Source organism: Rhea americana, unplaced genomic scaffold (assembly GCF_003343005.1).
Source record: "Rhea americana isolate MKP2758 unplaced genomic scaffold, rheAme1 scaffold_52, whole genome shotgun sequence".
NCBI classification, from domain to species: domain Eukaryota; kingdom Metazoa; phylum Chordata; class Aves; order Rheiformes; family Rheidae; genus Rhea; species Rhea americana.
The window spans coordinates 458,989-720,453 of NW_028186668.1; the positions used below are offsets into that span (position 1 = coordinate 458,989).

General features: G+C 35.6%; 1 protein-coding gene across 1 annotated transcript; it reads right to left on the reverse strand.

Annotated features, from left to right (window-relative positions):
- Nucleotides 1-18,707: 18,707 nt before the first annotated feature.
- LOC146588353 (cadherin-18-like) lies at nucleotides 18,708-189,629 on the reverse strand. The gene is given in 13 exon segments (XM_085318113.1): nucleotides 18,708-19,261; nucleotides 20,794-21,045; nucleotides 35,966-36,083; nucleotides 40,852-40,973; nucleotides 45,695-45,757; nucleotides 45,760-45,783; nucleotides 52,509-52,645; nucleotides 70,111-70,364; nucleotides 77,615-77,802; nucleotides 90,187-90,354; nucleotides 146,222-146,341; nucleotides 153,527-153,821; nucleotides 189,402-189,629. Coding segments are annotated over 13 exon segments (2,472 nt in total). The 3' UTR covers nucleotides 18,708-18,758.
- Nucleotides 189,630-261,465: the final 71,836 nt, after the last annotated feature.

A 261,465-nucleotide genomic window follows, 5' to 3' on the forward strand; every position in this document is an offset into this window, starting at 1 on the left:
AGAGAGAGAGACAGACAGACAGACTCATAAATATAAATGCTTCTGGCAGAAATCATCTAGCTCCAGTGCCACCCTAACTGACTGAAAATGAATATCCCAGTCCGTCAGTTGAGTTCCCAGAGGTCTTATTCCATTCTTCTAATCTCTCAATAATTTTTCTGCCTTAATAATTTCTGTATACCATACAATATATCATCAAGCAGAAAGCTATATTTTCTTTTCAATGCAGTGCAACAAAAATCTGTTGTTCTAACAAATAAACACAATGGTAAAGATGATCCACTGAAGCATTTTGACACAAGTCTATGGCATTTTTGCTCTGCTGTGACTTTCTATTTCTCACTTTAAAGTACTATTTCTCAATAGTTTCACCTCTTTACTCAAACTAAGTTGTTAATTCTACCACATATTTTTTTAAAAAAGGAAAGTAWATTGGGAGGCAGAGGTGGCTCTCTACTAGAAGCAGTCTTTCTACTGATTTTACTACGAATACAGCTGGGTCTGTAAGAAGAACTTTCTTGTATAAGGCTTTCTTTTTCCTGATGTTCCTAGAATATTTTAAATAAAACCATCAGAGTTACTCTTTTCTTTTATATGAGCAAGACTTTCTCCTGCTTTTTGTGCAGAAGCAGGTTAAATATTCACATTTACCTGGATTATAGGACTATATTGGCTAGTAATCAGGTGTGTGTTCAAGATAATTAAGTTGTTAATCATGAGTTATAGTTGTTACAATTGCAAATGACATTTGCAGAACGAATAAAACACTAGAAGTTAGATATGAGCCTGTGTACCTTGATGAATTTTAAATATAAAAAGCAAATATTCCATTTATCAAGTAGGAAGGAATATATACATTCGAAAAAGACTTTGATCATCCAAGCCTTGTATGTATATTTTATTATAATCAGTATGGGTTATACAATGTTCTATTAAATTAAGCAGTGGTGGTAAGCACCACTTGGAGTTTCTTTATCAAAAGCAACCTATTTTTATGTAGACAATACAAAACATTACCTATTTTTATGTAGACAATATGAAACATTATTAGGTAGCATATTTAGAAGTAGTTCCTTTAAAAAGTTTAGGTACTGGAAACAAGAATACAGGAGTAATATTAATAAAATTCTTCTCTAATTCACAGGTAAGAAGTAAATGTGTTTTGGCGATGTATGCCTTTCCTTATGCACAATATGAATAATGTATTTGCTTATTACTTGAGTAATGTAAAATTTATATGCTCATATGCTTAAAATATTAATTTCTTTTCTTTCAAACTGTCATATTGGCAAAAGACATGACAGTTCAGCATATTGTTCTCAGTTACCACTTCCAACACTAACTGGAATTAAACCGTCAATTGGGTTTGCTTTACAGTTCTTTACATTATAACATAAATAGTTAGCATCGTTAATGTCAAAGTTTTCTTTGAGCTACCCAGATATTGAATAAAACACATAACTAAGTTTCTTACACAGTGTTTTGTCAGCTACAGTCTCAAACATAATGTGATGGAGCCCCGTGAATGTCAGAGATTACATGATTAATGGTTGAGAAATATCTTTAGATTTTTAGATTTAATCTTTAGATTTTTATTTTTCTTTAGAAATGATTCTCTGAATCTTTTATGTGGTTGCTCTATAATTCTCTGCTCTCAGTAATTTAGTTAAGTAATGATTCACTTCAGAGTATTTTGAATGGAATAACATAATGTATGGCTCTGGACAGTAGAGGCTGAGCAGAGGCCAGCATTTCGTTCATGTCTTTTCCATAATTCATCAGGCTTTAAACGGACTTGCGGATTCATTTTCCTGACTGGCATTACCTACAGATGAACCAAGTCAGCTGAGGCAAGTTCCTGACTTACACATGTAAATGTCAAACTTGAGGGACACAGGTAGGGACAGAGGCTACAGGCTGTTAAACAGCTGGAAATGGTCTGACGGTTCCTACTTGTTCCAAACCATTAGGCATGAAACACTGGATAAAGTTTTAGCCCTACTGGCATAAGATCTCATTTTGGTATCTCTTCTCTTTGCCAGAAGTCATGTTTTTCCATCATCGCTTAGCAAAACTTCTTTGGATTGAAGCAAGTATTTAATGGGTTTTGAAGCATGTATTTCATGGGTTTTCCTTAAAAATCACAGTAAGTACATAATTAATAACTTTTAAAATAATACTGCTACTAGAGGAAATATGATGCCAGTTTTCACAAAGAGCTTGAGAAGGAGAGTGTAGTCTGATGAGTCTGATGTCCATACCCAGTAAATTGGTAGGAATTATCACAAAAAATAAAATCAAGTATATACCTGGTTACTTAGAATATATGAGGTTAAAAAATAAGTTTAGCCTGTGTAGAAGGCTAATCTAATCAGATTTCTTGAAGGCGTCAACAAACTTTTAGATAAAAATAACCTAATTTATATAGTATGTCTGGGTTTCCAGAGAGCTTTCTGAAAGGTCCTTACTGAACTTGCTATGGAATAACATGATATTTTGAAAAGCTAAAAACTGATTAAAAGAACAGGAAACCAAGTACAAGAACAACTTGCCATTTTTCTCAGCATAAGGAGGACAGTTGGGAGCTATGCTAGGTCTAGGATTGTTCTTTGGCATCACAGAGAATCTACAGAAGAAGGTGAATGGCAAGGTTACAAAATTTTCTGATTACTTCATGAACTAACACAACTGTGAAGAGCTGCAAAGCAATTGCAGCATACTGACTCGTGCTAAAAAAGTAGACGAAAGTAAAGAAATGTTAAGGTAATGAACACAGGGGAAAACAACTCAAAAGGTACCTGCACTATGAGGTCAGAAAAAATTGTTCTTACTCAGTAACGATATTTTGAGTGTTTCTTTGTACATCAATCAGCCCAGTGCTCAGCAATGATCAAAAACGACAATAAAATATACCTGGTATTAGGAATTATTAGATAAAAATAGAAACCCAAACAGAAAATATCATTGTGCTGCTTTGGAAATGCAGGCTGTGTCCACGTTTCCACTACTGGCTGCAAGTCTGGGCCCACAGGAAAATTAGAGGATGTATGCAGAGGTCAAGAAGAACATTCAGACATATGGAATAGCAACTCTCTCAGGAGATTTTAAAAGCTAAACTCTTCAATAGCAAAAGAAATGACTGAAGACAATGTTTAATAGTCTATAAGATTAGAAATTATAAAATCAGACATGTCATGCAAGAAATAAACAGGAAAAGATTACTACTGTTTTTCACAATAAAAAAACTAGGAGCCATCAAGTGAGAATTTAGGTAGGTGTTGTAGGGGCAGAGGCACCTGTCTGCCAACCTGGCCTCTTTTCTAGAGAGGCTTCTTGACTGTCAAGGCTTGTCCACACATTGGACTATTACCTTCTGCTGCTCTTCCATGTGGGCACTAATGATACCAAGGGTAAACTGGAAACTATAAAACAGGATTTCAGAGCTCTGGGGATGGTGGTCAGGGGTCTGGGAGCCCTGGTGGACTTCTCCTCAATCCTGCCAATGAGGAGGATGGATGGGAGAAGGAGTAGGTGGATTTTTCAAGTTAACAACTGGCTGTGCTGCTGGTGTCGGCAACAAGATTATGGTTTCTRTGACTRTGGGAGCCTGTCTGAAAATCGACAACTGRTGGGGAGAGATGGGATCCACCTCCCTAAGCAGGGCTCACCTGTCTTTGCAACAGATAGGCCAGCTTGGTAAGGAGGGCTTTAAACTAGGGAGGATGGAGGAAAGRGAGAGATATAAAGACAGGATAGTCAACAAAATACCGCTGAAAGTGAGATGCCTCYGGTGGGTKCATACAGGTGGAGGCGTGCATATGAGACATGGCTACGGAGACCCTGTTACTCCCCTCCTGGGAAACCTGCATGTGCAGCTGCCTCTCTGAAATGTCTGTACACCAATGCATGCAGCATGGGGAATAAACAGGAGGAATTAGATATCTATATGCAATCACAGGGCTCTGATCTCATTGCGTTCACAGATATGGTAGATACATATGGAGACATGATGGGACAGCTCACATGACTGGATGCCGTCATGGATGGCTATGTGCTTTTTAGGAAAGACAGGCCAGGAAGGCGAGGTGGTGGAGTTGCTCTTTATGTGAGAGAGCAGCTGGAATGCAATGAGCTCTGCCTAGGGGGGGAAGGAGGAGGAGGYAGCTGAGAGCTTTTCGGTAAAGATCAAAGGGTAGGCTAACATGCGGGACACTCTTGTGGGTCTCTACTGCAGGCCACCTGACCAGGAAGAGAAAGTTGATGAGACCTTCTACAGACAGCTGGAAGCAGCCTCACTATCACAGGCCCTGGTTCTCATGAGGGGACTTCAACCACCATGATATCTGATAGAAGGCCAACACAGCTAGGCACAGACAGTCCAGGAGGCTCCTTCAATGAATCCATGATAACTTCTTGACACAGGCAGTGGAGAAACCAACAAGGAGGGGTGTGCTGCTTGACCTTATACTAAGAAAAATGTGAAGGTTGGGGGCAGCCTTGGAAGAAGCAAGGCAGTAAGTAGGATTGCAACCCTGTACTTCAGAGGAGCAGACTTTGGCCTCTTCAGGGACTTGCTTGGAGAAATCCCATGTGTTAGGGCCTTAGAAGGAAAGTGAGATCCAAGAGAGCTGGTTAACGGTCAAGCATCACTTTCTCAAAGCTCAAGAGTGGTGCATCCCAATGAGTAAGAAGTCAAGCAAAGGCAGCAGGAGCCCTGCATGGATGAACAAGGAGCTCCTGGCTAAAGTCAGATAGAAGAAGAAAGTACACAGACAATGGAAACAGGGAGTGGCCATTATAGGAACATCATCCAAGTATGCAGGGATGCGACAGGACCCAGGCAACTATAGGCAGGTCAGCCTCACCTCCATCCCTGGAAAGCTGATGGAACAGCTCATTCTGGATGACATCTTCAGAGATATATGGAGGAAAAGAAGGTGATCAGGAGTAGCCAGCATGGATGCAGCAAGGGGAAATCCTGCTTAACCAATCTGAGAGCCTTCTATGACAGAATGACTGGCTGGGTAGATGAGGGGAGAGCAGTGGACATTGTGTACCTTGACTTCAGGAAGGCTTTAGACACTGCCTCCCATGGCATTCTCCTAGACAAGCTCTGGAAGTGTGGGTTAGAGGAGTGGCCAGTGAGGTGGATTGAGAACTGGCTGAAAGGCAGAGCTCAGAGGGTCGTCATCAGTGGCGTGGAGCCTAGTTGGAGGCCTGTGGCTAGTGGTGTTCCCCAGGGCTCAGTACTGGCTCCCATCCTGTTCAACTTACTCATCAACAATCTGGAGGAGGMGACAGAGTGCCTCCTCAGCAARTTTGCTGMTGATACCAAGTGGCTGATACACCAGAGGGCTGTGCTGCCATTCAGAGAGACCTGGACAGGCTGGAGAGTTGGGTGGATGGAAACCTCCAGAAGTTTGACAAGGGCAAGTGCAGAGTCCTGCACCTAGGGAGGAATAACCCTAGGCACCAGGACAAGCTGGGGGCTGACCTGCTGGAGAGCAGCTCTGCAGAGAAGGACCTGGGAGTGCTGGTGGATGACAGATTGACCACGAGCCAGCAATGTGCCCTTGTGGCCAGGAAGGCCAATGGTCTCCTGGGGTGCCTTAGGCAGAGTGTTGCCAGCAGGTAGAGGGAGGTGATCCTGCCCCTCTACTCAGCCCTGGGGAGGCCTCATCTCAAGTACTGTGTCCAGTTCTGGGCTCCCCCGTATAAGAGAAACATGGAGCTACTGGAGAGAGTCCAGCGTAGGGCTACAAAGATGATCAGAGGGCTGGAGCACCTGCCCTGTGAAGAACGGCTGCGAGAGCTGGGCCTCTTCARCCTGGGGAAGAGMAGCCTGAGGGGGGATCTTACCAATGTGTACAAATACCTGAAGGGAGGGTGTCAAGGGGATGGGGACAAACTCTTTCCAGTTGTCCCATGTGGCAGGACAAGAGGCAGTGGGCAGAAATTGAAGCACAGGAAGTTCCGCCTGCACGTGAGGGGGAATTTCTTCCCTGTGAGAGTGACAGAGCACTGGATCAGGTTGCCCAGAGAGGTTGTGGAGTCTCCTTCTCTGGAGATCTTCAAGGTCTGCCTGGACTCAACCCTGTCTACCATGCTCTAGGTGACCTTGCTGAGCAGGGAGGTTGACTAGATGATCTCCAGAGGTCCCTTTCAACCTCAACCATTCTGTGATTCTGTGACAGGTTTGAAATAATCAAAAGGAAATTCTTTTTCACATGATATGTAATTGCATTGCATAACTAACGCTGTGGGTACAAAGCTGATGACAGAATTTATTCCCTTTCCCAATATGGCACAGCTCCAACTTACTGGGAGTCCTGAGGCTATAACACGTGGGAGCATCAAAGCAATCTTAACCGAAGCTCTTCTCTGAGCTTCCACTGCTCAGCGTGAGATACATCATGCTGGGCTCCATGAATCTCTTCTCTAAACCTTTTTAATTTTTCCTATGTCCACATTAGCTTTTTTTCCACTTATCCACAAGCTTATCAAGCTTTATTTTTGTCACTGTATAAAATTACATGATTATGTTCTCCTTTAATTCCTTGTGTAATACCAATAAATCATTTTGGTTATACTGACACCTGCATGGAAATTAAAATGAGATTTTACAAAACTGTGAGTAACTGGGAAAACTTTATCCAGAAAGTAGTCTTGTGCTCAAGGCCTCTGGGGACTGCACATATGCTTGGAAACCGAAACCAGAATACCAAAACTGGGCATCAACTGGAAATATTTGACAATAGCTTGAAAGTTATGGCCATTCACCTTCTGTAAAATTGTTCTTTTCAGTATCTGAAATTCATTATGTAATCTCTACCACTGAAACTCAGTAGTCTGCATTGAAGATTTAGGCCAATACTAGGTTTACAGCTCTGTAATAATATTAAAATAATTTTAAAAAAAAATCACTGAATGGCTAACAACCACTGCTCCAGAGCTCCTATGTTGCTGTTAAGTGTTCTATTTACTCAAAGCCTAAAAATGAACTTTTTACTTAAATTAAATCCCAAAATGAAATTTTAAAATTAAACTTCATGTTATCTTAATGAATCTCGTTATGTGCAAGTTCTGTAAAATAACTCTATTTTATAATAAAATAATTTGTTATTTTATTGTATTTTCTTAATTACAGTATACACAATTAATTTATATGTCTGTAATTATAATTGTACAAAGTCTTCAAAACTGACACTCTTTCTTTGTTGAGCTGATGTTTGGTTTTAAATGCAATGTTTCGTTACTAACTATGGAAGCTTTGGACTTTTAAATGCTCACATGTATTAAAAAACCACAAAAATATAGAGATCAAAAACCAAAATGAAATATTTGACAGTCAACACAATAAACTTTTTTCTTTTTGTTACTTTATCTGAAGCTGACTTTTCCCCAGGATGGGCATTTCATGAACACTTCACTGGTCTCAGCTTCAAATCTGGATGTGAGAAAAGAAAAATATCAAATCTTTGAACGCTTATGTGATGGTGAAAAAAAATCTTCCCTCTAAGTAACACTATGGAATCACACATTTTTATCTGACCTACCAAGGCCTCCTGTCCCTACTGGATTTCTTAGCTTTTACAGTTTCAGGACAGCTTTTTCTTACTTTAAGAATAGAGCAGGCACTTTTTTGAATCTACAAAGATTTATTTCAGTTATTTCAGGCAAGCTTATCTGAACACTTTGGTCTAATTAGTTACACACTTGAAGAAATATAAGGAACTTACTTGTTAACTGGCACGTATTTGAGTATTTGCTCAAGGACAGACTGAATCAATGACAGGGACAAGAAAGGATGATTTGTTTACCACTGAATCAATTTTTTTTTCATTGCACACAATTTCACTTTTATTATATTAAGCTCAAGTTCTCTTCTACTGTAACTCTTTTCAGTAGTAAAATATTTGACCCTGATATTACCTCATTGTGAATACAAAACACTCTTTTATTATTAAGTGAACTTCAGTTTCATCTCTGTTATTACTGGATCCCTTACAGACAGTCTTCTTCCCTGTTTGGATTTGGAACTTATCATGTTTCAGAAACTGCATCAGGGATTTTTGCTCACCTGTATATTTTCCATTATAAATATGTGGAAAGATTAAATCATCTAGAAGCATCAAGGTACTTGCTTCAGTCATTTGTCCCCTTTCCCTCAGAAATGATTCAACTTTATCTTGCTCTTGATTAGGCTTCTCTAGGACTTTGATTGTAAAATACCCTCCATAATCCTTATTTCCACTCATATCGTGTCTGTCACATCAGCAGGGTGATGGCTTCACTCAGCCTCATGTCGGCACTAACTCTCTGGGGCAGTAAATCTTAGGTGTTTATTCAGCACCAACAGACTGGGATCCTGAACTTCCAGATTCTTTAGGGGATATTGCTGTACAAATTATTTTTACCTATTTCCTAGTTAACAAAGCCACTCCCATTTTTGCCCTTCTCTACAGTACCTAAAAGTCATGTTCACTGAGCATCCTGTAGCATAATTTGTTATTTTTTTTCCCCTAAAATAGATCTATAGTCACTTTGTGTTACCAATAATATAGAGAACACTTAATGGTGCTTTGCTTAAAAACCATTTCCACCACTTGCCCTTTTCTCTTATATGGCTAATATTCTTGCCATCATAATTTTTTATATAATTTAGCCCCTTTCCTTGATTATTAATTGTGAAATATCTTCACTCATATTCCATTTCAGAAAAGTGGAAACAACATTGCTAAACTTTATTTGCATGATGACAGTAGGTGAGACTTTTGGATGTATTTTACAGAAAATAAAATAACAGACAAAAAAAATAGAGTTATATTCTATATCCGGACACAGCAAGTCTACTTTGGCAAATTCTGTAGAAAGATTTACTCAGATTTTTAACTGCTGCTCTAGCATGCTGGTCACCCATCCCAGCCTGGAAATGCCACCAATGATGCAGCAAGGATGGAAGCTGGAGAAGGCATGTGGTGCTGAATACAGACAGGCACAGTCTGTATTGTTGGAAATCAGATTTATCTATTTACAGGGATACTTATCAAATTCTCAAGGTTAAACAAAAAACTCAAAAATATAGTTGGGGCAGGTATGAATATTGTGATCAGACTAAGTCATTATCTCTTCAACACTGTCATTTTTCAGATTTTTCTGTGCTAACATTGAAGTGAAATTACAATTTCACATTTAAAAGTACTCATTTGATGCTAATCATGTTTGCACTGCTCATTTCCATTTCAGATGTGCGCTTTCACCTTGAAGTGAAAGCCCAATATTTCATATTATTTTTTTTTTAGGCAAGTAATTTACCATCATACTTTTATTAAAGAGTCTAGCAAGAATGGGGTGCTCTTCAGCAAACATCTCCCCTAGGACCATACAGGGTAGACTGCACCATCAACAACAAACCATATAAGATGCAAAGAGACAACCTGACCAGCACAACCTCTCACATTCAGGATGAAACCTTTCAAGTTTTGCTAAAATCTGGCATAAAACACCTTGCAAACAAGAAAAAGCTTTTCACTTTCAGAGGGCAAAAGTTTTCCTTTCCGTCGTAAGGAATCATTACAGCATCTTCGTTGCTTTCAGAAGCATGTAAAACTCTGCAAGACAGCAAGTATCTCTTCCACACAGTTAAATTGGGATGTTTCTATCTTACCTCTATTTCTCACACAGTGTTCTTTCTTTCTTTCTAAAAAAATAACTTGGCAAGATGCAGCCTGAATTCAACTGTAAACTGCTGTTGAGAGTCACCTACACTGTAATTAAAAATTTGCACTGTTGTATGTATGTACCACATTAATATTATTATTTCGTTGACATGGCTGTTGAGGAATGCAATGTAGAAGATGCAGGTCCAAGCTAGCCTAACAGCTTTCCCCTTTCACTTTTTTTTTTCACATAGGGATATAGCTTATGATAATAAGCTGAATGTAGAATAAGGTGCACAAATTGTGCATGTGTTTCGTATGCATTATATATTTTTGACTTTTTTCCAGAAGCTAACCAAAGTATGAGCAATGAAATCATATGAAACTCACCTAATATGAAATTTTGTTATAAGTAAAGGACTTAGAAAAGAATCAGCAAAGGATTTGGTTATATACAACATCTAACGGAAGCTTTCTCCACTGTCTTGCAAGTTCAGCCTATATTTTGTGTTGACACAAATCAAGTGAAAAGTACCAGATTTCCATGAGTAGACATATGAACATTTTCACCTGTGGTCCTCTATGTAGATATTCTCCTATTTCCTGCAATGTGTAAATTTACCTGCAGTCCTTATTAGAAGGCCTAAAATTCTGCAACACAGATGAGTAAAATATAGCTGTTTTTCATTACAAAGTACAATCCAAAACTCTCAGGGGAATGAACTAAGAATTTTCAGAATCCATATGTATGAACAACAAGCTAAAAATCTAAACATACAAATGGGAATCTGCATGTATCTCTGAGACCCAGCAATGTGGAGTATTTACAAATTTCAGAAATTAGCATTAGATGAACTGTGCAAATACGTAGACAAATGAATACTTTAAAAATATGCTCCTTTTTCACTATAAATTTTATGACTTTCATTTTCCATCCCCACTATATATCTCATATATTTTATGTTTTTATTATCTTTAATAGGAATGATCATAAAATAATGTAGTATTCAATCATAGAGTAGTACAGTAATAATCACCATCTATTAATGAAAATGTGTCCTGTATTACAATGTATTTTATGGGTTGTAGGGCTTGCCTCTGACCATTTCACCAATAACTGCATCTGCCTATGGCATTTGCTATCATCTTCTCTACTTCACTTTTGTAGTACTTCATCCTTCTTGTAACCTCCTTCTGTCCCTTATAAGCCTTCGCTTTGTAATATTGCATCCATAAATCTTGTCTTTTAAGCTAGAAACTCTTTAGCCTCATAATGTAATTTTCCATGTGATATTGTACCAAGCGTAGGACAACAGGGTCCTGACCAATGTAAGTGATAAATAACAACAAGATTTTCAAGCTATCATGAAGCCAATTTGAATTTCATATTAGCATGCATGGTAAAAAGGTGAAGAATTGAGTTATGATAAATTCCCATTAACAACGTTATCCGCAGAGTAAAACACAAAGATTAGGATACTTGGCAGCAGATAACACTGATAAGTATTTCTATTTTCAGAGGGACAAAATATTAGCTCTAGAGTCCCCTGATATTTTTAAGACAGATTATCTTAATTCTATGCTTCAACCATCTAACACAAAAAGGGGGCTAGTAGGGATAGAAAAGAAACAAAGCAACATAAAAGGGGGGATGCAAAGTGAGCAATACCTAAATCATGTTTTCAGAATCACTCTGCTTACCAGAAAACAATTCCATTTTACCAAAAATAATAATTGAATAAAAAAAACAAAGCAGCTTTGCTGAAATTTGTAACATACACATGCGTTTATGAAAGGAAAAGATAGTTTGGACAATCCCCATCTAACCTGCTGCTCTGAAGCCAGTCTCCCACATCCACGGTAAAGTGCTTTGACCTCTGAGTTCTTGATTAACCCTTACAAATTCTGATTAGAATTTGATTCTAGACTCAGTTAAAAAAAGTCTTTCCTGATAGACTTTTTATCAAAAATCAAGAGAACTCATTTCTTAAATGTTTTGAGGAAAGTAGAAGAGCAAACCTGTCAAATTTGTCAAAAACTTCTTAGGCAGTGCTACTGAAACAGGACAATATTATTTAAAGACATATATAAAAGATGCATGAAATAATCATTTGGACAATAAAAGCAAAAAATAAAGTGAGAGTTATAGGATAGATATACGAGGCAGTGGTTTATGATATATTTAGAGAGTCTGAGCTTGTGTATAAGATCTGAGGAACTGTGCTTACTTTGCCTCAGGTTTCTTTCCCCTCTTTCAGAAAAGTGGGCCTTATACATCCAGACGTTGTAGGTCTGAATTAGTTAAGATGTGAAGCATACTTGTCCTCTCAGCTTAAAAAGAATTCTATGTATAAAATTGTTTCAAAAATATTGCTGCCTCAGAACAGACAAAATAGGACTGACGAGACAACGATTTACAATTTATGATTTAATTCTTTATGATAAGAAAAAAAGTTTTAAAAATATTATTTTTGTTATCATCAACATTATAGCAATTTGCTTGTCAGAGCTGATAATCCAATTCATTTCACGAAGAAAGGCTTTTTTTCAGTCTTTTTTCTTTTTTAACAATTATAGCAGCTAGAGACAAAAAAGATTTTCATCTCTGAATCATTCTTCTCCAGGTTTCCATTTCCCAATTGAAAATGTATCTAGCACAAACCACTGAAACTAAATGGAAATCACAAGTCTTGTCAGAAAGCGTAAGTTCAAAAAAGTTGCAAAGAGCACAAATCCTGAGCTGCTTTTTACTTCTCTTTGAGAAATCCAAATATAGTCTTCATGCCACAATCAAGGTGTGGCTATTTTCATACAGCTTCGCATTTCAAGCATTGTTTTAAATCAACAGGCCTAAACAAAGAAAAAATAGGTTGCTTTGCAAATTTTACTTTTCAGACACAAGCAGTATTTACTCTTTGCCTCACCTGAATCCTACTGTGAAAATAGGCTGTTAGATATGTTGGTATGTTATGCTATATAATATACCTATGTCATGCCTTAGACTGCAAAGGGGGGGGGGGTGAGCGTGAAATATACCCCATTTAACTTTTGTCTCAACCCATTCCAGATGAGGTGGGAAAGAATTACTTTAGTATATGAACATGGAAATTAATTCAGATAATAAACAACGTACAGCCTTCATAATAAAGTCAAGCATAATCTAATTTACTTTAAAATCAGTATTTTGTCAGGTAAAGGGCTGGCTAGGTACCTAACCGTCTTCAAGTGCTGTGTGCTCTACGATCCTCCTAAGGAGCCCTAATCCCAACGTGCCTGTTTCCTTTTGAAGGTTGCTTTGTGGGTTGATGTTTCTGCCATTACTGACTGCCCAGACTATAATATGCTCTAGTGCACGTACTTCCAAAGCTAAAAATGCAAATTTAGAGGCAGCTAGTGTAGAAAGACTGTTTGCAGGCTCTTCAGGGCTTTCTGTCAGTTCATTAAAGGTTGAGATTTGCAAAGAGTTACACTGTGTGCTACAGAGAGTCATGAAGGCCACAGAAAAAGTGTAGAAAAACTCACAAAGTTTTCTAGCTTTTGAAGACTCTCCATACCTAAATATAAATAATACATTTATTTATATTCCATGCCAGCTACGGAAAGTGGAGTAGAATGAATTTCAGCAACCTAAACTTTAATTTAATAACAATATAAGAGGATAATAGCTACATATATAAGAGGACAATAAAAAGCGTTTAACTTTGCTAAGAATAAAAAGTCCAGTGGACCTAGGACATGAAAGATGATCTAACAGTTTCATGAACATTCTTTAGAAAGTTAAAACTCCTCAGATTAAGACCAAAACAAAAAACACCGATTTCTCCCCTGAACCTGCATTCAGGTTCATGCTAACAGTATTTGTCTTGCAGCTGAGTGATGTCTTGTCCTGTGAAGCTTTCCTTGGTTATGCAGAGGCACATGTGAGAGTTGCATAGAACAGCAGTACCCAATCTAAATTGGTCTGTAGGCAATAAAGCAGAGCAAGTAGGGTACTGTAACAAAATTGCATTTTCTTTTCCTGTCAGCTTTAGCTTTATTTTTGAATTCTATCAGTCTAGGGGAAAAAGGGTCTTACTGGCAACAAGCTGCTTGTGAGCCACGGTACCAGGATTTTCTAAGATGTTGGTAAAGCCTGTTAACTGACTGGAGAAAGGAGTGGTTCCTGTACACAGGTACTGGGTGTGCCCCAGGGGGACCATTAGGAACGTCCTTCCCTGGCTTACCTCTTCTATTCTATATCAGGTTTGGGCAATAACCCTGACTGTTATCACCAATCTGGATTCACAGATGTGCAGTTCCCTAACTCACTCATGTGGGTAATGTATTCACCCTAAAATGATGTATTTCAGATTCAATAGTTGCCACAAGTAAAAGCAATGAACCATTTAGCAGTTACGCTGCAGTCTGTTGCAAAACATCTCTTGGTGTCTCTCTCTCCTCCTACCCATCTGTAGTTATAAACATGTAAGACAGTCTTTGAAACAGTGGCACAACTGAGTGAATATGCCAGGCATTAAAATCTATTTAAAGTCACCACACTGTTTCTAACATTGACCTCATTAAAGCTGCTGTATCACATTTCATTCTTACAGTGCCTTTGGATGGTTATATTTCTTTGGTGAGTATAAAATACAGTCATGAGGAGAAAATAACCCATTGTTCTAGTTGTGATGAGGAATACAATAACCCATCACCTTAGCAAAGAGCATATTTTATTTGAAAAATACGAATAGAAGATTTTGTCCCTTTTGTTTTATTAAAAGGAAATGTAACAATTTCTAACAGTAACACTTGCATAAGGAGGTATTTGTAACCTAATTTCATAGAATATTACATACATTACTCTTTTGTTAAAAAATATATATATTTTTGGAGACTTTGGAAAAATAAGGATGGCCCAATACTTGCAACACTGCTCCTAATATTCCTTAGAACGCACTGTGCTATTTAGATGTACTGCAAGTACAAGGTCTTAGCACTTTATAATCCATAAAGTTACCCTAGGCATTACAATTTCATATGCTCCTCCGTATTTAGAGTATATGCTTTATTATTCTTTGTGTAACACTAGGAGTTTGATTAACTCCAGACTGGTCCAATATTTAGACTTTTAGAAAAAAAGATAATTGTACACAGCCTAAGATCACAGAAATGTTGTAATTCCTTTCAAATGCCGGTGAGAGTATTTTTACATAGACATTTTCTTGTAGTATCTGCAACTTAAAACAACTTCATAAATTAGAATTTGAAAACAAGAATGTTTACAGTTATTTTCATTTTCCAAGAAGAAATGAAAAAAATAAAGTGCATAACAGTGAAATCACGTTCAACACTTCCACAATTTTTTATATGTATGTAATATATGGCAATACTGATAAACAAATTAATTTGTTTTCAATGCATGGATCTTTAATGGATCAGAATGACTGGAAGTCAAGCTCTTCATTGTTTTTTAGGGGTATCACATTTCTTGATTTTTTTTAGGCTGACAATGTACTTTTACTTTTCATTCTTACACAGACCATTTTCTCAGATGATTTGTCAAGATTATAACATACTGAGCGCCCTCACTATTGCAAGAAGAGGGCTTGTTTGAGGTAATGTGACTAATTAATTGGATGTACAAATATTATTAGTTAAATAGTTGTTGCAGAAATAATAATATAAATTAGAAAGCCCTTAAGCACCCTCTTCTATGTGGCATTTAACTTTATTCAGCATCTTCTGTTTTAAGTGAAACAGGCAGTTTTCAGCATTTAGTTGGTAAGTGGCTACAGGATTACCATATAGGCTAAGAGAAAAATATTTGAGAATGTGAGTATAAAAAAGATCCATGAAACCTTTAAGCAAAGTCCATACAGTCAGACTTAACCATAAACTGGAAAAGATTTTCCCACAATACTGTCACTGAATGTACACTTTGTTTAAATCAACAGTGCAACAAAATGATCGTGGCCTCCATGACACACAGTGTTACTTTTTTCCAGTTTAATCAATGTTGACATAGAAATTCTCAAAGTTTAGATGTGTTCCTAGGACAAGAAGGAACAAAGGAAAATTTTGTGCAATCGGGGAAAGAAATCTGTAAACCTGTTGTTCTGCAATGCGAGGCCTTTTTCTGTGGCCCTGGAGATTTAATATTCTGATATTTGTCATGCAAACAACGCGGTACTGTGATGTGTATTTGAGTAAGAGACAGTAAGCATAGCAAGCATGCAGATATCTATCATGATAGAAAAGCACATCTGGCGATCACTGTGGGTAGGACACATCAAACAGGACACACCACAGCATTAGTGAAGCAGAGTCGCAGTAACACTGCGGAATTGCAAAGACGCAGGGCTCCCGGGGCTGTGCMTACAATACTTGTGTCGGGCAGCAGCAAAGAGGGAGAGAATGCAACAAATGATGAAAAGGGGATTCTTGTTTCTATGAAATATGACCTCCTCTCCCCTCATTAACTTAATCAGAAAATAAGCTTAAGAAGTAGTTATTTGCTTTGTCATTGCACTTAGCTTCTCCTGGTTTTAAACCTGAATGCTCTATGATGCAAATAAAAATCAAGTAATGTCTGAAATACTGCTTAAAGCACAAAATACAGCTGAATTTGCTTATTTGGGTGTGTAAGTGGGGGAAAAAACATAAATATAACTAGTATCTGTGTCTCAAAACTAAAATATGAATGCAGTTTCATCATATATGGTACAAAGTATCAGGGCCCATGGTACTACAAATGTTGAAACTGTCAGTATTTTCATCTCATCACTCTGCTAATACAGCATAAAAATTGAGATGTTGGCATAAAGCAACTATGATCTAAAGCAGAGGGAAATTTCTCCTCACAAAATTCTGCACTACTAGTTGCTTTGTTTGGGACAGAACACATTAACTCTACCCCAAAAAACATTCACATACATTCACCATTTTCAGCTTCTGCGAAACTCTCACTGCTTTAACAGACGCTCCTTTGTTAAACTTTTCTCTATAATGAGAATATCTCCTTAAATGTATTTCTAGGAAGATTTCTCTTTTTGTTAAAAAAAAAAAAAAAAAAAAAAAAAAAGACAGCAATACAGATTATCACACTACCTTCACAGCAGCAGAAGAACATTTTAGGATTTGGGGTTCTCCTCCTCTAAATTGCCTTGAGGGTTTGGATGTTGACAGAAAGGGAAACATCAACATTATCAAATGGTAAGGTTCCCAAAGCTCATAATTGTTTTTTCTTTTCTTTTCTTTTTTTTTTAAGTTGTAGGTTATTATATTACATAAATATTTTACACAAATTCATTTGCTTCATTTTGGGAAAAAGAAACACTGAAAAAACAATGTCATAAAAAACAATTCTGGAAGTACAGTGTAACAAATACTTTTAGAGTTTGAAAAGTTTCTTTCAAAGACACCTGCTTACTTTTTAGCAAGCTGTGTAAACCAAAAGGAATCAACAAAATTACAAAATAAAAAATCCTTACAAAATAAAAATCCTCAAAGTAAGATTGATTTCAAATGGTTTGATCAAATATTCCTGTCATGCCTGGCACCTGCCTCTGGTCCCTCTCCCCATACAGTAAAGAAGGAAAGGCTAAATAAAATTCTGGTTCACTTGGGTGGCCCACCATAGATCAGATCCTGCCTTGAGAAAGAGGCACTCCCTTCTCCTCTAAGATGAAGGAAACTAAGACCTTAAATGCATAGGGAGGAATCTAATGGAGTGTACAGGTCTGTTACTCCTCCACATCAGTCCACAGAGCAAAAAAAAAAAAAAATGTAAATAAATGTTAAGAAGCCAAAGGAACAAGTTCTGTAATGCTAAGAAATTACTAACAGTAGGGATCAATGGAAACCCCAATAATGCCACTTCTACATTTAATTTTTCCACTCTCAACTGACTTAAAATATGTTCCTGTTCCCATAATGCTTGAAACAGAGAGAAGCAAAGCTTGCTTAGAGAGAAAATATATTGAGAGAAATTAATTGAACTAACAACTCGTACTCAAAATAAAAGAGCAACATCATCTTAAATTCCTTGTTGTTTCACTCATCTCTATTCCAGTATTTTGCCAGCAACTCAATTTTGCTTTTAGTCACACATGGAAATAGAGAGGCATTATGATTATGAACTCTGGGTTACCAATTAACTGTTGTAGCTTCTGGACTCAAAGCAGCAAAAGACTTCAAAAGCATCATCTATTGACCTAAGTGAAGCACAGTGAAGCAAGCAACTTCATAGTTTAATGGTGCTGCCATTGCTGCTCTTATTGAAAGAGCCTCTGCTTCATCTGCTTCACTACATAAAGAACACTTCAGACCCATACCATTTAGATAAATGATATTCCTGTGAAAAGACAAAAAGAAAAAGCACACACACACTGGACACAACAGTTCCTCTAGCTCTCAGGAACAGAGCAGGTCTGGAGTATGGGCTGGAGCCATATTTGGTCAGTCAGCTAAATATGCCCTCACTCTGGTAGCTGGCTATGGAGGAAAAAATACAAAGAATATAATGAAATGACATATTCTTAATGCAATCTGCTAATTTAGTAAGATCAAACTGATGCAAACAGGGGCCTATATCAACAGACTGTTTATCTGAGAGGACACTCCTCTCTTTCTGCAAARGAACAGACTGCTAGGACTTCTCTCACTGGTAGTAAAGCCCACTGCCTACGGCATATTGGGATCAAACAAGGTGTAGAGAACAGCTACAAACGCAATGTCACATCCATCTGCAACAGATTTGCTCCTCCTTCCTAAACAGGCACGACCATASACTTACTGAGTAGCTCTGAGATGTTAAGCATATTACAATAAAGACATCATTGCTTGGCTTACTTTAGGTACTGTTATGGATATGGTACCACGGACTTTATTCAGCAACTAAAAAATATACACAAGGGACAATAGCTTATTTTTTCTGTATTTTTCAAAATTTGACCTTCTTCCAGTTGAAGAACCCAGTTTCAAATATGAAAAGGGCACTTGTTTCTACAGTAACTGTGTACAACTTGCTCAGTTCCAAGTACTGTATTTGTTTATTGTTACTGGTGCTGTTCTTATATCTCCAGTTGTTGAGGAACTTCTCTGTTCTTGGAATTACAACTAAGTTGTTCTTTCTGATTCTATTTCCCCATAAAGTTCAGCTAGCTTCTTAAACTCAGGCCCCCAGTCTCCAAGGTAATTATAATCCTGGTCAGAATGTGTTGTAGCTGAATCCAAAGAGCTGATAGAGCCAGCTTCTGATCTATGACCCTCATAGGCGTATGTCTGTARGGAGTCATATGGAGGCACACTGGGGTCCAGATCAGCCTCTGCCAGTCTTTGTTTAATGAATTCCTGAACATCTATACTGTCAAGGCTTGAAGACGGCTGATGCCTGGGCAAGGGTTTCACTTCAGGACGAATATCCCTCCGATATTTTAGCTCCTCAGCGGCTGATGGATTTCGCAATGCTGTGATATCAAATGCTTCAGTGTCTTCTTCTCCACCACCCTCATCATCATATGTGACAACATTTTCCCGGACGTCTTCCTCTGAAATGATCAAGGGCTCCTTCTTGCTACGTCTTAGGGTGATGAAAAGGACCACAATTGCTAAAGAGAAAACTGCAGATATTAGATTAGGTTTAAAATTTACATTTGAAGTAAGCAGATCAATGTTACAGAAATAATAGATACCAAATCATGAATACAGAGGTATAATGCTTTTATGCTAATATTGGTATTCTGAYATTATTAAGCTGGCCTTGAACTGTAGTTCCAAAAGTATCATTAGGTTAGGTGCATGTTTGTAATAACGGGTCCCCAAAGTTTCCAAATTTTGAAAGAGCTTAGTTATAGCTCTAAGGGAGCAATGCCTTTGTTGTGTAATTTTTTATATGAAGACAGATTACTGTATGCCTGGAAAGCACCCCTGAAATCTATATTGGCAAATTTTCAGGCAGTATCTTGCTGAAGTGCAAAAGGTACAGGACAYACAACCAAGGGAAAAATTAAGATTGATATAGTGAATCTACAAACTTCCAGTACAGTCTGGTCTTCCCAAGGGTCAATAAAAAGCACTTTTATTGTGTATGCTTGCTTTGTAGGAATTGTTGAGGTTTCTTGAACCAATAATGAAATCCACAGAAGAACCTCATAAAGGACATAAAAAGGGATAATATACTTTCAGTTAAATGAGAAGTGAGATTTTTCAGAAATATTGTTAAGGGCTTTCAATGGTTCATTAAAATCAATATTCACTGTATATTTGTGAAGTTCATTTTTTCCCTTATAAATATGTACTACTGTATGATAAAAGATAAATTATAAACTAAATGCATTACTGTACATTTTAAAATGCCCTGTAAGAAACACTAATTCTGAAGTAATCTGTCATGAAAGTAGTCTTTAGAAAACATAAAGACTTCAAAAGAAAACCCTCAAAACCCCCTACTGTGTGAGTTGGAGTGTAAATCTATTATTTCTTGCCACCTCTATTAGAATGCAGAAAGGCACATGAATAGTACAGGGATATGTTGCATCAAGTTGTGACTCTGCCAAAAAGAATATTAATTAATGGGTAACATTCAAACTAGCCTGGGCAAAAGAAAAAGAAAAATCAAGGGAAAATGTAATTCCAAGGACATTTATCTGATGGAGTCATCTTATTGTCTCACATGTCCTTTGCCCCTGGGGATTCTGTTGTGCATTGCTATCAGCTCATCCCATAAAGGTAATTAAGAAATGGCTTTTGTACAGTGCTAATGGTGCTTCTTACAGTGTAATKTATTTCAAAAAGCTTTCCTCATCTCATTTCAATAATTTTTCAAACTGTTCTAGACATAGAATTTGAGTCAGTGTTTTTTTTGAAATCTTTCCAAATTAGAGAAAAAAAAATCTCCACTGCTAATTATTTGTTAATCTCTGAAAAAAATATTTCTGTTAGATCCTAGATATTCATGGATCTACTTTAAAGGGTTTTTTTCCTATTAATTTTAGCTCAACCTTTTYCCTCCTAATCACATCTATGTGTTTCTAATTACCTCCTACTACCAGGCAGCCTTTGGTTTAAAAACATATCATATTAAAACTTCTGTCCTGTCACATCCACAGAGCTAGAGGAAGGATAGCAGGTCTTAACACTGAAAATGGCTTACCAAGAAGAATGACGACACAGAGTAAGATTGCAATTAGAGCTCCCGTGCTCAAGCCAGCAGAGGAGAGGAAAGCTTCAGCATGGCAAGTCCTCACRCGTCCATCTCTTTCACATGCGCAAACCCTAATGGTGAGAGTGCTGCTGCTACTGAGAGGAGGCGTTCCACCATCAGAAATCAAAACTGGGAGGTGATAGATATCTTGAGTGGTTCGACTGTATCTCCTTCGTCTTGTTAGGATACTGGCTGTGTTATCTACAACATTAAAACCAGAACATCATTGTCATAAACGAAAAGTGTTACTGACGGTTTGTTTCCCATGTAATAGAAGCATCAGGTATCTTCAAACTGGACAGTCCTAATCTGTGAAAATGTATAATTTAGTATTAAAAGTTGGCAGAAAGCATACTTGTGGCCAATGGAGGAAAACAGGGAAGCAGGAGAGAGCAGCTAGCATTAAATAAGATAAATAATTTAAGCTCATATACATGTCTTAAGAGTCCAAATGAACTTTGGTATATACTCTGGGCCCACTTTGCAAACATTTTAATCCCATGTTGGCAGTATATGGACATCTGTAAATGGGAATATGTGGAATTATTCCACAACATAAACTCTTTTCCATTCTCAGAACAATGTTAAAATGTCTTTAGTAAAAGTCAGAGTAAGACTTTCATATTTCATTGCTTGTGATAGGTTTCATAACTCAAGTGATCTTTCAGAAAATATCTGAAAGGACAGTGGCCAAAACCTCATGCTGTGGGAAGGTCAGGATGAAGAAGGAGTTGAAGGGAAAGAGATTAAATATTAGAGGCTCTAAACCTGGTAAAGGTTAYAGAAAAGCAGGGGAAGGAGAGAGAAAGTGATATAAAATTTTGTCACCTTTATGTCACCTACAGGTCCATCTGGCATATATTACAGTCAATAAGAATACTAATGTTTAATTCATGCACAGTGCCAGAGTATCTGGGGGCACTAATTTAAGACCAAGGCTCCACAAGTATAAAAAAATAAGCTTCCATTCATGCTGCTTCAACTCCAGGAAGCTAAGGGGCATAAAGAGAGTGYAGGGGAAGAAATGCTACAGTAATATATGGATATATTGTAGTGTTGTATGCCTAACACTTCATTTCAGTTTGTTTCTACCACTATAAGACTACTGGCACTTGTACAAGAGCCCTCAGATAACCCAAACAAAACTAAAGATAGTGAGMAATTAGAGACAGGAAGAGTTGCTCAGAGAAGGCAATAGGGACTGGGAAATGAGAGGAGAGTTATTGGAAGAAAAGAGCTTTCCTCTCCTACTACTTGCACATGCATAACAATCATATAGATTTCAAACTGCAGAGTTCTCAGTTTCAAAATTTTTAACAAACAACATGGGGTGATAGATGCAAAAATACAGTATGTCTGCTGGGTTCTTCCTCCCTTTTTACTTGCAACTATAGTTACACCATTAAATGCATTCCTCATAATAATAAGGAAAAAAATGAAGTCCATGGAGCTACACGAAAATCTTGTGCAACATTACAGCTACCGTGGCATCTTTTAGGCCATAGGACTGATTATTGCCCATGTGTATACATGAACTGGTAGGGGAAGAGGGGCTAGCTTCTGTTCAGCTGGATGCAAACTGTTTACCAGATGGCAATTCCTTACGCCGTATCTTCTGTCAAGCCCTGTGGCAGATCTTAAAGCATTTCTTTTAAATTATTTCACTCTACATATTGCTTTTGCCTATCACTTGATAGTGGTACTGGGGAAAGCTGGGATCATAGCCCCATCAGAATCATACTGTAACACAATACATTTGGTAACAGGTTTCACACGAGAGATTCAGATGAGGTAGGAAGTATTACCCTTGCTCAAGATCTCAAAGAAACCATGTGACTGAGCCAAGAACTGAGCATCCGGTTCCACTGCATTCATGTTTTGTTAGACTTTCTTCTGTACCCTACCTATCTTCTTGGAAAGCTCCAGTATGCTSAGTTAGTTAGGAACTCTGTAAGTTTTGTTCTTTTCATTTCCAGTGGAAGTAAAAAGTGATTTTATTCTGCAATTGCCCCTGAAGTCCTCTTCTAGCTTATGTCAAGGTACATTTTTGAGGACTCAAACCTGAACTTCATGATAGCTTCCTCTTCAGAGGCATGACAGCAGCCACTTAAAATGACATTTGTATTCATTCCATTTACAGCACCTTACTAAAACCAAAATGAGAGGAATAGACAATTCTTCTATCTAAAACAATCAGACAAAGAACAACACCGTCACACTGCGGAAATCATATTTGAATATAAGTTATAAAATACTTTTCGTAGAACACACTCTGTTGCTTGCTAAGTTGCCAGACACTGTGTGCACCCTCGCAACCCCMTCAAAATACAAGTATGTTTTCAATAATCCACAAAAGAAGTCCAAAACAGGTGTGATGATAAGATACACAGTAAATCTGCGTTTGCATTTGACACAGGGTTGTGGAAGTGATTCTACAATCTAAGGTGTATTAAATGCAGGAAATACTACTTTCATTCTTGTAACAGTTCTGTTAAGCCTTAGCTCTTCTACATACTGCTAAATCTGGGCCTGTGAAACCTTATAAAAATATATTGTGGTGTGCTCAATAATGCTGAGATTTTTCATTATTTATTGTTAAGAAATAAATGATTTCTATATTATTCTGCAATTAGTTTATGTAGCAAATTGTTTTGTGTTATAATTGTGTTACCTGGCTGAGACAAAGCTAGATATCACTGAAATTCAGACTACTTTTCCAGTATGAAGAAAATTCACCCCTATAGCCGCATAAGCAGTGGCCTTAAGTCCATAATTATAGACTGCACACACCCATGGAACTTTCTAGGCTCTGCTAGTTTAATTCTAAAACACATGGAAGATTCACAAGTCTGATTTACCAAGATTTGGACCAGCTTATTCTTTGAGACATTCATGGCCTTCTACTTTTAATTAAATGCAATATATGAACACTCTCAGTAGTTTTTTTTTTTTTAATTACTTGTAAGACAAGGAGATAATCTTAAGGAACCTTAAGGAATCTTAAAATTACAGATAGGCTACCTGTATGATTTTTTAATTTTTTAACATATGTTTTCATTTAATCAGAAGTTAAAATAAGCAGCTGTTTTATCTTTCTGCTACTTATGTTGCAAAAAATACTTTGCTCTTTCTTTTCCCCCCAAGCCCTGCCCATTTGCCACTCTCTCTATTTTTTATGCCAGACTATCAGGTCCTAACTTCCCTAATGTTGCTGGAGGACACAGATAACACCTTCAGTGGTTCACAAAGGGAAAATTAGTAGAGAATATAAAATGAGTGTCAGTTTGTCTGTCTATCAGCTGCCAAAGTACTGGCAGACTGACCTTTAGATATAGCCAAAGAGCAGAAATAAACCAACATCTCTGTGATTAGCAAGCGATTTCAAACTTATAAAAATAAGTTAAGGTTCTCAGTACATATACAAGGTGATGACTGCTGCTCCTGCCTTTCTATTTTCAGTAAAAATATTCATCATCACCTCCACCATATGCCTGAACAACTCTGATGATTTTCTAGTTGTTCAACATCCAATTTATAATTGGTTCCCTTCTTTGAAGTGCAACTTATTATAGCATATTAAGAGAGCTCATCTCTACCATTTTCTTTTTATCTCTTGCACTTGCTGGCTGTTAAACAAGGCAAGACTGGACAATAAGTTTGAACTCTGGACAACAGCTAAATGTCAGCACCCTCCCTGGTGTGCCTTTGAGCCAGCTGAAACTCTCTCAAATATCCAACCGCAGTTTGAGTAAGAGTATACACCAGGAATTCCTTCCAACCCGCAGTATGGGCAGGAGTGCATCAGGTTTGTCTCCCTCCCCTTTAAATAGTGCTCCAACACTATTCTAACAGCCTGCCGACCTTAAGCATCCCYAAATGCCCTTGCGCCATAGTTCCTGCAGCACAGACCCTCCGTTTCATGCTGTGCTAACGCTGCTCTGCTGGGCCGTGCTACTGCTTGCACATTATTTCATAAACTTGGAGCAGAAAAAGAACTGATAATAATGATATCTCAGCACCACATGGGGCCCAAAGGACATAAAAGGCCAAGTGCTATGTAGTAACTATGGAGTTACTAGGCCTCAGTGCTGAGAACAGTCCCAGTCCCGTTTTTCTTTGTAGCTTGTCGTTCTTTTTTTTTTTTTTTTTTCCCCTCAGCACTTATGTTGAGACAAAAAAAAACAAAGTCTAACTACTACTAGTCACCCAGAAATCCCACTGAGGTCATTAGAGAAGTGTAACACTCCCATATGCACTTTTTAGGCTGTGCACTTATCAAAATGAAGAGAAAGCAATTTCAAAGATACAGAGTCCTAAGGAGAATTATATTTCATGGTACAACTAAATGAGAAGATGATAATCACAAAACAAAGTTATCTAGAAATAATACACTAAAAAACTAAGGATATGTTCAAGGACTCAGTTTGAAATGTAATTTCCTGTTGGTAACAAGTGATACCATATCCATGAGCTAAGCATTAATATTAACATCTACCATGTCTCTCATCCCCAAAGAAAGAAATCCTCCTATCTTATACACCCAATTCCTGAAGGTGATAGCAAGTGCTATTACTGATAACAAGAATAATGCTTTATTTCTGCTTAATGTTTTATTTCTGTTGTTACATTTTCTATAAACTTGAAACATTTCAATTCAGCTATCTTGTCTGTATAAGTAAGAAAATCCCATAAAATTCGGTTCACATGAATCTTCCTGGGCCAATAYTCATGGAAGACCCAGTATTCAAATCTTAGCAGAAAAGCATAACCTCCTCCATTCCTCCCCTGACATAAATCTAAAATAGAACAAGTGATCCGGTATCACTATACACCTATAGAAGCAGGGATGAAAATGTAGCCTGAAAAGAAAAACATCATATACCTAATATAATGAAGAAAAACTGAGCAGGAAACGTTTAAGTCACAGATGACTTTTGTAGCAACCTAGCCGTAATGAAAGAATTTAAGCACAAAAGATTATTGGCAAAGCTGCAGAGGAAAGAACACGAGATGTGCACATTGATATGTTATTAGCATAACTGTGGACAGACGGGAAAAATATTGTGAGAACAAAAATCAAAACTATAAGAAAAAAATCAACTTGACAAACTGGACAGTTCTAAGGAAACAGAGAAGAAATCTTGAAAGAGCTGTATTTAAAACATGCATACTATGTGTATAGGACAATTTGGCCCATGAAACTTACATTTTTATGTTGCATGTTACAAATAAAAACTGGAAAAAATAAGATTTTTTTTTCTTGTAAGGTTTTGACATTGTAGAAGTAAATAATAACATAAGACAATCTTAAGTAAAGATGTAGCTGGAATCAAATTTTCTACATATACAGATGGGGTGAAAATTAATTGGTTCATAGTTAATCTGTGGTATTTGTATTCTCCAAGTAATAACTAGAGTTCTGTAGAAACAGACTTTTCATTACATGCACAGAGGAGATTTTGTAACATACACAACTATAAACATTCTCAAAGAAACTGTGTAAAACTTCTTCAATACAATTCCACAAATTTGTAAACAAGTAAAAAGCATGGTCATAAGCTTTTGGGTACTAGCATGGAATGTGCCTGTTCCATTATGATCAAAATTTCTAATTCTCGTTATTATAATAATAAGAGTTACATATAGTATGTATGTCTGTGTGTAAATAATGGAAAAGAATCCTAGCTCTCATGTGGTGTTCTTCCAAATTAAATCCTTTAAAATATTTTACAAATGAGATCACGACTATTTTTACAGAGAGGGACACAGGCTAAGACCTTTTGAAAGTCACTGACAACCAAGCATAGTGGCCAATGACCAAAGCTAATGACATTGGCATAAAATAGAAATCATGTCTCTCATGTCCTAATCAGAGTTCTATTCTTGAGGACAATAGAAGGGTATGCCAGCAAAATGAATAGGTAATAAAAGTTTAGCCACATTGAAGTTCCAACTTCATCCTAACAGTTATTTTGATGTGTTTTAACTTTGTATGCTTTAATTAAATTGTTTGCTTTCCTCATTAAAAACTGTTGGAGAACCCATTGAGAGGGGAAGCAAAAGGAGAACAATTTTTAAGACAAGAAACAGCATTAAATAAAAAAATTCAACAAACTGTCAAAGCTAAAGACAGCTGAATACAAAGGCAGATTCTGATGACCTAGGAAAGGGTTTACTGAGGGAAATTAAAAAAGGAAAAAAAAAACACTATGCTATATCAACAAAGCTAGTTTGAGAGAGAGGAGGATAATGGATGGCCAAGTTTCTTTGACATCTGCAAACACAGCAGATAGGTAGGGAAGACAGGTGTATAGAATAGCAACAATAGCATTAGATAAGAGCTAGAGGTGTGATTCTTCCAGGCCCAGAAGGAAAGCTCTTTTTATCTCTCAATAGATTTAAACCGAAAATTTCATCTCTGAGAAGTATGATAAGAAGTAGGACTTGCTGGAGATTAAAATATTGGCTGCTATGGGAAAATTAACAGCTCCAACGTAGGTCAAAAAATTATCACATTCCCTGGGCTGTATGTTGCCCCAGTTCATGATTGTTAAACTTTCTCACATTTGGGCTTTCCTCTGCAAACATGACAAGTTAGAATTCAAGATTTAGCTCAGCTGGGTTTGAGATTACATATAGGAAATTCTGCATGGCTTTAATGCACCAGCTCTTCACTCTCTGAAGATGAGCTAATCTACAAAGCCAGACTGCAAACTGTACAAAAGCTGTTATCACATTTCTCTTTTCCATCATCTCTGCTATTTTATATTGCACTCCTGAACTAAGAAAAGAAATGAAGGAAAATAAAAGTAGCAGAGATGCAATGACAACACCATGGAAGGTGACTACTGGAGGACTTTGGAGGACAATAATTTATTTATTATTCACAAATTGAGAATTCTTTTGACACATTATACATTACAGGCAGGCAAAAGAGAAATGGATGCAAAAAAACCCGTTTATAGCTTTAGGCATGTTTTAATTTGCTTCTTAGCTCTGCTTAAATCAGTGATTCAACTTTTATACATTTTCTGAAAAGTCGTAATTAACTAAAATCAAAACAAAATGTATTGGAGTGATTTACATGTCATATTTCTAAAGTGAGAATATTTTTTTTTCCTGGGGGACAACATTGAAAAACACTTCTGTTTCATTTTTTTAATGATAACTCTAGGAAGTATTTTTTCTTTTGTGCTAGTTTCAAAGCTATTGCCAATGGGCTTTCTTTCTAGCTCAGCAGGTAGCAAAAATGCAAAGCGATATAGCAGACTTCGGGGGCCTGAAACATAGTTATTTGCTTATGGGTTGGTTTGTGAAACACCAACAGGTAGCACCACTAGAAATGAACATAAGATCCTATACAGCATGCACTAACTTGTCCTTCTGATCAACCCTGTATTCAATTTTTTTAATCAAAAAAGGATCAAAGATGTTCACAATCTTGAGAAAGATAAATGTTTCCTTCTACAGTAGCCATCTTATGCTTCCTTATTTCTAGAAAGCCAAGTTTTCTAGTAGTTACTACACAGGGCTTTTAAGCTGGTTTCTGTCTTTTGTATTTACCAAACCCCCTCTCTTTTATTTCCACCTTTTGATTCTGCAATATCTAATCAAATTGGTGTACAACTTGCTTACATTCACCATGTATAATGTTAACTCTGCATTTCTCAAATATCAGTCAATTTTCTATTTTCTGCGAAATTCTCCTACAGTTGTAACTTATGTTCTTTACAGGATAATACTTCATTGACAGAGCACTAATAACTTGCAATACCATGTAAGATGAGAAAGCATGCCACTTTTTGATGTAAACAAAGGCAGGAACTATGTAGTTTTTTCCTATTTACATTTGACTGAAAGGCGGAATTCAAGCACTGACCTCTTTTAATGCCATTTCAGATGCCCTAGAGCAGCTAAGACTCTGAATGAAGATCTTCTATCTTGCATACTTATTTGCAACTTTAAAGGCCTCAAGTTCACTTCTCTGCCAGACTTCTAGTGCATTATGGTGGGAGATGAGTATCAGAGATATGTATAAGAGAAAAAACAGAAACATCCTTAAGGAAATTCATGCTGGGATGGGGTGAACTGCTCTCTGAAGGTTGTTCTCTCCCTAAATAATAGCAAACACAAGGTAAAACTGATTATTTTATGACTCAATTTCCATCTGTAAAATGGAAAAAAATGTTAATTTGGTTTTAAAGAGATGCTACTGAATCCAAATAGATTTGCTCTAGATTTTATATAAAAGCAGATCTCTATTTCTGTAGATAAAATATCCTATGGCATAATATTAACCAAAAAGAATGTGGAAAGGGATAGTATTAGAAAATTAGTCTACTTTTGTTCTAGTTTCAGAATATTTTCCCTCACTGGGCAATTTTCAGAAAGCCAAGCCTTTGATAAAAGAGAAATAAAACCTTTCTCCTGAAGAAATTGAGAGGAAAGCAAATGCTAAGCATTCTAAAGGGAACTGCTCTTCCTTGAAAGTAAGGTAAGGTAAGCTTTACCTGTTTATTTTCAGAAGTCTGCAGTCTCAAGTTATGACTGTAAGGGTATGTATAAATCACTGGCACAGCTGTGTGAACTTGTAGAACCTCTGCACCAAAACTTATAGTCCAGGAAATCTGCAAGAGTCATTGGAGCATCCAATACAAACTATATGTCTTATGGAGGAAAAAAAAAAAAAAAAAAAAGCCGATCAAACAAACAAACAATCTCCCAGCAAAATCCTGTTTTACAGGCTTTAAAGATCTCTAGCAGGTAACAAAATAGGCAGAAAGAGGGAATGAATTTCTTAAACTCAGAAACAGAGAAAGAAAGAAAGAGGGAGAGGGAGAGAAAGAGAGATCATACATCTGTGTATCTCTATATATTGCTTCAGTCTTCACTGCTAAGGGCAGCCCTCAGGCATCCCAGAGCCTGGACGTGAGGGAGAAAGTCCAGAGAAGGGAAGACTTTCCTTTGATTCAGGAGGAAAGGATTAGAGACCTTCTGGGCAGGCTACACATCCAATAATCCATGGGCCCAGATGGGAGGCACCCACGGGTACTGAGGGAGCTGGCAGATGTTGTTGCCAGGCCACTCTCCATCATCTTTGAAAGGTCATGGAGAACTGGAGAGGTGCCTGAGGACTGGAAGAAAYGCAATGTCACTCCAGTCTTCAACAAGGGCAAGAAGGAGGACCCAGGCAACTACAGGCAGGTCAGCCTCACTTCCATCCCTGGAAAGGTGATGCAACAGCTCATTCTGGATGTCATCTCCAGAGATATGGAGAAAAAAGAAGGTGATCAGGAGTAGCCAGCATGGATGCAGCAAGGGGAAATCCTGCTTAACCAATCTGAGACCTTCTATGACGGAATGACTGGCTGGGTAGATGAGGGGAGAGCAGTGGACATTGTGTACCTTGACTTCAGSAAGGCTTTGGACACTGCCTCCCATGGCATTCTCCTAGACAAGCTCTGGAAGTGTGGGTTAGAGGAGTGGACAGTGAGGTGGATTGAGAACTGGCTGAAAGGCAGAGCTCAGAGGGTTGGCATCAGTGGCGTGGAGYCYAGTTGGAGGCCTGTGGCTAGTGGTGTCCCCCAAGGCTCAGTACTGGCTCCCATCCTGTTCAACTTACTCATCAGTGACCTGGAGGAGGAGACAGAGTGCCTCCTCAGCAAGTTTGCWGATGATACCARGCTGGGAGRAGTGGCTGACACACCAGAGGGCTGTGCTGCCATTCAGAGAGACCTGGACAGGCTGGAGAGTTGGGTGGATGGAAACTTCCAGAAGTTTGACAAGGGCAAGTGCAGAGTCCTGCACCTAGAGAAAAATAACCCTAGGCACCAGTGCAAGCTGGGGGCTGACCTGCTGGAGAGCAGCTCTGCAGAGAAGGACCTGGGAGTGCTGGTGGATGACAGATTGACCACAAGCCAGCAATGTGCCCTTGTGGCCAGGAAGGCCAATGGTCTCCTAGGCTGCATTAGGAAGAGTGTTGCCAGCAGGTRGAGGGAGGTGATCCTGCCCCTCTACTCAGCCCTGGGGAGGCCTCATCTCATGTACTGCATCCAGTTCTGGGCTCCCCCGTATAAGAGAGACATGGAGCTACTGGAGAGAGTCCAGCGAAGGGCTACGAGGATGATCAGAGGGCTGGAGCACCTGCCCTATGAGGAACAGCTGTGAGAGCTGGGCCTCTTCAGCCTGGGGAAGAGAAGACTGAGGGGGGATCTTACCAATGTGTACAAGTACCTGAAGGGAGGGTGTCAAGGGGATGGGGACAAACTCTTTCCAGTTGTCCCGTGTGACAGGACAAGAGGCAGTGGGCAGAAACTGAAGCACAGGAAGTTCCGCCTGACCGTGAGGGGGAATTTCTTCCCTGTGAGAGTGACGGAGCACTGGACCAGGTTGCCCAGAGAAGTTGTGGAGTCTCCTTCTCTGGAGATCTTCAAGGACCGCCTGGACTCAACCCTGTCTACCGTGCTCTAGGTGACCTTGCTGAGCGGGGAGGTTGGACTAGATGATCTCCAGAGGTCCCTTCCAACCTTACTGATTCTATGATTCCAACATTTGGGGATATCTTTTCCATCAAACTAACAAATTTTGAGAAATATATCAACCATTCCTTAAACATCTGGAAAAAAAACATGATTCTTCTAGGATAAAAAAAGTTATGATTTTAAAATTCAGCACTCTCAAACAGCTCTTTTATGAATAGGTTCTTTCATCTTTCGTCTGATTCCAGATGGAAGGTTCTTTTAGTCTATACTGCCCCGGCAGGTTTTAAATGGGACATCCAATAGCACATATGTTTGATTAAACTAAAGCTGTTATATTTAAGACATCACACACACACACATGCGTGCATATGTAGAAACACAAACATACACATAGCTCCTCCCTACACTTATATATATATATATACACGCACACACATATACACTGAAAAGGTTTCAAAATTATCTATAGTAACAGCTCTAAAAACAGAGTGAGAAGAACACAGCCAACAATGAACTGAAATATGTAGCTTTTGAACTGTAGTATAAAAGCACCTCCAAATTAAATGTATTTGGCTGCTTAGGTGTTAATTGAAATTGCAATATTTTGCTGAACAGAATAAATTGCCAATAGCCTTATTTTTCATTAAAAAGTCATTGTAAGTACAATTCCCAAGCAAACAAAAAGGGTCTTACCTGGGTCTGCTTTCTAGAACAGTGTAATTCAGGTTCTTAATAACTTAATAATGCATTAATAACTTAATACATTTTCTTTATATGATAAAGAAATTTTATTACTGCTCTTGTTCTATCCTGGTTACATGTGTATGGATACCACAAATTTTCTTTCATACTCTTAAGCCTTTGCTTTCTTTAAAGATTGTTTTGTCAGTATATAAAATCCTCAAACCTCAACCAGAATCAAAGAACTTACTACGAGATAAGAACGAGCCATCAGGGGAAAAAGTATCTTAATCTGTCTTTTACAATTTTATTTAAATTCTTAAAATACAAGAGAATCCCAAAGGTGATCCAAGTAATTCTTTGGTTTGCCCAGACTGCATATTTGATACAGCCCTGTGGTTGTTTCCCACCCTACATTACCGTGGGGGTTGTGCATTATGATGGTGTATATCCAAAGACTGGAGCTTTAATATTGTGGATTATTACCAAGTAAAGGCACAAGCTCAGGCTCAAGAGCTATAGGCTTAACTAGTCATAGGAACAGTTATCTGGACTGATCCTTTAACATTGCTTTCCTCTGCTAAAGTCACAGAATATTATTGACGAGAGCCATTAGAATCATAGAATGGTTGAGAGGTCACCCAGACCAGGCTGCACAAGTCTGTACCCAGTTTGGTTTTGAATATCTCCAGGGATGGAGAATCCACAACCTCTCTGGGCAATTTGTTTCACTGCTCAATCACCCTCAAAGTTAGGAAGTTTTTCCTTACGCTCAGATGAAATTTCCTGTATTTCAGTTCATGCTTCTTGCCTCTTGAACTAAAAAGAGTCTTCTTTACACCCTCCCATCAGGTACTTATACACATTGATAAGATCTCCTCTTAATCTTCTCTTCTCCAGGCGGAACAGTCCCAGCTCTCTCAGCCTTTCCTCATAACAGAGATGTTCTAGTTCCTCAGTCATCTTAGTAGCCCTTTGCTGGACGTGCTCCAGCAGCTCCATGTCTCTCTTGTAGTGCAGAGACCAGCACTGGACACAATACTCCAGGTGTGCCCTCACTAAAGCTGAGTAGAGGGGAAGGATCACCTCCCTCGACCTGGTGGCAATGCTCTGCCTAATGCACCCCAGGATGCCCTTAGTTGCCTTTGCCACAAGGGCATATTGCTGGCTCATAGTCAACTTGTTGTCTACCAAGAAACCCAGGTCCTTCTCTGCAGAGATATTCTCCTGCTAGTTGGCATCCAATATGTACCAGTGCATGGAGCTAATCCTCCCCAGGTACAGGACTAGCATTTCCCTTTGTTGTTCTTCTTTGCCCATCTCTCCAGTCTGTTGAAGTCCCTCCAAATGGTAGCACAGTCCTCTACTGTATCAGTCATGCCTCCTAGTTTTGTATTGTCTGCAACCTTGTTGAGGGTGCATTTTGTCCCATCACTCAAGTCATTAATGAATAAGGTGAAAACGACCAGACTAAGAACTGACCGAGCACATTGCTAGTTACAGTTCTCCAACTGGACTTTCAGCCACTGATCACAACCCTCAAAGCTTGGTCATTCAGCCAGTTTTCTGTCCACCTCACTGCCTGCTTATTCGTACAAGCTTATGAGGATGTTACTGGAGACAGCGTTCAAAGTCTTACTGATGAACTATGTAAATCATACATAGACCAGGTTTATACAAACTACTACAGTCTATACAGTTTGATAGGGACAAACTACAGTCTCGCACTTGTGCAGCTTCTCTGGGTTTCAGTCGGAGTGCACTGATAAAAGTTTTAAAATTTAGAGATCCAACTCATTACTGCAGAGACTTTTGATCTTGTAGCTCCACTGATGATAATGGATAAGCGCAACGTTAATTCAGTGGTGTCTTGGGGCTCAAAGTCGGAGCAGAATTCTGTTGCTCAGAGTTATGAAAACAAGGGAAGAAAATGTCTATTAAAATATTTTTAAGCTCCAAAGTTGACTGCAGTTTCCCTTTCAGGGAAATATAGCTTCACAGTGACAGATATAGGAATCACAGAGTACCACTTCCAACCTGACATCCAGTTTTTTTTTTTTTTTTTTTTTTTTTTCTTTTTTTTTTTTTTTTTTGCAAAACATTATTGTAAATTGTTTTAGGTAATTGTAGTTTTTTTTCATTTAAAAAACATAGTAAATAAAACAAAACACTCTAAGAATCTTAGCTCTTACAGAATTATTCCATCCAGAAGGAAAACTTGCAGCTATTACATATTAAGATCGTTCTCGTCTTTTTTTCTTTTTAACAGCTGATCTTCAAACCTACATTTTCTCAGAAGTGGAAACTTGCAACAGACATAAGAAATGACTCTCTTCCTCATCATCTCTTATCTACTTCCAAGACTAGAAAGTAACTGAAATTCTATTTCTGAATAGGAATACATGACAAATACAAAAGTCATAAATGCCAGAAAACTGGAATTGGAAATGCACTTTACAAGCGTTTCACTCATATTTTACATATAGATTGTATCACAAAGAAAATATCTTAATAAAAGACAATGTTTAAACAACACAATCCAAGGGTCATGTGTTGAGTAAAATAGTGCCAATTCTTTAAACTTTAAGGAGTTTTCCAGTTGTTTGCTAAGTTAAACTTTTTGCTTTTTCAGTTAAATTGTCTTTATGTTAATTATAGGAGAAAATTGGAAATTACATTTCTAGAGTCTTGGTAAATATAGTAGTTTTACAGAAGATCCTACAGAAAGTGCATACTTTTCTATCTCTTTAGGTGGAACATAGTTCCTCGTAGGCCTTAATGTTAAAGGATACCTATCATAGTCTGGAACCCTCCTCTACTTTTCCCCACCAAAATCAAATCAGGATACTCTGCACACTGGCTTCTGTTGTTAGTGGTAAACCCAGCACTCACTGCTCTTGGAGAAGTAAAAAGAAGCAGCAAACAATGTATTTGAACAAATAACATGACTAGAATTTCTTCTTTCTAACTACAAGTATAGCTAAACATTGGAACAAGTTCTTTAGGAAAATTATGCAATGTCCTGAAAGGCTCCCTGAAAGGTTTTAAAAAACAGAGAAGATATCTGTGAAGAATAGTTTAAACATAGCTATGTGTCATAGATACAATGATGAAGTTAATACTTTTTAGTCATTGCAAGATGTCAGATGGTATTTCATGGACCTACTGCAAAAATGTAACTGTAAAATAAACTCCAAATTTTTCTATACATCTACAAACACCTTCTCCCCCCTTCCCCCTCCATGCATACATACATAAAAACCAAGATGAAAGCAATAGATGAGCATTTAAAGGCTCAGGCTGCAAAACGAAAACCATAGGGCAATACCCAACAAGATGTCAAGGTTTGTTTTGGTATTTTGGAAAGGTTATAGATGGTTCTTTTATTTAAGAAATGTTCAAAAAGACTTGGCTAGGTGACTCTGAAGGCACTCTTCCCTCTGGGCCTCTTTGCTATGATTTTCTTACTGAGCCTTTTTAGGTATACTTTGTTAGGGAGGACATGATACATTATCACCCAGGAAGCATTGGTGGATATATTCTTGATATTAAACTAGTAAGAGTAAGTAAGAATTAAACCTCTTATGATCCTTAAATTCTTAGTTTTTCCTTTAAGGAGGGCAATAAACTTTACTGAATCTACTCAGTGTTATTCACCTAAAAATGGACCAAAATGCCAGCATATTTTCATTAACTATTTTTTAAAGACATTGCTCAATGTATGAAAAAAAATGATGTATAAATGCTAAAGTAAGATGTATATAAAAAGGGAAGGGAATATGTGATTATTCACAGTTTGCAAAATTTTGTATATATACCGCGTCCCTTATATCAGTCAGTTCAGTGATGAGAGATTATAGTTTTACTCTTCTGTCAAGAAATATGTGGAAATTGATCTGTTCAACGAAACATCCCCAAAAAACACACTCATTTCTTACAGATTAATAGCTTTGATTTACCTTCATTGTCCCTTAGAGTAAAGTTAGGATTCAAAGAAAGCCCTTCATCAAGAGAAAAATGGAATCTTGCCCCATTTGCAGAGWTATCTTTGTCAGTTGCACTGATAGTCTGAATTACCTGAAATAAAAATCAAGAGTGAATGTGTTGAAATTTGAACTTGACCCAAATATTACCTGACCTCAGCAGGATTTTCAGACTTAGCTTACTGTAATTTTCTACTTGACTTCTGCCACATTCAACCTATGAAATGACTGGCCCATTAGCCTGATTTCTCTAGCATGAAATATTTTAGGAATCCTATTGCAGAGCTAGATAAAAGCATCTAAAACATCTATAGTTTCTGACATTCTAATATGGTCAAGGCCTTGGTACAGAGATTTTCATCATCTGCATTGCTTCCTGGTGACTTTCAGAATTACAATTGTGCCTAAACATGTACTTTTATAGGACCAAGATTGAGCCTGAACAGGGTAGGTCTATGCAGAGCATCATTTGCTAGCCACCCCAATAATTAGATGCACTTTAATATTGGTAAAGAGAAAATAATAACCAAAATGACCAACACATAATACCAGCTCACCATTTAAGATTTCTGCTAGGAATCAACTTTAAATTGTCAGAGAAGAGAACACGAGGAACAGAAGCCACTACTGGTTTGCCTCAAAAGAATAGAATTAGATGTAGCAACCATGTACTGGAGAGGCACTTTGAAAGGTAAGACCTCTACCTTTCAAAGCCCTAATGATTTTTGAATTTTGATTTCAACCACAAATGAGCTGAGCTTTTCAAATGTATGACCAAGCAACGTTTCTGCCTCTGCTTTTATATTCACTCTGGGCATGGAAGTTGGAGTGCCAAAGTAGAATTTATAAAGGATGTTTTTGTGATATATCCAGTGAAGATAAAGTAGAGCATTGCACAGCGCTGACAGGGAAAAGCAGAAGGGGAAGGGAGAAGTGCTCTTCTCATGAGAATTCTTCTGTTCAGGGTTCAATTGCATTCTGTCTGGACCGAACCTGAAATCTAAACAGTGAGGGCTCATGCGGTCCTGACTGTTTTAAAACTAGCAAAAAACACACAGTTCTCAAYCTCAATTCACATACGAGAAGCAAAACAAAGAAAGTACATTTTGAAGCTAGTAAACTGCAGTGATTAGTCTACAGACTATATATGTCTGAAACTGTTAAGCAAGTTAACAAAATTGCTGATAATTATATTGCCGATAATTGCTGAGAATATTTTTGAAATTTGTCRTGATACTTTTTTGTCAAGCCATAGCAGAATAAGATGATTTGAAACATGTATAATCTTAAAGTGTGAAAGGCATGGTAACCTTGGTAAAAACTTTTGGTAAAAGGTAAACATTCTGTATCAAATTTTGAAAAGGTCATATATCTRTAACTGAAACAACTAACATGTAAAACAAAAACATAAGATTATCTAACATATACCTATTTAGCTGATAACTTTGAGATGATAACAGATAGTTATCCAAAATGGATAGTTGAAAGAAGAATATTTTCAAGTGTATCAGTTTCTGTTATTGCTCAACTATGAAAAATACTGATAAATACTTTCAGTAGTTGTTTAAAATTCAGATCAGGGATCTTGGAAAAAAGACATGCATTTTATTAAATATTGTTTATAAATCTTCAGTATTGTTTATCAGTGAAAAATATGTCATTTTGCTATGCACTTTCAGCTTTTCTTTGACAATCTAGTAGATAAACTTTTGTCCTGTTTCCCTCTCTTACATAAAGTGTTCAGTGACATTTTACAGCATTTTGCTCCAGAAGCATGCCATTTTGCAAAAAAAATACCATTGATCAAGGCGTCAGTGCAGTCTATTAACTTTAAAATGTACTTGAAACTTTTCATGAAGGTTCATGTTTTCTAGGAAGAAGATTTTAAAGAAATTTATTCAGACATCTGAAACAAAAGTGTGCATCCTCTCAATATCAAAATGTACTGTTAACCCCTTCATAATAGGACAGCTACTTATTAGACTTTTAATAGGCTAACCTTACCAAATCTGATTAAAATAAGAATGTAGACACAGACCCTCCACTTTGGTAAAGCTCATTAACAGCTATGAAGTGATGAAGACTTATGCTACATTTTTAAAGGTAAGCGATAACCAGAAAAGAAATAATCTCAAGAAAGGAGGACGGACGAATTGAATAGGAAGAAGAAGAGGTGTTAAATTCTACTCAGATCCGCTTCAGACTTGAATCAATAATTAAGTAAATTTACATGAAGAGGTTATAGCAGAGGCATAGGTGTACCTTGTCATAGATGGCATAGGCTTACCTAGATGCATAGGTCTAATCTTTGGCTATTGGTAATAACAGCACCCCAGACAGAGGTAGTTCATACTGGCAGCACAATATTTACGCACTGGGTTTCTGAAAAAGTCGTGTAGTTGTGTGTGTGTGTGTGTGTGTGTGTGTGTGTGTGTACACGTGTGTGTGTACACAACATGTATTAACTTATATTGATGGTTACTGTCAGGGAAATTACATTTCACAACTATCACTTTTTTTATTATTATTCCTCTGAAAAACACCTGAAAAATATTATCAGTGGTGTGCTATAATGAAATATGACTAGTAAAGTTAATCATATATTTTAATAGTCTTATATACTCTGACAGGACAAACACTGAAGTTGGAAATATTCAGAAAACTAGCAAGAGTACACGCCTTCATTTTTCCAGATCACAGTATTTTAACTTTTTTATATCACCACTTGCTCTCCTTTTCTTAAAAATAATAAAACAAGTCACAACTGAAGCAGCAAAATAAAATTTAAGTTAGAATTTTACCTTGTGAGAGACTGCAAAAATTGATTTTCCTCTACTGGCTAATGATTGATTTCATAATCATTCACAAAATATTCTGGATATTTATTAACAAAATTAGAATATTTCTACAACTCAGAGTTCTCCAACTCTGGATGCCACCTGAGATCAAACCACAGATGTTTAATCCACTTTAATATATAATATCGACTAGGCTTCATCTGGATACAGCATTTATTTTCTCAACAAGGTGACTGCTAAGAGAAAAAACTATAACTTACTTAAATGTTGAATCTGACACAGATTTTCCTTTCGGAAATTTYCTTAGGGGCTTCATTTAAGTACATTTCCTTAAGTTTTATTGGCTTTTTTTTTTTAAGTAAATAAATTGGAGGGAAAAGGATGAAGGAAAGAGAGGTTGTGAAATTAAATGATACTGTGATTTCTCTCCATAGATATTCCTCACAAAAATAAACAAGCAATAAAACACAAAAAGCTTTTCAAAAGCAACCAGTTTATTCTACACACAATAAATTCAAAGCAAGAGTTAAGTGCTAAGTTCTAAGTTAAGGGCTGACGGAAGGCAGCTAGTCTCCCTAGATTTCCTGAGAAGACAAATAAGAACTCTTAGAGGTCAGTTCAGGGCAGGAGCCCAGCCTGGATGCCTAATAACTTAATAACAAGCACTAGTCAAGCAGAAATGCCCTAAGGACCTACAGTATCTGATGGAATCTGTTCTTTAGTGGTGTATCTTCCGAATCATTCTCACACAATGATGGATAATTCAGAGTAAATAATGTCTTTTCAGTGATTAAGAATCATCCAGTTGGGCATACTTTTTAGCATATGGAACAGTTGTCTTATTCTGTAATTCTTGTTTTTCTGTCCCTCCTTAATGCTTATTGAACACTGTCATTTCCTTTCTTAAGCTAGACAGTAAGATTTTCTGAGCAAGAGCCATATACTTTTGTGATATTTTTTCTTTTNTTTTTTTTTTTTTTTGTACTGCACTGGTATCACACTCTTCTCTGAAGTTTTGTTGTGCTATACAAATAAAAATTAGTATATGATGACATGTACATAATGCAGTCCTGCTAGTTTAGAAAATACACCAAGATGCTAATCCAGCTTCCTATCAACCTCCTGCTTATAGAGTCTTTCATGCTTTCATTAATCTTGGGTGTTAAACTGCAGTGCTGCAGAGGTCACAGAATCATTCATGCTAGGAACAGTAGCTCCGAAGAGAAACACAATGCTAACACAAATCAGCAGCAAATACTATTACAATAAAACATGGTTGATCCTTTAAAYATCTCTCTCGTAATGTTCCACAAACAAAAAACTACTTTTGGACGGTTAAAACTTTGCTAGTAAGAGGCATTAGAGACTCAAAAAATCTCAAGGCAAACAGARCGTTTCCCAGCTGGCTTTGCTGTGTGCTTATTGAAGATATGCTTTAAGTTACMTATTTTTTAAAAAATTATAATATGTTGATGACAATTGCAATTACTATTTAAAGAGAATTTCACATTTTTTAATAATTAGTCTTTTATAAGTCTTCATTCTCTTATATTTGGCTTTATTTGAGGTATTCACAAAAGTTATTATTTTTGCTTTAATAAGCATATTAATGTGAGATATTCAGTTGATAAGACCAACTTAGATTTCAAAGGYTTTTGACAGGGCCTCTGAGTAAGAGCTCCTAAGAAAAGAGTTCCTAAGAGCAGGAAATAAGGTCTTTTCTGTAAATGATCTGTTCCMACACTGAAAGGCATTTCATAGAGATTTATGCTGGGCCACTTGCTGATCAGCATATTGTCTTGTAAAAGATTATGAATAAATTAGGTGACYAAGTCTACTTGTGATACAGAGTTATTCGAGGTAGAAAAAAAGAAAGGCTGATAGTAAAGACCTAATACTCAGGAGCCAGGCCATACAAAGAGAGGTGAAATTCAGTATACGTAAATGGGAAGTCTTATTGTCACCAGTGATACTGTCATATTGCCTTCTTATAGATGTGGCATAAACAGAAACAAAATAATCAATCATCTCACTCATTGGGAGAAAAATAACTGTSAGAGTTACCTGACCAGGTTTTGCATTCTCACAGACAACTATCTCATACTCTCTGGCGAGCTCTGGAGGATTGTCATTGACATCCAGGATTCTAATGCCAACTGGAACATGGCTCACTAGCCCAGGGTTGTCTGTAAAATACACAAGGGTGTATTAAGCCTTTTGAAATATTCAATCATCAGTGACATCCTCAATCTAAACACATTTTCTTAACACAATTAATTCARTGAGAACTAAATACACCTGCAGAACTTTAGGTAGCAAGAACTTCATAATGATATTGTTTGCTGAGCTTCATTACCTGTTTTGGAAAAAAAAGAGTAAAAAAGCATAATATGCATCTTAAGTCACTGTTTTATCAACAAAATACAAGTTACTCTGGAACTTAAGCGGAAGMAAGTTGTTGGAGTTTTTCCACATACTGTCATGCCCTATGTCAAAATACAATCAAATGCTTTGTAATTAATGTAGAAGTATCATCACAGTGTTGAATAAAATCTAACAGTAAGCATCTTGTTTTCCTCAGTCCTTCAAATATTTTAGGAAATATAATAACAAGAAAATATAAATCCACAGCCATATATAAACCATCTTCCCAAGCCTGACTCCAGATTTCTTGCAAGTTATCAGGCTATTACACAGAGCAGATAATGGGAGACTTGTTTTGGCTGCAAAAATTCAGGATCAGCGACAGAACATGAAGGTTTAACTAATGGTGTCTTAGGTTATAATCTGTACTTGTGCGACCATCAAAAAAGAGCTCCCCCTCAAAAAAGCAGAATAAACATAATCTTTTCAATAAGAGTACACTTTACAGTCTAAAATGGGGGGAAAAAATCAGGTTTTCTTAATCTCCAGTCCTCTTGCTCTCACTACTATACATAAATTTTCATTTTGTTGAAAAATTACATATCAAGAACTTTTTATAATTAGCTTTTAAAAACATCTTCTAGAGTCCATATAAATATCAATCCATTTTCTACATGACAATTCTACTTTCGCCAATTAAGTGAAATGATGAATACAAGACAGCAAAGTCAATTCTAACACAATGAGGTGGAAGAACTGAGTCTTACAGATTGATGTTTTTAATGTGTGTATGTCTGTGTATGTTCATGAGGAGAATAATAATAAAAAAGAAACACTAACAGTCCCTTGTTTTCCTGTTATTTTTGTCTTAATTAATCCACATCGTGTACCTGTCAAAGAAGGGTCATTTGTGAAATGCCTCTTTAGATTTGTTATGCCTTTGATGACTTCTGCTCAGAATTCTCAGAAACATTGATTAGATTAGGCAAGTATTTGACTTCAAAGCTACCAACTAAAGAGCCTCCCACTGAAAGAATATATGACAATACATAAGTTTATTTTTAAAAAGTGACAGATTTAACTTCTTTTTATCTGGGATACTAGTCAGAGATCCTGAGGCCTAGTTCTTCTCAGATATTTCACATTCTCCCTCTTGACTATTATCACGTTTGGCTGATGACTTTTACTCAGTTTTGGAACTTAGTCAGTTATCCCCTTAAGTAAAAAATGAGAATGGAATAGATATCAAAATAGCAGATAGAAAAAGAAGACTAGATTAGATAGGAACCTCTGTTCCCAATTAACATTATTGTTAATTCAAAGTCAAATTCAAATTACATGAACACATTCAGAAGACAGTTATAGATTTGCAAATTTCATTTTTGTGCTTAAATCTTCCTTAAATGCTTGTATTTTCAGCTTGACCCAAGACTATGAATACCATTACAACATATCAACCAAGAAACTAAAGTAGGCTTTTCCCACTGTGCTCATGCAAGGCTAATGCCTATCATCTCCAGAAAATACCTTTAGCAGGAATCTTTGAGGAATGGAAGAATAACAGGAATATATGAAGTGGAGGTGATAAATAATGACACCTGGTTGTTCACTAAGCAATTGGAAGAAAAGAGACACTGACCTCTCTTTACTTTCATTACTGAATGGAGAAAATGAAGTTTTTCTCCAGAAGATCCAGTTTTACATATAGAAAGTTGGGAGTACTAACAGGAAAAGGTGTTTGGCCCTACCCTGGAAGTAGTTTATGAGGCTGTGCAGAACAGCACAAGCCATAAGAGAGAAAATTTTTCTTACTGCTCACTGGAATATAGCTAACAATCTCATTTAGCTAACTTCCTCTGCCAGTGCAATCAGASAACACAATTACAATAATCCTCTAATAATAATTACAGGACCTGATCTCAAAAATAGCTGATAGTTGATCTAGAGATGATCTGTAGCACAAAGGAGCCTTATTCTGGACTTCTTCAGGAGCCTTTTGCACACAGCCCGTGAAATACGCAAACTAGAAAGTGCTATAAATTAAAGTAAGAAGGCAAAGCAGACAAAGGGGAAGCACAAGAAAGGACCGTACGAAGATGGAAGRTGGAGATCACAGTAATGATTAAGGAGGAATAAATCCATTTGGGAGTGGATTCATCAACTTCAGTGAGGAAAACGAAGATTTTGGCACTAGAAAAAGTCCGAAGAAGCTGTTGGCATAAAAAGTTGTGATTATCAGATAGTTGTAAGATCACTGAAAAATTTTGTTTGGAATGGACCTCTGGAAGTAACGAGCTAGTCCTTGACTCAAAGCAGGGTCAGCTTCAAAGCTAGAAGGGGGTGTAATATATCTAAGAGGAAAAGAGTAAAAAAGCAGGAAGAGCACAGGGTAGAGGATACCAGAGAGAATTAACTGTTCCATAAGTCCGGCATATTTGGAATAGTTACTGGTGGAAAAAAATTCAAACATTTTACTCCAACAGATGACAAGAACAGGTAACTTTCTTTCTTTCAGTACAGTATGTCAGACTCCTTTGCCCCACCTTGAACATCGACCTCTTGTAGGCCTGCCACTACTACACAGAGGCACCTGTTTAATCCATGCTGAACTTGCATTTTTTTCACCTGCTGATTCAGAGAATTTACCTTTGTTTCTTCTGTAGCTGTTTTGCAGTACAAAGAACTCATATTTACCTTACCCTACCTTGCTAGTTCAAAACTATTCTTAATGCACAGGGTATTTCTAGCATATTTTTGGAAGCAGTTACCTCATGGGATTTTTGACCTTTGCAGGTAGATTTTCACACTGACAGCCTACTCAYGACAAAATGCTAACAGGGAAAATACTAACATCATTTACCATACCAGTCTTGAAGCTTGTCAAATTGTGTACTCTAGATCAGTATGTACGCAAAGTGACAGCACAGTTTATAAAGGGGGAAGAGAATGAGATTGAATTACTAAAGTCCTCTTACAAGCATATTTGTTTTCAGGTTTTGTTTGGTTTTATAAAATAAATCTAAACACCAACCTTCAGGAGGTGCACAACTCACCTGCATCTTACAAACCTCTCTAATAACTAGTCCAATTAGTAGTACATTTTTGTTAATTAGACAAACTTCTTGCAATAGTTTGGCAGATTCTCAGTTTTGAGATAATCAGCGCTGACACACATTTCAGGCCTGTGCATTATAAAACAGCCAGATTCATTCTGTATCCTATTAGCAYTATGCCTCAAGAGTAGATGTTTTGAAGTGAATGCTCACTGTTTTAAGGGACAACTGAAGCAGAAATTGTTCTGATTCACCTACGTTAGTGGCTTGCTTTCTTACGCTTGAAGAATTTTCTCAGAATAAATAGTTCTTCAGCTAGAATACCAAATATTTGTAAAACGAATCAATTTCATTGGGAATCAGTCTCTCAAGCAGCAAGTTGTTTGTGAACTTACATAAATCCTTATCAACAGCCAATTTGGAATTTTGAATCCTCTCTTCATTTAATTTGTGTGGGCAAACTTCAAAACCTCTATTTAAGACAAACGCTTCCTTTTAATACAACTTCTGCAATCAGAGATTTCCTTTGCATGCTAACAAAATTCTCATGCACTTCAATAAAMATAAGACCTAACTGGAGTGACATCCAGAATAACTGCCCTGACACCAAGATATTTTTTTTTAAAGTGAAACTAGTATAGTTAAAATGAGTGAAAAATTTAATCCACAGTAAGTCTGAACAAGCAGACTCTTTCAAGCAGGGTRAAGGATTTTACAAAGGAATGATTTTAGATGTGTATCTAGGACCCATCTAAAACAAAATTTTTCRCACAGTTTAGGATGCAGAACTGATGTCCATGATTTTCATCATTACAATTAATTAATAGTCTTAATCACTGCAATAGCTACAATCTCTTTGGTTGTGACACCTTTTGAAGATCCTACAAGGCAAGCCAATGTTTAGGATGTGCAAGTATCTATTCTGGTATTTTTTACAGAGAAGTATTCATCTTACTTACCTAATAAGCTTATGTGATTAGTTCTGATACATTAGAAGACTAAATACAGATATAGCAAGGATAAAATATACTATAGACACATAACAAAAATAATAGAAGAATGTTTTGTATTTAAGTGATAATGCCAATATTCAGAAATTACTGGAATTCATTCAGAATGGTTTATATGTGATAACTAAGTTTGCTAGTAATGCAAAAGATTACACAGAACCTAATAATAACTTAACATTCTACTCTGCTTTTTTAAGGTAGTGGTTCTTCTAAAATGTTGTTATCTGAAGCTGGCTAGAAAACATTTTTATTTTCTCCTRCAGTAAAAATTTGACTTTTCATTGATGAACACAAGCCTGGAGACACTGACACCTCTCTTCAATCATGCTAGCAGTGGAAGTAGGAATAGCAGCAACAGGAGCAATAGTAGCAATAACAGCATTGCAGTAGAGTTAGAACATTTAGCACTTTCAAGCTAGCAACTCTCTCTGCCTTAATGCAAGCAAGATTCTACAGCTCACAGACAATGCTGGTGCTCACCTCCTGAGTAGATCAGGGCACCACCAACTGCACTGGTTCTGTGGCCAACAATGTGTCCATTTCAGATTCTGGTACTGATTCACAAAGCCCTGAGTGGGAAAATGTCACGAGATCCCAAAGACTGTCTCTTCTTCAGGAACCCATCTTGGTAGCTACCATCACTGGGAACATTGCATTTATCAGAGCCCAGAGGCGCAGGCGAATGAACTTTGTTAAATGCAGGCCCAACTGGAACACCAAGAGAGGTCAGGAAGAGCCATACCCTATACCATCTTCAGATGACAATGTAGTAATATCTTTTCACACCTTTCCCCAAAGAAACAGAGGAGAAGAAAATCCATCATGCCTRGAAGCCAATGACTAAACCAAGATAAACAGGGAAATAAGCATTAAACTTGGAATTAGAAGCTCAGCATTACTTCTTGAGCAGGATGGAGAATGAGCTGCCTTTAGAAAACTGGTTTTTTTTTAATTATTTTGTGCAGACTTTTGATATTTAATTGATACGTGCATTTAAAAGAATGTCAATTTTTGCTATGAATCAGCTTATTGTGACTTTATGTTCCATTGTCAAAGCTGAAAATTAACTCTGTATCATTGGAAGGCTTAGACAGGATACATGGACTGTTTCTAGCTCTTGCCACTAAAAAAACATCAGATATCCAATCTGACACAACACTATGAGTGAAATAGTCTTCAAACTTGGACCTCCYAGTTTTAAAATCTACTTTAATCTGGTCCACATTAGGGAGAAAGTAGGAAATATTTTTGTGGCAGATTATTTCTCAGAAATTAAGGAACTTTACCAGCTCAGGAAATTTACCAATACCAAAAGTCTTTCCGAAACTGAGCTAGCAGGCACAGTGCAGGTGAGGTCAAAGATGAATAATGAACGTGATCTTGGCAGGGGCAGGGGAAGATAACAATTTAGTTTCTGTTTCTATAATGTATCTCTCCATAGAGATAACTACAAATGTAGCAGAAAAATATAAAAGACCACATTTCCTTGTACTGATGTTAAATCAGTAGAGTGAATTCTGAAAGTGCAGTGAATTTCCTTATTTCARTGCTCTTTGGTTTGTAAAAAAATTGCTTTTGAGAAAAAAATTACAAACCAAATAGCACTATAAGGAAATGTTATATTCACCGTACAGAAAAATTCACTAAGACACAAAGCTAGCAAAAACTCACTAATATTAAACAGACAATCATCCTGCTGTCCACTGATAYAGAGAGTTAGGATATTAAAACATTGTCACAACACTTTGTTCTGATTTATAYTACTTTCTTTTAGATCTCTGAAATGCTTGAATTTAAATTTATTTTTAATTAAATATTTGACACAAGCCATTAAAGTTATTCTTGATTATGGGGAAAAGTTTGAAATGAGAAAATAAATGTTATCAATTCCTGCTATTTCCTCATGCTTTCTATGCTACATGCCAAGAAGATATTACTTCACAGACTTATTTCCTTCAGGTAATACACGTATTGTTTTATCTGTTTCAAAATAAACACACATGAATTGCATATTTTCCCTTTGGTTTTCACACTTATGTGAAAGTACACTTCCTGCAAAATAAAACATTGTGCATCTGAAAAGTATTAGAAAGTTTATTCTATTTTCTTTACACTGTCACTTTGTCTCTACTCCTCCACATGACTGTCTCATCTAGCACTATCATAAGAAAAAAGTATTTTAATCTCCTAACAAAATCATGTGAATAAAAGAATAACACCYCTTTTTTGCTGCAATCCAACTGAAAAACATGAAAATGAGCTGACCAAATTTTTTGCATAATTTGGTGTTCAATGATTTCATGTGACAGTATTTCTGTGCACCTGAAGAAAACATTTAACCCCACCTCAGCCTGATGATATACCTTATATATTTATTTACTTTACCTAATTATAGGACTTCCAACATCCATTCAAAATCTCAGATTTTTTTGTATAGTTTTGCTAGGAATTATTATTTCTCTCTGTGCGCTCTGTTTTTCTCTGAATTATATATCTTTCTGTATGATTATTTCTGTTTCTAGCAATACTCAAAAATGATAAAAAATATGCTATAAATATATATATGTATCACATACGTAAGTTGTATATAATGCAATAATACAAYAGAATACAATAGAATATATTACTTATAAGTAGAGCATCCACTTTAATGCTTTTAACCAAATTGTTATCAGCTGTTACAAACTCTGATTCTTGTGAGCTATCCTGCTTTTTCACATTTTTAAATTCTGATAAGGCTTTACTGGCTCACTGCAAAACTACATCAAAAAGTTACGTCCTCATGTAGGTTTTGTAATGACTGTATTTCCCTGGGATCCTTTCAATACCACCTCACCGGGCACTGCATGTTTTGTCAGTGAACTGTTGCTCYGCATCAGCACTCTGCTATCTTTTCCTGTGAAACTGGTTTGAGGAATGCATGTGGAGAAGGAAAGATGGAAGATTTTCCATAGTGGTAATTACCAGCTGTATAAGAGAAAGATATGGAAAACTCCCCTCCAAAGGTGTCTTCTAGATCCCCGAAATGTAAATGGTTAGATCCGCTATGAGATATAAACACTTACATCTCTTTGAAAAATTAGGTTTTGTGTTACAGCCAGGGATATTATTATCCTTACAAATGTCCAGTACTTTATGACCCGCAGTAATCTTGTGCCTTAACATCATTCAGATGAAATATATAGAAGTTTGTGCTYGATCTCAGAAAGAGTTAGTTCAATTGTTAGAATTATATCCCAAAATGAGTTTCCTGAAAAGGTCTTTCTTGCTTTGCTTCTAAGTAGTAATTTCTGGTGAAAGATATTCTCAGTCTAATTCTCAAAACAGGCTATTCTCTGAATTCCTTCATTCATTAGAGTTTATGTTCTGCCACAGCTTTTATATCCCTCCTATTGAGCACAAAAGTTTTGCACCACTGCTTTGAAAACTTCAAAGTACAAATTTTTTTTTAAAAAAAACTGGAATTGGCTTTGGAATTGGCAGAAGTTTGTTCATTTATATTTTAGCAATACCTGTCTCTTGCACTGCTATGGCTTTGGGTTTTCCTGTTATTGTTCTTGCTGTTGTTTTTATCAGCATTACTATATATTAGAGAGAAACATTAATTGAACRTCTCACAGTTACTTATAAAATCACCTATTTTCATTTGGAAAACATCAGCACTTGTGAGATATGAYCCCCCTTTTCCCTTACCAGTGTATTTCAACAGGTTCCAATATAACAGAAGCACAGAAGAGTTGCAGTTGGAAGGAATCTCTGGAAATTGTGTGGTCCACCTCCCTTGCTCAAAGCAGGGTTAATTAAAGTAGGGTGCTCTAGGCTGTGTCCTGACAGGTGTTGAGTATCTCCAAGAATGGAGACTAAACAATCTCTCTGGACAACATCTTCAGCGACTGACCATCCCCACAGTAAAAAAACCTTTTTCTTATGTCTAAACAGAATTTCTTCTATCTCAGTTTGTGTTCATTGACTCCTGTCCTTTCACTGGACACCACTGAGAAGAATCTGTCCCTGTTTTCCTTAATCCCTCTCATCAGATATTTATACATCTGGATATACAGTCCCCTAGTCTTCTCTTCTGCAGGCTGAACAGGGTCAGCTCTTGCAGCCCCTTCTCATATGAGAGATGCTCCAGTCCCTTAACCATCTTTGTAGCCCTTCATTGGACTCGCTCCAGTAGCTCTGTGTCTCCTGTACTGGGGAGCACAGACCTTCCCAGAGGACAGAGTACTCCAGGTGTGGCCTCACCAGGGCTCAGTAGTGGGGAAAGATCACCTCCCTTGACCTGCTGGTGATGCTCTGTCTAATGCAGCCCAGGATGCCAGTGATCACCTTTGCCACAAGCGCACATTGCTGGCTCATGATCAGTTTGTCCACCAAGACCTTCAACTCTGCAGCACTGCTTGCCAGCAGGTCAGTCTCCAGCCTGTATTAGTGTATGAGGTTATTCCTCCCTAGGTGCAGGACTTTGCACTTCATTTTATTGAACTTAATGAGGTTTCTGTTGGCTCATTTTCCAGCCTGTGGAGGTGCATCTGGATGGCAGAGTGGCAGAGCAACCATTTGGTACTATCAGGCACTCCTTTCAGTTTTGCATCATCAGCAAACTTGCTGAGGTTGCACTCTGCCCGATCACCCAGGTCATTAACGAAGATGTTAAACAGTATTGGCCCAAGTACTGATCCCATACCATTAGTGACTGGCCCCCTGCTGGATTTGGGACAGTGGTAACAACCCTCTGAGTCTGGCTGTTCAGCCAGTTTTCAGAGGAATAGAACTAACTGTTCTCTCAGTTCATTTATGTAGCCTGTACTTAAATATGCCTTGGTTTCACTTACATGCATATGCATGAGTTTCACTCAGTTTTCATTACGTGCAGCAGCTAAGCTGGTTATTTGGGAATCTGACTGCCCATTTCATGCATGCTATCATTATAAAGAATTCTAATTGAAACTCATCCTATATCAATCCTTAAAACAACTCAACCTGAACTTTTTCCACTCCCAAAGAAACAACTATTCACAAAGGCTCTATTTCTTTTCTCTGAATYAGTCTTTCATCTTTTATGAAACTCGCTCCTCTTGCTCTTTATTTTCTTATTTTCCTCACTCTTATCAAAGATTTGATCAAAAGACTTTTGTACAGCCAAGCAAATTGTATCATCTCCTTCCTCTTTCAATTACTACTTGATAAACTTTATCAAAGAATTCAAATAAGTTAATGAAATATGAATAAATCTAAGTTAAACCATATTTTTAAATCCCGTTTTCAGCAACTTTAGTCCAACCCTCCACCCCAAATACAGTCTATAGATCCTCTAATGAAAAACATAGTACTATGTTACCAACTTTCTCATTCCTTAGTACTATAAGCAGTTTGCAGTAAGGGCTAGTATCATAGCTCCAATTACTGATTTCACAATGGATTTGGTACAATATAGCATTGTTGTTGTAATTTTTAAATTGTTCTATATAAGAAAACAACCCAAGAAAAAGCGGACACAAGGGAAGGCTATCATTTATGCTGTCTGTCAGTCTGTCATACATCTCTCTCTTCTTCATTGCTGTCTCTTCCTTTTTTTATATGAGAATTTTTACTTATCTTTCCATTCTCAACTTTACTAGTAAGGAGCAATGCATGGGGAAGAGCAACATCCATGCTTTCCCATAACAAATGGGACCTAGAATGGAAAATTCTAAGAAGGATGTCTTTAAAAAAAGGGTATTTCATCCTCATTATTCGTTCCATTTTATTTTAGTCATAAGCATAATCTTTTTTAGCATGGTATGTGTAGTACCACTTACTTGACTATGTAAAATAAATAATGTATAGAAAGCAACACTGAAGTTTAATGCTATTTATTTCTGCAAAATAAGTACATTTGGATGTTTTCCCCAAAAGTCTAGTGACTACTCCTTTCCCTTTCTAGTGTGTTCCAATGTAGCTCTTAATTAAAATTCACTTGCCGAGGGTACATCGTGCAGGTTACTCATTCACATTCACTCTTACCTGTTTAAGATTAGGCCTAAATTATTTTAGTGTGTGGTACACTGAAATTAGATATTATGCAAAGACATTGTAAAGCACTCTAAGGTCTCTGCTGTTACATTTTTTAAGGACTAACTATAAAACTCTAGATTCCACTATTTACAATAGAAATTTACTTAGTTCAAAATGTTAACTCAATAGCAAAAGCAGGCACATTAATCAAAAATAATCTGTTGCCCTTATAAAATATGCATGTGTTACTAATGCTAGTAGTATAGTGGTAGACCAGATTCCATTTTAATCAGGAAATGAAGTAGATGAAAGCAGAGGGAAACCACTAACATCARTGGCACTTTTTACAGGTAAAACCTGTATTGCATCATCTAGTAAAGATGGAATACACCAAAAGGAAAAAAAAAATAGTAAAAGAATAAGAGAAAGAATACACATAAAGTAGTTCATGTTCTGGATCAAAATCACTGCTGCCTTTGAAAGACTGTATCACTAACAGCACTTAACATAACTGGATATACTGATCCAGCTTGAGGTTTCTTTTGTTTGCTTGGTTGAGTTTCTTAATTCTGTGCCGAAAATAAGATCCTGTAATAAAAATTATAACTGAAATGTGTATTTATTTAAATTGTTTTCTGAATTGTGCCTGCCTCATGTAAAAATATTTATCTGGGACTACTTAGTCAAAACATTTCTTGACTGTAGCATGTCTGAGGCCATGGAATTTCATCAGATTTGACTGAGGACTTTTGAATGTACCAGAAATATTTATCATACCTTTATTTGGAAATTTGCCTATTAAAAGGCCAGATGTACACCCTGATAATCAACAGCTAATAGGTAGCAGTCAGATGTAAGTTAAATTTGGCATACTTAATGTGTAACTCACAAATACAAGGTTAATAGCACATACAAGAGGCAAGAAAGAATTTCTCAGATAAAACTATACTAGTGTTATCTTCTGAGATACACGAAACATGATATAGAAATGGGACAGACTAGACACATAACGGCTGAAAATGTTTCTAGGTAACTTGACAGCCTTCTACCACATACAGAAAAATGTGGTAAATTTATATAGATAAAATCACATAAACATGTACGGTTTTGTTTTTGTTTCATGGAATTAGAGAAGTTACATACACACACAAAATTTGCCTTTATTCAAAACTGGTTAAAAAGAGGCTGGTATTGAAAAGAACCTAATGTCCCAAGACAGTGTTTCTTGTATTAAATATTAATCCTTTCCTTTCTAAGCTTTTCCTTAAAATTATGCACCAAACGTGTTATTTACCTATCTCAGAAGCAGACACCGTGATGTTGTACTGAGATGTTTCCTCTCTGTCAAAGATCTTGGCAGTCTTAATGGTCCCAGTGCTAGCATCAATGGTGAAATACCTATCTTCTTCTGTGTTATGATCAATGAAATATCTGTAAAGAAATAAAACAGTACATATATTTGTTGAGCTATATATCATCCAAAATAACAGAAATCTACATAAGAATATTATTTGTAAGCTTTTAAAAACCTTAGAAATTAAAAAAGCACCTTAAAAAAAATTCCACATTATCAAGGCACCTAAAACAACTCTTTCATTTCCTTCACGATGTTACTTGATTTTTTTGACAGAAAACAAGGCTTCCTCCGTAAGTCAGAAAGACAAAAAACTGCCAGCAGATATTTTACACAATAGCATACACTTATGTTAAAATTAAGATAGTACTTAATTTTTTTTGACAAAAAATATAAAATGGAAAGGTAAAAGAAAACAGAAAGAGGTAACTCTTCCATTAATTATTCGCTTGTCATTGCAAATCAGCATGCTCAATGCTGGTACCTGCAGTGAAGTACGTCTTCCTAACATGATCTTTGAAACATGACGAAATGAACCATTATGAAGATGAACGTTATGGGGATTGGTCGCAGAAACAGCAGATTGACAGAGCTGTAATTGACATAAGACCAGAAGCAGAACTAAGCCTGCTTAACCCCCTTGGCTTCTTGGCACCTTGCCTGGCAGAGAAAGTAAAAACCTTGAAGTGGGTAATGGAAGCCAACTGAGGGAATACAAAAGAAGAGATTGACAAGACTTTTTTTTTTTTTCCCCTCAAAGCCTAAATCATTTACGATAGCTTTTAACAAACAAAGCAATTATAGACTTTTATCAAGCCTTCTTTGCTAACTTCAGACTTGATAGAAAAATAAGGAAAAAGATGCCAAGTCTTTTATATACCATAATTGTTTTTCATGATAATTTGTCAGCCATGCTTTCATTCGCTGAAGTTTTTAATATATGGAAGCTATATATAGGCCGAAATGATTTATTTGTGTCAATTCCTATTTATACATCACCAAAAATGTAATTGCCAACTAATGAATAGAGTGGTGCTCAAAAAGGCTGTCAAGCTCAAAACAATTAAAATAACTTCGGTTTTATTTCTCTCACAATGCACTTATTTAGACTATTTGTGGAAAGGAAAAACAAACAAACAAGTGAACATTTCATTGATGCATTAAAGTAAAATGTGACTTGTGAAAAAGCAAAGGAAATGGAGCACTAAAGGAGGAGGCAGCAATTTGAGTGAGTCACCCTAACTGTTCAGAGGATAAGACACAGTGGATAAGACAGCTAGGATGTGATGATTTCGTTTATATTGTCTTTACTTAAGAGGATCTGAACCCCCCTCTCCCACACGCAAGAACCATTGTACATTTGCCTTATAATATGCTGGTTTGGGTTGTGGCACTCAAGACCTTTTGACACTCTCAGTATCCTCAAGAAYCAGAGAGCTATAGTTCAGGAACTAGAATTAAAAGCTGTTAAAACTAGGCTAGAAAATCTTTTCTTCCTGCTTTCTTTCTTTCCTTCTTTCCTCTTAATATCCTTAAGAGTGAAACTGCTCCCATGGGAGAAACTGAGGAAAAGACTTCATATTCTGAGACTGAGAGATGGCAGACCACAGTGCCTATCCATTCTAAGTTTCTTTGGATTTAGCTCACTGTCTTCTATCTAAGCTACAGTCAGAACCTGTGTGTGGCTCATTGACTACCAACATGTGAGAACACTTTATTCCTCACTGTCACAGAAATGTTTAGAAAGATTGTGCTAGTACTCATGGAAAAGTTGCATCTCGTATACACACAGCTAGCACTACCTTTTACTAGATTTAATGCAACCTTGGAGCCAGCGGGAGCTCAACCTCTAAAAGTGCGTAAAGCTGTAGTGCTTTTCAAAGAATTGTTTTGAAATTTGAACTATGTTCAGAAAATACACCCCTCAGTGGAGAAGTCCTTTCATGCCTTATGCCTTATGTCTAGAAGTGTAGGAAAGCTGAGTTATGACAAATTTTTGGAGCATGTTGACTGTATAACTATTAAAGGGAGAAATAGTGAACATCTGACAGTGTTGGGTGAGATGGAGAGTGCACATATACACAAACATCTTTATATGATGAACTGGAATACTGACAGAGAAATCTGAGGAAGCATAATGGTCCCTCAAATAATTTTCCTGGAGACCTTAAAAGAAACCTTTACTGATATAGCTTACACCCAGATTTGCAACGATAAAAAATAATTCCTTCTCTCTTACTATGGCCCTGTTATTCTTGACTCTAGAGCTGTCCTGATAATGACAAGAATTATTTGCTAAAAAATATGCTTCACTGACCTGTCCTTATGGAATACATAGACCCAATCCACAGCAATTTATAAGACAAGAGTATTGCCCCGCAAACATTTATTGCTGTAGACACTGATTACTTACTAGCAAAAGCAGGCACAGTGACTACTTTGTGAGTCAGTCTTGTGCTAATCACAGAACCATAAGAAAATAGGGCTGTTTAGCATTTGCCTATAGAAGTTTAAAATTAGACAGAATTTCAAAGTGCACTTAAACAAGAAAAAAATTTAAAATCTTAAGATCACTCTCCCTCTGATTCACAATTATGACATATTATTACCTCTTCCTCCCTGAGTAAACCGCAGAAACAAAAAAGACAAATATCTGCCCCTATATATGAAACTTATGTTCATATATTCTGTTTGATTCTGTTATGAATTGTGGCTACCCAACACTTCATTTTCATATAATAAAGGATTGTCTTTGTTATTGGAATATGAACAGCTTTTTCTATATCAGTTATTTAAATGCATTCTATAGAAGCTTAAAGCTCTCAATTTAAAGGACTCAGTCTTGGATGAATAATTTTAATTGTACTTTTAATGTCATTCATGAAAATAAAGTGGTCCTGAGGTAATGAATTTTACTAACACTTTTGTTTCTAGTGATACTAGAAAAATGAAAAATGTTTCTAATTTATCCATAGTAGCACTCTTGTACTCTCTTTTTGTACTGACTTTTGCATATAGTTACAGACATATTAAAACATACAGAGTCCTTGGTCATGAAAAAAAATAAAAGTGTAGCCATTTCTTATGCTTTCACATTATTATCATGTTAAGTTTTCCTCCATTACTCCAGATTCTTCCATAGAACTACTTTTTCTATTAACATCTAAAGCAGCCATTTGCACTGCTAAGGTTCTCAACTTTTGTGTGCATCTGAATAAATAGCTATGGAAGATATTCCTCCATAGTAAAAGAACTGTAAATAGAAATACTAGTCTGAAGTATTGCTTCCAAGTGCCCTGAAAATATTTTTTACAACTCTGTACCACTTGTATTAAGAAGGTCTATTAGTATAGCTACTCATTTTTGTCACACGTAACAGTAAGAACAAATTTCATTGTATTTACAAAGCAAAAAACATTTTAATCTTAATAAATATTGGTTATTGATTTATATACAGGATGAGAATAGAAAGCTGGTATATTCCTGAATATACTATGTTTCAGAGCCAATTGCGCTTGACTTAGGCTTCTGAATGTATCCAGTCTAGACAACAAACTGTTTACTTCTGGAGGATAACAGCAGCAACAAAGATAGCCATACCTTTCTCCCCTTCCTTACCCCAACCTCTCCTGAACTGCTTTTCAGTGTTTATGCAAAAGGCTACAGTATGGATTTTTAATTCCAAAAGTGAATCTCCACCTTAATTCAATTTACTACTTCTTCTCACTCATGTAGATTAAATTCATTTAAAAATGAGTTTACAATATTCACTGTAGATATTATTTACAGACATTTACTCATGACAATGCTATGTGAATTAGTATACCTTTAGCTATTAAATAAGCACATCTGAGTTGCATGGAACATGTTAATAAGGAGACTTAATAAGGAGACATGCTTAGGTAAACAGTTCTCTGTAAACTGCTTACCTCCAAATCAGTAAGAGAAACCGATCTTNAAAAAAAAAAAAAAAAAAAAAAAAAAAAAAAAAAAAAAAAAAAAAAAAAAAGCATCATGAATGTAGAAAACACTATCTAAAGAGAGTCTGAAGGAAATTAAATACCAAAATTCAACGTTGCTAGCACTAGGAAATGCAACAGATTATGCAACCGTTTTATTAGGTGGAATCTGTCAGAAGGGCATTACCAGTTTCCAAGCATGTCTATCTGTCTACTGTTGACCCTCCTTCCATTTCTGTGGCTTCCCTCCTCACTTGCTGTCTTTCAGCAAAGCGGTAGTTTGGTAGGACAGATATTACCACAATTCATATGGAGAACTAAAAATATTTGTGTGAATTAGGAAAGGAAGAAAAATCTATGTGCAGGACAGGCTGTAGAATTCTCAGAAAGAAGCTCTAGATGTATACGGTAGTGTACATTAGTAAACTAGTCAGGCTCTAAACATATAATAGAGAATGTTGGACATAAAGGTTTTAGAACATGCTAAAGGAGTTTAGGAACATTAATGATTTCCAGATCTTTCAGGTGGGCTTCTGAAGCTAAAATCCAAAAGCATTTTCAGAATCTCTGTTCCTATCTTACTGCAAGTCTTGAGATAATACTAGCATCAGTTTCTCTCTCTATCAAGTGATACAGCTTGCTCATTACAGTTCCAGCACGTCTCTCACCAGTCATTTTGTTTTAATGGTAAGCCTTGATTTTGAATTTTAACTAGTATTTGGACTTTTTGTCTTTTTTAGTCTATTTTTGAACAAATCTTTATCTTATTCTTTTACTATCCTATTGTTATTTTATTTGAAATCTACAAGTAAGAACTCCTTTGCAAATTTCCACCTTTCATACAAAATCACCAGTCTTAGTGAACTTCCAAAACCACACCCCAGCCAGATCTGGATTTGCAGGTCACAGTACTTCTTTGAGCTGTTGTATCAACATACATGTAAATAGTTAGCCCTCTAACAACAAAAGAAAATGATTACGAAGAACTACATAAAAAAGATCATATGTCTACCAAGGGAAGAGGATACTCTGCCAGACTGATCAGTTATACCATCTAAAGACCACCTATTAGAAATCAAATACCATTTTAAGGAAGTCTGTCTAGTTAAAAAATTTAATGAAGGATCTTTTCTCAGAAACAGATACTCAGATTCAAAGGATGGAGACTTTTTTTCAAAAGTGCCCCAGAAAAAATGTGTAAGCAACAACGGCACGTGGTGAGGAAGGTATAGCAGGGAGAAAAGTGAGAGAACTCATCAGCTGCAGATCTCTGTGTTTGGCCAGCTGCAGTGCAACAACTAATGGCCCATGGTGGGCTATAACTCCAGTTCACACCTTTCATCTACTCTTTCTCTTTTAACAGCAGCACTCCTCATGGGCCTGTGAACTAGCCACAATCCAATGAAGCCAAATAAGACAGTGGGGAAACATTTTGTTGCCCTGATGGCTTGCACCACGCTATCTCCATTCCAGGGCCAGTCTGTTTCCCTGCAGCTCAAACGAACGTCTCCAGGAGAGAAAAGCAATTGAGAAGTGTGAGCCAGAAGCTGGCTGCTGAAATAGCAGGTACCTGATCTTTTTCCTGCAGCATTTGGTAGATTAACGAGACTTTAAATGTTCCAGAGCTCCTCAACTGAAAACTACTACTGCTAACTGCAGCCTTCAGCTGCCTTTTCCAAAAATGAAAATGAAGAAAAATATTTGGAGAGAGCTTGGAGAAGGTAGTATCTCTCAGGTTACCATTCCATCTTTCCTTTCTTTCTTCTTCTTCTTTTTTTTTTTTTTTTTTTCCTAGATAAGTGTAACTTGACTTTGAAGAGACTATCGTTTTTCTCAGGGTGCTTGCAGGAATTCAGTTAGCTATGCTGTTTCCACTGAACTAGCTTTGAGGCTGTCTGCCTGCTGGCATCCACCAGCTGATCAGCAGCACCGCACCATCTGCCCTACAGGACCTGGGTCACCTCTCCTGCTGAAATGTAAGCTCAGCAGAAGTGGCAGGGCCTCCCCTCTCCTCGTCACAACAAACAGAGAGGTGGCTGATCTCAGGAGGCAAGGGACAGCTGAAGCACCTCTGCCTCCCAGAAATGCCTCCAAGCAGCCACTGCTACTGCTTTGCAGCTCACGTAGAAGCTGGCATCACGTTCCTGTTCTCATTCCTATGCCAGATCATTGCTGGCACACTGCACACTTTTGACACTGGGAAATGGAATGCACTTCATTTGAAGGAAATGAGCCATTTCTGTACATCCATCTTTTCAAGCTGATGATTTCTGTCAACATGCGTTAAAGTCATGTTCATCTTTCTTAGCTAATTCTGCCAGTAACATAGGCTAAGAACATCCGAGACCCTTAGAGGCACAAATCAGAAGTCAAAGGAACATAAAGATTTTCTTTTTTTCCTGACTTTATGAATCTCTTCAGAGGATTACAGTTGTCTAACTGCATTTTAAATAGATGTGTTGATGGCAGAACTGTTATACCAAGGTTGCTTTTTATTCAGATAAATTAACATTCTGATTCCAGTGCTGTGAAGAAATAAAGTGCAGTCATCGTTATATGAGAACCCTTTTATTCCCAAAAGGTTTACCAGCTAAATAATGGTATTTTGCTTACATATTATTCATGCTTTTTGACATATTCACAAAAGGAAAGACTAAACTAAATAAAAATAAGGTTCATAGACTTATATCTATTTATTGGTGTTGAATGGTCTTCTCAAAAGACTATCTTACAGAGATTTCTTCAGATATAAAGGCAGATTCTTAATACCGTAAAAGAATTTTAATTACCGGAGGAACACTTAAGTCATTGGAAATTATAGAAACATAAAGATGATGCCTTTGAATGAAAAATCAGGCTCTTAAGTCACTATGGAATGATGATCTGTCAATTTTTTTCTCGGAGTGCTAAAAGAGGGATGGAGGTGGTTCTGGTTGTGAGATCTTCACCATCCTCAACTGGATGCTTACTAGCTAGAACAGCTGTCAGAACAGCTTACTAGTTCCTGCATATAGAGATGGACATTTTTGTTAGGCAAATGTGTTTTGAGGATGGCAACAGCACCATTGTATGGGAGTGTGGGAGGTCTGGGACACATAACTTTGAGTAGAACCAAAAATAATTGGAGGCCTCAGGGGAGAAAATCAGCAACACATCTCCTATCTCAACCTTGTTAAAAAAAAACAAACAAACAAACAAAAAAAAMCCCACGTATTAAAATGACTATGATTAGAAGACAGACAGAGAATCAGAAAAGAAAGTGGCAAAAAAAATTCCCCTATCTCCAGCCACTCAGTACAGGGTGTTTTGTACAGAATATCAGAAACGGGGGGAAAGAATACCAGAGGAATAAAGAGAGCAAATGAACATAAAAAGAGGTGAGATGAAGAAAGAGGGTTCAGCCTCTCTCTGCTACCTATGAGCCAGTTACATACCCTGGGAAGATTTAGTGTGTCTACGTAGGTATTGATCACACAGTTATGACAGTATTATGCTTTGAGCGTCTAAGCGCAGTGGAGGACAGATGTCCTCCCTTCCACACGTGCAGGGTTGGCAGGGGGTGGGGGCATGTTTCTTCACTGACCCTCCAGGCACGTGAGGGAGGGATGGTCACTCTGTACTATGACACTGATGTCTGTAGGCTGCCCTGAGTATAGCAAACAAAGCATACTTTGTACAGGTTATAAAAAAAAGCAAACTGACCTAATTCAACTTATATGACAACCAAAAGGCAAGTAAAGCAGACACATGCATCTAGGTGATGAGACTTTTTTATTTTCCAGCAGGAGATAATTAGTTCTTATATCCTCTCATAAATTACAGTAGTGGAGGTCTGTTAAAGTAGATGCTGATCTCAGAGGATAGGAGGAAAAAATTTAAAAAATACTATTTTCATTTTCAAACCCCCACACAGCTCTCCTGCACCTCCAATATGCTGAACCAAAATTTCAGTGACTGGGTGTGAATCAGAATTTCAGGTTTCTTTTATTCTGTCTCTAAAAAACAAACACTTTGTATGGGAAAAATAGTATACAAACAGAATCCTGTGCAAGATCTTTATGTCTTTAAGATCCTCAGAAATAATTACTTAAATACCTGAAACTGTGAATGTGTTCTTTTGTCAACATACAGGCATTCCTTTTAAAATACCATTTAGTGAAAGTTAATATGACTTTCTAAAGACTGATGTTAAGTATTCAACATATGTCTATACCTTACTACGAATACAGCAAAAGTTAAAATAAGTTTCTCTGTCTGACGTAGGATTTGAAGAATAATTTCCTGCACCACACTCATTGTCATAATCCTCTAAACTTTTATTCATTTTTAACTTCTCAGTACTCTATCTGAAAAGAGGTGAAGACTGACAATTTAATTCAAATGGAGGAAAGCAACTTTCAATTCATTATAGCTTCTTGATTCCAGTAAGGTGTTTGGAGAGCAGTTTTTTGCATTCTTCAATAAAGTACCAAAGCCACTATAATATATCATCCATTTTAAGGCAATACCATAAGACCATTAGCAAAGTAGGAAGCCAGAATCAGGGCTGAGACCGTACTTTCATGCTTCACTAATTTGCCACAAAATGAGCAGTCTGATACTCACAGAAAAGCTTTTTCTGATTTTGCAAGGGTTACTCTTGTTTGCATGTTTGTCTGGTTTTGTTTGGGTGCTTTTTTAAGGTTATTAATGCATTCCTATATTTCTTGGGCGTAAACCAACTATTTTACATAAAAGAGAACCTGCTGCACCTTTATGTTTAATATTTTTTCTGTGGTTTTGTTTTTTAGCAGTATTGTCAAAAGCCTATTTTCTAGCGACATCAGCAAGGCACTTCCTCAGTGCCTACAACTAATGAATTTYAGTCCTGGCTACAAAACTCAAAGTAGAATACAGAGTAGCAAGGGCGCAACATGAAAATGATGTGAATTTCAACATATTAATATCACAAACCTAGTCAACCTTCCAAAGATTCAACAAAATAGAAGAGGTAATTTTTAAACAAATCATGACGGATATTATTCTGAAAATGGAGCATGCTTGTATTTCGTATTACTTTATACTACAGTCACACACAGGGTTCTAATCAGCATCAACATCCTTTTCATCAGGAGTCTCGCATTAAAATAAGTGGAAAGAGACAATTTGTGCCCAGAAGTACCACCTAATTCAAACCTAATAAATGGGTGTAACAAATGGCCAGAGGGGACAGAGGCCATAAAACTAGTTTCAGGAACAGCAGCAACATTACTTTTCTGAAAACCATTCCACTGAAAACAGAACGGACGCAGTCGAAAAGCTCCGAGGAACGTTAGGGAGCATGTGTTGTGAACAGAAAGATTCACCACCCACAACTCATCCATAGGAAGAAGCAAGGTTAGCAGCCTAGGGCTGCTTCACACAAAACCTGTCAAATAAAACTTATTTTCACTCTCAGTCTCCAGACAAGTGTCTTGGGCTGTGTATGGATTCAGGAAAAAGAGAAGAGAGACTAACTATGGCGATATTTAAAATGAGTAACGGACTCAAAATGGTAATTAGAGTATACAATTTTCATATCTTCTCTCATGTCATATAAGAGACTTTCAAGACCTGTTGGCATGTCAGATGTTAGTATGATACTTCATTTAATTCTATCTCTCTCAAGTAGCACAAGATTTTGGGATAGAAGGAAATAGCATAGCATAAGGGAAAGGGTTTATTAAAAAAAAAGAAAAAATCCAACATGCCAGCTCTCCTTGTGAATTAATTCAAATTTAAGATGTTTTCCATTGATTTAGGATATAAAAATTTGAGGTAAATAGCTATTTCCAAATTGGTCAACAAAATCTTTATCTTTAGAATTAATGTATGGTAGAGTTTTAATATTTTCCCTTTTTTGTTCTCCACCATTATTTTTCTTTACCTACTTCAATAGAATAATATTTTCCTTGAAAACATTGCATTTTAAAATGTTTTCCCCAAAATTCATTTCTGGTTATATGAAAAAAGCAAACTTCAGAAAAAAACCTTTAAAACAACCCAAATTACTAATCACACAATGTCTGAATGAAAGAAACCAATAATTGCTACATTTAGTATTACAATTTTTTTTTTTTTTTTTCCTGGGGCTGAGTAAGTAAAACCATAGCACTAACAGTGGCACCAGGTCAGTGCACTCTGAAGGATTTTCAATTCAGGAAAAAGCTGAAATTACAGTGCTGGAACTGTAGTCAGACAATATGKAGAAAACAAGCCCTCAGTCTCCCCACAACTGATAACAATAGAGGTAGGGATTTGGGGTGTTTTTTTGTTTGTTTGTTTGTTTTTGTTTTAGCTCCAAGAATTAACTTTAAAATAGATTTCCCTTCAACATTGTTAATTACTGCAACTGACAGAGGAGTCTCTGACCGTTATTCTGGTTATAAGAATCATTCCTGCCACTAAAATAAGGTGTTATTTAATTGGGCAGTTAATAAATCACAGTACTGTATCTCTTAACCAGCTGGACAATAAAGAACTGATATGGTTGAAACTGTGCACATCTAATGCTTTATCAATCTCACACATAGCAATGAGTGTCATTATAAATTGAAAAGGACACACAACTGAATTAGGAAAAACTGTAATGCAAATTGCTGTCAGTCCTGCAGACTCACAGCATTTGAAATTTTATCTAAGCCATTTGGCTGACTAAATATAATTCCACACAGATAAGCTGTGCAAGTCTTATCTGTACATGGAGATTGTAATCTGTGTTTCCTAATACAGACATACTGAATTTTTCTATTATTATTACTATTGTTTTGAACAAAATTAAAATTGTGTGAGAATGAAGGAAATAAGTGATCTCATTATCCTCAGACTATCTTTTAGATTCATCAGGGTTTTAATCAGTTAGGAGGATTCTTGCAAAGTAGCACAGAAGACCATAAATTTGTACGGTATGCTTGTTTCTGAATAAAACAACTTCCACTGAGCTGTCCCTATACTTGTTGCTATGAGCAGAGCATGGGCAAAGATGCTGATTCTCATGTCAGAGCAGCCCTGTGTGGCTCACCAGGCATAGCTTTTTGCTACTCTGCTTCTGAGGATGGATGCCATTTCCTACCCGTAGTATCCAAAGGCATAACCAAATCTTGAAAAAATAAAACTCTTCAGCACTGAGTCAGCATCAGCACAGTGAGGGACCAGGGGTTAGGTTTTGATTTTTTTCACAGTAGACTTTCTCCTCTTGAAGGAGACTCAAACAGAACTTCTGGGCAGCCCAGTAGATACAGATGGCTCTTCAGATTCCCATACAAGAAGTGAGTTAGTCAAGGCCTTGGGGGATCAGTATCTTCATAAAAAGCCCACGTGCTCACAGTTGGTACTCACTATGAGTCTCACAGAGCAGGATAAAGCCTGCCTAGAGAGCAGAATTGGTGATAATCACAGAATGGTTGAGATTAGAAGGGACCTCTGGAGATCATCTAGTCCAACCCCGCCTGCTCAAGCAGGGTCACCTAGAGCATGTTTCACAGGATCACATCCAGACAGGGTTTGAATATCTCCAGAGAAGGAGACTCCACAACTTCTCTGGGCAACSTGGTCCAGTGCTCCATCACTCTCACAGGGAAGAAATTTCCCCTCATATGCAGGTGGAACTTCCTGTGGTTCAATTTCTGCCCATTGCCTCTTGTCTTGTCACATGGGACAACTGGAAAGAGTTTGTCCCCATCCCCTTGACACCCTCCCTTCAGGTACTTSTACACATTGCTAACATCCCCCCTCAGGCTTCTCTTCCCCAGGCTAAACAGGCCCAGTTCTCGCAGCCGTTCCTCACAGGGTAGGTGCTCCAGCCCTTGGATCATCTTCGTAGCCCTATGCTGGACTGTCTCCAGTAGCTCCRTGTCTCTTTTGTACTGGGGAGCCCAGAACTGGACACAGTACTCGAGATGAGGCCTCCCCAGGGCTGAGTAGAGGGGCAGGATCAMCTCCCTCCACCTGCTGGCAACACTCTTCCTAATGCAGCCCAGGAGAACATTGGCCTTCTTTGCTACAAGGACACACTGCTGGCTCGTGGTCAACTTGTTGTCCACCAAAACTCCCAGGTCTTTCTCTACAGAGCTGCTCTCCAGAAGGTCAGCCCCCAGCTTGTCCTGGTGCCTAGGATTATTTTTCCCTAGGTGCAGGACTCTGCACTTGCCCTTGTCAAAGTTCCTAAGGTTCTTYTTCACCCAGCTCTCCAGCCTGTCCAGATCTCTCTGAACAGCCTTCTGATACATTCATCAGCCACTCGTCCCAGCTTGGTATTGTCAGCAAACTTGCTGAGGAGAAACCTCTGTCCCTTCATCAAGGGCGCTGATGAATAAGCGGAACAAGACAGGACCCAGTACTAACCTCTGGGGGACACCACTAGCTACAGGCCTCCAAGTAGACTCTGTACAACTGATGATTACCCTTTGAGCTCTGCCTTTCAGCCAGTTCTCAATCCACCTCACTGTCCACTCGTCTAATACACACTCCCTGATCTTGCCTAGGAGGATGTTATGGGAGACAGTGTCAAAAGCCTTCCTGAAGTCAAGGTACACAACGTCCAGTGCTTTCCCCTCATCTACCCAGCCAGTCATTCCGTCATAGAAGGTTCTCAGATTGGTTAAGCAGGATTTCCCCTTGCTGCATCCATGCTGGCTACTCCTGATCACCTTCTTTTCCTCCATATATCTCTGAAGATGCCATCCAGAATGAGCTGTTCCATCACCTTTCCAGGGATGGAGGTGAGGCTGACCTGCCTGTAGTTGCCTGGGTCCTCCTTCTTGCCCYTKTTGAAGACTGGAGTGACATTGCCTTTCTTCTAGGCCTCGGGTACCTCTCCAGTTCTCCATGACCTTTCAAAGATGATGGAGAGTAGCCTGGCAACAACATCTGCCAGCTCCCGCAGTACCTGTCAGTGCATCCCATCTGGGCCCATGGATTTGTGGACATCAAGTTTGCCTAGATGTCTAACCTGATCCTCCTCGACCAAAGGAAAGTCCTCCTTTCTCCAGACTTTCTCCCTTGTCTCCAGGTCTGGGATTCCTGAGGGCTGCTCTTAGCAATAAAGACTGAATTTTTGTCAGGAGCTCCTTGCTCATTCATACACGTCTCCTGACCCCTTTGTTGGACTTCTTACTCATTGGGATCCACTACTCTTGAGCTTGGGGGAAGTGATGCTTGAATGTAAACCAGCTCTCTTGGATCTCCCTTTCTTTTTAGGGCCCTAACCCATAGCATTCCCCCAAACAGGTCCCTGAAGGGGCCAAAATCCGCTCTCTGAAGTCCAGGGTTGCAATCCTGCTTATTGCCTTGTTTCCTCCACACAGGATCCTGAACTCCACCATCTCATGGTCACTGCAACCAAGGCTGCCCCCAACATTTACATCTCCAACCAGTCTTTCTTTCTTTGTTAGTACAAGGCCAAGCAGCACACCTCTCCTTGTTGGCTCTCCCACCGCCTGTGTCAAGACGTTATCATGGATGCTCTGCAGAAGCCTCCTGGACTGTCTGTGCCTTGCTGTGTTGTCCTTCCAGCAGATACCAGGGTGGTTGAAGTCCCCCATGAGAACCAGGGCCTGTGATCGTGAGGCTACTTTTAGCTGTCTGTAGAAAGCCTCACTGACCTCCTCTTTCTGGTCAGGTGGCCTGTAGCAGACACCCGCAACAGCATCAGCCATGTTAGCCTGCCCTTTAATCCTTATCCATAAGCTCTTGACTTGCTCTTCATCCACCCCTAGGCAGAACTTGATAAATTCCAGCTGCTCTCTCTCAGTTGATCTCTAATTCCTCCTGTTTATTCCCCATGCTGCATGCATTGGTGTACAGACATTTCAGAGAGGCAGCTGCACATGCAGGTTTCCCAGGAGGGGAGTAACAGGGTCTCCGTAGCCATGTCTCATATGCACGCCTCCACCTGTATGMACCCACCRGAGGCATCTCACTTTCAGCGGTATTTTGTTGACTATCCTGTCTTTATATCTCTCYCTTTCCTCCATCCTCCCTAGTTTAAAGCCCTCCTTACCAAGCTGGCCTATCTGTTGCAAAGACAGGTGAGCCCTGCTTAGGGAGGTGGATCCCATCTCTCCCCAYCAGTTGTCGATTTTCAGACAGGCTCCCAYAGTCAYAGAAACCATAATCTTGTTGCCGACACCAGCAGCACAGCCAGTTGTTAACTTGAAAAATCCACCTACTCCTTCTCCCATCMATCCTCCTCATTGGCAGGATTGAGGAGAAGTCCACCAGGGCTCCCAGACTCCATCCCCAGAGCTCTGAAATCCTGTTTTATAGTTTCCAGTTTGCCCTTGGTATCATTAGTGCCCACATGAAAGAGCAGCAGAAGGTAATAGTCCAATGTGTGGACAAGCCTTGGCAATATTTCAACGACATCTCATATACAAGACCCTGGCAGACAGCAAACCTCTCTAGATGAGAGGCCAAGTTGGCAGATAGGTGCTTCTGTCTTCCGCAGCAATCACTCACTGGTTCTTCTGAGTGATCTCAGAAGATCTCAGACCTGTGAGGCACAAGGTCTGTCAGCCCAATTGCTTTTCTTGAAGCCATGCTCAGCTCCTCTTTAGCCTGGAGGGCACTAAACCGGTTCTTCAACTGCAAGTCTTCAGGAAGAGCAGGGGCTCTTCTCCCCCCATGAGGAGTGACCAGTTTTGAGCCTCTTTCTACAGTGCTGTGATGCACCATTTCACTCAGCGCAGAACCCTCCAGCAACTTCTTTGCTGCAGGGGATTGGGACTCCTGCACACTKCAGTTTCTGAGAATGCCCTCTCTTCTGCTCATTTTCACAGATGTTTCACAGTCTACTGACTTCCTCCCACAACCCCATTACCTGACAACACAATTTACCAACAACAGCACACCTTGTGCTTCCTACAGCTGCCCTTGTCTACCTCCCCTCTCCTGTTAGCAGAATCACSCTCTAGTTCCACAGGAGCCAGCAGAAAGCCCCCACAACATCCAACAAGGTCCCCAAAAGTTCTAAGCAGAACCCAGACAATGCTGCACAAACTGCTACCCCTGCTCACTGTGCTCTAGGCCTGGCTCCTATATAGGCCTCTCCCTAGCACTGACTCACAGGAYGCTTGACTCACCCTAACCAAAGGCCACCTGGATCAAAGGCCCCAACTTCCTTTAATCAGGAGCAACAAGAGTACTCCTTATTAATACCTATGCCTAGTTAGAACTAGGTGCTAGAGCTTCTCCTATGAGAAGTTAAGGCCTTTCCTGTTAGCAGAATCACCCTCTAGTTCCATGGGGGTCAGCAGAAAGCCCCCACAATATCCAACAAGATCCCCAAATTTCTAAGTAGAGCCCAGATAGTGCTTTGCAAATTGCTGCATCTSTTTGCYGCCTCTGTTAGCTGCGCTTTCATATAATGGTATGTGAAAGATATTTGAGCTGCTACTACCCTGCTGAAGCCTCCCAAGAGATAAGGATGAATCATTTTGGAGATTCACAATTCAGTACATTTTACTGGAACTTTATTTTTTYCTCATTGAAAAAGAGAGAGATGGAACAAAAAAGTATGAAAATAAATGTTAATGAAGCAAAAAATGGATAGAGAAAGATAAGAGCAAGTTTTGTCCTCCATTCTTTGAAGAATATGTATATTTTAACATTCTGTCCTCAATCATTTGTTAAAAACTGCTTTTAATTAAAAAAGAAAAAAGAAAGAAAAAACACCCAGAGAAAAAGTTCTGGAACTATTTTTCTTTCCGATTGTAGTATCTCCAAATTAGTGTGTGTTTCATCTAAAAAATCTATTACTGGCCTTCCCAGCCTTTGTACAAACTGCTACTGCTTTCCTTCCACCACTATCCTCTTACTCTTCTCCAGACAAAACTCTTAATGGCCACAGATGATTGAATTATGGGTCAATTAGTCAAACTGCACTTACTCTTCCTATTCCTGGACTACCATGACTGCTAATCTTTCTGATACTGCTAGCTGTTGCTTCATAATTATAGTACTACAACTACAGGTACTTGGCAGTTACCTTAATGAACTTTTCTAATTTATGTTTTAGTTCAGACATAACTAGCAGTGGCCACTTTTAAAGGGCAATAACTTGCCATTAAGAAATCGTATATATGGATTGTCTGACAGAAAACATTTTGAATCTTGTACTATTCACACAAGAGAACCATAAAAATTTTATGTATTCCATTGTTCTACAAAAATTGTTTTATTTTACCCTGTCTACTTCACAWACCAGTAGATTTCAGTTCTGTCAGGAGGCTGAAAAAATGCCCCATTGTCTTAAGAAAGACTGTATTCTAACATGATTCAAACAAAGGCTTTACCCCTATGCCATAAAAAGGAATGGGAAAGGAATGTATATTCATGAAGAATTTTTTTCCTGAAAGATTTTAAACCTAATACCAYCTTCCAGACAAATACTTGTTTATTGTTCCACAAAATTCTCACATTGTATGTCAGTTTAAAAAGCGACTTCCCAAAAATGAAGCCAGTAAAAAAATGTCATCGAACATATGACAGCTGAAGAATGTAGATTTTCTTCTAAATCAGGAATGAATCTAAGCCCTAATTCCAGATCATTTGTGGTTAAAGCCCCATGTTTTGAAATTTGAAGTCAGATTAACATTCATATGTATCGTTTYTGGCATTAATGCTTTTTCAGGTTTTCTATGGGGATATTTCCCGTTTGATATCAGTTCCTTAGTTCACATCATGAGCTATTTCCAAGCCAATTTTGTTACGATAAGAARTATTCTGGCCAGGGCAGTAGCATAGAACTCTTGCTTTTTTTTATTTTAATTAGAATAAGATTTTTAAGAAAGAATTTCATTGTATAGACTACCTAAAATCTTTTAATCCTAATATGTTACATATTTGTTTAGTTTTCAAATGATGTACCTGATGCTGTAAGTGCTTGCTTCTCAAACAGCACTTGTTTTTGCCCTAGACCTGACAGTTGCAGATGACATGTTATGTCCCTAACACAATCAATACAGTACAGGAGAATGTAGTAATATATCCAGTATATTCTTTCCCAACCCAACTAAAATTGAAGCATAACACAAAATAATCACTTCCTCCACAAATACAACTTTGCAAACAGTATAATGCATGTCTATGAGGAAAGCAGTACCTAAAAGAGTTCCTGTTTTGCACAAGCACAGTGCCTGTGCTGGGAAGCTTGCAAACAGCTAGTACARTACCTGCACAGATGACAGGAAGAAGACAGCATTACAATCCTAAACAGATTTACAACTAGAGGTAGGACACTGATTGGCAGCAGGGCAGGGAAGCACACCATTTGATATGATGTGAGAACATATACTGTCCTTGTTCAGTGGGTTGCTTGGAGAGGTGCTGCTATAGCTTGAAAAACACACAKATCTTTGCTCAGATCAATAGATAAATGACAAATTCAGTGTGAACTGACAAAAAATTAACATTATTTAATCTGACTGATACACTCAGACTAACACTATTTCAACCTCTGTTCTTTTTGTATACATTAACATAAAAGATGTCATTTCATACATCCCAGATTTCATTAACCCTTTAGCAAGTGGAATTTAAAAAAGTATAATTTGAATTTACTATACCTCACTAAACTGCTGGCTGTGTCAGGATCTTGTGCTGTCACTGTGCCAACAGCAGTCCCGATCTTTGCATTTTCATAAACTTCCATGACATAAGAAGGCATAGTGAAGAGCGGAGGTTCATCCACATCACCAACAATGATCTTCAGCATTGTTACATCTTTAAATGGTCCCAAGTGTGAAAAACGGAAATCAAGATGAGTATTTGCTCCTTCTATATTAAGTGTATAGGATTTCTTTTTTTCATAGTTGAGTGGCTGTTGGCAGAAAAGAGGTTTATTATTACCATTCTGTGCTTCAATTTAACTTGGTAGTTACATACATTTCCAATTTATCTTGGTATTTAACTAGATTTCTTCAGTGTTACTAAAAAAGGACAACATTCTGTGATATCCCAACTGCCACTGCTGTACAGTTGTAAACAGAAGGATACAAAGGACATAAAGCAAGACGATTCAGCATGTCTCTCTAATAAAATTCTGGCAAGGTGTTAGTTTTTTTTAAAAAAAACCTCAGAGTTGAGACGCAGCAGCAGTTTCTTTTTCTAAGATCATTTAATATTTCAGAATTTTATCACCTTTCAAATTTTATTGTTCAATGAATTGAATTATATTCTAATATTGAACAACTAATATTGTTCAATATTAGAAAAGTTAGAGACTGATGTATCCCAAATTAAATTAATTTGATACATTTAATTAACACATTTAATATTAACATATCCCCAAAAATCTTTCAGGCACCATCTCTTAAATTAGCAGCTGAAAAAAACAACTCCGCAGTTTTCGTAAGATGTAGGAACTTAAACAAGTAGCATGCCTAAACGTGCACTTTTATAAACTGAGTCAAATGCATGGGACATCCTTAGTGTCTATACCATTTTCTTTAACAATGAGAGAGWCAACAATTTGGCCTTTCTCTCTGTGCTCTTCTTCACTGCACCTGGATCGTATGCACTCATACATTGGGGAGAGTCTGCAGCTGAGAAGGTGCTCTCGTCTAGGGCCTAATGTTCAAAGAAAAAACAGTAAAAGGCTCAGATCTAGTGCCAATGCCATTTTAGCCTTGCCTTATGTGACCCAAYAGATTCCCGCTACGAATCCTACCTTTCTATGAGGAAGGAAGGGGCTGAAGTCTGACTCATATATCCTTCTGCATGGATGCTTCCTTTCTTAGGAGCCCCTTTTCTACTTGCTATTTATACATATGAAATTTTTTATCTCTTTTCTCAACTAACTCCCATCCTCCTCTAGAACATTACAGGCTCACTAATCACAAAACCTTGCAATTTAAACTGAAAGAGAGGAAATGAAACTTGCATATGCAGATTTAGTTGTGTTCCCTTGTCCGTAAGCATGATGGCACAAGGCCACTGTTCTGTTTCAGTGACATTTCTGACATTGATACTACTGTTAAAACAAAGAGTAGAAGTTGGCTGATAGTCTTAAATTCTGCAATACGGTAAGTTCCACAAGCTCCTATTGTTGTTAGAAACCAGCATGAAATCACAGAACATAATACCACAGACCAATCTAACTACATCAGACTATTATGTACCAGTTTTGCTGACTTGATATACTCATTTGAACCTGACGACCATAATATTACACTGTGTTATAGAAGATATAAGATAAACAGGTACCATGAGGCATGACATACACAATTCTCAACCCTTCTAGTGTCAGAGAAAATAGCAGGGGAGACTAAAGGGATGTTTAACTTAAAAGTATGCAGGTAATGAAGTTCCATTAGCAAAAAMAGAACCAAGCAACATGTTTACTGAAAGCTGTGTTTATAGAACCATAACTTTTTGGCATCCTTTTCTGTGATCTCACTAAAATAACTGATTACTTTTCATACAGAGAGAATCRCAGATTTGTTGTGAGGACAGGTTATTTTTTTCTATATATCGTCTCTCAGGCTTACTGAATTGCTGAAATAACTYTGAATAAATAACAGTTCAGGCCAGGTGCACTAGACATCCTAAGAAACTTTCAGGTAACTTAGGTTCACTGCAGCTTCCAACTTTACAGACCTTGAAACTCACAATCTATCAGTGGCATTAACTGTACTATTTACTGTGCTGCACAGATTCTATTTACTTTAACTCATGGCCTGAGGACCCAGTTCTTTTCGGGYTGTGCAGAGAACAACAAAAGTTAAAATCAAGAACTAACAGTTTCTTAAAAACTCTTATTCGGTCTCAGAATGTGTGCATTTTCCATACAGCATCAAAGCCAATCTCTCAGCATGGAAGAGCACCCCAGTGATTGTAGGAACTGATTGCAATGATGAGCATAAGGCCAAGCTAGAGGAGAAGAATCTGTCAGATCTACCATATAACAAGGCATTTAGGACCAAAGCTGTTTAAAGACAGAAGTGTTAAACAAYATTCCTTTTTAATTTTTGGAACTTCTATCTCTATCTGTCCTATCTGTCTACACTTACATTAAGTTAGGCAAGTTAAAACATGCCAAATGGTCATTTACATGTTTCATGAAAATACGCAGTTATGCACAATCATAAAGCAGATTTCAGAGCTTTCCACTGTTATTTTTTCAAATATGCTTCTACACTGAGCAGAAGTACTCCTTTGATAGACATATGACAGACACTTCAACTCTTACTGGGTTTCAAATTTCAGGCTTCAGTCAATTTATAAAGAAYAGGTAGGTTAATATTTATTATCACACTGAAGAGAGTAGATAGTTTATATAGACCTATACTACCACTAAGTYTCCTACTGTCACAGAGCATAGACATAACACTAAAATAACAAAAGCTGCATATATACGGAAAAGCTATATTACAGCAGATCTCCTTCGATATAATCTCAAGACACTATTAAAAATATTTACGAAATGAACTACTTCCTGAATGTATATTCTCTTCTCTCTTCTATATCATGCATTCATCCATGCCACAAAAGAACTAGGTCATGATCTGGCACTGAAATCCCTAAAGGCAAGTAATATGGCATGACCCAATGTGTCTGTGTAGACCTAACAGCCTGACTGAAAAGGACTCAATACAAATATTCACACCTTAGATCAAAGCTAAACAAGTACTTCCTATCACATTCAACAGTAGAAAAGTAGTACCTAAGGCAAGAAAATATGAGAAATGTGTGACTTGTCAATGCCAGAGTGTATTTTGTAGTTAAAATCTAAAGTAAATTTGATTGATACGGTGTAAGAAATGTAGTTGGTCAGGATACATCTATGCTATTTATTTCTTTGTTTTCTCTTCTCTGTATTGAAGAATAATTAATTCACTCTCTCAACTCTAACTGAATGAGACTTTTTAATCTCTCTTTTTCTTTCTTACCTTCCTGAATATATATACATGTAAATTTTAAAGGTGTGGAAATTTATCATAGCCTGATAAATCTACTACTATGAAAAATAGATCTAAGTATATTATTAAATAAATTAATAAAGAACTATATTTTTAGTAAATACAATTCTGTAATCCTAACATGTATCAGATGTCATTCACAGATTTAAATAGTATTTCTGCTAGGAATAGAGCAAATACTAACTGGTCATTTGCAGTCCTCTGAAGTATATATATTCTAATATTAAACAAGCTTACAACAGGATGGCTAATTGTAACTATCACACTTTGTTGAAAAACGGACTTAAGAGTGTATTGCCAATGTTTGTTAGGCTGCAAGGGAAAATTAATTTCCTTCAGAATGCACATTAATTATGATACAGAATGTAAAGTCTTGTTTTCTTTCTTCAGKGTAGGTATTCAATTAGATAATATCAACACTTCTTTTGTTGTTCAGAAGCATGAGGATAATCCTTTTAAATAATTAGAAATAGCTGAGATTTCAAGGAGCCTAAGGTTTTAAAACTATAYCAAAATAAAATTTTCTCTTTATTGTCTTTCTACTTCTTTCCAGAAGTTCTGAATTCAAGTATCAGATATYAGGACATACAAGAACAGCATCTCACTCTCCCACTTACGGATTCACAAGGGTGAAAAACACTACTAAGATGTTTAAAGGATGGGAGCATCTCTCATACGAGGAAAGGCTGAGAGAGTTGGGACCATTCAGCCTGAAGAAGAGAAGGCTGAGAGGGGATCTTATCAATGTGTATAAGTATCTGGAGAGAAGGTATCAAGAGGATGGGGCAAGACTCTTCAGCAGCACCTAATGATAGGATGAGAGGCAATGGGCACAAATTGAAACAAAGAAAGGTCTGTCTGAACATAAGGAAACACTTCTTTTCTGTGAGGATGACAGAGCATTAGAACTGGTTGCCCAGAAAGGCTGTGTCATCTCCATCCTTGGAGATATTCAAATGTTGTCTGGACAGGATCCTGGGCAACGTACTCTAAGCAGCCCTGCTTCAGCATGCGGACTAGATGATCTTCAGAGGTCCCTTCCAACCTCAACTATTCTGTGWTTCTGTGAAAAGTTTTGGCCCCAAAATGATAATTCAAAATAATTTATATTTCCAAAGGAACTATTTCACTATTTCATCAGATTCACCACAGGACTCATGTACCTCCAAGTAACTGAAGAGAAAGGTAGCTGTCCTTTCTTAGCCCTTGCTTCCTCCAAAAGAAACATACATGCAAATTATAAGGATGCAATTGTAAAGCTTATTAAGACATCCATGCATTTCCTGTACATACAGACTGTATGATTCTGATTTTCACGCACGCCTGAAAATACAAGCAACCACCCACAGAGCTAACTGGCAAAAGTGTTAATCAGCATAATGCAGTTTATATTTCTCCAAAAAAGAGTAGCAGAGTTTCATGGGAGAAATAAGTAGCAAAAGTACCCATTTCCTGAACATTCCAGGATTATTAAACAAAATRGAAGATATGAGCCATTCAGACCTTTTTTCAGGGAAGCCTGGTTGATACTTGCTGATTTCTAGTTAGTAACATTATAGCATATCTCTTCTCCAAAAGTTACAACAAGGGGGAACATGCTGACCACTCACTCTCTGATGGATCCAGAGAATAATGGCCTTTGGTATRCTGTTTTGTTTTGCTTTTGTTTTCCTCTGATCATGCAAGCAAGTAATCCCATGAGACAAAGGGGAAACCTTTGTCTCAAAAAACTGAGAGTTTGCAACCTATACTGTGTAAAAGGATTTTTGAGACTGAAAGGTAGCTCCATGGGGTTCACAAAGAAGAGAGATGGTGAAAGTATAGCCCAAAATGAGGCTAGAAGAGATTCCTTCTGACATTTGCAGACTCTGCAATTATGTTGACCAGCCTAGCATGGAGTTTCTAATAAATTAAATTTTTGCATCAGAACTTCAAATAAGTAAAATTTCATGAAAGTTTCAGAAGCACTTCTGGGCTTCAGACACAGAATATATATTTATAAATACAGCAATAAATATAGCAATAAAATACATTTATTTATATATTTAGACCTAACTTTTCTGATGTGCCTACAGTATATTCTTCAAAAGAAGTACTAGAGGAGATAAATCATTCTGTCCTATTGTTACAGAAGCTACTGCACCTGATTTACAAAACAAAACTGATTATTAGTGTATATTCTRTATTACAGCTAGGCTGTTGAAACGATTAATCTTCAAAGTCAATCTAAATTAAAAATACTTACAGCACATAGTACGTAAAATATGTGTTAAATTGTGTTCAAAGTCAGAGCAAAAGAGAAAAAAGGGACCCATGAGATCACCTTTTTATACAGTACTCTACAAGAGGATGTTCTCTGAGGGAAGAATGGAGGTATGGGATGACAAGTTAGCTGTTTTTGAGATGGCAAATTTCAGCTCAACTCACATGTAACATTAAGCAAAGTATAYACCTTCTTGTCTTAAATCACCGTCACATGTATGCTTCAGAAAAGGCCTGGTAACAAATATTTTTGCCATATTCTAAATTATACTGAAAATTTCTCTCATGCTATTTTGTTTGACAAAAACACTACAAAACCTGAATGAACACATTTGAGGTATGAATTATACTACAAATTCTTCATTTTTTCTTTGTGTTCTCTATTTGCATTATGTGTTTATTAAGCAATAATAATGATGAACTTTTACACAGAAAACTGCTCATTTTGAATACGAAAGAATAGATTATGGCATTAGTTACATCAAGGTGAATATGAGGTATTTCACTGGTGTAAAGGTAGAGTTTACTTTCATGTCAGTGAAATAGGTGGATATTATCCAAACATTATAAAATAYTTCCTGAATGAAAGCTTACTGTAGTACAGGGAGAGATAGAAACCACTTTTAAATTATTATGAAAAGTGACAAAAATTTAGTGACATAATCTTATATTAAGTGTAAAATAAAAATTTACATTTCCTACCTAACTACCTACATCATTCAGACATAAAATGTATTTTCTTTATAATATTTTTCTTTGGATTCTCTTTTCTCATATTTTCTCTTCCAGAGCTTCTGGTTTTCATTTCTCTTACTAGAAATGAAACAGCTAGGCCCAGCACACATATTACCAAAATATAAATATACATTAATTTTCATTTTTTAGGCTGCAAGATATAATTCATGCATACAAGATTCAACAACAAGCCCGCATAAGAATTGCTAATTGATGTCTGTTAGTCCAAGTGAAAACTGAAATCAAGAAAGGATTTCCCCTTGTTGGAAAAGTTTTGAAAAAAATAATTGCTCAAATGTGATAACCTACTTCTCTTGATATAATAAAACTAAATAGAAAGCTCACCACAGAATATTAGCATAAACTGGCAGATACTTCAGGAAACATTTGATATGAACTCCGTTTAGAGGACTTAATACGGAGATAGAATTATCTGTAGAATTAATTTGTGTATGGAATTCAGTTAAGAATGACCAAATGGCAAGAAGGCTTTACAATTAATAGTTTAAACAGACTGAGATAAGTATAGGAATTCATATAAATGATAATACTGTGATGGCTAATACACAAGTTACGTTCTGGGCCTTTATAAGTGCAGATATGCACATTACACAATGTACAATACTTGATCCCTTACCTGCCAGTTGGCAGGTAAGTCAAGGAACAGAAGTCTGTGAAAACTAAATTATACATTCACTGCCACAGATGAAATTCCTAGGTCAACATTCAGGCAATTTGGAGCCAACAGTACTACTTCTAGCTGAACTTCACTTCTYCCAAGAAGTTTCACGAGCAAAACTATCGTTCAGAAAAAGAAGAAAACCTTTCAATAAACAATCCAATAAGATGAAGTTTTATTCACTGCATTTGAATGTTAGTTAAATATTAAATATGACSATTCAAAAAGCACATCAGTTTTAAATATTTTTTTCTTTCCTGAATTTCTCTTCTCAGTCCACTTCCTGCAAAGGTTTAAAGTGTCTCAGGGAAGCACTGTGGAGAATGTTACACTCCTTAAATTCATGGTCCATTAGGTTTACATATTAAAACAGTATTTTGATCATGGCATCTGCCTATTTGACATTTTTTGGCATTCTTCTTCTTTGGCATTTTAATTACATACACAGAGATGCTTTTAAAGMCTTTTGCTTACCCTCTTAAGGGAAAGAATTCCCTCTCGTGTTTCTTTGTCAGTGGATATGGAGAACACACCAGAGCCATCACCGTTTATGATTGTGTACTTCATGTCTGCATTTGAGCCAGTGTCTGCGTCGTTTGCCTTGATTTTGCCGACTGCTGATCCTACTTGAGCTGATTCAGGGACATACAGCTGGTAATGTTCTGGGGAAAAAAGAACAGACTTTAGATGATATTTTCTAGCCCACCTAAAGAACTGAATTTTGAAGTAATCAAGAGAGTACATCATTAATCTTAAAGAGAAAATGCTGCTACTAAAAAATTTAGGCATGCCTAAATTATGGAACCATTATGTTTTTGATACACTTCTGTGTAAACGGAGCAGTACTTCATATACAAAGCTGACAAATAAGAACTATGAACATATATAGATTCCTGAATGAATTCAAAGTGAAATTGCATCTTACATGAATTTCTTGTTCAAAATCAAAATTAGCTAATAAAAAGTTTTGGTTTTCAGTCATTTTTGTTGTTCATCATGTAACACTGAAATTATCTCTGAAGTTTATTTCACACCACCATGTTAAAAAGTACATCTTCTCCATAGTCAAAAAATATGTCTTCAACAACTTACCATCAAATGCAGTCAAATTAGTAATATTTCTTTTGACCTGAAAAGTCATTATATCCTATATCTATAGTTTATGTTTAAAAATCTAGTCAGTTGATTTTGCAGCACTGAATCAACATGCATGTTTTCTATAGAAAAATTTGTGCCTCATACAAAAACTCTTTATTTTTATTTATTTATTTATTTTTTGTCAGCAAAAATCCCTTTGCAAGCAAATATTTATTGGTATCCATGGTAAACGAAAATGAACATAACAGATACTTAAATGCGTTCTACAACACTGACCATAAAAAGTACCCATAACAACTCTGATGGCCCTTTAGTATTTGTGTAACTTGATAGATTAATCATTAGAAAGTGAAGTATATTTTTGGAAAAATTAGTCAAAGAAGTAATCGCTGACCCAATTAGTAGGCATAATGGCTCATCACATCGTCTACAAAGCAACTATTGTCTTGTCAACAAGCTGCATACAGTATGCTTATGGAACATACCTTCTCTAAAGTGCAAGATATTGCTTTGTAAGCGAGGATCAGTTAATACAAGAGTAGGGGGAAGAACTACAGTAACKCTAGTATCTTCCAATTCTTATACTTTTAAACATGTTTTTTARCACACTGTTTATTGTAAGATAGCATAGCTCTGAGTCACTGTAGCATGAATATTTTAAAATCTTAAGAAACTCTTTACAGAGTTCTGTGTTCCTTTCCTAATGTTGGAAACGTTCCATGGCTCAATGGAAAGAAACAAGGCTGTTTGGAATTTTCCTCTTTTTTCCAAGTTTGTATTTCCAGCAGTTGTAAGAATATCAATTATTTAACACTATATAACACTAAGGGAAATGTGACCATATCTGAAACAGAAAATAAGTTACTACGCATTAGGGGATTCTCAAGGGAAATAAGAACTGTCCAGCAGAACAACACAAAAAGTAGAATTAATCATGTAAAAAAAAAATTACCAACAGTGATGTAACAGTGAAATTGATTAGATATGGATTCAACTAAAATGCATAGTTAATTYTTTGATATGCATATAAAAGTCATCTTCATGAATTTCAAAATAGGTGAATTCTTTTGAAACTTTTCATGCTTACAGCTGATCTCAGCTGACACTTTCATATTGCTGGTTGTTTTATTTCATACATAAAATCAGATTGACAGGATGAGATACATTTTGGAGTTTACTTCTTTTTAAAATGAATGTGAAATGTGTTTGATACSTTTGCTCTGACTAATGTATCCCATAAAAAAATGAGATCATAAAGCTATGTCATGTAGATATAACCAAGCTTCTTCAGGAACTGGAAGTGTTAAAGCTGTGAGATGAAGTGAACTAAATAGAGACTTCCAAATACTCAGGCTACTTCAAATATATCCACATGTGCTTTATAATCACACCCTAAGTGTTGGCCATCTGTTTAAAAGAACATTTTACTGATACYAACTTTAAACTTTAAAAAATATTAAAATCTCAAGCAAAATACACATTTGAAAACATGATTTAATTAGTTCTGTAGAACTGAAATGTTTCAGAAAATGATGTAATGAAAGGAATAGTGTTAAAAGCTAAAAATTGCCAGATCATGAAGTCAGAAATGCTTCTCAATAAGAATTCAACTACTGCTTCACAGAAATAGCCTGAAGATACCTTGTACAGACAGGTGCCAATTAATAATTACAAGTAATACTATCTGAAATCAACAAATGCATAAGAGAATAAAATTCAGCAACATGAAGGTGTGAGAAAACATTTTATTGACATTTATTTAGACTWGAGCTGAAAACTGGAAATGTCCTTGTTACACACTGAGTAGTTGTAAATTCTATTCCTGTAAATTAAATTAACTTGATCAATTGAAAATTTCTTTGGGCATTAAATAAATTTTGRTAAGATTAAGAATAAAAGGGATGTGGAATGGGAACACTATGAATTTATGAGTCTTATTTTAACCTATCTGCCTGTCTCAAATTACCTAAAAAAGTTTGTCAGAGATTCAGGAATGCTCAGGATTAGGCATCATTCTCTAGCAAGAATTTACCAAACTGTCTGAATTTAGTACGTTCCTACACTCCAAGGATTGTGGCCTTCCAAGATCTASTGTAATAGCAGGAATTTCACACTGTCTTGAAGCTGCCCTAAATTGTTCTAGAGGATCTGTCCAGTGGAACACAGATCAAGATTCTATAGAGGTCGATTTGGCCCTCAAATTTTATGTTAACGCTCTTTTAGATGCATTCACTTGGCTCTTGAAATGAGCAAAATGATACTCTTTTCTAGTTTAGGTACTTTATAGGATAGTGGTATCACTTTGCAAAGCTTTAATCTATGCAAATTAAAACATAGATCAAAYACATATAAGCAATCTTCATCTTTGTTTCAATAAATTATATAACTTTTTTGTTATCATAATACAAAAACAATTTACTGATTTTTAGAACAATTGACTTCTCTTCCAACTAGCACACAGGCAACCTATAAGGCTGTTCTACCTTCAGGCTCAAAAAARTATCTGAATCTCTATCTGAATCTCTGCAGAAGAGAAACACAACAGTATATCGTGCAACTCAACAAGTATGTTATTCACTTTATTAACAAACATGCTATTTACTTTATTTTAATTATTAATCTATTCTATTGATAAATTTGGACTTACTTGTCTAGGGTACAATGTCCTCTGGAACAGTAAAAATTATGTTACTTGAAAAGGAAGGGAGGAGAGGCATAATACTAGGCAAATAAAGTGAGAAATGAGAGTAAATATTTGGCATTCTTGTTGTTTGTTTATCCAAGCTACAGTTTCAATAACATGAGGATAAATACTGCTTGGTGATGAACCAACAGATGCATTCATTCATACAACATAGCTCACACACTGACTCCTTTGGCTATCTACTAGCAAACTGACAAACATAGCAACTGAGTGCCTTAATGTAAAATGCTGCCATATCTTAACTATATATAGAAAGAAAGCTTTTTTTTTTACCTAAAACTACATAGATGTTCAGTCATGAGCCAAATTGGTGAGATATGGAAGATATGTGGACAGTGAGGCAGCCTCAAAGGATGATGATTATCAGCAAAAAATTCAATTGGTAGCCAATTAGTAGTAGTATCTTTTAGAGATTAGTATGGGAACCAATACTATTTAATGTCTTTACTAATAAACTAAATGATGAGTAGCATGCACTCACAGCATGCTTGTGGATGACACCTACTCAGTGGGAGCAGGCCTGAACAGGCTGGAGAAATGGGCTGACAGGAATATCAGAGAGTTTAGTAAAGGCAAATACAAAGTCCTGCAGCTGTAGAGGAACCGTAGAGTCCCATGCACCAGTACGGTAGGGCTGACTGGTTATAAAGCAGCTGTGCAGAAAAGGATCTAGGTATGCTCATGGACAACAGGTAGCCCATGTACCAGCAATGCAATTTCGTAACAAACAAGGCAATCTGCATACTGGGCTGCCTCAGCAAGAGTGTTGCGAAAAGACTCAACGAAGTGATCCTTCACCTCTATTCTGCACTTGTGAGACTGTATCTGGAGTGTTGCTGGGCTCACTGCTGCATCAGAGACATCGATGTACTTGAGTCAGCCTAGTGGAGGGCTACTAAGACAGTCACAGAGCAAATGACATACGATGAAAGGCTGAGAGAGTTGGGTTTAGTCTTGAGAAGGCTCAGCAAAGATTTTATTGTTGTCTATAACTACCTTATGGGAAGGTATAGACATGTCAGAGACAGTCATTCCTCACAGTTTCATTGTGGGAGGATAAGAGCTAACAATTACAAACTGGAAAACAGGAAATTCCAACTCAAGAAAAGCTTTTTTTTTTTCTTTCTTTTTTTTTAACAAGAGGGTAGTCAGACACTGCAGCAGGCTGTCCAGACAGTTGTAGAAACTCCATTCTTGGTGGTATTCAAAACCTGACTAGATAAGACCCTCAGCCACCTCCTCTAACTGAAATTGCTTTAAGCAGGGTWTTGAGTCGTATGACCTTCTAAAGGTCCTGCATGACTCCATGCTTCTGTGATCCATGAAGTTATACCTCAAGTTTTACTGTAAGTTTTCTCTGACAAAATCACAGTGCAGCTTCAATTCTGGACTGAACTCAGTCTTGGTAGGTGGCTTTCTGCYGTAAAGTTTTTCTTCATTAACACAGATGCTTATTTGCTTTACATGTAAGACATGATTTTGGATTTTCTTTTGAGACTGCAGCTTTTTAAAAGTCCATTTCTCACAGTCTTTCTTGGATAGCTGTTACATAGCCATCTTCTTTCAACTACGATTACTCTGAATATAATAAATCCAAATTGTGTTTGTTATGAAGCCAATAACTTCTGTATTTCCAGCAGCTCAGTCAAGGAATTTCATAGTCAAGACCTTTACTCTGAAAATTCTTTCTGATGACAATATCCCTTTCATTTTACTAAACTAAGGAARAAAAATTTAAGATGTGTAAATTCAGCTTTTTTCACAGCCAAAAAACCTCTTTGCAATTTCTAGAAAAATATTTGTACTCTAAGTGAAGTCTTTACATATTTGCAAATATGAACATAACTGACACTAAAATAACCTTCAAAACTTAGACAGCCTGCTTGCCTTGAAACTTCGAAGAATATAGTCCTCTTGGGCTAATTTTAGGAARAATTTTCTTCTTAGATGTGACAGACTTATTTAGCTGAAAGACTTGTGCATCCCCATGCTCCTGTTTTTTACATCATAGTGCAGACTTTATGAGTTATCTGTATGATTAAGATTACAACCAATGACAAGTTTCATTTATGTTTCATGCAACTTCGTTTTTATAGAGAGTAACTAAAAGTACSAGAGAAACTTCTGGATAATTTTCTGAATTTAAAAGTATTCTGGCTTGTAAAAAGTGTGAACTTTATGGGTAAAATGCAAACGGAAAGCAAGCTGTATTTCCTGTATTTTCAGATTCAGTGTTTTCCAGTAAGTATTGAATATCCAACTATGCATTTTCTGTGCAAATGTGTGAGAAAAACAACATRCACACTTCACAATCATCACTAATGAACAACTTAATGGTTGGGCTTGATCTGCAGCAGTCTTTAGAGCTGTGCTGTGTTGAGCATATTCTGCACCACAATCCAGGCTACATCAGGCAGCTTGGGTCAGCAGAGAGCAATAGTAACACTTATAAAGAGAACCTGCTCCATTTGGACTATTTTTTCCTGGGGTTAGTACAGCTTGGATTGTGCTCCCATTGGGGGTTAGCTTCACAAGGAATATGAAAATGAAAGCCATAATGGATAGGTCCTAGTTCTATCTCTCCATTTAGAAAACCAAAACCCAAAACCCATTACTGCCTCATTCAGATCCCTTATGGGATCTGAAAAAAAGAAAAAGAAAAAGAAAAGAAAAAAAGAAAATCATTTATTTCTACCACCAGAATCTTTCAAAATGGTTTTATTTTGATACTTATGATATATATAGTGAGCAATCTATCCTGCACATAGAAAATCCTCACAGATAATACTCAATTAAGTGAAATATAAAGCACTGCTTGWTTCCATCCCATTCTTAGGAGTAAAGTTGAACATACTTAAATAYTCTCTTGTTACATTTACTTCCTTTAATTTTTACAGAAGATATCTGATTGTGGGAATTGCTCTTTTCATGTCCATAAAACAGAATATCATGAGACCTATTATGTGATCAAACGWCATTAAACAACTTAAGTCAGATTTCAATTACTGAAAAGTAAACTATAGTGTAAGTGATAAATGAAACAATTTGGTAGATTTAACTTAATGCTGTGCAAATATTTGTCTGCTCACAGATAACRTAGAAAAAGAAGACAATAAATCAAACAAATCACTTTACACAATATTTGCTCAGTCCATAGAAGCATGCACTCAAAGACACATATACTTCATTTCTTATCTCTAAACTCTCTTAGGTACTTAAKGAACATCACCCTTTCTTAAGTCCTGTACTCATCTCACATGTCCACTTCTTAAGGCATCTCTTAAGGCACATCATAGATTACTGATTGCTTCTAGYATGTTAGAAAGGTACAACATAGGAGAAAATTTAGAAATCATCCAGGTCACTGAGCATCTTCCCTTTCAATAGTCAATTTTCTCAGGACATTATCGAAGTAAACTGTTTTTTTATCARCCCCTTGTCATTGTTTCAGCAACCTTGCTAGGCAGATGGCTCCAAATACTTCTTCTGATGAATCAAAACCCACTACGTATCCTGTATGTTTAAGACTATTGTATCTTGGCCTGACACATTCAAGTTACACACTCTTACCATGTAATGCAAGCATGTAATATGCATTTTCCCCCTTTTCGATAGGCTTCCAGCTGATAGAGTCAGAAAAAAAAACTCATGCTCTGAAAAATGACAGAAATGGAAGTTTGCTAGTTCATATTTATCTACTGTATGCTCAGTTTCTGATATAAAACTTCAGCTATTTTTATAGAAGGAACAATTAAGGCTAGGGGGCTTGGTAATTTACTTGTGATGGTTCCCTGCAAATCCAGAAAATCAGTTCACTGAACACTAACCATATCCACAAAGGAAATGTCACTCAGTGATCATTCACTCTGAAACCTGAGCATACATTTTATAAACACAATTGACTGAAATAATTCTCCAGTGTTTAGAACACAAGAGTAGCAAAATATTCAAGTGCATGAATTATGCAGTGTGATTATAATGTAAGTATGTACTATATCCAAATTTTAATAGCAGTTTTGCTTATCAAAGAATACAGATCCTAAAATTTGTTATTAAAGCTTTAATGATTCCAAAAAATCTACCTTTCTTTCCTTATGTATATAACTAAAAATCTGACTTATGTAGATACCATTATCATTTTAAAAGTCTGTACTGAAATACAATTTATATCTGATCAGCACCACTAGCTACAATTTCTAGGTTACAAGTAATTGGTTCTAGGTCTTTTCTTTTTCACATTAAAGTTCACCTGTCATTTAAGACCTCTTTAACAATACACTGAAATGCTCTGGATTAATCTTGACATCCCAAGTTAGCTAAGATTACTATGTTGGGCAAGAATTCACTGTTTTTCAGAAAACTCTAAATTTTAATCACAGGTGTTTTAAGAACACAGCAAAGGGAAAACTATGAACAATGCTCAAATTTTCTCATGAGAYTCTACCCTTTCATTCTCATTATGTTGCCTCAGTCTTCATAACAGAACAAAAAATAAGCTATATATGATTTTTAAGTAATACCTTCTTCAGAAATAAAATAAATTAATGGAGGTTGTTGTATTTCCCTATCACTCATGAATATCTCATTTCCCCTGGCATGAGCATATAGGTTACTTATTTCATCTTTTAACAAGATATTAGTAATTGCTTTTCAGCAGACTGATCAAGCTTTCCAGACTCATCCTGTCCAAGTCTACTGTTTACACAAAGAGCTAGTTCTGTACCTGGCTTTGTATAAACACTAAAAAGGAAACAGGATTTGTCCAAAATCCTGGAGTCGAAAAAAAAAAAAAACCAAATAACATGCCTTTAATCTGTATATCTTTGGAGATCTTAGAATACACATATGAAGAAAATTGTTGGTAATGTCAAAGACTTGAAACATTCTTCATGCAACATGTAAACTAAAATTATACATACATAYATATATATATATATATATATATATATAYACACACATATATAAAGTATCTGAAATTGTGAGCTACCTGCAGGAGCAAGTACTGAGTACAGCAGTACAAAAAATTCAGCTGTGCAACACAGAAATGATAAAAAATTGACAATAAAATAACATTTCCAGGCTGGGTAACCTTGATTTTGAAGAAAGAAAGTGAAGTATTGGGGACTTGAAGAGATAAATCTTCTGCAGAACAGAAATATTAGTGTTCTTTGGAAGTCAGGCTTGAAATCAACATTTTACATGSTCCTCTAAGAGAAAATCGGAGAAAATTTAGCTGTTGCTCATTTCACCTGGCAGCAGCCAAGCACTCAATCTGCAGGCAGATGGCTTTGGACTAGCCATCAGCAGTGGGGAGTGGGAGAATGCTGAGGGCTAAGTCTGGGGATCATGGGAACCGCATGAAATGTTGAATTAAAAATGAGGATGTAGAAAGGACCATACAGTGGCATAATTACTAGAGGAGGTAGCTACATTATCTACTGGTGTGGCATAAAAAGAAGRCATACACTTTGATTTGCTGCTGTTATGGTTCTAGAACTACTTATACGTGCAGTGTATACGCACACTGCATCTTTACCAGCAATGAAATTTGCACTAAATGCCATGCCTACGTGCATATTGTGCATGTGTAGAGAGCTAACTGCTTAGGAACCTTCCTGTTCACATTGTAAGATCTAAGTTTTGAAAGAGTGTGAATAACAGATATGCTTAATTAGCTAACGAGTTATATTAACGAGGCTGGGTAGTAGGTRCAGTGCAGACACCTTATTAGCACAGAGCAGAATTAAATGTCTCCTTCTGGGATGTGAGCTTGCTTTTGCAGGACTAATTTGAGTACATTCAAACAATACTACCATTTAAATATGACTCCATTCTTTTCATAAAATGACTTGCAAAAAAAAGTGAAGTCAAACAAACCATGAACATACATAAACATCACCTTTTCTGTATACAATGCCGTGAAACAACCAAGCCACAACAATGAAGCTTTATATATATATAAAAAAAAAAAAGTTGTTTTAAGCCATGGGTTGTATTTAAATTCTGTTTTATGCTAAAGAACTGTTTCACATAATAAAATCTGCAAATAGGCTATCASAGAAATCATTTCCTTGTAAAACTAAGCTGTAAACCCAATAATAACTAAAGATCTCCTACACACTGTCCAGAATGTAATCACTAGCACCTGAAGCACAAAACATGTCACTGGAAGCATCTGCCTACTGTGATGATCTTGATGCAATCAAAATCTATTCATCCTAAACAAAGTAAAACATGCAGAATCTATTTCATCCTAAACAAGACCATACAGAACTAATGAAAGAACAGCAAACAGTCAATTATGTAACTCAGTAGATAACATTTTCTATGGGACTACTGAAAGAAATGTTTATCTATGAAATTAGTGCCCACAATCATCAGTCAAGTAGATCTACAAGTGATTAAAACTAACATGAACTGGGAGATGCTGATTATTGAAAAGCAAAGACCTTTCTATGTAGAGCACTATCTGTCAGCTTACATATACATATACCATTAATAACCGCATATTCTAAAGAAAGGAAGCTTTCGGTGATGAAGAAAAATAAATTAGTGTTGTATAAAATGCACCGAAGCCATTGATAGGCAAAATGTATTTCAGGTTTCAGTACGTAAATTCACAATCACAAGCCTTCTCCTAGAATACAGTACTGTTTTCTCAAGTAGAATTTTTCAATCATTTTCCTTATTTCAGAGATTACTGTTACCATATATTCAACTCTCTTCCAAAACTGCAACCATCAGACTGATAAATTTGTGCACTAAGGTTTCTTCTTCTTAGTCTTTTTGGTATTTTGGAAAACTACAACTCTTTTTTTTCTTTTTTAGCAATCTCTGAAAGAACATCAGCTATATTTTGAAAAGACGCAGAAAAAACACAGTAAATTCATTTAAGCAGATATATTTATCTCCTCCACTTTTACGTTTTAATTAGATTTAATTGTATTTATTCAAACGTCATAAAGGGGACAAATCCCACCAACCTTAGTCCATGGGCATCTTTAATGAGCACCTGTCTACAGAGACTAAAAAGATTCAATCTTTCAAATATATACAGTAAAACATGCTTCTAAATAAAAGAAATAATAAAAGTGCTAACCAAATGAGCTTCCCAACATGCTCAGAAGTGAAGTATTCCTACAGTTACATTCAGATTCGTAATTTACAAGTATGGCCATGCATAAAAGAAAATTAACCAAAAGGGAACTGGAGGTATAGCTGAGGCTCAGCATCTTCCGAGGGCTCTACACTGAATATATGCAATTTTGGCTAGCACTTTCCTTCAACTCAATTCTGAACGTGACAAATCTCAGCAAGTCTCATTTAGCATCCCATCTAATGAGGAAATTAAGGAGAAATTTAACTCAAAATCATGACATGCAAAGAAAGGAGAAGAAAAATAAACACTGAAATTAGTTTTATTAGTGTCATGTGTTATGATGCTGAGATTGCCTGATTTTAGAGCATCTGTATAATGGTTCTGTGTCAGTAACATATGGCTGCTTGAAAAGTGTTKCAGTTACACTTGTTGAAAAGGAGCAAAGAAGTAACGTGCTAGTTATAGTTACGGTATGTGATTCCTATATTAGGAAAAATAGAGCAAGTGTTTCTACTCTACTACACTCACTCCAGGTATAATATTTTCTGAAATAATACTTCCTGAAAGAGAAAAAATTATGGTTCCTAAATACTTTTTTTCCCCATTTTTGTTTTGTTAAACAATAAGTTTTCATTAAAAGTGAAATGAAATTATGTTGCTTTCAATGTTATTTTTGCAATTATTAGACTCCCTTAGAATGTACAGAAACAATCTGAAAATTGTGTATTTTTTTCATTTCTGAATAAATATTAACATAGATAAAGGAATATATGTGTCAATGTACTTTTCTGCTTGTCAGTCAGTTTACTATCCAAACACTTCCATTCAAAATAAATATTGTAAGCTGGTATATATGGATCTGGTTTTACCTTATTTTGTCCATGAATTTGCAGGAAAATTAGGGTATTTTCCTAGTCTAACTATATGTTACTTTTGTACAAATACAGGTTTTATCTTTTGCTTTTTCAATAGTTAGCAAGTATTAAATATTGTGATGGATGCAATAACAATGCTGTGGGATATGAAAACAAATATATTTTATTTAAGGCAATGTTCCAAGGCATTGTGTTTTTATGTTTTTGTGAGGCATAGCAAAAAATATTCATTTCTATAACATTTTTAATGAGCCTTCTTACTGCTTGACCAGATTTTACATAATGTGTATTGCCAAGGAGCTTTGTTTTTCCCTGGAGCTTTGTGATCTCTACTATTGTTTATAAATCTTCTCRTTCAAACAGCTTAATGTATTTTCCTGTGGTTGTACCTATTGTTGTACTAGTCTGTTATGTACTACAAGTGCTCAAACAATGTCCAAGTCCAGATTACAATATTCTTATTGGTCTTGAGCCAATCTGCAAAGGAAAGAAGGTTCAGCTATGCAATTTCATTCTGAAAAGAATTTTAAATAAATTGTTGACTGATTTTAGAATTCCTAGAAGACTCCAGCTCATGTCAGATCAATGTGCACACAATGAGTTGGGTACAAATTAATTAGTCCGATTAGTGCTCATATTAGGATGTTCTAACATGAGCATTCCAGCATATGTTTTTCATATACACATGTGAGAACATTCAGTTTGACATCAGCATCTACAGTTCATTTAATTGGGATAAAGGTGGACTTCACTGTAAGCCTGCAAGAGAGAGCAACAGCAAAAGTTTTGACCGCCCGTAAGGCAAAAAGTAATCCTAAAAGTTTGCATGAGTGTAAGAGAAACAGAAAATGAATTTCAGACAGATGTGTATGGAAGTGGACAAACGAGTGATGGATTCAATCTTTTAATATATTACCTTTTGTTGTTTTTTACTAAGGGAACAATACAATTCACTTACTGGATAAAAATAATATTGTCATGTGGTTTTTGAAATTCTAAAAGGAATGCAGAATAACCCATATATGACGTAAGTATTCCTTTCCATGCAACTCATTATTACTCAGTTTTTAATACCCTACTTATACTATATCTGCATTTCAAGTTTCATCTGAGAACACTCAAAAATCAAAAAGTATTAGTGAATACAAACTCTTCCCCAGTTGCCTTCTCCCAGTGAATTTGAACACTAATTGGAGTTCACTAATAACTGCTTATTTCACTGAAAACCAACACAATTTTCAAATCAATTATACAGTGAAATTGTACATACTTTGAGGAAACCTGGGTGGGTTGTCGTTGACATCAGTGAGTGTGATATTCACTGTTGTTGACCCTGACAGCCCTCCAACCTGCCCAGCCATATCTTTGGCTTGAATGACAACAGAATAATGCTCTCTGGCTTCCCTGTCCATGTTGTGCAAGGCAGTCCTGATGACTCCTGTGGTGGGGAAAATAAAATAAAATAAAATAAAAAACAGAAAAAGAAAAATCAGGGTTAGTTTCTACTGGCAAAAGCAAGAGCTTCCTCCTTTTCAGGAAAGATGAGGCATGAGAGATTTTCTGGAAATGCAAAGCTTTTTTACCAACAAAATAAGCTGTTTCCGATATTCAGAATTATAAATCAATTGGTGATCTCCTGTGTGCAGGTAACTAACAAATAATGGATTACATACCATACTACACAGAGATGCTTGAGAGTGCTCCACTTTTTTCTTTTTTAATATAACACTGCCAGATGCTGCAGGATAGTCAACTTGCTTGAGGATATGAAGAAATTAAAATCATCTATATTGCAATATATTTAATGATACATTAATAAATAATTAATCCAACTTATATAACATTGTTAGCCAAAAGCTGCACTCTAGTGTTTTATGATACATAACAATAGTTTAAATATCTGCTTTACAGAAATATTAATGAATGGGAATTCATGCCTCACTGAAGAAGCCTTAAAATCCTTTATTTTAACAAAAGAAAAGTAGTTTTCTGAGCACAATGTGGTATTCCTCTTAGAGTTACCTAAAAACGAGATTTTATTTGATAAATCTCAATTATATACATTTGTATTCATAAGTGTGACTTACCTAGTACTTGTCTGCAATGTGAAAAATAAGCTTTTATTTTTTTAGTACTTTTTTCTAGAGAAAATTAAATTAAAAATGGATAATTCTGTTTATTTTTATGTATCATCATCAGAAACATTTCCTTGCATTTAATCAATTACACATGCACAAGGAAAGATTACAGTAAGCATGCCACGATCACCTCTCCGGGCTTAGTTTTAGCTATGGAACTGTTTTTTACTCTTGATAATGGCTGCAAAGAAAACCCTGCTGATTTATTTGATCACAGGCTGACAGGAGCTTCATGAAGTTTAAGGGAAACACAAAGTCCTGTACCTGGGAAGGAACAGCCCCATCCACCAGTACAGGCTCGAGGCCAACCAACTGGAAAGCAGCTGTGCAGAAAAGGACCTGGGGTTCTGGGTGGACAAGGTGACCCATTAACCAGTGATGCGCCCTTGTGGCAAACAAGACCAACTGTGTCCTGGTCTGCCTTAGCAAGAGCGTTGCCAGCAGATCCAGTGAAGAGCCTCTTCCTCTCTACTCAGTACTTGTGAGGCCCCATCTGGAGTAATGTGCCCTCTGCTGGGCTCCCCACTAAATGAGAGATGTGGGCATACTGGTGCAAGCCCAGTAGAAGGCTACTAAGACGGTCACTGAGCAAATGACATAAAAAAGAAGCTGAGAAGCTGGGCTTGTAGATGGCAGAGGAAAAACCTTAGTGCTGTCTACAACTACCACATGGAAGGAGGTATAGAAGGAAGAACTAGATTCTTTTGGGAGGTGCATGGTGATAGGATCGTATGTAATGGACATAATTCAGAATATGGGAAATTCCACTCACATGTAAGGAAAAGAAAATCATAGTGTGAATAATCAAACAGTGGAACAGGCTATTCAGAAAGGTGGTAGAATCTCCATCCTTGGAGACATTCAAAATGTGACTAGATTTAGCAAGTTGGTCTTACTGGACTTCACTGAACAAGGGATTGGTCTCTTCCAACCTAAACTATTTTATGGTTTATAGGATTAAGTGTCAGGAAAACAAATACCCGTTCTTTCTTTATAATTTTATAAGTTAATATCAGTATCATATATTGCTTTCCAATCAGAATTTTTGTGATTTTTAAAGTACTTGAAACAAATAGAAATAAAATACACCCCCCAGTAAAATAGTTAAATATTGTTAAATAGAAAAATGAAAAATATGTGAAATGTTACATATATTAATAGTAAACCCTCAAAAATCTGTATTTTTAGCATAACTTAATTTTGAATCCTTAAACTGAGTGTTATAACTGGTAGGAAAATATAGCACAGAATGAACAAATTTTGTTTCTGGGAAAATTTTAAACACGTAGTAGCCATTAACAAAAATGAGCTTAAGAGGAGGAGTCTTGATCTTCTAAGCAATATGCTGTACTGTATGGTTCCCAAAGTCTGTGATCAACATAATATCAGATGATTAAAAATAATTTCCAGAATATTACTTTTGTTGTATTTTAAATGAAATTATTTGCATGTCTTCAGTAAAACTAACAAAACATTATTACATGATAAATGGAAATTTTCATGTAGATTATATCATTCTTTCCATTCTATTCTGAAAACAGATCACATTTATAAATAAGTAGACCTTACACAAAGAATAGTATTTTAAACAGTGTATGCTCCATTTTATCTGAATTGTGCGCTTTAAGTTCCTTTTTTTTGCAGAAGCTTAGATTCTGGACAAGCTGGCTAAAAATAATATACTAATATGTTTTACTTAATCAATGTATTTTTCCTTTATACATTTATTTATACAAATAGACTTTTTTAATCAAATTTCATCATAAAACCTGGAAGCAAACTATCTAAGCATAACATACATATTATATTAGAAAGGCATGAAGACATTTGGATAAAACTACTTTCTAAACTACTTTCATCAAAATCAATAAGCTTCACAAAATCTGTTCTACTTCTGGAAATTTTATTTTACTGAAAAATAGGAATGTAAAAAGTCTTATAACTCAAAATGTCATCTTTTGACATTTTTCAAATAAATTGCTTCAATTTTTACATTGAAATAATCATTCATGACGGCATTTCTTCATTCTCATTTTAATGATATAATGGAAATGAAGGTTGAAACAGAAGACAAACTTATTTGAACTGTTCATGTGTACATATGCACATGCAGGGAATACAGGATTTTTCTTTTCTTTTTAGAGCTTCCATTTCAACTGAAAAGAGAAAAAAATTCATAAAATGGAACATCTGTCTTTATACAACTTTCATTATTATAGTAGTCATTAAAGTTTTAAAACTACTTCATACAAACAGAAATCTCTCTGAATTACAATTCCTCCCTTCTTGCTCTTTGCTCCAAGAAGGTACTGTACTGAATCAACTCTTTCAGAGAGTTAATAAGGACATGTAGAACAACATGATTGCTAAACTCTTTCTCTCTCTCACTTGCATCATATTCTCCTTTTCAAATGAAAGCTGGCAAGTTTTTAATTTCAAAAACTTGAATCTAACATCTAGCATAAGAGGACTGAATTTAAGTTCGGAGTATGCTGAAAGAAAAGAGATAAGAGAAGGTTTAGTCCTCTTTCTTTTCTCAATCGAATACACATGTGTAACTCCTAAAATTACACTACCAGTATGAGCTAGGTAACACCAATGCAGATCCTAATGTTTTGTGCGTGGTACTAGCAACTCCACCAATTGTTTGGGCAGTAAAACTTTAAAATTACGTATTAACTTCAAATTTCTTTAATAAGCCCCAAAGTTGTGAGGGAAACTTCTTTTGATGTCCTTTCCAAGAAGACGGTAGGAAATTGCTTTTATGGTAGGAATTGCCCCTGAGTATCTTGAGTGTACTTGGTAGGGGCTCTTAAACATCACACAAGAAAATAGGAAGTTCACAGAAAGAAGGGCTATCTCCCTCTCTGAAACTATGAGGAAAATTGCCTTTTAAATTTAAACACAGACTAAATTTTGTCTCACACTTGCTGGGCATTACGGTGACCCTGTTAAGTGACTACTCTTTCAGCTATGTTTCATCTCCATTAAGACAAGAAATCAAGAAAAAAAAATACAAGGAGTACACATTATGGAGGCACCCCACCTTATTGCTGGTATTAGGCAAAGAATTTTTGCTGAAGTTTGATTAATGTATTAAAAACCACAACGTGCCTTAGCATTTTGGATCTATTGGAGTGGAAGTGTGAAGGACCACCATTACTGTTCCTTCCTATATGGAAGGCTCTCTCAGAGAATATTCTTTCTTTGAATTTCCTTATTTTTTACAATCATACTAATCTGTTTTTGTGTTTTTTCATCAACTTCAATGGCTCTTCTTTACCCCAGTACACCAGTAAACACCACCCATATCTCTTTTCAAATTTTGCTGTGATAGGCTAAACAAATTAAGTTCTTTTAGACCTCTCTCATGTTTTAGGCTCATCACTTTTCTGATAATTTCTGTAGTCTTGGCCTGCACATTTTCCAGTTTGATTTTATCTTCCTTGGATATAGATCTCAAGAATCCTACCTACATTACATCACATTGTTTACTCATCTGTGATTGACTAATACATCAGCAACTTTCACCTTCAACAATACTTCCAAATTAATGAGACTACAGTTATGGTAGATAGTCTTTATGGTAGATAGTAATTAGTTCTATAACATGGCCTTTAACATTGTACTATTACATTTCATTCTATTCTTATTTCTCTTGACCTCAAAGTCATAAACTTTTCCTCTGTATTGACAATTCCTCACAAGTTTTTGCCATCAGCAAATTTCATCAGCACAGCCCTGCATTTATCCTCAAAACATCACACAAAATTGACCAAGAAGAAAATTGAGGTGTCAGGCTCTGAAAAAAGATTGATATTTCTACTACTTTGGATAGCTTCTTTTCTTTCCTCTTTCCAGCACCTTTGGATTTGAGAAAGCCCTGAAAACAAGTATATTTTTGGCAAGCTCTACTTCCTTCTCTCCAAACCTATTCATGTTACTGAATACCGGTCAATTCCCGTTTTCTCTTTCCCCAGGTTTTCTTCTTGTAAGCTGCTTCTACACTGTGGCATCTAACAATGTATTATGTTGTCATTTTTGTTCTACGTAGAAACATTTTATTAGCATATAGAGAAAGCTACAGCTAAAGGCTCGACTGTAACTAATACTGTAAAAATGAAGATTTTTTAAATTCAAGTGCACACAATTATTAAGAAAATCACCTCATTTAAGTGTTTAACTGCATATTTATCTGGTGCATTTGAAGTAATTCATAAAAAGACTCATTTTATATTCAATAATCAACAGAGACTTTTAATTGGCTTTCTTTTCTGGCCAACTTCTGCATGATGTGTTAACATTCCCAGAATAAACCACAGCTCATTTTAACATCCCTAACTCAAAGGTTTCCTATTTAATGAAAAAAAAAAATAGTTTCACTTTAAAATATTAGTTTCAATATTAGTTTTTAAACTACCTATTTTGTTGTGTGCAAATTAATTTTTTTGTATAGGAAACAACCTTTCTGTTGTTAGACCATGAGCCTGCTCATTAGAAGAGTGAGTAGGTTATACTAAATCCACATATACTCCAATTTCTCGTGTGTCTGTCCTATCATAATCACATACACTAAACGGTTCAAGTATACTTTTAAATATCTATTTAAAATATCTGTTTTAAATATCTATTTAATAAACAATTATGTGTGTGATCTGACTAATTACTGAGGAAAACTGTTACAAAATTTCTTTTATAGGAAGCATTGGAATACGTTAATTTTATTCATATTATTTTGACTTTGTGAATAAAAGCTCTATTTCTGCTACTGCATTAATATGTGGTTAGCTTATTTGGTTTTATTATAACTTAATGCTCTGGATATACTGTATATACTAAAATACATTTCTAAATCTAATATTAATCTACCATATAATTAGACACATTCCTTTTAACATAAAGAAGTATTTTTTGTTTTTCACTTTTTAGAGCAAAAAACTGAGCAAGCACAAGTCTTTAGCATATGCATTTCATTTTTCTTAAACTTCAAAATTAATTTCAAATTTGGAACTCTCAATGAAATCAAAGAGATTTTGATCACATTCCAAATTCTGAATGCTTCTGTAACACAGGCATTTTTAATCTAGGTCTCTGAGTCAGATCTGCTGTATATAAAGAACATTATACATTTTGTTCCTGACCAAGACATCACTAGACAGAACTAGCTTCTGAAAGTCAGAGAACTTTTGCAATGACACTTAGTGCTCAGTTTTCTTCTATGGTTATGATTATAGTACTGAAAGATAGTAAAAGCCCTCCTGCAAAAAGCAGAAAAATTCTCTTTCTTAAAGAGAACTATCACTGAAGTAAAATACATGAACACAACACTGAGATACAACTGTTGTAATACAACAGAAATTGTTGAAAAACAAACATTTTCAATAGTAAGTTGCAAGAATTTCGTAAGAAAACAGTAAATAACTATGTTAGAATACGTTGTTTCATTTGATTAAAAGCAAACAGAATTAATTGGACTGGTTATATTATAACAGATACCAACAAGAAATCTGCTCTTAATACCTAAAGCCTTCTCAAAAGTCTTGATGAGCAACACCTTGAAATTACAAAATCAAAAAAGCTTGTGCTGAAGCCTCCTGCATTGAAGAATGTGTTCCCGATTGAGTGAAAAGTACAGTAATTTATCCAGCAATTGCATGGATGCCAGATGTAATCATAGCACCTTACAATGTTTTCATAACGAAAAGCATAACCAAATGAATTAAATGAAGAACTTGCTGCCACGCTGTCTGCCAGTGAGCAGAAAAGAAACTCTAACCTGCCATATGCAATTGCCACAAACCAAAGGAGTATCTATGACAGAATTACCATAGTAACTGGCCACCCCAACTGAGCAGGAAGCTGTCACTCTTTCTCTTATCAGTAGTTAAAACAGATATATATGGATGCCAGGTTTGTAATTTCTACTTCAGTTAATATTACTCATGGGTTTTTAAACTATTTTTCTTTCAGTCTCTTGTAGTCTGGTAGAATCAGCAGGACATTATCATCAGGAAAGTTTTTCTGCTGAAGTATTTGTCCCACTGTCTTAAAACTGCTGCTACTTCCAAATCGCTCTGCTACGGAAGAAGCATTTTCTGGACCTATTAGTAGTGGATTGCTGGTTTATACCACTGTTACTGTAGTCACTGCTGTAAACATCAGCTCTGCACTTAGGCCCAAACACGTATACTAAATGCATCAGCTAATTTAACATCTAAACAAAATCTACTTTTTTGGCACAAACCTATTTATCTAACCGCACAGTTCATTATATTAGTTAAAACACTTCAAAAGAACATCATAAAGCGTTATAAAACAAACAGCTATCTAAAATACAAGTAGACAAATGCTTAAGGAGTAATAACAGCAGTCAATGGGTATTATGCAGAAACATGTAAACTAACAAGGACCTTGTTGCTGGACCTTGTCCTTACCAACGGAGAGGGACTGGTTAGAGATGTGAAGATTGGGGGCAGCCTTGGCTGCAGTGACCATGAGAYGGTGGAGTTCAGGATGCTGCAGGAAAAGAAGTAAGGCAACAAGCAGGATTGCAACCCTGGACTTCAGGAGAGCGGACTTTGGGCTCTTCACAGACCTAATTGGAGGAATGCCAYGGGTTAAGGCTAGGGTCCAGGAGAGCTGGCTAGTATTCAAACATCACTTCCTCCAAGCTCAAGAGTGGTGCATCCCCATGAGTAAGAAGCGCAGCAAARGGGGCAGGAGACCTGCATGGGTGAGCAAGGAGCTCCTGGCCAAATTCAAAGAGAAGAAGAAAGTACACAGAATGTGGAAGAGGGGACAGGCTGCTTGGGAGAATTATAGGAATGTAGTCAGAGTATGTAGAGATGCTGCGAGAAAGGCTAAGGCCCAGCTGGAATTGAGGCTGGCAAGGGATGTCAAGGACAATAGGAAGGGCTTCTTCAAATGCATCAGCAGCAAGAGGAGGACTAGAGAAAATGTGGGCCCGCTATTGAATGGAGCAGGGGCTCTAGTGACAAGGGATACAGAGAAGGCAGAATTACTGAATGCCTTCTTTGCTTCAGTCTTCACTGCTAAGGGCAGCCCTCAGGCATCCCGGAGCCTGGATGTCTCCAGGACGTCTGGGGAGAAAGTCTGGAGAAGGGAAGAGTTTCCTTTCGTTGAGGAGGAAAGGATTAGAGACCTTCTGGGCAGGCTACACATCCATGGGCCCAGATGGGAGGCATCCACGGGTACTGAGGGAGCTGGCAGATGTTGTTGCCAAGCCTCTCTCCATCATCTTTGAAAGGTCATGGAGAACTGGAGAGGTGCCTGAGGACTGGAAGAAAGCCAATGTCGCTTCAGTCTTCAACAAGGGCAAGAAGGAGGACCCAGGCAACTATAGGCTGGTCAGCCTCACCTCCATCCCTGGAAAGGTGATGSAACAGCTCATTCTGGATGGCATCTCCAGAAATATATGGAGGAAAAGAAGGTGATCAGGAGTAGCCAGCATGGATTCACCAAGGGGAAATCCTGCTTAACCAATCTGAGAGCCTTCTAGGATGGGCTGGGTAGATGAGGGGAGAGCAGTGGACTTTGTGTACCTTGACTTCAGCAAGGCTTTGGACACTATCTCCCCTAACATCCTCCTAGGCAAGCTCTGGAAGTGTGGGTTAGAGGAGTGGACAGTGAGGTGGMTTGAGAACTGGCTGAAAGGCAGAGTTCAGAGGGTCGTCGTCAGTGGGGTGGAGTCTAGTTGGAGGCCTGTGGCTAGTGGTGTCCCCCAGGGCTCAGTACTGGCTCCCATCCTGTTCAACTTGTTCATCAATGACCTGGAAGAGGGGACAGAGTGCCTCCTCAGCAAGTTTGCAGATGATACCAAGCTGGGAGRAGTGGCTGACACACCWGAGGGCTGTGCTGCCATTCAGAGAGACCTGGACAGGCTGGAGAGYTGGGCRGAGAGGAACCTCMTGAGGYTCAACAAGGGCAAGTGCAGAGTCCTGCACCTAGGGAGRAATAACCCTAGGCACCAGTGCAAGCTAGGGGCTGACCTGCTGGAGAGCAGCTCTGCAGAGAAGGACCTGGGAGTGCTGGTAGATGACAGATTGACCACAAGCCAGCAGTATGYCCTTGTGGCCAAGAAGGCCAACGGTCTCCCGGGGTGCATTAGGAAGAGTGTTGCCAGCAGGTGGAAGGAGTCATGGACAGCGGAGTCTTGGCAGTCAGAAACCTGACTGTTCTTTTTTCTATATGACCAAGGAATTAATTTTCTTCCAAACACATTATTACTGAACACACTACCTGGATTAGGACCTAATTTGGAATTATCCAAAAACTTTAACATTCAGACTCCTGTTAAGCAACTTTCTTTGCCTTTAAATGAAATCTCTAAATTGACACTATAGGACACAATCTGATGCAGCTACAGTAAAAATAAAATCTTCCAAAAATTAAGATCTTCAAGTTTTATGGTGAATTCTTTATCTACTGTTGTTACTGTGTTTAAAAAAAAAAAAAAAGATCTCCTCTAGAATGCAGGACATTAACCAAATTACAACTGTCTTAACCCAGCAGTTTGATTTTGGGGAAAGCACATCCTCCTGAAAGCATGTAATTTTGTACTAAAGAGATCAAGAGACAGAAAAAGACACCTAACTCCTTGACAGCATATTCCAGTTGTTAATCATCAAGTCAAAGATCTGCCGTTTATTTGGTGGTGTGCACTTTCAATTTCAAATCACTGACTCACTGCCCTTTTTCAGACCCTTAGCTCTTGGTATTTTTTCTTATACAGATCCTACTACACTCTCACAAAGCTAAATGTCTGATAAACTAAATAATAAATTTTTCTCATAAAAATTTCTGATGAACTAAATAAATAACTTTTAATTGTAAAACTTTCTCTCACATTTTTAAGTTTAAATTTTTGCTCTTTTCAATGTTCCAAGAATTTTTAAAAATACAATGAAACAATTACTGGTATTTCAAAAATAATCTCCTCCATCATCCCAGTATTAAGTTCTAATGTAAATTTAAATTTCCTAAACTTTTGTGATTTTTAAAAAATACATTTAAGAATTGAATAATTCCTTTTTTTGGCTCAGTAATGTTTTGGGAACTCATTTTGTGCTGCTTTACTCTCATATAGTTTACAGAGTCACAGTTCTCCTCGATACAATCCCACCTTCCTCAATCATGTTGTAAAGTTCCCTCCCTCTACACTTTTGCATTTTATTGCATGAAGTGATTCAGCTAATCAAACAATCCAGGTTGTTCTGCCAAATATCCTGTTCTCATCCTTATTGATCATTCTGCAAAAAAATTTATCAGCAGTAGTCCTATACATACTTTTAAATCATACATAGATCTCACACCAATCCCTGTAGAACCCAGCTGGAATCACTTTTCCTTCTTGCTGATGCTGCCTTGATGAGAGCTTTTTGCTATCTCTCACTTACCCAGTTCATATCCAAATCATATGTGCTTTGTTGCTACCACTTACTGCTTTTTATTTAATTTGAATGGCATTGTGACAATAAAGGAAGTCGTCTACCACTATGCAATTATCTTTACCACTATAACTTTTAATTTCATAAAAGAATGAAATCAGATCGTCTAACTTCATCAATTAAATTCAAGGGTCAAACTTTGATGTGTTCCTAACACTGCAGGAGGTGCGACCTGCAGGTAAAGCAGCATGAAGCAAACCTGGAGAAGTGTGATGTTCCTGCTGTGTTGAAATTTTACTTTTTTACTTTTTTTTTTTTTTGATAATTCATTTTTAAATGTATTTAAAAGCAAAGAAGATTCTGTGTCCTAATTAGAAAAAGCAAGCTGATAATCTGTTTACTTAAATTTGATAGCAAGTGAGTGCTACTTGTACAAACATGTATTTACATTAGTATTTTTAAGGAGCTATGAAATATATCTAGATATATTTTATATAGGTATTCAGGACTTCTCCAAAACAGATTATTTCTCAAGTAGAGATTATTTCTCAGGCAGGAGGAACAAGCAAATGACGTATATTAAAATAAGGCAAGAACACTTTGTGGAAGGGAGTAAATTACTCATTAAGGGTGATTTCTTCTCAGTGGTGTATTTTATCCTTTCTAAGAAGGAATAACCTTATGAGAAGAGATAAACAAAACAATTAAGTAAAAAGGGGATATGTTAAGTAACCTCTGAACATAGCAGATGGCAATTAAGTACAGGAATCTTCTCGAAGGAAATCCCATTTGACAAGAAAGACAGAGCTTAGATCTAACTGAGAATGGCCTGCTTATATTCAAAAAATTGGTAATGCCCCTTTCTTAAAATAGCAGTCATTACCATCAGTAGCAAATGCTGCTTCTAATACTATTTACCTATTTACACCAAAATTTATTTAATCTGCAGGTTGAATGAAAAAGACAAAATAAGAGAGCYGAAGGTTAAAGCTGCTTATATTTCACGTCAATATATTTAATGTCAATATTCATATCAATACATATTTCATATAAATCATATTCCATTTCATCCATAATCCATAGCTCCTTAGTACTGCCTTCATAATGAAAAGAAAAATAAAGATGGACTTAACTTCAAATTTCTCACCTATTGCTTACTACATTACACCTTTGTGCAAATTAAATATAACTTCCTGTCTTCAGTAAGTATATGATAATGTACCTAAATAACTGGAGGTAAAAAACACAGTTGCCCATTATGCTTAATAATACCATGGTTTCTTTTCAAAGCAGATCACCTTGGTAATAGGGACAAAATGAGAGACAATGATTATAGATATGAGAAAAAAGCTCTCAAATAGTCAAATAGGGTTAAAATAGTATCCAAATGACTGAAAAGTGAATGTAACAAACAGTCTTGGAAAGATTCTATATTTGAACAAAATTTCACATGCTGATTAATTACAACACACAGACTGTGCCTAGATAATTCAGGTATTTGCTACTAYGACAGCTTGCTTAGCCAACAGACCAAGTACGTGTTCTTTTCTGCAAAATTTCTTCATTTGGAAGTTGCATCAGTACCACATCTAGTACATCAGAATATATATATATATACGCATGTATGTGAAAACTACCTTATAAACTTGATTAATTGGTTTTCTTATAAATCCTTCAAAGGAAAAAAAAAAACCAAAATAATATATTGTTGTAATATTTTCTGTAAAAACATTGTAACCAATCCCAATCTATAAATTCATTGAATACTTACTATTTCTAACAAAACATCAATCTGTTCCCATAGTGATACAAACAAGTTTAAATCCTCCATAGGAGACAAAATATCTTCAGTCCTGCACTCTGGGTAAACAGAACACTGACTAAGGAACCATATACATATTGGTATTTTTGAACCTGAAAATAAGTTGGTAGTGGAGTAAAACACATTAAAGTGTTTATAACTTTCTGATACACATTAAAAAAAAAAAAAAAAAGATGTTGATGGTGTACAGATAAAGTATTAAGAAATCACAGAATAAACCTTCTCATAAGTGTCTTCACAGAGGTTATTTTCTTTTTTAGACCCAACACCCACGAAATCTTTGTCCATTAGGTGACATAATAGATAGCTATTGACTTCTGTTGAGATTCAATCAGGATTTATTGACCTGAGAGTTAGATATTGATCTAGTCAGAGAAAAGATAAATCTGTATCTGGAGGTACAATAAATCTTAAACTTGGCTGAAAACAGAGGTCAGTGTTGTTCCATTGTTACAGGTGTACTGTACTGTACAAAGAAAACAACTAGTGAATCAGTGAAGTGTTGTAGCTTGTTTAAAAGAGATCCCTTATACTAAGTTAAAAATCATAATAAGGCCAGACACAACATAAAATATGATCACTTCATGAGAGGAGAAAATTTCATAAAGATTTGGCTTTGACTGGCTATATTATGCTGCAAGGTAGTCAGCCTGGAAGTACTAGTACCAAAACCCTTTTGATATCGAAACTGAACCTTGTCTTTAGTTGAAATTATTCTGCTTTAGACAAARCATGATTTGAAAATACAAGTGTTGTCCCTGAAAAACTCTGTGTAGAGATATTCTTGTTTAGGAATAACTCCACATAAGTTTTGCCATCAGCTTTGGGAAAGCCAGGATTTTGTCTCAGATTCCACACTGAGGAAAGATACATAATCTTATCAAGAAGTCACAAGCATCACAATTTTATATACCACATATTACAAACTTCTGTGCTGGGTACTGTGAAGAAAACATTATTTTCCTTTCCCTTCYTACTACCTACCATTCTTAGCTCAATCTTTAAAAAAATCAGTCACAGTTTTCAGGTTTCTTTGAAAAAATACTGAAACTCATGAACTAATAACTTGATTTTAATCAGCAGCCAGTTTCACAAACCGCACTCGTTTACATGACTCCTTTTAATGCACACGGTATTTACAYAGTTGAATACTAAATTACAAATATGTCTTTTCAGGCTCTGTAAAGGCAAATTAAAATACATGAAATCAATTAAAGATAAAGTGAGTCTGCACAAATGGGATATTTTAAGTGTCTTAAATTTTTACATACCTTGGTTATGGTATATTGGTAACATAAGATACTATAATATTTCAAACACGCACTGAACCAGCACTACCTATTTAAATTTTCTATAGAATTTCCACAAGGTAATTTTTACTGACTGCTTTGACATGCCAAAATGTTTTATGATATTACTGAAAGACACCGTACAGTAATTAAAATGAGCATGAACAAAAGTTTCAGTAMTGACCACAGAGGAATTCCTGACATCACTGTTTTCCGTCCATCTTGACCAAAGATGAAGATTTGAAATACAAAACTTTTACAGATATAAAAATTTTGGAAGATGGAAAAAAAGAAATAAAAATACTTTACAATTTCACCTTTTTTTTTTCAAAAAAAAAAAAAGGAATTTCCTGGGAAACACTAAAAATGGTATTTTCAATGAATCTAATTATCTGGATAACTAATTTGTGATCTGCACAGAGCAAGATGTCAGATCAAGAGCAGAGTCACAGTGACTCTACCAAATTGTACCTTATGTGAATACTCGCCTCATATGGGTCTGGATTGAATTAAAAATGTGGACATATAATACTCTATGTCTGAGATCCTTTCAAGAGGACATATTTTTTTTTCTTTAATTGTTGTATTCTCTCAATTTCATATAAGATACTTACAGTAGGGTAAAAAAAGATAAAAGACAAATGGTCTAAAATTATTTGAGATTTGGTACAAAGAATCAATGTTTTAACTGGTGATGTGAAGGTTAATCCCAATTTAYTCAAAGCAAGCTACAAAATGATCACTAGAAAATTATACTTTCAATAAAAAGAGCAGTAAGTTTTTCTTCCTTGATATTCTTGATCTTAAATTAGACTATTACTGTAGTTTTCAAATATGAATGGCAAATAAAAAAGCAGTATGATTAACACTTTTGCTAATATCTAGGAGGAAGCAGGCTGCCTAGTTAAAATCTAGTCCTTCATTGTTACTTAGCTAATGTGAAAGCTAAATTATTATTCTTAACCTAATTGTGCTTGAGCACTATAGCATGGCTTATATATAAGTCCACTCAATCTCTAATTACTATGACAAAGTAAAACAAATTCAGAGCAGTGTACCAGTTTTCATTGTGAATTTCTTTGATCATTTTTCTTTTATCAAACCAAACACAGAAGCAGAATATTGTCCTAGTGTTTCCTTCATATATGTTTGCAGAGAAGTTCTTTCACTGAATATGATCTAAAACAGAAAACATTTCTCTATATCTGTAGCTATTTTTCTAAATCTCCAGAATGCCCTGAGGAAATATGAAATAGTGTGCCTAAAGTACAATGTAGATACAGTGTATCTATGCATATGGTAACTTAAATGTAAATTAACGGGGGCATTTCATCTCCATTACCAAGCGAGAACCTATAAATTCCATGGAATCAGGCCAGCCATAAAGAATCCTAATTAGAGTGGACAGGAGATTTCCTTGTGCAGAAAATGCAGTAATTATGGCTTGCCATGTTTAGAAACACTAAGTATTCTTCATGTCTGCTCTTCTTAAAATCTTCTTAAAGTACATATATGAAGAATGTGAGCAGGAGCTCACATTCTTGATCTTGATCTGGAATACACCCACATATTTCAAATAAGCATAATGAAGCTATGCTGATTTACATCAGTAAAGAATCTTATCTTTTATTTTTAGGCAAAAAAGCTTCTTACCATGACTAAGCTGTCAATCTAGTGCATCTAGTTGATGAKGAGGAGTTAATTCTGCAGGAGTTAATGAGGAGGGCAGCTCACATCAGGGAAGACTGCATTATATGAGCAAAGTGGCAGCTACAGCAGTTGAGAATCTGACCAATAATTACAGTTATTTATATCATAGCCTCTTCAAATCACATCTGAAGACAGAATAGACATTTGTGAGTGTGTATATTAAGGCAGGGATAGGAAACACAGGTTGCATGCTGACTCAGGCCTTTAACTTCCTCTTAAGGATTGGCAATTCACTTCAAATCTACCTCTAATTCTACTCCTATATTTTCTTGCTTGTCTAAATTTTAGATTGCCCAATGTCTTTCACCATCTTGTTTTTTTTGAGAAAGTACAGCACAGTGAAGCCTGATCCCTGTTACAAGGATACAGTGCTGCTCCAAAATATTGCAAGTCAGAGTTGTAGAAGCCAGTCTAAGCAACATATTTTGTACCAACAGAAGTCTGTTGTGAAGAGATTTAGAAGTGTGTCKTCTGAGAAAAGCTATAAGAAAAACAACAGTGGAAGAATAAGAGCAAGAAAATGTTGAMTCCCTAATGGTGAACTAGCATTAATTAACTGAAACATTGAAAATGAAATAGTTTTACGTCAGGTGACAGCTACAAAGAGCAATGTATTTCCTGAAGCTAGTACAGTTATTTGCAAAACCTAATGGCTCTAACTCTCAGGGAAGCAAAAAGTGAAATAGAGCATGAATATATTAAGGTATTTCAGATCTGAATAAATGATATGCATTTTTTGCCATATTTGGTAATTGCCTAGAAAGAGGCAAAGGTGYAATAGTAGCTGTTTTAGCATTAGTAGAGGTTGTCCATTTATGCCAACAACTTTTTCTTAATTTTTGATTAAGATTTCTTGTATCTTTGTAAAAGTCACTTTTATAAGAAATATTTTCCTGTACATAGGAAAATTGCCAGGTTGACCTCAGAGATTATAGTATCCTAATAAATCCCTTTAAATTCTTTGCTAGACTTAGCAAGAAGTAATATTCTGAATGCTAAAGTTTGAACAGTAAACTTCAAAAACATATTTTGACATGCACAATATCTTTCTGAGGTGACCCATTATACAGATACAGTATCACTTAGGTTTTTTATGAACTGTGTTGCAGCAGMCATTTACAGAAGACTGAGGAATGGACTTTTATTATCTTTTATAGAAGACGACATTTATCACACGAACAATGACATCTATATCCGCAGAATCTTAAGACATTTAATGAGATACATATATATACTTTGCAAAGGACATAGCTATACTGCTCTACTCTGAATAAATTAATATTTTTTTCAAGAACAAGAGAATAAAAGCTGCTAAAAGCTGTCTCAAAGCACTATATCTTTTATTTTTGGTCTCATCATTTTTTTTTAAATCCCTTGTAAAATACTTTCCTTTATAGGATACCAAGACTATATAGACAAAAGCTGTAATTTTCAAATATAAATGCCTTAAAACAGTCACTTAAAATGATGGCCTGAAAGTGAGTGTGTTCACTTATCCTGGGGAAATCACATCTAACACTGGGCAACTGATATTTCAAAATATTGACTTCATAATTTCTTGTATCTAAAAGACTAATTTTTAGAAGAATACAAAAGATACGTTTAAAGATTGTGCCTTATTGTGAAAAACAGGAAAAAGTTAGTAGCTTTGATAAACCATACAGTAGAAAATGTAAGAAATGGAGATTTGACTGTTCATTATTTCAGCTCTTGGACAATGTTACCAGGGAATGCCATCTATCTCCATGTATGACTGCATAAATAATATCTACAAAATGGTTAACAGTGCAGTTAGTACCAATAGTCCGAGTAGATCAGCGGTGGCGAATCTTTTGGCAGTCAGTCCATCTTCCCAATTTTAGTGGCAGCCRATACTTGTAAGCTGGGACACCCCATTCCCTAGGGACTGACTGCGTGCCCATGACAGGTCTCGCTCTTCACGGGCTCCTAGGTGAGCAGCCTGACTGCACGCTGCGCCGGCTTCCGGCCTTCAACATTTAAGTGCAATGCAATCATAATGCACAGTAAAAATGCAGCGGTGATCAGGGGAAGGGTCTGGCCAGCTGCCTCCACAGCAACTCCGTTAGTCCATAGCCATTCTCCTTTTGTATTTTCAAGCTATAGAAAGGTGTTGCTCAGAGTGTGGCTGCTGCAGTTCATACACAGATCACTAGCATATTCCACTACATTTTGATTTTAGGAAAGGTGTAATGACTTAAAGGCCATCATGACAAGATGTCCTCCCTTGCAAAATCTGTGGTGCTGGCTGTATGCATTTTACAAGTTCTCACTATCCATTAGAGCTTTATTTATCGAAGAAACCTCATTTAAAATCTTCTCTGCCTGTTCATGGAGGGATTTTAAACAGCTATTTCTAGCAAAGAATGGAAAATAGGTCTGTATATGAGAGTSTCACATAAACCCTACTATATCACCAATTCTGATAAAAGGAGTTACTGGAATTGTTTCTATTGTGTTAAAAAAGACTGAGTTTTCAGCACTCGGTCTTTATATTCTAGAATGGTATAAAGAGCATCTGGTAATTATAGATATGTTTACTAAGCTTATTGAACGCAATACTCAAAGCAACACTAAAAAAACCCATGGTGAACTTAACCTGCTTTCAAACTCCAAGAAGAGTTTAAACATGTCTGCATCTTCATACGCTATCTTAAAGGCTGAATTCCAGAGCTTGACTCTAGTCCCATGAACACTGACCCACAGACTGCAGTCCTAGTACTCCATGTTGTACAGTGGAGGACTCAAACCTGAAGTAGAAGACCATTTCCTAATTATGTTGTGGACACACGGTTGTCAGTTTCCAAAAGCCAAACTAACATACACAAACTATCCTGTTCATACTCTTAATTACCCTCCTGCCCAAAGCTTTCAATTTAACAACGTTTCAGAGCTCTGGTAAATCTATTAATCYCACTTCTACCTCTCCTCTACTGACAACTGTTTTCTGATTCTGTTTCYAGCTATTCAATGCAGAATTTAGGAAGGTGATGATTACGCACCTCTAAAGACTGCTCTCCATGGATGGACCCCTGTGGTCTCTGACATTAAACACTAGCTCCTTATGCACACAGTGTGTGACAATTTTATGATTTCCCAGAATGTCTACTAAAAGGTCTAGTATGGTACTCAACAGCTGGACATCAAAAGATAAACCCTAACATGAAATATAACAAATATTCCAGTTCAATAACAAGGATTACAGTGTAGAGATGCATTTTATGTAATTTTATTTTAGAAAGTGCTCAGAAGTAATAGCTTGAAACAGTTAGGAAAGTTAACAGACACAAACAGTTATGGCAGTCATGCACTCTGACCAGGCTTGGTACAGCAGCCTGTCTGTTAAATAGACATAAATGCAAACACTGCACATTTGAAAAGTGAAAGTAAACTGAGAGCTGATTGATAAGTCCTCTATATAGATACAATCTGATCCTTTGGAAAGGGACTTCACATAACCTRTATCACAGAATTGCATATTTACTGTGTATCAAAGACTTCCATWCTATTTTTCTTTTTGTTATATAGTTTTTTAACTGCCAGTCCAGCAATTACAATCTTGAGTATGAAAGCTATGCCATAATTTTTGACTTGGGCCTCATTATTAAGGCTGCGCTTTCTGTGGAGGAAATCAGGTCTATTTTTAAAAGTGCAAAATGGGGAAAAAAATCTTTATACTTTAGCATGCATATATTTTAAATGGCAATACCAATCAAATGATGTTCTCTGATGTGCTAGAAATGTTTATGCAACTATTAAAGAATTTCCATCAACTTTTAATGTTCTTCAGCTTTGCTCTCAACAGTTCTAAGCAACAGAGGGTCATCTGTGAATAGCTTATTCAGGAACACAGTACATCTCAAGAAATCAACTGAAATATTCTGAAACAATTCCAGATCTTTATCCATAGAAGAATTCAGATTACTCAAACACTGCATCATACYATCAGCTATTATTATTTCTGCCATGTTAAAGGGAACACTTTTTCCTCCTCATTCTGAGGTTATCTATTCTTCTATAATCAGTCTGCAGTACTAGCTATACTCCCATTTCTTCCTAGTATCTGAACAGGCAAAATATAATCAGCTTCTTTGACAAACTGGAATACTGGACATAGAATGTAATATACCAGTTAAAATGCAGGAAATATTCAGCTTTATAACCAGGATGAAAATAATTTGTAGAGATAATTCTTGATTTAGAATTTCCGTGTGCCACAACACTTTACTCTCCCAGTACAATGATCTTTACTCTCAGGTATCTGTCTGGTCTACAAAATCCTCTCATACTATTCTATATTACTGAATTCTCTAAAGCAAGAGGGGTAGTTAGTCTGAAAAATCCTCTGAAAAGAAGGATATGCTTTTGGAAGCCCAAACACAAAAAGGRTATTTCTTGTTCCTTGCACACTCTGTGTGTGGGGGTCTGTGTGCATGTATTCAAATCCCTTCTCCCTTCTGACTTGCACAAGAGTTTTAGAAGTGTGGCAAAAAGAGTCAAGAAAATAACAGATTTATCACATTGAGATTCTAGTCTCCACTTTTCAAATTTCAGATTTCCAATTTTACCACTCAAATTAGTGTAAATAAGGATCTTGTGCTGAAAGCAATGCTGCAAGAGTAAACCAAGAACTTTTTGAAAAAAGGGAGCCAATTTCTACTCAGCTCTGACATGCATCTTGTTGTCTTTCCAGGTACGTTTTGTGTACCTGTCTGAAGTTCTATCCAGACACACTTTAAGAATTCTATCTGTTCTCCACATACACAGCAAGTCTAACAGGTTGATACCTCCAACGGCATGTTCTGTATATACTGCTTTGGATATCCTGCAAACGAACTACACAGACCCTAAGTATCTACACACCAAGTTTCGCACTTCCAGGGAGTAAAGAGACACCTGACTGTAAATGTTATCTTTACTTGCAAATGTAGTCTTTACTTACCCCATAGCTGGATATATCCTGAAAGAAATGAATTTACTGTTCACGCTCAAAGCAACTGAAGTTTGTATGTATATCCATACATACATGTGAACAGAACTTTGACAAGCATGAATATATATTTCTGGAAAAAGGTAGCTGGAAACATGGGACCCCTTTCCCCCACTGAGTGAATTTTGACTTTATTATTTGCTAGTGTTTCGGTGTTTCTCTCCCCTACCTACTTTTTTCAGAAATCCATTCAGTCTATTCATTCAGAAAGAGCTCAGGAGCAAGCACAGTCTTTTCAAGCTAGGCTAAATCCTACATTTGAAGAGAACAAATACTCACTCCCCTCAATATCTTAGGYATTTTTTTTATCTGCCACGAAATAGATTTTTAAAAACAAAAAGTTTGCATTTCGCATTTTTTAAAGAAATGGAATATACATCCTGGTAAATATTTGGTTTCATTTTTCTTATGAACTAAGGAATGAGTATTCCATCATGAAAATCACTATGGCAACAATAAAACTGACATCATATCTATAATCACCCAAACCCACATTTACCAACCTGAATTATTCTCTTATATCTACATTGACTCGATCTATTAGAATACCTGTTTCAAATGCTAAATCTCACTGCTGAAAATGGATCTGCCAAAGTATAAATTAAAAGAATCACAGGGAAATGAGGCAGAGGAGTACTTATGTCTTCCTGACCCAAGAGAGTATGAACTGTATTTGAAACATTCTTGACACATATTTGTATAACATATTTTGAAAGACATTCAATGATAAAGTTGCCATTTCTTGACTAGACAATCTATTCCAGGCCTTTGATATCCTAACATTTTCTTAATGTCTAGCCTGAATCTTTCTAGTTACACTGTAAATTCATTTCAGCTTGCCCTATTTTCCTTAAATCTCAAATACAGTGAGATACAGAAAAGAATTGCATATCACTGACTATGAATATATTGCTTGCTCTCTCTATATGTAGATATGTTGGGTTTTGTTTGTTTTTGTTTTTTTAATTCAAGCAGGGATTTGGCCAGTTGATTTATAGGCAGACCCAAATTTAAGATCAGTAACTTAATAGGAAGTACAAACATATTTAATAGTGCTACCCTCTTGTTTCTATTTTAATGTTTTTAATGCAAAGGATGGCTAATTTGATATCATATTTTGCAATGTGCCWGCTTAGTTCTGTTTCCCCTGTTCTCACAGTGGTGTTAATTGACAAGAGTCAACTATACTACACACTACATTCTCACATACAGCTGTTGAGCAACACTGAAATCATTTTCCAGATCATTAAGTGCATTCTCCACCTAAAAGACTGAGATGTTGATAATAAAGCAGAGATAATTCAAACAAGTACACGCAGGTGCAAACCTGTCAAACAGCAAAACACTGCAAGGATAATGGGGTTTTCAGCCATCACTTATAATCCTCTCTKTGAATGTAATGTTTGTGTTTGGTATATATTCCTCCTGTGCAGCTGGCATATTATTGCCCCACAACAACAGAGTATTAGCAGAGCCAAAAGAATTAAATTAAATTTTGGTTAAATTAACTGACTTTAGCAAAGAATTCTGGAGGGAATGGAAGACTCAGAACATTTTCAAAGGTAAATGCTATGGTTCCCCTGGCATAAATCATATGACRATGTCTACATATATAAATGGATAAGGAACTCTGAACTAGAAATGACAATCATTTGTTTCACRTACAAATACAGCTTTGTGCCATTACCTCTACTCATCTTCGCAGTGAATCAAAACCTGTGATGGAAATAAAACGTCTTGACATGTATATTTATAAAAAGTGATGCAGTGGAGCAGCATTTTGGTTATGTCCATAATACKGAGTAGCAAGAACTCCCCAAGTCCCTCTGAAGCATTCACAGAGAGAGCATTTATTCTGCTGCTTAGAACTGGAGAATTAATTGCCTCAAATTTATGAGCACTGTTATAATTCACATAACAAGTTGTAGTCATTATTTTGGAATAGATAAGACAGTAGATGAACACTGAAAGCCTTATGCTTGTGACTTCTAAAACAAMCTCTTCAATGTATAAATTTTTAAAATTACACTGTTTTGAATGATTGTAGCTGTACCACCTTCACTCAGTACTATGTATATCACTTTTTTTCATTAAATTCTGTGCTTTTCAGAAGGGACTCAGCTACATAGTCCTATAAAAGAACAGACTTGGTAGCTAGTTTGATGTTGCAGTTCCTAACATCGCCTCATATACATCACATCATTTTACTATCCTTTCCAAGGATATTTTAGAACACACAAATGTTCTTGAACCATGACAGAACCTGGTTGCAATTTCAGGACAGTTCTCCATATTCAACAGACAGTAACTAACATTCTGTCCAATTTGCAAGTATTCCATACTTTTCAAAGAAAAAAGTGATCTATAGGAATTTCAATTTGTTTCAACATACAGGAGAAAATATCCTGTTCTCAACAATGGTTTATGCTGTGAGCTGGCAAGCTGATACTGCCTGTCTTAAAAATGACAGCATTTCAGCTGCAAATGATTTTAKAAGAATTTTAGATTCACTGAATTTAGAAAATGTAAAACATAATACAAATCTCTGTAAACTAAAATAAGCAATGAAGTTGCTCATTTTCATCAAATTCTGAAAATATTTTAATTTGTAGGTTCATATACCATTCATAAGGTATTTAATCTTTCTGATGGTATGTAAAGTTATACATGAAATCAGGACAGACTAAATGCCTGATAAACAAATYTGAAGAAATGTATTCAAAATCTCTAATTGAGTCAAGGAGGAATAAAAAAAAGGAAACAAAGTCAGATAAGCAGGGATACACGAACTCTTTCCAGTTGTCCCGTGTGACAGGACAAGAGGCAATGGGCAGAAATTGAAGCACAGGAAGTTCTGCCTGAACGCGAGGGGGAATTTCTTCCCTGTGAGAGTGACAGAGCGCTGGCACAGGTTGCCCAGAGAGGTTGTGGAGTCTCCTTCTCTGGAGATCTTCAARGCCCACCTGGACTCAACCCTGTCTAMCATGCTCTAGGTGACMTTGCTGAGCGGGGAGGTTGGACTAGATGATCTCCAGAGGTCCCTTCCAACCTTACTGATTCTATGATTCTGTGATTCTACACAGCATTGGCAAAGAGATGCCAGAACTTCTCTGCCTCTAACACTTCATCCATAAAATTCATCAAAAAATGACTACCTATTTGAAGGGAATAGTGTAAAGCTTAACATTAGGAAAAAAAAAAAAAGCCAGCGTGTTACTCCACAGTTAAATAAAAAGAGGGAATTTTGAAATGTTCAGTGTTATGTATTATATAATATTTGGTGCAAGAAAAACATGAAAGGGAAGAGACACCTTTAACTTCTGTGTTTCTTTACATTTTGCCACAAAGTTTTATGTTCATCTTCAATATTAATGTATATGAGTTGTGAATCATGTGATAAAATATTTATAATCTGATGGTAAATGRTCATATGATATGTAACTTAAATATATGATTTTAAAGTCATATGATGGGGGAAATATTGGTCATTTTTTGGTAAAAATTTTTAAGTATCACACAGTTCTGGATTTTATTTTTTTAATAGAAGCTGCTCCTAGATTTAGATCTGATCGCCTATTTGTTTTGTTTTTCAACAGTTGTCCATGTGAAATAATGTAATTCTCAATAGCTTTTCATATATATGACCAYAGCTGTCCCTTAGGAAATCAGAAATTTATTCCTGTTTCTTAAACCATAATTGGAAAATACAAATGGCCTTCTGTTCACTTCTGTCCAATCCTATTCTTTTCTGTTCAGCAGAAAAATATATAATTAAGTTTGCTCTCAGACATGGAAGAGATTCAGTCTCCCTTTCTCTGAGAAGCTTCAAATTTGTCCTTAACCACGGACATATGTTTGCATGATATTATCACTAGATACATTTAAAGCTGTGAAAACAGTTGTGTTGCTAAAGCACAGTATCAAGCTTCAAATTTTGGAGCATTTACAGTTAGTTACTCCTTATCAGTATACAGTTACTGATAGTAYTCCTTCATGGAAATTGAAGGGACATGCTAAAATGAGAGTCTGATTAAGAATCTTTAATTATTTCTGATATAACTCAATCATATCTTGACATTTTTTTCTTGTTCAGAAATATTTGAGATAGCAAAACATTTTCCCATACAAATTCAGGAAGAAAGGAAAACAATCTGAACAAATTTTATGGAAAAAAAATCAAAAGAATGYTAATAATGCATTGAAGAATTTTATTTTAGTAATGATATTTTACCTTGAATTTTTCCCACCTAAAAATATCCAAAAAATGCACTGTAAATTCTTTTTTTAAAATAAAACTGATACTTCTGTATGAAGTGTTTCAATTCCAACTATCTACCATTTTCTGAAAAGAATACATTTTCTAACAAAATCTTGATCAGCTGTCATGGAAAACTGTGTATATTCAAAGACATGAAGGGGACTTTTCACAAAACTCCTGTTTTTACCTCTTGATGATTCTGCAAGAACAACATGCATGCATGTAGCTACAATGCTTGGGTATTGCAATTTCCTGACAGTTGTGACTGTTGGCAGCTTTACAGTMGTTTCTATAGCTAGTACAGAATATGGTATGCTGGCTTGAAAAACTGTTATATCATCAGGCCTATCTTATGTGCTTTTACTATCTTATGTGCTTTTATGTTGGCTGCCTAGAAAGTGGTAAATTAACTTTATATTGTTAAAGTTTTTTTTTGTTTGTTTTTTTTGTCTTTGATAGTACAGGCCCGACTATCTGTCAGACTTCCTTCTGGAATCTTGTCTTGTGGTGTGACTATGCTTGTACAAACTTGCTTTTTACAGATCATAGTTAAATCTCCTACTTTAAAACAAGAYGTGATTTCATCCATGCTATGACAATTGCTTAGAGTTAAGAAATTCACCCTTCTGTGCCTTCCTTACCACTCACCCTTCCTCATCTTACTTTTATAATCATCTCTCTCATCCACCACAGCATTTCTTAAGCCTTCTCCWACTGTCAGTTCTGATTCAGTGTCTTGATTGTCCATTTTCCTTAGCTTTTAAGCATTTTGGAAAAGGAAAAAAAGATGGGTTATTAATAAAAATAAGCATTTTTCTTACTAGAGATGAGCTTAAACAGAAAMTGCGTTTGAACACGCAACATTGGGGAAATACCAAAATATAAGTCYAGGTCTCAGTTTTGCAGCTGTATTGTATCAATGTCTCCAACAGTGAGCACATTTCATGGTTAAAACCAAAGTGTGTGCAATACCCTTCCCTGTCACTCTATCAGGAATAAATCCAGTTAAACTGTAYAGACCTACATCTATATAAGCCTAGGAAAAATGGCACAAAATAAAAATTCAAGGACTGCATAAGCTCACTGTGGAACCAGCCATGAAGTGCAGTACAGAGAGAGAAAAAGACTTCTGTGATCAAACTTAACTATAGCCCRTGGAAATTAACCCAGGTACAGGTCTGAAGTGGGAGTCAACAGACTTGAAAAATCATCTTCTCTTGTTTATCATTCTATTATATAATGACTAGTTTGGGCAACATTTAGCTTTATTTTAACTTTCCTTGCTAACATGTGAGGAGCGAGTAGAAACTGCAAGGATTTATTTAACAGTGATTGCCCCACATTGTTTATTAGAMTCTGGAGACAGATTAACAGGGAATTAACTTTTGCTTTCATCTCTCTTACAAGGAGAATGTATATATAAAATGTATTCTTTTCAACATTTGGGCAGGGATGAAAGAACTATATTAAGTGTCACAGCACTCAGTTAAGAGAAGATGTTCTTTAAAACCAGTTAGAAATTGGCCATYATTGCTTCCTCAAGGATCATGTCAGAGCACTGCCCTCAGCACAGTGTAGTTCAGTTTGTGGCCGCATCTTTGTGAGAGAAAAGGAGAGAAGTAAGATTKCATGCAGCGTGGTTATTTATTCTCCACTAGACCACAAGTTGCTAGGACTGAATTCCTGAGCAAGAAAAATTTAATATCTGTTTTCAGAATACATTACATCATAAACAGTTATTGCATCTTATATGAATTACTACATTTATCTATTGGAAAACAGGCAAAACCAGCTACTGATTGATACACACACTAACACTACTGAGAAAATAAACCAGTTTTAATTTTATAATACCTAAGTGCTAGTTTCCAAATAACCCTTTATATTGAAGAATATTTTTATTTGCTTTTTTTGTCTTCTCTTACCTACATGCTGCTTTTCTTGCTAGGGCACTAATACACTTACACTAAATTCCAGTAAGCTAACCAAAGGCAGACACTGGCTGATACATTCATCATACTAATTATGTGCTGCATGGTATGTTTCTCCCATGAAGTGTCTCCTACAGATTTGATATAAACTTTTCAAATCAAAAAGAAGAAAGATGAAAACTAGTCTCAGAGATGAGCTGCGTGATTGAGAGAATCACTTATCTTTGTGTCACTGAACTACAAAATCAATTAATGTCTTCTGTCATCTTCAGAAAGTACTAACACGTAGCCTGCAAAAAATTACATTGGATATTCCAAAAAGCAATTTCTTCTTCCATTTAGCATTAGGATTTAGGCAAATTGACCCTTTCTCTACATGTTCACAGTATAAGGAAACAGGTCACTTCTCTTTTGCAAGCCTTTCAGAAAGATTCTGAACGGCATGCTAGTATAAATCAAGGTGTAATTGAAATTCTGGCTGTGGAATTTACAAAGGGATATTTAACGGAGGTGTAATTTCTATGTAAAATAACTTTCCCTTGATGCGTTAGTGTTTCATATAATTTAAATAGTGGAATTGACCTTKTGGACGAAGTAGATGAAAAAAAGTTCAACCCACACAGTGACTTTTCAAGTAAACAAATCTGCACAGCTATTTCATTACCATATTCTTTATCTCTGTTTCGGTTTCCCAAATGCCAGTAACYGTCTTAACATCAAGCAGATGCCTGATTTCCTTTTCATACGATTTTGCCAAAATACACCTGTGTGTCCAAGTCTCATACTGCAGACAACATTTTAACAATAAACTCTTCTCTCCCCTGTCAGTTTGGAAAATCAGTATTTTTCAAAGTAAATGCAAGAGTATTGTTGTTATGGCTGAAAAACTGCCTAAAAAGTAGGAACATATACTTTTCTCTCATAGSAGTCTAGTGACAGATGCTTAGACAATTTCCTTATGCAAACGAGATACTTCTATTAATCTCACAACTTTGTTGGAAGGTTTTGTCTCTCATCTGTTCCTGAATGAAAGTCAAGCATTCTGTTTTTATCTGTAACTCTCTTYACAATGTAGTACTTACAGTCATAAAGAATACTTTGCTTTCTCTGTAATTTCATTCACCATTTCAGTTTGCTGAATTATCTAAGATAACATTCACTAACTTGAATGCACACCTGAAGTTTAAAGTAATTTTTAGTAGAAGATCCCTGACTGAAAACTGCATGAACCAAATGTAGCTTTCCYGATGCATATAAAATACTACAAAGTCTTTTCACATAGACTTTGTGCAGTAACAGATCTATGACACTGATTTCTCATTTATACTGTTAGACCAGTATTATGTTGTGAGAAAGGAGAAATAAGAAATCTGAGCACTGCTTCTTCACCTCCCTTTCTTCCTAGGAGGACCTATGCTTTTCCTTCTTGCCAAAAACAGTTTTTCTGAAAGTTGTATTATGCCATCACACTTCTGAGATCCTGTCACCTACAGGTTTCACAGGTGATACTCTTCAACCTTCCCCCTATCTTAGATACACAGATTGAAATACCACYGCTTGGGTCCTTATTTTGGTAGTCGGAAAGAGGTACAATTAAGATCATTTTTTCCTCCAGTTCCCTGCCAAGTACTTCATTTGGAGTCAGCTTTAATGTATGACCCACATAAGTTTTGTGTGTTTAAACTCAAAGCATAATATAATTCCATTATTGCATAAGGAAGTAAATCAGTACACTTTTGGCTATTTTTAAATGGACACCCACCTCAACTACATTGCCTAAAACTATGAAACAGTCAAAGCATTTAACATCTAAACATATGGATCAAAAATATATGACATCCAAATAGCAACAAGCAGGCATAAATTTAGCAGTCAGGAAAACAGAAAAACAGAGAAAAACAGGAAACCTTTTGTGTAATCTTCATTTTGAACGTCATTTGTGTATTTGGTGCAGGTTCCTCCTGTGCAGATGGTACATTACTATCCCACAGTAACAGAATGTTTTCAGAGCCAAAATACAAATTAAAAATTCTGGCAATGTTAGATAGTCTTAAAAAAAGTCATAGGGAAAAAATGTACAGTATCCAAAGGAAATGTAACTGTCATTTTTAGTTCACTTCAAAAATAAGTAATGGCTTGTGGGAGTCTTTAATTTCTCATTCATTCTCCTTCCTTCTATCTCAAAGGCCCCATATCACTGTGACCCTCCCTCTGGCTAAAGGAACTTGGATACAGGTTCAGGTGTCTGCCAAAAAAAGGATGCTTCTGAATGACATACAGTATTCCCAAGCTCCAAGGCTACATTTCTACATTTGATTTCTCTGCAGCAGTGAATATTTATTGAAAGGCTTTTGCTGCAGCAGAATACGGAGGAGGGAAATACTACTATGACATTTTTTTGCTGGATTTTTATATTCTGTCAAAAATGATATTCATTATTCTGAAAGAAGCAGTAAAACAAATAATACATTTCAATTTATACACAAGCTCTGTTCATTGACTTTAGCACCAATCATTCTTGCATGCAGCTTCTCTAATAACATTCCATTCTATTTAGAGCCRCTGTACCTATTCTTTACATACATATAGATACACAAGCTGCAACATATTTTGTTTCTCCTTGTGATGCTTTTAAGTAGTATCCTCCATAAAGCTTTACCTAAGCATAGAACTGTGAAGTGGTAACTGAATTTCAAGCAGAGATTATAATAGAATTTAAATCCTTAATTGTTTTGTGCTTTCTTTGTGAACATATATAAGTATGCAAAAGAAAGGGATATAAAAAAAATCCATTTGATTGCTTATCTCTAAAGTAGATGACACCCACATCAACAGTGCCAGTAACTTTATTCTTAGTATAAATAGCATGCAAATCACATTTATATCAGGATGTTTCTTTAATACCACTGTCCTGATTTTCTCCTTGTTTACCAAGAACAGCCCCTCAGGTTTGCTTTTTTTCTTTTCTTTAATATTCTAAGCTGGGATAAGATAYGGACTGAAACACAAAGAAAGTTTATCTTAAGAAAATACTCTTCCAAGCTAGCTGAGGCTCCATCTTTTTTAACTACTTGACATGCTCATGGCCAGGAATGAATTCTTTACACATAGGGATGTCCACTTGAAAAAGCCAGCAATAAATCTGAGCCTAAATGCTCTCCTTTGTTGTAAAGGAGGAACAATTTAGATATTAAAATGCCAGGTTCTTGTTACAACTGGCAAACACATGCTTCTTGGAAGTACAAGCTGAGTACAATGCAGCTTACTGGTCCCTTCCTTTCGCTAATGCAGGCTTACCTCTAATAGTTAATTCAGCAAACTGACAATTTTGTGGTGAAAGGGTACTTTCACTCATCTGCTCTGCTGATAGAGTATTATTTTATTACAGCGAACACAGAAAGCATTGCTGTGTGAGTTGAAACTAWCATAGGTTTATGAACTACTTTTAGAATGTCTATTAATAGGATAAATTGATTTTTCTTAGAAGTAATCTATACAAATATTTATCCAGCCACCTTGTAGAACTGTAGTTCTAGAAAAATGTAGTATATAGATACACAAACMATCTTAGATTTCCCCTCTCATCCTGCCTTCACTGTCATGTCAATAAACTAAGATGTGTAACACTGTAACCTGAYGGCTTCAGAGTCTGTGCAGTAATGGACCTGAGCTTCTGCAAATTTTCAGAAAAAGAAACACTGCACAATGACATCGCCCATACTGCACTCAAACACTTGCTTATTCTCAGCAAATATTCCATGCATCCTTTACGACAGCTCAGATAAGTTTGGATGAGCTATGCTATATTACATGGCATTTCACATGAGTAGCTGGATTCTCAGTTGTAATGCKACCATTTTCTGCATTGCTTCATTCTTACAGAGAAGCATTTCTAGCCACAAGGCTTTTTCAAACTACATGTAACAAATAATGTACATTTTGAATTAATCTATTATTCTAGTCTCCATAACTTCTTTTAGAATTTTAAAATATGCTATCCCRTAACTTGTTCATGAATTTTGCGGTTGGTCTTGTGTTCCTATTCACATTGTCGTTACTGTCATACTAAGATAAATTTAAACAAATGTCAGTTGAAGATACGGTTGTAAATAATCTTAGGTGATGATGCCCCTTTCAGCACATACCTATGGCCCTCTCCATAGTTTTTCCATTGCAGCTTTCGTACTTTACACACTTTTAGTACAGTGCCTTTCCACTGCTTTGTTATTGCACAGGCAATAGCTGGCTTGATCTGCAATTCCTCATATAGCCTCATTTAGAGCTTGGGAAAACAGAGCAGAAGAGAGGTTTGAGCTCCATGCTGAAAGCAGCTCTCTCTCCCTCTGTCTCTCTCTCTCCCTCTCATCACACAGCCCCCATATGTCTGCAGTCCCAAATCCCCAAGTGCAAATGAAGAACATCACATAACAAAYTCTTATCAGATGCTTTTTTAACCTCATTTTTGAACTTCTAAAGTAAAGGGTTGCAAACCCTTTTGGATAATGTATTTCAGTATTTAACTACTCTATTATTACAATTTTTTCCCTGCAAGGCCAAAATACATATAAAAATGTAAAAATGTAAAAACAAAATGTAAAAGGAGATGAGACTGACTAGCACAGACGCAGGTCTATTTAAACAGATTCACATATATAAGTAAGAAGGAAAAAACATTCTAAAAAGGTAGAAAAAAGTGATTCAGAGTAAAAATTGTAGTATCTGTTAAAAGACTCCTTTTTTTTTAAGAATTGGGATTTTCCATTAATACATACATCTAGGCATTAAAGAGAGCAGATTTTAGGTTTTCAAACTTTCTTCCCCCRGCACTGATAATGGGCCTTTTCTGAAACCTTTCAAAAGATGATACTCTTCYAAGTAAAACAAGTAAATATTGAAGAGGCAAGGAGCTTTCATAGTTAAATTATTAGATAATTTAATTTAGTTATCATCTAGGCCACATTAAAATTCATAAAACTGAAGAAAATTGAGTTCTGCAGCTTCTAGAAATGCCCCAAAAAAGAACAGACTGTGAGCTTCAATTGCTGAAACGTAGTTTTTTTTAATAGCAGCAGACTGGAGATCAGTGTTACTTATTCGTTCCTTGAAACCCTGGAAAAAATAATCTATGGGGAAAAAACACACTTCTTTTTTCCTCAAAGTCTGTTAAAGATTACTAGAGGAAAAATACAGGATTGTGGCCTAAAGCTATCCCCAGAAGAATAAGAAAAGGAAAAAAAAAAAAAGATTTTCTTTACAAATAGGATTCTAATTTCTTTAGGAAATTCTGATATCATAAACATTTTGTATCTGTTATTCATCAAAAATATATCTACTACCCAAACAACCAATAAAAAATTCCCATTTCTATATTCACCAGGAATTTGAGTAGGCTCTCATCTGATTTTACTTAAAATATCTACAACTGATAGGCTGAGATAGTTGTCTGGATTCTCCTTCAAAACAGCAAAGACAACTAGATACTTCTATGATCCTTTGGAATTTCTGGTGGGAGGAAAAGTCACAAAAGTACCCATTTATCATAAAAGGAGTCGAGATTAGCTAGCACAGACACAGAAGAGTCGAACCGAACAGATGACTCTCACTAGGGATAACTTGGWTAACTAGTCAATAGTAACTGATGCAGCTGAGAAGTTAGTAACAGAGATTATAAAGTCTRAAAGTATGAATGTGATGCTTTAGTCTTTATGCATGGTATTTTTGCCTATGTCAATTCATAAAGCAATCCAGATCACTTGTGCCATCACTTTCTGTCATCTCCCACTCAGTTTGTCTACCTTAGGCAATATTCAGTAGCAATCACACAATATCTTATTAACAGAGACCAGCAGGATCATACAAARAGAACACCAAAACCATGACTGCTTGACAACATCCTTTTTACTATTTAAGCAGTGCAATGTTTTCTTTCCCAGTTTATTACACAGAATACAGTATATACAATCAYCTACCCAGGAGGCGTGTTTGTATGGTGCCTGTGGCATAGGGAGATTCTAACTCTTTAGAATAACTGAAAAAAAAAATTAAGAGGTTCATATATGAGGTCTACGGGAGAATTGTAGAAAAATTCCACTCTCATCCCAGCTGGAGAACAGAAGTTCCTGCTGTTGAAGCAAGCAGGAGTCTCAGAAAAGGAGGGCACCTAGCTGAGAAAAGGGGACCTAGTACTGGGTGAGAGCTAGCCTGCAGCTGTCACTGCTTTGTATGCTTGCAGGATGCTCTAAGAATGCTCCTGCAATAGAGGCAATTTTCAAAGATAGAAAGAGACAAGTGGTAGTAATGGAAAGATTTGAGCTTCAGACACACAGCTAATGGACTTTGTAACATCCAAGAGGACACAGGTTAACTTGTCTGTTAGGTGAATACAGGCAACAGGTCTCATAATACATTCAGAGAGTTTGGAAGAGCAACGGAGGAGCCAGTAGGCATAGTTCATGTTACTATCAATGACATAGAGCAGTGCAGAAGGGATGCTCTAGAGGCTGACTCATGTTGCTGGGCAGGAGACTGAAGTCTAGGATCTCCATGGAACACTGCCGCACTCATATATAAAACCTGAGACGCAGGCAGAGATTTAGAGTCTGACTCTGTGGATTGTGTAGAGAGGAGGAATTCAGAAACAGCAGGAACAGAGGAATCTTTTGGGACAACAGAAAACTGAACAGAATTGTCAGGCTACTCCTTAATCATAATGGAGCCAGGCTGTTGGCACTGGAAACTCGAAAGGTCAGAGTCGAGTATTTAAACTGGGAATGGGAAGAAAGCTGACAGATATGGAAATGTAGCCAGTCTGAGGCAAGCCACAGGAGAGAAACAGCTATCATTCACGGAGCCTCTGAAAAGGCCAGGATGGAAATAAACAGCTCAGTGACATTAAATATCAGAAAGACAACTCGRCTACCTACAACATCAACACCAGCAAAAGGAACTTTAAAAGAAGTTCACAAAACTAAGTGGTCACTAGGTGATAGATGAACTTTAGCATACATAAATTTAAGGTAATGCATTAAGGAAAATGTGCCTCAACTGTGCCTGTACATACTGGCAGTTAAAACTAAGGAAAACAAAACTTGAAGTCATCGTTAAAAATTCTCCTAGATCACAAGTGTAGCACATAACAACTACAAAATCCAACAAAATGATGGGCACATTAGAAAAATTATTGAGAGGGTGTCATTTTGCCATTCTTTAAAACTCAGAGTGCAATAAAGTATGTAAAATCATGTAATGTATGCAGTTAAGGTGGATACAGAGAAGAACAAGCAAACTAAATGCCTGGCGCATTCACTTTATAAGGAGGGACTAGAAAGGCTGGCTCTCCTCAATCTGTTGATTAAGAATTGATGAAAGATACGATCAAGGATTTTGCTCTATGAAAAGCTGGAGTAGGAAAGCATTAAGGAAACAGACTACAGAAAGTACCCATGGTAATGTGTTTCCCCTAAACAGCATTTTCCCCACCAGGCAGAACACTGCGCTAGACCACTGGTCTGACCCAAAAGAGTTTTTCTTTCATTTTATTTCTTAAAATTTCTTTTTTCATTACTGCTTATTAAAAGTCATGTGAATTTTGTACTTGCCAGCTTCTCAATCAAGACAAAATATATTACAGAAGCCAGAATCCAAATTTTAAACTATGTTTAATTATACAATGCCAACATTACTGCCTCTATCACTTAATGGTAATCTTACCAAAGGTATAACAGATTCATTTAACTTGACATATTTGTTCATTAATMMATGCTGACTGCCTGTAATTACATTGTTCTATTTCTGATTCTTAATTGAGTCTTCTATAAGAAAGTCCATTATTTTGAACAGGTTCAATGTTAGGATGACAAGTCTGTAAGTAACTATGACATCCTGCATGGTCTTTAAAATACTCGCACAACAGCTTTCTTCTGGTCTTCTAGATCTTTTCCAGTTCCCACAAACTTATTTTAAAAACACATCAGCAGACAGTGAGGTTGTCTTGACTTATGTTTTAAAAATTACTTCAGTATCTTTTGCTTAGTCTCCACCTCAGCTTCTGCTGGAAGGGAAACCAGTTTCTCTGTTTATTTTTAAYAGATATAAAATATTAGTATAGGATCATTTTCTCTATATATTAGGCAGTTATATATGACTGAATTATAAGTAAAATCAAACAAAATATGGCTAATAAAATACAGGCTTAGGTCTGAAAGAAATGCTCAGTTTTAAGAGAAGATGACAACCTCTGCTGAAGGCAAAGGAGTTGCACAGAGTTTGCGTTGCATTCTCTCAGGTAACCAAATTACCATGATGCTTGTCAGTAATGTAAATAATACCACCAGGTTATGCGATTGAGGAACACACATAATAAAAGGCAAGAACTGAAGATTTGTGTGTCACACAGGGGGAAACAAAGGACAGAATTCTTGAAATAGAGGACAAAATCTGTCGAATTGATTAGCTCTAACAATTTCCCTTGGGCAGCTACTACTCATGAATTGATATGCCAGCAACAGTGCTTTCCAGAAGCAGCAACAGCTGGTGCAGGAGCAGTTGAGAATAGAAATGTAGCACAAAATTACAATGAAYACAGCAGGGTCATTATACAGGGCTTAGACACAGCAAAGAGGTATGAATTTTGTTAAATAGATTAGTTCAATTTGTACATTTGAATTTAAACCTTCATTCTGTCAATAATAAATTCAAAAGACAGTGAATAGTTTAGTCAGAAAGAAATGAATTTGGCCGTAGGTGAAAGTCAGAGTGTGAAAGCATATCAAATTGGAGAAAAAAAAATAAAACAATTATATTTCGATCTTCTAGCCACATTTTTCTGTTCACATGAATTAGTGCATTGAAATCTTGTCTTTAATGAGTTTTCCTCTRTTTTCTTAAAATCATTTTACTTTGATACCAGCAGCCACTAGGAGCACAACATGGAGTAGCACTCCAGCTTTTCATGGAGCAAAGTCTCAGGATTCCCCTCATTTTGCAGTTTATAAAAAAGGCTAATGATTGAAGTTAAGAGATATTGTTAATTGCATATGTCAGTTTATGACTGTTATATAGAATAAACAATAGTTTATGGTGATTTCAGGTGTTGTAGTTCTTCATCAGGGTATAATATAGCAGTCTTTATTATGCTTTTCAAATATTGTCAGTGCTTGTTCACAGAACTACAAAAGGGCAGTTTTATAAACTTGCAAATTCACATCTTCTCCTTTCACCTCAGTAGTTTTTACTAGTAGCCTGATCAGATAGGGGGCCAGCTGGCTTAAATCCATATTATTTTGATACTGGCTTTTATACTGATTACCTACAATAAAACTGTCATAAACTTGACTCTGTACTGCAGGTACTGAGTTACAGTAGCTGCAAAGTTCCACATATCTTTATTCACCTAAATATTCATCTAAACATGTGAGCTTAATTTTTTCACAAACTCAGAAAATACCTAAATATTTGCCTATTAAACAACATGGCTGATGAAATCATCTTTCCATCAGCAGTTTTGTAAATCTCACCTGCAATTTCTCAATATTTTTTTATTATGAATGCACTAAAATTACATGTTTTATTTTCACTGGCATTGAACAAGTGATTAAACAAAAACTATTTGAGGCATTTTTTCAAATTTGTTTTCACTAAAAGTTGTTACTGAAAAAAATCAGCATGATTTTCTTTCACCCATCSACCCCTAATCTGGTAGTCAAGTAAAATAATCAAGTTATTCTCGTAACTCTGAATTATGAACATTGGAAGGACTAATCTTTTTGAAGATCAGCTGCACTGTCTTGTGAGTTCATTGACTGGTAACCACTGATGGTTATGTTCTCAGCTAAACAAAGCCATATAAGCTATTCAGACAGAAATACAGTGTTTAATTTTTCTTCCCTTAGAATTAATCACAAGTGATATTTTTCAACATTAAGCAAAAAATGTAGCTAAATTAAACACATAATATTGGATTGCTATTAACAAAATAGCCAGGTCAACAAGTATAACAGCAGACATTCAGTCAGCTTATTTTCTATATTACATTATATTTAAACTAGAATAATTCACTTTCAGATTATTCAAGATTTCTGCCGTAACTGAAAGCAGTGGAATTTAAACAACAATGTATTACTGTGTAACCTTACTTTTCTTTACTTCCCCCCCCCCACTTCTAGTAAGACTGAGAGGCAAAATTAGCCTTAAGAGAACTGAAAATTCAAATATTCTATGCCAAAAATAAAAGCTTTACCTCAAAAAATATTTCTTAAAGCAAGTAACATCTTTCCATCATAGGTTTACTAGACCCTAAAGTATATATTTCAGAATAAAGCATGAACTTTCATTTATGTGGAAAGCAGAGGAGCATGCCAACTTGTCTCTTGGAATATTAGAATCTGAAYGGAAATTGCAGATCCACTACAGCCCAGTGGCCAGATGGCATCCATAGAAAGAAACAGAATGAYAATATTTTAAAAGTAATCATTTTGGCCTCTAAGTCAGACATCCTCCCTCCCTTCCCATACATACATCCAAAGATAATAAGATTTCTTCACTCAGCATGCAATGATATTAAGCAAAATCATTGAGGATGTCAGTGCTCCACAGCTAAGATTTGAAGTTATCATGTTACCAGATACCAATCCCAAACACATACTATGTTAAAAAAAAAATGTATTATGTAAATATAATATGGCAAAAATTCAAACACAGTAAAGTTACATGTTTACATTAGTGAGATAAGAACTAATGAATTGGCAAGTCAAAGGCACACAATTGTCAATATTAAACTACTGAAAATCTATATTGTTTATTGTTTTTCACTGTATTAGGTTTCACTAGATTTGTTAGGCTATCAGACATCCACCAAACTCATTAGGAAAATGTTAGCTTCTTAAGATCAAATAACCTATGRTTAAGGTAAAACATGAATGATAAAAGACAATATCTGTCACAAAGATTTACTGGAACATAAATACTATGAATAGTTAATAGCAAATATTATAAAATCAGAGTAGTCAGATTCTCTTTATGATATACCAGCATGACTCTACTGGCTTTGTTATTAGTGTTTTTTCTTGCATACCCATATAAAAAGAAAACCAAATCAACAATTTTTTAGTGCAAGAATAACAAAGTTGTTTTGCATTTGACACAAAAAAACATGAAATTGATAGTAGGTGATTAGGATGATGTGCAAACACATTTTCTAAGAAATCAATAATCAGTTTGTTTTTTAAATGTCAGAGGAAATCACTACCATAAGTAGTGATATAAATAGATTACTTATGTAATCTACTATACTATCTATGGTGAAACATTTAATGAACTTTTGAAATGTGAAAAAAAACCCTAAGTGTTCATCATCAAAGAGACATTATAGAAAACAGAATGTCATGTCCAAGTAGTATCAATTCTTGCGGCCTAAGATTTGGATTATTAATAACAGGAAAGAGGAGAATTTATTCTACTTTCTCAACAGCAATCTACTGGAATTGTCAACTATAATGCACAGGATGTCAGACTGCATTAAAACAATGGATGAAGGCTACCATGAACTATTCAAAGCGAACTGGAACTGAAAAGGCTGCACGGACCAACTCATGTCACATAACCAAAATAACACATGCCCATACACGCAGTAAGCACACACTGACTTATAAAAAAGGAATGCCTGGATTTTGGCTATGTGACAAATGTACCTTCAGTTACCAGAGAATATGTAAGAAAATTAAACTACCAGAGTGGTTGACCCACAGCCTACTTCATGCTCTTTCCTAAGTGAGGAGACTGAGAGACAACCAGGAGCATTTTTGGTTTCAATTTTTTTTTTCTTTTTTATTAGTTCTGATAGGCAAGAGCACATAGCAGAAAAATAAAACAAGAAAATGAAKAAAAAAAGAAACAGATACATATTTCAAAGAGGGGTCTTGCTTAAGTAAATACAGTCCCAGAGTGAATGTGAGTCTCTGGCCTATCAGAGATGCAAATTATGAAGTACATAACTATTATAATGAAATACTTCAATTCCACGCCGTCTTATGTCTTTATTTATAATTTTATTTCATCTTGCCTAGACTAATGCAGTAATTTCTTTCACAGTTTCTTAAAATTCCATCTTCTTTTATGCAGGTATGTTTTGCAGCACACACTGTTCATTTTTATCCCCCAGATAATTCTTTTTCTTCTTCAAGAGCACATTCAAAATAGTTTTCTTTCTTGAAGTCCAGAAAATAATAGGCTCCTACCTTTCTCAAAAGCTRTATTAGTTTGTTTTACTGTCTTCCTATTTGTGCAACCCCTGTCCTATTCTTTTCTTRTAKGTTTATCCTGTTACTAGCAGTATCTGATGTTCCATCCTTTTAAAATAGCTTTTATATATTTCTCTACATCATGGTTTCTTAGTTTTATAGACAGATGTTTAGTATTTCRTATCTTATTTGTACTGAAGAAGAGAGAATCTTTCAAGTCTGACATACAGAAAGAAAACACTATCCTCCCTTTCCTGGAAGGGCATCAGGGTATGCACTATGGGTATCAACCTGTGTGTGACACCCCAAACTGCCAGAGTCAAAATTATCCAATTACATTATCTGAATTCTGTTCATATACACTAGCACATTCGCCAGTGTAGGCTCACACTGGCATTAAAACAAAACATCTGTGTAACTGTCTGTAAGACTAGGGCTTTACTGCAGAGTAGTAGAAATTCRTATCCATAGACTAGAATGAAATGGAGTTGACTTTTACCTCCATCAGCCAGGCAGGTCAGGATCAYGAAAGTCATGACCTATGATTCTGCATTACTGATAATCAGAACTACTGTTCTGTATATTTGTTAACTTATTCTGTCACAGTTAAGTATAACCATAAATATATCACCTAARTTTAGGGAGTACTTTCCAGAAAGAGAGTTCACAGTGGATACTATAATTGCATTACATTGTATTGCACAGAATGACTGGAGATACAAACAGAAGAGTTATAACTAGAATACGAGATATTACAATATATCAATAATTCAAGCATTTATTCCTCATATGTAATGTAAATTTMTTTCTACAAATGAAAACATTCCTAATAAAAGTTTAAGACTCTAATATAAAGAGGAGAAACAATTTCCATATGAGATTGTCCTTTGTGTGCTCATAACTACATGATCCTTTTTGTTATTGAAAAATTAGTAATTTTTTTGGATGCCCAARTGCAGCTCCAGTTCAGATACACACAGGTAACTGCAATTTTCATGTGCATCTTGAAACAGGGACTTGTAATGGAAACTGCTGCTCAACCTTAACTACATGCATTGCTATAACCTCTACCTAGAATATACTTTAAATTTCTGAAAAATAATACTTTCTTTAGGTCAGTATAATTTGTACTGTGCATAATTAATTCACAAAGTTATCAGCAGTTATTACCTACTATCTACTAATTGTAATTTCTAACTTTAAACAGAGTAACTGTGTTACTTATGTTGTGTTCTCAGAACTGCATCCATATTTCCAATACATAGACTGGGGGAAAAAAAAAAAAAAAACCCACACACACACATTACTTCACAGATAACTCCTGAATTACAGAACACAAACCATCTTATTATTATATTTTTTAAGATAAAATATGAGTTTGGTTGAGAATTTTCAGCATAATTATTTTCCAAGGATAAACACAGTTTCTGCCAATACTAGTTGGGGAGTTTGGGAAAAGGGGTGTGTGTGTATATATATATATATATAAATATATATATATAAATATATATATGTGTGTGTGTGTGTGTGTGTATATATATATTTATGTAGAAAAAATCCTTCTTTAGTTCTCCCTCCTCATTTTTCTACCAAGCAGGAGTCCTTAACTTACACACTTACACTGAACAGCTAAAAAAGGTGAAAACCAGACTGAATAGTGATCTTTCCAAATCACAGGCCTGATGCAGAATTAGAGGTACATCATTTCATTATTTCCTAATTAAAYCTTTATATTCACTAAAAGCATTACTAATGGCTTTATCTTGATTCAGAACACAAAGAACAAAAAGGTCACTTMGTTTCTTGTATAACAGCTATTCTATGCTATTTTAATCAATAATTTTAAAAATAAAATTCACATAATAAAATTCATAAGGACAATAAAAATAAGTCCATTATGATATTTTAAATAGGTAATGATGTGATATTTTAAGAGATTGGAAAATTGTGGATTTTTTTTGTATATAGCTCTTTTCTATTCCAAATAGACTTGATATTTTCTTCTACTTCTTGCTTTCTCTAATGAATAAAAAGCCACCCCCAAAGAAAAACAAACAAATACACAAACTCCCACTTACTCGTATAAAGGTAAAACAGTTCTGTTAGACTTTGCACTGTTATCTTAACAATTTTTGACTCAGTAACGAAAGGACAGACTTCAGAAGCAAATATAAATTGAATATCAAAAGAAAATCTCTTTGAAATTTACACAGTTTAATCAGATTTAACTGACTTGCATTATCTTTAAGTCACAAAAGTAGCCAATGGAAAAGTATTGGTGCCAACCTAATACATTCTATACTGCACTAYAGTCTACTGAGCCATCCTCCTGAACAGAAACACAGTTACATATTATTGCTGTGTTTAGCAAAGTTAAATCTAAATGAAACTGCTTCGGAATGCAAAGCAGGAATGTTTCCCATAAAACTGGATGATACAGGGCATCCAGCTGCACAGGTACCACAATGATCACCGCTAGAAAGGAGATGCTTTCTACCATTAAAATGAGGACAGTTGATCTTTTACCTTAAGGATTCCTGTTAGAAAGAGAAGACCTTCAGAATCAAAGGTAGRAAATGCTAAAAACAAAGTAACACTGTGGCTGTCATCTGGCAACAGCGTTAAGTGTATTCATTAATGTAAAATGGATCAAAATGAAAAAACCTTATTGTTTTTTTTGACAAATGGCCTAATATGATGGTCAATGAATATGGCAGATAATTTATAACTAACTTAGATTAGAACATTCCAAAATTTTAACCAGTGAATGTCTGTCTATGTTAAAAAGTGGACAAAAGTATCCCAAGGTAAGTTTAAGATGCATTCAAATGAAAGATGTATGTCCTTCACCTCTTGCATAGTTGATCAAGACAAATACAGTTAATGCCTTATTTCTGTTGTTTCAATGTTTGGTTCAATAGAAGACTGGTGATAGTGGGGGTGTGACATACAGGCCAGTGAGAAATTACTAGTCCTGTATGTCAGTCCTATGACAAACAAAAAATTAATTGTTCCTGGTATCTCTGAAGAACAATACATCTTGAGAAAAGTGCAGGAATAGTAAATACCATGTATTTATATACTTTTTATATACCATATATCAAAAAAAATGTTAAAAGATGCACCAGAAAGTCAGTCTAATCATATGTGTTTATTTATTTATTTATTTATTTTTGGATGTTGACTTTTTGTACATTTCTTTGTTTTAGCAGGCATTAAAAAAATCTATCATTGCAGGTACAAAAATCCACTTGGAAGCTCTCCATCATGGAAACAGTACTGAAAAAAAAAAATAAAATCCCATCTCAAGAATAGTGGATAGATAGAATTTTACAAAAATGATGAATATCTGTAATATTATGTCAAGAAACAGCATTTTCAAAACAATGATATAAGCCAAATTCAATTGTACTACACATATGCTTTATATTACATTGGACTTGGTTTCCTGACTTCATACAGTAGTAGTGTAACAATGAAACAGTGTATCAAAATAAATATATATACATATTGATTATGAACTGAATGTTTTAAATGATTTAATGCATGAATTTGTTAAACACAAGTATTAATATATTTTTCTAGTGTGCAACCACCATCAAGTGTTCTGAAAAAAATATGTATTTTACTCATAATTACGTTTAACCTTCTTTCATCTTTTGTGATAGTTTGCATACGAATCCTTATTATATTATACATATTTAATCATTTGCCTTTATAGTGATCACATTAAATAATTTGCTGATACATCTTACAGTATTTTGTAATGCACCACAGTATTTTTATTATAACATACATTGTTTCACCAGAGCATTCCATACTATATATATATGTATATGTGTATGTGTATACACACACACACACACACACTATATATTTCATACTATACTACATAAGTTTGATGTAAGAAGGAAAATTTTAGGAACCATTTCTGATAATGAACTGTCCTCTATATAATTTTTTCAGCCTCAGAAGATACAATTCTTGTCATATRTTGTCTAAACTATCAAGAACCCCTTCTTCATAAACGTCACGTGTGAACCAAAATCAAACTTATCAAAAATCAAAATATYCAGAAGAGCCAGTATATGTGACTATAAGCTTCCATATAAAAACTATAGGTTGAAGTTTATCTGATTTTTCTATTTTAAAGCTTTTTTTTTTTTTTTCAAAAGTACAAACTATGCTAGGTAGTTACCATAAAGGTGTCTMTTTTGAAAATGAAAGATTTTTTTCACAGAACACAGAGAGAAACCATATTTAAGCCTAAATCCAAAAAAAATAGACAAGCAAACATTCTTGTGTATTCTTTCAATGTTCCAGTTACTTTTATACAATAGCATGGCTCAGGTCAACAACCCATTTCACTGTGATATTAACTTTTCATCAGAACTGATCACAAATGCATTAAAGTTGAGACTTGTCAACTGCATTGAAGTGAAAGGATGTGCATTGTGCTACCAGTCCTTGCCATTTTATGTTGACGACAGGAAGATACAGAACATCTCATCATAAAGAGATATTCCTGAATAAGAAACAGCCTTATCAGCTAAGTCTCTCATTTTATTTTCGTCTTCCATTCAAGTAAAGTGAAGCCTGTGGTCGAACTCACTTGGTAGTTAGATATATAGGGAATTGTTGCATTTTCTGCCTGAATACTTCTAGATGCAATCTATTGATCTAAAACGCATTTCTTGAAAGAACACTGTGGGAGAGAGCAAAACCTCATTTCATCTACTCTCATCCCTTAGGACTACTCTCTTGATGGCTGTATCTGCTTCTGGGACTGTAAGTGGTTTACTAAATTCCAGACAGATGTCTACTTTTAAACTTTCCTTCAGGTTACAGAGACAATTGAAAATTTCCTTGCAAAAATCTGAAGCATGATCTCAAAATACTATGTTACAGTTGTAGAGAATGTACAGTTGAGAATTTTGTTGACCATCTAAGGAAAAAGCRGTAGGACAGAATCTTTGAGATATTTTAAGACACAACCACAAACCTTCCTAAAAGTTTCATTCTTTAATCCTGAAATGTGTATACCAAGAGAAAAACAGAACAAAACTATGTAAAAAGAAAGCAAAAACGTTCCCTGAAGATGTTAATGGAATTTTGTTCAGATAAAATTAAAGATTGCAGGCTGGGCCGTACTCCTGTGCAATGGGTAATGAACAGACAGAGCCCTCCTTCCTCCTCTTCTAGGGTGAGGTTTTAGCCGTTGTTTAAAAAAACTGCGTAAAGTAGAGACTGACTGGGAATTTGTAACTCTATTTTTGCCTCAGGGATGCTCATGGATCTCCAAATGTCAAGTATCTGTTTTAAAGACCTTTGCTGACAGTGCAGCTTGAGCCAGGGTGGCTCCCTGGGCAGTGCCGGCAGCGGCAGCAAGGGCTGCCAGCGGGCTGCCAGCGGGGCAGGACCAGGCCCGGCAGCCAGGGCCCGTCTCCTTCCCGCCCCGAGAGAGCAAGGCCTCGGGGCAGCCGCGGCAGCCCCAGCCCTGAGGGGGGTCTCAGGCGTCGCAGCTGGGCAGGGGCAGGGCCGTGGCAGGGCTGCAGYCCAGCTCCAGCACAGCATCCAGTTTTRACCTCTCTTAATTTTGAAATTCATRAATAGGATGGCAAATTGCAGTTTCTATGTAGCGGTTATTAAGCAGCTCTAATCCTTTCAGTGAAGCAGTTGCATGTACATTTTAGAGGGTACTACACAGGTTGAAACTTTTCTAAACAAAGAAACTAAGAACAATCACCTAGTCTCAGTAACGGCACATTACCCTCCACATTTGTAATAAAAATGCGAAGGCAGTGTTTCAGCTCCTACCTAATCTGCTGAAGTCCATTTTGTAAAGACAGCTATAAAGACATGAGCTTACCTTGCTGATTACCACGTTTCATCAGAGACTATCTCTAACCTCATAGACCAGAAAAGCTTGCAGTACTACTTCTGTTCCTGCTGCTGGACTTGACAAATCTAGCAAGGGAATGGCAGTGCTGTAGTGGTTGGAAATGCAGTTTGGGAAATAAGGACATCATGTAGGGGACACTGGGAAATCTCATTTCCAGGCTTTGTGCTCCCCATTCACACAGGCTYCAGTCTTATGAATAGGGCTATCACAAACTGGAATATTGAAGACAAGGACAAATTCTGACAAACATCTGATAAAGCTCAAATTTCCCAGGCAGATCACATTCCTAGGTTTGTGGACAGTTTGTGAAGATAGTTCCTCTTTCCTTTCCTACTCAGGTAAGAACTGAATTACAAAGGTCCCTGGTAGCRCTACATTTATTCATACCTTATTTTAAAACTACTTCAAAATTCTTTCACAAATGCCTTTCTTTTATTATTTTTTATGTAGATGGTCAATTGATACGGAGCTTGTACTAATTTTAGAAAGCATGTGTTCAATTTTTTTTAGAAAGTATCTCTACTATAGTTGAACCATTTTTGCTGGATAATATTTCCTGGAAAGCATTATCTTTACACACAAACTTTAGAAAAGTATCAGCTCTGGACTAGATCTGCTGTTCAGTATAGCTTTCAATAAAACAAAATGTTTTCAGCCACTTTTATTCAGATTGTAACTGAAAATGTAGACATTGTTCAAAAATATCAAAACTGACGGGAAGCTCGATGCATGTACATTTATTGATTTAATGTGGACTAYGCATAAATTTTATTTTSAGAGTAGCAGTGGTTTCTTTTTGTRATTTGYGATTATGTATTATAAAAGTCAGCGTTTAGAGGTACCTGGGGATACAATATTCCCAATCAATGTCTCCCTTTTCACAAGTCTACTACCGCTGGTCTTTCTCCCTCCTCCAGTTCAAATTAAATGTAATTCCTAAGTATAACGAGGGGAAAAATGGGAACTCACTAAAATTTAATATTAAAGCAACAGCACTGCTAAGACAATATATTTATAAAAGAATCACAAAATAGAGACACAAGAAGTAAAGTCATTTGATAAATATATAACTACTGTTCTCCATCCATAAGCAAGCATCTTAACGTTACTAAACTAAGAGGCAGCACAGCTCCTAGAAAAATACCTCAATATTGCTCCCTCTTGGTTTCACTGCCATTGCAATGTTTCACTGTCACCCCTTAACTGCACTTCTGAAATTACCATCCTCAGTAATACTAGTATCTGCAACGGCTCGTGATATGGAAAATTAAATTGGAATTTGAAGTGTAGATAAAAAGGCAGAGCTGAGTAAGAATAGGGCATCTCTATAGAGTTAAARCTGATGTTTTATTCTAAATTTTCATTTCAGTCCCCAGCCTTTACAGGGAAAAATGATACTAGATCCAGTRTCCCAATAACTCTTCCTTGTAGAACCACAGGCATCAATAGTAAACCATTGTCTAGAAAAAGAACACCTATTAGCACAATTAAAGGCAATGAAGTTACTGCTTAAATTCACAGTATTAAAGACTGATCTGTTAAGCCCTCAGGGGCAAGGCCTTTAAAAAGAGGCTAGTGCATTAATCTTTTGGCTAGTGCATTAATCTTTTGAGTCAGTGCCCTGGCTCTCATCCCAGATGAGCTAAAAATTACAGTAATGCATTTGTAGCTTAAGGGTGAAATAATTTTCATTCCCTCTCCCTAAAGTTAAACACATTTTATCACACATACAATTCTCCACAATTTGTTTGGATAGGATATTAGCCTTCCCTGTTTACAAAGGAGGAGCTTATAATTAATGCTTCATGTACCTCCTGAGAAAAGTTAGAAGACACAGRAAAATCTCTCTTCATAGAAGTAGTGCTATTCTAGAGAAACAGACGTTATACAGCTGCTTAAAATTGAACATTTTTCTCATACCGAAATCATTACCTTTTGTAATAGGTAAAGTACAGTATTTTAGACCTCAAGGAAATAGAAAACAGACTATCATCCTCAGTACGTGTGAAAAGATGTGAACATCTAGAAGTACGAAAAAGCAAGTTTAATAAACATGACCGTTAGGAACTTGTTACAACTTCCCAYAGATGACAAGCAAAACCTGGCAACAGTGAGCAGAGAGCAATTTTGCACCTAAGAGAAAGMCAATAACAGACTATCTTATAGTGACATCTAACCTCTTTCACCTCACAACTTTAAATCAGATAGAACAAATAAACATAATGCTTCATCAGGCATTATGTTTTAAGTTTAAAATCATACYTCTGTATTCACAGATAAAAGGTTAAAAAAAGGCATCTACCAACCACAGGAATGCAATTACCATATTGTTGTAGTCCTGGTTCAGAAGCCAAGATGATACGTGTGGTCTGTGAACTTGTCATCTGACAATTAACAGTTACAGAACTGTGTCAATTTTATCTTAAGGATAAAGAGTGACTGGACAGCACAGATTGTCCACAGTAGTTGTCCAGAACAGCAACCACCAACACAGAAACAAACACCAAGAAAGTTTCTTCCCTATTTCTGAAATCAAGCTCCACTGCATGGTTCCTCCCACGGGAGAGGGGAAAACAAGCTTAGAACGTTAAGCAATGTTGCTGCTCTTGCTTTTCTGCCTCTGATGCCTGTCTTTTTAAAGTATACAAGTGATGCTGCTGGAGGAGATGGTGGTGGTAGGTAACCAGCAAAGAGAGCACAGTGGCAGAACAGGTAGCACTGATATGAGCAGCAGAGTGATCCCTCTTTTGCACTTGAAACTCCTGCTTCCACAGGCAGACCACAAAACCTCCTAGAAGCTGATGGCAAAAATTGCATCAAGATATAGAAATGAGAGAGAGGCCCAGCATGTATCAGTCACCACGGCAGACACTGTACTAGGTTGTGCAGACCTTGGCTCTGCATCAATGCTGCCATTCTGATGTTATCTTTACGCATTTGCACTATTTTGCCTCCTGTTTGTATACTTCTATTTAGCAAGGACCCTTCTGTGCAGTTTGCATTCTAGTGGATAACAGAGCCCAAATAATAAAGGTTTCATTTGTACCAATGGCCTCATAAAATCTTCTCGCTTTACCAAAACAGGGCCRTTAGAAAACTTCGAGAAATACCTGAGAGATCACCTGCTCATATTACTCTGAMAATCTATCTAATAGCCTCTCCCTTCTTTTGAATAACTGAGCAACACAGTAACAGTTCATAAATATTCTGAATACAAAAGAAACAAAAGGATTGTGACCATTATTCAGAGTTTATCCTAAAAGTGAGAAAAYTGTAGGAGCAGCAAATCTACTAGTTACTCAAAATCTAAATTAAAAGACATTACAATATTTACATTGTTGTCAGCTGCAAGCTAGCAGATGACACTCTCACACAAGCATTTGTGACTATATTTTCAGGAGGAGTATAGGTTTCTGCCCTTTCAGGAATGGAGGCATGCTCCAAGCAACACCCGGTAGAATTAGAAGAAAGAGGTAAGACTCTCACAAGTTTTGAGCTCAAATTTCCTGTGACTGATTCTCTTAGACAGTAAACTGTCTAAACTCTGGCAATGGTACATAAAGAGGGATAATTTCCATTAAAACATTTCAGAAATTCTCAAAGGAAAATAAACATATGAAAACCTGAACACGAAATRCAGTTCTTACAATTTGAAAGATACAAAGTAAAAACCCATGCACAAGGGAAATAAATTTATTTTAGATTTAATGGAATCACATACAATGTTAGTAACATGTATCACTAAAAAAGTGACTCAGAAAAAGAAMTCAACTTTTAGAATTATTCTCCAGTGTGACCTTTGCTTAATACAAACTAAAGTACAAACTAATAAAATATAATTAATGTGGAGTCTTTACCAGTAGCTATAAATAAAAAAATAAATGGTCTGCAATGCAAGTGAAAGTGAGATTTTGAAGGTTCTCTGTAGATTCCTGCTTGCCTAACTTAAACAGAATTTGCCATTAGCAAAATTTTATGAATCATCCAACTGCCCTTACTGATCTTAAAGTTTTAGTTATTGAGTAATGGCCCTTTCAGAACCATTCACTAAAAATTGTGATAGTAGACATTAAATTTACTTTCAAACATTACAAGAAGCTGGTTATCAGCTGTGGTATCTTAGTTGTGGAGTTAGAAAGACATTGTGGAGCATTCCTACCATCAGTGGTGAAGCATTTATTTTATGAAAGATGCTTACTTAGTTCTGTAAATTCATGTAAATCATACTGGAGCCTCTCAACCTGAGGCACTCTAATATGAAACAACCTGCACATGAGCAGTGGATCATTAACCTCAATAAACATGCTTATTTTAAACAGATGTCACTAAGAAAGCTATTTCAAMTAAAAAAAAATACTTATATTAAAAATAATGATACTTATATGGGTAACTTCACAATTTGACTTCTGAATTGATTTTACTATCAAATATGAATTCCTCTGCATAGCACAGACACTGGGTCCTGAAATGCTTTCATATTACTACTTACTTATGTATAAGTTTACAGGCCAAGTAATTTTAGGAAAAAAAAAAAAAAGGTATAGGTGCAGATGAGGACAAAAACACTTGAGCTTCAGAGTTTTCTCACTTGATGTTCATAAGGTATATCTCTGTTTGGAAGTATTACCCATCTCTTGATGATTTTATTATTTGTATTATGTTCATTCAAGAACTAAACTAGAAAAAGCGGTGAATCTGCCATTTCTTACTGGGATGTTTAAAGCCTTTGTTCATATTATCATAAAGATAGAAAACAGAAGGGAAATGGGATAACATTCTTCTCACACATTATACTAATTTGCAACAACATTCTTGTAGAAATAGGCATACATATGTCTTTACCATTTCATATCTCAAAGTAATATAAAAGAAGTTAATCTGTGATTGAGAACTTAATAATACTGCTACTATAAAAACAGCCCATTATGAATACAAGTAAATAAAAATACCTAATCTTTTTCAACAGCTGTTCAATTCAAGCATAAGCTTTTTTCTCCCACCAATGTCTACATTTCATCTCAAAATCACCATGAGTGAGGCTTTTGTCTCTTATTTCATCACGGTAACAAGAAGCACTGATGATTTTAAGGGACAAATGTCCTACAGATTAATTCAATCTGAATATTTGTGTATATTCCCAGCCTACTCAGAAAGACTGATGCATCTGGGAAGAGCTGTGTATAGCTAACATCCTCCAGATATGGGCTTACTATCTAAAGCAGTAGAATTGGAGTAGGAGTTTCACTTTCGTTCTGAAGCATGTGACAACAGAGAGTGGGCTGCTGTWGCTGCCAGCAGAAGTACACACTCCAGACTGAGGTTTCCCCAGGAAAAAAAGAGCTTTGGGGATTTGGCTGCCAGTCAAATGTTGGATGGCTCTGGTCTGAYAGGCCACATCTGACTTACAATGAACAAGTTCTGCTCGAAGCAGGGATAGATCCTAAATCAAGTTCATGGTTCAGAACATCTCAAGGCTTGGGCAAGGTGGAATATTAAATTYGAACTCAAACTCCCAGGGCAAATTTTCAAGCACATTTGGAAATTTCAAAAGATTTTCAGAGTTCTACCAAAAGAAAAAATAAAAGCACTAAGTATATTAACAAATTATTTGTTCTATAGTCCACTGCTAACTTAGATTATTTTACAGTATGGTTAATGGGTAGTTTAAAGGAAAAACAACTTTTGTTTTTCTGGGGTTCCCTCCACATTTTTATCAGAAAATTTCATACAGTCCAATATAATCTTTGCAAATATATYTAGACTCTAGACATGGACTTCTCTTTGTCTCATTCATCAGCATTAGTAATACATACTTAATTATCAAATTTAGCAGAATATTTAGCTGAATTGGGGTGGAAAGTAAACAAGAATCTAGCACAGACTGCAATAGGTTAAATGCTTTCACAATACTAAAATTAATAAACACAAATACCAAATATTTACTAGAAAATCATTTAAATTCAAGTAATTTTGCAAATCTTCCTGTTTGTTAGGCATATACAGTTATTGCGATATTCACAAGTCATAGTAACATAGTTGCAATAAATTTCTACATAAGGAAGAAGTTCTACAATTCTTCCTTCCTGATGAAAATATAAACCCTAAAACAGTCACCTGAAAAACTGAAGATTGTTTGGAGTTGCCAAATTTGACAGCCTGGTAGGGGCAAGGCTGCCTGCCACAGCTCCTCGTTCCCAGGCCCAACCAGTAGCCAAGTTAACTGTATTTCTCAATAGGCACACACACACACACTATATGCATACATACATACATACATAWATATCTGGCATACACATCTGGCTATACAGATCAACACAGACAGAAACACTTAGAACTCAAACACAAATGGTACATATGGCCTCATCTTGTCCCTTCTCTGGCTGATTAGGAGTAAGATCTGTTAGTGGGAAATATGTATCTATTTATATGCATAGGTATATGTGTGTGTGTGTGTATCTATACGCATATATGTGTATGTACAYATACAGACACATATACACACACACAATACAGATCCCTCCAGCAGCTGGCCTTAACTACTCAGTCTACCCTGTAGCTGCCCATGGATCTCTGGTCTTCCCAGGTGCTGGCACCTGCATAGAATCCCTTACTCRCAGACACACACTGAACACACGCACACACATATACCCCCTACACAAATCAGTGCCCTATGGATCCTCCAGTAATCAGCCTTAAGATACTCAGTGTATCCAGCCAGTGGTCCTGGACACCTGGCCTTCCAGTTGCTTTGCATGCCCCCATACACACCAACACCCACACATATGTGCTATGGACTCCCAGCTACTGGCCTTAGATACTGGTGCCTGGACCTGCTGGTCTCCCATTGCCTCCTGCACAAAGACACAAATATGCAAATAGGCCTCTCAGTTGACCCATAGCCATTTTGCATTCTCTGGTATTTGGTCTGGACCCCCCAGCCCCGCCAGTAGCCAGCTCTCAAACCCTCTAGTCTCTCCAATATCCAGCCCAGACTTAGGGCACTGACACCTGGCTCCCAAGCTTCTTATGCTGCTTACTGGCTAGTCCAGTTGCTGGCACCCCAGACACGCCAACCTACCCGCTGTTTTCCCACTCCAGTTGTTGCCAGTTAGACCTACACACACACACACACACACACACACACACACACACACACATAGTAGCCCCCTCACTCAGGAAAACAGTTAGAAACGGAGTTTAATGAGAGGTGGCACAGATAAGGTACAGGGCATGGCCAGACATGCAACTTGTTTATATATGACCTGCCCCTTTTAATCCTTTATCCCTCTACTGTCCCATATTTGTTTATCTCCAAACCACCTTACTGCCTTCATTCACCTTCAGTTTCTCCTCTAGACATCCCATAATAAGGGTTGTGCAATCCCCAGTGCTGTTCCCCTGCAACCCATGATGTTTCCCATACCCCTTGGCAGTCCCCTCCTTGGTCTATAAGGTGCTGTGGAGAGCCACTCCTGTTGACTCAAGGTGATGGGAGCCCCTCAGCCCATAGGGACTGGTGGCTCCCAAGATGGCCCTAGAAGGGCCAGGGCCAGTGTCTCTGTCTGAATGAYTGGAGTTCCCCCACCTGCCCCCAGTCCTCTCTGCTCCTGTGTGTGGAAATAAGSATTTTATCACATAAGTTAACAAAGATCTCCTTCTGCCAAGTAAGTAGCTATTTATTTTTACATAATGTGGTGTTGGTCCATTATTATATTTTAGATGTATGAATTCTTAAATGTCAATCCTATTTAATCTATTTTAAACTATGCTCCTAAAAATCCCTACATCTTCAGATAGTARAGTGTTTAGAATTCAGTTTAGGCAGCACTAAGTTAGAAGCAGATGACTTCCTAAGGTTATTGCTCACACCAGACCTATAAACAGTATCTGGTAGATCCAGCAAGTTGTACAGATAGCTGCAAGAAATCCATGTTACAATGCATCTTTCATGTTACAAATGTTACACACAATCCTGAATGTTAAGCCCTTTTTCTTTTTTCCCTGTTGCGATCCTTCTACCTTTTTCTTTTAGAGGAAGTTTGTGCATGTCATTATAAATTCAGAAAATTCCCAGATAAAATACAATTAAGATGGAATTGAACAAGTAAAGCCTTCAGGGAAAAACAAGTCACAGAAATGCTTGCAAATTCAGAAGCACGGGTGAATTTTTTGGAAAAATTAGTGTTTTAAAACCCCCAAAATTCAAAGTGAAATTTCAARGAGAAACATTCCATTCTTCAAGATCTTCTCATCATTTCCAATATTCTGCTTTTTCCATTATATCATGCCAAGTTAAATTAGATGCTATTCTAGATTTATAAAAAGATAACTTATCAAATTAGAAAGCTTTATCTAATTTTTCACTGTATCACTGTCTACTTATCATGTAAGATATTTATTCTTTTACCATATAAGCATTCTAATACAGTAAGGAACCAAAAGGTTTCATATTCTATACACATACTAAAACCAATTTAAGCTCATAAAGGGTCATTAAATCCTTGTCAGAGTCCAGGGCTTTGGAACTGAAAATACATCTCCATCTTTTTTTTTTTTTTTTTTCTTTTGGTAACACACAGTGTTATAACAGTATTATTTTATTTTGTGACATAGATCCGATACTCAAAACATCTATTATAATTCTTTCACTAAACAACAGGTTCAAACTACAAGTTCCTCACCATTATCAAAATACAAAAGCTAGATCATTGCCTCAGAGTGACAAAACACAAGCAAAATGTAGGCTACGCCTGTTTYTCTAGATAAAACAAGTGCAGAGAAAGCCTGAGCACCGAACTACTGATTTTCTAGCCCTCTTAATTGTTAGCAACTGTTCCCCTCTTTATCTTGTGCCAGTAAACACTCTGCCGGACTGTACTCGGACACAGCTGTGCAAGGCACACGGGCAGCAGCCACTCCCAGGATGCAGGATGAACCACACTGCATCAGGTTTGCCTCCCATCACCTTACACGGTCCTTCAACGCTATTCAGTCAGGCCTTGCACTCTTAAGACTAGCTACATAGTTCTCACCTAACAGAATAATGATAAGTTGAGAGAGACTACTGGAGATCATCTAGTCCATCCCAAGTAGGTCTAGCCTCCAGGCAAGCTCAGGTTCCCCTGGGAATCTGTATCTCTGMGGGAGGAAATCACACAGCCTCTCCCGGCAAACTGTCCCTGAGCTTCGCCACCCTCACAGGAAAAACATTTCTCTTTATATCGAGCAATATAAAGAGATGCCTCACTGAAATGATTTGATGGACTGAAAATAGTTTCTAAAAGCCAACATGCATGTGACCGATGTTAAGATGAGTTTAGTGTAACTGTATCCAGAGATGTCAAAATAATTCTGCCTTTGAACTTCTATTTCCTTTTTCCTTAATTTTTGTCATAAAAAAAAACATACATACACAAAGTATGTAGAAGCAATCTTGCATTTAAAATCACTATTAATTCTATTCTTGAAAAAAATTACTAAATGCATCACAATATTAGATAAATGAAGTAATTATCCTTTTCAAAAATATGCTTTCTCCTGATGAAGGACAACTACAACTGTAGTTGTAAGTATATATAAAATTTATCTTTTACCTATTTATCTTTTTTGTTTGAAACTCAAAAATGTTTTKTTTTCAGCACTACATAAGATCATTCTCTATTGTTCTTTGAAGACTTTTGAACRCAAAATTTTACAAGCACCCTTAATACTTTTTAAATTATCATTAATAAATTTGAATTTTGATGGATAAAAAGATAGCAAAATGAGTTCTTAATTCAGCAAGCTAATCAATGTGAAATTTAGGAAGAGAGTCTCAGTATCACTATGACAATTTTACATGATTTTAAAGAAACAGCAGCATGAAGGAGCTAGGAAAAGTACTGGAAAACGTAGGGTGTCAGAAAATAAGAATTCTGTCTACATTAGCAACATTTATTTTCTTTCTAAGGTAAAGTAAAATAAAATCTTTCATTATTTTTTCTTTTCATTCTAAGGTAAAGTAAAATAAAATCTTTCATTATTTTTTCTTTTTAAGGACAACTTACCTAAARATAGAAAAGAGAGCTCATTAGCAAGGCATCTTGGATGAGAAACCTAGATTCAAGACTGCTTGGAGAGAGTAGAGTCCTTGGTGTGTCATCAAGAATGCTCTAGTCATTTGGGTTTTTAATCTCTCTCATTGTCCCTTCTCCAAGAACTCTGATGAAAAATCAAACTGGTAAAAAGAACTGCTAAAAATGTCTTTACAGAACTTTGTCATTTTGCCAGAATTATATTGCTGATTGAAATTTTRTTTTTTGTATTAGAAGCACAAGAATCTATTTAGGAAAATAATAAATCTTGGTACTTATATAACCTATACATCATGGAATACTGTAGGAGTACACCAATATTGAACTCTAGCTTGGATATTTATAATGGAGGAAATCTGTTTTGGTCCCAAATTAATCTGGAAGTTGAGGGTCACTAAAGCTAGGAAAAGGTAATTTTCTGCTTCTTCTGTCACTAGTGTTGTGCTTTTTGTCTTAAGGAAATCGCATAAAGTCTTACATTGTAATCCTAATGTACAGATTCATGCTCTTGAGAAAAAAAAAATCTATTCCTCTCTGAGGGCCAGATTCTGATTAACTTCTCTTATACTAAAAAAATTACATTCCTCTAAGTTTCACAGAGATTAACATACAGGAACATACCTACTTAAATGTAATATTACACTTAAATGTAAATACCACAAGGATAAATATAGATACCAGGATAAATACATTCTCTATATTACTTTGTTTCCACATAATTTCAAAATCATTATTTTTCCCTGCATTAAGTAAGGATAATGCAATGATCATTATATTTCATTTTTCCCTTGATATTAACGGATTGATATGGACAGGGAAAAATAGTTACAAAAGTCAGATGAATTTACTTCAGTTATACTTTCTCATTAAGGACTACAAATATGTGCAAAAAAAATCCATCATATCAACAGGCATGATAATGCTCTTCAGAAAATCCAAAAATGGTAACAACCTTCATCCCTAAAACAGACTTCTTCTCTCTTTAAATAAACCAGTGTGGATCCTTCATACAAAACTTACACTTTTGAGAAAAGGTTAGGGTGATACACTGAGTTGAAACATAACTGATTCTACTCCTTGAGCCAGATCCATAGAATACAGTTTCAGTGTAATGAAGATACTGCAGTTTTACAAATATAAGCATGATACTAATTTATTATGGTATTTGTATTGAAGTATCCATTCAATAATTCTGCTAAGCCTATCCTACAGGTAATAAGACATTTAAARTCATAATTATTAAACTTGAGTCATTCCCTAAACGGAGGCTTGAAAGGATATTCCACTTTGCCTGAATGGTTCCCACCACTACAYGATGAAGAATTAATTCTGTATAAAGTAGGTTAATTTCAGTATGCAGTTAAAAATATCCTAAATTTCACAGTTTTACAGCCAAAAGTAAGATACAATAGGAATTAAGAAACGAAACAAACATCCAAACCTACATGTTTTAAATAGGATTCCATCTGCCAGAATTAGTTAATTGCAATCTATTAACCTAATCACACTGAGAGAAACATAAGATACTTGCCTGTTTTAGGGTCAACAGAGAAATATGGCTGTCCCTGAAGAATACTGTATACCACTCGGGCACTGTTTCCATATGTAGGGTCATCTGCATCTGTGGCTGTCACCTGTAGAACAGATGTACCTGTATATACAGGAAAATAAAAATTAATTTGCAATAAAAATAATTCACTRTCAAAAATAAATATTTTCAGATGCACTGTTGAAACCTCTATAGTCCTCTTTTCTAAAATTGAGACAGTAACATTTTCTTTATATATTATCATCCTATCATATTTTCAAGGAAACACATTGATCTGGAAAAGAAATCTCTTTCTTTCTCTAAGTGTAACAATTATACACATGTAAACAAATACAATAACTATATAGCATACATATTTGTGTTTTTATGCTGTTAACAGATTCTTTTAGTAAAATAGATTTGTAATTTCTCATATGTCACTGAGCAAGATAACTTACAGATTATATTTTGGAGGGAATAAAAAGCAGAAATACAGAGCAGATAGACTGAAGAGTATATTTTACTATACTTTTTGAAGACTTTACTATCTTTGCTGGACACAAGAAAGCATTATTAACATTCAGTCTTCATCTTATTTGTTTATCTTTCTACAGACACTGCTTTCTACAGATTCGTTTAGTCCAATATTAATAACAGGTGAATAATAATACCAGAATTGGCTCCTTTCATGTTATTTTGCCTCTAAAAGTGGCTTCTCAGTTAAATTAACTGCTGAGGCATCACCTCCRCTCTTGGGTGTTCAGTTGAGCATTTCTGTTATGATCAGAAGTAYGCTTTTCAATTGAATCTCTCGATCTCCTCCACTTACTTTGATTTGCCTCATGGAATGCTTTCACAGCATGCTAACTGGGTTCTTTGGGATGAAACTAAACCAGAAGAGGTGCCCTAGCAGCACATCTGATTTATTCTGACTGCTGATGGCCATTCAGTCCAAGGGACAGCATTAGAGMTAGTCTGAAGTAAAACCTCCCCAAAACATATGGTATGGACATCGGATCCCTAGTTCCGAATGTTTCACTCTACAGATCAGTTTCCATTGCACAAAGCTGTTTGTTACTGTAGACCCCACAGCTGTGCACTGGGAATGGAAATATTTTATATCAGAGGGTCTCAACTTGAGTACAGCTAAGCAAGCACACATATCTTCCAGAACTATGGTTCTATGAWCTATGAACTAGATTTCTCACAGTGTGAGAAAATATTCATCCATTTGTGCCATACTGTAATTTGTGTGTGCAAAGTTCCTTTTCATTTCCGTACTGGGAATACAGTAAAACATACAGTGAATGCCTTCATAGTTAAACATAGTGTCTTGTAGTCTATGAAATAGCTCAACTACATAGTGAAATAGCCATTATATTACATGCTCACAGTAGATATTGAGGAATTTGAAATTTGAATTTGAATGTGAAAAGTTGAATACAGTAGTAAAATCATGCTGCAGATGATGGCATACTTATAGTTATTCAATATTTAAAGTAAAACCAATTAAATTACTAAGGGAAACAAATAYGAATTAAAAATAAGTTTAATTTCCTTAAATTGCTCTAGGAATCCATTGAGTCATTTTACTTTCCTATCTATACTTAGCATAAAAGTTCCTGCCAACCACAACAGATCACTTCAAGTAACAGAAAATGCATCTTTTACTTATTCTAGAGCTTATCTAAATACCTTTGGGTTCAGAGCTCTGCAGCTCAGTTCAGCAGTAATTTCAATCTTGAGGTGGAAAAGCTGTAACTTCTCTGTCTTCTGGTTAAAATTGTTCTATTCACTGGTAAAAGCTTCTCCACATTAATTTGTTGCTTTAGCATTATTCATGGTTTTATTATGTTGGAATCTTATGTGTATAATCATTAAGAACTATCAGAATGCTCAAACATACTTATTCTGTTCTTTTAATTACACGTAACAAAAACACTGCCTATCCAATAGATAGCCACTTACCAGAGTTTGCTACTCAGAGCATTGGACAGCTTCTGTACCCCTTTATATATAGATTTTACATATATATATATATATATATATATATATATTTTTTTTCCTGCTTCTGGGATCAACAGTTGTCAGCAGTTGCTTACTCTTCCAACAAGCTGTAATCTCAATTGCACTTTTTCCCATAATTCTAGAAAATCAAGGTAAGATTTGGAACAGTTTTGGGCTGTTTCAGAAGAAGAAAATACCTGCAACACTGAGATTCATGGTACACCTTCATCAGGAACCTTCTTCTATTCTTTCCTTATTTTAAAAGATAGGGGATATAATCTTGGTGCTTGTGTTGCTCATTGGTGTGGGACAAAGGGACAGGGCTAGACAAAGGAGATATCTCACTAAGCAGCTGACAGGTCCTTTTAGCATGAATACAATACTATTATACCTTTAAATCCTCCACAGTTATTTTCTAATACATCTATATCTCTCTCCTAGGAAACATCTGATAATAGTAATTTGGTATTGAATAGTGGAAAAGTGTTCTCTTTCCCTCTGAAAAAAACACTTTGAGGTATTAATTTAAACTCAGTACCTCCCTCTCCAACCCTCATTCAGTACAATGTAACTCATCAGAAGCTTAACTTTTCCACACTATTACAGAAGCATGCTCAGCATCTCATAGGATGCACCCACAGTGGCCTTTTGCCTAGCTCTTGTCTGATCTGCTGAGCACAGAAAAAAGGTAGGTTGTGAAARCTGTGCATTAGAATGTCTTGCTAGAGAGAAGGTAAAAAGGATATCCTTTACTTCCAGATACTCCTTTCAAAGTTAGAATCATCCAAATCATCAAAATGACAGACAAATTATGATTCTGAAAGTATCTAGACCATTCAGATACAGCACGGGTTTTTGCTGCTAAACTACATGTAGAAGCTAAGTGTAATGAAGCAGTTAAGTGAAAAAAGTACACAGCACAGTTGCCATACTATTTGTAATTTTAATGACCCTAAAGAAAAGAATCTAATAGAAAAAATAAGTATCTAACTTCCTGGAGACCTCAGAATAGATATGAACATCAGACCCAGAGGCATAGCTTTCATACTTTCTTCTCCAGCCTACTGTGAAAGTGCCTGTCAAGGAAAAGACAAAATTTTGCAATGAAAGCCTTTTGACACTCTAGTTAGGCAATAAAAAAAGACTTTTCTCCCCAAAGTGGAAGATCTACTTATTCAGACTACAACTATCATTTCACATGATTTCCCTCTACAGTTTAGAAATTACATATTGGGAACTCTTTTTTCTTAGCTAATGTTTTATACGGAGTTGCAAAATGTATCTGTATGCTCTGAAYATCACTCTTAAGTTTTGCTTTTTATCTCTTATCAAAAAAAGGATCAATTCACTTGGGAAATCAAATTGTAGTTTTGTTTCAGCATCTTTTGTTTTATTTTCAAATATGTTTGCAATACAATTTTGCAAAGTTAAATATCAATGCAAAATTGAATGGGAAGACTTCAATCTGTCTCTCTGAAGACAATTTTTTTTTTTTATGTTTAATGAGGCAGTTTAATAAAATGTGCCTGCTGAAAATGCAAATCTGTATGCATGACTTGCCATCATTTGCTGCACGGTTAAAAACTCAAATGGATCAATGTTGATCAAAAAGTACAAGAAATAAAAATAAGGTGAAGATTAATGAACCCTGGGAGTTCCTGCCTAACTGAACTAATTTTTAAAATAGTTTTGAAACAATAATAGTAAACAAAACATGTTTTAGTTTCATTTTATGTTTTAAAAATAGTGATTTTACCAGTAAATAATATTAGGAGTTCAATGGCTGTATAACTGATCTGACTCTCACTATAGAAAATCCTAATATTATTTGTCAGCTCTAACAGGAGATAAATATCAAACAACACAGGAAGATAAGTAAGCACTGGCCATGCATATCATATATATGAACATCATGAATAATGTGCTCTAGATTACCTGAAATTATGATTATTTCTCATTATAATATCCTGCAAGGAGTTCAGAAAAATAAGTGTGTCTATTAATTTCCTAAGTAGGATTTATTGGGAATACATTTCTTACGCATGAATTTAGTATTAGAAAATTCAATATGCAATGCTTCACTCAATGCTTCACTCATTTTGAAGCTATCTAGAATTGGGTGGATATGGAATGTTTTTATTGATTGAATATATTTCCATTTCCTTTTTTATTTAGATAATGATGACTTTCATAAATCTTAAAATAGAGCACAGTTGTAGCTCTCAATAAGATTGAGTGTTTTTTACACTGTAGAAGAAATCATTTCASATATTCACGCGGGTTCTTGAGCCAACCTGCAGGCAAAAAGCTCAGTGAAGACAAGGAATGGTTGGTTGTTTTCAGTTCTTTCAGCGCAACACATAAAGCATAATTAACATGTCAATGACTAAAGAGAAATAGCCTGACTGGTCCTGAAGTTACTAGAAACAGATCAAGAAAATAACTGAGAAAGGTTCAACTTGAGGAAAAAGTATCAGCTAATTTCTTGATGAGACAGACAGGAAACTATTGCTGAAACTAAACAGTTTAACAGAGATCAAAAATAACACCTGCCATTCAGAATGAATTCTGTTACAGAGAGTCTGTAATACTGAATGTGCTTTAAATTCCTATCTAAATAATGGAAGAAAATAAAATTATAGTACAGAAGCATCCTTAGGCATTCATAAAATAAAAACAAGAACATTATGGACAGACTATACAACTAAATGTCCAAAATGTACTTCTTACAGAACTAATACAAATGGCATAAGGATCTCTATCATTTGACAAAAAGAATATTTTGTGTGAAAGCACTAACAGAATTAGTCTTCCTCAGAATGTTAAYGATAAACTGCTTTCAATATGCATCAAACACAAAATCAATAAATAATAAAGATAAAAAATTTGCAACAAAAACATAATGCATGTGTACAGAAGTTTGACTGTACAGCAGGATATCAAAACTCAGTTTTACTCACACCACAGGAAAGCTTTGTGGAATAGATATTTTAATGATTTACCTGAGGTACAGCCAGTAAAAAAATTCATTTATAAAACATATCCATTAATGCTTTATCTTCTCATTAAAAGCTCCTTGGTATAACATAAATCATTCTGATTCATAATTCAAAATACCAGCCAAGAATAACTTAGTATTGTATTTTGGAAAATGGTAATTTCTATAATGTAGTAATACAGTAATTATATCCAGGGATTTAGACTATTATAAAATTATGACTAAAATCTATATAAGAATGCTACATTCTGAGAGGACAAAAAGGAGAACTTCTATAAACAAAATGAACAAGAAAAAAAAATAATTCTATTAGCTGCTCTTGACATTGAGGATAACATTTGATTTCCTTTTCACTGCCTTTCCTCCTATGCAGATAATAAAAGGCTTCCACAAAAAGGGAAGAAAATAATCAATCAATTAAAATGGTCATCTTTAAAGACAAAGGAAACTGAAGAAACAGGAAGGATAACAGAGTTGTGCATTTCTGGAGACGGCCGATAAAGGAAATGAATTTCACATCAAGACAGTCTATGCTGTGACAAGAGACAACTGAGATGAGAGCTAACTTAGATGCTACTGAAATGAACCTGTAATAATAAACCTTAGTGCCACAGCGAGGAATCAAATACAATTGAAGAAGTTCCCTATAAGCCCACAATGCTCTTACTGGCAGCTGTATTCCCTCACAGTAGTATCTCCCACACAGGTATACTGCTTGAATAGTTTTGGTGTTACGATATTCACAAAAATAATGCCCTTTGGTACTTCCAGAAGTCTCTCTTGGAAATGATATTCACAGTACTATCCTTAGATACCTAAAACAGAACTCTACATGAAACACATGTTGTGTTATGTGTACTAGCTTTACTGTGTGAATGCAATGGAAACCTATATGTTTATAAGTTTGGGAAGTAAAAGATGAGATCAACTAAGTCACCAGGACTGGAAAAGAACTCASAGATTTGGAGAGTAACAAACAACTAGCTAACATAATTTGCAAATAATTTCAAGCAATGAAAATGGGAAGAGACACCTGAAACAGCATAGTGAGAGAAGACTTAGGAAGACARGAGAGAACTGCAGGAGGAGTAAGGCCCTAGAAATAGCTATGAGAATAAAGAGAAAGAATGGGGTAAGAATGTAAGACAATTAGGATGTAGACAGGTACAGATTTTTCAAAACATCATACATACGGGACATTTTGAGAAGAAAGACAAGGAACTGTTCCTACATGTCAAGGAAGTAGTAGTGAGATAAAGAAGAGGCAGTAATGAAGTCAAGGAAAAAGAAAGATGATGGAGAAAATGTTTTATATCCTGTTAAAATATGATATTTGGTAAGTCTGAGAGTCTGTTTAATACAATCTGATTCTTCATGATAGATAACAAAGAATATTTCATCTTTGTTTCATTCCATCTCTACACAAGAGTAACTCCACTTATGTCAATGAAGAAGCCAATGATCCAGTCTCTGTTTCCAAAGTGCCACAGCTCTGAACTCCACGATTCAAGAATAAAATGTAATATATTTTGGTCTTCTCAAGATTGGTATGATAACAACATGTTTGCAAATATTTCGTATGTCACATTTCATGTGTATATGTGAGAAAACATAACAGAATGTACTACTTCTACAATGTAGATCTCTAACGGGGTTGTTGTTTTGGTTTGCTTGGTCTCTTCAGAATTATTTCTTTGCGTACTGTGAAACTGTGCTGCTTCCATGAGCAGTTTAGAGTGAAACTTCCTTCATTACATAGSTTTGTATATCAGCCCAGCATAGTAATGCAAGGTGACACCAACCTTAGTTCAACATCTGGGTAAAAGATGAATTAAATGAAGATTTCTAGTTTAAAATGAATTCCACCTATCTACATTCAAAAAATTGTGCAAGGTAACTTCCCATCCAAAATAAYGCTAACAGAATAACATATCTGACTTCTAAGTTTGAAACAAAACACTTTTGTTTTTTTCTAGTCTAATCCTATGAATCAATATTACCATTCAAAGTGATCAAATGATAGCAAACCATCAAAATTCAGTGGCACAGGCATTTATTCTTACAGGTATGATCAAACCGATATGGAATGACTGTCCTCTACAGTCAGCACGTGTCTGTACTGTTTTCTTAATATAAATGTCCCTAGTAACAAACATGGTTGTATTTGATGTCATCTTACCATCTCTTCTCAACTCCATTATCTTTTAAATCTTATCAGTGGTACAATAATATGTCACGACTTTGTCAAGCAGACAATTTCACTAGTACAAAGAATACCGAATACAATAATATTTTTTCCTTACCCATTTCAGACATCTCTGGCACAGTAACAATGTACGGTCCATCTGTAAATTTTGGTGCATTGTCGTTGATATCCTGCACTTTGATAATAAATTCAGATTCAGGCTCGAGTGGCTTGTTTGTCCGTCTATCAATAGCTTGCGCATGAAGCACATAGTGTGTCTTCTGCTCACGATCTAGGCTTTTGGTTGAATGGATGTCTCCTGTCGTGTCATCAATAATAAATATAGTCCCTGCTCCTTCTCCAGTAAGRATGTATTTGACTGATCCATCACCTTTGTCGGAATTGGAGTGTAGCTGTAGAATATACATACATAAAATTAAATAAAATGATACATTACATTCCATCAAATGTTATTGTGCATAATATAAACTATAATATTACTATTAGCACTTAGTACAAAGTTGTTAATCTTCACATTTCTACCACAAATGCTTGTGGGCTATTTTTGGCAAAACAACCATTTTGCTTTGGGTCATTTCCATCCAAGTGTAGCTCATTTTTTAATTGAGATTTCTGGAATTCTATATCCAGCCTAGGAAACTTTTCTAAATCAATAATATTTTAGCACTTTTACTTTTGTTTGGTTTCAGTCCTTTAGCTAGTTATCTTAGAGCATTAACTGCTTGAAACTCTACCTTGAGTACTAGACCTGAAACAGCCACACTGAAGATTAAGTTTGCACCAATAATATTTTTGTCACATCACTTATCTTCTCTGRTCCCAAAGAGTGGCAAGAAGAAAGTGTGTGTAATGTGGGAGTGACAGATGCTTGCCCAGGATTAGTCTACCACTCCATAAAAYGCAGCCATTTTCTCTGCCTTTTGTTGTTACAAAGTCACCTAATTCTTTTGCATTTAAATTATTTATAAGGAAATAACGAAATTTGACTGATACTTCCAGCATCTTAACTGTTTCTAATACACACTTTATACTGTAAAATATATGTAACCATATCATATAATTTCTTGAGCAGAACAATACTTATAATTCATTGAAAAAGAAGTATGAAAAAGTCACTAAGTACCCTGATGTATTGACAACTAATATTAAAAAACCATCCACTCAGTCACTGTGCTTGTTGTAGCTAAAGAATTGTTTATTTAGATTAAAAATTATCATGTGTTCTCCAGGAAGATTTTTTTTTTTTTCCTAGATAGAGGCTTTTATTTTTTTTTAATATATATTTAGAATCATTTTGAGAAGAACAGAATGTATTTGAGATGCACAATACTGAAATGAACAGCCTAAGCTATTGTGTAACTATATTCTGATATTACATCAGAAGGAAACCTTCTTATTTTAAGTACTGACTTATTCTTATCACACTATCCTGAGTATCTGCAAGTATGTTATGCACACTACTAACTTTCTATGCAGAATTTGAGTAAAGCACAAACAGAATGACAGTTATTAATTTTAATTAATGCAACACAAAGGATCAGTTTCCGGACTTTCAATTCTCAGTTTAGAAACCACTTAGGATTGGAGTACAGAATAAAGTAACACTTCTGAAGGAGGTTCAAACTTCAATCCACTTTTTCCTGACTTAAATCAGAAGACAGAAAACTCCTGCTATTTTCTCACTCTCTCCCTTCTACCTTTTTTGGGAGGTCTTTGTCTTGCAATTAAGATGAACTGGCTTGCTATTCATAAAAGGAAGAGGCACGYGGGGCTTGGTGATGTTTTTCATCTTCTCTCTGTTAAATCTCTGCAATTATGATGTTGCACATAATCTAAATTGTTTTGTATGTTTTTTGGGGAAAAGGTCTAGTAAAGTTAAGATCCTCAGCTGATATAAACCAGTCTAACTTTCATGCACATATGCTTATCAGAGCTATAAAAAGATCTGTCTGAACAGCCAAATTAAACCAGGCCACTCCTGTGGACTTATCTTTTCTATTTATGAAAAATAAAAACTAATGAAAGAAGCAGAGAATAGTTCTATTTGCCTGGCTTTGCCTTTAGAAGCATAACAGCCTTGCACCTTCCTTTTTCAGTTGCGATGAGCCAAATTCTGGTTACATGCTCATATCCAAACAAGTTCACAGGATTAGTGGATACGATTAACAAATAAATAATGCATTCACTGTTAAATGCCAGACACTCAAACTTCCTATATTCAGAAAGACAAAATGTGATCTGAAGTGGATTTATTYCTAGAAACAGGAATATTGGGTAGTATTGTAATACTGGTATGCTAGTATTCTAATTTGTCAGGTGATCGAAATTGTTTTTCTCTTGCTGCTGGTTCCTTTTTGATAAAATGATTTTAAAGTGTTAGCAATGTTAATGTTTAAATATTATATACTGCAGTTGTATGGCAAAAACAAGAAACAAGAGAAATTAAGAGAAGTATCTATTTTCCTGCTTCCTGGTATTTCTTATATTATTTAAAATATAACACTTTCATTTACAYTTTTTAATTTCTAATGCTGAATTTTAAATTCACATGGGAAGACTTTGCATAATATTTCTGTTGTATAACTAAGACTCCTTTGTGAGTTGGTTTATATTCCAGTTTTTCTGAAAAGTGAAAAAGCAAAGTAAAAGTTTAAATAAATAATTTTCTTCTTTAATACTTGCATCTCAGTACAAATTGGCTCAAGTAGAAGAATGTCAAGCCGTCTTTCAAAAGCTATTTGCAGCATGTGTTGTACTGAAGAGAGCTTTTAATTCCTGATTAAGACAGTGCCTACCAGATTAATGAGAGATTGATATCCCTGGGCACAACACACTTTCTTTTCCTTGCATTCTATGAAATCGTCTCCACAATAGGTGGCTTATTCCACAATTTACTCCACAACTGGAGTAAATGCGATTCATGAGATAGGGTACAAATACATGTTTTGAGAGGCTGTACCTCTGCAGTAACAAATGACAGCAAAGGAGCAAACGCTAGCTGGACCACAGTAGACACTGAATCTATTTGGAACTACTCCAGCTGCTCCTCTTTCAGACTAACTCAACAGAGAAGATACCACTGTGCAATGCAGACTCAAGCCCTTTACACTGTTTTATTCACTCATTCAGACATAACCTGTGTGACTTTGTGGAAGTCATTTTAACCCAGATCCCTATAAAATCTGTAGGCATTTCATTTTAATGAGAAGCCACCTCCTCCACCAGTGCCTACTGCAAAAATACGTACACACTAGGGAATGAGAAATTCATGTGTTGTAGTAATGCAAATAAAAAGTTTAGATAAGTTGAAATTCATGTTATTTCTTCCTGTTATGACAATTTAATTCAGAAAGTTGGAATGTTGCAATTGCATTAAGTAGTCTCTTAATTTAAAAAGAAATACAAACACACCACTAACTGAAATATAATTACTTATAACACTGAAATGAGTAATTAGTGTTAAAATATAAGAAAATATATTGAAAATGTTGAAAATATAAGAAAAACAGGCCAAATATCAGAATACAGCTCTACAACTCTGACTTCTGTATCAGAGGTTTAACTATGAATGTGAAATGTTACTGAAAACATTTTTCAATTGGCTTTAGTTTCTAGAATAGTCCAGCTCATCTGATGATTATATATCGACTTGTGACATTAACTTTTTAATTGTTACTGAAATAAGCTTTTTTTTTTTCTTTTTTTTTTTTTACAGTAAGTTGTTTCAGCTAGCTTCACTAAGCAATCTCATGTAAGAGTCGACCCCTTTTTAAAAAATAACTTAGGAAGCCAACAGTTTACCTACTTAACCAGTAAAGTCTAATGTAGTATCTAGTCACCACTTAACTCCATCTTCAACCTCCCAACTTTCATTAAGTATAGACTGATGAATTTCTTGTGAAAATGCATTTTCTATTCTAATTACTGGACTGACTTTTGAAAACACTATTTATTGCTGATTTTTTTGCTTACACTCATAACATACAGAATAAATATTCTGAATCTGTCCACCGTTAGAAGGCAGAGAGTGCTTAATTTCATTCGCTGTTGAGCATTATTCCTGTCTTTATTTCTCTGATTTTTTATCTGTTTAGGGAAGGAAGAAACTGAAAATATTAGCTGAAGAGTATATCTGGAATGTCACCTCTATCAACCCAGCAGGTTTCACTTCTTGACATATTTAATAACAGTATGGCTTCAGGATGATTATGATAGTTCTTCAATCTTTAACTAGCCATTATCAGCAATGCATGACTGATTAAGCAGAATAACAAGCAAGGTGTCCTTGTTTTGCTAAGACTTACACATGTTTTATCCATTAGTCCAATTATGTGCTGAATTTTCTTTCAATATCCCTGCAGAGATTATAWAAGGGCAAAACTTTCCAAAAGCATGATTTCAAGAGTTATAATTTAAACTTTTCAATTAATGAGTTTTTTTAATATATTTATATTAACTTTAATACCACAAGTCTTTAAATACATGTAATTGAATATACCAACATATTAATTGCTGTAAAATGCACACAKAGATTGCAGGCTAAGCACTCAGTTAATATGGTACTGTTCCTGCTACTGACAGTAGGGCAATCATCAGGAGGCCAGAGCATAACAGCAAAACAAAATAGTCAGGTGGCTACCGCTTAACTATAGGCCTTGTTCAYTACCCTTAATCCTCAGACTTCTTTCACTTAGTTCTTGTTATCTAATGCTTAGCCATACCACACATTTTAACACTTGGCCATAAATGTATGAAAAAAGCTCAGCAAATCGCCACAGGTATGCAGAAGCTGTTGTATAGAACTAGGGACCAGTGGGAAAGTAGCATACAATAAGTAATACAAAAATAGCCCCAAACCAACCCAAAACCTGAGGAAGACCACAACAGGAGGAAACCAACATGCTTCTGGTGACAGTTTGGGATGMTCACAACTTGCAGTAACCATCACTCCTCTGCGCTTGCCTAAGGAAGACAGGCAGTATCCAGGAAAACATGCATGACCAGAAGAGCGCAAAAGCAGCTTGGATATGCAGGACAGCTAAAAGGTAAAAGGGTCTGTCTATTAGTGATTTAACTGGACGATTGCTTCTCCTCCTTTTGCTTTAATTGAACTATTTGGATTACTAGTGTGTTGCGGGGGGTGACATACTAGACTATTGGACTAGTAATTACTTTTGCAGTATTTTAATTGGACTAGCAATAAAGTTTTGGATCTGAATATAAGATACATTCCCTTCTGTCCAAAACAAAAATTTATGAAGGTATTTCCAAACATATGCTAAAATCAAAATTTAAACTGATTTTAAAATCAAAAGCTGTTGCACTAATTTATATTTAATGTAGTTAAACAGATTAAAGTGGCTACGTACATATAAACTGGAGATTATTTTGAAATAACTGCATATAATTAACATAAAATTTATTTTTGACAAATAATAAACAACAAGAATTATTGGCAAGGAAGTCCAACAGAAGAACCTGAGTTCTGATAATGATATCTACTGGTCATATGCATGTACATTAACTAGAAGAAACTGAGTCACTTTGCCAGAGAGATTCACAGACATTTGTAGAGAAGAAAGTACTGCTGAAACCTGGGAACACTAGTTTTAAATTTTAGACTCCAGAGCACAGCATGCTCTACTGGTTACAGGTTCCTCTGTCTCCTGTTCACTACTTTGTTTCCAACCACATCTCCTTAATTCAGGCATATGCTCCTTCTTCAACATACAGTCTCACTCCTCACACTTCTCAGAACACAATCTCTCKCTCTCTGCTATCCTCATATAAAATTTTCAATTCTATTTCTTTGTTCAAATAGACTGTAACCTTCCCTCTCTCTGTCAACTCTTTCAGGCACCTTAGGCCTTCTGCAAAGATACTCTGCAAGATTGGTACATAGAAATTAAAAGTATAAAGAAGTTTTTCATTGGCTAATAACGAAAAGATAGCTATTATTTAATAAGCTACTAGGCTAAGTATGAGTATGCTCCACCCTTGAGAAGACACACAAAGTAGCAGGCATCATTCAGGAGAAAAAAGATCAACCTCTGCCACTTTCTGGAAGGAATTCTTAATGTTTATGAGTTATCATCTTTACCATAACTCGTTGTGCCCCCATTACCACACTCATTTTTTGCCTTTATTATTTTTTAAACATTACATTTGGTGGKTTTTTTTCCCCTCAAATCCTTGAGCTACTAAAAAACCTACCTCTCTAACTTTACCTTTCTTATCTTACGTGGCTCTCCAGTCCTTCTCACAACCCCCCCCAAACATGGTAACTTCCTCAGCAGTACACCAAAGGTTACACAGCAGGCATATCACAGTTTGGCTATGGATCACAAGTAACTAAACTCACGGAGGATGAAGGGAGAAGACTGCAAGGTCCCACCTTCTCTCCTCAAGCTGCCAACTCTCTTTTTTGCACCAACATTCAGACACTTTCTCCCTTGCCTAGCTCTCACCAGTTTTATATTTGAAWCAGGAAAACTCTTTCAACTTAATTTCTAGACCACCTTCTGTACTTTTCAAAATTGCAGAGTCATTTTAATTCAAACAGGAAAAAAAACATATTCCTTCTCCCTAATACCCCTCAAAACCCAAACGGCTTAAAACAGGTACGGAAGAACTCTTATAAAATAATTAAGAAGAAAGGAAAGACTACTTTCAGAGTTCCTTTTTTGCTATTAAGACATCCCATTACAGGTCCCTTCCTTAGTAAGGCAGTGCAGATGATTTCAGTAAATCAGGATCTAAAAGGATAGGTGGGGTTTTCTCCTCTCAGCTCCCCTGCATTAAGAGAAGCACTGCTATAGAGATCTCCTGCCGTTCTGTCTGAGCTGATACAGCTTTGGTTCACTGAAGAAGCAAAGACTTGAAAAGATGTGATGGACATCAAAGCTCCTGCACATATGGGTATGGGTGCAGTGGGGAGAAAGGAGTTCAGCTGGCTGAAAACAACTCACAGCTGAAGATTTACTTTGAATTAAGGGAAGAGTCACAAGATGAGTTTAGCTATTATATGTCTATTACATATTAACAAATGATATGCATCATTTATAATGGATTGTAACGGATTATTTCTGTTGTGAAAAGTCCTTACATTTCATAATAGATAAAATATTTTACATTTTGTTTTAGTTTTATTTCAACAAGAACAAGTATTAAGATATTTATTATAAAAAGACATACATTCTCATAAYTCCTGGCTGCCACAGTCAGACACAGCTCTCAGCCAGAATCTGTTCTCCCTATTTTCCTTCTTTTTTCGTATTTTTCAACTTGATGCTCAGAAGCCTTTGCCTCTAACCTATTCTCAAACAGAAGCTAGTGTTTTTACTTTTTACGTCTTTCTCTTGTCATTGGAAAAACTGTTTTGGAAGATTCTTTCCCTTATTCCTCCCCCCCCCCCCCAAATTTTGGTAATATAAAAAGTGTGTGCCCTTTCTTTACCAAGTATACAAGGAAACATAGTACACCACTGTTCAGTTCCTTGGGGCTTAAATATTAGAGTCTCACTAGAGTTAGACTAGATTTGCAATGAAACTGCTTATGTAGTAATTAAATTCCGTATATTTGTATTTTATCTAAGATGTGTACTTCTGTCTCTATAGAAAGTACAAGAAACCATTACTATGAGATCAAAATCTGTACTGGAGACTAGTAAGTGAACTAGAACTGATATGAAATGACCAGGAAGGAAAAAAAAAAACAACAAAAAAAACTTAAAACCTTTCAAAATATTCTACAGCAATTACATCATTTGTAGCAAAACAAGAGCAGCAAGAACTAAAAGACAGAATACTATAAGAATCAGTTAATTCAATCCATTAAATGGTTAGTTTTGTTATTCTCTCTTTTTTTTCTTTTCTCCTCTTTCAGCTACTACGTATTTTGAATAAATTATTGTCTCCAGATTTGTGAGCAGGCACACTCATTCAAGTAGAGGGGCACCAGGTCCCCTCTCCCATTTAGGCATCCTTGCATTGGCCTGCAAGCTTCACCAGAGAATGCCAGGGCCCCATGTARCACTACTATTGCAAAGCCAGCCTGTCTCTCCAACCACGAGGAACGCCAACCGTACTCCCAAACATGGGCTATGAGCTTCTAAGAAAGCACAAGAAAATTCAGMGTACCTCACGCTTCATGATAAACACTGTAAGTGCAGATAGGTATAAAGAATTGATGTTACAATACTAAATCAATAAATAGAAGGGTTTTTTTAAGAAAAATAGCAATCATGCTGATTTCCTTTGATGTTTATGCAGATAGTATGTAATTTCAAAGAAATGCTGCAATAACTTTGCAGTAGTAAAAAACACATATAAAACAATTCTGAATGGGATGCACTGTAAAATTAGAGTCTAGCTGATGTTACTGAAATGTTCACTGTGTCTATGTAGTAAAAGCATCCTCAGATTTGCTGCAGACTTGCTTCCTTTGGTCTGAGCTATAAAATACTTTTTAATGAAATATACTGCTCTGGGCAATGTCACACCTTTTGATGGAATTCTCAGAGAGAATCGTTAGCCCAGGAGATAACTGTATTATCCATAGCAGTGTCCACAAATTGAGAAACAGCTATTCCACACCCATGTTAAACAGAGGAAGAAAATACAGAATTGCAATTGCCCCCATCTGGTGAATAGGTTTTCTCAGACAGAAAAAAATAATTGGATCACAATCAGCCAGGAAAAACAGAACTGAAACAGTATTAACTTCACAGTATAGCACTATAGCATACAAACATCTGTTCTTGCAAGATTTGCTCATTTGAAGTCCAGTCCTTCTCTACTACTTTTGGGGAGACTGGATAATGGAAAAAGCATGCAGGTGCATATGCAATCACATCTGAAATAACTTCAGGTGTACTAAAGCTCACCAAAGGAGGACTCAAGTAGATGACAAAAAAACCCAGAAAATAGAATCCTAAAACAGCACAATAAATGTTTGTGTACATAACTGTTTTATTGTTTTTGAAGAACAATATATAATTTAGGAAAAAGAGATTCTGAATTCTATTTTCAGTGTAGTATGTGTTTAAAGCTATGTGTAAGAGAAATACTTTACTGCTGCTTACATTTTCATCTGAACTGTCTTCACCACAGCAGATTTTCATTTCAGTCATCTTTTACTTGAGTGAACAATATGACARGCATAGAAACTATCTGTTTTTTAAGAAAGCAGTATTACAGGTTTTAYGCATCTAGACAGTTATCTTGTTTGCAAAACATGCTGACCAAAATCTTCTGAAAGTACRTCATAAGTACACAAATAGACTTTTTGCAGGTCCCAGGGATAAAYATCTAGAGCTTATTAAACTATTACTTTCAAATAGATTAATTTGGCCTTTATGGTTAACACATTTTTGGGAAAAAAGATTATTTTTTTAAATTGAAAACAAAACAAGATTCTTCTTTGTCTGGTATTGCTCTACAGCCAGGATGATTGTTTCAGAGTGTGAACATATTGTGCTTTAGAGCATACAGTGGCCATTTGCAGTATTATTTATTGATGTACACTGATCACTAGATATTAATGTAAGATAAGTGGTTATATACTACGTTGTCTTTATTCCTCACTAAGTAGGTAAAGCCATACTATGTTCTTAGTACAGAGCTTTTAATTTTTACATCTCCAAGTCTCATTGTGCATAAGAACAATTTCATTCTCTCTCTCTTTTAGAGATGACTGATCTGAAGCCCACAGGCATGAAATGAACCTCTTAGAATCTCTCAGTTCCTCAAGATTTAGGCAATGTTTCTGCTTGCCTTTTTTGTATCCTAGTCAAAAGTCTGTCTTTAATGGGTATGGTCAAATAATTAATGCCTGTGTCAGTTCTACTTAACTTCACAGCATCCTGTTCTTGCAGTACATGCTTTTTTTTATGCCTCTGATGTCATTTGTCACTAAGCAGTGCATAAAACTATTTCATGATCTCTAGACATTTATAAAATTGACTGGTGTCCAGTTTTCAGCATCTCCTCAAAATGATTATCACCAAAAACTTAACTTAAACAAATCTGTAATTGTGGTAATAATTTACATTCATGGTTCCTTGCAGCAGGCCCATTAATTTGAGTAGGGATCCAAGTGCCTTTATGATTCCCTGTTACTAGAAGAAGCCCTGACTACATTATATCACTACTGGGAGAAGCATATTGTTTAGTTTCAGTTTTAGTGCACCAAGGTCCGGCATTTTATTGTTAGTCTCTGTGCATTACAATTGGTTATAAAAATTGCACCTTCTGCTCTCACTGAAATGACTATGTTATTTCTACATTTCAGTAAGGAAGTATTATGCCAGTATTACATACTTTTGAAAATCATGCTTTGTGTACACAGCAGCACAAGTGGTTTGATTCATGGTACTAGTCTCTGGCAGGCCTTACTAACTTATAGWTTACTTAGACAACGGAAACAATGCTACGCTCTACTGTTCAGCTGCACATAAAATGAACAGAATCTTAAAAACTGGGTGGATCAGAGTCTGTCACATACCCATTAAACCTTAAATATACAAAAAGTAGTCTTAGAACTGGCACCAGTAGCATAACTTTCATTATGTAGAGAAGTAAAACTAGCTTTCATACAACAGAATGTTTGCTTAGGGCACTGAAAACATCAAAGAAGTCAGAAAAATAATTAGTGCATATACCCTGAGAACACAAAGAGATGCTACAGTTTAGGATCTGGAACTTCACTGAAGAAATAAAGGCCTTTACTGAAAAATATTGCACATTTATGACAACTACGAAGTAAAAATGCAGTTTCCATTTTTACAGATGCTCTTGACCTTCATTCCTGGGGCTTTTTTTTTTTTTTTTGGAGGGGTATTTTTAACATGTATGAAGACAGAGTCAAACTCAGCTTTTCCCCTTCCATCTGCACAGCAGAGATAAAAAAAAAAATTATATAAGATATCTAGTGCAATGGAGATTTCAAAAAGGAAAATACATATTTTCTCTTATTAAATAGGAATGCCAAAACAAAAATTACTATAGTTTTTTCAAAATGTGAAAGAACAGCTAGTCTCCAAAGAATTGGCCTCTAAAGCTATGACCAATTCCATATTATGTTCTATATCCATGTTTGTAACTCCTACTGATATTAACAGGAGCGACTGAAATGGCTCACCGGAGCAGAGAGCTATGAATGTAACAGAACGCAGACTCTTGTGGTATTGGTTGTTGTTTGTTTGTTTGACAGTGTTTCAGTGAACACAGTTTATACTGTGAAAGATGTTAACACAGTATATTCACTTTTAAACTTTGGAAAAACAGGTCTGTAGTGTACCCGCGGGATTCTCTAAATTACTTGTTTTTTTCTAAATAATTTCATGAAGATTAAAATAAATGTGTGATTTTCTGACGTAGGGTTTTTGAGCTGTGCAAATTTAATAAGGGAAAAATTTATTTCAGGGACTCAAATTACTTAGTTACAGAGTTTSATTAGGAAAAAATATTATGTGGAGATGTTAAAGAGAGTTATTTAATTTACCAGCTTTCTTTTATCCCATCTTCTCAAAAATCTCTTACTTGTTTCTGGTTTTGATGTTTCTGAGGTGCTAATTTGCTGAGCATTTATGTGAATGTGGAAAGAAAACAGATAGCTACTATCCAATGACTTCTATTTCAGGTGAAAAAAGTTGTTTCATCTTGAAGAAACTGAAAGGAATACACTACTACACATTACCAAGAACTGCAGAGAACATTTTTTTCAAAATAATTTCACCTTCATATTTCTGTGAGCGTCTTAACAACTCATGTTAATGTACTGTTCCAGGTTAAACAATTACGTATTTTATTATTGTTTTTACTTTTTAATTTCCTTCTTAAAAGTACTTCTTTAATATATTGGAATGTAGTATGAAAGTAAGATCATAGTACGGATTTATGGGGTACTGATACCCCATATTACTCTAGTAATGAATTCATTACTCTAGTAATGAATTTAATACTTAAAGGCACGTTTTGGTTTTCAATCTGTCATGACACTTTATCCCTTTCCTGTGGTGCACAGCATGTGCCACATGTGGTTGTTGTTGGGTAAAATTTAGATTTGTAAAAAAAACTTTGCTTCTGTATAGAGTTTCCATTAYGATTCTCACAGATGATAATTCTTAGTTATCTCCCTTAAAAGAGAATATAATTTTTGTTTTCTATCARTTTTGTTCCTCCTATAATGTAATATTCTTGCTATTTGCTAGAATCTAAATATATTACATGACACAGAAACAAAGCTATATTATCCTAGCAAGCAATTGTTTCTACAAATTTCTTTAAAAGGCCATTAGTGCCTCAAAATCAGGTGGTAATAGGGAATGCCAACTACCCTTACTAYTGACATCTCTGTTGGCTAAGTCAGAGGAATATCACTGTTCACAGAAGTTAATCACTAGCCCCCTCCAGAGATGTTAAGACATATAATGTCTGTAATAAAGAAGTGACAAAGTAGTGATGACTGTAACAGTGACGACCAGAATTTTACAAGTACAAATAAAAAAAAATGAGAAAATATCAACAGACATGAACAGGAATGTAAACAAGTATCCTTAAACTATTAGCATGCTTTTTATGCACTGACATAAATCTTTCTGGATCTCAAATGAATGTAAATAGGGGGATTTCAAGATATCTTTTTTTGCATATTTACATACATAGCATATGCATTGTCAAGAAATAGTTTCTGAGCTCAAGATAACTTCTTGTTAATCAAGCTATTCTTACCGACAGGTATTGCTTTTGCAAAGAGGTAGTATGCTCTTACTCTCACATTTTCCTAGAGCCATCACGACTCTATCTTCCCTAAACATCCATACTTCCACCACTACAGGCTTTGTTTTTAAGACTGWATGAAACACTCATTTTTTAGATTTGGTTCAGTACAACTTCTAGACAARTAAAACAAAAGTTCAGAAAGTGTTTACAAACTAATCTGATGTCACATTTTATGACTAACTAGCATCTTCTAGAGTTAACATGCAGGTACTACCCACCTGTAGTCTTTTGCTACTTTTTGCATCTGAAAATGTCACTGCAAGCCTTACATAGTCTCATACATTTTCACATACATTTCCATTCTTTCCCAGACCAAAACTGTTCTTCATTATAACTGACAACATATATTCTAGTAATGAGGAAAAGAAATGATGCTAGATTTTTGCAATAGCAGCCACAAAGATAAAGCCATCCAATTTTCCAGAAACCTGTATTTAAATTCAGAATTAACTGTTCCTGTATGAATATACCAGCCATGAAATATCTGTTTCTAAAAGTAGCTGCAGTTTGCTGTGTATAATGGGACATACAAGAAGAATCTATATACATGAATCAAGTAACCATAGCTGAAATTGTGATGTATGTCTAATATTTGATATTCTTAAATTTCTGTGGAATAGTTTTTGTAGATTAAAAATTTACCACACATTCAGAAACATAAGTATTTACCTCGTGTAGATTAAATATATGGATCTCTAAAAAAAAAATTGGAAAATAAAACCTTTTCCTCAAAGTTCTACATTTCTCAGTGTATTTAAATTCTTTCTTGTCCAACGCAAAGTCATATGTTCAGTGACTTGATATTTTAACTTGTTTCCAGTTGTCTGTATGTTAGCTGTACCTCGATCACAGCTTTTTCTTGGGTTAAATTCAAGACAATTCCAGTTGAGAGAATTACTTTCTTCTGCAGTTGCCCTTTGATAGTGTGTAACAAAAACAAATATATCAGCAAACCAAGTTACATCCTCATCAATCTGCTAGAACAACTTTGCACATTACATTTAACATAGAATTTACCTTCCTCACTCTGCACTGTCCTATATTCATCATCATCATTCCAATAGGGAACACTAACGTTCTCTTTCTGTATATTTAAGAAATCTCGGATGTGCTGTTTCATTCACTGCCATCACTTATTAATTATCTGTTAAAATTTGACCTTCTCCAGGAACAAATTTACAAGTACATCAAAGACCAGGAACAAAATATTCATACTTCAAGGTAGTACCTTTCTCTTCTTGGTGTGTGTTACATATCTGCTGACATATCAATGCAAATGCCATTTATCATCAACATTTCAGTGATTTTTCTTCCCAGAGATACTCTAACACCTTCTCCTCTCTCAAAAAACGTTCAGGCAGAATAAAATTCCAATCCCTAATGACACTAGCTGCCAAGAAACTGCAAGGTACAAATGATGTTTTAAAACAGTATGTGCAAAATGATAGGGAAATGAATATAAAAATGCTTCATTTCAGAAAGCAATTAAAATTAACATTAATATAACTATATTAATCAAGAATGTGTTGATATGGAATACCTATATTCTCTTTTTAAYATACCGTTAATTCACTAGCACACTTGCATAGTAATTTTTCTTTTATATTAAAAGAACCAGAAGTAAGTTCCCATTTGGCCTATCAGAAAAAACAACAATCTGATCCTGATCTTCCAGTATTTTTCTCCTAATCTGGTTTGACCAATACCAGGAAGAAGTTTCTGAAAGTTAAAAAATATTAATCATTTTTCATGAAAAAAATGTATCTTCTACAGCCTGGTACTTCAAACACCTACTGAGTACAGGCCTTCCTTCAGTCTAAAGGGAGTAAATGTTTACTTCCATATTTACTAGAATCAGATATATCCCACATAAGTAGTAATATAACAGGTCACTATACTGTTCCTTAGCACAGTACAGCCCTAATACCAGAACTCATGAAAACAAAGTAGACTGCTCGTTGGACAGTAGGAATACAAACTCTAGTTTATCAGARCTGATTTTGTTTTTCTCTCAAGTAATAATTTTTAATACTACTTAATCAGCTGGAATTTTCTTCCTTCCAAACCTAACAATTTTGAACCATCAGGACTAAAGAAGACTAAGATAAATGCTGGGAATGTTGTAAATTTCACATTTTTTAATGGTTCACTCAAGAAAACTCTGGAGGAAAACTGAAATGCTGTCCACTCCTCTTTTTGTTAATATAAATAAAATCTTGTTCAGACACAAATCCACACCTATGCGTGCATCACGAGTAAACTGATGGAATAATCATTCAGTGTCACAAAGGATTTTTGGAAAATGAAAGAATTAAAAAAAAAAAAAGACAGACTGTATTGGACCTATTACTCTGTAAATTTCAATGAGACATATTTGGTCTGCCATTAGAACAATAAATTTACGTGGTGCCCTAAGTTGTAGGAAAAAATACTACACTGAGAAATAGGCACAAATCATTTCTGTTAGACTCTGGTAATTCTGGCACTTGAACAGTTCTGTTTTTTTTTAGAGTGACTTCTCATCTGATACATGACTACTAAAAGAAGTTATATTAGAAAAATTGTGGATGTCCCGTATAACTTGTGGTAATTTATGGGATATCTCCTTCAAAACAATTTTTCTAATTCCAATTACTTGATGACTGACTTTAGCTGGAGATGTATAAAACTAGAAAAGGTAAACAATGAGTGTATTTTAACTATATTTATTTTTATGTTATCATCAAATGCTTATTCTTAAAAAAAATCAGTCGGTATTTATTCTTACAAATATCTTATGGTCTGAATTCCACAGGCCCTTATGCTTTGTGTAAGAGAGAAGTATTTATTTCTTTGCAGCAGCTTCAGAACTACTGCTCACGAATTTCATTGACACTTTCCCTTTCTCTTGAATTATGAAATGGAGAACATGAAAGAACTCCCATTGATGCTAATGGAATTTGAGTCAGGCTATTAATGCTGGTATAGAAAACTGAGGAAAACAGTTATTATTTTGTCAGTAAACATTAATTTTAAAGTTGTTATTTTTGATTTATAACACATGTAACGTATATTATATATATAATATATGACAAGATGTAAATCTATAAACAAGGCTAGACAACATCATAAAGGGAGAAAGTTTTAATTTCAGAAGACCTCAAATATTCATGCCTACAGAAGCAATAAAATAAATAAGGAATAGTCTCCCATATCTGCTTTTAAGTTACCTGGAAAAGAGCAGTAGATGTTATTATTTTTCAATTTTATTTCAAAGAGTATTACAGTTTCACTACCTCTGAAGTATTTGGTATATTTTGGAACTATTCCTGTTGACATGGGTACACAATATTTTGCCATCTCAAAATAGCACTACTCAGCTACTGTTAAGTTAATAGCAAGCTATCTGGATACTGGTATTAAGAAAAGAAAGTTGCTCTCTCTTCAGACCAAGGACTTAAGTTCAGACTGAATGAAAATGGAACATCCAGTTCTTCTTAGAGAGGAGATAATATGTCTTAGTCTGAGGATGAAGGCTGATTGAACTAACAAGTGATAATCCTTCAGCTGTCAGCAACATCTGCAGACATCATGTAGCAGAAATATTACCTGGGCACTAAGTAGTACAGATCTCTGTGGCATTAATTCACATTAGTTCCTGAATGGCAGGATAAGGGCATTCTTAAAACATTTGATCCCTAAACATTTGATCCCTATTATCTTATTAACTGCTTTTTCAGGCCCAGTTGTCTGCTTAAGGGAGGTCAGAGTGGGAACGACGACTTGGACATAGACAAATTCTGAGTTGCAGTGTATTCAGCAATCAGGAAGATTAAAGGAAGGAGTTTTCTAAAGTGAAGAGTTTAGAGATAGCATTTTCAGAGTGGAGCTACTTTTCTTTTCTTCCCTCCTCTCTCCCCTCCCCCCCCCCAAAAAAAACTGCAGGTGGTTTGTTCTAGTGAACTTTTACTCCAAGGAGACAAAAGTCCCATTCCTATTCCTCACTGTATCACATCCTCATCTGATCAAACTCTCCCCTCAAGTCCTTCAGACTTCTTACATCCCCATATGTTTGAGAACTATCATCATGTCTCTTCACTTTGTTTTTTTTTCCTTCTTTACCCTGTATTCTATACAGCCTAGCCTGTAACAACCATGTATTTGTTTGCATGTTCCACCTACACTAGAGTTCCTTCCATGCACTGACATACTGTGATGAAACTGATACATGGATATTTAAACATCAGCCTTTGATGTTTAAAACTTCTGCTGAGTGTTATGGAGAATTTTGAGATCATGGTAGGAAGCAGAATTGTGCAGACCAAAGGGATGTTAAACAAGGAATGGAGGGGTAGAGGAAGGTATACAGCAAAAGAAGTGCATCTCTGGGGCAAAATAAATACGTATAAGTAATCATACAAATTCATGCACTCATTACTCCTGTATGATTAAATATGTTTGGAAATTTTCTCAGGAAAAAAAAGCACCAAACAAAACTCTTTTCCATTTAGAATTAAAGTAGCTGATGTGAAAATCTCAGTCAGTCATTCAAAGTTAAGGAATTCTGCCTCAGCCACCCCCTTATGTGTTTCAGCCTTCCGTAAACACATTAATCTAAAGGCTCTATGGGAAGGCAGCAAATTCATTTTCTGTTTAAAACAAAAAACTCATCACAGTGTCTGTATTTAGCTCCCTGAAGACAGATGCATACCTATCTACATATACACCACACATGCAATCTTGAGCAAGCTGATAAAGACAGCTCAGAAATACAAATATTTTAGAATACAGAACTCAGTTTTTCTTTTGAACAGAGAATTAAGGAAAAATTTCATAAATTTACATATATTTTAATATAATAAAGAAAGCTTCCTGAGGCCAGCTTAAAACACATGATATAGCTGTGATAATAGCTTTTAGAAAGACACCAAGGACACAGACATTCAGCAAAGCATTCATTTGCATGCTATTTATTTCTTCCCTAGAAGTGGTGCTTTCAATATCAGCTTGTTATTTGGGAAATTAGCATTGAAGGGAATACTTGCTTGTGAAATTTTCCAAAGGCTCAAGCCTTGTTAAAGTAGAATTTAATTCATGACAAAAATCCAGAAAATCATTTCATAGCCACAGTCTATTGTGATTAGCATATCTAGTTACAGATGAATTCTATTTGTTTCTTATTGTGCCCATGTAATTTTACTGCATTTACCTTATACATGCATTTCATGCTATGTTTTGTGAGTTCAGTAATTTTTCTCATTTAAAATAACTATTTTTTAAGTTTCATTTGGTCTTAAAAGATGTTCTTGGACAAAAGGAAAGTCTGTGAAATAGAAACAAAATACTGCTTGATAATAAAACAGCAGCTTTCTTCTAGTGAATATGGATTTTCCATACTACCCTGACAAGAAGTAAGCCTGCCTTACTATATCTGAATACATCCAAAAAAATATTTTCAGCTAGCTTTTAATATGTACCAGAGCTGAAAGTTCAGCTCTAGTATATATTCACTAGCCAAGAGAAGATTTTTACCAAAGTAGTCTGATCATAAAAAATATTTTTGTTACCTCTACTATGTACAACCCGCTCCAGTAATAATAATCATATTAACATCTTTGCTAATATTGTCCAACTGTCAGCAGCAAGGACTGGAAAAACTTATTTATTTCTCTGTTAAAAAAAAGTTCGTAAAAAAATAACACTTTATTGCAATAATCTGCAAAGGTATTTTATATAAGCCCTTCTTACTTCTCCCCAAACTGAAGCCTCAGAAGAGTATTCCTTTTAGGTGTTCACTTGTTCTCCTTAGACAACAGAAAATTCATTTTTCATGGCACAGAAACAAACTTGCAAGGCTGTGCTCCTCTGCCTCATGCAAAAGAGGAAGAAAGGCATAGCTAATAGGTGACATTTCAAAATCTTAGCAGGTGAGGAAACTGGACTTGATGGCTAAAGCAAAGTGCTTGCCAATTTGTACTAGACAAATGATTAGCTATAGCTACATTATCATAACATTTATAAATACTAGCTACTAATCCAAGATTTACAATCTCTTTCTCCTAACGGTTTCTGAATGTGTTCTCCACAGAGCCCCTGCATGACAGAGTTACCTTCGCAAAAGCTGCGCTGACACAGTGGGCTCCACCAAACAATTAATTGGGCCCTGGAACATTTAGCATCAACGGCACCATCCCTGTGGACTCTCAGGACATCTTTTCATATCTTGTGCACTTAATTGGTATGTACTCAATAATCATGCTAGGTAGATGAATAGTTCTAGCTAATTAGCTSTCGATATGACTTCATTTTAGATTGTGATGATTATAGTTATTTYCCTCCAACCTTCCCAAGGTGAACCTGTAGTTTTGGTAGCTAATAGTATACATAAGTCTGAAATGTGGACAGGTGCCTTAGCGAGACTAAAAAAGAAAGAGAGAGAGAGAGAAAGAAAGAAAGAAAGAAAATGAATGAAGGAATGAAGGAATGAGATGATATAGAAAAGCTCACCTCAGGGAAGCGAAGAAAACTTGTTCTATAGTGGTAACTGTTTATCTCTTTTATTACCTACCACTTGAAATTTTTGCAGATAAAACACTTGTCATCCATATATTACCTTGAGGTGAAGGATGACAATACCTGCATGTATCAGGTGCTACTGGAGTCTGATGGTTTCCATCAAACTCAAACTTCGGAGTATGGATGTGCTGCTGATCTGGTTCCATTCTAAGTTTGCATTTCATTGCCTTTCAGGAAGTTATTACAGCTACATAACTTTAAGTGCATTCATACACTACTGTTTAATACTCCTGTAAGTTAAAAAGAAAAACAACATTAACATTTTGTTATGTCTCCTAAAATTCACTCAGACAAATAAACATTTAACTATAGTGATTTTTACCTGGATTAAAAATGAAACAAAAATAAAACAGAGAGAAAACTCAGTTCATAAATCAGATGGTATATTCTGCATCCAACTCTATTTTTTCTGCTAGAATACAGGGAATGTGGAATAGTCAAATAGCAACATTTCAGATCTTTAAGGAACTACTTAGCATTAACTCACAGTTCCTCTTCCTTAATAAAGTCTCTACCAGGTGAAAAGCACTATCATTATTTTCAATCTCATCCACGATTCCAAAGACCACAGTTTTTCCCATATTTGTAATCTGAAATTAAACTGCACAGAAGAGATTCTGTAGATATCAGGCAGAGAATGCTGCTGGAGCTAACCTAAATGTTTTTTGTGAAACTTCAGCAGATTACAATAAAAATGTGCAAAATACTGTAATGTATATACAGGATTGTGATATGTAAGACACTAAAATTATCCTTTTACATTGCTGCATGTTTTTCAGGCTTCATTCAACTACAGAATTTGATTCTCTGAACCACAACTTCAAGGAATTTATGAATTAATGTGGGGAATAAAGTTAAGAAAAAGTGTATCTACCAACAAGGCTCTGAGCAACAAGCTCTAAATGGACCTGCCTTCAGTATGAATTTGGACCAGATGTCCTCCTAAGGTCCACTGCAATCTACATTATTCTATGATTCTACAAAATTCTCTTCTGAGTTCCTCTGATACAAGAAGAAGAAAGAGAATTCCAGAAGTTATGAGGCACGAGGAAAAGAATTAAAGGAATTAAAGCTGTCTAATAAACTATGGAGAGCTACTATAACATGTCCCCAAGGCTTAAAATTTGATACAGAGAGGAAAGTAATTATGTGTTTACCATTCTTATTGGGTATAAAACACTGGGTTAGAACAGCAGAAAAGAGAAGTTAGATTAAGCAATGGGGGGAAATGCCAAAATCATTCTCTTTACAAAGACAATTAAGCACAAAATCAGATTATCTAATGCACCAGATTGATACAAGCAGTTCATGAAGCTTCCTGGAGACCTGAAGGACAGCTGGACTCTGAGGAATCCTGCAAAATAGTCTCTGTACCAATTAGCCAAGGACCAGCTGATCCATATATACCTTTTTTTTAAAAAAAATGAAAAGCAGTGTTTAAACTCCAAAAGGTTATATTGGTCAGCAGAATTAATCAACTCATAGATACTATCGCAAATGTAACAATACTGACTCTTATTTAAGTAATTCTCCTTTCCACTGTTCTCGTAGTCTGAAGAATCTTGGACAGGTTACAGTGTAATTTAAACTAGCATCATTCACCTTGGTTCACATTTACAGCTGATAAGTTAGTAGTACGCTTAACCTACTTTAAAATGATAAGCATTTGTAAAAGTAGTAATAGGAGAGCAGCTCAAATTTAAAGACATTAACATCTTACAAAAAATCATGACAAAATCTGGCCTGTAAAAATAACCTTGATGAAACAGAAAATAAAAGGGAACATTGAAATATAAAATACAGAAATTAYGACATTGGTCTTCTAGTTGTATACTTCTAATTAGTTTAAGTTGGAAAAGAAATACTTTTCTGCTATTTATTTTTTGTCTTCCAAGTCATTATTAAATGTTCGGCTGAATGGGGAAGTCCAAAGCTTGTGCATATTTACTCATTTGATTTTTTTCAGGATATTATCTAACATTTCAGATTTGCAAGTGTTTTGCTTTAACTTGAAAAGCACAAAGAAGGAAAAAAACTAGACAAATTTTAATGGATATGTAGATATGGTAACTTAATCAGAATTACAAAAAGCATTCTGTATTACCAGTAAATATAAGCAACCTATGTTATTCTGATAGGTGAGCATTTTAATTTGTTTCAAAATTCAGACTCGTGTAAAATGACTAATATAAATGCCTAAAAATATATTCCTGCAAGAGGGACAGAACTAGAAAAGCTGACCCAAATCACAGAGCTTTCAATAAATATTGATGAAGTATCCTAAAGGGTAACCAAATAAGTTTACTATAATTTTATGCTGAAAGTCTGCTTCATCAGAGATTAGTCTTTACAGATGCTGAACAGAGGCCACTTGCAAAACTATTGCTGCCATAACCTGTATTCTGTGCTTCCCATGCAGTTTTACTCCAAACCTGACTTTCTGTCAAAGACTAACAGGGGAAAGAAAAAAAAAAAAAGAAAAAAAGAAGAAGAAAAAAAAAAGGTTTTCCTGTGTCATTTCATAACCACACATACTTCCTAAAATGTCTTATTAGACAAAATTGATTCATCATCTCCCCTATGGGACAGTTTCACAAACTAAGGTCATAACCATTTTTTTTCACACAGTACATTAAATCAGGACACAGACTGCAACTCCTTTTTAAATAGCTGTATACAATTCTCCTTCATTCTCCACTGATGTGATGAGATCTTCAAGTCTAATTTAGAGCATAAATCCAACGATTTGCCATTTACATCAGCTGAGAGGCTGATCTGTGAAATTTAGATTATCTCCCACCAGGATGGTTTGCTGCAACTCAGCATAACCACATAAAATCCATTAATTTGTTAATATGTTATTATGTATTGTTAGTTATCATATGAGATGCTACTGTCTTGTAGGCTGATCTCCAACAATTTAACTTTTATGCTCTACTGAATCAAGACATAAGATGCACAGATTTTCTCTCTGCTCCATATCTTCACACAAGGGAAGAAAAACAAAGAAATGGTAGGGGCAGAATCCTCTTCTACACAACTTGACTCTCCACTAATTAAAATCAGTGGAACATTTCAGAGAGTAAAACACTGCCGGCATTACAATTCCTTGTTTTGTGGTCTTGGATTATACTTTCAGCTGTTTTTGAAGAGATGGCAATAAATTTGTATCTGTCTGACAAGTCAATTTAAGGGAAGTTTAAAGAAAAGTGCATTGAAGAGCTTTCACTCAGCTTCTCAGCTTCTCCTAATCCGTAGGCTATTATACTAGTACATAGGCTATTATACACTATTCTGCTCACAGATTAACATGATCTTTATTCAACTGCTGCATGATGATGAGAAAGATTAAACCATCTTTTAACATCCAAAGCTCTGCATGAGGTCAGAACAAGGTGATCTTTTAGAACCTGAGGTTCAACAACACCAAGAGAGATTAGAAATACTAAATACAGTGATGAATTGCTGAAAACTGGGAACTGCAATTCCAGAGTGAATTCAACAAGTGAAGCGAATCCAGCTGAATAATTAAGAGCAAAGGAGAAAGCCTTCCAGCAGAATCTCAACAGGCCTATAAAATAGTTTATCTCCACTTTTTTAACAGCACTGCTATTGGAGGAAGGAGGCAGATGTTGGAAAACACAGTAACAATTGATTAGAAACAATAACTCAGCAGAAGGGAATACTGTGAGAAATTAGGAGCATTTCAAATGAAATTATTCAGGTAAAACAGAACGGCTGACAAGCAACAGGAACACTTGCTCTTCCCTCTGTAAATTGATTCACTAAGATTTCTTTTGCACATTTATTTGGTTTTCAATAGACTAAAATGTTACAGATATTTTTCTTGGATGAAAAGCACTGTTACTTAGGGTGTTCTAGTTTGATAAACCAGTAAACAAACCTTTAACAAACTGTCTGCACCTACAGAGGTACTAGGGCATTACACTGATGTAGTCAGTTACTGAGTAACAGTAGTATCTTTTCTATCTCAGCAATACCTTTCAGAAAGAACATTGRTTTTGGAAATAAAAGTGTTCTAGCAATTCTGAAGAAACCGCAAGTTAGAAAACTGTCAATTGAGACAGAAGACTTTTACATTCTCCCCAGGGTAGCTGTGTGTTCTTGACACTCCTGTCATTTCCACCTGGGGAATTTTTTTTCATTATTTTATCATACAAAATGCTGTCACAGAAAAACATATTGTTCTCTCATAGAATATAAAATGAAAACCAGATAAATACGAATATCATGTAGGCCAAATCACTTCTGAAATATCCAGAAGAATGTTTTTTTAACTACGTAAGTGGTCAGTACAAGCCCTGTGAAATACATACTCTGCTAAAATAGCACCTTTAGCAATAAATATTATTATTTATATTACTTTAGGTCCTCATGACTCCTACTTTCTTAGACAATGTATACAATATATGGTAAGACAGGGTCTCTTCTCCAAGAGCAAAATCTAAGCAGGGTAAATGAACAAGTAGCCATAGCAAGGTTATTATGTTTTACTACCAGCACTGCACATTGCTCCTTAGTGTTACATGTCCTTAGTGAAAGAATGAGGAACATTACTTCGGCATTTTGATTTCTAGCCTAGTATGTATTAGTATATGCAGTTTAATTGCAAGAATGCACCTGATGTGCATTCTTTCTGCTACTTTTTACCACCACAGCACTAAGAATCAACATTCATGGTGATGTCAAATATAATGGTGAAGCTATTATATTTGAGGACCAGAAGAACTTCTCTTTAATAGGAAACTATTAGTCTCTGGAGTAGATTCAACAAGTAATAAAGTGGCCAAAATTATGAGCAATTCAGAATTTTCACATCTCACAAAACTTAAAATGAAGAAGATACAGATAAGGAAAGAATTCTGGGTACTTCAGATTTGGGGATTCTACATGGAGATAAGTCAATGGGGTCTGGTTTTCAGAAAGTATCTACTCTCTGAAATCAAAACTAAAAAGAAATAAACCAAGTAAGTCAAAAGCAAAATTAAATTCCTAAGCCAAGCAGAGCACTGCTTGGCGCTATTAAAGATCACTAATCAATTTTAGGATGTAAGAGCTACTTCTTACAAAAACTGTCATTAGCGTTATAAAAAAACACTAGTGTATGCGTATTTTATATATATACATATATATATACCAGCTTTTACCTGAAATCTAAATTCTAAATTTACATAGTCTTTATGACAACTAAATTAAATAAACTTTGAATGAGTCATGTAAAGGCCAGTTTCCTTCAAGTATGAAAACTATCTATGACAAATGCATTTAGGCTCCAAAAGAAGCACCTCACAGTGATTTCAGACAATATAGAGGAAAAATGGAGAAACTACCTTCTCCAAATAAAACAGAAAACATGATTTGCTCATGCTCTTTCAAACATGTAGATAAACAGTTATCAAAGAAGGAAAGATGGACTGGAAATGCTGACTTCATTAGTAATAGCCTCTGACACAATCAAGCTTGGAATAATATGTAATATGACAGCAAATGCTTATGATACAGGTATRTGACTAGCAAAAATGTTTTTTGTTAACATTTATTTGAGCTGCAGCTCAGCTACCCATATTTACTGATGTAAATAAAGCTCTTACTTCTTGAATGAATGAATTTTCTGTTAAACTCTTTCTTGCTCTTAATCTCAATGTGCCATAGCTTTCATTCATTGAAATACATTGATTAGATAYTGAGGGAGTAATTACAAACACTAAAATATGATTTCACCATTTCACTCATAAGATATAGCATTAAACACCAAAGAATCCTACATTAAGCAGTTTTACTAATTTCATATGTGCAGTACAACACTGGTTCCTTTGTTTCTAGCTTGTCATGTGCTGATTTTTTTGGATGACTTCTACTGCTTGTAGAAGGGAAGGAAAAGATACAGTGAAAATCATTCCTGTTTCACCTTGCTCACACTACCCAAAACTATATAGGCCACTATCAAATCCACTTTAACTCATCTCTCTTTCAGTCAGAAGAGTCCTACTTTACTCATCTGCTCCTTGTACTGCTTCCAAGAAAGTAAAGCAATCTCTTTTTATACAATTCCAGGATTCAGAAGGGCAAGAGCTGTAAATAAGCATTGTAATCTCAGAACATAGATGAACTTACTATCTGAAAACATGGAGTTTCTGAAATAAATCTCTTGAGTGATAAACTGACTTACAGCAAGCTCTTCTGGCCAATTTATTCCTTATATCCTTTAGTAATCTCTCCCTGCACTGGGCCATCTTTGTAACTATTCTTTCCAGCCCTAGCCCTTTACTTTACTTACCTGTCTTGAGCAGCCCCATGTAGGCAGCCTTCAATCCAAAAAAGCTCATCTAATTTTTGGAGGGAATTGACTCTTTAGCAAATGGGCCTTGAATACAGAGATGACTTTTTAAGGCATTCTGTTCTAGCCCCAAATATATAGTTTAACTACTGTTCAGCTTTCTGGTTGTAATTAATTTTGCATAATCTGAAAGCAGATACCAGATCCTTTCCTTCTTTCCAAACAAAGGTGTTTGTCATTGTCATTTAAAAAAAATGTTCAAATTACAGCTGACAAACTTGTAGGAAAAACTATTTAAATGAAAAATAATTGCTTGTCAAGAATCAACCAAAACTAATCCTGATAAGAAAATAAAATCTGAAATAGTTCTTTCATGTTTTATAGGCAGGTGATTTCCACTACAATTAGAAAACACTCTACGTAATTTAGAAACGCGATTCATCTGGAAATTCACTGTGATTTTAGTTTCATAAACTGCATATATATTATAAGACTAGAAACATGTAGAAACAATGGGAAAGTTTTTAAATCACACATTAGAGCTGCTTCATTTCTTACTGCTTGACAAGTGTTTATTATCATTAAAAATTGTGCATAGGTTCTGGAACACAAATAAATATAATTCTGGCATCTTACATAATTCAGATAGAACAACTTAAACAAATCATGAAGGCTAAGTATCTAGTAAGCTGATGAAGCAATCGCTGAGAAGACAGTGCATTCCAAACCAATACTTAACAGGGTTGTTAACGTATGTTGTACTTGTTTGCCAAATGAAGATAAAGCACTTCCCATGCTTCCTTTTTCTTTGTAATTTTGTATAGTTTAATACAAAATAAACGGCATGATTGTATGCAGAGCTTCAACCATGCAACAGAAGTGTTTCTGTCATTATATATATATATCTATATAAAGCTACGTAAAAGTTCAACTAACACTCCTTTTTATAAAGACATCGTCAAGAGCTGATGAAATATACTGAGTGGCCAAATGATGCAGCAGCATCTTCAGGGTTGGGGGGRTGGAGGCGGAGGAGGAAGGAATGTGGGCAAGGAAAGTTACACAAGCAGCTGAGCATGAACGGATACCTCTCCAAAATAAGGCTGAGAATGTGCATGACAAGTAATTGAGATGTTAATTCATGCTTGAGGCTGCCAGCCTATCAGCTTCATTGCTTACTGATTAAGATTAGATGGTAAATATCCTTAAAAACAAAGCTACCATGTTGAAGACTGAATATAAAAGGATGTAGAGTTATCTCTGTTTCCTCATTGCCACACACACACACATATATATAACATATATAACACATTGTCTTTTCTGTAGTTCTATTTTTTATATATAAACTGTATCTTTTGGAGATTTTACATAATTTTGATACAATAATTGACAGAAAAGCATGCATTCACAGTATTGTATAAGGCAATGATACAGTAATAAGGAAGGCAACATGTACTATACCAAATTTGTGAATCATTATCTTTGTGCTACACACAACATGTTTTCTATTAGGGAAATAAGGACACATAATCAAATTTCACTTGAGACAATATAAAGACTGAGCCCTTCATCACTTACTTTTCATGAACAGGAAAGAACCAATGGGCCAAGTTGTAGTCACTTCATAGTACCTTGAGGGAAGTGCCACAAGTCTGTGTTGTGTAAATGTCACTGTGTCAGCCAAGAAAAGCAGTATTAAACCAATAAAATATCTGCCTTCTGAAAACTGCATGGCAATTACACAATTAGGTGATCAAAGAAAGTTGTTCCAAGTTTGACTACAAATTATAGTTCTCAAAGCAAACATATGAATTGTATCAGAAACAATATCTATGCAAGCAAACCTCTGTGCATGCAGCAATATACATTTGTGTTTGTGTCCTTGGCACCCATGACAATTGGGGTGTTGGATGATACCAACTAAATCTGACAGAAGGCTGGTGGTCTCAAGGATCATAATTTCCTGTAAACGATGTGAAAAAAATGACTAGATAAAAGGTCCAAGTCCTTTGACTGAAGTTCAGAGTATCGCTAAAACACTAGAAACTTCTCAAGAAAAAACAAAAACAACAACAGCAGGGCAAGTTTTCACTGGAATTCACCAGCGAACACACTATATATACGCCTATGATTTTGAGTAGTCATGGTACTTCCTGCTTTCAGATATTTTTCATTTATATTTCCATACAAACAAATATTATCCATTTTACACAGTACATGTTGCAACTTAACATAAATATTGTATGGAAGTACAATTTAAAAATATGTATCTAGTATTCATGTTTGGACACAAAGTCACTCCCTTTATCTTCTAACCTAAAGGAACTCATCTTCCTTTGGGCTGCATGCAATACTTTATTTCATTTTAGAAGCAAAAGGTGTCTGTCACACTGCARCCCTAACAAACCAATTTCTTTAAAGGGTCAATAAAATCTCATATTATTCCACATCTGTATCCCTCTATGACTTTTTGACATGCATAAGATCTGTGTATTTCAAAACATTGTGACTGTCTACACAGCACAGATTCCCTGCTTTTTGACACTTTAAAACTTCATCTAGAAATTCCTGAAATGTTATAGAATGCCAGTAAAGTAATTAGCATCATTGAAGCTTTGTATCAAGAACCAGCATTATGAGAGGCAGAATGGTCATGTCACACAGACATGACAAACAAGTAAGATTTTCTCAGTTCTAATGCTTTGAACTTTAATCAGGAGAAAAGTGTAGCCATTTAAAAGATAGGAATATTCCTCACTATCATTAAGCCAGATAATTTTATTTTTCCCAGTGTCATAGTTGTTCTTATTATCTTCACAATAGTGAAGATAATAGCCCCAAAAAACAAGTTTTCTGATCAATACATCCAGAAACACATCTATTATAACACACCTATAACACCTATAACATCTATAACAACACCTGCCTATTCTCTAAACACAAATTAAATTTAAAGCACCCCACAGAAGAATAAATAATGCAATTTTTGACTAACAAACTTCTTCAACAGTTGTCACTACTAACTCCATATACTCTTCTGTCCTGACACATTCCCTGCTCTTATGCTCTCTAAACTCAGGCACTCTGTAGTAATGCCTCTTCAGAAGGGATGAATACCTTACACTATTCTTAGCAAGAGTTAAGGAGAGATGCTCTGGCATGGAAGCCCTTTGGTTATTCCCCAAGTTTTCGTATTTGCTTTCCAAAAAAAAATGTACTCTTTTCAGGAAAAAAAGAAACAAAAACAAAAAGAAATTCAGGAGGCAGGAGACCTCCTTGGGAATAATGYGAATGTTAAATAGGATTTTCAGAAGGAAATTAATGTCACACCTCAATATAGACAGAGCTGCATTTTCCAATTTAAGCATAAGTTGTTCATCAGAAACATTTAAATGACATACCATAGTGTGAATCTTCAGCTTAAAAGTTATTATCAGTTTATTGAAATGATATCTGAAAATTCAGAAGTCATCTAGCCAAAAATCTAAATGTTTGAAAACAACACTTAGAAAAAAGTTATTTACGAAACTGGATATATTTGTAGTAAGAACTTACATTTCTCATACAGCAGCTATTGATCTCTAAAGTTATGAAGAAAAACAAATTGACTCAACATATCAAATAATACTGACTTTCTATTTTAGACAAATACAAATGGGAAAAATGAACAAGGTTGCTGGAATCCCTTACTCAAAAAGAACGTAAAAGAAAACAAATATAGACTGAAATATCTTACATCCTCTAAAGAGTAGTCCAGGATGCAACATCCCTTTTGTATTACAAGTCAACTCTGAAATTACAAGACAGACTCAGTTTTTGAAGAACCCATTTCTTTCACTCAGGAGGAAGTTGGTGTGCTATAAGATTTAGCCTTCTTTACTTGACTGTGACTAGTTTAAGACAGAATATAGCAATATCGTCTAAAAGATGCTAGTTTCATTAATATTTTCAATTCAGTGGAAAGAATGTTTAAAAGTCACAGAACTTCAGCTGTTGATGTGAAGCATGCAAGTGCCTATACAATGAAAGGACAAGAAGTAAAGGATAAAGGAGAATCAAATTGTGTACCCACTTAAGTCTATAAAGAGTATCAGAGGAGACAGATCACCCCGACAACTTATTTTGACCTATTACTTGAAAAACAATTTCCACAAAGCAGACTGATATATTGCTGTCATATTTAAGGCTAACAGACTATGTAAAGCTTCCTCACAAAAACAATATTCCTCCTATGTATTAGAGTCAATGTTACTGTTTTGACACAAAAGGTCAGGTTTATAAATGGTGTATGTAATTACACATTTATTTAAAAGAAGTTAAACCAGGTGAACATTTTACCTCATGCCTTTGTTCTAACACTGAACTTCAGTGCACTTCTGCTTTGCTGTTTGCTTGGTCCAGCAAGTCAAAATGTCAGTCTGCATGCAGCCATTTTATATCAGAAGACTCCAATGTATGAACTATGCTTGAGGAAATCTCCGATATGGCTGAACTCACTGGGAAAAAGTCAGACAGATTAGACTGACTCCTCTCTTCAGTTTGAATTTCCCCCAGATAACCTTTGAATGTTTAGAGATTCCAGTGCAAAAATAATAGCTAAAACTAAAAGGCCCATAGCATTCTATGCCTGGTAGAATTTGAGTAATGTGCTCTCATCCTCTCAGAAAGAAACTGAGTAATAGCTGGTGAATAAAGACGGGGTTAGTAGCAGCACAGAGACAGCCTGTCACTATCTGTGCCAACAGAACTCAAGAAACAGCAAGTACATGTGTGCATTTTTATTACGAAAAGCTTCTGGGGTGGCAATACTCTTGAAAGAGCTCTTTGTAAAAATAAATCAGAAAATAAGATGACTRACATTAAATAGGACCAGATATTGTTGCATAATACTGACCTCAGGTATGCTGACAGCAGTAAAACGGTGCAGGACTTTCCTCTGTCTCTCAGTAGCCCTGCTCCCCGAGCAAAGGAGGGGCACTGATCCGTAAGCAAAGGAAATAACCACCGTCTGGTATGAACAGTGTCGCCCTTTCATCTACTTAAACGACACTGAATCAAAATGTCATTTAGCAACAGTACAGGTGAAAAGAAGTAGGACTTAAGTAATTAGAAACCAGAAAATCATAAATATCTCAATAAATACAAAGTACTATAAAATCTAGGTTTAGTGACCTAATAAAATGGAAATGCTCWAACAAGGCATTTTAAAAAAATATATATATTAAAAWTATAAATCTCTACTTTTTCAGTGCAAATGTCTCTAATCCTAGTCTTTCCTGGATGTGCTGGGAGGTTCTTTTGAAGGAGCTGGACAGATCTCAGTCTTAACTAAAAATCTTTGCTCAAATATTTAGTGTATTAATTCAAAGTTGTTCTCTTTTTAAAACCCAACAGAATTAAAAATAACGTAACTAAAAACCTCTTTCACATCAGACATATGAAATTTGTGGTTTCAATGCCTATTACTTTCTTGAGCAAAAACTTCCTTTTTTTCTGTACTTTATTTTCTTCATAGGCCAATTCTGGCACAAAACTTTTAAGAAGCACACAAAGTCAATKAAGGAACCGGAATAACTGGGCTTGAATTTTCAGGTTATTACTTTATTATTACTATGCTTTTCCTAGGTATAGATACTTGGAAAATGACTTTATATTCATTATTTATCACATTTATCATTGTGAAATTAGGAACATAAAGATATAAAATGGGACACATTATTCTAGGAACCAATTATGCTGCATATACTCTTTTCTATAACGACATGCAGATAACTAACAAGTCCTTGCAAAATCTTGAGACTGCAACACATGGATTTTCCTTTTCATTTTYGTGAAAGAAAAACATCAGTTTTTATAAAGCATATGTATTTTTTCCATTACTGTCATTAAATCTGAGATGCTGAAATTGTTTTTAAGGAAGCAAGTCAAGGAAGCGTTATATTCTCTCTGTGGTATGCCTAACTTCTTACAGTGTTACGCTATCATACCATCTTGAAAAGGAAGTTTGAATGACCAGTTTGTTATGCTTTATTTCTATTTTCAAGCAACATTCTTATTTGCCCTGAAAAAGACATTTGGAGTGGATTGAGAGAAACTTGCATTCAGTACGCTACAAATCCAAAGGGTCCACACATGTCAGACTTGTTTATCATGTTCCTCTGCTAGTCCCTTTAAAAGCATGACTCACTCCARAGTCAGACCCACACTGCTCTTCCCTTTACTACTACACATTTACTTCTCTCTCCAAAGTAAAAAGTATAGTGAATGTGAAGTTATGAGCTCCTTCCAGTACAACTCACTCTCAGAAAATATCATAAGACATCTAGGAAACAAAGATGTGTCAACATTCAAAATGAAGAATGTTACGGATTGAAATTCATCCTCTCTTTTTTCTTTCCTAAAATTATTTATTTGTTTTCCATATGCTGAATTATCTAACTTGGAAGCTTGCAGGAAATACAAGCCATACTTCACCACCATAGGAATGAAGCAATGTGAAAGCTTGCAGTGGTACTGTGCATGTTCTTCTAGATTTCCTCAGGAGAACCTGCTCTTCTGAGCTGCTTCACTGCATAAAATGGTGGTACCCAACTCCTTAATAAATCCTTGTGCACTTAGTAGCCCTGYTTTCAGTGCTCAAAGGTATGTTTTCATTAGGATATTTCTCATCAGAGACACATAACACACAGGAAAGCTCCTCATCATTTCTCTTCTAGCTGAGAGCTCATTTGATTATTTGAGAAGCAGATATTTCTTCTTGCTTAATCAAATTCCCTCAGTTTGTCCAGTGCATACACAGACACACATTTGCAGATGAATAGTCTGTCAGAACACCACTAGATAGTCTTGATCTTTTGGAAGTTTTCACAAAATCTTCCCCAAATAACTCAAATATCAGAAAAAGAAGTCACTGTGATTTTAAGAACTTTAAAGGTACCCTCTTAATATAAAATTAATTTTGAACATGTCTRCTGAGGAAACATCACCTGAAACATTGAAGCTTGATCCAAAATGTAACAGAGCATCAGTCAACAATCTAGGTATTAGAGAAAATACTTAGCTTAGGATCATTAGGATCATACTTAGGATCATTTCTCATTTTTATCACAACTTCATTCATGTAGGATCTGTGTTTTGTCATATTCCTTTTTCCTATAAAAACCTCATGGGCAGTACTGATATATATTCATTTTATACAGTTTTCCAGGCTCCAAATGACAATTTTTAAGAGAAAAGAAATAATGAGTGAAGAGTGGGGATATATTTTATAAAATATAACGCGGTATGCCACATTACTAAAYATAATGACGACTTGTTGTCCTAATACTCGCTGTATAATAGATGATGGCAATAAATTAATCCATCCTGTTGACAGTTGTTTCATGATAAGAATGGGAGACCTTATCATTTTCACTGTAGACCTAACCTATTCTTACCCTAAGCATGTATTTCCATGACAATGACTGTAATCAGTGTAACAGCATTGTACATAATGACTCTGCTTTTTGTGTTGTAACTCCCCAMTTGGTGTGAAAAATGTAAAAGGACAGATATCAAATGGCAAAATTCTCGCCAGTGAAGCAGAGCAGTCCACAGAGTTAATAACTGACAGAACTGATACAGTAGCAGTAGTGAATAGAAGCCTAGAATTAAAGGACAACATGCACATAGCCTTTTTAAACTGAGGGGTTCTGTATGAAAATCACTTCTCAAAGCACACAGAATGAAACCTTGAAGAGGTGTTTGCAAGTTAAATGCAACTTCACTAAAAACACCTATGTTTCAAAATGAAAATAAACTCATGCACGGTGACTACCATGGAAATTCTGTTGATTACTAAGATTTTGTCTGTCTCAGCCTTTTTTTCCTGAATTAAAAAATAGAAGCTTGAGCTAATATGATTGACCTCTGCATTAAATCTGATCATGAGAAGTATGACCAAATACAAAATAGAGTATAGATGCTCCTAAGTCCCACAAAACTTCTACAAAGGCAAGCTTACTACTGCTGGGAGGACACTTAGTATGCAGTATCAGGTAATTTTTTCCTTTGAGGAAAAGTTCGGAAAAAAGGGGAAATACAGAAGAAGAAATGTCCTCGAACAAGGCATCTAGTCACATTCTGAGCATGTGAGATAAAAAGAAATCCTATTTGTTATCTCCATAAATCTGGCATTAATAAAGCGGACAGAGAATGGAAAAAAAAAAAAAAAAGTGTACACAAGTAACACAGGAATATAAAGTTGAAGAAGATCATCCATTACTCACTGTGTCCAGGTCTCTACTCTTGTACACAATCATGTCTATAAATGCTTTCATAAGGAAAAGCATGCTTTACTTTGAAAGTATTTCAGATTTTTGTTCCCATTATTCCTGTTAGGAAGCTCCTCCAGAACCTCACTTATCTTCTCTTATTTCCATTCTAAATCGAGTCATTGCCAACAGAAACTCATTTTTTCAAGTGAAATTCAATTAACTTAAATAGCTTTTCTCTCTCCCTTACGGTTTCTTCCAAGGTGTGTTTACAAAAAATATAAATGCTCTCTGCTATTAGCTACTGAAATACCTAAACATATTTTATTCCCCACTACCACTCTACCCATCGTAGCAGTTTTATCTGCATTGCTTCATATATAAATCCATTTTTCTCAGCCAAAAATAAGCAGAAGCTGTGCACAGGKTAACATTACTTTGCAAAATAGCTTTAATACTGTTTTCTCTCTTTGCAGCTTAAAACTGTATTTGCCTTTTTTAAGGTATGGCAATAGAGGCAATAATGGATCTCTTGACCAGATCTTTCTCTTCCTCTGTCACTTACATCTGACAAATCATCAGGGTACTGCAGAAATTCATGATATTGTTCTGTAAGAGCCTTATCACACTGTGGTCCTGAAGTTTACTCTGTATCTTCGTATCTTCTCAACACTATCTAGCTCTTTCCAGGCAATGTTTTGATTCTCCTGCACACCTTTGTGACAGCATCACATGTTTATAGAATATTTCTTCTATTCTAAAACCATTCATGAGACTATTAAGCAATCTCAGATGGGTCTGAAGGAATATCTCCTCCTCACCTCACCTATTTTGAAAGTTTCTCTTTCAATACAACTCATTACCTCCATTTAGAAAATTCTTTCCCCAGTTTATAATTCCTGCACAAATCTCAACATCCTTCAGTATAACCAACATTTTTTACCACCTAGAGAAATGCCATGTATTTCATATTTTACTTAAGTTGTATTAACAAAATCATGGGGTTCTTTTCTGATCTTTGTGGTAACAGTATCTTAAATATCAATGCTCTGTTTGCTATTTCCAGTTCAAGGAATACTGTCCAAATTTGATGGACCTTGCTACAATCACACCATTTCTGTGTGAAATCACACACATCTGTGATTTCAGGAGCTACTGCTTTCCTCAGATATTTTGCATACTCCAAGATGTAATTTTCAAGTTTCTGACCTTGAAGACAAACTGAAATAATTCCTTTTTCCATGCCCTCATTCCYATTAGACATCTTGTTTCTGCTCTCATATTCAACATCTTTGTCCATTTTCATTAAGGAAATAAAGATATATATTCAATTTTTCAGTATTGTTCTAGTGAAAATTTCAAACACTCATACAGACAACACTAAACATGATATATCAGACTTCAGCTGGCCATCTGACAACTGCATCAGCATGACAGAATGAACCTTATGCCTGATGCTCTGCTCACTTCGTAAGTGAAATATAAATGCAGGTCTTGTAGCTGGTTGCTGGCATCCTGATAAACAACAGTTTAAAAACACTTCAAAAACTCTTGAGGAGTTGTAGCAAGTAATATTTCTCCTGCCTCTTTTAACAAAGTCACAGAGAGATTTCCCTTTGGAGGAGTCCTTCTCTACCCTTCCCTCAGACTGGAATGAATAGCCTATTGAGCCTAGACTGTACTTATAAGATTCCCTGAAGTAAAATTGAATCTTATTCTGAAGTAGTAGGGAAAAATCTTTTACACTGACATATTTAAGTTCCAGGGATATACAGAATCTCATGCAAGAATRTCAGCTACACTCACTCTAGCCACTTTTAGCTGAGATCAGAAGAAACATTATTTTATCATATTTAAGTATCTTCATCCTATTTACTTAATTCRTATTGCTGTCTTTATAATTAACACAGAAAGTATACATAGTCAGTTCGTTAAGTTCAGTGAGTATGGATGTAGTAATACTCCCGTCTCAAGAGGTTTTCACCGTTAAAAAAGGGAGATACCACCTAAGGAGACATCTGATTTTCTTCTATCAACATCATGTTTCAGGGGATGGGAGGGGAAAAAGGAAGACAATGACCTTACCTTTCCTACATACTGAGGATCTGGTCCCATGTGTTCCTCTAAAACAAAGAACTGATTCCACACCCATCCACGCTTGGGACGATGATGCACTTCTGTTTCACCTTCTATATGTTTGGTTTGATTTCTAGTCACTTTGATGGAGCCATGGTGAGCAGCTCCATAACACCTCTGCACAAAACAGAGACAAACTAGGACTGGGCAGATACAAGATGTACTTGTAATTCTCATTGTAGGATAAACTTCCTGGTTCAAAGTTTTCTTTCTCTGGTCTTTTTCAGYTGTAATCCTTTAGTAAGTTCCCAGGACGAAAGGTGAAGCCTGGTTCAGAAATACAGTCCAAAATGTTTTTTTCTGCTTGTTCATGGTTTAGCTGCCCATTGGGTAAAGCTCAAACTATATTTACATTATGAAAAGCTGACTGGAAAAACTGATATTTCTTCTGARGTCTTCACAATAGAGTTCCACAGCCGACCATTTTCTATCTAATAGGGAAAGAAAAGAAAGCCACTTACTCATCACTAAAACCAGCATTTTTCAGCTATTTGACCTGAGATGACATAGTCACAGCTGTACTAACCACTCCCTCAAAGACTGTCATTGTAACTAAAATTTCTTTTCAGTTCTTTTGGTAAACGTGTTTTCTGATTGTTCTTATCTAAATGCCTTAAAAATTAGCATGTCTCTTCCAAGCTATGGAAAATGTATGCACTATTAAAAACTGGGTGTTTCAGAACAGCTTATTTGCCCTTTTGTCTGCAAATCACTGACATAGTCTGGCAGTAAAATAAAATTAATGGTACAGCATTATTAGACAGAAAGCAATTGATAACTCATATACAAATATACTGTACAGAGACCCAAGATTGTGAACAAAAAAACAAGGCTACAATTAGTTTCGAAAGAAATTGCGAAATGAGCTTTGAGTCTGAGTCAATATTACAGCATACTGGAAGGAACGTTAGTCAAAATGTGCATTCTTACCCTCTGTGCTTTACTTTTACAACAATATTGCACTGGACCTTTACAAAATTACTTCATACTGACAGAAATTTCATACACTGATGTTTAGACAATCAGTACATTTTTGCAAAAACTCCTAAATTCCTAGTCATATATTTTTTCACTTCAAGAGGGAAGTTTTATACAATAGTCTTTAAAACGTAAAAATGGACATAGATATAATGCTTAAGCAAAAGTACCTTTAAAAATAACTCTTGAATCTCAAACAAAATAGTTACCCTGGGCAAACAGTTTGTTCAATTATCTGAAGATATCAAGGATCAATCAATCAAGAGTCTCAAAACATGCTCCTAAATCTACAAAAATTAGAACTAGCTTGGCTTTGTTTAAATATCAGAAAGCCATTAAAAAGTTATGTGAACAGAAACATTAAACTAATTTTGTTTGCAAGTTCCATGGGAACACAACAGAAATAAATCTCCAAAGAAAGCCCGAGCAAGAAATAAGAAGTGAAAAAGATACTGAAGTGGAAGCTCACCAACCTTTCTTTGGTTTGCAAGGTTTTTTTCCCCCCTTATGCTTGATCCAAAAGCACAATAATACTGGAAGCCTGACCATACTTTCTTACATATTCACTTAAGCATAATTTCTCATTAGAATAATGAAACAATACTTCAAGATTGTGCTATAATTAGAAATACCCATAAAGGACATATTCCCTATTACAATTACCAAGTTCAGGACATTGGATAGTACATCAGTCATGAAAACGAAAGTCAAGAAAGAATAGTAGTCTCTTGATGATACGGAGGAATTCAAAAACGAAACTCTGTAGAAATTAAATAAGGAAATTTGTATACATTCAATTTTACCTTGCTTCCTACTTCCATAGTAATGTAATCTCCCCTCAAAACCCATAAAGACCAAGCCATTGGACTCTCCAAAGCCTCACATCTTAGAACAATCTTAGAACAAATACATAAAATTACCTTCCTTAAATATAAATGTGATTTTCCACAGCTAAATGTTATATGAAATCTAATTAGAGCAGGGACAGAATCCAGTAGTTCTGACACTCACATTTGTTTCTAACCTTGTATTTGTCCTCCTCTGTTTCCCTGCCTTTCTGCATTCTTTCCTGATTCTTGCTGGAAATCAGCTTTGCCGGGAAGTATGTAATTTCCTCCTAAAGATTTCTGTATTTATAGATGAGCTGTTTATATAGGTATGTCATTGTTACATTTCAGATGTACATTAAAATTAACTAGCACCTTACAAAATGAAAAGTTTATCCTTTCAAGTATTATTTTTCTTCCCCTTGTTCCCATCTTGGGAAATGCCTGGAAGCAGTTCATAAGACTAGAAGCAGTACATAGTAAGTTAAAAATCAGTATATAAAAAGCACACTGAGATTTTTTAGAATTGCACATTTAAAACATATTTGAAATCATTATCACTGAGCTTTCCTTTACAGAAATTGTGGAAATTTTTTTGTTTGTTTTGGAAAATTCTTACTTCATAAAAGAATAAATGTAAATGAATGCAGCAGATACTACAAATCAAGATTTGCTATCCAGAATTTTGTTGTCCTCCCCACCCCCAAAGTTGAAACAAAATGCAGAACAAAATAGAAGAAATTCATTAAAAACAACATGGATCCTGCAAACTCTGTTATTAGCCTGGCTCTTATATGACATGGAACAAGTAACAAATGCCAAACTACAAAGAGCTTCTTCATCTCAAAAATACTCGTTCTGCCTAGGATTAACATAGGAGACATTAATTCACTTTCTGGCAAAACTACTATCTTCTCTTAAGTCAATTCATATATCATCCACTAAAAGTCTACCCCACACAACAAAATCATAGTTTTTAAATTCTTTATTCTGCACAATCTTTTCTAATAGAAAAGAAAAAGAAAAATAACAATGGAGTCTATTTGCTGTTACAATTATGATTAGAAATTCAGGCATCAACAGTTACAGAATTCTGTGTGGTGCCTGGAGAATCATTTCCACTGTGACTATAAAAGTGATTAAAAGTTGAACAATTAAACAGGGAAGGATTTTTAGTGAAGATTCTTTGAAGTATTTTGGTTTTGGTTAACACCTGTTAGAATCAAAATCTAAATAATACTCAGTAGAAAACCCCTCATTCTCAATTGTTCATCACCTTTCCATTAAAAGTCTAGGACAAAAATTCATTTAAAAGGAAAAAAAAAAAAAGAAAAAAACAATAACATCTTTCCCCCTTCATCCAACTGAACACTCTGCCACGAAGGCAGCAAAATTTGTCTACAGAGGACAAGTCCAGATGGAAAGATCTGGAATGGTTAAAAAAGAAAAGATGGTAAAACAAAGTAGAGGTGCACTCGAGGTGAGAAACTCAACAAAAGGACTAAACTTTCTGAAATCCTTTAAATTGTTGGCTTACACTAACAAACTGAGATGTTGACTGCTCAGTGCTCTTGTMTGCACTTTCAAATTTAGTGTCCTGCTTTATTCTTTTTGTTATAATGCTGTATGCAACAGCAGAGTAGACTTGTATTATTGCTATCTCCTGTGAGTCTCATGAAAATGAGGTTGTATATCTCAAGAGACTGTCAGAGTGAGTTAAAATTAAAATAAATAACTAAATAAGATGAGGTGGCAAAGTTCCACTAGCACTGCTGAAAATCATTAGAGCATAGTTACTGCTTAGTGTGGAAGTAAGTCTATAATGAATTCCCAGGAAACCAGTATAAGCACAGTGAAGTAAAATGAGGATGCTTCACCATCATGAGGAGATATATCTTTCATCGAGGAGCAATTACAGCAATACAGAAAGAGTCTCGTTCTGAATCTTAGTCTCCCCCATCTCCATAATCAAATTGACCACATATTTGAATTCATTTGAATGATCCAGTTTTGCAGATGCACATTCAATGTAGCTCTGCCCATCTTTTGTCACAACCCTCAGGGACACTTTTTAGTCCCACGGTGATGGAACAACAATTAGTTATGGAACTTGTAATAAATTGCATTTCTCATACACTTTTTGACTTCCTCCTCTGCCCTCTAGACTTCTCCCTGTCAGAACAAATTCTTCCATTATAAAAATCCAACCAGCTTCAAATCAACATCATTATTCATATGTATAATCAGTGAGGAAAATCTTTCTTTCTTTATTCCCAGCGCTTATCTTGTTGCTAATGTTTCTGCCTACCAGAGATAATGGCGTATTGACCTGAAGACCAAGGACAGAATATTGGGCAAATACCAGAATGAGAAATGGGGTATTATTTTTTGTTTTATCCTTAGGAAGAACAGGTTGATAAATTGCAAAGAGAATACATGGCACTTTAACGGACTCCTGGCAATTCCTAAAGGAAAAGAAAAAGGAAAAAAAAAAAAAAAAAAAAAAAAAAAAAAAAAAAAAAAAAAAAAAAAAAAAAAAAAAAAAAGAGGAAAATTGGAAAATTTCTAAATAGGTAGAGGGAAAGGTTTCATCCAGAGTTGATCTACTCTCTTTTCCCAAGGCTGGTAGAGCTGAGCTGTGGGAGCTTACATGAAACAATGAAGCATGAATTTATTCTCAGCCCATGTGGTACAAACACAATATATAACCATCAACGCTTCATAATAAACACAGCTTTCTGATGCTAGTTAATTTAACAGCAACAGCATCTAAATTGTTTTAGAAAGCATTTAAAAACAATATTAAATGTCATCTTGCCAATGCGTGTGTAAAATGTAGATCTTAGCTATGTCTGTGAGACTAGAAATTAAGAGCAAATATGTAATTAAACTAGAAAGAAGTCTTTAAAATAGTTTAACAATAATTTCCATAATTACAAATATTTTGACACTATAGTTCTATATTGTCAGACCTTTTAGAAATGGAAAACTGAACTATTTTTTTTCATGCCATAGCAGAAGGGAACTTTCGTTATCTTGTCAGATGACTGCATGAGATATCACACTCCTAAAATTTTTGCTAAATTTATGTTTATATATACTACTGCTCTGATAGCTAATCTTTATCATCCTGGAACACAATCTATTTCTAAAAGAGGCAAAAAAAAAGAGAGCATTGGTCATCTCCTTCCTCACCCTTCTAAATGACAATAAACCCAGTTCATGGCTGTGCAGTGGCAAAGGATGTTATTTCTTATGTTTCTCTTTCACACTCAAATACAGAGTCTTTGATAAATTTCACCTATACTAACTGAAAAAGAAAAAAAGATCAGGCTAATCTTGAACTGACAATGATTTCACAAGTAAAATTATCTGGCACAGATTCCCTCTTAGAAAATGAATAAAAATAACTGCAAAAGAAAGCCTCAAATGAATACTGTTCTTCCATGTGAGGTAACAGAAATTCTATTGTGGGGAGGAAGGGGTGGAAAAAATAAGCAGGAAAATAAAAAAGATCCCCAAAATACAGGTATTTGGATATTATATACAGATAAATAACAGAAGAAAATTTAGCATAAGATAAAACAATAACATTGAAAAATAACTGAAAAACCGACTCAAGAYAGAGAAACAAATTGGAAAGTTCAAGTGGAAACAGCTGCAGCTGTGAAAGGTAGTATGTGAAGCTATGAATTTTCTCTCAGACTGCAAGCAGGTATATGAGAAACAATCATTACAATTTCTGTGGAACGGAAGAAAAATAGTTAATACAGTTCAATAGAAAAACAATATCATACAAAAAACTTTAATTGCAAATAAAAACATGACACAAAATTCCCCAACAAATACATGAATCTGTGAACAAGTTTATTGAAATTACCAAGAGAAGTGCAAAAACAATGGCAATATTTATTTCCCTGTGTCTTCCATCCCAGAAAAGCTCTTTCTTATATACAACTCACAAATCATGTCAACTGATGACACATTTGGCTTAGAAAAATTCAACATGAAGCAATACAATATAAGGACAACTGCAGAAGTTTAATGATTACAGGTTCTTATACAATGTGAACAATAAGCTGTGATATTCCTAAATTCAATTTACACAGAAACAAGTTACGTAAAATTRATTGTTTAGCTCAGTACAGAACTCTTGCTGAGAGTACTGAGTAAACATTGTCCAGAAGAAAACAAGGAATGGAAAAGAAATGCCTGTTTTTCTATTCTTCTCTCCTCTTATCTCCTGCCCTCTCAAAGAAAGGAATAGTTGTACTAAAAGCCTAGCAGGAAACAAAAACCAGCAGCTGTATCCTATTTGATGCCAGGATATTATCTAAGGAAAGGGAAATCTAAAGTAATGAAAGAAAAACTTCTTACACAAATCTTGCATTTGGGAAAGCAAGCTGGTCCTTTGGAGAGTAAATTATAATGCTACAAAATAGAAAGACAATTTGATAGCACACAAATTTTTAACATAGAACTTTTCAACATACAACACATTTTACATGTCCCAACATTACAATTAGGTATACAAAAACAAGATGTTGCCTAGGAATTAACTCATTACTCTTCCCATTTGTTTTTTCAAAGATAATACTAGAGTTTAATTTTAGAGTTAGCATTTAAATCACTTAAAATTTAAATTATTTCAGATAGTAAAGTGTGATGAATTTTTCAACAGTATCCTGACCGACATATGCAAGTCAAACAATCACAACTCATGAGAATCTATTTCTCCTACTTGCTCRGACCTTCACTGAGACAATGCTAGAGGCCTGAATTAAATCTACAGTCTGTATCACAAAGGATTTCTTCCTAACTGCTCATATTCTGGGACAGTTTTTCAAGCTAAGAGAGTCTCTTCATCGCTCTCCAGTTTTACCTCCATTACATCTTAAATATGAGGAAGGTCACAAGGTGCATAGTTAAAAATAAATACATTAAAAAAATCCCACCTTTGCCCTCAAGGATATAGCCCCTTAGCTTTACTGCTCGTTTTTTATTAGTTAAAATTTCTCATTTTTCTTTCTGACTCTACTCTGCCATTATTAAAATTTCAGTAGCTTCTGATTATCGTAATATACTATTATCAATTCAAATGTTTTGTGAAGACCACAAAACATAGAGCTAAGCCAGTCTTTTGGATTAGCAGCTGCTGAATAGGCTATTAGACTTTCAATAATTTGGATTTCAGAAGCATAACTGAAACAGTCACAGAATCACAGAATAGTTGGGGTTGGAAGGGATCTCTGGAGACTGTCTGGTCCAACTCCCCTGCTCAAAGTAGGGTCAGCTACAGCAGAGTGCCCAGGACTATGTCCTGTCAGATTTGGAACATCTCCAATGATGGAGACTCTAGAACCTTACTGGGCAACCTGTTCTAGTGCTCAGTCACCTTCCCAGTGCAGAAGCATTTTCTTATTTTTTTATTAAATATTTCTTTCTTCAAAAAAAGAAAAATAAAACATTATTAATAAACAGCAGCATTTCTTATTTTCTTATTAAAACACAGTCTGTGTTTTTATTATTTGCATCATAAGTTTGATTTGAGAGAGTTCACACCTAATACTTCAACATAGAAGTATGGATTGTTTTCTTAATTTCTYGTACAATGGATTGGTCTTAACTTTCCATTTTTAAATGTTAGTAATATCWTGAAACTGGAAAAGGAAAAAAGTATGGACCAGACACTACTACTTCATCCAGCATTAACATACTGACATTTTTAATTTTCATTTTTAGTTCTGACTACTTCGTGAAGATGGAATAATTTCAAATGTTTCATTTAAACCCTGGCCACTGCCAAAACAATCATCCAGCATTGGCTTCATGTGGCCCCACATTTAATACACAAAGAGTTATGTGAACTGGAATTCAGATTTTGTTAAGAAAAAACATTGAAAGCAAAACCTAGCAGCACCTGCAATTAAGAAAGAACAGAAATGCTGAGGTAGTAACAAATGGCTCTGTGTAGAGCTACCTTCTGCTAATGTGCCTAGATTAAAATAGATTAGTGACGTGTTATGTCTATATGGACTACCTTACAGGACAAAATCCCACTGAAATCCTACCTAATAGCAGCACTAAGAAGAACAAGAGCATGACAGGCTGGACCAGCCTTGGGAGATGTACAGTTACAAGGAATAATAAAAAGTCTTTAATGTTGTTTTTGGCAATGGACACTTCCGAGTATTTACTGGGTTGTGTTTCTTTTTTATCACTTTTTTTTTCCTAAATAAAGATAAATTCAAGACTGTCTTACATTAAGGTCTTAAAGTAGTGGCCTTAACAGGAGCTCAAAGATTTTATAAAATCAGTATGGGCTTGTGATTAAGGAGGTTTCTTTTGGTCCTGTGTGTAACTAATCAATAAGCACAAGCTTGAGTGGATTCTTTAACAGACAGCATCAACTGAGGCACCATTCACAAAGACCATCCTAAAAACTTAGCCACATCACAGCCCGGCAATTAATCTAGCACATTATATGGCAAAGGAGACTGACAGCAGATAGTCCAAATAAAGGCTTCTAGGAAGACCGACACCTAACATGATACACAAAAAAGGACAATCTTGCCGTTAAAAAAAGTTCTTTTCTTTGCAGAGGAACTCTTTTTTCCAAAAACAAAGAAACAAAAAAAAACAGGTCTTAGTCCTTTCAATAGGAAAAATGAAATTTTTACATATTAACACCCTCCCACCCCACCCCCAAATATATACATACATACATATATATGTATATACATATATATATATATATATGTCCTATCAGACCTGGAAACTCCCATCACAACTGAGTTATTCATTCATAGCCACAATACAGACAGGCAGGTCATACTAGACCCACACTTTAACTTGCAGTATAATGCTGGCAGGAGGTTAGAACCACCATGGAAGTCAAGCTCATTGGCATAAAAGAGTCTTAAAAAGTGCATTTAATTGTCACTTTCATTAAATGATATGCCAGATGCACTGTGATGTGCTCTGCTRCCTTTAACAATAGATGGTTCAGTGAGTGGTAGCTGTAGAAACAATTTAAGAGACTCACTGATTTCAGTAGATACAGTGAAGACGTTTATAAAAGGATATTTTATATGAATGTCTACAGAAAACTATTGAACACTATAAACCAGTAGTTTTGGTACTCTGTTTGGCAAATATGTTTCAGGAACTGAGTAGCTGAATAGAGAAACAAATGATCTTTGAATAATTAAAGACTTGCAAAGATTGCAAACAAAACAGAAAAAAATTAACTCACAAAAAATACTGCATATAGACAGGCAATTAACAACTATGATGAATGGTTAGTAAAAATATGAGTTAAAATGAGATTGAAGGACTCAATGTCTGTCCTCATTAGGCACACACACTATCTTATTTATGAAAAGCAGACACACAGCAACTCCAGGATCAAGAAGTGCTCTATCACAATCAGCTACTGAAGAATTACTTTTTGCAGTTGTACACATACCATTAGCACTGAGAGTGACTGTCAGGACCACAAAATAACAACACAATTAGTCAGATAAAATCCAGCCACTCTTTTTATAGCTACAATCGCACACAACTATGCTAGCCATTACCTGCTGTGAAAGGAACAACTGAAACAGAGAGAGATGATTCATAAATCTGAGTCATATCTTTCTCTTTTCCTCAACAGGACACCAATCCACCTACACGTATGTCTGGAGTCCATGTATTTTGTCAAGGATAAGACAAATACATAAGACAAGACACAAAAATCCTTTAACTTTTCCAAAGCAGTAGAAGCTTTTCTTCTCTTCTGTTTCTCTTCCCAAGGAACTTGCTACCAGAATAAAGATTTCATTGATTTGAGTCATTCCTCCCATTTATAASGGTCGAGTCACCCAATCAGGGAACCAAGTAAATACATGAGACACTGATGAGCGATTACTCAGTTTAAATATGAAGAACACGCAACAGCCTCTTGTGCATGATCCACAGGTACTGTTTGTTTTAACAAATTATTTCTCCGAAATGAACAGCAAGGCCTTCTCTAAGTATAGTGTTCAAAAAGACCAGTAAAATATAAAAAAAGCGTGTAAGGATACAACGTAGATTTTGAAGCTTAAGAAAGATTTAAAGACATTTATCTCCCATAGTTTGCTACCAGCTAAATACTTTGTACTTGAAAATCCTTAAAACATATTATTATTATTACTATTTTTCCTTACAGAAATGTTGGCAACAGGTAATACATAGTATACTTATATTTCTCGAGGTAGAACGGAGATAAGTAAAATATTGCTAAAAATAAACATGTATCTCACTGTTTTAGAGAAAAAAAAAAGAGTAAATGATTGACCCTGTTAAAAAATTTTAACTGTGTATGTTTACTGTTTGAAAACACTCCTCTTCCTGTATGTTAGACTGTCCTGTGAAAAAGGATGTCTAAAATAGGATGTTTCAACAGAGGAAAAAAAAAACAATACAAACCAAACCAAAACTAAACTAACTTGTATTAATATTGGCTGATTATTCCCTTCCTTTTTAATTAAAACACAAATTATCACCATTGTTTCTGAAACAATCATTTTTTTAAAAAAGGTACTTCACACAACAGCAAGAAAATCAGATCTTTTATTCTATTTTCAGTGTAGCAACATTATAAAAATAATGAAGGAGAATAAAATTGCATCAAGGCAAGCAAGATGCTTCTATTTAATAACTAATATTTTACTTAAATAGAATATTTTAACATTTAAATTCAGATAAGTTTCAAAGCACAGGTCATTTTCATTTTAAAACATTTTTTTCTCATTGAAACACTTTTGTAAACAGCTTTGCTTTTCAAAAATTGACACATTGCAGTTAAGAAACTTTCTGCCTGAAAATTCCCAATAAGCTCTTCACCTAATGCATGTCACTTACAGATTTTGCTTCCTGCTAAGCAGTCATGCTAGACTTTTATTTATAACTGCCCATTTTCCTTAAACTGGATTCAAATGATGAAACTCTGATTCCCACTATGTGAATGGCAAAATTCTAATGAATTTAAATAGAGGTAAGATTTTTCTTAAAGTTCAGTGGCACTCAGCATCAAATACTTTACGTTGGCAAGAGAGCACCTTAAGCATTTTTTTTAATCAAGTTATTTTGGCATTATAAATGTTCTAGATATAAAAGCTCTCAGTAAAAATATGAACAAATCCTTAATTATGGCAATATAGAGAAGGAGAAATTTATGACGGGCTGACAAAATATTTCAGTGATCACAAAGCCTTGTTATTTTGTGTAGTAAAAACTTAACATACACTAGTTTTTGAGCAATCAGCATTAAGAGGTCAAGTGCCTCCCAACTTTTGACAAGGAAGATCATCTTTTTGGATCGTTTACTGGCGAAATAATCAATAATGCTAAGATCTTTATGACAAACCAGCAAACTGAATTCTTCCCAARAATCAAAGCAGACGTGAAACAATTTTTTTTAATACCTGAAAATCTTGCCTTTCTTTCTGATCATTCTTTTTCTTCATGCTTTTTCAGCTTTCTGACAACACAGAAAAATGAAGGACTAAACTATTTGCAATAAACACTATTCTCACAAGCTTTTTAAATGTATTTGACAAGCCTGAAAAAAAATCTAATACTTTTAATGCCTGAATGATTTTTTTTTCTAAAATTCTGAGAGATTTATAACAACCAATCCAAACCTCCAAATTTATAATTCTACTCCAAATGTCCTGCAGTAAGTAATAAAAGCTTTCTGGAGCCAAAATGAAAGTTTTTTTAAAAATAGGTATCCAATTGTAGTAAATTAGTAGAGGAACTTCATGCTAATATGGAAAGGAAACTAGCTTATACACTCACAGGATTACAAATCTGTTTATCTGCTTTCCATGCCTATGAAAAAAACRGTTGTTACAGGCTCAAAATCTGTCTTCTAAACTCCCATGTAAAACTGCTATCTGGTCATTCCCTCACATGACTTAATGACATGACAATCATTTTAACTCATTAGTAGCTCTGAGTGCCAGACAAAGCTGGAAGCAAATTGCACCTGGCTTCAATAAAATGTCACAAAGATCTTTCTCTACAGATATAACAACATCCTGACACCCTCTTTATAAAGGCATCTAATCATACAACTGAGGTTGACAGGGGCCTTTAGACATCATGCAGCCCAACTTGTTGTTCACAGTAAAATCTTGCAGTGTCAAAGGTACCTAGGTAACCATCTCCATAACCCTATATAAAGCTGAGATTACCTATGAAACACTACCAGAAGTAACAGATTTGGGTGCAGATGTAGCAAAACTAAGACCAATACAGAAAAAGTAATTGGGAGTTGTTTATTTGGGAGAGCCCAAGAAGATGATAAAATGGAATAATCTGGAAGGGGAAATATCAAAAAAGGAAATATCAAAGGCAGTAAAATGATGTGATCAGTTTGGGAGTCTTTGAAAGCAGCCCTGTCCCTGAACACTGTAGTCTGGACACTGATGGCACTGCTCCTGTCTCCACTGTATTAATATCTGAATGCTTCTGCAGTTGGAGGGACGGAACACATCTTTCCTGGGGAGAGAACTTTGGGTGCAATTTTCCTAGCAAACATGGGAGAACACCTGGAGGGTACCATCTAATTACAGTTTACCTCCCTAATCTCTTTTATTATACACTAGGACCCCTCTATTAGTTTTATACCTCTATTGTTTCCATTATTGTTGATGAAGGCTTAGRTTATCTACCCATCAAACCCCTACTTGTTTGATGGGTATGGGAAGTGAATCAACTTCTGCAAGTTACAGAAGACAGCACATACACTTGCACGGTCCTGATGGCAGTAATGCCACACTAGTGTGGGACTCCGAAGAGCTCTTCAAGGAGAGTATGTTGGCCCAAATGAAGAGGTACTTTCATGTTTCTACTAAGTTTCAAGTTCACAACCTGTAAAGTGTTTCTCTGTGTCATATATCCATAGCCAGACTTCCAGAAGAAAACTTCTACAGCTGATTTTTTATATGTTTTTTTTTTTTTATTTTGATTGCATAAACTGTCTATAGAGGACAAGTATAAAAGCTGCTATAGTTTCTCAGGTGAATGACATTASTACTAGATTCCCTCTCTACAATTCAGAGAATCATGAACCCTTTTCAAGAGCATGACTATTGTAGAAGTAGACAGTACTACTCTACAGTTGGTGATTTGTGTGTTCGCCAGGAGAGGTAAGAAAACATAGACTTCAAAGATCTCATTTTCTGTGTAAACAGTTCTTCCAGCAATGGATGAAGTATAATGTGAATGGCCCTTTCATAAACTAAAAAAAAAAAAAAAAAAAAAAGTTTCTGCCATTACCTTTTATGAATGATTAGGTTAGGCATAACAAGTCTATCTGTATTAAAATACTTGGATTAGTCACTCCTATGTATGATTGGAAGAAAAACTAGGGAAAGCTGGGGAACTTTGAGGTCAAACATGCAACTTAGGCATCTCCAGACTTCAGCAAATTTTGGTGTAGGTTTCTGGACTTCCTTACTACGATGAATTAGGCCATTCCTTGAGTCTCTGCTGTCCAAATAACAAAGTAATCATGGTAGTCACAAAACCCCAACGAAAGAAAATCCTATTTAGAAGTAAAATTATCACCCAGGAAACCAATACTGAAGAAAGGGCATGATTTTAAAAAACACAATGCTGAGTAACAAGCCTTGTTTGACAGCTATTCAGTATTTCAGGATTACTCTTGTGCAGCTATAATAATACATATAGTAAGTAAAGAGAAAGAAAAGCAAAGGAGATATCCATATCTGTCAAGTCTAAATTTGAAGGCTGTATTTAAAAACATGCCTTTTTACTTTTTACTTCAAAAGAAATCTCCTTAAGTTTTCGATTGCTCCTGTGACATTATTTCAGCAAACTATAATCACTGTAAACCACACAAGCATTGCTGCTAGTACATTGATTTCTTACCATCACCCTAAGATTTCCCTCTATACAATACCAACTGGACTCTTCTTTGGCCATACTCATCTTTTCATTACATTTAGGGTTTCTCTGTTCTCTTGAAATGTGCATAACTTTTTTCTTTTCCTGATTGTTATCTTCTTGTCATCTTTCATTACTCTTTCAGTTCAGTCATCATTAAAACATCATGGTTCTCATTTTATCACTTCCATTGATAAATATATACAGTTCCATTTTAGACTGACTTACCCATAAATACAAAATTCTTCAACTGGCATGTCACAACTTCCTCATAGATACCTATAGTAAAATATCTCATCTGTTATATGCAAACAGAATAACTTAGATTCATTTTGTCAAGTATTCACAAGTTATACAAAACAGACACATAAATTGCAAAGGCAGCTCTGCCCAGATGGATGGATGAAGGGGTTACAGATAAGAGTACATGTGCTTGTGGGCAGAAGGATGGGAAGATAGGAAATGTCTGCCTATAAATAATAAAATTTGTGTAATTTGGTACTGGAAATTTCCATAGATAATGACTAAAGTAAATACAAAAACATCTAAATTATCCACTTTTATTGGCAAGAAACGAAACTCTAAAAATTAGAGAAATACTAAATGTCTTCCAGAAGGCTGCCTGAATAAAATGAGTAAATGCTAGTCCACATGTTAGATTTTAAATATTCTTTTACTTTGAAATAAATTGTAGCTCTCTTCATTGTAATAAGTATTCTTATTGTTACTCTGAGGCAGAAATGAACACAAGCATCAAGCATTTACTTGAACTTTTCACCCTCCTGGCAAGCTAGGCCAGCTGCAAGCATTTTGGTGAGTATCTTATTTCTGAAGTTAGGGGTTTTTTGTTTGTTTGTTTGTACTTTAGAGGATTCTCCAAATGTCTAGATAACTAATTTTTCTATTGTGAGACATCAACATAAGAAGTCCAGCAATTTTATAATTTGTAAGGAACAACTTCTCTATCTTCCATCAATGTAGTCCCCATGAATATTGAAACTCTCCAGACTATGCCAAGAAAACATTTTCTTAAGTTTTCTACCTTAGTGTATTGTAAATTTAGAAAGGAATTATGTAACAAATGCAAGTGAAATTCAAACAGGAATTTAAAGAAAAAGGTCTCAGAATGACTTCTGGAAAGATACACAGAAATGATAGTGATACTTTAAGTGATTTACTGGGGATATCTTAGGAACTTCTTAGGCAGAGTGTATTTAAATGGCAATGCATGGCTATACAATATGATGCATATATTGTATAGCCATGCATTGCCATTTAAATATACGCATCATAGTCTTCCAACTAATATATTTTGGCAGAATTATCTTTTTTGCTATTATAATATTGAAATGCATGCATCATAGTCTTCCAAATAATATATTTTGGCAGAATTATCTTTTTTGCTATTATAATACTGAAACATCTTTAGCATCTTAGGAGCCATGCAGTATTCCTGCCTGTGACCAGTACTTTATTYATCTAGTTTAGCCAACCTTTATTTTTCAGAAATTTTTATCTAATCATAATTCAGAGCCAAATAATCTGGAAGTAAAAAATAAAAATAAAAAAAAAAAATCCACTGAAATTTACAACAGGACAACAGTGACTTTAAAGAAAGGCAACTACTTTAGTTCTATGCCGCTAATATTTCTGTAGTTCTAAAACTTCTTTCCCAGCTAAACACTAGAACCTACAGACACAGCAAAATTGAAGAATATATTTTTCAGTTTATACACATTCTCCATGTAAATACACATATGTGTGTATCTGTGTGAATAAATTTTCCACAGACTTTCACTTCGCAGTAGTTACTCTGATGTATTATAATTTTTATAACTCCCTGATAAATTCATTTCTACTCATTTTCAATTTCTAGTGCTCTGAATTATGAAAAAGCCCTTTACAATCATTAAAAACACTCCATAGGTCTGATTAATAAATTTCAGTTCAACAAGTGTACTCATTTCAATTGAGATCTTTTATCTTGCATTATTTCTGACAGAAAGTAAAAATATAACATATATATATATATTTTSCTTTTCTTTCCATTTTTTAGGGGAGGGCACTGAGCAGAAAGAATGAAGTGTAAAGTTCCTCTTTCTTGATAAAAGACTGTTACATTGTTTCTCACTTTACACTGTTCTCATGATATTTGAATTATAGGTCAAAAATGTAACAGCAACTGTGTATTTTGGTAAATAAGTACGATCAGCTACTACTGAAAATGAATATGGACATGAAGAAGGTGGTAAAATGTCCTTCTTTTGTTGTTGAGACTCTGTAGTGCTTTGATCTTTCCAATAAGTTACATGTTTTATCCCCTTTTCTCTCTCACATACTAGTTTGTCACAAAAAGATGCCAAAACAGAAAGAAGAAAGAAGATCCTACACTTCTAATCCTGATGCATGTGTATCTTACACAATATATGTACTATGAATACTATATTCATTTTGAACATGCATTTCGTTAAAACAACGCATGAACGGCAGCATATAAAAATAAAATTTCAAAGAATGAATCCTTTGCTAACATTGGAACCTACAAAATCATCCTCATACTCAGCCATATTTTCCAAACAGAAAGAAATATTCCCATGCTTTTACCTCAGATTGTTTTTACTCTTATTCCTGAGATTCTTTTCTGGAGAAGAGGTCCTGTCCTTCAGTTCAACCAAGACAGTTTGTAACTCCCATTTGATTCCTAACTGTTCAGTTATAAATCACTTCAACATTTTTTCTTGAATAATTCTGCATTAACCTAAAAACGAGTGTGGATATATATTATTTTTAAGTAAAATTAAACATATCATGAAAACCTTATTAATTTGGTTTTTATACAACAGACAGTATTCATGTACATAGTCAGTATTATAGCTTAAATATCCAAACATGTTTAACACCCAGATCTCACTGAATTGCCACAGAATTTGTACATGCAACTTTACTAGGATCTTRTGAGAATTCTAGCTTCCATGCTTGTGTCAGCAGCTACCAAGAAATAGAAGTAGATACTTTGGAACGTAGTGTCAAAGCTAGAACACCAGAAAATCCTCAGGGACAGATGGGGTAAGAGAAACAAAAATAATCAACAGGATCACGTCTTAGGTTCTGAATATGCAAACAAAAAAAGACATATGTAACTTTAAGCCTATTAATGAAAAGCTCATTGACGTTAATGGGATTAACTGTTTGCTTAAAACTAAGCTTAAAACTCAGCTTTATAAAGATCAGGTCATTAGTGTATTAATGAGGGAGTTAAAAGAATAACTACTTTAGACAAATGCATTACATACTGAAAAGCATTAAGAAAACTTAAGAAAGTAGCATTCAGTTTCCAAATGTGTTTTTTTTTTTCCATTGACACATTAAAAATAGCCTCTGAGCAAGCAAAACAGCATGAGGCCATTTTTATATTGTTCATAAGTAACAGGCATAGTATGTGGTATTAAGCTTTCTAGTGTGCGTTGAATGTCTTGTGAAACCACTTACAATATATTTAATAGAAAAAGTTTAATATTGGATTCTTTACACCCAAAGGGCAACTCAGACTGTAACCAACATGTTTTCTGSAGCTTAGCTTTGTTTCTGTAAGCTAACAGGATGAAGATTTTGCGTGATCTCCTGATTTAATAATCATCCAGCATCATTAGAAGAGCACCTCARTCAGGAGTGAACACTCAGAAATATCATACTCTTGCTTTAATAAGGAATGCATTTTGCATGAAAGATCAAAGATGTTTTATCCAGGAGTGAGTTTCAAATGGTTTCAAATGTCCAGAAAGGAAGGAATCTGACTAGGAAGATGCAACAGATGATCTTGACACTGCTATGTAGATTTCTGAACAAAACCTCATATCCCAATCTCATTTACAGCCTTGTTTGACAGTACTCACAACTATAGTGTTCCCACAGTATTCTGTTCAAGCAAGTGGTGAAAAGTGATAGACTGAGATTCTTAAATGCAACATGTAAACTATTTGTAGGGGGAGGAGGGTAAGTTTTAATAAACTCTATCCTATTTATGAAAGTACTCATTCACTAGAGTTAGTAAAGAGAACATAATATCATGAATAATACAACATTAAAAATTAAAGTTTAACAACTTCTAGAAATTCTTTATGAAGACAAGAACAACTTTATGAAAAAAGTCAAGAGAAATAATAAATCAAAATTGTATACCATATGATGCAATCTCTAATCAGCCAATCAAAGCAGGATTCAAACTCTTCCCTGGTAGTTTTGCTCTCTCTTATTCCACTGTTTCCTCCCTTGCTATCTGCTACTTTTGGTAAAAATAAATTGATATTTCTCTGATAAGAATACACAAATTATATACATTCCGGGAGAGCTCCGTTATTACTAAAAGAGGTTTAGGCTGTTGATGGGGATAATAGCAAACCCTCATCAATCATCCTTWAACAATTAAAGGTAGTATGTAGTTAGCAAAATATCCAGCCAAAAGCTTCACGTCTAACAGAATAGTAGTATCAAGACAATAAATTAGAGCGATTCAGTACTGTGTTTAAACTTAGAAGAGTCTGAAGGTTTATGATCTGAATCTGCTGCAGAAGTAATGTTAGGGTGGTTTCGGGCCTATTCCTTTTTCATAGATAGTTTCTACAGTACATTAAACCATCCGAGCGAAGAGAGACTAAGGGGCTAATCTAACACACACGAGTCAGTCATGGGCATCTTTACTCCCCCAACTAACAGATTATGGCATAAGAGCAACTGTAACAAAGATGTTCCACCCCAAAATGATTTTGAGGGCAGCTCCCAGTTAAAGTGGCAGAATAAAACTGTTTTTTTTTTTCATTATGATAAAGTCATTTTCTATACATTACCATACAGTTGGCCATATTTGAACTTGAATGTTGGCTTCATTTCTAAAATGTTGAGATGCTGACACTTCTGGAATTATAAATGTCTTGAGATTGAATAAGCTGTCTAAAGGATACTTATGTCAGATTGAAGTAACTCTGACTAATATTTAACTCTTATGCATGCCCTTTGCATGAAGGTGATGGGCTCTTAAATGATTATTGTAATAGCATAATGATTTCATATGCATTAAAAGATCCACAGGCACATGAAGAAATACATATACACATACATATGTAAATATCCAGTAAATAGTCTCACATTCAGTGCCTAATCCAAAACTAATAAAAATGAATAACAAGATTTGTGTAGAATTAAGACACTTCTGAATCAAACCTGATGACTTAACCAAATAATAATATCTTATTTTCCCTAAATAAACGTGAGTTTTCCCTAAATAAATGTGAGCAGCAGTGACATCCACTTGTTCCAATTTTCTAAAAAGTTTTAGATTCTCCCTCCACCAAGAGCCTTCTAATATTAGGCATAATTAAAAAAAAAATGTAAGTTTTATAGCATTTGCAACTATTAACCTAATATTTTCACAGCAGTTTATGCATTCAGATAATTCTGCAATTCAATTAATTAAATCAATAGAGAGAAAATAATATGAAAAGAAAGAAAGCATTCAATATTCAGTTTTAGACTGCATCATAAACATAGTTTGGCTATGACCTTCACCCTTGGAAAGTATYGGGGAAAGGATTTAAAGGAGAATTACTCATTGTATTGTAACGTTAACGTATACAAATGCTTTCATCAATTAATTGTGTTCACCAGTTAGAAAACCAAGCTTTCAACTAATAAAGTGTCACCTCTATTTACTGTAAGAATGTACAGAGAACATTTAAGTATAGTTTTTTAAAGTAAAATTAAAAAAAAAGTATAATTAAAAAAAAGCGTAAAATAAAATGTAAAGAGGAACCCAAATGGTTTTTAACTTAGCTGCTTTCTTAATGCATGCATTTCCTGAAGTTCTTCTGCCTAAAAGTCAGGGATACATATATATATATATATGCAGTTACTTTTTCTAACCAGTAGCTCTCCAGCACTGACACCAAAATATTCARCATGGTCTGCAGAATGTGCCCATGAATCTGGTTAAAATGGGAGGCCCATACTGTGTTCACACATGTATCAATTTACCTGTAGTGTCTGACTTCCTCACACTAATTTCCTTAAAGCTCCTTCACGTATAACTGTGCTATACCAGAGACACTGCCCATCAGTGACATCCATCTCTAAACAAAGGCCAGGAAAGACCCGTGCAGTATTAAATGACACAGTTCAACCCTCTTTATTTCAGCACATATCTGAACAAATTCCTGAGAAATACAGCCTACTATGAGGATACAAGAGTTTTAAGGCATGAACAAGGGCATTTGCTGTGTTATTTTCCAATTTAAAACTCCTTGGTTGTTAAAGAATAGATTAAACAATAATACAAACTTCACCTACCTGGAGATAATAAATCTTTCAAATACCAATTTGTATATCCTACCACAATGAGCCACTCATTCACTTAAGATTTTAGATAAAAACAGATGCATCAATCAATCTCAATAGTATTACATCCATAACACTGTCTAAACATACCTTTTTTTAGCATACCATCCTATTCACTTTAGCTGTGCCTTTTAGGTTTTCTGCCATACTCATGTAAGAGAAAAGTAATCCACATCTGCCATTAAGGTTTTATTTTGCCAAATAAGAGTAAAATCTTATGTTGGTTTACTTTCATCCTTTTTGCTTCATTATTGTTATTTGTTATGTAAACTGTAATTAATTAAAATCTTAGCATTTTTATATAATTAGAGTAAATACATTAGCTTATTTTAACTACAATCATTCTTCTAAATACAGAGAATTTCTTTATTTCTAAAATCCACTTTCTACTCAATCTTTATCTTCTACTGATAGCATAGATAAAAATCAGTTCTTTTTAATTAGGGTCAGATCTAGGTATGTAGAATTCCTATCAGAGATAGGTAGAGCCCATCTTATCTAGTACAACTGCTTTACTAATACTATTACGAAAGAAACATGCACCAGATACCACACTTTGGTTTTTCATTGCATTTCTAACAGGTCGTGAAGGAATAGGAATTCAGAGCTGACAAGATACCCTAGTAGCATGAAGCAGCCCACTAGGTATCAATCCTTTTGATACATACCAAACTACATGACTGAAAGCAAACAGTCCATGCTAAAGCTGTACYTCTATCTAATCCTACACTTGATTATAAAATATAATTCAACAAAAATGCACATGCCAGAACAGCAAACACCAATTACACAGAACAATCATAGCTCATCTCTATTTATTATTATTTTTAAAAAATAGATAAAGTAATAGTTGTATATTAGTGGTGTCAATATACTCTTACACTGCAAAACTATACAGACTATTGGGACAAATGCTCCGTGTCTCTCTTAATTACTTTTTTTCTTTGCTCACTCACTAAACACCCTTCAGAACTATAAATTTTGACATATGCACAGACAAGGAACTGGATAGSCAGCTTCAGAATAATCTTCCTTTATCCTTGACAGAAGGATCACTCAAGCATGCTGTGATTCTACCCTGAAAAGACTCTTTCTGGGAATACAGGAGAAACCATTCTACRGATCCACAAGATAGGCAGTCCCCTGTTTCTTCTGTTAAAATCTCTAAGAAGGGAATAATTAGTGCCTATGTGTAGAAAAATCATTAGGTTGCAACAGTTCTGTTCCCACTGGAATATTTCTACCAGTCACTTAGGAACAGAATCTCTACTTCTGACTACTTCTAAGCTATCTTGTTGCCCTCAAAACTTAGGCAAAGAGCTAAGTTTTCATCATCTTCATCTATTCTTCCTAATGTTTTAATAAGAAGTTTTATTTTTACTTCTATCACTCTTATAACTCAATGACTTTTGTCTTCCATAAAGTCTTGGCACTGATTTCTATTATAGTAATGCAGCTGTATCCCTATGGCAACTTGTACTCAGACAACTTTTCAAGCCATACAAATGACTGGAATAGGTTTTACCAACCATAGGAGATGCTCTGTACTATTACTGTTATTCAAAAAATTGGTAACATTTATTCAAGAACCCCAATTTTCCTTTATCAGCCTATAACTCTTCTGATTTGCTTGAAGTAGCCATTCTCTTCCTCTGTTCCTTCCTTGCTTTTTATTAAGCCATGTTTTATTAAGCCACATATTCACACCATGTTCAGCTAAAGTTAGCTTCCACCAAAAGTCCAAGRAGATGGTGGCCAAGAGGTGTACAGACCCTCAGAGATGGAGCTACTGATTCTAAGCTGCATAGATGGAGCAAGCTTGTGGCTAGCCAAGACAGACAATTAACTTCAACAGTCCAGAACGATCAAAATATAGAATCTACTTCCTCAGATTTTATTCTTATTTCCTGTTATCTCACTTCAATTTAGCTCATTAAGTAGATAGAAAACCCTTCAGCTTTTTGGTTATTGAACTGAACTGGATTCCTAGTATGAATGAGCATCAGTCAAGGCACAAGAAAGGAGAGAGCAACATAGCTAGCAGCTGTGCATTTAGTAGCAAAGAGCTAGCAGATTGGTTTGTCCTGATCTGCATTCTGGTTACACCCTCACAAAAAATACTCCATATTCCTTCCAGTTAGTCCAACTCCAGTAAAACACAGTACTACTTTCCTTTCCAAGTCTGGTGTTTGCTGCTCTAAGGAAAAGAGTTTTGGATAAGGAGTCTACACATTAAAAAATCTGGGGGTACAACTACAGAGAGCAGCTTGTCCCAGAGTAAGGAAGATTCTTCCCCTTGTATCTTTGCATAAATGAAAGACAATGCATTAAAGCAATATCCATAATTCCTAAACTAATGTAACTCCTAGAGGCTAGCTAGTATTATAAGCTTCTGTCTCAGTTACTTTCATGTTTTCAACTCTAACAAAAGTAAAAACTTCATTCTTAAACTAATTCTCTGATGTACCAGAGGTTTTAAGATACAGTAAATTAGGTGCATTCAAAGTTTAAATATTTTTCTTGTGTGACTGTACTTAAACAGTAGCTTAAGACTTTAATACATTTGCAAATATTTCTAAATATTTCTGAGTCCAAGCTTCATACATTAGTGTTCCCATTTAGTCTCTTACCTCATGTTACCAAATCTATCCTGTAAGATCCACTATTATATATTAATTCTGCAGAGATAATTTCTCTTGGGGCAAAAATAGAAAGCAGTTAGTACCTGCATTTTCAAATAGAAATTTTAACTTAACATGACTTTAAAAAAGTTTAACAGAGAAACATGTTGCAAATAAAGCTGACAGCCATTTATAACAATAAACAGGGTGACATTTTTAGTAGTATGCAAGTACAGCTGACAGGTATGTCTTTAATTAGTTCCTAGTTTCTAAGGGCAGAGTTCTCTAATTTTAGAGGCTGACTATACTGCATATTTAAAATTACTTAGTTTCTGAATCAATTTAACTGAATGTCACTTAGTGTACTTCTCAACTTCAACTTTCAGTAACTTACTCTGTGTATCTCAACAGGGCTTATGACTTGATCCCTAATTATTTCCAAACAGATCTACTGGCCTTTGTTTTAAAGCATTTCAGTTTCAAAATAGTTAGACCTACATGTGCGCAAGTTGCACAGAATGAAAAGACAGCATCATTTTGATATGCTTCTCACCATTATAAAATGTTCACATAAATCCATTTGCGTATCCTACTTATTTCTGCAGCTAAAACAGCAGGTATATCAGGTACTTACTGCTCAGTGGTAACAGGGCACTTCTCCACTTCTCCTTTTTCCAAACAACTTACCAAAACAAATCTACTGCCTCTTTAGCTGCTGGGGAGGGGAGAAAAAAAAAACAGAAAACACTCTCACGTGTCAGAATTCAAGGAAGTGATGAGAGAGAGCGTATTTTATTAAAAAAAGTAAAAAATAATTAAAAAAAGGCAACCCCTCCCTCTTTTAGCTGAAGTAAAACACTGTAGAGCCACGGAATTTGGAATTTTTGAGTCACTTGAACCTTTTCCTCTTAAAAACTAGTAAGAATCAGTGAGCCTACCGCCCCTTCACAAGATTACTGCAGTAGGACACACAATTAAGATCTTCAGATAACAAGAAACAACATAAATGATCAATTATACGTATGTATCAAATCCATCATCCTTCACATCAGCTCAGTTTTCTGCCCTTTCTATCATACTGTAAACTATGAACATTTCAACAGCAGATTCATTTTTTTCTAATGCCTTCTCTATTGGTCTACTGCATTAAAGGACTGGACAAGCTTCGTGCCCATCCAGTTTTGGGCTCATCAGTATCACATTCCTTTTATTGATTTGTGAGGCCCAACAGGTAGGAAGGTAGGATGCCTTCTAAATATAAATTTAAACTTTTTTAAATAAGCTTTTTTAAAAAAATATACATAGAGAGAGAGAGAGAGAGAGAGAGAAGTGTCAAACTTCCCCTGGAGAAAATGCAACTTAAAAAAGCGCAGCAGTAAAAAACATGAAGTTTCTGCTATACATGATACTTGCTGATGACCTAACTTGTCCCAAAGGTACCAGCAAGCAGTACAACGCTAACACCAGCCACTTGACAGAYTTATTAAGAATTGCAATTCTAGCACAAATTATATGTGCTGGGACCACGTCTATAAAACTAGCATGAAGCAGCAGCTAGTTTTCAGCAAGCTTCACTTACAAGACACCAGACAGCACCTTAGAAAATAAAAGTTTAAATTGTCATTTTAGACTGTATTTTGATGTATGTTAGCGATGTCACCATGTTAAACACAAATCATGAAGATTTTACATCTACAACTGTCCTTTTCTGAGTTTTTCCTGGAGTATGCAAGACTCACCATGACCAAAATACGAAATAGCAGTTTGTTTTCTAAAGGAAAAGTCTGCGGAATTTTTATACTTCTTGTCAACACCACAGGAAGCAAGGAGCTGCTTTTAAATGACCACCCCAGGTACAAAATTTCTTTCTATTCATAGCAGCATGTGGTAACACAGAGAGATGAGATTATGAGCCCCGTTGTGCTACCTATGCCCACTGCTTACACATTGCTAAGAGACAGCCCCTGTACTCCATAGGTGACAATGCATTAGGAATACATTTATGGAGAGAAGTATTCTCTGYGAGGAAATAACTGTTATCTCCACCAAAACTGAGGCACACCAAGCGTCATGGGGTAAACCCACTGCTTGGACAGCATGAGGCAGCATGGGGCTGTATCAGCCTGACACCGACCGCCTGGAAGGTTCCGGAACAGGCTGGAACTGGCTGTGACCTACCTGGAAAGTACTGGAACAGGCTGGAACCAGCTCGGACCACATGGGAGGTTCCGGAACAGGCTGGAACCAGCTCCAACTGCCTGGGAGGTTCTGGAACAGGCTGGAAGCAGCTCCGAGCACCTGGGTGCCAGGGTGGGGGGACGGCACCACTACTACCTGCCCTGCTTTGCCAGTACGGGTAGGCACAGAAAAGAAAGAGAGCTGCACAGAGGAGCTGCTGCCCTCTTTACCTTCTCCAAACACCAGGATACTTGAGGCAGGATACTTCAAGGCAGCAGCAATCCAGGTAATAGGTATTAATTGGCTTTAGATGAGGAGMAAGTCACAGAAACTGGCCTGGTGATACGATCAGTGAGGCCTACACTAATCCATGAGATAGCAAACGCTACTGTTACAGGCTTTATGGGAGATAGCTGGGAAGAAAGGCCAGGAAATAGAAAGGGCAAAGCACTTTTCTGTCCTCTTTTTTAGAGCTCATGGAGAGATAAAGACGAAAGAGATTACAAACCACCACTGGTAAAGCAGAAGAAGATCAGCAAGGCCACGGGACGACCAACTGGTTTTACCACTAGATCACAGGAAAGTGCCAAAGTAAGAGCCATTACGYGACCTGTTTCTTCCACAGAAACATCAAGTAGGACCTGCCCGGACGCCTGTTTGACTCAAATTCTTCCCTTAGTCGCTCTCCCCTGCTGGTGCAAACTTGTACATACATATTTTATAAAAATATGCAAAGTGAGGTAGAAAGGCTGCAGTGAGTTAAAATTACATATTAAGCTGCTATTCACTCAATATTTTTAAAGGGTGTTAATACTGCCTTTTGGAGGATAAACCAAATTATTAGATATGAAGCTGGAAACAATAATCAGCATTAAGATTACTTTGCAAACAGGATAATAAGAGAAAAAAAAGTCTGTATTAAAATTAGAAACTTGTGAAGTATGATACTGGTAGTAATGCTGAAGCCTTACAGTCTCAGTGCTTTTGCAGAGTTTCTACCGGTAAATGTATGATTGAGAAACTAGAAAGTCCAACCGTCTTTTTCCAGATAGGAAAAGTCAAATTTTATTTTATTTACTACAGAATTTAAAGCTAACAACAGTTTACTTCTGTATCAGAAATGAAAATTTCTCCCATCACTTTTAATTTCTCTTATCCCTTTGGTGAAGAGTTATCATGAAATCTCTTTTGGAGAGAAAAAAAAAACATTGTTTCTTACTTAGTTTTTCCTTTGCATCCCACAAAGTCCATTATGCCAATGAATTTTCCTCTGAAGATGCAATAATGAAGGACCATGAGTATATTTGAAAATACTTAATAAAATGTATGATTTTCCTCCTTTCTGGATTGTAATACCTCTATTATCCTAGATTATATTTTAGATATAGTCATATAAACATAGTTTTTTAAAAACAAAAATAACAAACTAGGTTATTAATATTGTTCTTATTATTTCTCCTTGAACTATARGTAGGATAAATGCTGCAAAGATCTATTTTCTTAGTGATACTCTACAGAGACTCTAGAGCAACCATAACAGATATATGCAAACTGTAGTAAACGTTTTTAAATCTCCAAAAACCTGTAGCTTGAAGCAATGCAGTTACAGCACATAAAGCAGTGATCTTTCTCACACTTTATACCTATATAACAAACTGATCTTGAACAGTACTGAATAAAGTCTTTCTACACAAAAAATGAGTTTTGGTAACTCTCCAGCACAATCAGTGTGGGAGCACCTGTTTAGCTTAAGGAAACAGATAGCTAGAGAACTGGTCAGGGAACCAAAGAAATGACTTATCAAGGAGCTCATTTAGGTTAGAAGCCCAAGATGTTTTAGCTGAAGTGTAGTAGGACAACCTGAAAAGGCTCTCCTAGGCATTTTGGTATTTTCTGCTTTCTTTTTATCACTGAACAGTGAAAACAGAGTGGGCTAAACAATCTGCAAGTGCTACAAAGCACTGGCCTCTTATACTCGGTCTGCAATGGCCAGACTCGACTTCTGCTACCTTCTATATTCCAAATTGTGTTGTGTATCATTCATATTTAAAAGTGCCTGAATGAATACTTTTTAAACATTTTCAAACTAAGCAACCTACTCTTCCTTCTGCAGTTCAACACAGCATACCATAGGTGGCTTTGAAAATTTGTTTTTCAACAACTGATATAGGATATCTAAAAAAGAGAAAATGTACTTATGTTCTTGAGCTTTACCAAAATGACACGACAAATTTTATCAGAGTTATTGAAACTACACTCATTTAAATCAAATGCAAGAATGTTCAACTACTAATAGCAATAGAGAGAGATGTGAGTTCATAACACTGCTTATGAACGCTAGTGTAATTCTTGCAGGGTTTTTTTGGTTGAGGTCTGGGATTTATCTATTCTCTCTAGGAGGAAAATATGTTCCACAATTTCTAGAAGACATTGTCTAATGGTATGTCTGTTTATCATGCTAACCCAGTAACAGTGCTTATTTGTCAAATTTCCCTTCCTCATCCTGCWTCCTTTCTTTGTTCAATAAAGTGCTTTATTGATACTATTATAATTAATAGTATAAATTTCAACTACAGAAGATGGCTTAACTTTGCAAGTGTCAATTTTATTCTCAGTCAGAAATAAAAAACCTGTTAAGTGATTTGGGAAATCAATTACTTTTCTTATTTCAAACCATCAATGTATAGTATCTCTTAGAGGCTGTTGAATGCTCTGAATTTCCTGCAGATGTCCTTCATAATGACTGAACTTTRGGTAATTCTTAATGAATAGTATAGTATGAGCTAACCATCTTCTTTGTACAGCTATTAATATCTTCCCAATTGTTCTGCAGAAWATTATGGCATAGAGTCACACATCCAATTATACCACACATAATAGTCATCTCTGGTAACAGGATGACCCTAKATGATCCTCTGGAAATCTGAAACATTTACAAATGTAGGCATAGTAAAATAAAATATATTCCTATTAACAGAAGTATTTTCTGTATTTGCTAAGGAAATGCTACTTTTATATTCATCAGTCCTGACAGTGACTGATAAAGGAAACCACTTCTGGGAACCAAACTGAAGTGCTAAAAATGCAGATTATGAATTGGTTATTTAATTTATTTTTTAAATCATCTCTGTTCTTGCTCGGTAGTTATTATTGCTAGAGACGAACAACAGTTGTTTGACGTTACTCCATTTTTCTATAAAATCCTAGCAATCTAGTACGTCTTTTGACAAAGCATTAGACAAAATGGAGCGTATGGAATGAAAGTCTTTACTTGAACTGGGTGAGGTTTCACCTCTTGTGCAGCTCCAGTAATTTCAGTGGGCTTACAGCAGAAATGGCCTGAAGCTAAGTGAACAAAGCAGAACACAGGGAGCTAGTTTTTGTAAACTGCAACACACTCCTAATCAGAGGAAGCAGTTAAGTTTTAATTTATCTGCCAAGTATGACAACAGAAAAGCTCATGTCAGATTAAGAAAAGCACTGAAAAGCTTTCTGTGTCTTCAAGGAAATCATACAGAGGTAGTATTTTAAAATAATAGGATAGGCGTTATTAATAAAACAAGCAAGGTGCTTTTTGCTTTTCTCTAATTTCTCTTGCCTGAGATGCAGCACTATATGATCACTAAGATCATCATAATATTATCAAAGCTTAAGGATGGAAGATTTCAGGTCTCTGCTAGGTGCATGCATTCCCTGGTGTGCTGTTCTTGTTTCTATACTTAGTTGGAATCCCACTGTGCAAATGGATTGCATGTGCAAGAGCAGAAAGGAATCAGGCTTTTAGTGTTATAACTTTTCAAGTAGCCACATAGGCTGAGGAGAAAGCAAGCATGTTTAAAGCATAAAAGAACTAAAATAAAACATTCCAGGGATTCTATTTACTGAGCAAATGTGTAACAGTTTTTAAAAAAGCATAGATGAGTTAACATGTAATCAATGTTAGCTAAATACTTACGCCACATTATATAATCTGGAAAGTTCAAGAAGTAGGGAAAATAAATTCGCTCATAAGGCACTTCCAAGAGCTTCTACTCTCCACTAAAGCAGTGCAAACTAAATCATTTCAGTAACATTAACTAGCTCCTGCTTGGCAACTAGTATTTTCTAAACTCTCAGGGAATCAGACTTAGGGCAAGCATCCTGTAACTTCCAGAATTGTGTATTCACATTCCACATACAAAAATCCTGGAACTCACTGCTACTTCAGTGCTTCAGGCTGTGGTACTGATGCATGCACATGCAGTGCATTCAGACTCTCAACTCTACGCTACAGAGTCCACAGGGCCTGGAAAAACTCTGGTCTACAAACACTGCAACCTGAATTCAGGCAAGGTTTTACAAGAAAAGATCTTTATCTGCCAAATGAATCATATTGAACATGTTTCTGATTAAGCACTTTCCATTCCACAATACAGAATTTTCTATGCAAATTGTGTTTTCTGTTAGAAAGCAAAAACAATTTAAAATTCAGCCATGACCATCTGTTCCTCTGGGTTTCTTATGTTGGTGGCAATAGAAAGTAAAGAAAATTGTGATAAAGTAAAATGTAAAGGAAGCCCACTTCTGCTAGGTTGCAGATACCATCTTAAGTATTTCAACTATAAAGTATGCAAATGAATGAAAGAAAACTCATCAGATTTAAGTGATCATCTAAGCAGAACTCCTCCTACTTCCAGAAAATGAATTCTACAGTCTTAAAAAATCTTAATACTTGTATTGGCATCAGTTCTTTCAAGAAACTAAAAAAAAGATAAATTTACAATGAAGCTAAAATACAGTATGTGTTATTCAAATGATGTTGGCTACTAACTAATCTATTGCAATGGATTTTAATTTAAGAGTTTGTAAAACACACAGGCCTGAAATGGTATTTTTGCCTGGTGTTATCCGTTTGATTCCAAGAAATAGACAACATCATATAAGCAACCTGCTTTATTAACAGATTCATGTCATCCTATCATTTTCGGTAGAGGTACCCAGCATCAATAGCTTTTTATCATTTTGTATTTGCATGATGTTTTATTGGTGATATTCCACAGCAGTGACACACAATGACATAAATGCATAGGTTGTAGTATACTGAGGCAGGTCCAGAGAGGTCAAGATTGCAACTAATTCTGCTARCTGTCCCTTGCTGGGTCTATTGGTATCTCACTTTAATTCAAAGGCAGGCAGATGATCTCAGTTCCTGCTTTTCTTTGGGTTTCTGTCATATATTGAAAGTTTTCAGGTGACCAGAACCCTCAAACAATGAATGCTAGAGGATATGATTCATGTGATCTCCTGTAACTTTACCTTAGAGGAATCAGCGCTCAATTTAGGGACTAAGTGTATGAGCTTCCTTGATGCAGAAAATGTAAACTGAATGTGCAGCTTACCTACATAGGGAGAATCTTCTAGATAGCTGTGATGATGTGGACTCTTGGCTGAAGGCAGACTATATATTCGAACTGAGTGACTTCCACAGATTACAGAAATCTATAGCTACTAGAGTTTCAAGAAAATCTTCCACAAATATAGGAATARGTGAACAGATCTGATGCTTTATGGTACAGCTAGTCAATAATCCAGCCAGAATGTTTCAATTATTCTGTGTAAATTCTTCAGAATCAAACATACTAACACTGTTCAGGTTAAGTTCCTCAGCAGTAATGTCAACAAAGATACACATACTAATATTTTTTATACAAGAATAACATATCATGAGCACTTGCTACTGTTTCCTGTGTTCCAGTTAACATATTTTCACATTCTGTTTAGGAAGAAAAACTTAGAAATTAGTCATCTCAGTGTAGTATGTCTGATCTCAAACACTCAGTTTATTTCAAAGAGGTAACATCTATATGTTTCTGAAAGAGATATTGTTCTTTCAGCAGGAGTTCTTATCAGATCCATACAGACCTCCTAGAACCTTAAGAAAGGTTAAGCTTAGAAGCTTGTAAGTTTTATTTCCCATATGTATACATGTTTTGTTTTCTTTTGTTTTTGATTCTGAACACATGTAAGTCAAAACGTCAAAGTGAAAATGTAGGTCTTCACTTGAAAGCATGTTAATACAGAGATAACTGAAGCATCCTATGTGTTAAAAACAATCCCACTAGATTGTTTATGAGTGGCTATCTAACCTACACTGCTTTTGTAAATGAAGGGTGAAAGTGTGTGCAATTAAACTCTTACAAATCGTTTAAGGTATTTTCCTGCAAAGGGAATTTAAGTATCTCCACTAATCTTCTATTTCCATGGCAAGAGGATTTTTTCTGATGCAGATTCCTGTGCTTACTCCTTCCAAATAAAACTAATTCATTTCAGTATAATATTCTGGGCAACAACTAGTGCTATGTATTATTAAATGGATGAAAACATTTCCTCTTTTATATTCCTCAGAAAACCTCTTTGACCAATAATTTCAAAACTCTACTAAAAAAGAAGAGACTCATCATGTCAGCAAGACTTTTCTAAATAAACATTCCCAAAAGGCTGCTGCCAAAAACAAGGTTTAGGGATGTATTGTGCCTGAAAACATTATTCTGAACAAGGAATCACTCCACTTGTGGTTTCACAAAGGCATGCTGGCTGAAAAACATAATCCTAAACCTATTGCCCTCTTTCTCCACATTCACCTCAGTGGTTTAGTTCTTCTGACCAGGAGATGTGAAAGGAAAGTATAGTTAAATCCTTTCCATTCTCTTCTTTTACTCCGTTTCCCAGGTGTATGTACATTCAGTATGACTAAGCTCAAAGAATGGCATATATAGGGCAGATATATAAAGAAAGTGACAGCCTAGCACTCATGTAAGATCATAAGGGACCCCTCTATACACATAACCTAAGAGCTTGAGTTTGCCACTATTCTTCCAGCTAATGTTTTAATAAAACATCCACCAGTGAGGGGTAATCAATATCATGAAAAGGAACAGATATGTTTTAAAATATGAAGATGGAAAGTAAAACAAGCCTTCATAAGTATTTCTGAAAACCCAAAGAAAGCAGTTGAAGCAATTTTGACAGAAATGTGTATTTATTCCCTTCTACCTCCTATATTGATAAGAATGTGCTAGCTCCATTAGTTAATGACTTCAAGAATTTCTTGTGTTCAAAAATACACCTAAGGTGCCAAATCTACCTCTGCAAATATAATCCTTCCACAAATTCAAGTCTTCACTGCACTCATAAGACACAATTACCAGATAACAGAGCTAAGCATAATAGTTTTAAATAGCTCTCTTATTCTAAAATCAATTCATTCAATTTATAGAGATTCTTGCTGAGGCATGAAAGGTACTTTTAATGGGAAACTAAGCAAAATCAAGCAGTTTGGGCTTTCTGGTACTTCTGAAAAATTTGTGATTTTTCTGCACAACAAGAAACATCTGAGACAAGTAGAGTGGAAGACTAGGGGAGTAGGAGATGGAGAGAAGACCAGTGACTAGGATATAACACAAAGCTGCAACAAATAACTTGAGTTTAGATTATTTGAAGACCAGAGCTGACGATAACAATTTAGACGCAAGAAAACTATTCTATTCAACTGAGCTTCTTTCAATATTATGTTAAATATACTTGTTGCATATGCCATTTTTCCAAATCACTCTCCAACTGGAAAACTATAGCTGCAGCACAGTATTTTGTTTTGGCAAGTTTTAGGCAGAGAGGGAAATCAAGTTGGAGCAGTATATTCAATGCCCATCTAAGTGTGAACATGAAGCCACTAACACAAGCCTGTTTTGCCTCTGGACTGATGGAACGCCACATTCTGAGCGACACTGGGCTGAGGTGGATAAAGTAGTAAGTAAAACTAAGTAACTCATTTTCTACTAAGTTAAAAAAAAAAAAAAAAAAAAGAATGATTATTAACATTCTCCCGGGATTTGGAAAACTTCTGTTTCCTTCCTAGCTCATAAACAGACTTTTGTTTTTCATCCTACTTCTATGGACTATGGATATTCATTAAGAAGGAAGTTGATACTAGAGGGGCACAGTCCATTTAAATGAGCAAAATATTACCAACAAAACAAAGTTTTCAGTTAAAAGTTACAAAAATCTAAGTTTCCATACAAAAAATATGCTTAGTTTAGAGTTGGTCACATCCAATACTAATTGAAGAGACATTTGTAAAGAGTTAGCAAGTATAAAAATGTATGGCCTGAATAAGTTAATCATAAGATAACTTGTGTAAATGGAAGCAGAGATTTGACTAATCTCTGTGGTTTATTATTTTAGCTCGATTTTTACTTTCCTTAAAACAAGATCTTCTTTACCTAAAAGAATTCAGAAAAAGGTGAGCAAAGAATATTAACATAGTCATCTTTTTAGACTTCCTTCAATATCAAATGCACATACATTCTACTGAGAGAGGTATATTGAAGTAAAATAATCTGATATATGAAAATAAAATATTTTCACTTTCTTTATATAGGAAGAAAAATTATTTTAAAAAATATTCCTCTATTTTCTGTAGTTTTCAAAGAACTTTTGTTCTAGCTATGCACAAAGTGAACATATAAAATCTCAAAATATTCACATTCGAATTTCATATAAAAAGTTTGTAATACACAAAGAAAAAACTCTTCATATCAATTCAGGTCTGACAAATTAGGGACCAGCTCTGGAACAATTTAACACTACATTAACAATTATTACTTAGACAATCACTGAATATATTTTCATATGCTAAAGCTAAATGTGCTTAGCTGTCTTTCTAGAAAAGAACCTTTACTAGGATACTTAACTAACAAATAAATCAAATTAGGCATCAAAGAGATTAAGTCCTCTGTGTGATGCTGGTTTTTTTTTTTCTTATTTTAAATTGTTGTCCATTTTTTCATAAAATTCATTTTCATTCTTAGTTCAGTGTTTTCTGTGCTGAAGTCATTCATATGAAAAATAAGGATAAGCAAGACAAGCTGGTTCAGTGACTCCACACAGCATTCTTCAATGACTGCTAACATGCTAATCCCTCTGATTTGAAAATGTAGAAGTTATCATTTTAGAGTTAGTGAACTACTATTTCAAGGCAGAGAGGATATTTCACATTTATTCACACTTTTGTTTTCTTTTTCTTTGTGTTGGACATATCAGATCCTGTTCCCATTTAAACAGCTTATAAGTCAGGAGAAGGAACCACGACAACATGTTTTCTTTTTAGCTGAACATGAACAGTTGCAGCTGGGATGCAAATGGGATTTCAGTTTGACTTACACCCTTGGAAGTTAACTTATCACCCCTCAATCTATATTCTAATTCAGGAACACACACCTCCCAGTTCAGAAAGAGCACTTGAGCATACAATGTTTGCTGAAGTGATTTCCGTAAGGGACTTAAATAGTTACATACATCATTTATGACCAAGAAGAAGGAACAAAATGTTGAAAAAAAGACCTCAACAGGTAGTAAGGGGAGGTTCTGGGGGAAGAAAATAACTAACCAAACAAACAAAAAAAACCAACCAACCAAGTAGAAAAGTTATTTTTCTTAGTCCAACTTTTGTAGTGCTTAGAAGAGTGAAAATTACATAGGTACCCCAATAGGGGACCTACACTATGGGGGAAAAAAAGAGAAAATATAAAATCTACCCTAGAAAAAGTAATCATCATCTAATTCTTTATACTGTGCAGCAGGTAAATTTGGTTTGCTGATTTGTAATTTAAAGTAGGAACTGGTACTTGTCTTCAGAGTCTTTAAACTCTATGAAAGTTTTATTCCAGAGCCTGAAAACAATGAAACATATAGATCCATTTTCCATTGCAGTCCAAAGGAGTCTTTCCATTAAGATCACTGAAAATCATCACATATTTTCTGTCAAAGGTTTCACTTTATAGCTGAATAGAATAAACAAACTTTAAATTTCCCACACCTGGCAGATTCTAATGGCATTCTCCATTTTCACTTGAAATATAATTCCCTCTGATCTAAAAAGACATTTCATTCCTCTATATTATACCCATGTCAGAGCCAGCTGGACCCACCTCTCACTATAACTCAAAGATAATAGCCATGAACCTATACAGCAGAATTTTTGTTGCATCTTTAAGTAAATCAACCCCCCCCCCAGACAATTACTGCAAAGTAGTTGAGTCAATCAATCAATTTTAGTATTTGTAAAATGATCATTTTGTAAGAAGTTATTAGAGGATTCTCAGCTACACCACACCCCAACTGTCACATTTAAAAGTCAGTCATTTGAAAATGCTTTAAATGAAATACTACAAACTAAAAAGTGCAGAATATTGAAGGATAAAAGTGTAAAAATAATTATCACAAGCTGCTTAATATTACACTAGCCCTTTAACTTATATAATTATTAGACTCTTTCTCATTTCATCTATGTTTAAATTATATTCTCCCACAGAAAGTTGTGTTCTATGAAAAAAATCCATTCATTCATATTGTAACTAAGTTTCATGGGCTTCAAAGTATTTATTTCCTCACCAACATGTCATTACTTCCATGTGAAATAAAATACAGGCTGCCAACTGAATATGCTCAAATATGTAATTTCAGGTCCTTTTATAAAGAAATTTGTGAGTAGTACATCCTCCCAACAGATTTCCAACTGACAGCTAATGGGAAGTAAAATTATAGCTGCAGTTTTATCCTCTGTCCTGCACCAAAGTCTTACAATAAATCTCACAGAAGGGTCACTTCCTTCAGTCCATCTCGAGGTAAACAACAACCACAACACAACTATCAACCTGTCCCTGACTATAATTTTGACAGTCAAGCTTCAAAAGGTTTATCAAGATGTTGCAGTTAACAACTTGAATATATATATATATGAATATATATATATATATATATATATATATATGTCCCTATCATCTTGGCATCAAGATTTATCAATAAATTTCTATGAAAAACTTTCTTCTCTTAGTTGGCATAAATAATATTTATACTTATTTACTGACATAATGTAAGTATATATCATTGCTCATACTGTTTAACAGATTTAAGAATTTTTTTCAGAAAAAAAATTATTTAGTAGAATAAAACAAAGTTTAATTTCAGTAACTGTGAATAGTGGAGACAAAATATCATTAATCATGTCAGTAAAGAAAAAAAGATGTTCACAAAACTTAAATAAGCATTTTGCTCTTCACAGAGCTATGAACTTCTGTTTTGTATTTCTGTTACTTCCTTGAGGCTCAGCATTCACGGCAAATTAATACCATTGGCATATTCTATCCAGACAAGAGCACACATTTAAGTTGAATGGATTTTGAGGGGGAAAAAAAGAGGGGGGAAAAAAGCCTTCTCTAAAATTCAATTCAGTCATAATTAGCACTAGGAGTTTATTTTTCTTAGATATTGATATATTAATATGTTCCTACTGCTAGAAATACTAATGACTGAAAATGTTAAATTTCATTAAGTAGTACCCTTTATGTAACAAAAAGAAATTTGTATGAAAAGCTCTGATAATTTTCTAAGGGGAAAAAAAAAAAAAAAAAAAAAAAAGTTGCCAAGTTGCCACTAACCCAGAAAGGTTTGGTTTATTTGTCTTGTTTCCATTCATTCATTGCAAGTAATGAATAAATCTCAAAACTTTTGACAGTGGAGTCCAACTCAGAAAAACTCAGAAACACCTTCAGTGCTGACCCACAGCATATCTGAATGTAGCCTAGTTCAGGAAGCCAGAAGAGAAATCTCAGGAGCTCCTAACAAGAGCTTTCCAGTACTGCTTTGTTCACTCCCTCAGAAGCACACTGGCCATACTGCATTTCAGAGTTCCTACCTAGCTGCTCAGGAAGACAATGAAACTAAACATTCAAGCAACAAATGATTTTTTAAGATTAAAATTTAGGCACTTCAAGTAGTTAATACGCATGCCACTTTTTTTAAAAAAAAAGAAAAAAAATCATCAAACTTATTTTAAGTACTGATTACAGAATTAGGAAATACCTGTGCTGGATGAAATCTCTGCTTAAAGTAGTGACAGCTATGTCAGGTTACTCAGACTTGTCTAGCTGAGTTTAGTGCATCTTGAAGGGCAGATACTCCATATCACTCTGGGAAATCTATTCCAGTATTTGCTTTCCCTATGGTATTTTTTTTCTTCTATCTGACCAAAATTTCTCAGGTTCCAGTTTGTCTCCATTGCTTTTTGTGCTCCTGTCATGTACCTCTGAGAAGAATCCAGCTCCCYCTTCTCTATAACCTCCCATTAAGTAGCTGAAGACTGAAGGCTTACAGCTGTAAGGTCTTGCTTTAGCCTTTTCTTCTTYGGGCTGAACAAACCCAGCCCTTCCAACTTCCTCTCATACATCATGTACTCTAGCCCTCTGACCATCTCAGTAGCAATTTCACTGGACTTGCTCCAGTGCATTGTTTTTCTTGTCTTAGGATGCCCAAACTTGACAAAGGACTCCATACAGAGTCTCAAAATAGCTGGAAAAAARGGGGGAAAAATTACTCCCTCAACCTGCTAGCTACTTTTTTTGCTAATACAGTCCGGAATGCAGTTGGCTTTCTTTGCATATGCTGACTTTACATTTAGTTTGTTGTCTTATCAGGACCCCTAGCTCCTTCTCTGCATTCTGTTGTTCTTTCCTGTTGGTACCAAGCTTCTGCTGCTGCACAGGGTATTCATCCCATTCATCCCAGAAGCAAGACTTTGCATCTGCCTTCACCGAATTTCATTAAGGTTTTGTCAATTCATTAGTCCATTCTGTCATAGTTCCTCCAAATAGCAGCCCTGCCTGCCTGCCATCAGACTGACTGCTAAYCCCAATCATCTGCAAAATCCCTGAGAGTGCAGTTCACCTCATTTTCCAGGTCATAATTAATAAGGATATTTAAACAGTACTTTCTCTAGATGAAATTCTTAAAGGATACCATTAGTCACTGGCTGCCAACTGGATCTTGCATCACTGATCACAACCCTTTGATTGGAATAGGTTGTCCAGAGAGGTTATGGAGTCTCCTTCTGTGGAGATATTCAAGACCCGCCTGGACATGATCCTGTCTAACATGCTCTAGGTGACCCTGCTTGAGCAGGAGGGTTGGACTAGATGATCTCCAGAGATCACTTTCAATATCAACCATTCTGTGTGTGTGTGATCCTGGTAGTCCAGCCAATTTTTCACCCACCTTTGCTGTTCATATCTCACAAATTTGGCTGTAAGTATAATATGAGAGAGAGCATTGAAGGCTTTGTTAAAATCAAGGTAAATTACAACCATTCCCATTGCCCACAGAGCCAGTTATCACAGAAGGGCATCAGGTAGAACAGGCATGGTTTGCCCTTTGTAAATCCATGTTGACTCATCCTAATCACCGTATTGTTCTTCATATGTTTAGAAACAGCTTCTAAGAGGATTTGCTCCATAACCTTCCCAGGAACTGAGGTTAGGCTGAGCAGCCTGAAGCTGTCTGKATCCTCTTTGCCCTCCTGAAGCTGAGTATGATAGTTGCCTTTCTCCAGTCATCAGGAATCTYCCTAGAACACCTMAACCTTATAAAAATGAGAGAGARCAGTCTCCTAACAACATAAGCCAGCTCCCACAGCACACTCAAATAGATCCAACCTGGTCACATGGATTTACATACATTCAATTGGCTTAAGTACTACCTAACTCCATCTTTCCCTATGGTTGGTAATGCCTGACATTCCCAGATTCTGCTAGTAAGCTGATGGACCTGGGATGCCTAATAACAGACCCAAATAGKAAAAATCAAGACAAAAAAACACATTGAGGACTTTATCTTTTTCCATGTCTTTTGTCACTAGATCCCCTGCCCCACTGAGCAGTGGCCCAATTTCCTTAACTTTCCTTTTGTTGCCAAKGTACTTATAGGAGCCTTTCTTGTTTCCTGCACATCRCTTGATCCCGCTGAGCTCTGGATTTCCTAACTTCATCCCTGCATGCTTTGGCTATCACTCTGTACTCTGTCAAGTAAGCCCACCCCAGCTTTCATCTTCTGCATGCTTTCATTTTTTGTTTGAGCTCAGTCAGGGGTCTCTTGCTCATTCATGCTGCTCTTCTGCTAAACTGCTTGGCTTTCTGCACACTGGAATGGCCCATTCTTATCCYTTGAAGAGGTAGTCCTTGAAAGCAACCAGCTGTCCCAGGCCTTTTTTGCCCAGTATAGACTCCTATGGGATCCTGCCAAGAATATTCCTGAACAAGTCCAGGTCTATAGCCCTGGAGTTCAGCTTTGTGATTCTATTCTTCACTTTTTTTTTTTTCCCCAGGATTTTCAGCTCCACAGTTTCCTGCTCAATGCAATCAATGCTGCTGCTGACCTTCACATCTTTAACCAGCCCTTCCTTGTTTATGACTAACAGGTCTGCAGAAAACCTCCCACTACTGATCACCTGCATCAAGAAATTGTCTTTGACACACTGGGGAACAGTACTCACTTTCTCTTTCTGGWAAGAAATATTTGTGTACTGATGAACTCGCCTGCAGCTCAAACACTGCTCTAGCTTCCAATACATCTTTGCAACTCAAGCTATGCTTCCTGCAACTCTATGGGAGTAATAACCGCAGCTTTTTGAGATCCACAGATTACATACACCACGTAATCACCCATTATTATTTTATTTTCTCTTTCAATGGACCAAAAAAAATCTATTTAAGCATATTCCATATATGATGGAACAGTTAGCATTTTATTCTCAGATATAATAGAGTTGCATAGAACTGACAACATTTATGTTTGCTTCTATATATCACTAAAAGATCTGTACTTAGAAGAATCAATTCATTTAATCTGAACAGTTTTACTAAATCCTAGCAGGTACATCATTCATCTCAGTGAACTGGCTTTTAAAATTTATTTTAACACTTTATTTTATCTGTAGTTACCTGTACTGCCTGCATTTCAAGTTAAACTGGTCTGCTTACTCCCTTCGAGCAGCATGCAGATGGTCAGCTATAGAAATGGAAAAGACTAGTTCTATTTAAGAAAGTAATTTTTCATTTTTATATACAGTTAGAAAGGCAGATCTGAGTTTCTACAAAGGAAAAAAATGAACATCTCAGTCATAATAAATAAATACATTTCATGTTTAGATTTGTATTCTCTAGACAAGTTTCTTTCTAGCTCCACTTTCATTTGGTACATTAACTAAGAATTACTGCTGCCTTCTCATGACAGAACTATGGCTTATCGAAACAGTAATTTTGTTTTAGCTTCTCAGATTTTAGCAATTCTTATATAGAAGCTCGATATCGGCAATCCCAAGCATTAAATTACCACAGGTCAGTTTTGAAAAATAATATTCCTTTAATATAACAGATTTTGAGACTTCTTTCAGTTTACTTTCTGAGGCTGGAGGATACAGTGAGATAATGCTTTAAATCTTTCTTACATGTCAAAAGAAGCAGAATCCTRACAATTTTCTCTTTAAATTAAAGCTGAAATTATAAAATAAATTGCTTGATTCCAGAAACCACAGCTTAAGAAAGCACATAAAAAGGAGGAAAAGGCATTGATGGACTGCTGTTCTTGCACATACTTTTAGGAGGAGCTGACTAGCCTACAAGCCAARTGATTCTTCCAAAAAAGATCTTGAAAAAAATAATAAGAGAAACTGAGTGACAGCATTGAAAAAGGCTGTTAAAGAGAACAAAAAAGCTTATACAAAGTATATAATCACATCATTTCCCCTGCTTTCTTGTCCTACACTTCATTTGCTGTTCATTCATCTGCATAGGCTGGATCATACAGTTTCTGTCTTTGCTATTTGTTTATATTTTGCCTCGAATAAATATTTTGGCTTGCCTGCTCTGTATATGGACCTACAACTTACTGTTATGCAAGCTTTTGGTCTCTGGCAGTATATGCAGGCCATGTAATTCATTCAGACAGTCAAAAAGGGACATGAAACAGGAACTAATCCTAGAGTAGAATAATTCCAGCCCAGATTATCTGATATTATTCATTTATGACTGGTGTGCAGAGAACGCATGTGGCATTGTTTCATAGTTGCTATGAACTACGATTATTACAGAARTATCTTCAAAAGTGATGAAACTGATGAAGAAGATTGGGGATTTATTTGGTTCTCTTATTTAGACAAAGCAAGTTATCTCATGCCTGTAAGTTTTCACCAAAGTTACAACACAAATATGAATAACTGCATTTGCTTGACATTATTCAAATCGGCTAAGAGAGTTCTTCAGATCTGGCTATTTAGAATAGAGCTATAACTTGAAAATTAGGTCAAATTAAAACTGGAACCTATCTGCTTTGCAAATAACTGCACTGACTGTGGAAGACATGGAACCATGAACATCTCACAAGAGAACRAAGACTACATTTTTTAATAAGATATGCATTTACATCTAAATATGCTTGAGCTTCTATCTATCTATATGTATACTCCCTTATTCTATAACAGTCTTCATCAATCTTTGGTTTTATTTATTACATATCTTTATTATATATATTTATATCTTTAGGTTATATCTTTAGGTTATATTTACATTACTGCACATCGCATGCTTTTTTAAGCCATAAAATATCATCCTCACTGTTTCTCCTATTTCTTCCCTTCAGATAAAACTGCCAGTGCAAAGGCACTTTGCAACTGGTCTGGATGGCTCTGCTTCCTCTGGAGCAGAGACAAAAAAAACTGGTCATCTTTGGAAATGAACTGACGTTACATTACAAAACATATTTTTTTCCAATTTACTATGATAAACCCTACAGGAGCTCAATCAGGCCTGCTGCAGCGTGCTCGGTCTGCAAGGAAGGACGTGCAACTCGGGACAAGACCCTGCCGCAGCCTCTGCGTGAGGAGAGGCAGGAGAGGCAAGGCAGCTCCTGCTGCTGCCAGGGGCCAAGCTTTACAGCTAGGCTGCTGGAGGTGTTCCTTCCACTGGGATGGTTCAAGCCACTAGAAACCTGTCCTTCATTATTCATTGTAGGAAACTAAGCAAGCAACACGGAGCCATAAACGACTTCAGCAAGGACCCTTCACATGAACGCACTGCAGTTGTTAGTGCAAGGGCAGCAYGACCTCACACAGGCAAAGACACAGCAACTGGAGTTTTCACCCGGCACAGGGAACTCCTCTCCTAAGCACTGCTGTGCTTTCTCCCCACTTCATTAGTGCAAAAGAGTTTCATGCTGTTTCCATATGAGTTTGATTTGAAAAAGGCTCTTTTTAATATTCTATATTATTGCTTATATATATATATTCTTCTATTTTTCTTAGACAACATTTTAAGAGAATTAAAACCTTAGGGTCAGTTCTATGCGAGCATAAATCAAACTTCAGCATGAAAGACCTTCTTTTTCCTCAGGTGATTTACCAAAACTTTTCATGTGTGAGAAGAAAATAAAGCAAACAAATTCAAGTGTAGGATCAGTCATTATCTGACACTCTCCTTATTGCAAAGTTATCAGTACTTTCTAACTGATCATTTGGTTTTTGTTGTGTACAAATACACATGGCAGGATCTGCCTACAGTCACATAAACGGTAAAGCAGGAAGAAGGAAAGGAATGGTAATAAGCAAAGACCTGACTGAGACTGCARGAATCATGTTCCTACAGAAAACACATTAGGCCTCTTCATACTCGAGCATCTGCATCAGTTTCACCGTGTCTTGGAGCCTCAAACTCTGGACAATCAATTAAATCAGAATAGAGTAGCTATAATTCCTGTGATGGCCCTGCCAAAGGACATAGAACATATCTTTACTGAAGCAGAAAAGCAGTTGGAGAGAAACCAAAGTAACAGTTGGAGATTTGATGACTATAATACAGGAAGAAAAAAGATACTTTGGGGGAAAGTTACTTTAAAGGGTATGTGTATGCTTAAGTGTTATGATTGGTATGAATCAGGAAGCATCTTCTGTCATCTTTTTTCTATATACACTGAGAATTTCAAAGCATTCAAGATGTTTCTATGAATATCATAATAAAAAAGTGTTATAAAAAATGGGGTTTTACAAGTTGGTGAAAAAACAGAAGTAAATGCTGGTCCCATTGTATTCAATATTGATTCAGATTGACTTTAGTAACATGAGGATTACATTCCTGCTGTGTTCCCCTCTTCCCCCTCCCCATCAATTTCTAGAAAAATATTTCCCTTCAATATACAAAGCAGAAAACACATGCAAATGAAATTATGTGATTCATTTCATGAACAACTTGATTCATCAGAGAAAAAGACATACAGTAAGCATCTCAGCCTAGCTTCAGTATACCATCAAGGAAAATATTTCAATGAAACTAAGAAAATATACTATAACTGCAGATAGCCATTGAATTCCTACAGATCTCTTGGCTATAATGGTGATGATTTCTGAGCATCTGCACAGACAAAATCCCTATATGCTTTGTCAGTCACCCCTCCAACTCAGGAGACTGAGGATGTAGGCACAGGAATGAGGAAAGCAAAGAAAGACTTTATTCCTTTTCTTCTTTAAAAAAGGAATAAAATCTATTTTTAAAAATGTTAGCATTTAAAAGGACCTTTGAGGTTCTAGATTGAAGGCAGCTGTGCTTGTGAAGCAGGAAATTGTAGCTGACTGCCCAGTTGTCCCAGTAAATTTGCAAATTACTCTTGATGAAAGATAAAAGGGAGAGAGACAACAGGTAAAGCTCAATAAACACTATAATCAAACATTTTCTGCCTACTAACTAAGCAGACTTCCTGCCTAGCTGTTTCTATTCTAAAAGAGTCCCTACAAGTACTTTATCACACTATGCCTGACTTGAAAAAAGAAAAAAAAAATGCAATCAAGCTAACTCAAATGAACTCAGTGCGATTCAACAAAACTGAGCTTAGTAGACAGAATTTCAGTCTTTAGCTGAAGATGSAAATGGAATCCAACTGCAACTTAAACATATCAGTACAGGTGCACTTTTGGAATATAAATGTGTGTGTGTGTAAGCGCATACGGGTATGGATGGGTGTATACAGGTGGGTAACATATATATGCACACACCCACACATATACAAAAGTTATATAACTGCAGGATTTCAAGAAGGGTTTTTTTGTTGTTATTTTATTACTTCCTCTCTTTTTACATATATATATATATATATATATATATATATATATATGTAAAATATATATATATATTGCCCTACAAATATTTCTAATTCAATTTTCATTATAAGGACATGGAAGTCCAGGAAAAAAGCCAAACATACTTCTATTATGTTTCAACTATAAAATAGAAAACATATATACTCCACAGGATAATCAAAAGTTTCAGTTTTCTTAACCACCCCTTCAATTGTCCAACTCCCTAGTTGTACTTTAAGACTACTCTGATATTAAAACATAAATATGTTCTAGAAGTGAGAAGAGAAAGATAGTTAGGAACTGGCATGTTCATCTCATTAGTTTGAATCTATATTATTTTTCCAGTATGTTAATACTTACAAAACCATATAGCAAACAACACACTGTAAAAACAAATGGTAAGGGGTTTCTTTTTCTTTCTCCCCCCCCCCCCCGCCAAGTAGGATTCTTGGTTTGTTATAGATGAAAACAGAAACATACCGAAAAGACTAGGCCAAGTTGTTCCACAATACTGTCAGGAGTACAACACAGCACCTGATATATATGTTATATTCCCAAAACATGAAAGAGCATAATGCATATTGCATGGGAGATGTACACATGAAATACGTTACATAAATTAAGATACCATGGTGCAAATATTCGATTCTCTATTAGTATGAAAATGGTAATTTTAAGGCAGTGTCTCTATGGAAGCAGAGTTTAAGATAATTTGGCTTTCACAACTGTGAAGCTGTGTATAATTAAGAGATTTTAGTTTCCTCTAATTTTGGCTTGGGTTCTGAATTTTGTGATCTTAACATTTTTTTTTTCCTCCATTCCATTAACCTGAGAAGTTTTCCATTTAAATAAGCTAGAAATTATTAAGTCTAATATATGAACTATTAAATAAGATTTGTCCCATTTTATAATTGAAGCTATTGAGGACAAATGGCTAAAATAACCACAAAGTGAGTCACTGCCATAGAGTAAATCGATGAGGAGGGTCCTGTCCTTTTTGCCACGGAAACGAGTAACTCCGACTATCAACAGAAGAAAATTACTCTAGAGAAGTCGTCCTAGGTCACTGTTTATTTTCTGGTCACAGAACAATTCAGCACAGATACATATATGTATTGCTATAGCTTAATCAGGTTAGAATGTTTTTGTTGCATAATTCTCAAGTTGCAAAGAACGTGCTTTTGACTACACCTGTATTAGAAAAACTATTATCTAATTTCCCATTTTTTTCAATATATTTGAAAATACATTTTATTACAGGTATATTCAAAAAAAGTTTCCAAAGATTCATAACTACATTTTATATAAGTTTCCATTTTGTGTTAAAATCATTTTTCCTCAAGTTTTGAGTATTTGAATTTATAAAAAAGATATTCAGTAATGCATGAAAAGCTGCAGTATTTTGCAGAATAAAGAGGTATATTCTATTAGAGCTGTGAATTTCAGATAAGTGAACAAAGGCAAAACTTGTTTTGTATTACAAGGTGGGAAAGATACTTCTTTTTAGAAAAAGTTACTGCTACAAAGAAAGCTCTCACTATTCAAATGCAAAGGAAAACAAAATACGTAATTTACCTATTAATGTGTCTGTATGTAGGACAACTGTTACAATGTTAAAAGCTTCATCATATTCAAATATTTTTTCTTCTCAAAACTGAGATGTAACATTAAGAGTGCTACTACCTATATTACTGTTCTGCTAAGAGATAAACAGCTGCAAAAATTGGATGCATGTTTAGTATTCAAGTAGGTAAGAAGAAAATAGTTCCAGAAATACCTGGAGCCAAGGTGCACCAGATTTTTCTATGGATGACTCTACTTTAAGCATCAGCGCTACAGCTCACGTTTCTGACAGCAAGGAAATCTTTTAGAGCATCTTACCAGCACCCACAGCAGAGTCAGTGCTCCAAAACAAATAGGTGAGCTGGRAAAGTGTCAGGTGCTTATGGTATCTGTTCTCCATCTTCATAATTAGTGGCAAGACATGAACTGAATACGTGAAGGAAAGAAAATGCTCTTAGACTGATTCTTAGTATGCGAAAGTCATCCTACTGAATTATCTTCCTGGCTGGCATGGTGAAGCATGTGATCTGGCATGAGCTGTAGCTCCAGCTGAGTCTATCTGGAYGCATTAACTCCCACAACGTTATCAGAAGGGAATTATGATATTCTGTGATGGCTCTGAAGATAAAGCATGTCACTGCCATGGTGAATTATTTTACGAATAGGATGCAGAAAAGGACAAGCCATTTGGTTCAAGGTACTCAGTTAACTGGAGAAAAAAAAAACACTCCCCAGAACAGAACAGATTCTATAGTGCATTCATTGAGGGGCAGATTAATTTTATTACTGCAAAACATATCATGTTTTCTAAAATGATAATATAAGGCATTATGTCTCTTTTCACACTGATCTGAAAAGAGGTATGTTCATACCAAACCTGGCACTTCCTATGATATTGTCCCATTTATTTTATCATTAAATTGGCAAAAATGTGGTATAATACACTATGAAGAATTCACTTAAAGTACTGAATGGATACACCATACAGCAACTTTGCTTAAACCTCAGAACAGAAGCAAAGCTAGGCATAACTCTTCTAAACTAAATAAAGCCCTTCAGGAACACCAGAGCCCACAAGCTCCTGAGTGCCCACTCTGTGGATTTATGCTCCTGATAAAAGCCCGAGTGAATGTTGCTTACGTGATATCTAAAAGCTATCCCTTCATGCTTCGAACAAAGTGTGATGAATTATGTAAAACAAATAAGCAAGTATCAAGTCTTCCCAAGCTCTGTTCTTCACTTGCAAGTTTCCAGCGTCACTACAGGACACGTCCTGCGAACAATTCCATTTTTGCCTTGGCTACTCTTTCCTTCAATAGGGCATGAGTAAGTTGATGACAGGAGCTTTTCAAAATCTGGTAATTCTTACACACTCAGACAGAGTATCTGATGATCTTACAAAAGTAACAAAAATTCCGTCCTCATTTTTCATTCTCCTTGTTTCAYGTTTACAGCCAATTTTCATGCAATGTAAACCCAGTCCCACAAACTCTCACTTGAATCATCTTTTCTCTCACCTTCAGAATTAGGTACAATAGTTCCTCGCATTAGCAGATGTAATTCTCTGTTTCTGCAATGATAATAGTAACATGAGAAATGTTCTGGAAATAAAATATAATTATCTATTTTGGAACACTTTTTTAAAAATTATTTTTTATATATAACATTTTACACATTGCATGTGAAGGAACAGGAGGTCACAACAAGTAATTAGAATATCAATACTTCTCTCAATATTATCTTTTTTCCCTAAAGCAATGAAGTATTGAATTTGACCTGTCCTTAAAATTAAAATTCAGGAGCTGCAATTCCCTATCTTGAAGATGACATACTGTAGTCAAACACTTGTTTACATTGGTTGCTATGGAAATTAAGTGTAGGAGTCATTTCACAGTCCTTTCTGTTTGTTCCCTTTTTCTACTTTAATAATAATAAAAAAATGCTTATCACAATCATTCTGCATGCTATTTTTCTCTCAGATGGTTATAACGACTGACTGATAGGGAAGGCTTTTCTATTCCTGTTTCGATATGTCTCATCTACTTATCTTGACTTGGACAACACAGATGACATAGCCAGGACTATCTCTAGATATAATTGTCAGAATATTAATTATTTTTGTGTCTCAGATACAAATAGTAAACCAGATTAATRATCAGACAAGTCTTCCTATTAAGTTTCCTTGCTAATTCAGAAGTTTATCGCCTCTCTCCTTGCCACTCAAACTTATTAGCAGCTCCCAACTATCTGCCTTTAACAAAGTGTACAAAGACAAAAAAAAGAGGTACTAATTCTCTCTCCATTTATTACATCCTGAAAATTTAACTGGGACAGAAGCATCAGCCTGCTTGCCTCTCCTACACTTGTTCTGCATGCTATCTGGGAAGCAAYAGGTACTAATCATTTTGGCCAAGTATATCTATAGTTCCTTTAACAATGGCAAAAAGAAAAAATTGAGAAGTTTATAATGCTTCCAGAATGATGGAAAAAAATTAAAAGACAAGAACTGCAGAAATGGCTATGTCTTCTGAAGATCAAGGATTCTCTCATAACAGGTTTGATGGGTACCATCACAAATGACTTCTCGAGCTGGCAAAGAACTTGCTTAAAATATTATCGCTTATAGTCTATTGCAAATATGCAGGATAGATAAGACAATAGTTTAAATTAAAGGAGGTAAGACCTTGTAAGGTAGTAAATTGAGCACTCTAGGATAAATAAAATATTTTACAAGCAGGTCAAAATGAAAGAATATTTTGACTAATAAGAGCTGGATATGCCTTAAAAATACTGGTTAATCATGTAAAAAAAAATCTACAATGCTATAATATGTATGTATTTGAAATTCACAGTCATCAAAACTTGTGTTTCAGGGCCTTCTACAAAGCAAACCTGAATATATGAGTTACATGAACTGGTGTTCTTTCCTAACTGAGTCACAGAATAAGAAGATTGAAAGCATGCCATGTATATTTTACCCAATTTCTTTTCAAATTTCTTAAATGAATACATCACTGACTAACAACATTCACAATCATGTTGCACCCTTGGGCACACGCCTAAACTGACAAGAATGGAGGGTCCATTCCTGTGGAGAAATGCTTACAAAACCTGGACTGCAGAGGCACAAGAGAAGCCCTCAGTTGAGCTGAGATTTGGGCCAGTTTTGGGGGTTGAGCAGGGGCCTACCCCTGCAGGACCTCACTCTGAGGAGTCCTTCCCTTGGCTTCTGTCRCCACCCTTGGAACAGAAGTATCAGACCAGAACGAATGACTTGGTTACTCAGTTCAGTCCYTTTCTACTCCAGAATACGTTTTATCCAAGTTATTTTTGTGGTCCCCATTTTCACAATCCTGGAGTACCTTTCGGACCAGGGACTTGAACGTGAACTTTGTAGCTCCATTAACTTACTTAGGTTCTTAAATTATTAGAGCATCCTCAAAGCAGCTTGATGAATGCAGAGTGAATAACCACATGGTTCCTTCTCCACTCAGTGTATCAGCAAGTAAATGTACAGAGAAGGGCATTCAAAATAAGCTGAATTATTATCTGAGCTGGAATAGATTACTTGCTTTGTATATCAAAAGAACGGCAAGTGCTCTTTTCAGAGCAGAGCTGTGCACGCTAGTGGGAGCTTTAAGTCAATCAGGCTCTCCTAAGCCACCCTGAAGATTCTGGTTGTAATGTACCTATTACCAAGAACTCAGTTTACATTATATTCTCCAAATACTTGTATCATGTTTATCAAGGCTACTTAATTTAAATCAATTCCTCAGGAGCCAGAACGACAACCAATGTAAATCTATATGGACAGCAACAGAGTTACATAGCTAACAACTCACTATTTTTATATCAAAATCATAATAAAAAGTTTAAAAACAGATTTCACGATCTCACTATTGCTACTTTTTGACAAGGAGGGAAATGTGGAGCAATACAGAGATTTGTAGAACAAATAAGTGTGTGGAAAACCACATTACTAAGGTAAACTTGATGGAAAATGAATAAATTCTGCCTAACACCTGCTACAGCAAACTTTTTATTCCGTATAGAGCAGATGATCCCAACTGCAGAGGCTATTCCGTCTTGTACAATGCTGTAAACACTCTATGCATAATAAGTAACATCAACAATAGGCAATTATATTGACAAATTATGAACTAAAGAGACTTTATCCCATAATTTCTTTCATAAAAAGCTGGAAAATGTCATCTCGTTTATATTCTGATAAAACACTCTGCTTGTACAACAATCAAGTTTTGAATATTTGCATCAAAATATTTACTATTAATCTATCGTTTTTCCATTTACTTTCTAAAATCATGTGAGAAGCTGATAATTGTACTCCTTCACAAACACTTATTTTACTTGACTGAGCATTCATGCGGTGGTTCCAGATTTGAATGTTCATGACTTAAAAGACCATGATCACAAACTCTTACTGATATAAATACTGCTTATCTCAGCAAGCAGTCCTGTTGAAGTTTCAGTGATATGAATAGTCTCATCAAAGAGAACTTGCACAGAGAGGTTTAATACACTTATTACATGAATTTTGAACTAAATTTCCTCCTCTTAATTCAAAAAAAAAAAAAAAAAACTTTTTTTGGGGGGAGAGGGGATAATTATATAAAAGTAATATCTCCTGTAACACTACACAGGTATTCAAAATATGGATGAAAATATTCCAGCTCCCATGCAGGAGATGCTTGTCATCACCTCATCTCAAGAAATGAATTAAAGTTCGCACTGAAAGCATGTGTAACTACGAAACAGTTAACTAGCTACTTCTGTTTACCAATATGTTATATATTTTTTAAATCTCTTTGTAGCACTATGTTAAAACAAGTACCTTCCTATTTCTACTTTTAGAAGAATAAAAATGTTCAAAAGCTATTCTGTGTCCTTTTCTCTTATAAAACCTATTTTATGTTACAAACAGTAAAATATTTACATTGTGAACAATATGAATTTAAGATTACACAATTTTAAGTGGTGACAACATTAACCTTATTGCACACTTTAAAGTTTACAACAGGAGCCTGGCACCTTCTAACAATGCACTGTTTCCTCAGCAGTAAAAAAAGAACTTCTTGAAGCATCTCTTACTATTAAATCCAATTCATATTTATTTCAGAGGGAACAAGAAAGAGAATTAATAGTTGTAAGATGTGTGTCTAGTTTGGACATGTTCAGTGCTGTATAAAAATAACACTAATGAAAGAATGGAGGGCTGGAAACACACACATTTCATATTAGATGACATACTCTCTTGGTACTTTTAACACATTTCATCTTAACATATAACGTCCATGGCATGCCATGCAAGTAGTGACACATACTTTCCTGTCCTTTACTGAAGCCACTATGAAACAATTTTGATGCTACTAGATGCCCTCCAAACCACAAAATGTTATCAGAGATCAAACAGACAAAACTCCATGGTAGTCAGCTGATACCACTGCTTTACCTGCCTAAACATTTAGAAAACATTTATGGAGATGTCCAAATAAATTTAAATAAAAATGAAACTAAGAATATCCTAAATAAATATGATGGCTCTAAAAACGTATACTCCCTGCTAGAAAATGCATACTGTAGTAGACAAATACGTGTATCATCAAGACCTTAGTATTTTTTCCAGATAGCATTTTTCACTAAATACTTTTAAAAAGACCGTTATTTCACCTGAGTAGGAAGTAGGATATATCTAAGTGGAAATAACCTTCCAGCATAAATCAATAATAATTTATATTTCATAAATAGAAATTTTTAATAGCAAGCAGTGGTGCAAAGAACAGGCAAAACACATATCTTTGAACATTTAAACAGGTTATTAAGAGATATGTATTCTTTTAAGTTATGACAAGTARCATTCCCAAACCTAAGCTGGAAAAAGGCCTTTAAGCTTTAATACACCTAAAAAACACTCCACAATCCAGGACCAAAAATAAGGTTTTTAATTTTTTTCCTTTTTTAGGTGCTATTTTTAGACAATAATAAAATATATGGAACACAAGAGGTCAAATAAAATTCACAAAACATATTATGTTTTATCTATGTTTGTTCAAGATCTATTTATAAAGCATTAGCTTTGTTATCAGGAGTCTGTTGAAACAAAATATTCTAGTGTTGAGCTGCATAATTCATTGCCATTTTGAGTATGAAGTAACACAAGAATACTGGAATACATACCAACAATGCCTTTAACAGGGTGCCTGCAAAGCAGCTTATTGGTTTATATAAATTGTACTCCAGAAGGAATGGAGAAAAATCAGTTCATCAGCTAAACAAGGTATTGACACCAACGCTATTACAGCAGCTCCTTGCTAAAAACATTGTTCATTATCGCTTTATTCATTTGCTGCTTTACATTACTGATAGAGTGCAGTTCATCAATTAAAGGCACCTTTTAAGCAGTTGGCTGTAGAGATAATATTATTTTTTATTTAAATGTTCTGAACAACTAAAGTTGATATGTTTGGTTAGAATATCTCATGGATCAGCCAGCAAGAGCTATTGAAGCAATATTCTCAAATGCTAAAAAGTTTTACCATTATTCTAGCAGCCCAAAGATTTAAATTGTTACTAACCAACACAGACAGTTCAGGGATAGAAGAGAAGGTAGACAGCTTTCGATTTTCACTGAGACTGAAGTGATACATTCTGCAGCGGCACAGCTGGGGCTATACCATTAACATTCAAATGAAAAACAATTCGAAAAATTAAGAATACATGGTCACACAGATCTTTTCTATTCAAGATTTCTATTCCCATGAAAACATAGACAACTTACAACCAAAGAAGGAAGTAATTGCTGTAAAAGTATAGTAAAATCCAAAACAGATCAGTTTAAAGAACTTACTTAGGGAAAAAGCATCATGCTCGCCTTCTTGCTTAYACCAAGTACCAGCTTGTTCTGAAAGCAGCTTTTACTGGAATTATCCCCAACAGGCCATTAATTAAACAATTTAAACTTTCATCATAGAAAGCTTCCTCATTATGCAATTTAACTATGATTTTACCTACAAAATTAACCAACAACCATGAAATTTACATTAAACAGCAAACTTCCAAACTCATCCACTAGAGAGGAAGACAAAGGAAAAAGAGTTAATGTTGGACATGCCACGTAAATGAAGTGGTCTGAGATGAGCGGTATAAAGCTTGTTAACAATGTCTAAATGATCTGGGACATGACGTCCTGTGTTTGAGGAAAGCAGCAAGAGCTCAGTCACTCAAAAATCATCATTTGAAAACTCCAAAGTTTTGCAGAGTCTGGTATTCTTAACTATGATAAAGCCAGATTATCACCTTGCAAAATGTCAAGTGCAAACAGAAGTTCATTCACTGAGAGAATCCTTGAATTGGTGCCRTTTATAGGACAAAATTCCAGCTCTTCGAGATCTGCCTTCTCTGATTTTCACCAATACTTTTGTTTGGGCACTAAGAAATACATAAATTTAACCTCCCCACACGCACACTCACACAAAGTCTTTTGCATTAGTTTATTTTTCATCCTGTGCCCGAAACAGTTTTGTTCTCGGAGCCTCTGGGAGCAGAATCTTTTGAACTGCAGCTCCCTCCTGCGCACAGTCCTCCAGCTTCCGCTCAAATGCAATGTCTCGCTTGCATTTGTTGAGCAAACTAGGACAAAGAAATCTATTTGAACTAAACTCTGTTTAAGCTTTGGGTCACTCACATTTGGTCTGTAGTAAGTGACTATGAGGAGAAGTCTTTCATTARTGCCTTCTGGTGCTGGCAAGCTCTGCTCTCTATGCTGTGCTTGCCATCAAAACTTCATGAAGTGGCTCTTGCTTATATAAAGATAAAATACTTATAGTTCACTGTGCTGAACAACAGTTGCTGAAGCATCACCTTTTGTACATTGGTATAACACTGAATAGCGTACAGCTCACAAATGAAGAGAGCTCCTTGCACAAAACAACTTCCTTGCACAAAACTCTCCACTGATATTTTTCACGGTTTGCAAAAATKTAATTATTAATCAGTATACAATATTTTTACCCTGTCATATACTTAAAACAGCAATTCCAAAGATGYATTAATTACAGTTCTTTTAATTGTAGGCCATTATAACGTTGAAGAACGTCTCCAATATTACAATCACCTTTTTTCACAACAGCTCTAGAAAGTAACACACTTCATAACACTGCAAGTTCAGAAATATATAGCTATATCAGGAAAAAAAATCAAAATACTCAGGTAGTTACCTGATTGTGGAATGTTTAGTAGAATACATTAATCTACATCAGTCTTTCCCTCCAGAAAATACACTTATTTTTGCAAAATTCATAGGAATTTTATATCCTTTGGGATATCATTTGGGCAGGTTTAGATCAGTTGGTTAGAGCATGGTGCTGCTAATGCCAAGATCGTGGGTTCAATCCCCATATGGGCTATGCTGAGGGTTGGACTAGATGATCCTCTCCAGAGGGACCTCCAGAGGTCTCTTCCAACCTTACCATTCTATGATTCTGTGATCCTTGAGACTTCCAATCATCTCTAGACTTTTGCAAAAACTGTCCAATAGTTTAAAAAGTTATCCAATAAAGAAGAGTAAGAAAACAGATACACAGACAGCATATTTTATTAGACTGAGTTCCCTTTCCTATATTTGTTGCAACAGTGTACTAATAACAGAGTATTTAAAGAGACATCCTACATTGTCTTTGTCTAAAATCTGAGATGTAGAATATGACATCCATCATGCATGAATATTGAACAGAAAACTAAACTTCAGAATGTTAAATCTAAAACATAGGAAAAGTGTTCTCCTGGTTACAGCCTGTAAAGGAAGCATCCACATATGAGATGCCATCATGTGTTTCGGGATTTATTGAAACAAAACCTGTGCAATTCCTTCAGTATTTAAACACACACAAACACACACATACACAGACACACACACAGAGAAATAATTGAAGTTAGTCCATACTCAGAATTTCCACTGTGTAAAATATTTCAGGAATTTGAAATCTGCTTATTCCAAATGGGAAAAAGTCCAAATTCATGTAAAGATGCATTAGCTCTTTCTAAAATGAGACTAGAAACAGACATAAAATGCCAATGGGAAAAATCTAAGAAATATAATCTGTACTGCAGTTAAAATAACTTTTTTATGGACATACCGAGTTAATCCTTAACAGACAAAATGCAAGTTTCTTGAAACAAAATCACTGCCTAACACACAAGGGCTAATTCACATGTGTTGTTCTTTTCCTTATAGAAACAGCAAAAAAAAAAAAAAAAAAAAAAAAGGAGAGAGAGAAAAAAAAGGCCATAGAAGGAATCTAACCATATGAATTCATACTCATCTCAGGTATTAACAAAATATTGATAAAAGCTTATTATAGAAGAAATTATGATAAATTATACTGTGAATGAGATATCCATCATCACACTGGCTTGATTCATTCCCTTTATTGATAAAACAGCCTTGCTATTCTCAGCCAAGTACTATCTGATGAGCATTATTATATGTGCAAACAGAGATCTGAATACCACTAAACATGGGAACACTCATTAACGAACTAAGGATGAGTAGTATCTAAAACAGTCTGTAACTTGTCCACTGAAAGGTCTGATCATTATCTTTAATATGCAAAAACTGCTTCTAAATAAGCAACATTTGGAATTGGGACATCTAGAAAATACATATTAAAGTGCTTGCCATGAATACATGCTCAGGTGTTTGGATCCACTATTGGAAAAACTACTATCCAAATTCTTTTTCAGTATTTCAAATAATACAAAAGAATTAAACAATTTATATTGTACTATCTACATCACTTTGTTCATTAGCCATAGCAGACCCCATAAATTTGACGGAGCTATGTGAGCAAATAGGACAGTACTTCAAGTGATAATTAGCCACTAAATATTAAAAGCTCAGTTCTATGCATTTTAATCTGTTCAATAATGTCATCTTTTTTTCATAAGGAGGAACCACACAAAATTCATCACAATACATTAAAACCAACTCTATGATTCTTTAATTGCCAGCACAAATGTTTCAAGATCTTAAGTGTAAAGGGACTACCATTTTCCCATTTCTTGAGAATAAAATAAAGACACGTATTATATGTACAGGGTACCATATTATTGACATTTGTTTTCACACTAACAGAGCAAAAATAATAAAAAGAATGGAATCATTATATACGCTATGAAGGACTGAAAAGTTTTACAAAATGAAGATATTAATGATAATTCAAATATATGTAAAGAGGTGCAGTTGAGTAACTTCGTATCTCTAACCCAGATAAGCATTCACAAGGGAAGAAAAAGAGTAGAATATTAACTAATACTTTATAGGTTCACAAGTCACAGACCAACAGTTCAGGTGCATCACCACAAAATAGCCTTTTCCCAAACTGCTTTAATCTAATAACATTTTTATGAGCTATAGAAAAAGGAAAGCAGCACCATAGACTATTACATTTTTAAAACATGTTGGCACACACCTGGCCTTTAAAATTTCTCAGTCGAAAGATGTGTTGGATGCCCAAATTTTCTAGGAATTTAGGTAGCACTATTTGTTAGGACTACTAGTAACAATTAGTTTTTTGAAATGAGATTCAACCTTTCCCTATCAAGCCAATCATATTTCCCATCTGCTGCCAGGGAGATTATATCTTTTGGAATAAACTCTGTACAGGGTCGTATCTTAAAAATGTGCAAAAATAGCAACTACTGCTGAGTCCACTTAATAAACAGAATACTGCTTACATTGTAAATAATTTCAAGTTTACGCTCTCATTTTCCACCTCTGAAAACTGTGATCATTTGCAAACCCCATCTATCAGAGAAACTGGCTGAATCTTCTTCTCATACGACAGCATTTGTCATGGTCATAAGCTTTTTTCAGACACAACTCCTCTAGTTTATGTGAAAAGTAACAGGATATTTAATATGAAAAATCAATAGTGTTTGAAAACCACTTCCTTTCTAGATTTGATGACTCACCAAAGACAATGCAAAGCTGTTCTCTCTTCTTAGGCATAATAGACAGAGAAAATGGAGAAAAACAACTTTGAAAATAAATGAAGCAAACAAAGTGATTTCATTAAGATATTCTCTGCTCTCTGCTCCCTAGTAATAGTATAGCACTTAYATAGTATTATAGTCTCTGCATACCATCCAATATAAACCCAGCATTTTCTCATAACTCATTGACTTTTCAGACTTGTCCCTCAAATGTTATACATATTTCTTCCATGACTACGCAACAAAATGATTTTTTTCTATCAATTAAAAACAACAACAAACAACAAAACTCCACCATTTTCTCAACTAATTCTCTATCCTGAGTATTACAAAGATCTGCATTCTTCTGTCTGAAGCTATCATCTCTTTTAGAGGAAGCTTCCTACCCTCATTAGATCAGAGCAACATAGTTGGATTTTCCTCTTCCATCATTTTCACTTACAATTTTCCTCCTTCCTATTCTTTCTCTTCCATTGAGCAGCATTATGTCCGACTTTCACCTTGGTATTGATCTCAAGAAACCTCCACCCCCTATTTGCTATTTTCCACATAAATATCTCTGAAATTTCTTTCATGTCATACTTCACACTCAGAAGCTCTTCATGAACATGTACAAAATTACTTCATTCTCCAACTTATATCTCTCCTTTACTGACATGCTAAAAATAAATATGGAATCATTATGTATCATTCTGACAAGCATATTTTATTTTCTCTTACTCCTGATTCTGTCAGCAATCCTTTGTTGTCCACATCAGCTTTGTTGGTGATTTGGTTGCATTCACAAATTTTCTTTCTAAGTCAGCACAATTTGAGTTCCTGTTCTTTTGACATGTGTCCTTGATTTATAACAATCAAAATGAAAGCACCTACAAGTGGAGACTAGATTTTAAGTTTCAGATTGCATGTTATCTTCATTGCAAAATAAAAGCTATTGAATGAGGCAATGTAGCGTAGCGAACTGCATCACAGAATGGTTGAGGTTGGAAGGGACCTCTGGAGATCACCTTAGTCCAACCCCCCTGATCAAGCACGGTCACCTAGAGCACATTGCACAGGATCACATCCAGGTGGGTTTTGAGTATCTCCAGAGAAGCAGACTCCACAACCTCTCTGGGCAACCTGGTCCAGTGCTCCGTCACTCTCACAGGAAAGAAGCTCTTCCTAATATTCAGATGAAATTTCCTGTGTTTCAGTTTGTGCCCATTGCCTCTTGTCCCATCACTGGGCACCACTGAAAACCGAAAACTGAATGCATCAAGCAGCTGTTGCATGGCTTTTCATTAATGTTTTATAAAGCACCTGTGGCAAGTTTTCAGATACCTTAGTAGTAGTAAAACTACTGTTTATGAATAGTGAATCTATAAACCATTCATTAGTTGCAATGGTAAGAGGATGTGAGCTCAAATTTATGATAAAATTTATGCAGACTACAAAAAAATCTGCCAGTGATTTTCTAATTATTTATTCTAAACTCTGTCTTTCATAGTTTATTTATTCTAAACTGTCTTTCATAACTTTATAAAATAAAGTATCTTCTTTCTTAAACGATTCAAAGCATATTTATTCAACAGTATGCTTCATAGCACAAAAATTTAACTAGTTCATAGAGTTCAAATTACTAAATATTGATTTCTCTTTGAGTTTTGGAAACGTAGTAGCATATGTGTGCTGAAATTTCCAGATTTGTAATTTTTGAAGTAGGTCTACTGTACAAGGAAGGACAAAAATCTGTAATGGCATGTCCCTGTTGCTGCTATAGGGAAGCACAGCACAAAGGTACTAACAGGGTCCTTGGATGACATATTTGAATTCTCTCTACTGACCCAAAGGTCAGTAGTAAACTGTGCTGTTTATTTTTGTTAAAGATTTCAAATGCTGTGTGAAGTCAGTATTTTTATCTGTCTCTGACTGGTATTTATTTGCAACTAACAGGATGCATTTCAAGTTAAATTCACCACAAGGTACRAATGACTATTGTCAACGTATTTAACATTGTCTTCTCTCCAAACTGTCCGGCTCACTCCTAACAACCTACCTGATTACACTGTACCAGCCACAATTTTCCACATTTACTCATCTGATACAAGAGGCCCCAAAAGCACCACAGATGCATCACAGTCACATGAAAATACTCTTGAGCTTTAAGAGTTATAATCTATTAATTCAGTGTCCAAATAAATGAAATATTTTGGACTATTTGCATAAGTACTTTCCTATTCTTTAACGACTGAACTTTTATATCAGTCTTCTGCAATACATAAATCAAGGTATTTCTAGGCAGGCACATACACAACAGCACAYGTGCAATTATATTTAACTAGTAAATTCTGTTAACAGTAGACTACAATGAAAAATGAGTCACAGCAAATCCAAAACAACCTTTTTAATTCTACCAGTGCAATCCACCAAATATTATCCTATCTATGGCCTCTAGGTGGTATCATAATGCAAATAATATATAAAAGATAATTATAATGGCCATAAAGCAAAATATATCTAAAATACTCATTTTCGATCAGTCTTCCATCTCCCTGGGAGGGTACAGATACAACAGTGTGTGAACGTAATTTTTATGCTTTTATAGTACTTTTGAGATTTCTYCTTTCCCTGCTACACCTCTACATGGTTCCAAGTAATAATGAGACAATGTTTAGGAAAATTCAATACAGTCAAAGAGAAAAGCAAACCTTAAAAGTTTCTCCAATCCTATCTGAATCCAGGTGAGAGTCCTCTGAGCTTTGACAGCATTTGGAAAAAGAATTTCAAGCATCACATAAGCTTTTAGATGTGTACTTCTCTCTAACACTCAACTCTCATAGATAAAGCAAACATGAACAACAGCTCCTCACAGTGAGCTCTCTGCAATTAGCTCATGCCCTTACTGTAAGGAGCCAGTTGGATATTATGGGGGCCTTACACTGAGGCTGAGAAACACTTTCTCAACCTAACAGGACAGAGTTGATCACTCTTATCAGCCTGACTACTCAGAGGGAAAACAGTGTTGAGGAAAACTAAAACGTAGCCTCAAAGAAACTGCACATTTGAGAATCTGGCTTATAAAATCTCCCTATACATTATACCAACTCCTTCTAGATGTCAATGAACTCACACTTTCAGCTGCAGTCCTAATTCTCTACAGCAACACCTACACTGCATTTTCATCACATGAATGAAAAGTCTTATTTGTTGTTTGGGCAAGTAAGTGTAAGTGATATAATAAAAAAAGACAATATGTCAAATAAAGTGGGTCAACAGTGAATATTGTTAGAATAGGGCCAGGACTTGACTGAGATTTTTCACAATTAAACAAATATTCTTCCTGGTATAAATATGTCTCTATAAATCAACATTTGCACTTATGAAATTCCATGCCGTTGCTGACAAAACATAAAACTATYTCTTATTACCACATCAGATAAAAACAGCTAAGAGGATCAGGAGTTGATTTAAGACTCCAAGCAAATGTTATGGACTCAAACCAGGTAAATCCACACATCCAAGACATTCCTGATCTGAAACACACTTTTTTAAAAAAAAGAAAAAAAATACAGTTTTACTATTTGGGAAGGACAAGAAAATTCATCATTTCCATGAATAACATTTTTAAGCAAGTTTATTAGTAAGAAAAGCTTTATAAGCTCTATGTTGTTATAGTTTTATTATAAAGTCACTTCAAAGCTGACCAGATTTCTCTCTTGGGGAAAAAAAGCAAYCAAGTAAAATAGACAACCTGCTTAGATTGTCGCTTATCAGCATACTTGCACAGATTGACACCTGCTGAAGCATCAGTGCAGTGCAAGATCTGTGCTTATTTTCTGTCCTTATAYGTATGCAGATATCATTTTCTGGTAAGAACAGAAAAAGGATGACATGGAATATCAACACCTTTTCATATGCTGTTTTCCTGAAAAAGCTGTGCTTTCCATACATGGAAAAWTTATGATGTATACATGGAAAATACTGCTCTTCAGCAGTGGCAATCAGTGGGGCTGCAAAAAGCTGTGCAGTTTACAAGTATGCCATTATTATTAGTAGGAGACCTTGCTGATAACCTCTAAGATTAGGCAATGAAGTAAACAAAATATATATTAGAAAAGGAAAGATTTAGGGTGGATTTCTAGGCATGATAATAATGAGCCTCAGATGTTATAATATATACTAAATACTTTTTTTTTTTTTTTTACTATAAGATGAATAAAAAGGTACAACATCTAGCAGCTTAAGTACAGTTAAAATAGAAAACCAAAAATATATTCTTTGCAGCCTTACTAAAAGTACATGTTTTGAATATATAAATACAAAATTGCACTTTTAAGAAGATGTAAGCAACTGTGATTCCAGTATGTGTGCTACAGGTTAGGTAAAAATGCACTAGCAAACCACCAGTGATTTAGCTCCCACAGAAATTGTACCTGGTTAAAAGGCAGCACATTGAATTTACGCAGATATCCTTTTTCTAACTTCAACTAGTAAATCACCTCATAATCTAAAATGCTTCCCACTCTTCAAAAAAGTGGAAAAGGTGTAATTTGAAATGTCTCTCTTTGGCTGTACAATATGAACTAGATTGCTATAATCCAGATGAACTATATTTATGACTTGTAGTCAAGCAGAGAGGTAGGAAACACCGTAAACCACAGCAATTTACAGTAATACAGATCAAACATCCAAATGACTTCATTATATAAATGTTGATTGTTTTTCTTTCCCTATTTAGGTTCATTTACCTGACAGAGTAAATCACTACAATGAGCAAACACCATGTAAGATGACAGAAGGGCTGGCATATGCTACTGAATAGCATCTAAACAGCACGAAACTGAGAGCTGAGGTGCCTGCTGCCAGTTACAAAGTCTTGCCTGAAAAATACAGTCATCTTTATGCCCGTCACTGTTCCCTTCTTTCTGTAAAATGAAAATAACCAATATGTCCACAACTAACATCATTCATAAGCAAATCTTATTAAAGCATTAGCTAAGATCTATCTTAATGCAATATTTAAACACTTAGAAGATAAAAGCACAAGCACATAAGGATCTGCTCTGAAGGGGATTGTTTCATTATAGCAATTTGATCACATTTGATCAAAAAATAGTTTTAAACACAATTTTTGTATAAAGGCCAAAAAGGTTTGACTAACATACTTTCTTACTTTTGAATCTGTTATCTACAAGAAAAAGGCTGTGCCAGGGCATGCCAAAATTAGGTTTAATGAGATCAGAAAAGAATATATCATTTTACGCTATTATGGACTTCGAGCGTATGAAGTAAAACGAGATTTTTAAAAATAAGTTCATCTACAGCAAACTAGCTTTAGATTTTTTTCTGCATAAAGGTGGATAAAGCTACGCKAGGGTTTTCTGTATACTGATGTTCTACTTCCAGTTCAGACTGCAACCGGCTGCCACTCTCTATTCAAAATAGCAACATTTCACAGCAGCAACTGGTCAGAGAAAGGCATTGTACCTACTTTTTTCTTACATCAGAAGATATTTTTAACAGTACCAGTCTTGCAAACTGAAGTAATATATAATCAAGCAATGTAAAAACGTGTTTTAACAGTACTTTGCAATAAAGATTTTTCTCCTCAATGTAACTAACTACGAAATAAAAATATGCTCCTAATTTGAAAACCAAGATGTTATGCACAAATATTAGGTAAAATTTCTTATTTAGAAATATCTAACCCATTCATGATAGATTTTTTTTTTACTTATTTAGAAGACATCATAAACTTAATTTTCTAAGCATTGCACTTTTCGCTAAGCATAAAAAGAAGTCACAAAAAGAGACACAACCACTGTTGCAAAATTTGTAGGAGGACATAAGAATAAATATAGCTGAAATTATGTCAGTTTAGTGCTTTTTCTTTGATCAGTTTAGAGTCTCATATTTAAGAGTATAGGAATTCTAATTTAGTTAAGCAGGTCATTAATRGACATTAACTTGGAAGTGAAGTACTATTTAGTGGTCCAAAAGAAGACACCAACAGATTTCTGATTGTGAAAAGTATTGCAGATCATCTATTTCAATTAATATAAATATATCCAACTTCCAGCATCTAATGAGACTATGATAAAACAACTTTCCTTCTGAAATTATATGCACTCTCTTTGCTATTAACTAACAAAAAAGCACAGTTTTTCCATTTTACAATTATATTTCTTTAAGAAGACAGCATACTATGTTTTTCACCTATGTGCTTACTCATAATACTTCAACAGTTAGCTATTTCCCATTAAGATTAGAAATATCACTTGTTTTAAAATGCCCTTTAATTTTCATATAAGCAAGTATTACTGCAGGTTGATAATTTAGCAAGAAAATTCAGAAAAGCTGCCTTTTCAAAAACTCCCACATAGCATCAAAAATGTTGTAATGATTTTCACTAGACCTAAGCTGCTAGCACATTAAGATAATTAAGAATATAATCATGCTGACACATGGAAAAACTATTATAAGCAATGTATCTTTGAACATTGTCCCTTTCTTAGTATCTAAATGAGAACTTCTAAAATTTCTCAAGCCAGGCAGTGCTAGGTGCTAATTTCTTGAAAATATTGCCCAAARACTTTAAAAAACATAAACATATAGCTGGGCTAAGTCTCCCAGTTTTAGCTTCTCCTTGCAACATTTGTCAGCACATACTGATCTTTGAAATAAATACCAATGAAATAAAGGAGGAGATTTTAAATCCAAAAATTATCATTACCATAATTAAATAGAGACATCAGATCACTTATCATTAATTACAAATACTAATTCCTTTCCTTTTCATTTCTCTGTAGCCACAAAGTTTTTCTTCAGTTTAGTTACATTTTTCATAGAGTTACCAGGGAATCAGTTTTGCATTGATCTCTCCTCTGGGAAAGCTTTGCGCAGCTTCCGAAGGCCTTCTCTAATTCTAACTAACACACTAGAAAGCCATGCCAAAGATTGATTCCCTAGGAGATGGGTATAAACAAACTGAAATTGCAGTTATGATTAAAACAAAACAAGAGATGCACATTTCAGCTAATTCCTGAGATAATTACTCGGTTTAAAGTGCTACCAAAGAAATCCTCCCGGGGCTGTATTAAACTGCTTCTTTGCAGCGGTGACAGTATACACCAAAGACGGTTCAGTTTTCTCCTTTTCTCTCCTCTATTGCCTGGTTATTGCTACTCACATACTATAATCTATATCAAATTAATGACACAAATTGTCAGTAAATATTTGCCAGATCATTAGTTAGTTTCAGATTTTGAGACAAAGGCATTTCTCTTGTTTTGCTCCTCACCCAGTATCAGAATTGGGGAATCGGCGAATTTTAATTTCCTATAATGCTATCTTTATTCACAACACTATTTTTTCCTTGAAAAATGCCACAGCCAAAGAACATCAAAATGCACCAAGTACAAATTGAATCCTAATTCCAGGGCTAGCAGAATGAGTTACAGTCCTTCTTATTGCCTATTATGAYCAAAAAATATGGACTGAGGAATTTGATATTTGCTTGAACATTCAGAACGTCTACAAAAACGTAAAAAACTCTCTAAGACTTCCAACATTCAGGCATGCTGCCCAGCACGTTGCTGCATACCTAATGATCACTGCAAGACATTATTTCCTCTGCTAATGCTTTCATATAAGATCTCAACCCAGTCTGAAGTCCTTTGGAACCTCTGGAAACTCTGGAGAGCATGCTGGAGATCCCAGCTTGTGGTAACCTTCAATTGCTCATAACACAAGTCAGTTCAATGCACTCTGCAAATCAAGGATTTTTTCCTATTTTGTGCATGTGCATGCGTGTGTGTGCATGCATGTGTGCGCTAAAAAAATACATTACCCTAAAAAATTATTATAAATGATACACTAGTAGAAGCAAAAAATGCTTAACCTGTTTACCCCAAGGCTAAATCTAGAGAACACTCTCTACAGCCAGCTGTGCTGCATCAGGCTCTTGCTACGTCTTCGGCTGCATTCCCCAGATAAAACCTTGTGAAAACACTAGTTTTCACAACCAAATTCCATTTTGGAGTTAAGTTCACAGAACTCATTTCTTTCCCTCTCACTTCTGCACTCTTGAAAATAACCTCTAACCTATTTGGAAGACATTTTTGACATCTTGACATTCCTCACTCTTTGGCATTACTTTCAGTATTGTTTCACTTTTTCAGATATTATTTTGTTAGATCAGGTTAGACTTCAGCAGTAAACAGCCACTTCAGGGCTTCAGATGATCAGATGGAGGGGAAAAAAAAACAAAAAACAAACAAAACAAAAAACTTTCTTCCAATCTTCCAAATATCTAAGGATAAAAATATCTCTCTGGAAAAAATCAAAAAAATTTACCCCAAAAATATTTTTCACAAATTTTAGTTGCTGAACCACCTACTGCCCAAGAATCACACAGCTGAAAAAAATATGGCTTTATACTTCAGAATCCTCTTATCTTGGTCATGCCTTGTRGATAATTTTTATAGATTGACTCTTCCTATATCATGCCAAGTATGTCACATACACCGTAAAGAAAGAAACTAAAACAGYRAATGTTCAATTCTGCTCCACTCTCTATCACCTGCTTACCAGCAGATTACCTATATCCTGCTTCTCTGCAGGCTTATTTGGCTGCACAGCATTATAGACTGAGTTGTCCCACCACTGAAACAGTTACTTACAGCATATGAAGTTAAGTGTCTGTGAAAGCACTGATCAAAGTCTATGTCTTCCTCCCTGTAGTATTTTCAGTAAGGCTATASCACGAGATAGGCATGCATGGTTTCTGCTTTGAGATTTCTTTTTCATTAAAATATGCCTTCTAGGAAACTTAATTTGATGTGTACATTAAACTTCCTGAGATTACAATGATTGTAACATATTTGTATTATAAATAAYTATAAACTAAGAGCAAAGCTAAACTTGTAGCTAAGGAACAAAACTGGTTTAATCCAGGGAAGAACTCTCCTACGATTGCATCCGCTCCCACCAATGAGTTTCCAACATCTACTCAAAAAAAATAAATGAAAGTGAAGCAGTTTTTCAAAGCAGTCCAATATGGAAAACATAGCCTTTTTTTTCTTTAATAACTAGACCAGTACATTTAGCCTCAAAACTGTTTCTATCTCATCTAAAATTACTTAATGAGTCAACTCTAAGCCTATATATTAAAATATTAGAACTACACATGTGAACTTAACATGCTCTATAGATCTGCAGAAAATTGTCAGATAAACCAAGAATGTAAATAAAAAGGACTCTTACAATTCAAAAAAAAAGAGAAAAATCTAGTGACAGATGAACAATACAGTGACGATTACTGTCTTTCCACATGTGTATTTTTTGTAGGTGTTTACCAGAAATTAAGTCTTCACAGGAACCCAGATAASCACACAAACTCATACAAACATATACCCAGCTAGATTTACTTTCCCTACYAGATTAAGCTTACATTCCTGAGTGGTATGCTAAAGAAAATTTAGCCACACTGACACTACAAAAGTATTGGAAAAAAACATGATCAATGCCTCACAACTTCTGGGAACAACAGGCTAAAAGTTTTTTTGAGGAGARAAAAAAAAGTCTTTAAATATAAAATGGACATAACAACAACTGTGCTAGCTGAAAATCTAATCATGACTTTTGACAGCAATGACACAGGCTTCCAGATACTAGAAAATACTTGAAAGAATTCCAGAAATCTCCAGAAGAAAGATTTCTGCTCATGTGCCCAAACTATTTCTGAGTTGCACACTATGCAGTAGTCCTGACTTCTCTSATGTGGCATCAGGTATTAAACAGCACAATTCCCAGTTCATTATCTGCAAAGTTAATTTTGGTGAGCTCTGTTCACTAAGCAGAGTCCATCCCCCATTCCATAAACTGAAATTGAGAGATTAAAATAAAAACTAATCTCACACGGAGGGATTACTGCCCATTTCTTCACAAGATGAACATATATTGTTTTGAGTAGGAAGAACTTGCATTTGGGGCAAGACAAGAAAACAGAAGTCTAGAAAAAAAAAWTTTAGTCAAATCTGTGGTATATTTTGCCAGTTCTCCACTCCTCTTTTCACACTACTTTTAAAACTACACAGTTCTTACTAGATACTGTTTTTGCTCAGAGTGAGCTAAGTGAAAACGTTATCATCCACAGCTTGGACCACTTGCTTGTTACCATCTTCCTTCTCTGTAGGGTGCTGCCTCCTTAACCACACAGCCACTCCTCCTGCCAACCAAAATGTTCAATGTCAGCTTAAACCTTTTTTTTTTTTTTTTAATGCAGATTATTTGATAGAGCCAACTTAAGGAGAAGCTATAAATGCCAATTCTGCAGTCAGACAGGAGGGTGTAATAACCCCTGGCAAGAGCTGAAGAGCAGCTAAGGTAGGTTCCGAGCTGTAATCTTTTCACTAAGCTCAGCTGCAACCAACACAGCTTTTCGTATCACAGCCTTAAAGTTTTTCAAGATAGATGAGTGGAGGAGTATCACAGACACAATAATAAACACTATTAGAGATTAGCTAGGGCTCTAAAACAAAACTCTGTCAAAAGTAAATAAAGAAATAATGAGACTTTGTGTTTTCCTATGCGATCTTATATTAACAGCCAAAAAAATAAAAATACTAAACCAGAATTCTCACATAGGTGGGTATATTTAACGAAATTTATACACATACATGAGAAGATTTATTCCAGCAGCTGCCACATTGCTGCAAGGAAGTAGCTGATCTGAAGCTCTTAACCTAGCAGCACTTAGGATTTACTATGCAACCTAGAGAAGGGACTGTGAGTACAGTCCCTTCAGGAGACAGTTCAGCAAAGTTCCCCTTGGGATTGCTAATTCCTCCCCTTCCATGACACCTTACAGCAACCACAGCTGACTCCCGGACTTCTGAGATGGGTGCATCTAAAATCTAAGAGTTCAGTTGTTGTCAAGTCCCACARGCCCCATGGTAAAAATTAAGCAGTGGCTTAGTTCCTTTAGATGCTTATCTAACCAAAGCTGATTATTCAACTCAAGTAAATGAAGTTAAAACTTGTTCTGCTGCAGTGAGTAAGGAAATACTGAATTCACCTTGTTTCTTGAGCTCCAGACCAGCGTTCTAGCCAGATGACTATCCTTCTCCTTTCAGCTTACTTCAAATAAAATTCATCTCTGCTCATTTCACAACACCTATAAATGAAAAACAGGATTTTACTGGCATGGTATAGGAAATAAAAAAAAATAACAACAACGTAGTCCCTTTTAAGTAACTGGATAAGGAGGTGTTTATAGGCCTGTTTCTCTACAGGAAGATCATAAATTTCAGAAGAAAATATCAAAGGCATTTGCAAAATAATGTCACTGCAATGCTAATTCTGCATCTTTAATCCTTAAAATAATAATAAAAAAAGGCAGGTAGTCACTAATAAACACCATAGCTATGCCATCTTTTCTTTCTCCACTGTAATAAATCCAAACATAGCACACTGCTTCCACAGAAAAGAAAGAAAAGGTAAGACTGAAGTATTTACCTTCATAATTTCTATCTGGACAGAACACACTCTAATTTGACTTCTAGGCCAGAAAAAAATGGAATTGTTCTTTCTCATTCRAAAACGTTAAAATAAATTATGGGCTTCTAGAAGATACTGCATCAGCAACAGGTCAGTACTCTGGTCACTTTTAAGAAATAGGAACACTTGTTTATTTTGACACGGCTGGCCAGCACTGGCTGTTGAACTCAATGRTGATTCCATATAAAACATAAAAGGATATTGTAATTTGACTAAGCTGGTGCTTAGAATACATTCCTGCACTCCAGATAAAGAAAATTTAAAACACTAGAACTCGATGATGGAATGAACTTTGAGAAGTCATTTAAAAATACTTTTCTGTTAAAAATACTCTCTCATACAGCTTAAACCAGATAAACTTGTAACACAGCATTATCCTTCCTGCAAAGGATCACAAATAACGAAAAAGATGGTATCTCTGTTAAGGTAATGTCCAAATTGTTTTCAGTATCTATCTGCAAGAGGCCTATTTTTATCACAGTATTTAGCATATGCTACAGGGAGATAATAATAATTTTGTTCGTGATTTCTACAAAGGCTGTGCAATGCCTACACACGTAGCATTTGCTTAGCATTATCAAACACAGCTGCCTCAAAAATTAGGARAAGGTTAAACACATACAGAAGTGAAGCAGCAGGCTTAGTCCTTAACAGGRACTGGTGCTTCCTGCCAGGTAGCCTGACCCACCGAGAAAAAATACCACCGAGGAGCATTTTCTGCCAGACTAGCCTGTAAATTAATGTTCTCAACAGTAATAGCATGCAGCTGGAGGGGTAAAAAATCCTAAACTCAACTATGCTGTCCTTCTATGTTAACAGCTAATAGCTAGTATCTAACACTCTAATCTAGTACCTCAGATTATGGAAATTAGGAGAGGACATTCATATACAAGGTAATTTGAAATGAGTAAAACTCGTATTATATTGTTACAAGTATTTTTTGCTTTCTGCTGTGACAATAGAATGGTCTAAAACTACTTTGATTATTTTTCCCACCAATCACCTCACAGTCTCACTGTCCAATTTCCTCGTATTTCATGCAGGATTATTCTTGTCCTTCTCACTACACCTCATCATTTCTATTTCTACAAACAGAGTAAAACCTGTTTTTTTGTTTTTTAATACAAATGGAATTTCATTTTATAACTTCCTCATACAATTACAKAAATATTCCTACACAAAATGGCTTTACTGTATATATGCAGCCTTCAAATAGGACAATAAAGGAATACTGCTTTCTCATGTCAAGACTATCAGAGACTCATATTGCTAAAAATAACCAGATTTGATACCTGTGATACTACTACATAACTCCAGCAAACTCACTAGAGAAATAAAGATCATCTAGTGTAAATTCCTTCTCAAAGCAGAGCTACCTGCAAAATTGGATTGGGCTGCTCAGGGTTCACTTGTGTTTTGACAACCTTCAATGATGGAGATACGTCTCTGGGCAASCTGCTCCCACGTTTAACTATGCTCACTGTGAAAGCATCTCCCCTCGTGCAACAGGAATTTCTCTCATTGCCCCCGGTGACCACCGTTCCTAGTGCTTCATGACGAGGCTGGCTCTGCCCCCTCTGCACCATCCCCTGCGGGCAGCCGTGGGGATTTCCCAGCACAGCCTCTTCTCTCCTTTCCAGGCAAAACCASCCTGGCTCCCTCGGCCTCTCCGCATGCATCAGGTCCTCCAGCATCTCACCAAACTCCTTCCAATCTCTTAGAGGGCTGTAAACTGGGCAGTGGTCCAGATGCAGCCTTATGAGCTCAAAAAGAAGTGCAAAACCACCTCCCTTTGCCTGCTGGCTATGCTTTTGCTAATGCTGCACTGGGTAATGCCAAGCCGGGTGCAGGACTTTCACTGAGCTGTACTTCTACACAGTATTTGAACAAAGTTTGAAGACAGACAGTCCTGTTCTAAGAAACCTTAGATGAGATAAGTACAGGAGATAGGATGACAAATAACTGTTCAATAAAGGTAAGTTATTAAAAAGGAAAAAAAGAAAAAGACTGATGAAGAGAGGACAGTTAGTAGTTTTGAACAGGATTTTGAAGGAGCATAAAGACAAACATGAATTCAGGAATTCCTGTTGAGGTGTGGAAGACTGGTAATTGAATGGCAAAAATCCAGGAATGGGTGATAAATGTTGTAATAGAGGACTGCCTGGCCAGAAAGACTAAGAATAGAAGACAGACTGAAAGTAAAATAAGATTATGTACAACCATAGGCACACAGCTCACCTCTTCATTCAGTTATTTGTTTTTTCATTTCTGAAATTTCAATTAAGCAAYGTCAACAATACTACAAGTCATTTTATGTATAAAAAGGCCTTCAAAAGGAAAAGTCATTCTGCACTTTGTCTGAGCTACCTGACAAAGAAGAACTCAATAATCCTCCACCACGCTTCAGCAGCGAGGAGTGAGAAGCAGAACCTTAAAATAGAAGTAATGGGAAGAAATAGGTATGTGCCTGAAAGGTAATCTCAAATTCATCATGCTAAACTTTCAAAGACCAACTTTAAACAAAATAGAGGTAGTTGAAAATATGTTTGTTTTGCTTCTGAGAAAAATGAATCTCTCATGCCTTTAGGCAGTAGAGAATTATGTGGTCTTTCAAACTAAAAAAGTGCAAACTGTAGAGGATCAGACTGAATAAATGTTAAGATGCCAGTCTCACAAGGCCTTTGGGAATCCACACAGGAACAATGTTTTTGAGATGTCTCACACAGGAATGGTGCATTTGTTATAGTTACTCACGCCTCATAGAGTAAGCCAATAGAAACCAATAGAAACCAAAGGATGTGTTTATGTATTAAGGGACAAAGATGGACAGAAAGGAGGTATTTGCATGAGAAAATAAAACAGGTCTGAACAGTCCAGTCACTTTAATGTTAGCTGAAAAAGAAAAATGAAAGATTAAGTAATATTTTCAAGTGGGCCAAACAATAAAAAAGATTAATGTTTTCTACTTAGTATCTTTCAAGTGTTCAAAAATTAGTCTAGTTACTAAGGCTCTTTCCCTCAATTTTTGCGAAGACTTGAAATGCAAGAATCACTTAGTTCTCATAGCAAGAAGAAACCTCCTTATCATGTAAAGGCAGAGACAAATAACTATGTGGAAGAACAGTTTCCTAAATCTGCAAAGACAATTCCAGCACTACCATTAYGGCTATTGCAGATGGGATGAGGGTAGTATCCAACACACAAAAATGACATTACACGCCCGAAAAAGACTAATTCTGTAAAGATCTACACTTCCTGAACACAGGTTTTCTGTGTGTTTTCTTCAGAGCAGACTGAAGTGGAGAGACAGAGCAAGCTTTACTTGTGGARAAGCCCCTTGGTCAGTATGAAGGGCAGGTGAATAAAAGCAGATCTCATCTCCATCGCAAAAGTTTCTGCTTTTGTGCCAATAAAAAACGGGGACACTTGGCCTAAGCTGAGGATCTCAGAAGATCTCAAGGTTGGGATCTGAGTTGGCATGTGACTGTATTTTGGCTTGATGAGCCAAAACTAAGCATATGGTACGTATTTTCAAGATTTAGTATACTACATATAATATCCACAAAATAATTTATAAACACTGATTATTGTTGAGTTTAAGCCTATAATCCTCTTTGGGAGTAAGATACCCAGTGCATAAATAGCTTCTTGAGTCAAAAAATAAAAAAAGGAGGGRGGGAAGAAAAAGCTTACAGTAATACTCACTGATTAAACATGCACAGAAGGCCAACATAAGACTACATACCCTTTAAGCTCTGAATTACATTCAATAGTTTTCTCAGTCAACTTAAAAAAAATACAGAACTGAAATCAACCTCATAAATGGCAAGCCTGTAGAAATGCATGTTATTGCTAAAAGAAGACAAAGAGGCATAAAAAGCTGATGCCTATAAGTCACCTTTACTACAATATCCTGGTATAATACCACAAAAGGAACAAAAAGAATGTATCCTTGTATCCTATCAAAAAAAAAAAAA